The 288,358-nt window shown below is 43.5% G+C and overlaps 1 protein-coding gene and 1 long non-coding RNA gene across 3 annotated transcripts; both read left to right on the top strand.

The window, feature by feature from the left end:
- Positions 1 to 21,340: 21,340 nt before the first annotated feature.
- Positions 21,341 to 195,272, top strand: LOC126234816 (uncharacterized). 2 transcript variants are annotated; one of them, XR_007544781.1, is made up of 3 exons: positions 21,341 to 21,416; positions 78,431 to 78,551; positions 195,114 to 195,272. It is a non-coding gene; the product is annotated as an uncharacterized LOC126234816 (long non-coding RNA). The 2 variants fall into 2 exon arrangements; XR_007544780.1 differs by having other exon boundaries at positions 78,431 to 78,518.
- Positions 195,273 to 195,369: 97 nt separating this feature from the next.
- Positions 195,370 to 233,068, top strand: LOC126234815 (uncharacterized). The gene is made up of 2 exons (XM_049943562.1): positions 195,370 to 196,200; positions 232,742 to 233,068. Exons 1-2 carry the CDS (start codon positions 195,459 to 195,461, stop codon positions 232,993 to 232,995), a joined length of 996 nt encoding a protein of 331 aa, XP_049799519.1. The 5' UTR covers positions 195,370 to 195,458; the 3' UTR covers positions 232,996 to 233,068.
- Positions 233,069 to 288,358: the final 55,290 nt, after the last annotated feature.

The following is a 288,358-nucleotide window of genomic DNA, read 5'->3' on the forward strand; positions in this document are numbered from 1 at the left end:
GTGTGTGTGTGTGTGTGTGTGTAAGAGGTTCATTCAAATGAAACCTGGTCAGAGCGTCTACCTTTGCCTTACACATAAGGTGGCACCTCGTAATTGCGGGTATGGTGGCACCATCTACTGGTAGAGAGACTGACGCGTGCGCACCGTTTGATGTTGCATAGCGCCAGCGTGGTTTCACTGCGAAGAGAAGGTGGTCACATAAGTTATCGTCCACTACCGAACATGCAGGCGAGTAGGCAGGAACAACGAGGAGTGATTCGAGTTTTGGTGGCGGGGGGGAGTTGGAGGCCGTGAAATTTAAAGACGAATGAAGGCTGTGTACTGTGAGTACAGTCCGAGTAGTTCAAATGTTGAGAAATGGCGCAAACGATTCCCTGAGGGTCGCAAGTCGCTGGAAGACGATGCTCGTCCTGGACAGGCTCATAGTGTCATTACACTGGAAACGGTTGCGGAATTGAATGCTTCAGTCTTGGACAACCACAGAACCACCGTGGACGAGATCGATCTGTTACTGGGTATTAGCGTGGGCACCACTAATACAACAGTGCATCAACACTTGAACTTTCGAAAAATCTGTGCGCAGTGGGTTCCCCACCAACTGACCACCGAACAACGCAACACTCTAATGGCGCTGTCTTTGAGTCATCTGCAACGCTATCATGAGGAGGAATACGGCTTTCTGCCGCGTATTGTCAGAGATGACGAAACATGGTGTCAACATTTTGAACCGAAAAGCAAGCGTCAGAGCAAGCAGTGGAGACATGCAACTTCACCACCTCCAAAGAAATCAAAGGCCGTGCAGACCTGTTCTGGTAAGATCTTGATGTCCTTTTTTGACCACAAGTGCCCACTGCTTGTCGAGTTCCTGGAACGGGTATCCACCATCAATGCCTAGCGATATGAAGCCACTTCACAGAACCTTAGACGAGCCATCAAGTCGAAACGCCGAGGCATGTTGTTTTGGTGATGCTTTATGGATTATGACAAGCTGAGGTTATGCCTGCATCTCAACTGGAAAATTATTTACGTCAGTGACTCATTTGTGGTGCTTCTCGCAGTTTATCTGCCCGACGCGGTGTTTTTATAGTATAAGACGCCACAACACACACACGTTGTAAAGTACAACTCTAATTAATGCGTTCGGTTTAAGCAACCGGGTATTTATGTCTTAGGGTGTATGGCGTAAGCATACCTCGTTTTCTGTCTCAGGGCCTTAAACTTGTGGTCCAATGTGCAGCTAAATTGCAGGTGATATGACTGTATTTGTTGTTAAAATTGATTTTTGCTAATTATTTTTACCTTTGTGACGATGCAAGGCTAAGGAGATCCTCGCGATTTCGTTTAGCGAGGACCGAAAAACGTTACTGAACTCAGTTTACTCAAATATGGTTCACTATTGGAAATATTGATTACTTTAAAGAAAGAACCGCTAATCAAGAGAAATCTCCTACATTTGTGTTTATTTGTCAAAATTCGAGAATATTAACGTCTTTATTACTCTCGGCCGTTATCATTTAGAACAATGGCCCTGACCTCTGCACCAAAGTTCCTCTATAAAATTTGCATAAAGAAATTAATTTCACCACTTCATGAATGTAGGAGGTGGTGCATTTAAAAATTGACAACACTTTTAAGTAATATTTGATTATATTTACGCTACATACTACATGAAATTTACACATACCTCGTCACAAAATGGCATCTTACACTCAAAAAAAGGTAAGAGAAGGAATCTTTTTGCCAAAAAACAGATATTGCAATTACATTCGCAAAACGTATTAATTGATTACAGAGTCTTTGTTATTTTTCTGAGAAGAGATGATATTTATGTCTTTGAAAGTTCACACAATAACATATTTCATTACGATGTTAGTTTTGGTATATTTGCGAAGTTATTTAATATCATTTTTATCACGTTAAGTGACGTACCGCCACATTTTCCAATGGCGTTATCCTCCCGCATGATAATGGCCGCCCACCCACGGCCAATGCGGTGAAGACGAATGGCAGCAGTGTGGGTGGTGAACGCTGTAACATCCACCCTACAGTCCCGACCTTTCACTGTGTCACTTTCATGTGTTTGGGCCTCTAAAACAAGCTATTCCCGATTGGCAACGGACGACGAAGTATGGGACTGGGTCCAAGCCTGGATCCAACAACAGCCTACTAGCTTCCTCAAGGATGGAATCGACCGGGTTGGGTCGCTGTGGGATAAATATGCCAACAGGTTTGGCGACTATTTTTGAGTATGTGTACTGTGTACAATTACATTTTTGAGTTAATAAAAAAGTTACCGTTGCTTTACGCTATTGACCGGGTTTCATTTGAATGCCCCTTGTATGTGTGAGTGCGGTTTTGTTTCCTTCCTGAATCAGGCTTAGTCGAAAACTCATATGAGCAATCTTTTTGTCGCTCCTGCCTGCTGCTCGGGGTGTGAGCGGTAGTCTAACCGCTTCACATTATAGCTATTTGTGGTGTCACCGCCAGACACCACACTTGCTAGGTGGTAGCTTTAAATCGGCCGCGGTCCATTAGTACATGTCGGACCCGCGTGTCGCCACTGTCAGTGATCGCAGACCTAGCGCCACCACACGGCAGGTCTCGAGAGACTTACTAGCACTCGCCCCAGCTGTACGGACGACTTAGCTAGCGATGCACACTGACGAAGCCTCGCTCATTTGCAGAGCTGATAGAATAGCCTTCAGCTAAGTCCATGGCTACGACCTAGATAGGCGCCATTAGACTTACATAGCTTGTATCTAAAGAGTCTCACTTGTATCGTCAAGAGCGATGTACAACAAGGATGGATTAAAGTTAAGTATTCTAGAAGCTACGTACTTTTCTTTATAGCATTAATTACATATCCTGTTTCAGACCTCACGCCATCCTTCGTGAGCTTATAGCGTGTATTTCGGCCTTCTCTAGCAATATAACAAGTGGCGACGAGGCTTAAAAGAGGATTTCGCGTTCGTATTGCTCTAATTTATTTGTGTCATGGCTTCGCCACATTCTCCAGATGTACTGTCCGAATTTTATCGCTTGCAGAATCAGCAGACGCAGGCGTTATTGGATGCCCTTGGACAGCTCGTCCAGGGTTAACGTGCAATGCAAACCGATGCGGCGGCTGCCGCTTCACCGCTACCGCAGCCACAACATGCTGTTGCACCCCCGTTCCGGCCATTTGACCCGGCAATGGAAAGCTGGACGGAGTGGTCACGCCAATTTGGATTCCATCTCGCCGCCTACAGAATTCAAGATAACGAGCGGCAGCCTTTTTTATTGGCCTGTGTAGGTGTGTCCACCTACCGTGTGATAGTGAAATTGTTTCCCCGACGCGACATAGCAACTCTATCCTACGCAGAAATTTTGTCGGCGTTAGATGCATATTTCATGGAATCAGTCAATGTAGTTGCAAAACGGTATACGTTCTTTCGTACAAAACGTACGGCCGGTCAGACTAATAGGGAGTGGGTTGCAACTTTGCAAGGCCTTACTAGGGATTGTGCGTTTGAGTGTGAATGTGACCTCCCTTATTCAGATACTATGGGGCGTGATGCAATTGCACAGAACGTTTCTGATGTTCGTATACGGGAACAGATTTTGAAACTAGTTAAACCCTCCCTTCAACAAGTGATAGACCTATTGGATAGGCAAGACACACTTGACTTTGCTCAGGCATCATTTGAAACTTCGCCAGCCGTGTGTCACATTAACCGGCCCGCTGGGCGCGCTGCACGGAACGATAAACAGCCCTCACGCCCGTCCGCGCAGCTGCCGCCGCGCTCTCAACCGGGTGTGCCGCGTAAGCCTGCAAATGCAGTGAAAACATGCCCGCGGTGTGCCACTAGACATTCACGTGACAGTTGCCCGTCACGCCAAGCTATTTGTTTTTACTGTAATAAGAAAGGACATGTTCAAAGTGTTTGCCAGAAAAAGCTCAGATCAGACACTCACAACTATTCCAGGCCTTTTGCTTCGCGCCGGAATCGAACCAAGGTCGCTCAGGCTCGTGATCCTTAGCCCATGGACATTCATGTAGTTAATTCCACTCCGCCCAGTACCACTTTCTCTAACAGTGACTGTGTTCGTCCCGCAAAAAGTGTGCGTCGACGTCGACGGAAATCTCGTCCGGTCGCAAGTGCTTCTGTACCAGTATCAGTTCAAATTGCGCGAGAAAGTCGCTCTTGTCGTCAGCAGGACAATAAACTTTTTGTAGACTTGGACCTTGAAGGCAAAGTGATCCCATTCCAGCTCGATACCGGAGCTGCAGTTTCATTGATCAATCACGACACGTACAAACAACTGGGCAAACCTCCGTTGCGTGCCGCAAAGGTTCAGTTAATTAGCTATTCCGGTCAGAATATTCCTGTGTTAGGACAGTGCAGCCTTCTTGCAACATACAAGGGACAAACAAAACTTGTGTCATTTTACGTTCTTCGTTCTTCTTCTGCAGTGAACTTGTTTGGTTTAGATTTATTTCAGTTGTTTAACTTGTCAATAGTCAATCAGGTCCTCTCAGTGAACCAGACTGTGTCTTCCGCCAGTGTTTCTCGCCTATGTGAAGAATTTGCAGACATTTTTGCACCGGGCCTTGGTTGCGCTAAGAACTATGAAGCACATTTGGAACTGAAAGTAAACGCGCAACCGAAATTTTCAGAGCGCGCAATGTTCCCCACGCATTGCGTGATGAGGTCGCGAGAACATTACACGATTTAGAATCACAAGGTGTAATTGCACGTGTGCAGGCTTCTCTCTGGGCCTCACCATTAGTAATTTTGCCAAAACCTTCCGGAACACTGAGACTTTGTGTGGACTTCAAGGCGACAGTGAATCCACAACTAGTGATTGCAACTTTTCCTTTACCCCGCCCGGAAGATCTTTTTGATAAACTGTGCCCGGGTAAATACTTTTCGAAGTTGGACCTCGCAGATGCGTACTTGCAAATACCGGTGGACGAAGAATCCCAGTGCGTCTTGGTGGTTAACACGCATCTTGGTTTGTACCGATTCAAAAGACTGCCATTCGGGTGTGCATCCGCCCCTGCATTGTTTCAGCAATATCTACAAACTGTTTGTGCGTCGGTCCCTACTGCTGCGAACTATCAGGACGATATAGTGATCTCCGGAAGGACAGCAGACGAACATTTAGCAAATCTCCGTACTTTATTTCAGGTATTGCGACAAAATGGTCTTCGCTTGCGGAAGGACAAATGTGTGTTTTTTGCTCGTGACTTACCATATCTGGGACATGTAATCAATGCCCAAGGCATACATCCCAGTCCAGAGCACCTCCGTGCCATACAAGACTTGCCTTCGCCGCAGAATTTGAAGCAGCTACAGAGTGTATTCGGAAAAATTAACTATTATCATAACTTTCTCCCGCATGCCTCTTCTATTTCAGCTCCGCTTCATCGCTTACGCCGTAAAGGTGTTCCGTTCGTCTGGACGACGGAATGCGAACGCGCCTTTCGCCAGTTGAAATCGGCGTTGCTTTCCAATACTTGCCTTACGCCATTCGATCCCCAGAAACCCCTTTTGTTGATGGTCGATGCATCGGATTTCGGGATCGGTGCTGTGCTTGCGCACAAAGATGGATCGCATGATCGCCCTATTGCCTTTGCGTCCAAATTGCTCTCGTCTGCGCAAAGAAATTATTCACAGATCGAGAAAGAAGCTTTGGCTCTCGTGTTTGGTGTTACGAAGTTCCATGATTTCTTGTATGGTCGTCACTTTACCGTCATCACAGACCACAAACCTTTGACATCGCTTTTTCATCCGAACAAGCCTGTACCTCCACGTACAGCGCAGAAATTCATTCGCTGGTCAATTTTCCTCTCGCAGTACCGCTACGATATCTTGTATCGGTCCACTGCTATGCACGGAAACGCTGATGCGTTGTCCCGTTTGCCTGTTGCTGAGGATAGAGCATTCGATTCTTCCGAACTTGCTTGCATGTTCATTGATGCGGAAACCGATGACGTGGTCGAATCGTTTCCGATTGATTTTCGTCGTGTAGCTACAGCCACAGCTGCTGACCCTGTCCTTGCTACCGTTTTGCGTTTTGTTGCTACGCCATGGCCCTTGTCAAAGTCACGGATCGAGGATCCGTTGGTTCGCAGATTTTTTGCTCACAAGGAGAGACTTTTTGTTCGACGTGGTGTTTTGCTGTTGCGTTCTGATAATGATCAGTCCAGGGTCGTGGTCCCGCTTTCGTTACAGTCCTCTGTCTTACGGCCTCTCCACCAAGGACATTGGGGTATAGTGCGCACGAAACAACTTGCTCGTCAGCACTGTACTTGGTTCGGAATCGATGCTGCGATTACGAATATGTGCTCTTCTTGTATGGCGTGTGCCGAACAACAATCCGCACCACCGCGGAAATTCTTTGCATGGCCGAAAGCCACTTCCCCTTGGCAACGCTTGCACATCGATTTTGCTGGTCCATTCTGGAATGCTCGATGGTTGGTTGTGGTGGATTCTTTCATTAATTTTCCTTTTGTAGTCCGGATGTCTTCCATGACGTCATCTGCCACCATCCAAGCGTTATCCGCTATTTCTAGCATTGAAGGTCTTCCGCAGATTATTGTTTCCGACAATGGCCCACAATTCATGTCCGCAGAATTTCAGTCATTCTGCACGGCCAATGGTATTCAACATCTGACATCCGCGCCGTTTTCGCCTCAGTCAAACGGTGCCGCTGAACGATTGGTCCGGACTTTCAAGTCACAGATGTTGAAGTTGAAAGAGTCGCATTCTCGGGAGGACGCGTGGTTGCTCTTTTTGCCTTCGTATCGCTCTCAGCCCCGAGGTGGTCGCTCGCCGGCTGAGTTGCTCCACGGTCGTCCTCATCGAACCTTGCTGTCTTTGCTGCATCCGCCGCATCAGGTTCCTGTGCAGCGGCAGACTCCTGCTTTTGCTCCAGGCGACGTTGTATTCTATCGCAACTATCGAGGTTCACGGCGTTGGCTAGCAGGACGCATTCTTCGCTGCCTCTGCCGCGCGATGTATTTGGTTTTGGGCGCCTCTGGTGAGGTGCGTCGGCATCTCAATCAGCTGCGCCTCTGTCGTCGCACGGGTTCTGCCGCTCCCCGTCTGCTTTCAGCGACGGTGCCGTCCGGTCAGCGCCCTGGGGACCCATCTACTGGCTCGCCTCATCCCCAGGTGTTCCCGACGCTGCCTTCCATTTTGCCCCATGGCGACGCGCCGCCGCCGCCGCCGCCGCCGCCGCCGCCGCCTGTTCTCCCGCCGGCGCCGCCCGCAGTGGACGCGTCGCTGCAACCGCCGGGCACCTCCCTGGGTCACGCGCCGCCGATCGCTTCCCGTGACCAGCTGTCCTCCGCCATGGAACTCTTGCCCGCTCCGGACCACATTGCGTCTTCGCGCGTCGGGTACCCCGACGCGATGCAGGTCGACCCTTCGGCCCCTCCTGTCTCTTTACGGGCGCATACACCGCATGTTGGCGTGCACCCTGGACTAGGTTTTCAGGCGTTTCCTAGCTCCCCTCGGACCGAATGGCAGGGTGCGGGTGGCACAGCCTCGCCTGTTGTTCGGCTCCCCACCTCATCGCATACGTCAACATGGAGTCCTCCCCACGGCGGGCGGAAGCCTTATACCACGACTGTTCGCCGATTTGCGGGGGAGGAATGTGGTGTCACCGCCAGACACGACACTGGCTAGGTGGTAGCTTTAAATCAGCCACGGTCCATTAGTACATGTCGGACCCGCGTGTCGCCACTGTCAGTGATCGCAGACCGAGCGCCACCACACGGCAGGTCTCGAGAGACTTACTAGCACTCGCCCCAGTTGTACGGACGACTTAGCTAGCGATGCACACTGACGAAGCCTCGCTCATTTGCAGAGCAGATAGTTAGAATAGCCTTCAGCTAAGTCCATGGCTACGACCTAGCAAGGCGCCATTAGCCTTACATAGCTTGTATCTAAAGAGTGTCACTTGTATCGTCAAGAGCGATGTACAACAAGAATGGATTAAAGTTAAGTATTCCAGAAGCTACGTACTTTTCTTTATAGCATTCATTACGTATCCTGTTTCAGACCTCACGCCATCCTTCGTGAGCTTATAGCGTGCATTTCGGTCTCCTCAAACCACACTGTGTCGGCACTTCTGTCGACACATCACTATTCCCTCGTGAAATTTGTTGTAAGTGGGCCGTTGCACTTCAGAAAGAACAATAATGTACATAATTACAATACCAGGAGAAAAAACTTACATTCATTACGCCACATTAAGGTTGTCTGTAGCACAAACAGGGATTCACAACGCTGCAACCAAAAGTTTTGATCACTTACCGAGTGATATAAAAAATGTGTAAAAGGCAGCAAAGTAAAATTTGAAACTAAACTGAAAATGTTTCCCTTTGACAACCACTCCTAATCCACAGAAGTTATCTATTATTGTGATGTTGACTTACATGCATGTTAAAGCAAAATATTCACTTTACTGGGATCTAGGCATTTGAGATAACTTCTGCAGAACTTATCTATTATGATGACTAGGAATTACATACTAACATTTTTAATAAAAAAATAAAAAAACTCATAAATGATCTGCATCGAGGCATATATACAAAAAGTTGATGTTAATATAAAATGACTCGTTCAACATTATAAACATTTATTCTGGGCCATGTAACTAACAAACTAACTATTGGTATATCAGGAAATATGCTAATAGACTCCTGCACTTTGAAAACCTCAAAATGATATTCAAAAGTAAGATTAACCAGAGGATCGAAGTTGACGTACATTCCAATTCTGATATGTTTATTTAGTCCTGAAAAACTGACAGAGTGACTGGTCAGAAGTATTCCCGGAAAAGAAGCAAACAGACTACCACTGGAAAGATAGTCCTATATCGTACACAGGTTAGGCCCTAGTTACTAAAAAATGACTTACACACATGTTAAAGCAAAATATCCATTGTACGGGGGTCTAAACGTTTGAGACCATTCCCTTAATCACATTTATAGTAGTAAACACAACGCTGGAACATGTTTAAAAAATTATATCATTTCTTACCTTGTGAACTGCTAATATTGGACACCCACTGAAATACGAATCACAGTTAAGACCTCAAAGTGCGAAGATGAGTAAACTACAGTGAAACTGATGCACTGACAATCTAATAAAACAAGAACTCTATTCTGCATAGAGGTGCACATTAAAATGCTATGTATGCGAGCTGAAAGCGGAAAATGTAACGATGGAGAATCACTACCAGTAAGCATATAGGCATTGGTTTCGGAGCTCCAGCTTCATTTGCTATCGATACAAATACAATAAAAGTGGAACTGAATGGATTACGAAAGCATGCTTTTCACATTACTTCTTCCCTTCTTGGTTATTCGGAGTATATCAACAAAAAACAAGTTACATCAGAAGAAACGTTCGAAATTGCCTGCCCGGCACTATGTTATCCATGTAAGCACAATAATTTTTAATATTTAAAACAGTTGTTGATTGAGTACGATAGAGGCTATGAACAAGATGCAGACGTTAGTCTTGTAATGTTGGCAGGGTGGTGAGGAAGTTCAGAGGACAGCGTAACATAATGTGCATGGAGTGCAGACCCGATATCCTGTTGGGTATCGAAACGCTGCCTACCATCGGTCGTAAGGACATTAATCAAATTCCTCCGGCGGTGGCGTCGATTCGCTATTACATAATACGTAGATGGACGCTTTTTCACTAACCCATCGTGTGTGCGCGTCCTGACCATAGCTCCTTTAAGGTAACGCTGAGAGAGGGATGTGAGCTGTGCCTTGACACGATTCACCATCGTCTGGGACCCTGGCAAGTACGGCATCATAGTACATTCCCGGAGAATGGTGAAACAGAATTCCTCAGTCCGTCGCCGCCACGCCGCAACCTCCCTTCCGTAACCAATCAAGACCTTATGGAGGGCAGGCTTTGTATACCCACCAAGAGACGTCAGACTGGTAGGCAAAACGGCGTCGACGACAAGCTGCCCATGTGGTCTCGATGATCTGCCGGCAGTCGGGTGAAGTAAGTTTGCATAGTACACAGCCGCCCCACACCCATTGGCAGCAGAGACTGATGGAACATACACAGGGTGAGTCACCTAACGTTACCGCTGGATATATTTCGTAAACCACATCAAATACTGACGAATCGATTCCACAGACAGAACGTGAGGAGAGGGGCTAGTGTAATTGGTTAATACAAACCATAAAAAATGCACGGAAGTATGTTTTTTAACACAAACCTACGTTTTTTTAAATGGAACCACGTTAGTTTTGTTAGCACATCTGAACATATAAACAAATACGTAATCAGTGCCGTTTGTTGCATTGTAAAATGTTAATTACATCCGGAGATATTGTAACCTAAAGTTGACGCTTGAGTACCACTCCTCCGCTGTTCGATCGTGTGTATCGGAGAGCACCGAATTACGTAGGGATCCAAGGGGAACGGTGATGGACCTTAGGTACAGAAGAGACTGGAACAGCACATTACGTCCACATGCTAACAACTTTGTATTGGTCTTTTTCACTGACGCACATGTACATTACCATGAGGGGTGAGGAACACGTACACACGTGGTTTCCGTTTTCAATTACGGAGTGGAATAGAGTGTGTCCCGACATGTCAGACCAATAGATGTTCAATGTGGTGGCCATCATTTGCTGCACACAATTGCAATCTCTGGCGTAATGAATGTCGTACACGCCGCAGTACATCTGGTGTAATGTCGCCGCAGGCTGCCACAATACGTTGTTTCATATCCTCTGGGGTTGTAGGCACATCACGGTACACATTCTCCTTTAACGTACCCCACAAAAAGAAGTCCAGACGTGTAAGATCAGGAGAATGGGCTGGCCAATTTATGCGTCCTCCACGTCCTATGAAACGCCCGTCGAACATCCTGTAAAGGGTCAGCCTAGTGTTAATTGCTGAATGTGCAGGTGCACCATCATGCTGATACCACATACGTCGACGCGTTTCCAGTGGGACATTTTCGAGCAACGTTGGCAGATCATTCTGTAGAAACGCGATGTATGTTGCAGCTGATTGGGCCCCTGCAATGAAGTGAGGACCAATGAGGTGGTCGCCAATGATTCCGCACCATACATTTACAGTCCACGGTCGCTGTCGCTCTACCTGTCTGAGCCAGCGAGGATTGTCCACGGACCAGTAATGCATGTTCCGTAGATTCACTGCCCCGTGGTTTGTGAAACCCGCTTCATCGGTAAACACGTAGAACTGCAACGCATTCTCTGTTAATGCCCATTGACAGAATTGCACTCGATGATTAAAGTCATCACCATGTAATTGCTGATGTAGCGACACATGAAACGGGTGAAAGCGGTGACGCAGTATGCGCATGACACTACTTTGACTCAGTCCACCGGCTCTCGCAACGTCCCGTGTACTCATGTGTGGGTTCATGGCAACAGCAGCTAACACACCAACTGCACCCGCTTCTCCTGTGACGGGCCTGTTACGGACCCGTTTGCGTGCTACGACCATACCTGTTGCATACAGTTGGCGGTAGATGTTTTGCAATGTGCGGCACGTTGGATGCTCTCTGTCCGGGTACCGTTCTGCATACACCCTGCAGGCTTCAGCTGCATTTCGTCGACACTCGCCATAGATGAGTATCATCTCCGCCTTTTCAGAGTTCGAATACACCATGGTCACAGTTCCTACAACACTACACTATCACAGACGTTTGGTAACACGGTGTACCTCGCATTCGGGAGGACGACGGTTCAATCCCGCGTCCGGCCATCCTGATTTAGGTTTCCCTGATTTCCCTAAATCGCTCCAGGCAAATGCCGGGATGGTTCCTTTCAAAGGGCACGGCCGACTTACTTCCCCGTCCTTCCCTAATCCGACGAGACCGATGACCTCGCTGTCTGGTCTCCTTCGCCAAAAACAACCCCAACACGGTGTACTACAGTTGGTCTGCGTGCGGAGGCGAATGCAGAATAACAATAGCAGAAAGCGCTACGTGCGGGCACTGCGACAGCTAAACCAAACCACAACAGTGCACTAGAGCCACACTCGTAAACACGGTCGTCATCGTAAACATGTCCTTGCAGATGCTGCTCGCCGACGGTGGCCTGTGTTTGTTACAACATGCAACTGAACGTCGGAGGTTTCAAGCATCAACTTTGGGTTACAATATCTCCGGATGTAATTAACATTTTACAATGCAACAAACGGCACTGATTACGTATTTGTTTATATGTTCAGATGTGCTAACAAAACTAACGAGGTTCCATTTAAAAAAACGTAGGTTTGTGTTAAAAAATATACTTCCGTGAATTTTTGTATGGTTTGTATTACACTACAATTACACTAGCCCCTCACCTCACGTTCGGTCTGTGGAATCGGTTCGTCAGTATTTGATGTGGTTTACGAAATATATCCAGCGGTAACGTTAGGTGACTCACACTGTATATGCGTCATGGTCAGAAAACGCAAAGGGCCAGACTTCAGTAGCCACCGCGCGGCGGCTACGGTCGCAGGTTCGAATCCTGCCTCGGGCATGGATGTGTGTGATGTCCTTAGGTTAGTTAGGTTTAAGTAGTTCTAAGTTCTAGGGGACTGATGACCTCAGAAGTTACGTCTCATAGTGCTCAGAGTCATTTGAACCATTTTCAGTAGCCTGTACCCCACTGACAATATCGCTGGAGATGTAAACATGATAGAGTCGGCTGGAAGAAAGGCTAGTGAAATGTGTAAACCCCAGACGATCGCCATGAACGTGCTCCCAAGAACCCACAATGCGGAGGTGCTGGAGAATTGTCGTCCGCGCCGCGCACGGAGAGCGACGTGGTGGTTGGTCTTTGGGTGCCTGGCTACAGTTGAAGTCACCTCCTATGGTCAGTGCACCCTGCCGACCAGGAAGAGAAATGTGACTGTCTCTGAGAAGAAGGTTGAATGTTCACGGCGGCGACCCAAACCAGATGACCCACAGGCATTGAGGATGCTGACGCCGCTGAACGTGAGTCACACTCCTGGCATCAGGGAGGTAGGCAACTGCATCAGAGAGAATACCGTCACGTGCAAATATCATCACATCACTGCCAGTAGAGGAAGCGTGAAAGACATGTGCTGTAGAACCATGGGGAGCACAGAAAGTCGTAAAGTGCACCCCCTGAAGGACAAGAAAGCGGCATACTGCATGTCATGGAGGAAGGCAGTTTGAGGCGTGCGCGGATGATTTGTACACTGACTGTGGCTATGCGATAAGTCTGGTAAGCTAACGTCGCCAGGCGGACGTGCGATTCAAACACGGGGAAGCACATGGAACTCCCTATTAGGCCCCCATGGAAGGGCACAACACTGGCAGGGAGGGAGCTGATACCACCAAGGGGGCTCCATCGCTCTATACAACTCCAGAATGTTCATTGTCAGCATCGACGTCTTCCGCCCAGAGGACTGACGTCTCACCGGGCCGGTTCAGTGAAATACTATCAGAGGTGCGCCCACAGGTAGCGTCAGACACAGAAAGGGAGGCAACCGCATCAGACGCAGGCGGGGGAAGGTCGGTGTCCGGAGGTGGAAGCTGACTGGAGATGGAGACGGGGAAAGACGTCGCGTCGTCAGGTGTCAGGGCCTCAGGGCACCATCAGTAGCAGGGTCATCATCCTGTGCAGACATCCGATGGAGGCAGTCATCAGAAGGGGTACTCTCTTCCATTTCCGTGGCGACCGTTACTGCTCCGTGTCGGATGGCCGGCGGCTGTCGTCCGACATGTGGCCGGATGGCAGTTACTTCCTTGATCAACAACCATGGTGTCGGGACAGACAGCTTGTACCTGCTGCCGGTCGTCGTTCATTTGTATTGCCTCAGGCAGAAGTGTAGGAAAGAGACAGGCGAAACGTCCATCGTGTCGTCGAGAGTAGTCGACGCCGGTACCGATTGATTCCGAGGAGTCGCAGCAGGCAGCACAACCCCGGAGCCGTAGAGGTAACACAGAGGGCGCTGCAAGGAAGTGCGACGTCTCCGATCGGCTTCTTAACCAGTCTACGTCGGAGACATTCAGAACGGACATGGCCTCCATGGCCACAACCTGAACAGTTGCTCGGCTGGCTATCGTACATGACGTCAGTCCTGCAGCCAGCAATAACCAAGTAGTAAGTCACGTGTTCCCGTAGTCCGATTTTTATTTGACAGACAGTATTGAGGACACGGTACGTTTCAAACGCCTTCCACGTTACAGCCACGTAACTGACGAAGTTGCCGTAAGATTTAAAGGCGGCTATCACAACGTCCGACGGTACTTCAAACTGGAGTTAAGAAAACCCACAAAGTTCGGAGGCCAAAACTAGCATGATCAACCACGAGAATCCCTATGTGTACGTCGAAGTATCGAAACTTGAGAGCATTTGCGTGGCACCGTACGACGTCGGCGTACAGCTCGTCGTTCGCCAGCTTTATGTACACAGCAGTAATGAGGATCGAAAAACGAATTCTGAGAACATCTTGTGGAGGGAGACGCATTTTGTGGTGCCACAGCCAGACACCACACTTGCTAGGTGGTAGCCTTTAAATCGGCCGCGGTCCGTTAATATACGTCGGACCCGCGTGTAGCCACTATCAGTGATTACAGACCGAGCGACGCCATACGGCAGGTCTAGTCTAGAGAGACTCCCTAGCACTCGCCCCAGTTGGACAGTCGACTTTGCTAGCGATGGTTCACTGACTACATACGCTCTCATTTGCAGAGACGACAGTTTAGCATAGCCTTCAGCTACGTCATTTGCTACGACCTAGCAAGGCGCCATATTCACTTACTATAATTACTATCTTCAAGAATGTATTCTGAACAGATAATATTGTGAATCATGTACCGTCAAGAGCGACGTTCATCATTAATGGATTAAAGTTAAGTATCAAACTAATTACGTCCGCTTTCTGAATTCTCATTCATTGTCATGTTCCAGACCTCAAGACAGTATAGTTCTTCCCTCCTCACGCCAGCTAAAACGCGTGCATTTCGGCCTCCACTCGTAACACGGTGTTGGCTCTTCTGCTAACACAAAACATTTCAACCCGTATAAAAGGCCGTGCACCTGATACGCCTTCGGTCGTTCGTGATCCAAAGGAAAAACTAATTTAATTGTGGTAAGGAAACACCATGATGGTCGACGAAGTCGGACTCTTGAGACAAGCCGCTACTAGGAAGTAAGTAAAACGGGCGAGAAGCAAACAAGGCGTGCGCTACTCACCACAGCCAAGGGCCAACTGACCATGAAGCCAATCGGACACAGCGGTCATTGCAAATGCATGCCTCCTGTCGGATCCAAATTCTCAACATATCCACACACTACTATTGTAGTTCAGTTTGCCCATTGTCCTCACTGCTTGCGGCATTTCGCCGATTCCCGTAAGAGTTCGTGCCCGGTGTGCATCTGTACTGAAGAGATCTTTGGCTGTGTCGCCATAATTTATTATTTACCCCACACAAGTTGAACCTTTAAGGAGCAGCTTACTACACTTGAAGCAGTTTAGTAGGATGTTTGCAGTCACTGTTCTACTTCAAATTTCAGATGTGTTACTTCCGAGTAACCCCGTCTCCCCTCTTGGTTGCACTTTGCAAAAGTTTTGGCAGCAACGAAACTTCGTTATAACGGTCTTATTGCAATATTAATGTGTCATTTACAGCGTCTGTGGTGTACTTCAGTAGAAACCAGCTTCATAATCTTGTATAAACTCTCATGTTCAGTTTCGAAAGAAGTGGATGGATTTCACATGTTAATACATATCTAACCGACAGGGATCTGAAACGTGTGTGACGGCTTCTCAATGGCTGACAGGGTCAAATACGACAGGAAGTCCTGCTGTTAATGTACGTACATCTCAATCTCAGTTTCCGAGTAAACACTACGAAGGAAACTGCATTTGGTATCGGGTGCCTCGAAAAAATGTCATTGCTTGCAATAGTACAGACAACTCCACGTATTTTTGAATGAAATTGTAACGAATTTCGTTTTAGAAAATGGTTAACCATGATCTAAACCTGACTAAATTATTAAATAAGCAATCGTATTGTTCCGAAGTGTTCAGTGGATGCTAAGTTGCGTCATTCTAATAAAACACTTTACACACTATGTACTCCTTACCTTAGACATCAGGCATTTGGTTTAGACACATATGTAAACCAGGTTCCTTGTGTTCAATACTGGAACGAGAAGTAGTACAACTTCACTTGGTGATTTTCCAATCTGAAAACATACTGTTTGTTAAATACTTCGGTCTCTAGTCTTGAAGTTATAATATTGAGAATTGTCTTTCCACCCTTAGTTAAATTGATTTACAGAATCTGTCATGTAGTTTTATTACTTTAGTGGAATCATTTCACGTGTACAACCAACGTTACTGATCTCATGCAAAGGGAAATGTGAGCAGTAGTTAATTTGACTGTTTCATTAAATGAAACAACAAGTTTACTGTTACCAGTCACTGTTTTATTTATTTCCACGACGCGTTTCGAAGGTTTAAACCTCCATCATCGGGTGGATTTACATTAGTAAGTATTAAATTTGTGGGTGTGTTGTGTTACGATTTTTGGAGGAACTTGTGGCACTGCCTAGTGGAGAAACGAGACGCTATTTCAGAATATGGTTTAGGATTACTTTTGACGAAAAATTAAACTGATATCTAATGGTAAACATTAAATAAGTAAACTACAGTACCTTCAGTGATCACAGGTTCCTTTTGCTGTCGTAACACATCACATGTATACTGCCACATTTGTAAACAAATATGGCGTCTGGAATCAGCTGGGTGCAAGGTTCGTATAGCAGAGGTGAAGACATAGTCGCAAAGTGCAAAGAATATACATCATAACAATATTATTACAAAATAATTGCTTTAAGCATTTGGCGGTGTTTGTTTTGAGGTGTCAAATATATGTGTGTGTACTTCAGGTGGTATATAAATCCAATTCTGACAAGTTAAAACAGCAAACATTCGTACTCGTTTATACAATCAGGTGAAATGTTTAAATGGCTTAAACTTCATACTTATTGATAACAATTAGGTGAAATGTTACAGACTATAATTACAATGATCATATTGGCTACAACAGTAAAATCATACATACATTACACTCTTTGATTGGGGTTAATAAACAGATGTGAAGTGAGGGGCTGGAGGCAGAAGGAGAGGTAGAGAGAGAGAAAAAGTGTGTGTGTCTCAGCTGGGTGCAAGGTTCGTATAGCAGAGGTGAAGACATAATCACAAAGTGCAAAGAATATACATCATACCAATATTATTACAGAATAATTGCTTTAAGCATTTGGCGGTGTTTGTTTTGAGGTGTCAAATATGTGTGTGTGTACTTCAGGTGGTATATAAATCAAATTCTGACAAGTTAAAACAGCAAACATTCGTACTCGTTTATACAATCTGGTGAAATGTTTCAGACTATAATTACAATGATCATATTGGCTACAACAGTAAAATCATACATACATTACACTCTTTGATTGGGGTTAATAAACAGATGTGAAGTGAGGGGCTGGAGGCAGAAGGAGAGGTAGAGAGAGAGAAAAAGTGTGTGTGTGTGTGTGTGTGAGTGAAAGGGAGAGGGAGAAGAAGAGGGAGAGAGAGAGAGAGAGAGAGAGAGAGAAAACAGAGTGATTATATGAGAGGAAACATTTTATGGCAAGGAGTCTTAATATTGCATGTTGCATATATTAGCTGCCTAAAGGTTGGGGTAATACATTGGTTAATGCTGTAAAATATGCAGATAGATATACATTTGTGCCAGTAGTTGATGTACATACAGTTTTAAGCTGACAAGGGGTACAAGCTGTTGGTGTGATGAATTATCTGTGAATGAGGTCAATCTCTTGTACTCTTGGCAGCTGTCAATATTTATGGTAAATATTAGGTGTGTGTGTGTGTGTGTGTGTGTGTGTGTGTGTGTGTGTGTGTGTGTGCATTTTTATGAGTGTAGGCAGTTGTTGAAAACGGAGATGATACTATTGTAAATATTGTCATTTTTGTCATTTAAGATAGATTCTGGTTGTTTCATTTGATGTTTGTATATTTGGAGTGTTTCAAGGATGTCTAGTTTTCTGTCTTTTGGTTGGATGTGTAAGATGTAATACTTGTGTTGTTAACATGGTGTTTTGTTTCATGCAGGTGGGTAGCTATTGCTGATGTGTGATATTTTTTGTTTTTTAGTGCTGCCATGTGTTCCTTGAACCTAATCTCAAATGATCTGCCTGTCTGGCCTATGTAGAAGCAGTCACAGTCCAAACATTCAATTTTGTACACACCTGTGTGATGAAGTGGGTTTCGTGTGCCGATGTTGTGGGGTAACTTCTGTCCAATCTTGTTGTCTGTTGTAAAGGATATGCTTATGCCTTTCCGTTTGAAGACATTGGCAATCTGGTATGAAATGTTACCCAGAAAGGGGATTGTATGGAAGATGTTATTTTCATTTTGTTTTTTGTGTTGTGATTCCTTTGCCATTATTGAGTGTATTAGGGTGTCTACTATGGAGCTGTTATAACCATTTTCAATAGCTGTTTGTTTTATTATTTCAATTTCTTGATCACATTTATCTTCTGAGAGTGGTAGTTGGATAGCTCTATTAATCATGTACCGGAATGCTGCCATTTTGTGTGCTGCGGGGTGGCAAGAGGAGTTGTGGATTGTGGTATGTGTTGTGGTAGGCTTCCGATAAATTTCAAACTGATGTCTGTTATTCTTTATTCTAATGGTAAGGTCTAGGAAATTTATACTGTCGTCTTTTTGGTGTTCAACTGTGAATTTTATGTTTTCATGGGAGTTGTTGAAAAACTGATTCAACTCACTGATGTCATCTTTAGTGCCTTTGATTAAAATGATGGTATCATCTACATATCTGTAGTAGTAGATGATATTTTTGAGGAGGTGGTGATTGGAATTCAGGATTTTGTCTTCTAGGTTACTTATAAATATTTCTGCTAGCAATCCGGAAAGATTTGAACCCATTGCCAGACCATCTGTTTGTTGGTAGATTTTATTGTTAAATTTAAAATAGTTGTGTGAAAGTGTGAATTCAAGCAGGTCCATTAGTTCATTAATGTGAGTTTAAGGGATATTTTTGTGTTTATGTAGGTTGGCATTAATTATCTGTAGTGTGGGATCTATTGGCACAGAGGAATATAGGTTTTGTATGTCAAATGAGGCAAGTGTGGCTCCATCAGGTACTTGTATGTTTTTGACATATTGTGTAAATTCTGTTGTGTTTTTAAGTGTTCTCTCATTATTGAATGTGTATGCTTGTTTGAGAATTCTGAAGAGTATTTTATTGAGCTTGAATGTTGGGCTGTTCCTACAGTTCACTATGGGCCTGATGGGGGTTCCGTTTTTGTGGATCTTTGGTTGTGATCTAAGGCAAGGTGCTTGTGGGCTCATTGTTACAATGTTTCTTGCTTCTTGGATGGTGAGTAGGAAGTTGATGTTGTTTGAAATGTGTTTAATCTCCTTTTGTATTCAGCCTGTTGGATCTTTATGTATTTCAGTTACGTTGCTGGTTTGGAAGAAGTCTAAAGTTTTTTCTATGTATGTTGTTCTGTCCATTACAACAGCTATTGAAAATGGTTATAACAGCTCCATAGTAGACACCCTAAAACACTCAATAATGGCAAAGGAATCACAACACAAGAAACAAAAAGAAAATAACATCTTTCATACAATCCCCTTTCTGGGTAACATTTCATACCAGATTGCCAATGTCTTCAAACGGAAAGGCATAAGCATATCCTTTACAACAGACAACAAGATTGGACAGAAGTTACCCCACAACATCGGCACACGAAACCCACTTCATCACACAGGTGTGTACAAAATTGAATGTTTGGACTGTGACTGCTTCTACATAGGCCAGACAGGCAGATCATTTGAGATTAGGTTCAAGGAACACATGGCAGCACTAAAAAACAAAAAAATATCACACATCAGCAATAGCTACCCACCTGCATGAAACAAAACACCATGTTAACAACACAAGTATTACATCTTACACATCCAACCAAAAGACAGAAAACTAGACATCCTTGAAACACTCCAAATATACAAACATCAAATGAAACAACCAGAATCTATCTTAAATGACAAAAATGACAATATTTACAATAGTATCATCTCCGTTTTCAACAACTGCCTACACTCATAAAAATGCACACACACACACACACACACACACACACACACACACACACACCTAATATTTACCATAAATATTGACAGCTGCCAAGAGTACAAGAGATTGACCTCATTCACAGATAATTCATCACACCAACAGCTTGTACCCCTTGTCAGCTTAAAACTGTATGTACATCAACTACTGGCACAAATGTATATCTATCTGCATATTTTATAGCATTAACCAATGTATTACCCCAACCTTTAGGCAGCTAATATATGCAACATGCAATATTAAGACTCCTTGCCATAAAATGTTTCCTCTCATATAATCACTCTGTTTTCTCTCTCTCTCTCTCTCTCTCTCTCCCTCTTCTTCTCCCTCTCCCTTTCACTCACACACACACACACACACACACTTTTTCTCTCTCTCTACCTCTCCTTCTGCCTCCAGCCCCTCACTTCACATCTGTTTATTAACCCCAATCAAAGAGTGTAATGTATGTATGATTTTACTGTTGTAGCCAATATGATCATTGTAATTATAGTCTGAAACATTTCACCAGATTGTATAAACGAGTACGAATGTTTGCTGTTTTAACTTGTCAGAATTTGATTTATATACCACCTGAAGTACACACACACATATTTGACACCTCAAAACAAACACCGCCAAATGCTTAAAGCAATTATTCTGTAATAATATTGGTATGATGTATATTCTTTGCACCTTGTGATTATGTCTTCACCTCTGCTATACGAACCTTGCACCCAGCTGAGACACACACACTTTTTCTCTCTCTCTACCTCTCCTTCTGCCTCCAGCCCCTCACTTCACATCTGTTTATTAACCCCAATCAAAGAGTGTAATGTATGTATGATTTTACTGTTGTAGCCAATATGATCATTGTAATTATAGTCTGTAACATTTCACCTAATTGTTATCAATAAGTATGAAGTTTAAGCCATTTAAACATTTCACCTGATTGTATAAACGAGTACGAATGTTTGCTGTTTTAACTTGTCAGAATTGGATTTATATACCACCTGAAGTACACACACATATATTTGACACCTCAAAACAAACACCGCCAAATGCTTAAAGCAATTATTTTGTAATAATATTGTTATGATGTATATTCTTTGCACTTTGCGACTATGTCTTCACCTCTGCTATACGAACCTTGCACCCAGCTGATTCCAGACGCCATATTTGTTTACAAATGTGGCAGTATACATGTGATGTGTTACGACAGCAAAAGGAACCTGTGATCACTGAAGGTACTGTAGTTTACTTATTTAATGTTTACCATTAGATATCAGTTTAATTTTTCGTCAAAAGTAATCCTAAACCATATTCTGAAATAGCGTCTCGTTTCTCCACTAGGCAGTGCCACAAGTTCCTCCAAAAATCGTAACACAACACACCCACAAATGTAATACTTACTAATGTAAATCCACCCGATGATGGAGGTTTAAACCTTCGAAACGCGTCGTGGAAATAAATAAAACGGTGACTGGTAACAGTAAACTTGTTGTTTCATTTAATGTCAGTAACAGTCACGGTAAAGCCTAACCTAAAAATGTTCGCATTTAAAGTTGACTGTTTCACTTTAATTTTGGAAGACTTTAAAGGTGTACTGACCATGAACTTAGCGACTCAACAATTCAGGTAAATAAGTAATACTTTTATTTTTCTTAAGCAATAACTTTTTCTATTACCGTTCAGTGCTACAGTAACAACAACTTGCTATAAGAAATTAACTAACCACTTTTACTATATGATGAGGACATTGTAGTAATACTTTTGTTACGTAACGTTAACGTTTCACATCGGCATCTCCATCTGCATACATACTCCGCAATCCACCATACGGTGCGTGGCGGAGGGTACCTCGTACCACAACTAGCATCTTCTCTCCCTGTTCAACTCCCCAACAGAACGAGGGAAAAACGACTGCCTATATTCTTCCGTACGAGCCCTAATCTCTCTTATCTTATCTTTGTGGTCTTTCTGCACAAACGTCTGAACAGCTTAGAATTACTTTCGAATAAACAATATAATTTCAGAAAACTGTAGAGGAGAAAGGAAATGTCAATTTTCCAAGTGATACTAACCCAACGTTATTACTGATCATGTCAGTGTGTTGTCCATAATCAAAAACCACTTTCACTAATTTCGCTGACCCTCCTGTTCCAGTTCTAACACAGTAAAAAACTTCTTGGCTTTGAATGAAGCACAAATATGTAAGCAATAAGCAGTGAGCCGTAAACACATTACAGTACATTCACGTCACATATCAGTTGTGCAGTTATTGCTCACCGTATAGCATTTCTTGACCACAATGCATTCTGGAGTTTAGGTTTGAACAACTTCAGCTTGTATTTTGTCTCGAAGTAAGTTTCTATGGAAGGTGATGTCGTACCTGAGATGGCTTATTAATGTAAATGTAACAAATCGACGTGTCCCTCTAACATTGTGCAGTATCCTTTATTGCTCTAAAACAGCCTCTTGTTACGCACACAAGCTGTCACTTGCACTGCTCTGTTGTCTGGCTACGATTGGTTGCAAGTCTGTTTTTTGCCTTCCGTTCCAAACAGAGAAAAAAGCACCCATCTAAGAAATGCAGTACGTTCGCTATTCTTGTTAAAGACTATGTTCACAGAATTAGTATACCATTCCTTCAGAAAAATATCAGTTATCTTCAGATATATTTTGCGAAGTATTAACATCATAAATAATTTTATCTCCAACAGTGTTTCGATAAAGCAGATTATTATGCACGCATTAGTATCAACAGCTAATCTGATATCACAGACAAGGTACACAAAACCTAACCAGTATTAAAATATGGAGGCAAAGACGTGAGCTAAATAGTAAAATAGACTGTTTTTAGGTTTGTGTTAGCATGTAGATTGCTAATTCTGTCTGTTTCAGATTGTTTCTGTTAGAGCGTACTCAATTGTTGATATACTATCAACAAATATTATTTTTCTTGTAACGTTCCAACAGACCTTTCCTTAGGCCCCCCTTGTATCCAGCCATCGCTCAGCTTCTCGTGTCACACGGAAAAGTTCATTTATTGCTTAGGGTGCATTATTTTGAAATAATCATTTTATTTCATTATTTAGCGGTCAGCTATTTCGCCTCTTTGGGCATTATCAAACTACCTGGTGGTACAAACAAATTTGTAAAAGATATGGCAACTTCAAGGAGCAACACGAAATGAAATATGAAATATACATACATAAATATTTACACGCCTTTTTCATTCACACAACAGAAAACGATAGTGATGCGTATGGGAGGGCGTGCTGAAAAGTAATGCCTCCTAATTTTTATGGGAATACTGTTAACGCTTTCTTAAATAAAACAATCTTTCTTAACATTCTACATCTTTACTTTTCATGTATACATATTTATTTCACAACGTAGTCATCCTGGCTACGACCACCTTTCTACCAACGAGAGACCATTTTGTTGATACCGCCACTGCAGACTCATGACTTCGTTGTCGAAGTCACACCCTCACCTCCGCCTGCACAGCTTCATCACTATGGAAGTGAAGTCCTGTTGTAGTTCGTCAATCCGCGTGTGATGAGTCTCGCCGGTTGCCGTACGCATTCGTCCACCCCGGGCTTTTGTTTTCATTTATTGTTATTTCGGCGGATACAGTTCGCCGCTCTTCAGGTACATGATGTTAAAAATTTTACGAGCGATTACAAAACTGGATACGGAGGTACAAGAAGAAATGTTTTCCACAACAAAGAGGTAGATGGCCAGTTGCATAAGTTAATATTTCACCCAATATTTAATACACATTGACAGTAGCATAAATTAAATGATAAAAAGCCCTTTTGTTGACTGATTAAAATAGACACATAGCAGAGTGAACTGATGAAAGGATGCAGTCTGCCAGAGAAGGGATGGAACGGGACCGTAGCTATCGGGGTAGTGCGTAGGAGGGGTGCGTGTGGTCAGATGCTTGGAGGAGGGATTTAGAACAGTGAAGAGGGTTGCTGTTCCAGACCAAGCTTAGATTGTGGGTGGAGAGGAGTGGAGAGGAAGACAAGGGGAAGAGGAGTGGGTTCTCCAAGATCTAGTAGTTCGGGTATATATCAGGGCAGATTCCATGGGTGGGTAAGTGGAGGCGATTAAAGTTTCATTGGGAGAGGATGTGGAGTCAACTCTTTAACTCAAAGTAGCATTTGTACCCTATGTTCTCAGTTACTTGTTGTATGCATTCTACTCTCTGTATTTCTCTAGAGGTTTTAACTTTCTTCGACGATTCTGCAGAGAGCCTCCTCACTCTCTATCGTATCTGTCCACTCACTTTTCAACATCCTTCTGCAGCACTACATCTCAAACATTTGGATTTTCTTCTTTTCCGACTTCCACACAGTCCATGACTCACTACCGTACAATGCTGTGCTACAGCTGTATGTTTTCATAAATTTATTCCTCGAATTAAGGACAATGTTTGATGCGGTAGACTTATTTTCGACAGGAATGTCATCTTTGTCTTGGCTAGTCTGCCTTCAACGTACTCCTTACTCCGTCTGTCATACGTTATTTTGCGGCCAAGTTAGCATAATTACTTACTTTGACCTACTTTATGATATCCAATTTTAATGCTAAGTTCATCACTAATCCTACTTCTGCTGCTCCTCACAACTTCCGCCATTCTGCGGTCTACTCCACTCGATATACTCTACTCATTAGTCTCTTCATTCCATCCAGCAGGTCCTGCATTGGTCCCCGCTTTCATTGAGGGTAGCAATGTCATCAGCTAATCTTATCGAGGGCCGGAGTGGCCGACCGGTTCTAGGTGCTACAGTCTGGAACCGCGCGACCGCTACAGTCGCAGGTTCGAATCCTGCCTCAGGCATGGATGTGTGTGATGTCCTTAGGTTAGTTAAGTTCAAGTAGTTCTAAGTTCTAGGGGACTGATGAGCTCAGACGTTAAGTCCCATAGTGCTCAGAGCCATTTGAACCAAGCTAATCTTATCATTGATACCTTCTCTTCTTAAGTTTAAACGCCATTCTTGTATATTTCTTTTATTTCCGTCACTGCCTCTTCGATGCGTAGACTGAACGGTAGTGTCGAGAGACTGGATTCCTGTCTTACACTCTTTGTAATCCGAGATCTTCGCTCTTGGCCCTCCAGTGTTATTGTTCTCTCTTGGTTATTGTTTGAACTGTATATTACTCGTCTTTTCCTACATCTTATTCCAAATTTTCTCAGAATCTCGTACATCTTGGACCATTTTACATTCACCAACGCCTTATCTAAGTCGATAAATCCTATGAACGTGTCTTGGTTTTTCTTAAGTCTTACTAGGAAGCGCAACTTCAGAACTGCCTCTCTTGTACCTTTACGTTTCTTAAAGCAAAACTGTTCGACATCTAATAAATAATCCCTTTTTTCATTCCTGTGGATATTGTTCATGTCAGTAGCTTGGGTGCATGAGCTGTTAAGCTGCTGTGCGACTATTCTCACAGGTACCTGCCGTTTCCGTCTTAGGGAGTGTATGGACGATTTAGTTTTTCGGAAGTCTTATGGGATATCGCCAGTCTCATACACTCTACACACTAACGTAAACAGTTACTTTGTTGTCAAGTCCCCCAAAGATTTTAGAAATTCTGATGGTATATTATTTATCCCTTGCGCGTTATTTGAACTTGAGTCTTCCTAAGCTCTTTTAAATACTGATTCCAATACTTGATATAACTATAAGTCATGAGACAAAGCCTCTCCCTTATACAGGCCTTCAGTGTACTATTTCTACCTATGCTCTCTCTTCTCTGAATTTAACACAGAAATATCTGTTCCATTCTTAATGTTGCCACCCTTACTTTTTATTTAACCGAAGATTGTTTTGAATTTCCTTTTCACTAAATCAGTCCTTTCAGCGATCATTTCTTATTCGATTTCTTGACATTTTTTCCTACAGCCGTGTCGCCTTCGCTTCCATAGACTGCCTACTTTTTTCATTGCTAATTGACTTATGTTGCTCTATTCCTGTCCTTTCCTGAATATTTTTGGTTACGTCCCTGCCGCCTTGCTTAGCGCGTACCCGATTGTTTACGTCGTGTTAGCCGTCGCTAGTGCTTCCGCTTACGAACTACAATGCCTCATTCGTACCGTCAATCTGCTATCAAGATCAGCTTCAATAATGGATTTGCATGACCGAAGGCATTTAAAATAGACCGATTTGTACGCCGAGAAATTAAAATTGAACCACAAGATATGATTGGCATCCACTGCTCTACACAAACAGTGTGGTCTATGTCAAACTGATCAACGACACGGTGTCGACTCTGTCGGAAACCAGACCTACAACGGCGCGTGATATATCAGATACTAACGACCAGACGACACAGCAGTCCTATTGAGAGGAAGCATCCATATATCAATTGGCAAGTAGTATGGCGATCGATACACAATGTTTCCTTAGACACAGAGACACGCCCAACGTGGTACCTAACAGTTAATGGTAAAAATGTCATCCGATCCAGACTCCATGCGGTTCATATGACAGATTCACCATTGTGCCCTCGTTGCCAAACCCTGGACGACGATGAACACCGTCTCATATGCGGCCCCTCGGCAGATGTGCGGTGTTTGGCGACTCGAATGATTGCTTTCTTTCTCCGAATGGGGCAAAACAACTTTTAACCATGGATTATATTCTTCTCAGACGGGACTTACTACCCACGCACCGAAACGAATGCCGTAACGTGGCTTCGAGGCCAGACGGTGCTCTATTTGTTTAGAGATGGCCCAAAGAATGTAATGGACTTTTGGGCCTTTTTACAGGAACGATATCTAAAGAACGTGAACAATCCTAAATACCAACAGTATTTCTCTAACTTTCTGTGGACTACGTTTCAAGAGCCCCCGCATAGCTGGAACGTCCCGGGTAGGAGAAGTTAAATTATCGATGCGAAGAAAGCATGAACGGAAGATAAGAATCGGTGCATACAATGTACTTACGAGAGGACATACCCGGATGACAGAACAGCGGGGGGGATTGGAAATACAATTCTCCATTGTGATATGTGTCTTTTTTATGTAATGGGAGAATAATGTTCAGTTTACTAGTTTCAAGCAATACAGAAATATTATTTATGGTATGACAAGGCAATGGTTGTTACCGAAATTTAACTTTACTTAAATGTTATATGTGAAACAGGATTTTCTTTAATTTGTGGAAGGTATTCATTGGAACCTGAAGCATAGTTGGAGAAGTATTTCTTTTTAATGTAATTTTATTGTGTTTTTTTATATTTATGACGTATGTTTACCTTCCAAAGCTTACTACTTATCACAATGTTAATTTTACGTTTGTCTGGTTTATAGTTATCCTTTCAGATTATATATATATATATATATATATATATATATATATATATATATAAAGAAATTGTCAATCTCATTTTGCAATACCAACAAAAAAAAAGGCGCTGGAGCACTTGCCCACGAAAGGCAAAGGCCCCAAGTTCGAGTCTCAGTCCGGCATGCAATTTTAAGGAAGTTTCTTAATACTGACAGAAACGAGCAACAAACACTTGGAAAAAGAACTGCTACAGCACTTCTGAGACAATAATGTGCTGTTGCTGTGTGTCGTCGCTTAATGTAGGCGTGTGTGTGCAGTGTGCAAGACCTGCAGGGCAGTTTCTCGCTGTCGTCGTCGGAGATCTGATGTATTGCAGAATGGCACCAGCGCTAGTCTGGAAATACACTTGCGACTTGACATAGCAATGAAGTACAACGCTGCATTTGCTTTAAGAGATTAAACATTTGTCTGCAATTGCTACGAAATAATATGAATAAAATACATATGTTGTGCTGTGCGGCGATCTACATAGTTGCAATGAAGGACGTAGTTTGTAGTCTGTGATCGCACTGTAGAAAATTTTATTGTTCCAAGATGACAGGTTGCAACAGTTTAGTGCTGCAGTCATCTGATGATATGGAATCTGTTATAAAAATGCTGTGTTACGTTACACGAAACAAAGCACGCAAGGCACTCCACGTGTATACATGGCCTTTTTCTAACAAGTTCAGTAAGATCAGTTGACGGCAGCATAACCCTGTTTAAACTGTTTATCTTGGCACTATAAATTTTATGATTTATTGATCTAGAAGCAATTGATAATATCCAATGGCTCTCACGTGAATGCAGGTTAAAGTATTCTTTATATTTAACAAATTCCATCATTTATGACTTTATAAACTCCGTAAATACAGAAATATTTACGCTCTACTGCACTGCGTTGCTACTGAATCAAGAGGTCCCGGGTTCGATTCCCGGCCGGGTTGGGGATTTTCTCTGCCCGGGGTCTGGGTGTTTGTGTTGTCCTCATCATCTCATCATTATCATCATCAATTGTGTCAGTGGCTAAACTGTAGTGTGTATAAAAATTGGACTGTGCAAAAACTGGGACTTGGTAAGGGCGTTGATGATAACGCAGTTGAGCGCCCCACACACCAAACATCATCATCAATATCCTAGTACACTGAAGCACCAAAGAAACTGGTATAGGGAGGCGCATTCATACAGAGATATGAAGGGCTTATTTCAATAGTGGTACAGGTCCATTAACTCCACTTTACTGCCTATAATGCTTCTGAAATTCATGATCCAAACAAACAGAAAGAAAGGTTCATCTCTAGCAAGAAGCCATGTGCTTGAATATTTTTGGTATCTCAACTGCAGATGTTTCAGCGCTCATTTAAAATTAGGACTCTGTATCTCAAAACGAACAAAAATGGACTCTTACCACTATTGAAATAAGCCCTTCACATGTAAACAGGCAGAATATAGACCTGTGGTCGCAAAGCCTTTGTAAGACAACAAGTGTTCGGCGCAGTTGTTAGATCGGTTACCTCTGTACAATGGCATGTTATCAAGGTTTAAGTGAGTTTGAACGTGATGTTGTAGTCGGCACACGAACGATGGAACACAGCATCTCCGAGGCAGTGTGTACCGTGAACATCACGAATCCGGTAAACCATCAAATCTCCGACATCGCTGCGGGCGGAAAAAGGTCCTGCAAGAATGGCACCAAAGACGGCTGAAGAGAATCGTTCAACGTGACAGAAATGCAATCTTTCCCCAAATTACTGGAGATTTTAATGCTAGGCCATTAACAAGTGTCAGCGTGCGAACCACTAAACGAAACATCATCGATATGGGCTTTTGGATCTGAAGGCTCACTAGTATACTCTTGATGACTGCACGACACAAAGTTTTACGCCTCGCCTCGACCCGTCGGCACCGACACTAGACTACTGATGACTGGAAAAATGTAGTCCGGTCGGACGAGTCCCGTTTCAAATTGTATCGAACGGATAGACATGCACGAGTATGGAGACAACCTCGTAAATCCATTGACGCTGCATGTCAGCAGGGGACTGTTCAAGCTGATGGAGGCTCTGTAATGGTGTGGGGCGTGTGCTGTTGAAGCGATATGGGACCTCTGAAACGTCTAGATACGACTCTGACAGGTGACACGTACGTAAGCTTCCTGTCTGATCACTTGCATCCATACATGTTCATTGTGCATTCCGACTGATTTCGGCAATACCAGCGGGACAATGTGATACCCCAGGGGCTCAGAATTGCTACATAATGGCTCCAGGAACACTCTTCTGAGCTTAAACACATCTCTGACCACCAAGATCCCCAGACATGAACATTATTGAGCATACCTGGGATCCCTGTGCAACGTACTCTGACGGATGTATGGACAGCCCTGCAGGATTCATGGTGTCAGCTCCCTCCAGCACCATTTCCGACATTAGTCGAGTCCATGCCAAACATGTTGCGTCACTTCTACGTGCTCATGGGGGCCCTACACGATATTAGGCAAGTGTACCGGTTTCTTTGGGTCTTCAGTGCAGTTACCAGTATATTAATTGTATGTCCAAGAAAAGATGTTCTTTCTAAATAAATTAGTTTAGCACTCTTTGGCGGCAGATAGTCTCTTGTTTCTAGTTTGACCGAGATATATTTCTATGTTGTTATATTTTTATAGCTTAGTTCCACATTTGTTATTTACGTGACTGTCTGTCTTTGTTGGTACATCGTATGTATGGTCAAAAACGTTTCTGTCTCGCAGCCGATCGTCGTTTAATTCATTGCACGATATTTTGACTCAGCACCTGCCAGTCGTCTTCAAATGAGCCATCGAGGACTGACGAAGATTTTCCGTCAGAATTCAAGTTCATAGACGGACCACACTTCCCGCCGGTAGCACCGTCGCCCCGCGCTCGCTGCCGCCGCTGCTGCCGCCCGGTGGCCATCGCCGCCTGGTGCTCGCTGCTGCCTCTTTTTTGTTCTCTTCCCCCACTTCGGCGACACCTGTCGCCAGTAGACAGCACAGTCCACCATGGACACCCCACTACCGCCATTGTATACAACTCGCCTCCTGTAACAAATAAAAAATATAATAATAATATATAATAATAATAAAATATAATAATAATAATAATTGTAATAATAATAATTGTTGTTTGTTTGGATAAGTAATTGAGGATTAAAATTTTACGCCGTGAATTTATCGAGCTTCGCACGTCCGAAGATGTACGGAACGTAGCCAGGGCTCATTATGTATTTTTTGTAGACAAAGTCTCATATCTGACCTCAGCTTCAATCATGAAAATGGAGTGACTAAAACTACTAAAACAAAGAAAAGCATACGATTAAATAAACATATATTCATTTCTACACATACATTACGATATAAATTACACTTACGTAAAATTCTAGATAAATAATGGCAGATCATTCACAAATGAGAGCGACTTATTAATTCTGCGCCTCTTTTCTGCTAATAAATATCAATATAGCTAACTGTGGAGCCGCACAAAATATTAAGTCCTTCTAGGACAACGAATGACATGAGAGTGTTAATGCCTACCGGCTGTGACAAGAGAGCGGTGTTAATTGCATTCTCTTGTCTTAAAAAATCGATACATATAATCTAAGTTAACTAAATTAAATATTGTCTGTGCTCGAGTGCAAATGGTTCCTTAAACTGCCCCCAAAATTGCGAGAGCAAAGGTGTACCACCTGCAGCTGAGCAATTTGTTGACGTATCTTCTTTATTTGTCATGTCATGAATCATAAGTTATTACGTATCTTGTTTCACAGATTCAACATACTTAAAATATGATAAAATGTCATACATCCACAAAAATACCTAAATAATATTTACATACAAGATCAATGAAAGTGAAAAGAAAAAATAAAAATATTTGCTTCCGAGCAGTATTGAACCCGGGATCTCCAGTACCAGACGCCAATGTAGTGGCTCAGTGCTATCACTGCTGACCCACAAGCACTTCTCAATATTGTCAAACAGTTCTGTACAGACTATAACAAATTTCACAGTTCGTATTCACTTGTGCTGTTACTTTGTAAAAATTTTGTTGGGCATATAGTCCGTTGTTCTCTTTCACTTCAAAATGTTATTACACATGTTCATTCAATACATAAAATTAATTAATGTTTTTGTGCATATTCAGAGATATGTGAACGTATTCTGTGTAGAATGTCACTTGTTAGAAATGGTTTATACTGTGCTAGTGTGCTAAAGTCTTTGCACTTTAAAATAAATATCACGTGTCACACGTTTTGTTTACGTTGAGACGAAAGTTCTTGAAGAAAAGAGTTGGAGATCAACAATCCCGCAATGAAGCGTGCTTTGGAAGACGTAGCTAAAATGTGGTTTCGTCTTGGTAGGAATACATGGTGTCAGTGGTTCCGTACTGACCAGTCCATGTTACATCTACTCAATAACCTCCAATTTCGTCTTCCGAAAGGTGTATGTCGTCTCCTGGATATTGTGTCGTCGTTTCGTCGAAAAGTGTACCGTGGTTTTGCAACTCACGTCACCTATAGTGTCCCATCATGAGTGCAGTGAACCGTTTTTTTTTTTAAATTTGCACACAACTTTTTCATACATTGTTCGTTGCAAAACAAAATGTTCGTTCACAACAGAGAGCACAAAACATAACAAATATCACTTCACATTGAATACAGTTTTCTGTTACATATTTACATAGATAAAAAAAAATTTCTGTGAAACATGTACTTATACATTTACATTACATTGTTTGGTAATACATATACATATTTTACATTTAAATTGCATTAAACTAGATATTTACAAATACATATGGGTCAGACATAAAAATTATCTTATAGGTTCAGTGTATTGTGATACATTCAGAAAATCCATTTTCTTTTATAGGTCTCTTCCCCTTTTTAATAAAGTTTTCCTTTTAAGTATATTTTCCTTTACATCAGTACTACACAATAAGTGTTCTTCCTCATTAAATGTTTCCTGCAACATAAACTTTCATAATAGGTTAGAAAACATCCTTGAGATGATCTGTCCTGAAAAGTCATGATTACAATAAGACACGACACGTCACATCCACAATCAATTCCAAATTAGCACATGCACAAAGTATCATTTACAAATAAAATAAATTATATAGCCTTGCTCAATTAATCTCATTTGTCATTTCCTGTAGAGTGTTTTTTTTTTTTTTTTTTTTTTTTTTTTTTTTTTTTTTTTTTTTGTGCATCTTGTGTTCATGTGGATTGTGGTGTGAGTGTGAATAGCAAATCAAGTGTCTATCATGCCAATTAATATATCAGGTTCAGGGCAGTAATTGTCTCCAGTCATTTAGTCTGTCAGCTTGTCTGCAAGGTATTAATAAATATAATGAGTAGCTGTGCTTTGCACGAAAATTGTTAGTTCTTCCTGTGTCTTATCTTCTTGCTGCTGTTGCTGCTGTTACTGCTGGTGCTGTAAAATGTAGATACTTAAGATTATAGCTTATATCTTCTTCCAGCTTGAGGTACCAGATGTGACTTACCTTGTTTTTGTATCAGCATACTCTGCTAAGGGCTAAAAGTTTTCAAATCTTTGTGAGGGTACAAACCTAAAATTCTCTTATTCTTGGGGTTTTGTAGAAGATATGCTCCCGGGTGTGGTATATCAATGATTGTGTAAGGACCTTCATATAATGGACGCCACTTAACATTACGTTTTAGAGGTGATGACGATTTGTAGTGGGTCTTAAGTAAAACTTGCATGCCTATTGTAAAGTTTTGCCTTCTTTTCAGATTGGCACCATAGTTCTTATTTCTAATGTCAGCTTGTTCAGTAATTGCAATGAGTACTTCCCTTACCTTTTCCTCGTGTGAAGGTTTGGTGTCAGAAAATTTTGGTAGTGGGTTGCTCCATTCATTAGTTTCCTTTGTGTCAAACATGATTTCTCTAGGAGTGTAGGGTGTGTTGTATATATTTAAATTGTTGTGTATTTCCTCAAAAAGTGCTAGGTAATGTATCCAGTTTGTGTGCTGTGTTGAGGTATAAGTTCTCATGAATCTATTTAATTCTCTAAAAATTCTCTCACAAGGGTTGGCTGATGCATGAAACTTTGAAATAAAGATGCTCTTAATGTTATTGTCCTTTAGAAATTTTCTCCAGGTGAATCCTGCATAATACTTGGCATTATCTCATAGAATGGCTTTAGGTTTTCCACAGTATGGCATGTAATCATTTGTGAATCTTCTCAAACCGCAGGTCTCAGAGCTAGAGGTACATTGTATGACTTGTGGTAATAGATTTGGTGAGGCTTGACTTCAATCGTATACATATATGTGTTGATCCTACCTGGCTTACTAGTGAAAACATCCTTATTCTTAAGTAAAATATGTTTAAGCTGGGATCTCTCCTCTTCATTAATAGCATCACATCCTGATAACTTAGAATTAATTTGTGTAAGTACATCATTCACTACCTCACCGTGTGATACAGGTTGTTGTGTGGAATCTATGTCAGTCTCACGTATAATCTGTATCTTGTAGCCAGAACAGTGCTTGTTATGGTCTACTAGTCGAGTGTCCAAGTTCAAAACTATGTCTCTGCCTTCATACTTAAAATAACAAATGCCTTTGGAGAAGTCTATAGTACAGTCCTTCTCGCAAAGAAAATCAATACCCAATATACAATTGGCAGCAAGGTTTTGGACAACTAGGAAAGGCCATTGTACGATTCCATTTCCCATACTAACAGTCACAAATACCTGCTTATTAACTCTACTTGACTTATTACCTAATGCAGTTAATATTAAACAGTTTTGAACTGGGAACTCTGGTATCTTAGAAGTTTTCTTCATCATAGTATAAAAATTGTGAGAAATCACACTGACAGCAGCTCCTGTATCAATAATTATGTTAGTAGGTATACCTCCTACAATGCCTGAGGTGGAAGACAGTACAAATCTTTCCTTGACATTGTGTGTTGTCATTTATCAGATCATCAGCTAAGTTTCTACTTTCATTATATCTTAAGAATAGTGTAGGCAACTCTTGTTGTGTAAATGTTAATTTTTCTTGTTTCACAGTTTCACTAGCAAGTGTGTATTCAAACATAGTTTCTAAATTGAAGTTGCCCCCAAATGTTCCTCAGTCACGACCTGGGGCTCAGTAATGACTGGTTCTAGTTTACCTGGTTTGTCTGGTCATTGGCAAGTGTAGTTGTAGTTTCATTAGCTACCTCAATAATATTTACATTAGGATATTGTCTTTGCCAATCGCCTGTCTGTTTTCGGTTGGCTGAAGTCATTTGTTGGTTTGTGTTGCTTGTTTGCGCAAAATTCCCTTGTGGCATCTGAATATGATTTTGTGGTGGCGGTTGCTGTGTTTGCCACTGTCTCACATAATACTGGTTGTTGTTCCGATTAAAGTGTGGTGTAGGTGTTCCATTTCTTGTGTAATCTGTGTTGTTGTTTCTTTGCCAGTGTTTCTGTTTGGCTTTGTGTCCGTTGTTGTTTCCATTATTCCTTCTTGAATTAAAATTGTCGTTTCTTCGTTTTTTGTACGGGTTATCTCCCTGTGTATAGTTACAGTTGTTGTTTGTATGCAGCTGTGAGTTTTGGTGATTGTTTTGCATGTTTACTGTGTGTTGTGAATTTTGCTGCGTGTTTGCTAATGTAGCAATATAGACATGTTGATTCCTACTTCGTGAGTTGTGTGTTGGTTCTTGTTCTTCATACAGTAAATCAACAGCATCTAACTTTTCCAAAAAATATTCAGGTTCCTCGTCCGGTAAGTATAGTAATTTCTCTTTAATATTAAAAGGAAGTCTTGCTTTCAGTGATCGGATCACATCTTTTGGTTTCACTGGTTCATTAAGGAAGTGTGTCATGTTTAGGTACTTCTCGAAATATCTGCGCAGGTTGCCGTTTTTAGGATTGAAGTGTTCGGGTTCAGTGACTTGTTTGCGGATACGTTCCTGCACAGTGGGTGACCAAAACTTATTCAAGAAGGCGCGTTCAAACTGCTCGTATGTTACACATCTGTCGCTTTCATGGTAAGCCCAGACAGCAGCGTCCCCTTGAATGTAATCCACAACGTACGCAATGCGTTTGTGGTCGCTCCACGAACGTGGGAATGCGTTCCTAAAAGCTTTTAAGAAGATGACAGGGTGTACAGTGTTTTTGCCTGGTATAAAAGGTTGGAATTTACGGTGCTTGAATAGACTTTCTTCTTCTTTGTTACGTGTTCGTCTGTTTCTTTCCGTGTAATCATTGAATTCTTCCCTGTGTGTACATGGTTCTTCATCAGAATAATTATATTGTATTTCAGGTGATGGGTATCTGTTGCTATGCGTGTCAGTGTATTGTGTATTTGAGTGTTGAAATTCGTGTGTGTACATGTGTTCATTTCCGAATCGAGATTTTCTTCTGTGTGTGTAAAAATGTGTAGTGGGTGTACTATGCTGTTGTGCTTGGCATTGAGTTGTCTTTGTTTGCATATCGTCATCGATTACTTGTCTATTGTTGTTCATGTATTCCACTACAGAATCGTGCACAATATGTGGCAATTTGTTTTGTATACATTCTTCAAAAATTTCGTCTTTGTGTGCCGTCCATTCTTTAAATTGTGAATTAATGCGAGACAAATGGGGTTCAGCCTCTATCTGTATTGTTGTGTGAATCTGTTTGTGAATGTCAGCTACGTTTGTTTCTATTGTATTCACCTTCAAATTAATTTCGTCACATGCGTGCGTGTTTGATTCTAATTTGCAATTAATAATTTCACAGGTTTTTGTCAAGTCATGGATGTGATTGGCATTGTCGCTTTGTCGTAACTCTAAATTTTCGAATTTTTCCGTAAGATCGTCGACCTGTTTGGAAAGACGTGCATTAATTTCATCTACCTTTTGAGTCAGTGTGGCGAAGTCTGATTTTATGTCATTTCTGAAGGCTGCATTGTCTGTCATTAATTGTGAGAATTTTTCGTCATTATCTTGCTTAATATTGGATATGCCTTCCAAAATTGAATTCAGTATAGCGGCAAAATTTTGATTGCAAAATGAGCTTGCCCCCGCCGCGTCATTAGACGTGACGTGGTGTCTCAGATTTGGTTCTGAATTCCTCCTCTCGGCGTTTATGTGTGTCTGTAGCGGATTATTTTGATGCGTTTGCGTGTCTGCATTAATTTCTGTGTCTGAATGTGTATGTGTATCCATGTTTGCATTACTTGATTGTTGTTCCATTGTGGACTGGTGTCGAGTTTTTACCATATCGTGAATAAATTGTGTGCAAGAAAAAAATTGTTTAAGTGCGTAGTGTGAAAATGTACTGCCTATGTGTGTGTTTAAATGACTGAGAATGATTGAGAGATGACTTTAAAGATCGAAAGTAGCATACGTGTTAATGGTGACTAGCCATGTTGCTTGAATCTTGTACAATGTCGGCCATATTGTGCAATGTTACTTGCGTATTGTTCGATCAGAAAGTAATCGTCTGAATGAGATTTCGCGGAATTTGGAAAAAATTACTGAATGGAAACTGAATATTGAATTTAATGCTGAGAAAAATAATTTTGAATGAAAAATGTGCTTGGAATCAATTGTGGATGCGCGAGTGCTGCGTCTTACCGTACATGTCGTCTTGATGCGAAGATTGCATTTCCAGTCCAAATGGTCTCCAGATTTTATTCGTTTTCTTCAATATTCTCACCACATAGGTTGTTGCCGGTCAGGATGTACATGAAAAAGAACAATTAGTTGTAGTACAGATACAATAATGAGTCCTGTCACGGTCGCCAGTGTAACAAATAAAAAATATAATAATAATAAAATATAATAATAATAAAATATAATAATAATAATAATTGTAATAATAATAATTGTTGTTTGTTTGGATAAGTAATTGAGGATTAAAATTTTACGCCGTGAATTTATCGAGCTTCGCACGTCCGAAGATGTACGGAACGTAGCCAGGGCTCATTATGTATTTTTTGTAGACAAAGTCTCATATCTGACCTCAGCTTCAATCATGAAAATGGAGTGACTAAAACTACTAAAACAAAGAAAAGCATACGATTAAATAAACATATATTCATTTCAACACATACATTACGATATAAATTACACTTACGTAAAATTCTAGATAAATAATGGCAGATCATTCACAAATGAGAGCGACTTATTAATTCTGCGCCTCTTTTCTGCTAATAAATATCAATATAGCTAACTGTGGAGCCGCACAAAATCTTAAGTCCTTCTAGGACAACGAATGACATGAGAGTGTTAATGCCTACCGGCTGTGACAAGAGAGCGGTGTTAATTGCATTCTCTTGTCTTAAAAAATCGATACATATAATCTAAGTTAACTAAATTAAATATTGTCTGTGCTCGAGTGCAAATGGTTCCTTAAACTCCCCCTGCACCCACCATTACCTCCTCTGGGCTTCCCCCATCTACGCCACCTCCACTCCTCACAGACTCCCCCCCCCCCCTTCTATCTCCTCCCCATCCCTGTATCCCCACCTGCATGCTACTCTTGTGCCTTCTCATGCTCTTGCTGCTGTCCCCCTGTTACCACTCATGAGGAAGACTTTCCCCCACTCCCCACTCGCCCTGCTAGGACTGCCCCTGCTTCCCCCACCAGAGTCACCAGCCATCGCGCCACAGTAGCCACCACAGAGCGCCTTCCCTCTGTTCAAAGAGCCTCTGCCTCACACAAGGGGCTTGCCTCCTGCCACCATCCAGTCCCAACAGTCCCACAACCCTCCTCCATGACACCCCTGTGAAAAAACTCATAAACTGTCAGTCTTGCCTCCACCCTCCTCCGAAAAGCCACTGCCTGCCCCTCTTCCTTCTGATGCCCCCATGGACACCACCCCTCTTCCCACATTCCCAGCCCCCACTCTGTATATCTTTGTCCTTCCCAACCCTGATCATATATTCCTAGATGCCCATAACTTCACCCACGAAATCCCTAAATGTATCCCTAGTGGCCCCATTGCTCAACTTATACCATGCAGAGGCTCTGTAATTATCAAATCCCCCTCTCCCTCTTTCTATACTGATCACCTCCAGAAACTTCCCACATCACCTTTGCCTCGCATGTATCCCTCACAACTTTCCTTACCACCTCCTCTACTGATCAGCCCCAACTACCTCGTCGTCCCCCATCCCTCATCACCGTGATCACAAAAGTCAGGCCCATGGTCATGGAGGCAGTGGTGTTTACGAAATCGAAGGCCCATGGTCATGGAGGCAGTGGTGTTTACGAAATTGAAGGCCTAATCTACTCTGGAAATCTACAACTCTGGCCCTACCTTCCTATTGCGTGTGTTCACAGAGGCCACCTCCCTCACAGATGACCTCCTCACTCAGGGAGCCCTCATTTTCAACCATCACTACCCCATTGATCTCTCCCGTTCCCTTTCTCAGTCTTACCACTGCCCACACTGTCTCCTCTAAAACGACCACTCCAGCCAAAACTACAACAGCCCCCCCTCCCCTGCTCCCACTGTAAAGCCCTAACTCCCTCAAACAGTGTCCTAACCTCGCCTCTCTTTTCTCCTGCAACACCTACAATGAACCCCACCTCACCTACTCCTCCAAATGCAAAGCCAAACACCCTCCCACCAACCCCAAGCTCACTGTTCCTGTTCGCCCTATCACCCAACCCATCCACCCTAATAATTCCCACCACCCACACCCCACAACCCCCGTCCTACAGCCAAAGACATCATCTGGTTCCTGACCATCATTCTCCAGAATATCCACCAACGCTCCCACACCCTCCAGCAGATCTCCCCTGGTGCCTGCTCCGTTTTCTCCCTCCCTGCCAACGAATACCTCTTAATGTATACCCTGTCCCATCACCAGGTCAACTCCATCATTCATGAAGCTTTTCTCCAACTTCACCATTTGCACCTCCCCCTACCTCCTTCACGGCGTCGACAACCCCCTTCCCCTTGCATGAGGCAAGGTTGCTACTGCTTGCCTCAAGCATATCCTTGTCCAGCCACAACTCCTGCTCAATGACCCAAACGAACACCTCTTCAGCATCTTTTTTCCCTCCCTCACTATCACCTGTGCCACTATCTATGTCCTTCCCACAGTTCATCTCCCCTGTAACTTCATTTCGCATGTTGATTGATCCTTCTCCACCTATGTGATTGTTGCCAACCTCAACATCCACAGCCATGACTGCCACCTTTTGACGGTGGCATCTGTTCCTTGCTACCCTCCACAGTGACCTTGTTCCCCTCCTACAGCACACCTAAAATGTTGCCCTCACTTCCCCCAACCTCCTTGGTCATATAGCTGTGGATATCCTTGACCCCACTGATAGTGACCACCTTCCAGTCCTTCTCACCATCTCCTCTGGTCATCGTCCGCCTCCAGCCCTCCGAAGTCCATCCATCACTATCGTCATGCCGACTGGGGTGCCTATCAGGAATCCATCGCCTCACAGTTAGAAAGCCGCCTCCTTACCTTTCACTATCCTACCGACATCACCCATGCCGCTTTCTTCCTCCAGAAGACCATCACTGACGCCATAGAGGCGCATGTTCCTCCCAAACTCATCCACCCTCACTGTCCTACTGTTCCTCCACAGGCCATCATTCTTCTCCATGAATCCTGCAGGCTCTACTGCTCCTTCCTCTGCACCCATGACTACGATACACTCCTCTGCCCCCAACAATTACAGTAACACATCCATAACCTCCTCACAGCAAAGAATTGCTGGAACTGGTGCCAGACATATACACACCTCTACTTGAATCAGTTACGACCCTCAGATGTAAATGTTCCCATTACTGCACAAGACATCGAACTCATCCTCCACTCCAAATGCAACACTGCCCCTGGTCATGACAGTGTCACCTACTTCAAGGCATCCCCCCTTCTTTTCTGGCTGCGGTTACTACTCTGCATAACGTCCTAGACTTCCTGCTGTTCCCCAAGCCCCCCCCCCCCTTTCACACGTCTTCCTATCGTCCATTTGCCTCACCTCTGTGTTCAGTAAGGTCTTCGAGTCCAACCTCTCCCACCATATTCATCACAATCTTAACCAGCACCACCTCCTTCCTCTTGCCCAACGTGGCTTCTGGCCCCCCTTCTCAGCTGACGACCAGCTCCTTAACCTTACCAATGTTCTTTCCCTCCAACTTAACTCCTGTCACTCTGCTATCTTTGTTTCCTTCAACCTCCTAAACACCTACGACTGCATCTGGCATCTTGGGCTCCTATTTAAACTCCAAACCTATGATCTTCCCATCAATTTCGTCCATCTCGTTGCTTCCTTCTTCTCCTGTCGTCCCTGCTACGTCACTATCCACAGTACCAACTTCCATAGTTTATATCCCACCACCAGTGTGCCCCAAGGCTCCATCCTTTCCCCTCTCTATCTCCAGATATGCCCAAAGTCCCGATGCCTGTTCTCCTCCTCCAATTTGCTGATGACACTGCCTGCCTGGCCCTTTATCCTACCCTTCATAAGTTTCAACACACCCTTCAAACCTCCCTTGACCATTTCAACACCTGGTGCAAACAGTGGTTTCTTCGCATCAACCCTTCCCAGACCCTAGCAGTAATCATATGTCATACCACCCACTACTTCTGGTTCCACGATTTTTACCTCACCATTTATTCTCATCCTATCCACCTCACTCCTACCCTGAAATAGCTTGGCCTCATCCTCAACCACAACTCACATGGACTCTCCATCTCTTTATGATCCAACACAAAGTCCACAATAGACTCTGCCTTCTGAAACTCCTGTCTGCCGGACATGGGGATTGCATCCTCTCACCATCCTTCACACCTACAAATCCATGATCAGCCCCATCCACCTGGATTTCTGTCCCTCTTAGATTCTATAAAGCCCTCCGAATCCTAGAATGCCAAGCACTTTGCCTCACCTTCTGTATCTGCATCCTGTCCCCCATGCAGATCCTCTATGATCTCATCCCCTTCGCACACATTCTCCTTTTCTTCGAATACATCCGCACCCTGTACATCATCCACAGACTCAATGGCCCCACCCCCTGGTGTCTTCTATCTTCTCTACCCCTACTCAATTGTTGTGCCTTTACCATGGCGTCCTGCTCTCTCTCCATCTCCACACCCTCCACTGCCTTTCCCAATGCAACTTCCATCACCTACCACTCCCAGATGATGAGCTTCGCCCTGATATCCATCCCTCCTACCAACTCTAACCCTCTCTCACTCTTAAGGGCTTCCTCTTCCCTTCTCTTCCCTTTACCTGAACGGTTTTCCTACCTCATCCACCCCCTTCCCTTTCCAGTGCACCCCTTCTGTGTCTCTGCGCTCCCTCCTGATTTGCCTTCCTTCTCCATCTCGCCCTCCCCCATCTCCTGGCCCTTGGTGCGCCCCCCAACCTCGCTTTTCTTTTCATCCAAGCCCCCTAGCCGCCCCCCCCCCCCTGCTGCACCTTCCTCTCCCCTCTTTCCCCCTCATCACCTCCTGGCAGTTACGTCGTGTGTGTTCCGTCTCCTACGGTGGTTTTAAAGTGCCTTTATTCTGGAATGTTTTAATACTGTGGCCAACTTTTAACTTGTGCATGTGAATTCAATGTGTTTTATGTGCTCCAGAAATCCCCAAGTGTGTTTTTTAACTGCCCCACAATGACGTCTCCATGTCAGTATAAGTTTTAATCCACATTGTATCCACTTATTCTGTTCTTATCGCCTTTTGTATGTATAGATTTCTCGTTTTATTAACTGTATTGTCACTCAGTTGCCACTGCCAGACCTCCCCTGCCCAAAGAGAGAAAAAAAAAAAAGAAACAAGTATTTATCCAACTAAGACTGGAAGATTATACCCCTCCACTATTCTCCACACCTACAGTATAAAATCCTGATCCGACCCAGCATCTGTTATACCAGTGTTGCATGGCTATCCACCACACCAAAGTTCTATCCAGATGCACTCCATCTTGTTTTCCACACCCATTTACGTTCCCTCACCTCACAAAGACCCTCTACCATCTTATCATATGCCCACCTTTCCTCACTAGCATTGAACACCCCCACACCTCCTATATTATTCGTAAAGTAGATTCCGACAACCCCTTTGTCTCGCCTCGGATCACCAACCCTGGTACGCTGCAGCGGTTTCATAAAGACAGCCCTCCAGTCCTGCACTTACACTCTCCATATCCTATCTTAACGCAACTTCAACCAACTCCCTTTCCTAGAGAGTGATATCGACCCTGGTATTTATCGCTAAATTTAACCCTTCCCGACGTATCCCACTCAACATCAAGGCATCTCCTTCTTTTTCCCTCTATACACATCTGTATTCCTTTCTTCTTGTACCGCTATGATTCCCTCACCCTCTGTCCTTCCCATTGTTTGTATTCCCACTGTCTGCTTCACGTACTACCTAGAACCCCATAGTCTCCCCACCTAACAGACTCCTATCTCCTTACCCACCCCCTCTTCCCAAAACACTATGGAAGACATTCTCCTCTCCCAGAATACTTTTCACCCAGTGCTCATCCTTCAGATGTTAAGTGAAAGTGCAGTACTCCACCTCATCGCTACTGTGTTTTTAAATTGTGTATGTTATAGTGGAGGTGGAAGTTTCAGGGAAAATACACCATCACTGGTGATACAGGACTTTGAATGGCCCATTTAGTGAAAGTGGATTACTGATTCTAGTTCTGTCAAACAATACACTTTGACTAGGGATGTATACCTTCATTGCCAAGAGGTAAGGAATGCGAACTAAGGCTGTAATAACAAAACAGTCGTACTTCGAAAGTTGCAATTGTCACCTGTAGTTTCAAAACATAGTCGTATTACATAAAATTCATTTATTGTAGGAAAAACGTGGCACTTTGAGTTGGGAAAGCGTCTCGGAGTCTGACACTTTTGCTGGCAGTTGAATTTGAAGAATCCCTGGCCGCTTCCCATCGAGTGAGACGTCGCAACTGTCTTCAGGGCAACAGTTTTCTCTGCTGGAACTTCCCCCTCTGAGACCTCTGACATTATTCTTAGGGGGCAAGAAGTGAACTGGGACCTAAAACAAAATGTAGTTTTAGACGCAGTGGCATGTCGTATCGTCCCTTCCGTAATTATAAAAAGAAAAAAGAAAAAAAAAATTATTACCATGCGTATAGTTGGCTCAGCACACCATCTCATCTACATCTGTATCTACGTGAATACTCTGCTATTCACAATAAAGTGCCTGGCAGAGGGTTCAATGAACCACCTTCAAACTGTCTGTCTACCGTTCCACTCCGTTTGGTCATCTGATGACTTTACAAGACAGTAAATGACAGCATCATCTGCAAACAATCTAAGACGGCTACCAGGATTGTCTGCTATGGCGTTATTATAGATCAGGAACAATAGAGGGCCTATAACACTTCCTTGGGGAACGTCGGATATTATTTATGTTTTACTCGATGACTTTCCGTCTATTACTACGAACTGTGACCTTTCCGACAGGAAATCACGAATCCAGTCGCACAACTGTGGCGATATTCCATAGGGACGCAGTTTGGTTAGAAGACGCTTGTGAGGAACGGCGTCGAAAGCCTTTTGGAAATCTAAAAATATGTAATCAGTTTGACATCCCTTGTCGATAGCACTCATTGTTTCATGAGTATAAAGAACTAGTTGTGTCTCGCAAGAACGACATTTTCTGAAACCGTTCTGACTAAGTGTCAATAAATCGTTATCTTCGAGATTTCTCATAATGTTCGAATACAGTATATGTTCCAAATTCCTACTGCAAATCGACGTTAGTGATATGGGCCTGTAACTCAACGGATTACTCCTACTTTCCTTGTTGGGTATTGGTGTAACTTGAGCAATTTACCGGTCTTTAGGTGGGGATCTTTCTGTGAGCGAGCTGTTGTATATAATTGCTAAATATGGAGCTATTGTATCGGAATACTCTGAGAGGAACCTGACTGATACACATTCTGGCCCGGAAGCCTTACTTTTTTTAAGTGATTTCAGATGCTTTGAGACACCGAGGATATCTATTTCTACGTTTCTCATCTTGGCAGTTGCTCTTGACTGGAATTCAGAAATATTTACTTCGTCTTCTTTGGTGAAGGACTTTCGGAAAACCGTGTTTAATAACTCTGCTTTAGTGGCACTGTCATCAGTGACCTCACCGTTGTTATCGCGCAGTAAAGGTATTGATTGCGTCTTGCCACTGGTGTGCTTTATGTAACACCAGAATCTCTTTGGGTTTTCTGCCAGATTTAAAAATAGAGTTTCGTTGTGGAAATTATTGAAAGCATTTCTCATAGAAGTACGCACTATATTTCATACTTCCGTAAAACTTTGCCAGTCTGGGGGATTTTACGTTCTTTTAAATTTGGCATGCTTCTTTCGCTGCTTCTGCATCAGCGATCTGACCCGTTTTGTGTATCATGGGGGATTATTAATTTATGTGGCATATATCTCTTAATTGGTGTCGATACTATCTCTTTGAAATCATTTCCCAATTTTATTCGCTTACGTCATCAGATCGGAAGGAGTGCAGACTGTCTCTTAAAAAGGCGTTAAGAGCATTTTTATCAGCTTTTTTTAAATAGATGATTGTAGGAGTTACTGTATTTAGCCTAGTAGCTACTGCCTTGTGGTCACTAATCCTTGTATTCCTGACGATACTCAAAAAATGGGTTCAAATGGCTCTGAGCACTATGGGACTCAACTGCTGAGGTCATTAGTCCCCTAGAACTTAGAACTAGTTAAACCTAACTAACCTAAGGACATCACAAACATCCATGCCCGAGGCAGGATTCGAACCTGCGACCGTAGCGGTCTTGCGGCTCCAGACTGCAGCGCCTTTAACCGCACGGCCACTTCGGCCGGCGATACTCAATATTTGTCCAGGATTATTTGTTGCTAAGAGGTCAAGTATGTTTTCTCAACCATTTACTTTTCGAGTGGGCTCATGAAATAATTGTTCAACATAATTTTCTTAGAAAGCATGCAGTACAGTTTCGGATGGCGTTTTATGGCTGCCGCCCGCTTTAAGCGTATAATTTTTCCAGCATATAGAGGATGGTTTAAAGTTACAACCGACTATAATTGTATAAGTGGGGTACCTATTTGAAATGAGACTCAAGTTTTCTTTGAACTGTTCAGCAACTATATCTTCTGAGTCGGGAGGGGGGGTCGGTAAAACGACCCAATTAACAGTTAAGTCCGATTGTCAAGTATAACCTTTACCGACACTATTTCGCAGGAACTATCTAATTCAATTTCACTACAAGGCAAGCTACATCTGACAGCAATAAATACTCTACCACCAATAGTATTTAATCTATCCTCTCTCAACTCTGTTAGATCGTTTGAAAAAGTTTCTGCTGAGCTTATTTCCAGCTTTAGCCAGCTTTCTGTATCTGTAACTATTTGAGCTTCAGTGCTTTCTATTAGGGCTTGGAGCTCTGGTTCTTTCCCAACACAGCTACAACAATTTACAACTACAATACCGATCGTTACTACAACTAACTTACTGTGTTTTACCTGTCCGCTTTTAGATTGACGCCCTTTCTGAGTTTCCCTGAGGCCCACTAACCTAAAAAACCGCCGAGTCCCTTCCACACAGCCCCCGCTACCCGTGTAGCCGCTTCCTGTGTGTAGTGGACTCCTGACCTATTAAGCGGAACCCGGAAACCCATCTCCCGATGGCGCAAGTCAAGGAATCTGCAGCCTACGCGGTCACAGAACCGCCTGAGCCCCTGATTCAGACCCTCCACTCGGCTCTGCACCAAAGGACCACAGTCGGTTCTATCGATGATGCTGCAGATGGTGAGCTCCACCTTAATCTCGCAAGCAAGACTGACAGTGAAACTTCCTGGCAGATTGAAATGTGTGCCGGACCGAGACTCGAACTCGGGGCCTTTGCCTTTCGCGGGCAAGTGCTCTACCATCTGAGCTACCCAAGCACGACTCACGACCCGTCCTCACATCTTCAGTTCTGCCAGTACCTCGTCTCCTACTTTCCAAACTTCACAGAAGCTCTTCTGCGAACCTTGCAGAACTACTGTCAACCATAACTGCACTGCTGTGTAACATCACAGTAACCAGCTGACGACAATTCCATTCACGCTCATGCGTGGTAGCATTATTGGACGCACCGTCAATAGCCCGGGAGCAGCGATGGTACCCCTTCACTAGTGGATAATATGCTGCTGTGCACTTTTCGTAGCTGAGTACAGTAATGGTTCACCTTCACTGGTGGATGTGTTTTTTTCAGTTTATTGCCAGCTGTCACTAATCATTTTAGTGTTGGTATACAACCACTAGGGAAGGTTTATCTCCCTCAATCTTCCCCTTCCACTATAGCACATACGTTCTTCGTCCTTATAGCTGTCCTTCATTAATGTTTTTAACTTAAAATGTAAAAAGACCAAACATTTTTATTTTTCTGTTACCTTCGTTTTCTCTTTATGAATACTCTTGGCTGGAGATCGGAATATTGTACCGCTACCAGCCCACCTCACATGGGCTATGGGGGGATGAAATAACAATAAACAAAAAAAAAATCGTCAGTCTTCGATGGCTCACCTGAAGATGACTGGCAGGTGTCCATTACGATTACCAGCTGCTAGCCTGAAATTCGTTTGAATGTTCAGTTCGCAGGATAAATTTTAAAATTCACACAATATATGTATTTCGCTAGAATTTGGCGTCTATATTTTTTGTTCATCGAACTTGTTGTCACACGGTTATCATACTACTGTCATTTCTGGCCGTCCATCAGTTCTTCAAGACCGACGATTATTCATGATTGACTTCCTCTTGTAGCCTGCAATGGTTCTGTAGGAGTACGACACAATTATTCGGTCTGAAAAAGCATTATTACATTATTTCTTTCGCCTCGATAGCTATGGGGTCAGCCTTCCAGACCGCTACGTGGTGCACACGGATTCAATTCCCTGTACTGTCCGGGACTTTTACTCGGTGGGGAGAGCGGAACGGAGAGCATTCAGCACCATTATGCCAAATAAAGAGCTCCGTGAATGAAAAATAGCGTCTTCACGATCTGGGAAAGTGAAGCGGCTATGATAGTGGTGGCCTGGCTCCATGCCCCACCTTATCGTATCCCATTGACACCATTGGCAGAGTATGACATGGCTGCCGATTGGCAGTCGACAGGGTTAGTTCGTGCAGGTGTTAACAACAGGGCGAGCGTAAAGTCTTTCTGTGATTACATTTATTTTTAAGGAACTATGCTAGATGAAATTATGCAGTTCATTGCAAACTATAGGTTAACTCAAAGAACGTTTTGTATGTACACATACACATGTGCTCCGTTTACTCCGTGCAGTACGTCTAGGCGATGTTCAGTACCTGTCCACGACTTCGCCAACGTCTGTTCCGTTGCCGCCTCTAGAGCATCCCGTATTCGTGCCATAACAGGAACTGCTGACCTGAATACTACTCTTAACGTAAGCCCACAAAGAAAAAGAAAGGGGGTTATGTGAAGTGTTGGCAGAAGAGCAAACACCGTGTTGTTAGAGGAGGCCGAAATGCACGCGTTTAATTACACGCAGACTGGCGTGAGGTCTGGAACAGTTAAATGTAATTAATATAGCCAATAAGGTACGCTGTTGCTGGAATACTTAACTTTAATCCATAATTGGTGTACATCGCTCTTGACGGTACATTAATATGCTCAATATAAACTGGTAATGGCGCCTTCCTAGGTCGTAGCAAATGACGTAGCTGAAGGCTATGCTAACTATCGTCTCGGCAAATGAGAGCGTATTTGTCAGTTAACCGTCGCTAGCAAAGTCGGCTGTACAACTGGGGCGAGTGCTAGGAAGTCTCTCTAGACCTGCCGTGTGGTGGCGCTCGGTCTGCAATCACTGACAGTGGCGACACGCGAGTCCGACATATACTAATTGACCGCGGCCGATTTAAAGGCTACCACCTAGCAAGTGTGGTGTCTGGCGGTGACACCACATTCCCCCCCGCAAATCGGCGAACGGTTGTGTTATAAGGCTTCTGCCCGCCGTGGGGAGGACCCCATGTTGACGTATGCGACGAGGTGGGGAGCGTAACAACAGGCGAGGCTGTGCCTCCCGCACCCGGCCATTCGGTCCGAGGGGAGCTAGGAAACGCCTGAAAACCTAGTCCAGGGTGCACGCCAACATGCGGTGTATGCCCCCGTAGAGAGACAGGAGGGGCCGGGTCGACCTCCATCGCGTCGGGGTACACGACGGGTGAAGGCTACATCTGGTCCGGAGCGGGCAAGAGTTCCATGTCGGAGGACAGCTAGTCACGGGAAGCGATCGGCGGCGCGGGACCCAGGGAGGCGCCCGGCGGCTGCAGCGACGCGGCCACTGCGGGCGGCGCCGGCGGGAGGACCGGCGGCGGCGGCGGCGCGGCGCTATGGGGCAGAATGCAAGGCATCGTCGGTAACACCTGGGGATGAGGCGAGCCAGTAGATGGGTCCCCAGGGCGCTGACCGGACGGCACCGTCGCTGAAAGCAGACGGGGAGCGGCAGAACCCGTGCGAGGACAGAGGCGCAGCTGATTGAGATGCCGACGCACCTCGCCAGAGGCCCCCGAAACCAGATACATAGCGCGGCCGAGGCAGTGAAGAATGCGCGCTGCGAGCCAACGCCGTGAACCTCGATAGTTGCGATAGTATACAACGTCGCCTGGAGCAAAAGCAGGTGGCTGCCGCTGCACAGGAACCTGATGCGGCGGATGCAGCAAAGACATCAAGGTTCGATGAGGACGACCATGGAGCAACTCAGCCGGCGAACTACCATCTCGGGGCTGAGAGCGATACGAGGACAAGAAGAGCAATAACGCGTCCTCCCGAGAATGCGACTCTTTCAAATTCAACATCTATGACTTGAATGTCCGAACCAATCGTTCAGCGGCACCGTTTGACTGAGGCGAAAATGGCGCGGACGTCAGATGTTGAATACCATTGGCCTTGCAGAATGACTGAAATTCTGCGGACATGAATTGTGGGCCATTGTCGGAAACAATAGTCTGTGGAAGACCTTCAATGCAAAAGATAGCGGATAACGCTTGGATGGTGGCAGATGACGTCGTGGAAGACATCCGGACACTTTTTTTTTCCACTGGCTGCTTATATTTTATGACCCACCGTCTAATTTCTTATGGTGGGTCGTATATTGCCACTTAGCCGCTGTGACTGGGTCCGGGGTCCGCAGTGACTGAAAGTAACACCACACCGGCTCCCGTCCCCACTCACACCATTGCCCGTGTCCCGCCACGTGGAGGCGGGCTCTGTTTACATCCATTTGATATCTGTTTTTTGTGCAGCATTAGAAAAACTTATAACTAATACAAAATCAAGTAAGATATTAATAAACAAAACGAAATTAAATATTTAGAAAGAAGGAAGGAAGAGAACTGAATAGAGAAGTTATAGGTATAATATTGCCCGTCACCTGGTTGTGGGCGGCGGCCCGGGTCTTGGAATGACCCTCAAGACGCTGGCCGTTGCTCACCATGCCTTTAACATCTACCATCCTAAAAACTACCTTAACTAGAAGAGATTAGGGTACGTTAAAGCTAGAAACTAAGACTAAGACCTCCATGTCTAGCCTGCTAAACTATTTACGATGTACAATAGAGAGGTAACTGATTTTGTGCTTGGCTCAAAGTTGCTAATGAAAGGGTACTCGTGGTAAAAGTAATAAGGTAATGACGTTAACGGTTTGTGTTGAGCCTACAAGGCTCCTAGTAGAGTACATCAGGCGCAAGCACCTCCCGGCCCCGCCGACAACACGACCTGAACGGTGGTTTTCCCCGATCTACCATAGGTATCCGTCGGGTTGGGCTCAAAGGAGAGGAACCACAATTGAGATCCTTCCATCCAGGACGTGCGCCGCCTCTTACCAGGGGGGCGTAGGTCCCTTGAAGAGGTGCCCAACTTTAAGCTTCAGATGAGAAGTTCTTAGTATAGTGGAGGTTGAGGTATAGGCTGTGTAGGTTGGTTGTACAAACAGTTCACACTGAGCCAATGAGACTTACAATGATACGTGGTGTGGCAGTTAGCACCTTCCGGCCCCGCCAGCAACACAGCCTGAGCGGTGGTTTTCCCCGATCTACCATAGGTATCCGTCGGGTTGGGCTCAAAAGAGAGGGACCACAATTAAGATCCTTCCATACAGACTGTGCGCTGCCTCTTAACGGAAGGCGTAGGTCCCTTGAAGAGGTACCTAGCTTTAAGCTCTTATTGGACATGTAGATGCTGTTAACTATTTATATATATGGTGCAATCTGTTTTTAGGATTGTGTGTGACTTGTGCACCTCTTGTCGGTTGTTCCACTCTGTTCTTTGAATTTGACTTGGTTGACACTATGGATCATCCGCGCTGGACGCTTCAATATCTGTGTTGGTGCCCTGGTCTGTATCTATTTCTTCTTCATCACTCGTGGTGCTAATCATATCTGTGTCCCCCTGGGCATCGTGACGTCTGTTTGGACCGACTTGCCTTCGGTAGGGTCTGTTGCGCAAGTATTCTATTTGTTGGATCTTCGAGATTTCGTCCGTTAGTTTGTTGAGTTCAGTCCACCTTTCCGGGTCGCGTATTATGGCATGTGGTTCGTTCTGTGTGTTCAGGCGATTTATGTGTACTGTGTGTCCTATGTTCGTGCGTTGTCCGCAGAAGAAGACAGTATGTTCAGGGGAACCTTCTTCCCCGCATGTGCATCTATTAGTCTGCTGCAGACTCACGCGGTACAGGTGCGTGGGATAAGGGCCATGTCCTGTGATGAAATGTACCATACCGCGGCTGGGATCAATATGTTTTAGTTTCAGTCTTTCCCGGATGTCAGGGAAGAAGTTGTATACACGGCGGCCCTTATCGCTGTTGGCCCACTCGCTCTGCCAGGTATCTACTCGCCATGCTCTGAGTTGGCGTGTTGTCTCAACCGGTACACCAGTGATCTGCCGAACCTGGTCTATTCTCCCCATCCTAAGCCAGTACATTGCTGCGCGGTACCTGATGGTGATATCTATGGGGAAAATTCCCATGACGACACATAGTGCGTCATTTGATGTTGTGTTGAATGCCCCTGTTAGTCGAAGTAGAACACTTCTTTGGCCTCGACGTACAATGGTTCTGTTGGTTGAGAGATTTAACCTGTGGGCCCACGTACTGGCAGCAAAGCATAGTACTGACTCGAAGAGAGCGCAATGGTATGTTCGTGTCACTGACAGGGGTAGTCTGAATTGTTCCGAATTTAGCCTAGCCAGTTCGTGTAGTATCTTTTCTGCTTTATTTGTGCATATTCGCATGTGTTCGTGGAAGTTCAATCGTTCATCAATGTATACTCCTAGATAGCGTGTGACTGCTAGTCTTTTTATGTTTGTGTCCCCGATTTTGACTATTGGGTTCCTGCGCAGGATACCCTTTAGCAATGTATAAGTTGTTTTGTTTCCTGCTATCTTTAATTTATTATCTGTGCACCATTGGGTTATTGTCCTAAGTGTTCCATTGGCTCTTTCTTCTAGCTGGGCACGGTTATTTGCTGAAACTACGACGAGTAGATCATCAGCATAAGCGACAGCTCCATCTGTCAAGATGTGCTCCTCTAGTAACTGTAGGAGCGGTTCCATAACTATGTCCCAGAAGATGGGGCCGCAGATCGACCCTTGTGGACAGCCTTTTGTAATTCGTTTAATCACTTTCTGGTTGTCCATTTGCCAAACGACCGTTCTGTCTCTGCAGTAGTCCATGAAACTATTATACAGAGACTCCGGTACCTGCAGGTGTCTGAGCCTCTTGAACAAGGCCGGCCACCAGAGGTTGTCGAAGGCACCTGAGATGTCTATCATAATTGCAAGTGTGTATTTGGAGGATGTGTCGTGTACTATTTGGAGTGCTCTGTTAACTGCGTCGTCTATAGATTTCCCTTCCCTGAAGCCGTATTGGTGTGGTGTCAGTCCCCGTAGTGTTCGGTGTGCTTGTAGTCTTTTGCAGAGTAGTTTTTCTTGTACTTTACCAAGTGTATTGATAAGGCAAATTGGTCTGTATGACTTGGGGTCTGATGGATCTTTGTCTGGAGCCTTTTTGATGATAACCGCCTTCGAGGTCTTCCACACTGCAGGCACACGGCCCAGCCTTAATGAATCGTTTAACAACGTTGTGAGAAACGGGGTGATCTGCGGTGCAATTTGTTTCAGTACCTCAGAGTGGATACCATCCGGTCCAGGCGCCTTTTTGTTTTTGAGTTCTGAGATCGCTGTCGCCACTTCTTCCTGCGCAAATGGACAGGTGACGGTTGGTGTGGTGTATACTGTGTCTACTTCGCGTCTCAGTGCTGCATGTTGTGGTGTGTCTGTGTCTGCGATGTCGTCGGGCAGGAGTTTGCTCAGCAGGAACTCCGCTGTGCGTCTCCAGCCCTTAGTCATCTCACCATCCTCCTGTCGCAGCGTTCCCAGAACCAGTGGGCTCTTAATTTTCTCTGTCACGATTTTGTATGGTTCCCCCCAAATGTTTAATTGTGTTTGTGCTGCTACATGGCTGTTCCAATGGTCTTTCCTGGTCTTATTCAGCTCAAGTTTATATTTATCCTTGGCAAGCCGGTAGTCGTGTAGTCGTAATTGTCTTTCTCTATCTGAAATTGCTCGTTGGTAAAGTTTACGTTTACGTTTTGAGTCTTGTTTGAGTCGTGTTAATTGTGTAGTCCAGGGAATATTTTGGTGTTTTGTCATTCTTTGTGTGGGTATGCAGGTGTTCTGTGTGTGTGTGTGATGATATCTGTCAGCATGTGTGCTCTGTAATCAACACTGCCGGTGATGTCTTGCGGTATGTGCTCATGTATTTTTTGTCTGACCCTGTCCCAGTCTGTTTTGTCAAATAATAGTCTTTTTGGTAGTGTTTCTGTGTTGACGTTTGGTGTGCCACTTAAGGTTAGTGTGATGATGTTGTGGTCGCTAGCAGTGATCTGGTCAAGTACGGTCCAGTCTCGTACGTGGTTGATGGCGGCATTATTAACGAGGGTGATGTCTATGTTTGATGAATGACCGTTGTGTCCGATGTGAGTCGGGTGATGTCCTTCCTTGTTGAGTACGTGTAGTCTGTTTTCTTGGATGATGTCATTTACTATTCTACCTCTGTCGTCAGTTCTGTCTGAATGCCACAGGGTTGATCTGGCATTTATGTCTGCACAGATGAGAAGTTTTTTGTTGCCAGCGTATTGCGCAACATCTCTGATGAGGTCTGCTTATGGTTTGATGCAATGACAGAATTGGGCGTACAGCGACGCGATGATCCAAGTATCCCCCTTGTGTGTGACTTCAACTGTAACTAGGTGCTCGGAACAGAGTTCTGTAATTTTGACTGGATGTATTTCTTTGTTTAGGATTATGGCAGATGCCATGCAGCCTGTCCCCTCTGCAACTGTCACCGCACTCGGAGGAAAGTTGGGGATATGCCCTTGTCTAGTGTAGGGCTCCTGTATGCACAGAATGTCACCTTTTAGTTCACGTAGGACCCGTGGGAGCTCCGAATTTACAAGTATACTCCGCATAGCATTAAGCTGTGCTATTAGCAGTTTGGGTGTTTAACTGTGGCGTAGCACTTGCTGCCAGTTTGACTGTGATCGAAGTATGTTCTCCCATGAGCCCTTACGTGATCCTTGTAAAGCTTGTCCATATCGAATGGTTCCTCCCTGCGGGCGCACACCTGCATGAGCAGGTCTAGTAGGCTGTCTGGATCTGTTGAAATATTCTCCGTTTTGAGAATCAGTCTATCGGTTTGCTCCGATGTACGGAAACAAACAGATTGGCCGTACGGGTGTAGGGTGCGGATGAGCATCCGCTGTGCCGTCTCTAAGATGTCTCTTTTTTCTAGCCTACTTAATTTTACATTTATATCTAGCTTGTCGTAACTAAAACTGTCGGTGTCGATGGCGTGTGTTGGCGTCTCTGCAGCCGTGACGTGTCGTGATGGTGTAGTGGCGTTGTTGTGCACCTCTGCGGGGGGCGCTGGATTGACTTCCTCGTTGGTTGTTGTGGGGGTTTCCTTGGGCGTCGGCATTGAGGTTGTTGGTTGGGAAGCTGCGAAGGTGTTGGTATCATCAGGGGTATGCACTTTCGTATCACTAGGTTTTGAGGCAGCCTGCGATTGCCGCGATTGGTCGTCACACGCTTTCACTTTCGGGACTCTCTTAAGCTGTTTGGGTTTTCTATGCGGTTTTATTTTCCTAAAGGCTGCGATGATTCGTTTGTTTTTTGTGTGTGTTTCGTTTGTGCAGTCTTGATGTGTATCAGATGTGTTGGTTGTTTGTGCCTCCATTCTGCATTGATTTGACGTGATTTGGTTCCCACTTGACTGCTCGTCTACGCTACCTGTGACAGACATAACAGCTTTTGGTATGTTATGCGCACTGTCGCCTCTGTTGCCAGACCCTCCGCAGACTTTTGTTGCGGTTGTTGCTGCGGCTTTTTGTGTGGCATTCGTGGTGTCTGCCGGCGCTGTGGCCTGTTCAAGGTCGGTATTACGGTTTCGAATATCATTGTTATGAACACTACAATCTCTGGCGTAAGGGCAATAATAGACGTCGTCTTCTTCCTCTGTCAGTGAGTCAGAGAGAGTTATTTTGCGTTTGATTTGATTACAAATGGTTCAAAGGGCTCTGAGTACTATGGGACTCAACTGCTGAGGTCATTAGTCCCCTAGAACTTAGAACTAGTTAAACCTAACTAACCTAAGGACATCACAAACATCCATGCCCGAGGCAGGATTCGAACCTGCGACCGTAGTGGTCTTGCGGTTCCAGACTGCAGCGCCTTTAACCGCACGGCCACTTCGGCCGGCTATTTGATTACAGTCTGAGATGTCTGATTTGTCCATGTTTTCCGTTTGGACTCCAGTTGTGCTTGCTGGCGTTACGGTTGTGTTTAGCACCGTTGGGTTCAAGGTCTCACCTTGTATGAATTTGATTGGTTTGATGCGTCCTTCGCATTTTGTAGTGTCGTATGTGCGTCGTGCTGGAGTGGAGTGGGTGATCTTGAGTGGTTAGCAACGCTGTTTTGTGCAGTTGCTTTGGTTGGTCATGTGTGGTATGGTTTTCTGGCCTGTCGGTATCAGGATTTGGGGTTATCATGTCTATTCTCAGTAGTTCGTCTTCGAGTTCGTCTATCCTGTTCATAAGGGTCGTCTGGAATGTCATCCAGTACATTATTTGTCTTTTGATTAGTTTGGCGGCTTGTGGTGACATTTGTCCTGTGAGTGTTAGGTCGTCTATGTATTCAGTGATTGCATGATGGCTGTCTTCCAGGTTTGTACTGTGTATCAAGCCTGGAATGTGACCATTGTTGGGGTAGTCGTCAGGTAATAGTTTTTGCCTCTTACGCCAGAGTATTGCACGTAGATTGTTTCTGTGCCTGGTGGATGGTGACTTGTATGATCTTATTTTTTCAGGGGTTGATTTATGGAGCATGTTGTTTGACTCAGGGGGGGTGTTCAGTTGCCATAGTCAGTACTGTCAATTAGTCTATCAAGCAGCTGTTTGTAGGTCTGGCAGACGCCACCCCTGCTCTTATTGCAAATTCGGTTTCTGTTCCTGCACGGGATGCAATCGATGGGCTCTGATGCTCGACAGTCCGCGCGTTTGTGGCCCTTTTTGCCACACCTTGAACAGGTCGTACCTATGTCTGCGCAGGCTTTGGTTGTATGGCCAAGGTTACAACAGTTGTAACACTGGCTCACTGACGTATAGTCTTTGACAGATAGGGATTGGAAGTCTATCTACACCCTTCCTTTTTTGGTGAGGTACCAATAAATTCTTGGTGTGACTTCCAACACTTGGTGGTTGTATCCCTTTCCTTTGGGCCCTGTGCGGAATCTGATTTTCACGTCTTTGTCGAATTCGTCTTTTGTGAAATCGTCACTGAGATTTTGGTCGTATAAACACTCAATAAATTCTCTATCCGAGATAGTGTCTGTCACTCGATAGACTATCACCAAAGGTTGCCGCTTTCTGGGCCCCTCACACGCGACATTCTCAATATCTTTCGTCTTTTCTATTATTTTCCTACAGTCCTCCTGTGTTGCTGCTTCGACAATCACAGCTGTTTTCGTGTTTCTTATTGACTTAATGTGTAGGTTGTCTTGTCTTGGGTTGATGTTTTTTGTCAACCTTTGTTTTATTGTTTTCGTGTCTTGGTTGTTGGTAGACTTTATGAAGAGAGTGGTTGCCTGCTTGGCTTTTGCCACCTCAATGCGTTTATGTTCTTTGGGTGCGGTGGAGAGTGCCGCAGCGTATGTTAGTGTCTTGGCCTGTTGTTGTGCCTGTTCAGTAACCTTTCCTGTCAGATCCCTAATTTGGTCCCTGAGCTCTTGGTTTATTTCAGCGAGTTTTGTATTGTCTTCCTCGAGTTTGTTGACCTGTTCTGTGAGAGACTCAATTCTAAGGTCCTTAACTGGGTCAGCTGAGTGCTGAAATTCGCGCAGTAGATCTTTGTTCTGCTCTTGCAGCAGCTCGACCTTTGCTTCTGCTGACGTGAGTTGGAAAGCCAAAGGGAATATTTTATTCCTTATCGTATTCAGTACGCTACTCGATACGTGTTTGGCCTTTAATTCCGCCCCAATGTCATTTAATAGCTCGTCAATTGCAGCGATCTTCTGGCTCGGTGACATGACGGCATATTCGTGGGCACCAGACGTCATGCCTATAGGCGATACTTTGCAACTGGTGCTGCTCTGCGCTCTACCAAGCGTCCCTTTCGTGGACTTCGGTGTGGTGTTAGCACCACTTAGTTGGCGTGCTCGATCCAGGATTGCGAATCTGTGTTATAGTTCTTAAAGAGTGACCTTTATTTGGTGTGTATTGCGTGTGCGGCACCACATTGTGACACGTAAGTCCCTAAAGCGATACGTCACAGAACGAGGCCGAATGTGGGCTGGGTGGCTTCGCCGGCGATGTCCGATCGACACCGAGCGCCGCGGTCAGCTCCGCACGTCAGCCGGCCACGTGGTTCGCGGGACCAGGTGGGGACTGTGAGCTCGCGTAAGCTGCTGACTCCCGCGGTTGGGCGCGGAAACACGAGTCGTGCTTAGCAACACCGGTTTGCTGTGGCCAGCGCAGTTTGGCCTACTTGCGAAACTCACGCGTAGTGCGTGTCAGCTGGCGCACTGCGACCTACTCTCGGGACTTTGCGTTCCGTCGCTCGGCGTATCGCTTTACGTTACTCGTAATCAATTTTCTTCACTATCGACAGTTTATGACTTTTACCTATAATATGTCTATAATTCAGAATTATGATCGTTTCCCTTCACTGTATGGGTATTGTTCACACTGGTTTTCTTCATATTATGCTAGTCTTTTCTGCGAAATTTGCTACCATATGTTAGTCTTCGTTTTTAGTCTAAGTCCGTTATTATCAGTTTTTTATTCGGGAGACTTTTGGAAGCTACCCTTCACTGTTCTAACATGTTATCGTGAGTTTGGTGGATATTTAACGTCTAATTACGGAGAAAAACCCTACCATACGTTACTTTGATGATTCGTCACACGGTAACTTTCCTTTCATATTGTTTTTAACACTTTCACAGCACTGCTGTTAGTAATGTTAGTAATGTCAAGCGTTCCTAATCGTATTAGTAGTGTTTTTGGATATTAGTTGTAGTGAAATACCTTTGATGAGGTCCGACATTCTGTAAACGTGCCCGCGAAGTCACTAATGCACTATTTCTCTAGTCTAAACACGAGAAAATTTTGTAGGACTGCCTCACTTCACTATTATCCATCACTGATCACTGATTTTTCGTTCACTGGCGTGATTGTTCCCGAAAGAACCGACAAAAAGACCGTAGTTGTGGGAGCGCGCGCGAGACACGTCCGTACGCGCTGCGGGGCAACAGATATTGCTGAAACAATGCAGGGGCGGATGCACACCCGAATGGCAGTCTTTTGAATCGGTACAAACCAAGATGCGTGTTAACCACCAAGACGCGCTGGGATTCGTCGTCCACTGGTATTTGCAAGTACACATCTGCTAGGTCCAACTTTGAAAAATATTTGCCCGGGCACAGTTTGTCAAAAAGATCTTCCGGGCAGTGTAAAGGAAAAGTTGCAATCACTAGTTGTGGATTCACTGTTGCCTTGAAGTCCACACAAAGTCTCAATTTTCCGGAAGGTTTTGGCAAAATTACTAAGGGTGATGCCCAGAGAGAAGCCTGCACACGTTCAATCACACCTTGTGATTCCAAATCGTGTAACGTTCGTGCGACCTCATCACGCAATGCGTGGGGAACATTGCGTGCTCTGAAAAATTTCGGTTCTGCGTTTACTTTCAGTTCCAAATGTGCTTCATAGTTCTTAGCGCAACCTAGGCCCGGTGCAAAAATGGCTGCAAAGTCTTCACATAGACGAGAAACACTGTCTGAAGGCACAGTCTGGTTCATTGATAGGACCTGATTGACTATAGACAAGTTAAACAACTGAAATAAATCTAAACCAAACAAGTTCACTGCAGAAGAAGAACGAAGTACGTAAAATGACACAAGTTTTGTTTGTCCCTTGTATGTTGCAAGAAGGCTGCACTGTCCTAACACAGAAATATTCTGACCGGAATAGCTATGTAACTTAACAGTTGCGGCACGCAACGGAGGTGTGCCCAGTTATTTGTACGTGTCTTTATTGATCAGTGAAACAGCAGCTCCGGTATCGAGCTGGAATGGTATCACGTGGCCATGAATGTCCAAGTCTACAAAAAGTTTATTGTCCTGCTGACGACAAGAGCGACTGTCGCGTGCAACGTGAACTGACACTGGTACACAATCACTTGCGACTTGACGGGATTTCCGTCGATGTCGACGCACACTATTTGTGGGAGGAACACAGTCACTGTGAGAGAAAGTAGCACTGGGCGGAGTGGAAGTAACTACATGAATTTCCATGGGCGAAGGTTCACGAGCCTGAGTATTCTTGGTTCGTTTCCGATTCCAGCGCGAAGAAAAGGGCCTGGAATGGTTGGTAGTGTCCGATTTAAGCTTTTTCTGGCAAACACTTTGAACATGTCCTTTTTTGAACATGTCCTTTTTTGCTACAGAAAAAGCAAATAGCTTGGCGTGACTGGCAATTCTCACACGAATGTCTAGTAGCACACCGCGGGCATGACTTTAGCACTGCATTTGCTTGTTTGCACGGCAAACGTAGCGGAGAGCTTGGCGGCAGCTGCGTGGACGAGCGCGAGGGCTGTTTACTGTTCCGTGCAGCTCGCCCGGCGGGCCGGTTAATGTGACACACAGCTGGCGAAGTTTCAAATGAGTCCTGAGCAAAGTCAAGTGTGTCTTGCCGATCCAATATGTCCATCACTTGTTGAAGGTCACCGCCAGACACCACACTTGCTAGGTGGTAGCCTTTAAATCGGCCGCGGTCCGGTAGTATACGTCGGACCCGCGTGTCGCCACTATCAGTGATAGCAGACCGAGCGCCACCACACGGCAGGTCTAGAGACACGTCCTGGCACTCGCCCCAGTTGTACAGCCGACTTAGCCAGAGATGGATCACTGACAATTACGCTCTCATTTGCCGAGACGATAGTTAGCGTAGCCTTCAGCTACATAAATTGCTACGACCTAGAAAAGCGCCGTATTCAATTGGAATTTATTATGTGAAGCATGTATCATCAAGAGCGATGTTCTACAATTATGGATTAAAGTTAAGTATTACAAGAATTTCGTACTTTATTGCAATTCTCAAGACATTGTCCTGTTCCAGACCTCACGCCGGTCTGCGTGTATTTAGACGCGTGCATTTCGGCCTCCTGTAGTGACACGGTGTTGGCTCTTGAGTCAACACTACAAATTGGCGACGAGGATCAAAAGAGTCTAAAAAGGGTCTTCTTCTCTTTATCCTTGCTTAAATTACTTGTGTCATGGCTTCGCCACAATCTCCAGATGTACTGTCCGAATTTTATCGCTTGCAGAATCAGCAGACGCAGGCCTTATTGGGTGCCCTTGGACAGCTCGTCCAGGGTCAACGTGCAATGCAAAACGATGCGGCAGCCGCCGCTTCACCGCTCACGCAGCTACAACATGCAGTTGCACCACCTTTTCGTCAGTTCGATGCGGCACTGGAAAGCTGGACGGAGTGGTCACGCCAATTTGGATTCCATCTCGCCGCCTACAGAATTCAAGGTAATGAGCGGCAGTCTCACTTATTATCATGTGTCGGCGTCCAGACGTACCGTGTGATAGTGAAATTGTTTCCCCGACGCGACGTAGCAGCTCTGTCCTACGACAAACTTTTTGTCTGCATTAGATGCATATTTCCAAGAATCAGTCAATGTAGTTGCAAAAAGGTATACTTTCTTTTGTACCAAATGTACGGCCGGTCAGACTAATAGGGAGTGGGTTGCAACTTTGCAAGGCCTTACTAGGGATTGTGATTTTGAGTGTGAATGTGGACTCCCTTATTCAGATACTATGGTGCGTGATGCAATTGCACAGAACGTTTCTGATGTTCGTATAAGAGAACAGATTTTGAAACTAGTCAATCCCTCCCTTCAACAAGTGATGGACATATTGGATAGGCAGGACACACTTGACTTTGCTCAGGAATCATTTGAAACGTCGCCAGCCGTGTGTCACATTAACCGGCCCGCCGGGCGAGCTGCACGGAACAGTAAACAGCCCTCGCGCTCGTCCGCACAGCTGCCGCCACGCTCTCCGCTACGTTTGCCGCGCCAGCAGGCAAATGCAGTGCTAAAGTCATGGCCGCGGTGTGCTACTAGACATTCGCGTGAGAATTGCTCGTCACGCCAGAATATTTGCTTTTTCTGTAATAAAAAAGGACATGTTCAGAGTGTTTGCCAGAAAAAAGCTCAGATCGGACACTAACGACCATTCCAGGCCCTTTGCTTCGCGCCGGAATCGAACCAAGAATACTCAGGCTCGTGAACCTTCGCCCATGGACATTCATGTAGTTAATTCCACTCCGCCCAGTGACACTCTCTCTAACAGTGACTGTGTTCGTCCCACAAATAGTGTGCGTCGACGTTGCCGGAAATCACGTCAATTAGCAAGTGATTCTGTACCAGTGTCTGTTCACATTGCATGAGACAGTCGCTCTTGTCGTCAGCAGGACAATAAACTTTTTGTAGACTTGGATATTCAAGGCACCGTGATACCATTCCAGCTCGATACCGGAGCTGCTGTTTCATTGATCAATAAAGACACGTACAAACAACTGGGCACACCTCCGTTGCGTGCCGCAACTGTTAAGTTACATAGCTATTCCGGTCAGAATATTCCTGTGTTAGGACAGTGCAGCCTTCTTGCAACATACAAGGGACAAACAAAACTTGTGTCATTTTACGTACTTCGTTCTTCTGCTGCAGTGAACTTGTTTGGTTTAGATTTATTTCAGTTGTTTAACTTGTCTATAGTCAATCAGGTCCTATCAATGAACCAGACTGTGCCTTCAGACAGTGTTTCTCGTCTATGTGAAGAATTTGCAGCCATTTTTGCACCGGGCCTAGGTTGCGCTAAGAACTATGAAGCACATTTGGAACTGAAAGTCGGCGCGCAACCGAAATTTTTCAGAGCACGCAATGTTCCCCACGCATTGCGTGATGAGGTCGCACGAACGTTACACGATTTGGAATCACAAGGTGTGATTGAACGTGTGCAGGCTTCTCTCTGGGCATCACCCTTAGTAATTTTGCCAAAACCTTCCGGAAAATTGAGACTTTGTGTGGACTTCAAGGCAACAGTGAATCCACAACTAGTGATTGCAACTTTTCCTTTACCCCGCCCGGAAGATCTTTTTGACAAACTGTGCCCGGGTAAATATTTTTCAAAGTTGGACCTAGCAGATGCGGACTTGCAAATACCAGTGGACAATGAATCCCAGCGCGTCTTGGTGGTTAACACGCATCTTGATTTGTACCGATTCAAAAGACTGCCATTCGGGTGTGCATCCGCCCCTGCATTGTTTCAGCAATATCTACAAATTATTTGTGCCTCGGTCCCTACTGCAGCAAACTGTCTGGACGATATTGTGATCTCCGGAAAGACGGCAGAAGAACATTTAGCTAATGTCCGAACATTATTTCAGGTCTTGCGACAAAATGGTCTTCGCTTGCGGAAGGACAAATGTGTGTTTTTTGCTCGTGACTTACCATATTTGGGACATGTAAGCAATGCCCAAGGCATACATCCCAGTCCCGAGCACCTCCGTGACATACAGGACTTGCCTTCGCCGTAGAATTTGAAGCAGCTACAGAGTGTGTTGGGAAAAATTAACTATTACAACCGATATGTTCCCCATGCCTCTTCCATTTCAGCTCCGCTTCATCGCTTATGCCGTAAAGGTGTTCCGTTTGTCTGGACGACGAAATGCGAACGCGCCTTTCGCCAGTTGAAATCGGCGTTGCTTTCACATACTTGCCTTACGCCATTCGATCCCCAGAAACCCCTTTTGTTGATGGTAGATGCATCGGATTTCGAGATCGGTGCTGTGCTTGCGCACAAAGATGGATCGCATGATCGCCCTATTGCCTTTGCCTCAAAATTGCTCTCGTCTGCGCAAAGAAATTATTCCCAGATAGAGAAACAAGCTTTGGCTCTCGTCTTTGGTGTTACAAAGTTTCATGATTTTTTGTATGGTCGTCACTTTACCATCATCACAGACCACTAACCTTTGACATCGCTTTTTCATCCGAACAAGCCTGTACATCCACGTACAGTGCAGAAATTTATTCGCTGGTCTATTTTCCTCTCGCAGTACCGCTACGATATCTTGTATCGGTCCACTGCTAAGCACGGAAACGCCGATGCATTGTCCCGTTTGCCTGTTGCTTAGGATAGAGCATTCGATTCTTCCGAACTTGCTTGCATGTTCATTGATTCGGAAACCGATGACGTGGTCGAATCGTTTCCGATTGATTTTCGTCGTGTAGCTACAGCCACAGCTGCTGACCCTGTCCTTGCTACCGTTTTGCGTTTTGTTGCTACGCAATGGCCCTTGTCAAAGTCACAGATCGAGGATCCGTTGGTTCGCCGATTTTTTGCACACAAGGAGAGACTTTTTGTACGACGTGGTGTTTTGCTGTTGCGTTGTGATACTGATCAGTCCCGGGTCGTGGTCCCACGTTCGTTACAGTCCTCTGTCTTACGGCTTCTCCACCAAGGACATTGGGGTATAGTGCGAACGAAACAACTTGCTCGTCAGCACTGTACTTGGTTCGGAATCAATGCTGCGATTACGAATATGTGCTCTTCTTGCATGGCGTGTGCCGAACAATAATCCGCCCCACCGCGGAAATTCTTTGCATGGCCAAAAGCCACTTCCCCTTGGCAACGCTTACACATCGATTTTGCTGGTCCATTCTGGAATGCTCGATGGTTGGTTCTGGTCGATTCATTCAGTAATTTTCCTTTTGTTGTCCGGATGTCTTCCACGACGTCATCTGCCACCATCCAAGCGTTATCTGCTATCTTTTGTATTGAACGTCTTCCACACACTATTGTTTCCGACAATGGCCCACAATTCATGTCCGCAGAATTTCAGTCATTCTGCAAGGCCAATGGTATTCAACATCTGACATCCGCGCCGTTTTCGCCTCAGTCAAACGGTGCCGCAAACGTTTGGTCCGGACTTTCAAGTCGCAGATGTTGAAGTTGAAAGAGTCGCATTCTCGGGAGGACGCGTTATTGCTCTTCTTGTCTTCGTATCGCTCTCAGCCCCGAGATGGTCGCTCGCCAGCTGTATTGCTCCACAGTCGTCCTCATCGATCCTTGATGTCTTTGCTGCATCCGCCGCATCGGGTTCCTGTGCAGCGGCAGCAACCTGTTTTTGCTCCAGGCGACGTTGTATACTATCGCAACTATCGAGGTTCACGGCGTTGGCTCGCAGGGCGCATTCTTCGCTGCCTCGGCCGCGCTATGTATCTGGTTTTGGGGGCCTCTGGTGCGGTGCGTCGGCATCTCAATCAGCTGCGCCTCTGTCGTCGCACGGGTTCTGCCGCTCCCCGTCTGCTTTCAGCGACGGTGCCGTCCGCTCAGTGCCCTGGCGACCCTTCTACTGGCTCGCCTCATCCCCAGGTGTTACCGACGCTGCCTTCCATTTTGCCCCATGGCGCCGCGCCGCCTCCGCCGCCTGTTCTCCCGCCGGCGCCGCCCGCAGTGGCCGCGTCGCTGCAGCCGCCGGGCGCCTACCTGGGTCCCGCGCCGCCGATCGCTTCCCGTGACCAGCTGTCCTCCGACATGGAACTCTTGCCCGCTCCGGTCCAGATGTCGTCTTCGCCCGTCGGGTACCCCGACGCGATGGAGGTCGACCCATCGGCCCCTCCTGTCTCTTTAAGGGCGCATCCACTGCATGTTGGCGTGCACCCTGGACTAGGTTTTCAGGCGTTTCCTAGCTCCCCTCGGACCGAATGGCCGGGTGCGTGTGGCACAGCCTCGCCTGTTGTGAGGCTCCCCACCTCGTCGCATACGTCAACATGGGGTCCTCCCCACGGCGGGCGGAAGCCTTATAACACAACCGTTCGCCGATTTGCGGGGGAGGAATGTGGTGTCACCGCCAGACACCACACTTGCTAGGTGGTAGCCTTTAAATCGGCCGCGGTCCGGTAGTATACTTCGGACCCGCGTGTCACCACTGTCAGTGATAGCAGACCGAGTGCCACCACACGGCAGGTCTAGAGACACGTCCTGGCACTCGCCCCAGTTGTACAGCCGACTTAGCCAGAGATGGATCACTGACAATTACGCTCTCATTTGCCGAGACGATAGTTAGCATAGCCTTCAGCTACGTAAATTGCTACGACCTAGAAAAGCGCCGTATTCAATTGGAATTTATTATGTGAAGCATGTATCATCAAGAGCGATGTTCTACAATTATGGATTAAAGTTAAGTATTACAAGAATTTCGTACTTTATTGCAATTCTCAAGACATTGTCCTGTTCCAGACCTCACGCCGGTCTGCGTGTATTTAGACGCGTGCATTTCGGCCTCCTGTAGCGACACGGTGTTGGCTCTTGAGTCAACACTACAGAAGGTATACCTTTTCGTAACTACATTGACTGATTCTTTGAAACAGGCATCTAATGCAGACAAAATTTCTTCGTAGGACAGAGTTGCTACGTCGCGTCGGGGAAATAATTTCACTCTCACTCGGTACGTGGATACGCCGACGCATGCTAATAAGAAAGGCTGCCGCTCGTTACCTTGAATTCTGTGGGCGGCGAGATGGAATCCAAATTGGCGTGACCACTCCGTCCAGCTTTCCAGTGCCGCATCAAAAGGACGAAAAGGTGGTGCAACTGCGTTTTGTGGCTGAGGGAGCGGTGGAGCGGCGGCTGCCGCATCGTTTTGCATTGCACGTTGACCCTGGGCGAGCTGTCCAAGGGCATCCAATAAGGCCTGCGTCTGCTGATTCTGCAAGCGATAAAATTCTGACAGTACATCTGGAGATTGTGGCGAAGCCATGACACAAGTAATTTAAGCAAGTATAAAGAAGAAGACCCTTTTTAGACTCCATCCCATCCTCGTCGCCATGTGAAGTGTTGGCAGAAAAGCCAACACCGTGTTGCTAGAGGATGCCGAAATGCACGCGTTTAATTACACGCAGACTGGCGTGAGGTCTGGAACAGTTAAATGTAATTAATATAGCCAATAAGGTACGCTGTTGCTGGAATACTTAACTTTAATCCATAATTGGTGTACATCGCTCTTGAGGGTACATTAATATGCTCAATATAAACTGGTAATGGCGCCTTGCTAGGTCGTCGCAAATTACGTAGCTGAAGGCTATGCTAACTATCGTCTCGGCAAATGAGAGCGTATTTGTCAGTGTAGCATCGCTAGCAAAGTTGGCTGTACAACTGGGGCGAGTGGCAGGACGTCTCTCTAGACCTGCCGTGTGGTGGCGCTCGGTCTGCAATCACTGACAGTGGCGACACGCGGGTCCGACGTATACTACCGGACCGCGGCTGATTTAAAGGCTACCACCTAGCAAGTGTGGCGTCTGGCGGTGACACCACATTATGTCTGGTCAACATGATGGCCATGGTATTCGTCCCTCACTACTGCTCCATCTCTATAGGAAGGTTTTATCCGAGAACTTGTGCACAATGAACCACCAATGCTGCTGTGCGCCATCTTGTTGAAACAGTACTCATGATTGAATTTCATGCAGCTGAAGTGCAACGTGAAGTTACAATATGTTCAGGTAAACTAGTGCCACAGTACGTTCGGTGGAAAAGAACGGTGCAGTAATTGTGGGGGGGAAGCCACACCACACATTCACTTTCGGTTTGTCCCTTATCTGCTGTACGATGATGTGTGAACTGTCCGATCCTCATTATTCCTGTGCATCTTCATATTTTCGCGTCGCTATATTTGTTCCATAATATTTCCAGCGTGCGGCCGCATAAATTTCAGTTATTCTTCTGGTATTTCGGCTTTATAATGTCCAGCCGTCTTCACAGTTAGCCGGGTAACTCACGCTCCATTTTTGTTGATTGATTTTTTTTTTTGTTTATTTTTTGTGTTAGGCCAAGGTACAGTGTCACCGGTGGATCTCGGTCTTATTATTTTGGTGTAAGGGTAAAATTGTTGCATGCGGCCACAGATACATGTGGCTGCATGCGCAATGGCGGGGTCCCCTGGTTTAAAAGCGCGGAACAAGTGCTGGAGCGTGATTACACTATCACCAGCCAATATCAGTACCTATGAACTTGTGCTACCTATTGCCTGTTGTCTTGAACTTCAAGTCCCAGCGCCACAATTTCAACGTGACGTGAAGGTCGCTACATCGGGAAAGCAACTTTATTGACGTTGTCAGACTTTGTGTCGATTCGTTCCAGCACATTTCCAGGAAACTCGGCACCTCTGGGCCTATCATCTGCCTGCAAAGCTTGCAACAGTTGCACTTCGTATATAGGGAAGTACAGCCTTTCGCGTAAAATATTCGCGACAGTGCTCTGAAGTATGCCCGTTTCGCTGGAAAAACGACATGTTGATTTCCGCGGACTGCTCTGAATTGCTGTTGGAACGAAATCAACGTTGTCGTCACTCACATCAGGTCTTCCGCTTCCTGTAGTGTCAGCAACACTTCCAGCCTGTTTGGTTTCTCTGGCCATTTAGGAACTGTCGACGAACTATAATAGGTGACGACGTTTCATAAAACCATAAAACGTTGCACTTCTTCCTGCATAGACGCCATTGTGACAATGACACTCCTAAATTACGCTGCCTGTAACAACATAGAGAGATAAGAAACCAAATGCTGTCAGAGCACTTGTATAACAGTACCCATAAAAACTTTTATTTAAGCTATCATTTGCAATAAACCGCATCGATGTATGTAGCATAGTTCATCACAAATAGATTTTTGAAGTCACGCAAAGCTTTTTGCTCATCCAGTACGTTCATACAGGAATACAGTTTACTAGGATGCTTAGTGTTATTTACATGTAGTTGCATTTAAAATTTCATCAGATAATTAAATAACATTAAATAACAAGAAATATCAAATGTCTGATTTTTGTCTTCTGTAGTAGCTGAAATGGTCATAGTTACAAATGTCAGATCATAAAATAAACGAAGCTAATATCATGCCAGACAGCTTCACAAAAAAGAAATGAATTACTATGGTTCCTGTTAGGTTGAAAAACTCTGTCATTAATTTACTGTTGCAATACTAAAGACAATGCCATACAGAGTAGAGGCTGGCCGAACTGAATCTACTACACTGATCTTTTAATGCATTACAGGTAAGCCTAGAAATTTGTAGTTGTACAAATTTCCACAGGCTACAAAATACAGAGTATTAACACACATGAAAAAGTGTCTCGTATGCTATTAACAGCAATGAAACTCAGAAGTTAAGGATCGGTATTATTCAGGTACAAACCGTAAAGCCGCTGGCTATTAGGGAAACCTTACATACAGTATGCAAGGGTAACTGGAAGAAATACAGGTTGATAAGGTCAACAGGCGCAAGAGGGAGGAAAGGACTCGTCTCCACTTGCTTCTTTAAGCGATTCATTTTTGGAACACAGCATGCGACTAGCCGAGAGAAAGAAGCGGGGACACTTTCTGCAGGAAGCGCCAATTATCTTACAGAACAATACTCCCCCGCATTTGGCGCAAATGTGACTGATTCGTTCGATCGATGTGCTGAAAAGTGCTGTACCACACACCACATTCGCCGGACCTAAGCTGTTGTGACTTGAACTCGATTGCTAAGATGAAGGATGAACTTCATGTCATTCGCTTCAGAGCTGTTACAGAGATCCGACGGGCAAAGGACCACTCCACTGGAATTATCAATGCTACTGGCACTGCTGAGGGTATCCTACCCTACGACTTTCACATCACAGGGAACGCCTTATACGCCATGCTGGTGGCTACTCTGAAGGACAGTAAAGCAGTGGAACACATTGCATTTTGTGTAATCTGTAAATACAAAAACAATTTTGCATCACCCTGGTTCCCAGAACTCCGGAAGATGGACGCAGACTGTGGATACTGCATCACAGAAACAGTCTCTTTGACTGTTCAGAGATGTCACTAAACCTGCCCAAAGACGTAAACAACCATACATCAGCAGCGCCTGTTAGACGGAAGGGGTCCGACAGCCGATCATTTCCAGTCATTACACCTGGAAGGAAGTACACGGCTCGTGTTGTCTGTAGTTCAACCATGCCTAAACGGTCAACACGGCGATTCGATCACGTCCACATTGTTACTTTGTGCCAGGAGGGGCTCTCAACAAGGGAAGTATCCAGGCGTCTCGGAGTGAACCAAAGCGATGTTGTTCGGACATGGAGGAGATACAGAGGGACAGGAACCGTCGATGACATGCCTCGCTCATGCCGCCAAAGGGCTACTACTGCAGTGGATGACCGCTACCTGCGGATTATGGCTCGGAGGAACACTGACAGCAACACCACCATGTTGAATAATGCTTTTCGTGCAGCCACAGGACATGTTAGGACTCAAACTGTGCGCAATAGGCTGCATGATGCGCAACGTCATTCCCGACGTCCATGACGAATTCCATCTTTGCAACCACGGCATGCGGTATAGATGGGCCCAACAACATGCCGAATGGACTGCTCAGGATTGGCGTCAAGTTCTCTTCATCGATGAGTGTCGCATATGCCTTCAACCAGGTAATCGTCGGAGTCGTGTTTGGAGACACCTCGGTCAGGCTGATCGCCTTAGACTCACTGTCCAGCGAATGCAGCAAGGTGGAGGTCCCTGCCGTTTTGGGGTGGCGTTATGTGGGGTCGACGTACGCCGCTGGTGGTCACCGAAGGCGCCGTAACGGCTGTACGATATGTGAATGCCATCCTCCGACCGATAGTGGAACCATATCGGCAGCATATTGGAGAGGCATTCGTCTTCATGGACGACATTTCGCGCCCCCATCGTGCACATCTTGTGAGAGACTTCCTTCAGGAGAACGACATCGCTCGACTTGAGTGGCCATCATGTTCTCCAGACATGAACCCTATCGTGGATGCCTGGGGTAGATTGGAAAAGGCTGTTTATGGACGACTTGACCCACCAACCACTCTGAGGGATCTACGCCGCATCGCCGTTGAGAAGTGGAACAATCTGGACCAACAGTGCCTTGATGAACTTAAGGAGAGTATGCGACGGCGAATAAAGGCATGCTTCAATGCAAGAGGACGGGCTACTGAGTATTAGTGGTACCAGTGTGTGCAGCAATCTGGAGCACCACCTCTGAAGCTCTCGCTGCATGGCCTTACAACATGCAATGTGTGGTTTTCATGAGCAATAAAAAGGAGCGGAAATGATGTTTATGTTGATCTCTATTCCAATTTTCTGTACAGGTTCCGGAACCGAGGTGATGCAAAATCTTTTTTTGATGTGTGTATATAGTTGGCCCTATGTAGTTCCAACCTTCGTATGTATTAACTTCACTGGGGAAAGTTATGATGTTAACGAAAGGAAGTGCTCTAGCTTCTTGTAAAATATAACAAGGTACTGGATTGTGCAAAGAGGCAGAGTACTTTGTTCCAGAGGCGGACAGCAACAATAGAGAAAGAGATTGCGAAAATTTTTGTTTTATGGGTGGCACAACTAGTATACTATCTAGGGAGCCCTTGTGTAACGGTTATGATCACATGATGGGGACATCATCTTTGGTGGGAAGTCAGGGTGTGTGTGCAAGCTGAGAAGCCGATGGACTGGATAACTCATGCTTAATTTGTCTCGTTGCAACCGTCCTAATTCTGTGTGACGAAGCACTAACCTGGGCACATAGACAGATTTTATAGATGCAACACAAATAGACATTCGTAGTTAAGACTAACCATTTAGCTTCCATTTCTTGTGCCTTGTTCGATCACATCGCAAGAATGGTGATTCGGCAGAAGGAGTGATTGTACAGATTCGTAATTTTGTCTGTGAAATATTGTCCCAGGCACAAACTAAAACTAACACCAATTTCTCGTTTATTGCTAAGAGCTTTGGAAAGTTTTCCTCGGATGCTGAGCCTTGGGCGGCCCACTATCGATTTCGTCTGCCTTATTTACTGACGCTACTATTGGCAGCGAGAATCTATTGTAGCTCGTCGCTGATTATCTTAGGCAGAGCGAGTCCTAAAGTAGGTCTCGGGCACCGTTGGTGGGGCAGTAAGAGCCACGCAACGAGTGACGTCAGACTAGAGGGCACCACGGGTCGGGTCCCGGACATCGTGGGTTAGTCGGCCTTAGTTCTGTTTATGTCAAGACCTGGTTAACTCGTGAAGTCGGAGCTACGACATTGAGCTGAGTACGGCGATTTTCTGTCCGCGCCCGATGATTTCTGCAGCTTTGATACTCCATGCTGTTGGCGGCTGGGTGCGGGGAGCCGCACTGGATCTTTCCAGGCCTATGAGGTGTCTGCCACATAGTGCGTTCATACCCAACTTAGTCTTCTGAGCATCGCTCCCAGTTTTACAGTGGCTCGTAGCTGCAGGGGCTTGTTGCTGTTATGCACCGCTTGATTGCCTTTGAGGCGGCTAGCCCATTGGTTCACGTCGCTTCCTAATAAATTTTAAGTTAAATATTATCTATTTTACTTAATGTTCTGATCTATGGAACCTTATATAAAGTTTTACTTAAATTTGCACATCTCCTTTGGCATACGCTTGTATTGCCCATGTTATGAACTTCGGGTAGCTATGTTTTTTCTAAACTCGCTTAACCACAAGGTACTGTCTCGATTATTATGTTTCGTGAATATTTTCAAATCATTTAACCGCAATTACTGGTTTAAGCTTAAACTTGGCTTGTACTTGCCTCACGTGTGGACAACCTTAATCTATTTTGCTGTTTTGGTACTTGATAAAACTGTAGGTAGGTTTTATGCTGATTTTAGCAGTGTGTTTGCCCTTTTGTATGTTAACAGCCTGTTTGATTAAAAAAATACTGTTTTATATTTATTCTGGTATTGTGTTTTCTGGCTTGTTGAGGTAAAAATCATTTCTTACAGTCAATTATTGCTGTTAGCCACTAATTAGCGTTACCTTATCACTCATAATTATTTGTGATTGTTTCATTTATTTATTTATTCTATTATGTGGTGGTTAAATAAAAGTAAACATTCAAACGACAAATGATGCTGTTAGTCTGGGTTTGCCCTTCCATGCTTTTCTTGTCCACCCAATTGTGTGATTAGGGATTTCAATTCTAAACGCTGGAAGTGGAAAATCCCCCCTGAATCTTCGCAATTGCTCAATTTCCAGATAGTTGTAAAGAAACGCTGTATGTGAAACAGTCGTCCAATGAGACAACATTATATGGGGCGCCTTAGTACTCTCGTTAGTTTGTGTATGTTTTAACGCCATATTTACAGCCTTTAAAACGACACAGTTTTCAAATGAGGGTACCATCTCAAGGGATAAATTATTCAAAGCATCAACTACTGTTTTGCTTCCACTGTGCGTCAGCGATGCGTGAACGCATGTGTTGCCAGGGGTTATCCGTCATTTCCGTCACGCTACGTGCCGTTTCAAGTCGCACGCGTCAGCTAGGACAGCTTGGGGAATTATGTCGTGTGTGTTATCTCAGCCAATGATCAGCTCTTCGAGCGATGGGCGCTCGTCATAGAATATTATGATGCGCTCCAACGACACGCAACGCACATGGCCGTCGCTGGCTCCGCATTTTAACTGGATGACGGTGGGGTGTGTGAGTGTGTGTGTGTGTGTGTGTGTGTGCTTGTGTGTGTGTGTATGTGTGGTAGTTACCGTGCACATTCTACATACCCTTTATGAAGTGGCTGATATGCACCTTTAGTATGGATAGCGTTAGAAATAAAAACAAATACCGGGTGATCGAAAAGTCAGAACAAATTTGAAAACTTAATAAACCACGGAATAATGTAGATACAGAGGTAAAAATTGACACACATGCTTGGAATGACATGGGGTTTTATTAGAACAAAAAAAGACAAAGTTCACAAAATGTCCAACAGATGGCGCTGGACAGCAAAACGTTACTGACTGCGCATGACAATCGCGTATAAAAGGAACTGTAATGAGAGAGAGAATCAGATGCGCCAGCAGTCGCAGCATGTTGACGTTACCGGAAAAGGCGCTTTTTGTGAAGCTATATAATCAGAATGGGGAATGTGCTAGTTCAGCGTTACGATCCTATCGCCATAGGAAGGGGATTCGAACGGGTAAAGATCCGTTGACAAATGCAGCTGTGGCGAGAATGATTTCGAAGTTCGAAGCCACGGGTTGTTTAGACGATAGACCCCGTAGTGGCCGACCAAGCACAAGGAGTAATGCTGCTGAGACGGTTCAGGAAGAAATGGAGACTGTAGCTGATTCGTCTATGCACAGGGAAGTCAGCGCTCGTGCAGTCGCACGTCACACCGGCATTCCATACACTACTGTTTGGTTAGCACTTAGGCGTACCCTCCGATGCTATCCGTACGAAATCCATCGGCATCATGAACTGTTACCTGGCGATTTAGTGAAGCGGAGGGCATTTGCGGTGCGGGCGTTTCAAAAGATGGCGGAGGATGCCGATTGGTCGAGTAATATGTTGTGGACGGATGAAGCTCATTTCACGCTCCAAGGGTCTGTCAACGCCCACAACTGAAGAATTTGTGCTACTGAAAGTCCTAGAACTGTCGTGGAAACTCCATTGTACGACGAGAAAGTCACAGTGTGGGTAGGATTTACCACATCTACCGTTATCGGGCCTTTTTTCTTCGAGGAAATGCGTGATTCTGATTTTGTAACTGCTACCGTGACGGGTGAGAGGTACGCCGATATGTTACAGAATCGCATCATCCCCAGCCTGGCTGATAAACACCTGCTGGAAGGTACGATGTTTATGCATATTGCTAGACGCGTGAAAGATCTCTTGCGCGCGTCGTTTGGTGATGATCGTGCGCTCAGCCGCCACTTTGTCATGCTTGGCCTCACAGGTGCCCAGACCTCAGTCTGTGCGATTATTGGCTTTGGGGTTACCTGAAGTCGCAAGTGTATCGTGATCGACCGACATCTCTAGGGATGCTGAAAGACAACATCCGACGCCAATGCCTCACCGTAACTCCGGACATGCTTTACAGTGCTGTTCATAACATTATTCCTCGACTGCAACTATTGTTGAGGAATGATGGTGAACATATTGATCATACCCTGTAAAGAACACCATCTTTGCTTTGTCTTACTTTGTTATGCGAATTGTTGATATTCTGATCAGATGAAGAGCTATCTGTCGGACATTTTTTGAACTTTTGTATTTTTTTGGTTCTAATAAAACCCCATGTCATTCCAAGCATGTGAGTCAATTTGTACCTGTCAATCTACATTATTCCGTGATTTATTCAGTTTCCAAATTTATACTGACTTTTTGATCACCCGGTATATGCAACACTACACTCAATCTCACAGTTTTTAAATTCTTTGCTACGGACAAAATGGCTGTCCTCAGTTTGCAGATAAATGTACACTCCTGGAAATTGAAATAAGAACACCGTGAATTCATTGTCCCAGGAAGGGGAAACTTTATTGACACATTCCTGGGGTCAGATACATCACATGATCACACTGACAGAACCACAGGCACATAGACACAGGTAACAGAGCATGCACAATGTCGGCACTAGTACAGTGTATATCCACCTTTCGCAGCAATGCAGGCTGCTATTCTCCCATGGAGACGATCGTAGAGATGCTGGATGTAGTCCTGTGGAACGGCTTGCCATGCCATTTCCACCTGGCGCCTCAGTTGGACCAGCGTTCGTGCTGGACGTGCAGACCGCGTGAGACGACGCTTCATCCAGTCCCAAACATGCTCAATGGGGAACAGATCCGGAGATCTTGCTGGCCAGGGTAGTTGACTTACACCTTCTAGAGCACGTTGGGTGGCACGGGATACATGCGGACGTGCATTGTCCTGTTGGAACAGCAAGTTCCCTTGCCGGTCTAGGAATGGTAGAACGATGGGTTCGTTGACGGTTTGGATGTACCGTGCACTATTCAGTGTCCCCTCGACGATCACCAGTGGTGTACGGCCAGTGTAGGAGATCGCTCCCCACACCATGATGCCGGGTGTTGGCCCTGTGTGCCTCGGTCGTATGCAGTCCTGATTGTGGCGCTCACCTGCACGGCGCCAAACACGCATACGACCATCATTGGCACCAAGGCAGAAGCGACTCTCATCGCTGAAGACGACACGTCTCCATTCGTCCCTCCATTCACGCCTGTCGCGACACCACTGGAGGCGGGCTGCACGATGTTGGGGCGTGAGCGGAAGACGGCCTAACGGTGTGCGGGACCGTAGCCCAGCTTCATGGAGACGGTTGCGAATGGTCCTCGCCGATACCCCAGGAGCAACAGTGTCCCTAATTTGCTGGGAAGTGGCGGCGCGGTCCCCTACGGCACTGCGTAGGATCCTACGGTCTTGGCGTGCATCCGTGCGTCGCTGCGGTCCGGTCCCAGGTCGACAGGCACGTGCACCTTCCGCCGACCACTGGCGACAACATCGATGTACTGTGGAGACCTCACGCCCCACGTGTTGAGCAATTCGGCGGTACGTCCACCCGGCCTCCCGCATACCCACTATACGCCCTCGCTCAAAGTCCGTCAACTGCACATACGGTTCACGTCCACGCTGTCGCGGCATGCTACCAGTGTTAAAGACTGCGATGGAGCTCCGTATGCCACGGCAAACTGGCTGACACTGACGGCGGCGGTGCACAAATGCTGCGCAGCTAGCGCCATTCGACGGCCAACACCGCGGTTCCTGGTGTGTCCGCTGTGCCGTGCGTGTGATCATTGCTTGTACAGCCCTCTCGCAGTGTCCGGAGCAAGTATGGTGGGTCTGACACACCGGTGTCAATGTGTTCTTTTTTCCATTTCCAGGAGTGTATTTTAAATAACAGCCTACCAGTTCTTAAAGAACTTATTCGTAGTTTTGCTTAATCATTTTGGACAAATGAGAAATATTCATGAAATACTGTTGGTAGCAGTGAAATATTTAGAACAAAATTATTTTTCGAGAGGGAAATGAACAGCACCTGTAAACGTAACTGAAGGCATCAGACAAAAATTTCGGTTTAATTAAATAACAGCTCCAGTATTTATTATCACAACTGTTTTCGGCAAAAACGGCTGTGTCACAATGGCAGTTTTACGCAACTGGAGCTGATATTTAAGCAAATTTATGAGAGCGGGTGGTAATACCCTGTGTCCATTACGATGAGCATGCTGAACAAAATAAATATGTTTCATCACTCCATAACTCACCAGTCATACAAGAACTGTTTGAAAGCAGTTTAAGGTAAGTACACTTTCGCCGGCCGGGGTGGCCGAGCGGTTCTAGGCGCTACAGTCTGGAACCGCGCGACCGCTACGGTCGCAGGCTCGAATCCTGCCTCGGGCATGAGTGTGTGTGGTGTCCTTAGGTTAGTTAGCTTTAAGTAGTTCTAAGTTCTAGGGGACTGATGACCTCAGAAGTTAAGTCCCATAGTGCTCAGAGCCATTTGAGCCATTAAGTACACTTTCTTAAGCGTCGAATGAGATAAAAACTCTTCCGGAACAGTTCGAGGAGTTCCGTGGTACACACACCTCATCTGACCAAAAGTGTCCGGATTGCAGTACAGACTACTAGATATCACAAGGGGCGAGCCCGCCACTATGAAACAAAACAGGAAGTACTGTGCTGCCAGCAGCGAAGCAGTAACAGCAGAGTGTATGGATTAGGACAACTCAGTGACTTCGAACGTGGATTAGTCGTTGGATGCCGCCTAAGTGACAGATCCATCTAGGAAACTTCAACCCTTCTGAAGCTGGTGATGTCATTGTGAAGTGGAAACAGGAAGGAACAACCACAGCCATACCAAGACGAACTAGACCTCATGCACCGACAACGAATAATTCATTAGCATATAATCTCACTTCTCTTAAGTAATTAAATAAATGAATCAAAAATTAATTTCTAAAACAGTGTTGCTGTTTAACCGGCCGCAATACTCGAGAGGAAAGTTGTTAGGAACACAGCATGGTTGACAACAATATTTAGTTACTTCAGTCTGATCTACCGTCCGTTAACTCAATTATTCCTCATAGAGCGGTAAAGAGATTATACCGGGTGGTCAAAATTAAAGTGTCGCTACCCACAGGAGGTTCAGTGTGGACTATAATTATTGTATGGCAGGGAAACTTGACACATATTCTAACGCGTTAATGCGGGACAGGTTTAAGGTGGAAAAAAAAAATAGTTCCAGTTGTGCCACTAGTTGAAAATCTGGTGCTGTGATGGCAAGAATGATGTGTAAGTAGGCTGTTTAGGTTCTTATATTGGTAACGCCATCGCCACCTAGCGCTCTGTATGAAAATCACTGCCTATGCTGTGTGCAGTCTGTGGCTGGGTGGCATTGTTGGAATTTGCTATTGTAGTGTTGGGCAGTTGTCTGTCAACAGCGCGTAGCGTTGCGCAGTTGTAGGTGAGCCTCCAGCAGTGGTGGATGTGGGGAAGTGAGATGGCGGAGTTTTGAGAGTGGATGATCTGGACAGAGACAGTAAATTTGTAATATTGGATATCATGGACTGATATAGGTATTACGACTTTTGAACACTATTAAGATAAATACATTTTTTGTTCTCTACCAAAATCTTTCATTTGCTAACTATGCCTATCAGTAGTCAGTGCCTTCAGTAGTTTGAATCTTTTATTTAGCTGGCAGTATTGGCGCTCGGTGTATTGCAGTACTTTGAGTAACGACGATTTTTGTGAGGTAAGTGATTTGTGAAAGGTATAGGTTATTGTTAGTCAGGGTCATTCTTTTATAGGGATTATTAAAAGTCAGATTGCGTTGCGCTAAAAATATTGTGTGTCAGTTTAGTGTTGATCAGAATAGGTAAAGAGCGAAATGTCTGAGTACGTTCAGTTCTGATCAGCTGTTTGAAAATCAAATAATGTAAGAGGTTTATCAGCACAGTAATTCATAAATTTTTCTAAGGGGACGTTTCAGATGTACATAAATGTATCCACATGTAATGAAATAGGAGCTAGATGTGGATAGAAAAGGGTCAGATAGGTGAAAAAGGCTTAATGTTGATTTTATTATTAACAAACGCTTACACAGTTTGTTCAGTAAGAACACTGGAGACGTCGACTAGATGCTGCACCCATAAAACGACGTAGGACTTCCTTGGAGTAGCTCCGATTGATTCCGAGCAACGTGTTCCTGTATAATCGCCTTGATGTCTGATAGATACCGAAGTGTCGTTAGTAAACGCGTTCTTTTAGGTATCCGCAGAGCGAAAAGTCACGTGGATTCAGATCAGGTGATCTAGCAGACCATGTCACCGGTAAAACTCTGGAGACGATAAATTTGTGGAAGGCTGCGTTAAACAGATCTTTCATTGGAGGAGCCACTTGAGGTTTTGCCCCATCTTGCCTGAAACCAGAGGTTTCCTCTCAGTTAAGCTGCTTCAAAGCAGAAATCACATGCTGTTCCAGGAGGTCTCGATAATGTGAAGACGCGACAGTACGCCTGACAGCCTCTCTGGGTGCATTCTCTTCAAAGAAGAACGGACCGAGAACAAAGGTAATGTGAATCCGCACCACACGGCCACACAAGGTGAGTGCAATGGTTCTTCGTGCATAAGACTCAGTTTTGTAGTGCCTGAAATTCGGTAGTTCTGTGTATTTACTGCACCTTGTAGTGTAATATGTTCCATGTCCCTCCACAGAATATTTTCCGGCTACAGGCCCTCAGCTTTGGTCGATGCCAGAAACCGAAGAGTAAGAAAGAGTTGCTGTGGATCCTGAGGTGTCGTTTGCTGCACCGTCTGTATATTGTACGGGCAACAGTGTGAAATAGATCCCAAAACTTTCCGTGCTGTTAACCGTGGTATGGACGACACCTGTGACACTGCACGAGCTCTAGGACTACCTCGGGCACGTACTGCATGGTCAGTTATAATAACAGCACCTCATCAATAACGTCCACCGAGACAGGACGTCCTCGTCTTTCAGGAGCCACGCAAAGCTCAGCTGTGTTTCCGAATTTCATTATCATTATCTTTAAACGATGTAATGACATCGAGCATCTCCTCAAACCTGCCAGTGGGCGATATTGTATCAATGTAGCACTGTAATTCTTGCCGTTCACATGAACCAGTTAAACCAACAGCGCACGGTCTCTCTTCTCGATAGATTTACACTGTGTGATCAAAGGTATCGGGACACCCCTAAAAACATACCTTTTTCATATTAGGTGCATTGTGCTGCCACCTACTGTCAGGTACTCCATATCAGTAACCTCAGTAGCCATTAGACATCGTGAGAGAGCAGAATGGGGCGTTCCTCGGAGCTCACGGACTTCGAACGTGGCCAGGTGATTGGGTGTCACTTGTGTCATACGTCTGTACGCGAGATTTCCACGCTTCTAAATATCCCTAGGACCACTGTTTCCGATGTGATAGAGAAATGGAAACGTGAAGGGACACATACAGCACAAAAGCGTACAGGCCGACATCATCTGTTGATTGACAGAGACCGCCGACATTTGAAGAGGGTCATAATGTGTAATAGGCAGACATCTATCCAGACCATCACACAGGAATTCCAAACTGAATCAGAATCCACTGCAAGTACTATGACAGTTAGCCGTGAGGTGGGAAAACTTGGATTTCATGGTCGTACGGCTGCTCATAAGCCACACATCACGCCGGTAAAAGACAAACGACGCCTTTCTTGGTAGCGTAAACATTGGACGATTGAACAGTGCAAAAACGTTGTATGGAGTGACGAATCACGGTACACAATGTGGCGATCTGATGGCAGGGTGTGGGTATGGCGAATACCCGGTGAACGTCATCTACCAGCATGCGTAGTGCCAACAGTAAAATTCGGAGGCGGTGGTATTATGGTGTGGTCGTGTTTTTAATGGAGGGGGCTTACACCCCTTGTTGTTTTGCGTGGCATTATCACAGCACAGGTCTACATTGATTTTTTAAACCTTCTTGCTTCCCACTGCTGAACAGCAATTGGGGAATGGTGATTGCATCTTTCAACACGATCAAGCACCTGTTCATAATGCACGGCCTGTGGCGGAGTGGTCACACGACAATAACATCCCTGTAATGGACTGACCTCCACAGAGTCCTGACCTGAATCCTATAGAACATCTCTGGGATGTTTTGGAAAGCCGACTTCGTGCCAGGCCTCACCGACCCACATCGATACCTCTCCTCAGTGCAGCACTCCGTGAAGATTGAGCTGCCATTCCCCAAGAAACGCTCCAGCACATGATGTGCATCTTCATGTTTTGACGGCGTAAAGACTGTACCATAAACTTTCAGACGTGAAAGAAGCAATTGAATTTCTGTTGGTGACGAATTTAATTAACAGAGATAGCGGCTTCAGCTTGGACAAATCGTGGAATCCGGCAATTTCTTCCATTAAATCATGAATACGTCTTGACGGTGCAGCTCTCCATGACATATCGATATCACCGTGTGGAACGACTGCGCAGCCATAGATTTAACTTCTATACATGAGTTGCAGCTCTTTGCTTCCTATCAACGTCTCTGCCGCCTTGTGTATCTTTGGCCGTATACGCAGTGGTTCGATCCTCGGGTGAAAAAGATCGGAGAAAGTGCTGGAGCGTTAGACACCTCGGCTCAGTCTGAAGATGCTTGGACAGTATTCAGTCGAAATATTAGAAGAAGAAGCAGAATTTATGCGGCTGCACGCTCGAAATTTTATGGAACTTCTAGCATCTCATTGAACATACGCCTGTGAGAGTGGAAGCTGTCATCAAGGCTAAGGGTGGGCCAACACCATATTGAATTCCAGCATTACCGATGGACGGCACCACGAAGTAAATTTCAGCCAGGTTTTGATAACATAGTGTACCATTCACTTACGTTATGGTTTGTCAAATGAGAGCGTGGGCATCATACCGTCATAGAAGCAGAGAACAGAGCCAGATCTGCACCTGGTGGACAAACACGTAATTAATTTTTTTCTAACGTAAGTTGGTTTAATAATAACGCATTAGCATATCTGCAAAGTTACGATAATTACAGCGCACACTGTACCTTCGTGAGTAGCTGCACTGTAATTGTAATCGCTAGGTATAATCAGTTCCTGAAAAAAAACATGTAAAAAAATTCTTCACTCACCTGAAAATGTACTTATAAGGGGACTGTCAGACCGGTTAATCGCAGGTTTTTGTGAGTCTTACAGAGGAACCTGTCGTGAGTAATTTGATAGTGGCTTTCCATGCAACGACCCATAGTTTCGGAGATAATGGATGATGACCTTTTATGGGCACCTCGTAGAACCGTAATATTTGTGAGTTTACAGTCAAGCGAGGATAGTGCAGCAGCTAACGCTCAAGGATACCATGCTGGTGGTCAAGTTTCTGACCCCATCCCTGTACTTTTTCTTTTCATTTTAATGGTAAAAAATATCATGGAAAATTATTCAAAAATGGTGACTTTCACCGTAGTAATTTCATTAATAAATCAATCCTTACAACACACTTCCTTTGAATGTTTGCTCCGTCTGTCGTTCGTAGTTACAACTCCAAATATTTGGGCAAGGTTCGCTTCCTGCATTTTCTAGAATATGAATTCCCTACCATTGTCCCTCCTCCCCTGCGGACCGTCAAGGTGTTGCCAGTCCCTATAAACCGCCAGCTGGTATTTGTAGCCAGCATCAACTGTTCGGAAAGCGTCGTCAGTGCAATGTGTGTCAAAAGAATGTAGTGCAATAGAAGAAGAAAGCGTTTCTACAGAAGGACATCCGAAGGACAATCCATCACAAGTAGAGGAGTGTGATCAGTAATCGAAGGGCGAACTCGCTAAGGCTATCAGATACCCTGGCAAATTGCTTCACGATTTGCATGACTTACGCTACTTACTGATATATTGTACGATAAAACTGAAAAAAAGTGCATGGGCAGGACCTGAACCTGTACCGCCAGCGTGGTAGCCAAGAATCTTAGCCGCTGTGCTACCATCGCCTAGATGAAATATGAATAACGTTACAGGTGTGGACGGAACACACAAAAATTCAACATCGATTTCCTCGGAAGCTAGGGGCCGTCGCATGATAATCCGCTAGCCAACTACTTAAGACAGGTCCCTCTACAACATATCTGAGGCTTACCAAATTTGATGATTCGCAGGTCTGGGGGTCGTCTTGTTAGATCCTCAAGGGTAAAAAAATTCAAAAACTGACTCTCTGTTCCAACTGTTCTGTACAGACTTCTGTAGACTTCAATACCAGCAAAAACAAAGTACATCATCCCACGAAAAGTAATATTTCTAATTTCAATAGATCTGTCCATTATTCGCAGACGTGATTTAACGCCACACAAATGATCATCAGCAACTTTCAGTGAAAATTAAGCTTATATTCGCATCGACGTTTATTTTACAGAAACTCAAAATCAACTTACTTAAGTGTTAAAGTTCGTTCCTCAGAACAAGAAATTATCCAGATTAATTTTTAGGGTTCCTTATAGAACAGCTTTGTTATCCATCTGTACGTCTGGTAAGAATCCTTTTTGTCAGGAACGAGTAGAGGTATCTAGTTGAAACATACGTCAGATACTAACGTCTACGATCCCTTGGCAATGTGTGTTGCTTGTGTGTTACAAGATGTGTGATCGACGCAGCGTACTGTAAGCAGCAAAATTGTCCGGTATTCGTGTCGGGAACAATACGAGACGGTGTTCGTGTACGGCGAAGCTGATGCAGCCGGTCGAGAGGCAGCACGGCTAAACCAAAACAAGAACCCTCAAAGGCACCAAACACATCACACAGCATTTCAAGCCCTTTTTGGGCGTTCGTGTGATCATGGGTCGTTTCAGACAGACGAACGAGCAGGGAGGTAGTTTACTGTGTGTACTCCTATACAGGATACTGATATGAACACCCCACGCAAGTGGCCCACCAAGATGGTGCCGGGTAGCCGTGCGGTCTCGGGCGCCTTGCCACGGTTCGCGCGGCTGCCCCCGTAGGAGGTTCTAGTCCTCCGTCGGTCATAGTTGTGTGTGTTGTCTTTAGTGTCAGTTAGTTTACGTTACATTAAGTAGTGTGTAAGCCTAGGAACCGATGACCTCAGCAGTTTGGTCCCATATGAACTTACCACCCGCCAAGATGGTGAATGCCAAAGTACGATTATCACTTGCAATCTCATGGAGGAGACTTTGAATATCTGGTGTGATGCTGTGATGTGTATGCGCTTTGTACAGAGTTCCGGAACGTGTTGTTGCACGCGCACAGTCCATTTCCGGATGGATGCTCATAGGAATTCTTTCCTCCATTTCCAATGTGGAAATAGACCCTGTAATTTGTCGGTTTTATTAATTTTCACTCTGTAGATTAACTATCTACATAATTAAGCTTATACAGAGTCCTCAGAGAGCGATTCCTACTTGCACTTGTACGATTTTTTTAATGATAAATTTTCTGTTGTGTAATATTAAGCTTATCCGGTGGATCAACTGTTTCTTTTGCTGTCAAGTGTCCACACAGGTGCTGTCGTTTAAGTAAACGACTCAACACTCGAGAAGAAAACAAGCGAATAACTTTTCCGATGTTTTGACACTGATTGGAGATTACGGAAACAATACGCGTGCGCTTCTCTGAGAAGCGATGGCCTTTGCTGTGTTGCAGCTGGTGGCCGTGCTCTCAACAGCACGGGTCGGCTTCAAAAGCGTCACGTGTTTTCCCAGTGATCAGCCGTAACTTGGAAATAAAAATACAACATCTCGTGTTCACCTGTGTACTCTCCCATTTCTATAATATTGCCTTCAAGATCATCTCCCTTATATAGGGAGCTTTCCTTTCTTTGCTTAGGATTGGTTGTGAATCTAAGCTCTTGATATTTATACTGCTTCTTCTCGTTCTCAAATGGTCCCTTTAATTTTCCTGTAGGTGGTATCTGCCTTTCCCCTTGCGATATATACTTCTAAATCCTTCATTTGTCCTGTAGGAATTACTGGTTACCAATTTTGCGCATTCTGTTACTCTCATTCTTTAAATGTTTAAATCCCCTTTCGCCTGCTTCATTTCCTGCATTTTTATGTTTTCTCGTTTCATCATTTAAATGCGGTATCTCCTGTGTTATCCAAGAGTTTCTATTAGGCCTTGTATTTTTACCTATTTGATCCTCCGCTGCCTTCGCTATTTAATCTCACAAAGCTAACCATTCATCTTCTACCGTATTCCTTCATCATATTGTAGTTAGTTGTTGCCTAAAGCTCCTTCTGAAATTCCCAACAGAGTAAAATTAACCCTGCAGCTACGGAAGAATATACGTCCATTTAGTATAACTGCTTGGGCTGTTCCATTTCCTCCGAGTTTATTCTCGAGGCTAATGATATGTTTGTAGACAGGCATGCGGTGGCGGCGTTGATGAAAAAATACATGTATGGATGAAAGGACTTGGTGTACTTGCTGAAAATGTAACTGTAACGGGAGATATCACTTTGTACTATAATTATTAATAAAGAGTGATCCCTGACCTTTGTAACCGGGGAGCGTACATCGCGAACCGGGGGCTGAAGGATGCAACAGTTAGAAAATATTCAAAGCATAGTGCCGCACTGCCCGCTGAGCGCCTAGCGGGTGGGTGATGCAACCCGCACGACTTGGCTCGGCGCCAGGCCGGCGCAACGAAGGAACGCGCTGGTAGTACGGCTACAGCGCGCGTACGGGATAAGCCTCACCCGCCAGTGCCTGCAGCGTCTCAGTCCCTGATCAGTATCTCAACAGTATCCTGGTCCCAACTCCTTAATTTCCTACAGTTTTGCAATTTCATAACCAATAAATTGTGGTCAGAGTTCACACCTGCTCCTGGAAATGTCTTACACTTCAAAATTTGGTTTGAAATCTCTGGCTTACCATTACATAATCGGTCTGACACCTTCCGGTGTCTCCAGATCTCTTCCACGTATACAGTATTCTTTTATGATTTTTAAACCAAGTGTTAGCGATGATTAAATTATGCAGCTTTCTATTTCATCCCCCCCAATCTATATTCGCCTATTAATTTTCCTTTTCTTCCTTTTACTACTACCGATTTCCTAACTCCCATCACAATTAAATTTTCTTCTCTCTGAATTACATGAATGATTTCTTTTATCTCATCACACATTTCTTCAATTTATTCCTCATATGAGGAGGTATTTGAAGTACAAACTTGTATTACTGTGATTGGTGTGGGCTTCGTTTCTATACTGGACGATAATGCGTTCACTATGCTGTTCATAGTAGCTTACCGACATTCCTATTTTCTTATTCATTATTAAACCTACTCCTGCATTGACCCTATTTGATTCTGTTGATTCTGTATTTAGGACACTGTTATTTGCCTGATCAGAAGTCGTGTTCCCCTGCCAGTGAACTTCACTAATTCCCACTATATGTTACTTCAACCTGTCATTTTCGTTTTTTAAATTTTCTAACTAACCTATCCAATTAATGGACTAACATTTCACACTCCGATCTATGGAACGCGACTTTTGTTTCTCGTGATGACGAAATCCTCCTCAGTAGTACCTGTCATAGTTCTTAATGAAGGACTATTTTACCTGCAGAATATTTTACCAATGAGGATGCCATCATCATTTAACCATACAGTAGTGCTGCGTGCCCTCGGGAAAAATTACGGCTGCAGTTTCTCCTTGCTACCAACTGCTCGCAGTACCAGCACAGCAAGGCCGTATCACGGCCATATCTAGCAATAACGCAGACTGTTGCCCCTGCAATTACTGAAATGGCTGCTGCCCCTCTTCAGGAGCCCCACGTTTGTCTGGTCTCACCACACATACTCCCCCATTGTGGTTGCACCTAGGGTACAGCTATCTGTGTTACTGGCGCAAGCACGCTACCCCACCAATCACAAGGTCCGTGGGTCGTGGGGGAGGCATTCGAGGTGTATAAATACAAGTTAAACTTGCACGCATTTTAATTACATAACCTGGAACCCATGGAATGTCGCCTTGTCGAATATCATTCCTACAATGCATTGTATTTGCATTTTCGGCCGTGGAATAACCTGGTTCAGTGATTACTAGAGGTAGAACACACGTAATTATTTATTAGAACCTACTCTTGTTTCCCGATATCCGTATAACTGAGGCGTGTTACAATTGACATACACCTTTTGTCTTGACACAAGGCAGAGATAGAATCACAGCGACGAGGAAAGAGATTATTCTACATTAATAATAACAACAAAACCATAATTTCCCACTAATATACATGTTACTAACAGATATCGATAAATCACCACCCAGTCGGGTGAGAACGTTTAAAGGCTGACCACGTCATCGTAAATAACGCAGTTTACGGTCAGTTACAACTTAAACAAGATCGCCTGCTAGCAAGTCAGAGCGCGGACGCGGTCAGTAAGTTTTATCCAGTGGTTCTATTCGAAAATCTGCGATATACTGACGTTCAAGTTATATTATCCCAATTTGAGAGGAATCATCTTGAAATAAAGTAATTATACATCCATAACAGAGCAATTGTCAAGTCACCCTAGCCATAATTATCAGTCATTATTTATTTTACAAGTTTGGGACAAACGAAAGAATAAGTCACCAAGTTTGTTTGACAGTAAAGAGCATTACAGTGGTCGCTGTTGTCAAAATTGCGCAGTGTGTGTTCTGTGGTATCACGAGACAATATGGAAGAGCAGCAGCGTTAAACCACCTGAAATAACGTGGACCATTCACATTCGATGAGCTTCTCCTCATTTAAGTTCCATAATGATAACACTAACTGTGATATGTAGCACAACATCCAAACCATATGTGCGTTTTGGTATTCCGTGGGAGAAAGTCATAGTAATTCTCGCAATAATTATCCCATCAACTCCACATTACACACAAACACTACATACATTAAGATCTATAGTACGTCGTGGCCATGCAATTCCTGGTGTTTAGAAATATGGTACGGGTGCAATCGATGTTGATGTAGCACTCTCAACGCCGACGTTTTTGAGATTCCCGATTCTCGCACAATTTGTCTGCTACTGATGTGCGGATTACGCGCGACAGCAGCTAAAACACCTGCTTGGGCATCATCATGTGTTGCAGGTCCTGATTGACGTTTCATCTGTGGCTGAACAATTCCTGTTTCCTTAAATAATATAACTATCAGGCAAATGGTCCGGACACTTGGATGATGTCGTCCAGGATACCAACTTGTAAAATAAATAATGACTGATAATTATGGCTAGGGTCACTTGACAATTGCTCTGTTATGGATGTATAATTACTTTATTTCAAGATGATACATAGCACACGCCCGTTTGGCATTTTGATCACAACAGCCATACATCAACTCGATATCGACCTTTTCTGCAATTGGTAAACGGTCCCTTTTAACACGGGTAATGTATCATGAAGCAAATACGTTTGTGACTATTACAGCGCCATGTATCACAAAGCGAAAAAGTGGTCCAACTAAAACATTCATATTTCTTTACGTACTACACGAATATGTAATAAAAAATGGGGGTTCCTAGTTTAAAAAACGCAGTTGATATTTTCGATCTACTTAGAAAAATCTCTCTTCCTCTTCAATTAAATATCGTGTAAGTGCGCTGTTTATGTTTTTATGTTGGTAACGCCACGTAGTGCTTCATATGAAAGTCACTGAGTGTGCTGTGTGCAGTCTGTGGCTGGTTGGACTCATTGTTGAAATATTCACTAGTGTAGTGTTGGGCAGTTGGATGTGAACAGCGCGTAGCGTTGGGCAGTTGGAGGTGAGTCGCCAGCAGTGGTGGATGTGGAGAGAGACATGACAGAGTTTTGAGAGATTCCTATAAGCGGACGATTTGGACGTGTGTCCGCCAGAAAAAGGAAATTTGTAAAGATGGATGTCATATATATATATATATATATATATATATATATATATATATATATATATATATATGAGATGACTTTTGAACACTATTAAGGTAAATACATTGTTTGTTCTCTATCAAAATCTTTCATTTGGTAACTATACCTATCCGTAATTAGTGCCTTCAGTAATTAAAATCTTTTATTTAGCTGGCAGTATTGGCGCTCGCTGTATTGCAGTAGTTCGAGTAACGAAGATTTTTGTGAGGAAGGGATTCATGAAAAGTATAGGTTATTGTCAGTCAGGGCCATTCTTTTGTAGGGTTTTTGAAAGTCAGATTGCGTTGGGCTAAAAATATAGTGTGTCAGTTTAGTGATAATCAGAATAAGTAAAGAGAAAACTGTTTGAGTACGTTGAGTTTTGCTCAACTATTTGAAAATCAAATAACGTAGAATTTTACTAGCAAAGTGTTTCATAATTTTTCTAAAGGGACGTTTCAATCGGAGATCAATTCGTGTTCAGGCTAATATTTCCACTTCTGCTCGACTGCAAAAAACGTCACTCCGTCCAGATTACCGAAATGATTCAAGACGAAACCTGACAACCTAAGCACATTTCAGAACTGACTGCGCGTTTACATCGGAGCGGAAATCGACTATGGAAGAAGAAATCCCGCAGCTAGAACCATATTTCCAACATCGGTATAGGAGTGTTTACTGAAAAAACCCGAAGCGGTATCGGGAAATCGGTTTACAAAATCAAGTTTTGAGAGTCTCGAGCGTTGCGATGATAATCTACACAGTGTGGGAACGCTTCGGTAGGACATCAGAGCCACTGACACGTATCTCACAGCTTCATAATCGTCAATGCTTTTCTCTACGCCACAAGTAAACTATTACAAAGTAATAAAACATAAACCTAGTTTATCTCTTGATCATTATCTACAGGAACAACGTGCAATGATAAACGAAAAACATTGCTCAAGTGCGAGTAGGACCCGTGCACTGAGGAATCCGTACGAACATAATTATGTATGTATAGGTTCATCAGTACTGGGAATCGAGAATGTGGACGGTTTTTGTTTGTTATCGATACCGTCAACGTTGGTCAGGGAATTCCGAGGCTGTATCAAAATCTCTACAGTAGCTCCTCACACTAGCCCAGACGTACAGAAAGAAGCGAACAGGGATTTCAGTTTATAAGAGGGAGGGAGAGAGAGAGAGAGAGAGAGAGAGAGAGAGAGAGAGAGCGAGAGCGAGAGAAGATTTGATATACCATTTTTATTTACTTACTAAAGCATGACTGCAGCTTACATTTTATGTTTGCTTCCACTAATCTCCATCTATTATGCTTTTGCTGAACTATTAATACAATGTATGTACAAATGGCAAAATACATTTTGTGAGTAATGTAATTACAACTTAACATTTCAGATTTTTTATTTTACTTGTACTGTGAAATCTTGCTTCTTGCCGAATCTCATGGTTTTAGGTCAACGGGAAGTACACTACAGGTTTTGATGAGTGAAACTGGGAGTTTAAAAACGTGTTATATCTTTTGCTTGCATTGATTACGAAGCTTAACATTTTTACACCGCCAAGGGACTGCAGACTTTGGTGTGTGATATAAATTTGAAATTAATGCGCCATACTATTCCAGAGAAAAATGGGTCTTAAAAGAGGGTCAGACACATAGCCGCATAAAAAATGACCAGTAAAACATGTTTTCGTATGATGTAATTAAAAATTAATGGTTTTCGATTTTTTCCTTTGTACTGCGAAGTCTTGTTTATTGCCAAATTTCATGAGTCTAGCACAACGGAAAGCACCCTAGACGTTTAAATGAATGAGTTATCGAGTATCAAGATATGTGACACAAATGGCCATATGTTTTGATTGCATTGACTTGGAAGCTTACAATTTTTACACCACCAAGGGACCATAGACAGTATGTGACATTCTTCTGAACGTGGTTCACAAACTTTTCCTCAGAAAAATGTTCTTAACCTACGAATAGACAAACAAATCGACAGATAAATAATGACAAAAAATATTTTTTCGTCTTATGTAATTACAAATTAATAATTTTCGAATATTATCCTTTATTTGCATATTCTGAAACCAAGCTTCTTGCCAAATTTCATGTTTCTTGGTCAATGGGAAGCATCCTATACGTTCTAATAAGTGACTCTTCGAGTATCTAAATATGTGACATTAATGGCCGTACCTACTGAAGTGACTTACAAGTTTAAAATTTTTACACATCCAAGGGGCCATGGACCCTAAAACGTGACACAAATCTGGATTTGGTACACCTACCCGTTCTTAGCAGTCGGGCAGGCAAACGCCGAATAGACGAACAAAAAAGCGATCCTATAATGATCCGTTAATACAGACTGACGCACGGAATGCTACAAATTGAGTACAGGAGTTTTTGACATTTTTTTTTCTTTTAAACTGTTCTATAAGAGATATATAGCCGGTCCACATGGAGGATGTAAACAACATGCGTACAGAATGCCAATAAGAACGCATCACTTCAAAAAGTCGATTCAGAGGAGGGTAACTTGTACTAGGGTATTTCTGTTTGTGCTTCCTCTTGGCTTGTGTTCTCCGAGACGACGAACTGGAGCAGAATGGTGGTGTAGGTGGCTATGGAGGCCGCCATGGCGGTAAGCAGTCTGGTGTCCACGTGGAACAGCGAGCACGCGCTGAAGCAGACCGATCTGAACCGCGCCTCGCGAGAAAGTTCTCGTAGCTGGCGAGACACCGCCTCGCTGCCTCGGGCTGCACAGTACAACCACGCAAGTAATGTAGAGCAGTTCAGGATACAGTAATGTTAGGCACGCAACAATGTGTTCTTCTGAAACTATGTTAAGGAACTTACAGTTTCATACGAACTATGAAGATTTTATCAAAAGATGTAAGGTTTTATCAACAATCTGCTTAACCCTGCGAGCAGTGCAGGTTAGGACACATTTTTCTACACAAGTGACGAATCATTTAACGCTTCCCGCTCCTGTTTTTTTTTTTAGTGTATAATAAATAGTGTATAAGCAGTGCACCCATAACAAAAATATATTTCTTAATCTTATTCCAAGGCTAAGTATTGAAACCAGAAATAATCAATTTCTTTTTAAGAAAACAACTGAGATTTTGAAAAGTTCTCAGTGAAAGCAGAAATAAATACCCCACTATACTGTTCTAGTTTCAATACATAAGTGCCACCTACAAAACTGAATGGAAAGAATGAAAATATATAATTTATGTTGCTTGTTTAATAATGCAATTTTTCCCTCCATAATCTACAATTATTTCACTTTCCTTCGAAAAGTGGTACCAAAAAAAAAATTAAAAAAAAGATACTTTCAAATAAAAAACTTTTATAACTGTGTAGGTTGTTTGTTACATTTGAAGAATTTCAAGAGTAAGGAGTTAGTTAAAAACACCCATCCAAATAGCTGTAAATTGATAAAACAATCAAAATTTTTGTGTATGCAACTGAAAAAGAAAATATAAATTTGTGTGATACGAAAAAGGCCTATGTTATTAAAAAGTCATATAAGAACGACACATAAAACACCTTCATTAATGAGTATGAGTGTACAGAAAGTTACAATTTGTGATGTACTGCACTGATGCTGAATTTCTTACTAACGTATTTCTTGTGTGAAATTTGACATTAATTGGGCAGAAACTTAATCGAAAAATTTACGTTCCAAATACATTTATACTAAGCACCACTGTTCTGAACAACTGGGCCAAGTTGAGAATTTTGTCACTCACCAGCCAACAGTGTCATCAAGATGAGTTATTGGGGAGGGGATACTGTTAGTACACTGCCCTCCTGGTCGTTGTATGTTTCACGAGCTGTTGCCACGGCTAGTAGTTCCTCAATTGACACCACGAGGCTAAAGGATAAATGTCCTGGTCCAGCCCTTTCACCCAGGAAAAGCCTTCGGCAGTACCGAGAATCGAGCCTGTGACCTCAACATGGCAGTCAACCACGCAGCGAAGATGGACACATTTCTGCTAACTAGGACAATATTTAAAGCTGCTGTGGGGGCTAGTAACCACATACTCGAGCCTGATGAAGTTGCCACCCTACTTTCGAGAAATATACATTATTTTCAGAGTTCTTCATAGCTATTCCGCAGTTACACAATTCTCTGTACAGAATTTAAATGGTTGTGCAGAATTTCGCGAAAAAAACTAGTAATCGGGAAAATATTACTGTCGTAAAAAATTATTTGAAAATTTTTGAAAATAAAACTGAGCTCACAATACCGAATACATGCCCAAACGTTCTATAGAAAACTTTAATGACATTTTTTGTGCAGGTAATAGTTAACGAGATAATTGCAAGATGAGGGATCTATTTTCACTACAGAAAATGTACGAAATCGCACTGGTGTTCTGATGACAGTTGCGATCACAGTTGTGAACAGCACCCCAAGAGTTTCATCAAAAGATCTAATGTAAATTCTTGTGAAAGTAATTGTTTATGATTGCAATAATGTGGGACCCATTTCACTAACGTATTACTTTTCCTTCGGAGACAGCTTCTCTGCCCTAGATGTGATTGGTGAATGTAGGTACAAGTCAGTACATAACGTACCAACTGTAGCTATGTACCCGATGCTGGCAATCCCAGAAATCTAACCGTAGTTGCTATTTATTCGTGTACTTACTGTGTTGTATTACAATATCTTTAATTTAACTTGGTATTCATCGCTACAATTAACTACAACAGTTGAAGACTGCTATCTCTATAATGAGTTTCCACGAACTCCTGTTACTTCAATGTTCGATACATACTTGGATTTTCCAACATTTAGGGAGACACACGCTGTTTTTTTCGCAGAGGAGTTCAGATGCATCATACAATTCGACTACCTTTTGTACCTTCGATCGTTCATTGTCAGGGTTGGAAGAAAGGGATAGTATCTTTTCCACTTAAATCAATTAATTTACATCAGCTCAAAGGCACACTCCTGTTGGAGCACCAATCATTAGTATTCGGAAATCATCACTTCGATGAAAAAGTGCCATTTGGTGAAGACAATTCTAGGCCAGATTTCTGGATGCGGAGAGAGAGAGAGAGGGAGGGAGAGAGAGAGAGAGAGAGAGAGAGAGAGAGAGATGTAGCACTGAAAGCTTGGAACTTGGAATTGTCTGTTGTCTCCGCTCACTAGAAGGAGTCCCAGCCGATGCTTAACAGCCTAAAATATAGGATACTTGCAGGTTTAATTAACATTTTTGAATGATTTAATTAATGTATTTAAAAAAACATCTGTTACTGCTCAGAAACCTTGTATATCATTAATGTGAATCTTTTATCCGTACAGTGTTTCGCCTTCAATAAATGTCATGATTGAAAAGCCTTTTATTCATCTGTATGTCGTCTCAAAGAGACTTAAGATTCATATAATTATGCACAAATTTTTCTTAACAATGAAAATATTTTTCAACTAATCAGCTCTATTTCTGTGTCGCTAAGAATCTGCACTGTAATTTGTTTACTAGCAAAAAATGGATTTAAAACTTATGAAAACGACTTTCAAATGACCGTTGCAATAATTACATTTTTCAGTATATTTGATAAAACTGCTGTTATCCACAGCACATTCGCTCTGTTCTTTCAGGTTTGGAAATTGACTCAAATCCTCATTTTATAATCGAGAGATGAAGAGTTTTAATATAATTTTAAATGGACTAATAGTTTTGATTTCTACTTTTAAATTTAGGTTTTGAGATGGCAACTATTTTCAACCAAAAATGCCTAATCCAATTGCTTGTTGCTATGTCATAGGATTCACTTTTCAGCTAGTATATTTTCCTGTTCTAAAAAATCAGAAACAGCATTTTTCAAGTTCCGAAATGTATTCACAAGCTTTCCTTTACAAATACGTCATCTCACTGTGTAGGAAAAGTTCACCTTACTCCAAATCCAACAATTCGCAGTACCTTCAGAATTCTCGTGTAGTTAATGCCGTAGCTCTAGGTTTAATCACACATTTCAGGAACGGTGGCATAACTTACCGTATATTTAAGGTTTTGAGGTTTTCCACACAGTGACTCCGGTGTATAATAGTGTAATATTTTAGTACAGGGTAATAAAAAAAATTTGAACAAAGTTGCAGTGCCATTGATTCTACCCGTCATTGACGGCTCTCCTTTAGTACATATATTGACGACTTTACTATTATACACTTTTAAATTTTTGTAGCCATACTTTTAGCTTCTCGAATATTTCTGATCCTACTGTTTAAGTATGCTGTATGCCCAGACATTAAAATTAACATCAATTCCACTTACAAAAATGATAAACTGTGTAGCATCGCGTATGTCCGTTGATCCATTCAAAGCTCGAGAGAAGAAAATATAAGAATGGACAAAGTCTTCCAGTTGCTGAGATACATCGCGAGAGAGTTCCTCGTTTCGTCTCGTTACTGGCTGCCTCGATATAGCAGATTTTTCGCTTTCATTTCAGTGCCGTTACTAACAACATGGCGTACAGATATTTGGAGACCAACTTCATCATCACGATCGGAAAGAAGTTTATCTTATTTTTAAAAATACTAAAGAAGTTTCATATGACGCTTATGTCATCGCCAACTCTTCGTATTTTACTTAAACAAATACAATGTGACTTTTTCTGGCTTCTTTCTTTTTCCAAGTCACATGTTGTTACCGAACGTCAGGCTCAAATACAAGCTCTATTTCCTCTTTGTTAGTCTGACTTTTTGCTTTGTAGTGTCTATCAAGGTCATGGCGTCTGTTGTGCGAATGAGTACTTCAACAGACAATGCAAATTCCTGTTCCTGATGGATGTGTTGTATATAAAAATGAGGAACCCGGAACTATGAACTGACATCCTCGAAAAATTCTGCCATAATCAATTTCTGACATTCATTACGCAGTGAACATTTCCTGGAGCTATGAACATTTGTACGTAGTTATATAGGCCTATGTCTCTTTGAGACAACATAACGACGAATAAAAGGCTTTTCAGTCATAGCATTTATTGAAGGCAAAACAACATACGGCTAAAAGAGCCAAATTAATGGCATGCAAGGTTCTTGAGCTGTCTAGGATGTTGTTTAAATACATTAATTAAATCATTTAAAAACTCGGCTATTAAACATTGGCTGTGACTCCTAGCAAGCAGAACAACAGACTACTCCAAGTTCCAAGCTCTCAGTATATATCTCGAAAGCTGGATGCCAACTTCACACGACTGTGGGAATAGGTACCTCATTATTGCAATATCTCATAAATTATTATCTGAACAAAACTTGTTGTTAGGGTTTTCTGTAAAACTCTTGGCGAGCTATTGACAATTGTGATTATTATTTTTTTCGCCGATTTCTCAATTAATTTTCCTTACAAAAGTAAAATTTCGCCAAGTATTATTGTTTCTTTCGCTAAGTTCTGCACAGCTATTTAAATTTTGTGCAGAGAACTCTAGAACTATGGTATACCTATGAAAAACTGCGAAAATGTATATTTTTCGAAAGTAGGGTGCCAGTTTCACATGAGTCGCATTCATCTCAATAACGGCTCTATCTTTTATGGAACATACGTGCTACTATTCTAGTATACTTTAATCAGTGTTAGATTGGCTACTAATTATGACACAGTCTTTATAAAAGTTTCGCACCTGTGCACCTCTCGCGCCACTTGTAAGCTAGGCTCCCCAAGTGGTCACTTGTGTAGCTCGGGGTATTTAACCAGCTGTATCTACGAGTCCAGGTAGGTTGTAAGCTCAGTATTTCTGTGAAGCATTTCCAGCGGAAGAGAAATTACCAGCCAAATGTTCAAATGTGTGTGAATTCCTAAGGGACCAAACTGCTGGAGTCATCAGTCACTAGACTTACACACTACTTAAATTAACTTAGGCTAAGAACAACACAGACACCTATGCCTGAGGGAGGACTCGAACCTCCGTCGGAAGGGGCCGCGCAACCCGTGACACGGCGCCACAGACTGCGCGACAGCTCCACGCGCCAATTACCAGCCACATGCTGCATATCTACTGGTGGGGATTCTGACAGCAGGAAGATGGTCGTACACAAAAAGAAGCCAGCTTCAACATAAAATCACTACAGGGCATACCAAACATGACAGACCCATCCGTGGAACGGTTACGATCAAATTTTCACTTTCACTGGTAGTGGTGTGACACTGGCACACTTCACGTCGGCAGGTATTTCTGCACAGAGAGAGAGGGGCGGAGTAATGAGGAAGTATGAAGGGAATGAGGCGACCTTCTGCATGGCGACAGAAAGGGAGCAACGATCCGCCACATTGCCAAATATTACAAAATCATGCTACGGTAACAATGAATAGTTCTGCGTCGCCACTGAATTATGTACGCCTAAGAGTCAGGGAGAGAGCATTTATTGCCATCCAACGGTATTGGCCGCAAGGGTCACTGGCTAATTGGGGTTAGTAGATATAGATGTACAAAACAATTCCTAACTGGGCCACCTACGAACCACTGACCCAGAAAATATTTCGTGCACATTAAGACAGGCAGCTCAACTTATGCCCTCTGTCTCCTGGGTGGATGATGTAAACTGTGTTGTCTGCCTTAAGGCGCATGAATTATTTTTTCTGGGTCAATATTAATTTTCCAACCCTATATATATACTACCATATATCTGTTCGTCAGAGTTCACCAACAGTGACACTAAATTTGAGTCATCTTCGTGGGGAATATAGTCCTGGCAGTGAGGTGTCAAGGTAAGGCTCCAGTTTGCTCCTCGGTTCCCGAGGGTCACTAGAAAAAGCTGATAATTCTGGTGAAACGAGATCCTGAGCATTAGTAAGCACGATTCTTGTAGTCACTTTTGAAATGTGGTGCTACACAAGAATGCTCAAGATTAGATGTGTAGATCAGATAACAAACCGAATGAGGGGAAAAAGGAAATCTGTGGCACAACTCGACTGGACATGGGGATGCAGCAATACTTCCTGAATCAACAGTGAACCAGCAGAAAACTGCTCCTATTGATGCACAAAAACCCGGATACATTCATGTTTATTTAAAACACAATGACTGAAAAGTGGAGTACCAGATGCCTCATTCTAGCTGCCTCATCAACTTTAAACATTTTCCTCAATAATTTTAGAATGCAAACATAATCCCGCTTTTTTACATGCAGCTCACCTCAAACTTGCACAAGCTCCTCTAACTGTAACTCACTCACACCCACAAGTCCATAGCTGTAAGTCGCTCATACCCATCCACTCCCAGTTACCCACTGTCACTCACTCATTCAGCCCAATTCATTGTCATTATTTCTTCCTGTCTTTCTGTCATTCTGTCCTGGATGACAGACACAGTCCCCTCATTCTTCCTACTATTAAATTCTCTTCACCGTCACTGTATCCCTCTTCGTCGCTCCTATTGCTAATGTCTCATTCCTTCCTTCCTACAGCTGCTGTCTCTTCTCGGTATCACTATGTCCGTCTTCCTCGTTGTCATCGTCATACACTACCCTGTCTCTCATTGTCACTGGCTCTCATCTACTTCCACTTTTCTCTCTCTCTATTCCTCCTCACCACCCCCACACCCCCTCCTCCGACCCCCTAGGCACTGTCTCCTTCACTCTTCTAGCACTGTTCTGTCACTGTCAGCCACATTCCACTGCCACTCTGTCCCTCTCATTCACTCACACTGCCATTGTCTCCTTTGGTCTTTCTATAACACAACTACTGTCTGTTATGTTCCAGTACTTATTACTTTTCGTCTCTTTGCCAATGACACTGTCTCCTTGTCACTCAGCATAAGAAAGTGGTTATATGTTCGCATGCCAAAATTTTTGGGATAATTTGAAGGTACTGTGGAATGTAGAATGAGGCAGCTGGTACCGCAGTTTTCAGTCAGATTCTTTTTTAAAAAATGGCTCTGAGCACTATGGGACTTAATTTCTAAGGTCATCAGTCCCCCAGAACTTAGAAATACTTAAACCTAACTAACCTACGGACATCACACACATCCATACCCGAAGCAGGATTCGAACCTGCGACCGTAGCGATAGCGCGATTCCAGACTGTAGCGCCTAGAACCGCTCGGCCACCCCGGCTGGCCAGAGTCTTTTACAAACAGGGATATGTTCACATTTCAGAGGAGCTTTTCCCTCTGGTTCCCTTCTTTTTCCTGCTGCAGCAGGGCATATGATTCGCACGAAAAAATGTATTGCTCAGTAAAATATAAGTGGTTTACTTATATGGAATAGAAATAACTCAAAACTAATTTTACACTTTAGACCGGTTTTCACGTGCAAAAAATTATTGCATGTGGTTCATTACTGCAACCTTGGGTTCCCAGATGATAACGAAGGCGTTTTACAGCATATTTGTTTGCGCAACGTCACTCTATAAACTACGTTTTCGCCTCACACAGGATAATACGTGCGTATTTTTCGTCTACAAGTAGGGTAACTTCGAATCTCTCTATCTCGGAAACTGATAAAGATATAAGGAAAATTTTCTTCAATGTTGTTCGGAGATCGGAGTCTTAGAAACGTATCGTAACTATAGCCATTTTCTGTGCCTAGCCGTCTTGGATGGGTTGGGTTTACCAAAAAACGAGTTTTAGGGGGTGTTTCTCAATAACGGACGACGATTTTTGAAAACGGGAATATGCTTCTTGTAGATAAACACCTAATGAATATGCCGTTAAAATTGAAGCAAGTTGCTGTTGTTATTTGTTATTCTGATTTCGGCTCATACCGGATTTTACGTGTGGAGGTAGTGTAAGTTTGAACATCTGTGTCTTGGAAATTGATAATATCCTCGACTGCTCCGCTGGTGACGGCGAAAATATAATAAGAAAACCCTTTGTTGTGGGGTTTTACGAGTAACTACACCGAACTAACGGTGCGTCAATAAGTCCCATAAAGCCCACCGTAGACAACATCAAATGCAAACAGTACCAACCGATAAGCTTCATTGCCTAAGCAGAAAGAAGCGTGTAATATTCGTACCTTGACCCCGTACTGCAGAATAGTGACAATAAGACGATCATTCCGCTGGGTGTTGAAATGGTCCATAGCCAAAGGGCAATCCAAAATACTTGATCGTACCTTTTTATCACGCATAGAAGCCGATGTACAAGCCCTGGAAACTCCCATTTTTATGTGCTGCGTTTTGGAACATATTGCGTAAGAGTGCTGTACCATGCATATCGATTGTGAATTTCGTAGTGGAAGGAAATGTGGGGTGTAAAAATTATTAAGGGAGGCCAAGGCATTGATATAGTAAGCAGGCTGATACAGGGATATTCGGAAAATAAGTGCCGACTGATCGCGAAATGGAAACCACTGGGATAATCAGAAATAATTTATATGGAACAGTTAGGTACAGCTTCCAGCCACTGCTCTACATGGTCACCACTCCGACTTAGACATTTGTCGTAGCACTGTATCAACTTTCCAATACCCTCGACACAGAAGGCAGCCGCCTGTGCTTCCCGCCAATTCTCTACGCTCATCTATAGCTCGTTGTCTGTGCGGGTATGTTGTCTTCATAGCCAGTAGTTAATGTGAGCAGATATGAAACACCGAGGTAGCCAATTACAGGTTGTAGTGCGCGTGATCAAGCACTTCCCATCGAAAACGCTGCAGGAGCATTTTCATTGCCCTGCAGATTGCGACCGAGGATTGTCACGAACTAGGAACCGTGTGACAGTTTTGTAATGTGGGCAGCATAACATCAGGCGAAATCTCTCACCAGGACCTCATACTTGGCGGGATAATTTTCTACTCAATTGTATGTGCTCACCATGCGCTCAGAACTGAAAAGAGCGAAGTGATGGAACCGACAGGCATACCAGAGACACTGTCGAACACATATGTGCAGAGCATGATAGATTTTCACAGTGGTTTCCATTTCTTGGCCGATCGGAACTTACTTTCCTAATGTCCCTCGTACAAAGGCTAGACTAGCGTGGAGAGCTGCATCAAACGGGTCTTTGGACTGAACATCACAACAGAAACTGCTGCGAAAAAAATAATAATATTAATAAAAGACATGTTATATTGCAATGAACCATTTTCATGTAAATTATAGTGGTGGGAAGTTACAGGACAACGTTAAAGAGACATTTTTACACACTTCAAATACCATTTATTTTTCGATTAATGACATAAAATGTGACGTCAGAAGAGCACAAGATGAAATCGCTCCCCTGGACCACTTAAGGCCATGATGAAGAACTCGTTATATCGTAATTCAAGAGAGCACCGTGAAAGAGTATGGAGTATGACAGTGTCAAATGAAAGAGTACCCAATATCCTGCACGAAAATTTAAAATAAACGAGGTGCGTACGCCTTGGGCGTCGCCATTGCTGACTTGACCAAAGACGCATTCGAAAGACTGTTCCAACGCAATGTTTAACGGCGTTCCACAGGACGTTTCTGCGTCGATTCGTTTCTTTGTGAAAAAACTGGACCCATAACTACGGATAGTGATCAAACAGCAGTGAATAGAGAAAAATCACGGAGAATTTTTGTTTTTGTTTTTGTTTTTGGAGTCTTAAGGTATAATTCCTACCATAGAGAGTATTCTGCTTCATTGCCCGCCAGTTTGTAACTGAGCAATTCTGGCACATAGAAATACGTGACTTGGGCCTTGAATTTCTTCTTCATTCACCTTTTTCCTGGGATTTAAGCTTAATCCCATTTGCTAGATCGGAGATTGGCGTCACTGGGAAGAAGTAAGCGTTCCTACCAATGAGTGTTTGGCAAAATCTATTTTCTGACGAATAGTAAAAAAAAAAATGGTTCAAATGGTTCTGAACACTATGGGACTTAACAGCTATGGTCATCAGTCCCCTAGAACTTAGAACTACTTAAACCTAACTAACCTAAGGATATCACACAACACCCAGTCATCACGAGGCAGAGAAAATCCCTGACCCCGCCGGGAATCGAACCCGGGAACCCGGGCGCGGGAAGCGAGAACGCTACCGCACGACCACGAGCTGCGGACGACGAATAGTAAAAAACTGGAATTTTGTTGAACCATATTCGGAGCCGATGAGAAAGTACCATGTGTAAATATAAAGTAGAGTTTTTAAGTAAGAAAATGTTTGCTTACTTTTTTAACCAATAAAAGTAACTTGAAAGGTTTCGTGACATTTTGTAAGTTAGGTAAAGTGGAAAATTATAACAACTGCTTTCTTTTGTTTCTTTTCTATGCTTTGTCACATGTGTGATGCCAGCTGTAATAAATGCTTTGAATTCTACTCCATGAATCGCACGTCAAGCATTTATTTCTCTCACTGAAAGTAGATGTTAGACCACTGTGATTCTACAATGAAACGTTTCCAGTGTTGGACATGACTCTGTGGACTTAGTAGTGATAAAGTAGCTGTTAAGTCCTATCTATTGAACTATATAGTTATAGAAGTTGATCTTGACTTGAGATGAATTGCAACAAATTCAACTTTATTGTTTTAAAATTTTTGTGTCGTTTATTTTGCCGTCTAACTATAGTTTTTTTTTTCAAGCTGCAAATAGGTCAGCAATAGTGTGAAATTTATTTATCTCTTTTTTTGTTCTCAAAACAATTCAGTCGATACCTAAACAAAAATCGAGAGAAGTGAGACAGTGTGTAAGACATAGGACTGTTATTCGAAAGGACAGTATTTCAAACCCCCATTCAATCATCAAGATTTAGATTTTCCATGGTTTTCCTACACTGCTTAACATAGGTCCATAGGTGTGTTATTTACAAAGGACATGGCTGATTTCTGTCCTCATATTTCCACAATAATTTGTGGCTTATGCTCCTTCTTTATTAACAGATTGGAGTGTATTATTCTTTCGCTCCTTATAAATACAAGTTTACGTGCTATTTGACACCGACAGGGAACCATTTCAACTGAGCAATGGATATTTTATTTATTTATTTATTCATATATTTCGCCTGGAAAGACTGGTAAGGTCATAGTCTACCAAACGTCCTAAGTGTAACTTGGATAGCATATGAACAACATGTATAATGACAATTAAACTGAATAGTGTAAATACCATCAAGGCACTCAATACCTGTGCCATACCTGTCAACAGGTCATTACAGACATTGTGAACTCAACACAAGTAGAGCTGAATAATCGGGACAGGGAAACAATAAAACTCATAACCATTTTTCTTGCAAGCGAAGCAGAAATTGGAAGCAGCATGTGAAAGATGGTAAATAATCAGCTCTGACTAAAGTCAGCAACATAAAGCTTCTCAGCGTACAGCACACTATTAGTCAAACTCAGAGAGCTGTCGTCCAATGCTGAAACGACAGTCTGTGCAATAGAGCATTGCATGGGCAGCTTTTGGAGAAGACTGAAGGTAAAATAGGTAGAGGAAAGACCTGGTGTTGGCAGAGGAACGAAACTCTGAAGAAGGAACCGGAAGGACTGGTTTTTGCTGAAATGTAACAAACCATCAGAAAGTCAGTGTCGACAAATGACAAGGAACTGGTGGCAAAGTAAGCCATAAAAAGTTGTCAAAACCACACATGCGAAACTACTGTATGACTTCTGACTCCAGATAGGTCGAACGCTGGAGCACGTTACGCCAGATAACACAACTGTAGAGAAATGTATGGATCAATAACATTGCGGTCCCAGGTGATAGCATCGAAGATAAACAATTTGCGGATCTTGCCAGATACAAGGTCTTGAAAATCGAATTACATGTACTCTGGCGTAGACCAGTGAATTATGTGCCAGTGGCTCTCGGCACACTGTTAACAGAGCCAAAGGATCTTAGTGGGCTCTCGAAAACCATTGGCACTGATAACATATCCATCTAGCAGCTACAAAAAGCCACTTTACTTGGCTCTGGACGAACCATCAGCTGATTCATCAAGGAGTTCCTGGACGCTTGGAAAGTGACTAGTAATACATTTCGAATTCCAGCATAGTGAACTAATTTGCTATGTATTCTGTTATACGAATAATAATGGTAACATATTAGTAGTCAACATGTAGAATACAAGACATGTCAGTCTCATAAACCTGGGCGAATTTTCTCAGTATGTTGCCGTCAAATGTGAGTTGTCACATCTTCATGAAACGTGAAGCCGGCCGCTGGTGGCCGAGCGGTTCTGGCGCTACAGTCTGGAACCGCGTGACCGCTACGGTCGCAGGTTCGAATCCTGCCTCGGGCATGGATGTGTGTGTTGTCCTTAGGTTAGTTAGGTTTAAGTAGTTCTAAGTTCTATGGGACTTATGACCTCAGCAGTTGAATCCCATAGTGCTCAGAGCCATTTGAACCATTTTGACCATGAAACGTCTGACAAAAGTACAAAAGGAATCAATGTGGAGAAGAAATTGACTGGTCAGAGAAAGAGTGACAAATAATGGAGAAAGATTAACAGGTGAAATGCGAGGAAATAGATAGAGATGAGAAAAGCGCAAATAGTACACGTGGGTGAAATGGGGAAGCAAATGGAGAAACAGGCAAGACGCTTGACGTATCCGATCTGGTATTGCACTTTTGAATTTGGCCACTGGTGTCCTCTGATCTAGAACAGAGTACTGTTATGGTCCTGAAAGCAAAAGTAAACAGAAATTTAAATCCATATTGACTGTTCATTGGCCATGATTGTTTGAAAAATATGAAAAGGTCTTTCACAGACCGCTACCATTCAAAAATTTTTGGTAATTAAATTATTTAATAATGACACATGATCCGAGTTAGAAACCTCATCTTCAGGCTACTATTGCAATCCAGAAACCATTCGCTGAAAGTATACGTAGATATTGAAGTTGCTCTTTACAGTCTCAGTCCGCCACCATAGCAGAGCGGTCGTCCTATATTGCTGCCTTGTAGAAGACACGGGCTCGATTCCTGCTACTGCCAAGGATATTTCCTACGTGGGAGGACTCGTATGGGGTGCATCAGTCTCTTGATGCCAAATGAGGAGCTACGTGACCGAGTAGTAGCGGCTCCACCCTCTGGAGTGTCTGCAAAATGGCTGGGAAAGCGATGTGCTGACCACATGCCCCTCCACACCGCTTCTGCGTGACGCCGCAAGGCAGAGGATGACACGGCGGTCGGTAGACGTCCTTTGGGCCTTCAAAACCCGGTGAGGACCTGGTTCACTTTTTTCCATGTGTTGTGTGTGCTTTCGTTACTCGTTTCTTTTTATCGCCCATTGTAGCCTTGAGATTCCTACCTCCAAACATGACTCATTATTAAATAATTTAATTTAATCGGCACGAGTTCATTAAAAGCAACGGTATCTGGCAAAACGTTTCCAGAATTGCAAAATTTTACATGGAGATTGACTATCATTGATGTGTTAATGCATTTTAGTTCGTGATTATAGCGTATCACTGATCAGAAAGTAAGTCTTCTCACCAGTATCGTTACGGAGTAGCATCTCCTCTGCGAGCCTAGCGGTCTTGGAAGCTTCGGCAGAAGTAGAGTGACAGGTGACGGCCGCGCACGCTACTTTCAGCATTACGAACACAACGAGGCAGATGCTGATGGTGAGGTACAAAAGGGTCGCTTCTTGGTCGTTCAGCAAACGCCGAAGAACGTGAAACTGAATATAAGTTGTCGATACTAAAGTCTGCAACACTGCTGCTGTAATCGAAACACTGTACATAGCATTCAAAGAAGCGCTCAGCCTAGTCAGCCACCTGTGAGCAGTTCTAAGGGATTGTAGCTCACTGACCAGCACCATAGTACGATGCGGTCCACGAGATCGTGCTGGGAAAGGATTGTGAGCGTGTGTTACGATATGTTCCTCTACGGTGTAGTTGGCCGAAAAGGAACTTACGAGTGCTGCGTTGAGCGACACAAATTTCTGTTTCAGAGCCAGGGTAAGCGCGAAGAACTGCAGGGTGATTAGGGACAGCAAGAAATCTACGGCAGCCGTCGTCGCCTTTGGGTAATCCTGCATGTTAAGGAAGCAAGCGAGGCAGACGACGAGCTGCGAAAGTATCGCGGCCAGAGCCAAGTTGACGGCGACCGCAACCGTGCGTCTGCCTCTAAAGACGTCGGCGTCAGGCGCTGCGTCGGAGCGTCCGATGTGCGACACGAGGGCGGCGAACGTGGTGCCCCTGGCGGCGAGCAGTGAAACCAGGGAGGCGCAGCCGGTGGCGGCCATCGTGGAGTAGTTGAGCGCGGAGGGCACGAGCAGACTGCGGTTGCCGCCCGCGCCTGAAATGTCGGCCACCTTGCGCGCCACCGCGCGCCCTGTCAGCAGCAGGAGCACCGCGGTCACGGCTAGCGTGTGGCCGCACCTGCAGGCGGCGACCAGGGGCCTTCCGCAGGCTCTGCCCGGCACGGCGCCCACCAGCGCGGACACCGCCAGCAGCGGCCGCAGGGTCACCCACAGCCAACGGCCGTCGTCTTCCGGTGTGGCGGCGGGCCGGCCGCCTGGTGCCGAAGATGCATTTCGGGGCCATTTCTCGTTCGTTGTCACTCCCACCCTCGAAGACTTCTGGAACATCCTGACGTTCCAATTTAATATAATAACAAAGTAGTTCACAAGATGGGCAACATACTCAAAAAAAACAAGTAATGAAAATAACGAACACAACAGACAATGCACGGAAAATAACGACAACGGTGATGGCGCCAGCACACCGTGCAGCATAGAGGTCACGAGAGTATCAATAGACGCCAACGACAAGACTCGCTGGAAACGTGCCACCAACGCCTTCTCAGCCGCCAATATTTAGGATCGCCGCCGCGGACTGGCGGGCCAGTTAGTTCAGTTTCGCCGAGTTTAGCCAGTTAACTCGAGCCTGTCACGCCAGTTACTTAGAGTCTGTACGCCGTCGAGTTCCAGCGTGTCACCGAAATGGAGCCACAGACTTAGCCTCCAGCGCAGAGACACGCAGCTCATAACAGCCTTATAGTGAAGATTGCGGACTTCTACTTCAACAGTAGTGAGACTACAGGGACTATACAGAAGAGAGCTTGTACCACAGCACAAGGAAACTTAAACTTAAGTAGCTCTTTGTTTATGAATAAAGAACACAATTACTAATTGTGTGCAGTTTGAGTTATAGAACGACAATACTGGCCACCAACCAACATTCTCTCCTTTCTTCCTATGCTACAGCTCTGCAGAGACAATGAGACGACATAAAAGCGGCTACAGACAATACAACAACTACCAATACTAAAACAGACAATCATAACACACCTGCTATACAGGGTGTTACAAAAAGGTACCGCCAAACTTTCAGGAAACATTCCTCACACACAAATAAAGAAAAGATGTTATGGGGACATGTGTCCGGAAACGCTTCATTTCCATGTTAGAGCTCATTTTAGTTTCGTCAGTATGTACTGTACTTCCTCGATTCACCGCCAGTTGGCCCAATTGAAGGAAGGTAATGTTGACTTCTGTGCTTGTGTGGACATGCGACTCATTGCTCTACAGTACTAGCATCAAGCACATCAGTACGTAGCATCAACAGGTTAGTGTTCATCACGAACATGGTTTTGCAGTCAGTGCAATGTTTACAAATGCGGAGTTGCCAGATGCTCATTTGATGTATGGATTAGCACGGGGCAATAGCCGTGGCGCGGTACGTTTGTATCGAGACAGATTTCCAGAACGAAGGTGTCCCGACAGGAAGTCGTTCGAAGCAATTAATCGGCGTCTTAGGGAGCACGGAACATTCCAGCCTATGACTCGCGACTGGGGAAGATCTAGAACGACGAGGACACCTGCAATGGACGAGGCAATTCTTCGTGCAGTTGACGATAACCCTAATGTCAGCTTCAGAGAAGTTGCTGCTGTACAAGGTAACGTTGACCACGTCACTGTATGGAGAGTGCTACGGGAGAACCAGTTGTTTCCGTACCATGTACAGCGTGTGCAGGCACTATCATCAGCTGATTGGCCTCCACGTGTACATTTCTGCGAATAGTTATCCAACAATGTGTCAATCCTCATTTCAGTGCAAATGTTCTCTTTACGGATGAGGCTTCATTCCAGCGTGATAAAATTGTAAATTTTCACAATCAACATGTGTGGGCTGACGAGAATCCGCGCGCAATTGTGCAATCACGTCATCAACACAGATTTTCTGTGAACGTTTGGGCAGGCATTGTTGGTGATGTCTTGATTGGGCCCCATGATCTTCCAACTGGGAAAGGAGATGAAGGGTGTAGAGGCGGAGAGTAGGGGGACACAACGGTGAAGACACGGCAGAGGGCAGGGGTTGGAGAGCAGAGGAGCAACCAGGGGATGAAAGGGATCAAGGAGGCGGGAGGTGTAGAGGACGTGGATATGTTCAAGGAATAGGAGCAGATGGAGGAAAGGAATCAGGTCGTAGAGGATCTGTGTGGGGGACAGGAGGCGTATTCGGATGGCGAGTGGGAGTGCATGGCGCTCGAGGATCTGGGAGACTTATTGAATTTGGGTGGGGGGGGCTGATATCCAGGAAGGACTGGCATAACAGAGGATGGGACGGATTAAGGACTTGTAGGTGTGGAAGATGGTAGAGGGGTTCAACCCCCATATCCGGCCAGAGAGGAGTTTGAGGAGTCAGAGGTGGTTGTGGGCTTTGAAGTGGACAAAGAAGAGATGATGGATCCAGGTGGGGTGACGGTCAATGATGAGGCCAAGGTAGGTGAGGGTGGAGGAGAGGGACACAGGACGGTCGCAGATGGTAAGGGAGAAATCCAGGAGCCGGAAGGAGCGAGTGGTACGACTTACGATGATTGCCTGGGTCTTGGAAGAATTGATTTTTGGGAGGCATTGGTTAATGTGATTCTTGAGAAGGCGTTGGGACAATTTAAGGGTAGGAGCAAGGGCAAGGGCAAGGAAGGCGGTGTCATCGGCATACTGCAGGAGGTGTACTGGAAAGGGGGGGGGGTTGTATGTCATTGTCAGTCCTGTTAAATACATTCGCGTCGTTGTTCACAGTGCGAGCACACGTATTCAGACATCGTAAAACAACGTAATCTGTAAATGCACAAGTTCGTTAACCCATCACTAGTCACAAATGCATTAGACCACAGCTGCAGACTCCTGTTTGCAGGCTACTAATAACTGTTTTGACGCGTGAATGGATTACAGATATTATTTTACTATGTGTGGAGCGCCGTTGCAGGCCAACGACTGTATTAGGAAGCAAAGAGTATGCCCTCGTTACACAATTATAAAGTCTGCTATAAAATCTTACATGACTTATCCTTAAACCATCATAGATAAACGTGAGGATTATACATCAAATTAGATACACAAGGGTTATTCATCAATATACATAAAATCTTACGGACTTTTTTTAAAACATCATGAATAAACCTGAGGATTATACTTCGAATTACATACATAAGTGTTGAACATCGTTATAGAAAATTGCAGGTATTCTTTTTTGCCCACTCTTACTGTTAAATTTGTGCAAGATATATATTATTACGTCGTAAGTTTATTGTATTAATACTATGTAACCAGACTGACAGAGGCAGTGAGATGTCACGCAGTACCTCATGCGCTACCAAATCAGTAGCACGCTCCCATGAAGCCACCATCATTCAAATCTAACACAGCTGTCGTAACATTTTGTCAGCTTTACATGCATTTTCAGTACATAAATTGCTCATCAACATAGCCAACGAAAATAAAATATAGTATGTCTTCTCTGTGTCAATTATATAAAACGCACTACCGGCTTCGAAGAGTAAAATAATAGATGGTAAAAGAGTGTCCAGTATCGTTTTGACGGGAGTTCGTCATTTTATAAACTTCATACTACACTGCATTTGTATTCGTCGTTGTATAAAAATCATAATACACTGAATTAATACGCTAACCTGAGCCTAAGTCTGAGCTGCTATTAGCGTGTGCATCGTAAATCGAGTAAAAATTATCTAAGAATCATTCGTTTCTCAATTCGGTTTGGTCATTTCGCAGATTATCAGGATCATTTTTGAGATGCTTGTATTTCCATGCCTCCAAGGACTCTCACAACTCTTCCTTTAGGTACAGAGTGTAATATTGTCAGGGCTGTATCGATGTTGTATGTCTGTATGTATGTATGTATGTTAACCGGGTACCTAGAAACGAGGGAGAGGCTCCGTCACGGCGCAGCCGCAGTGGTCCACAACCTCACGACGACTACCGGAGTCCACTTCACCCCCCCCCCCCTGCCCCACCGCCCCACACCGAACCCAAGGTTATTGGGCGGTTCGGCCCCCGGTGGAGCCCCCCAGGGAACGTCTCACACCAGACGAGTGTAACCCTATGTTTGCGTGGTAGAGTAATGATGGTGTACGCGTACGTGGAGAACTTGTTTTCGTAGCAATCGCCGACATAGTGTAACTGAGGCGGAATAAGGGGAACCAGCCCGCATTCGCCGAGGCAGATGGAAAACTGCCTAAAAACTATCCACAGATTGGCCGGTTCACCGGACCTCGACACAAATCGGCCGGACGGATTCGTGCCGGGGACCAGGCGCTCCTTCCCGCCCGGAAAGCCGTGCGTTAGACCGCACGGCCAACCGGGCAGGATGTATCGATGTTACTAACATTATGTTTGTTTTCACTTAAGTGTTTGCTAAACTGACATGTTCTTGCAATCTATCTGTAACTGTTCTCCCTGTTTGTCCTATGTAATATTTCTTTCAAGTATCACATTCTATTTTATAAACCCCTGATTTTGTAGATTGGTTATTATTATTGTAATTGTGTATTAATCTGTTACCTAGGGTGTTATGTAACATCGAAACAGCTGTGTCAGATTACATCACGTTGACATGGCTTAAAGCCGTAATATCACTTGATAATGGCCTAAGGCCTAAATTGCTAAAGTGTGGAATAACAACTCATAATAGTCACTGGCGTAAAGATGATGTCCTTCAAACAAATCATTAAAGCAATTATAAGGGGCATTCCAAAGGCTATGCCTCATGTAAAGACGTAAGAAGCACTTAAAGATATGTGTTTCGCTGCATCAGTTGTCATGTATCACAGGACACGTTAATTATCCCTGAAACTGAATATCAGGGGAAACTTTTGACGTGACATGCCTCGGCGCACTCTTCGTCGGTGTTGAGAAGCTACGAGCACGCATAAGCCGACCGCAGTGCTTGAGGCGCCAGTGGCTCTACCATGTAGCCAGGCACTGCACTGCTGCGACTGTGGTGCTTAGTACCCATCTAGCTGAAGAGTCTGCATCGCGTGCAGAAACACATGGCGACGCCAGAGGGGTCTCCCGCCACTCGATCCGAAAACCGCGTTGCCCCTCAAACGAATACGTCAAGCAGCAACTTCGCGGCCCATCCTACAGCGGTAAGTACAGCAAGATCGTTCAACTCTCACGAAAAGTCATTCAGCGAGAATTCCGCAGCGGATTCTAGCTTCAGACATCGTAAGGGGCCACGCCCCACCGCCAACAGTGACAGAACACACTCACCCTCAGCAACGATTTTTACCCAGAGATACAGCCACAGGCCTTTCAACAGACTATTATGGACCTTTCCAACACCTTAGAGTTAATACTGCCTCATCGTCTCAGCAGTCACTGCAGCGATAAAAGCACCACGTCAGCCGCCTGTGAACCGATGTAGGTCGAACATGGCTAGATATAGAGGTATTGAAGACTTCTCTATTGCAACATAGAATTCGAATCGTATTTACTCCCACCTGTTGTAATTTCGGCAGTACCTATAGGATGAGAATATTCACATTTGTCTTGGGTCTAAAACCCATATTAAGCTATATTTGTGAGCCAATGTCACAAACTACGTGTGTTATCGGAATGATGGCCTCACCGCTAGGACAGGCACAGCTATTGTGTGTCCGGAACTCTCTGCAGCAGTACCAAGCGCCACCTCCACCTCTCACCAACACAGAAGCCATGTCAGTCACTTCGGAGACCTAACAGGAACCTATAATAGTCTTCGTGGACACCTCACACATGAAGATGCTAAACACCTTCCTAAACCTAGAGGAAAACGCTTTATCGCCGGTGACCTACACGCGGAACATCCGATCCGGACGTCCAGGATGACCACACGCAGTGGCCGCGTCCTTCTGCGAGCTTTAGAAAGAGCCAATGCTCCAGTGTGCAGAACACTTGAACCCACTATCTACCCACACGAAAGAGGTGCTCCAGATGTCCAGGACATTGGCCTCCTCAAAGGGTTCCCAGGTCTCATCTCAGCAGAGCTCACCTTTGACCTCAAAAAACATTCAAATGGCTCTGAGGACTATGGGACTTAACATCTCTTGTCATCAGTCCCCTAGAACTTACAACTACTTAAACCTAACTAACCTAAGGACATCACACACATCCATGCCCGAGGCAGGATTCGAACCTGCGACCATAGCGGTCACGCCGTTCGAGACTGAAGCGTCTAGAACCTCTCGGCCACACCGGCCGGCCCCTTACCCTCCCCTCAGATCACTGCCAGTGGTGTTTCCAGCGACATTCTAACCCACACCAACACACGAAGATTCACCACTGCCAGGACCAACTGGGACCGATAACGACAGCGCGTTCGCAATCATCTTCAACATCCAGTTGGCATTACCAAAACATCAGTGAAGCAGCAACTCACTTCGCCGACGCACTCAGGGACACAGCTCACAACGTCATTCCGCCACCGCAATAACACGAGCAATATGAGGGAGGGCGAAGGCAGCAAATGCTCCCTCCAGAAGGTTTACAAATCATCTGACAGAAACACCAACTATCCAAGGAATGGCGTGTCAACAGACAGCGCCAGATTAAAGCAGCCTTAACGGAACACCGCAACAGATGCTGGAACGATAAACTTGCGTCGCTTCAGAGGGAAGCCTCGACGTGGGAAACCGCCCACATTCTTAACAAGAGAAGACAGCAGCTGCTGCGAGCTGGAGCAGATGTACACACCTACAGACAAGGCGAATACCCTGGCTGACGCATCTGAAACTAACTTCCAGCCTCTGCGGTATCCAATCAACCCAGCTCATGTACACATAGTTGAAGAATCGTCGAGAAGCCCCAGAAAAACAGGAAGAAGTACAGTGAGACCCAGAGCAAAGATCGGGATTAATTTAAGGGAAAGACGTGGAAGTGTGGCCCAACTTGATGCGTCATCATCATTCCCAAACAACTATTTTTATTTAATAACAGTTCTATCATATACCAACTAATAGTCACCAAGAGTCTTGCCACATTCATACAAATGGTTAAGGTTTTAGATAAGGACGTTTGCATTGTACATAAAATTACAAATGGTACTCGAAGAGCATGTCAACTGTGCAACACAATGGTGGGCCGATTACAAACAGTTAATTGATTAAACAAACCTGCGGTGTCTCTCTGCACGTGCGACTACCATCACAACTGCGGTCTAATCTCACAACAGGACTTGATTATAAGTTCAAAAAAGGTTAAATAAAAGAGATTAAAATGCACACAACTCCACTATGTAGACAAGATACGGCCTAGCTGGCCAAACATCCACGTGTAAAAACCGAAGCAAACAGTAATACTTTGACAGGAGTCTACTGAGGCACATCTATATATGACACCCGGATATGATTTTATAAACGATATTTGTCTTTGGTAGGCTTTATAATGCGGATCGCTGACTGTGCACGCCCGCAAATCAAAGCTAAGTTTCCCACGTCAGAAATTTCATTACATTTCATTGATACTAACGACAAAAAATGGTTCAAATGGCTCTGAGCACTATGGGACTTAACTACTGAGGTCATCAGTCCTCTAGACGTAGAACTACTTAAACCTAACTAACCTAAGGACATCACACACATCCATGCCCGAGGCAGGATTCGAACCTGCGACCGTAGCGTTCCCGAGGTTCCATACTGTAGCTCCTAGAACCGCTCGGCCACTCCGGCCGGCTACTAACGACAATACCGTCTGGAGTGACACACATGACCACTCTATTGAGCCACCCACGCAGTCTGAAGTTATCAAGCCCCATATTAAGTTTGATGTCACTAACAGTAAAGAAGTTTTCTGTTAACCAAAAAATGCTACAAACAACGCCGCCTCTTGTCATGAATACCTTCCGTTCACACCACAGCCTTCCACTTCATTGTGTGCAAACACTTCTGCTTCAGTCAACCTTTGTGCTGACAAATGCTATTCCTCACCCATCGATTTGCAGACCAGATTCGTGTAGCAAAATCAATCCTCAACAAATAACTTTTATTTCCCTCAAATTAATGATGCGGACAATCAAACGTCAGACTCCACATTCAGTCTCAACAAAGAACAGAGTTTGTTCCCTTCTTTGAGGCATACCAGAAATATTACATTGCAACTGCGTCACAAAGCTAAATTTTTTGAAAAACAAGACTATTTCCCTTACACTGAATCTTTGAATGGTGCAACTAATACTGTGAAACAGCAAACTACGTATACCACGCACAACCCACTGACATACTTACCAGCCCATTCTGAGAAGCAAAATTTTTCTAACAACACTTCTGTTCAACCTGCTACTGCTACGGATTCCTGTGAAACCACGCTATATATCACCATTCCATTTATCTCTTTCACAGCAGCTACGTATAATAATGACAACCTACAGTCAGAAGGCAAAATTAACAGGTACGAAAAGACCATGTCCATCACTACAGATAATAAAACACAGCAGCTTCGTGGAAGTCACATATAGAATTTCAGCACGGATGCCGATGTTATTTTGAGCAAACAGAGTTTTATTATCGACAATAAGCTAGCCCAATCTGATGTCACAGCCAGTAAGAATGTTTACAACAGTCCGAATTTATTTCAACCGTTAGAGAACTACAATTGGCAACAGCTTTCATAAGAAAATTATCTTATGGCGCAGTTGACCCTACACTGTCAAGCAACATATCTGATATATCAGATAAAATTTGTGAAACCGCTCAGAGTAATACCTTCAGCACCAGTACAGGAAGTATATCCAGAAGACCAGTATATATGCAGATGGTTCAAATGGTTCAAATGGTTCAAATTGTTCAAATGTCTCTGAGCACTATGGGACTTAACATCTGTGGTCATCAGTCCCCTAGAACTTAGAACTACTTAAACCTAACTAACCTAAGGACATCACACACATCCATGCCCGAGGGAGGATTAGAACCTGCGACCGTAGCGGTCACGCGGTTCCAGACTGAAGTGCCTAGAACCGCACGGCCACACCGGCCGGCTATATGCAGATGTCATTTTGTGTGAACAGGATTTTATTATCTACGATCAGTCAGTTTTATCTAACGGGACAGCCCATCAGGATAATGCCAAAAACAGTTCCAAATTATTTTTCCAACAGGCTACGCAAGGGGAAGAAAATATTTATTTAATACACACATACACACAGATTTCGATATACCGATCCCACACAGTCGCCCTAGACAAACTGAAAACACCTCTGATAACGCTAAGATTTCTCAAATATTACAAATTAGTCAAGGTCATGGGCAATGGGTAGTACAGCCTACTGGAAGCATTGAGACCACGAACAGAAGGAGTATGCTATCTCCGTCAAGTGAATGGCATGTCGTCCTTGAAACCAGCAGTGGCGCGGTAAACTATACTGTTGGGCCTCACAGTGCCACGCCATATCTCACTTCAAAGCGATGTAGAGCTACGCCGACCAAAACAAAACTCTGCTCACTATGTTTCAGGCCCACTGCCGTCAGAGCTACTTCCTTTTACTCGCGATGCCCATCTGATTTAGTAGCAGTGCACAGGTTATACGAAATTAATCGCAAAGTCATCAGTAGCAAATCAGTTAACATTAAAATAGACAGAGTTCAGTATCACCAGCAACAAACTGTCAAGTACATATATTTGAAAACATCGATTTCCAAAACTACTCACATCTACATTCATCTCAAAAGTATTATGCCAAACCAAACACAGAGCTGGATCAATTATATAGCGCTAAGTAAATACAACATAGCAAATTCGGCAATCATATAAATTACTTTTTTATACGAATTTGTTTTCTCAGATTGCGACTTTACACACGATTTTGACATTGATACATTGGATATTCTAATTTTTTTTACGTCTTTTGTTGCTATGAAACACCTGAATGATATGTACTGAACTTCCATTTCCATAAATTTCGTAGAATAAGTGCCGTATTTTGTTTCTGAAATCTTACTGTTGAAATAAGCTTACCTATAATTTTGTTCATAATAGCCGTATTCTTGGCGCAAAAACTTACCTTACTGGTATTTCAGTAATTTCTCTTGCCTGCCAGGAAACAGTGTGAGAAGTGTCAATGGTGTTTAATATTCCATATAAGTTGCTTATGTCGTGCATTCTATGTACTACATTACATGCACTTTCGTGTGCTTCCATTTAAGAGCATATAATGTCTCATTTGGATACAATGAGACTTTGGTACATTGTTATTGGAAAATATACAAAATGTATGAGTGTATGCAATGGACATGAGTTACAGGGTACATTGATTTCTTAAATCTACATAGGTGAAAGCAAGTAAACTAGTGACATCATCTAGGACAAGAGATATACAGCAAATTAGAGCACAAGACTGGGCATAAATGAAAAATGACAACATTATAAAGTACAAAGAGTGACTAACCTAACAAACAATGTAATAATAAATCATTCAATAGCATAGCTTAAATGTCAGGAGTAATAGTATCTGGCATAGTGTGTGCAATAATGACACAATGGAGTAGCACAGCATAAAAAAAGAGGGATCGTTTCGTACTATCATTAAACACAAAATATCATCAGAAACAAATGAACATAAGAAGCGAATATATAGAGGCTGTATACAAAAAGAACACAAATTCTTATTATATAAAAAAAATATTTTGAGTTACAGTTACCATTTTCCTGTTAGTGTACTAGGTAAATTAGGCAGATTGCCGATAAATATTTAGAATTAAGAATATTTTTTCTTTGCGTTTTGTGTCATGTATAAGAGTATTATTAGAATATTTCATAAGTGTTCATGCCCTGAGGTGCACCAATTATTTGGAATAATGATAGAATGTTGATGTTTAATGAGTGTTACTGCCCTGAGCTGCATTTCAATAATGAGGATTATATTGATGATTTTTCTATAATGATATTGTATGATGTTAACATATATTTTGTGTATGTTGTGTCCTTTCTAGGAAAATCCGTCTTACCTTGTGCCACATGCTTGGAGGTGTTTGTGGGACACTGTCACTGGAGCTTTGCGCCTAATTTATTTTTCACCATCCCTTATAAAACTGCATATGATGTTGCCTTCTTATGTTAGCATGCATGACTGCCTTTTTTTCCAGGTTAATAATCGTATTTCCAGTTTCTACTATTTCTGCAATCCATTTGCATCTTCGCATATTTGTCTCATGACTTACTGTAATATGTTAAATTTACCTAGCCGCTAAGCTCTATTGCACTTGCATATACTATAATCACCTTTTTCTTTGCTTTGGCCATAGAAGTTCTTGACTCAAGACGAACGACGATTGACTGTTAATCATTTCTTCGCAGATAAGTGCAGTGTCCTTATCAATCATTCCCATATCCTTCCCTGTAGATATGCGCAGTGTTAGAGATATAGGTCATTTAATAGATAGTTTTATGAAGAACTGAGGATGCTACAAAATCTATAAATATTGTATCTTTACTCAAACTATACCATACTTTGATTCTATGATTCTATTTGTCTAATATACACGCCATATGAAGCCCTACTTTTATATAATACTGCTATTTATGAACTTTGTTAAGGTAAAAGCCATACCAAGTAATGTATTCTCATTATGATTTTTGCATAAGTCTCTGAGTGCCATATAAAGAAGTTATAGGTAAATGACATTTTATGATACTTTCTCAGCTTTGATGTTTATGCTATGTAAAAGCGGGCCACCTTGAACCAAAAATATGTTTTCTCTGACATTTGCTGTTAAGGTCAGCATTTATTTCATATAAAACCAGGCCACTGTGAGCCTCAAAGAAAATTTGTCACTTTTTAGTTATTAAGGTCAGCAATTACTTCATGTAAAACTAGGCCACTTTGAGCCAAAAATATGACATCTGTAACATTTTTTTTTAGCTTTTGAGATCAGCATTTATGTATGTAGGAATGGTCACTTGGAGCCTCTGATTGATATTTTCTATTGTTTTAGATATTAAGATTTGCACATATTTCATGTACTAGGCCACCTGGAGCCCCAAATATTTTATAGCTACTAAGATGAACATTTATGCATGTAGGAAAGCCACTTGGAGCCTCTGATTGATATTTTCTATACAACTTCTGTAAATATTAAGATTTGCATGTACTCCAAATACAAGACTACCTGGAGCCATTCATTTTTTGAGTTTACTGTTAGGTTTTCTTAAGTAGTTACATCACAATATTGCATATACATGGTCACTGAGAGCCACAGTATAATCGCATGAACGAGTGATGTTCTATGTGATGTTAGGTTACTCTATGTCTAATTTGCTGCCTGATGCCACACTTATTGATGTTGTCTTATTCAGAGTTCACTTTCAGATTTGCGTATTCACTCTAGTGTAAAGCATTGTTGCTTCATCCAGTCTGTAATTTCATTAGGATATTGAAATTTTTCTGATCAGATAGATTACTCGATGCTGACATAGGTAGAAATGATCATGTTCCACTACCTTACCATTGCTACTTTTCTGTACCTTCCATTATCCAGTCTCCTACCTCTGCTCACAGTATTGGAGCTATTTACTACTGGTATTCACACTTCAACATAAGTGACCTCATATGTTGTTTGGATCTCAGAAGGATCTCTACTATGAAGAGCTGTGATGATGCTGGTCACCCCATTACTGATATTACGGCAGTCGCCAACTACAGTTGTTGGCAATCTATAGCGAGTACCTCTTGTATCTCTGCACATGACTGACGAAAATAATAAGGAGTTCAGATGTATTGATACACTGAATGCAATACACATTGGTCACTACTAAGTTGTTGAATCTGCACAAGGCAGAAAGAAAAGAACTTTATGATGCAATCACTTCAACATGCCCATAAGCTTCAGCCATTACTCTTCCTTTCCCTTGCCCAATCCTATACCATTATCTAGACGATTAGGATTGTATACTGATTCTGCTTTACATGATTTATTTGTGAACAGCGTTGTTTATGAGACATTTTACTCATGATATAACCACATTATGATTTATGCTAGTTCACCTGAGCACTATCAATTGCTTCGAGTTTAATGATATTATACAGTTAGATAAATTTATCAGACATTTGTTGTACAAGGTACTTCCAAATATGTGTCAAATTGGTTAAACCCCTCTGGAGGGTTGTGACAGAAGTTTACTGGAGCAAATTTGTATATGGCACTCGAATATAATTTTATAGACGCTGTATGTCTTTAAAAGGCTTTATGATACAGATCGCTGTTTGTTCACGACCGGAGAGCCAGAAATACTGCTTCATAGAAGCGTTAGAGGAAGAGGGCGCTGGGCGCTCAGTTGCAGGTAGCGGTCAGTGAGCGAAAGACGATGGAATAGGCAGTTTTTGTGGTGTGCTGTGTGAGGCCGCCAAGTGTTAGATTAATGTAGGTATGTCAATTGTTGAACATGGAAGCAGAAGTCTTCATGCAAGCAAGGTAAAGATGTTAAATAATTATGAGTTTTGTTTTGCCAGTGCGTTAGTATAGATGAGTTGCTTAATATTTGGTAAATGTTGAGTAACCGCAGAATGTAAATAAACGGTTTTGATAAAAAGACTAGTTAGGTACTTAATTTTTGTAATGCTTGTAAGATTTGTAACAGAGCTATACGTAATTTGATGATTTGCATTCATACTGGTTTGGTGAAGTTAGATAATACTTGCTGTTTAAATCTCATTGTTTGTGAATCAATTGTGAGTAATGCTGTTTTTGAAACGCCGGACTTAACTTACAATATAATTTTCCTAAAAAAACTCAGTGTTAGTGATTCACCATAATCAGTACCGCCACCCTGTCCAGGTCACATATTTTTTAAAGAAGTTAGATTTTTCTAGTGTTCTCGTTTATCAGTCAAAAGAATTTAATGTGTATCTCAAAGTATCACAGCCAGCATTGCACACCACTGTGCCAGTAGGTAGCATTCATATATTTTTTATTACATACCAGAATATGTCGCGTTCCACTGTTGCTGCTCTAGAGGAATGACAATTTAATTTATTGGTTACGTCCACAGGGACCGAGGTCATCAGTTCTGAACAGAGCCAGATAATTCAGTGCCTAAGGGGCTGAATGTAATTTTGCAGTGACTGTATTTCTTGATTGGTATTGGGAGTTGCATTGCCCAATCAATTCGTGTAAAGTTTTGCTAACAATAACACAGAGTTAGCACACCACTTGCAGCTACATCACGCAACAGGACATTTCGAATTCAGTACTCATTCCACAGATCAGACATTCAATCAACGTAATCTTAAACATCCCATTATTAAAGAACGTCACAACTTCATTGATTGGTCACAAGGCTGTTACACATAAACCAAGTTAAGTACTTAAATGATCTTCCGGTGCACCTAAAACACTATTAAAACGATAATGACAATTAAACCCATATTCATTTAAAATAAATCAAGAAACCCAGTGCTCAGTTTGCCCAAAAGCTTTCAGCACACGCCCGCATGGACGTTACAATAATAGAAGCACTGAGAAAATTACTAAAGCCAACGTCTAATCCGGCGACACCCCCACCACGTCACAATATCAAAAGAACGGCAATAAATCACTCAACTTTAGGCTGGAACGAGAAATCTGCATAAGAGAGTGTGACTTGTCAACACCTAGACCTCGTGCGATGACGGGAAAGCCGTAGAAGCAGAGGGAAAACGAGTTCCTGCCCCGGACCATTAGATCAGTAGATCGTCAACCGCTGCCTATACAAGGCTGTCAACATATACCAAGCCACGAACAGCAAACAGGTTCGATAGAAATTAACACACACAGCAATACTTAAACAGCCAATTAAACATTATTTTCTAGGTAACCAATTATTACAACTTCCGTACAGGAGCGGCCCTGTCATAAACATTGCAAGTTAATCTTCCTAGCAAAACCAAGAAACAATGTCTAAAGCCATTTAAAAGGATATTTACGTAATAATTCAAATAAAATTAAATAATCAAGGTATACCTTTAATGGTGCCTCGTGGAGAGTAATAGACACTATAGTTTTGGATACCCACCAAACGTCACATGTCCGGTTAAAATGTACACCTGTAACCCGAAGGGCTCCTCAACACAGAGTAAGAGTGTGCATACACATACACGTATACACACAGTGACCCATACGTGCATAGCTTTAGTTTGAGCGCACACTACTTTAGTTACAGGCCGAAACCAATAACTTGCCTCACCAAGGGCCATAAAGTCTACAACAAACAGAAATTACAATCAGGTGCATCAAATGCTCAATGATAACAATAAAGTATCAGATCAACATTGCAAAATGCTAGCTTTGCGTTTACAGATCCTCCACATTGATACACAATGTCTCCAGCCCCAAAAGGGGTCTCTGAAAGGCAGAAAGGATCCGGATTCCTAATCAGCTGACACCAGGGTAGAATTAACAACAGTACTGAATACATACGTAATTTCAAATAAAAGGCAAGAAGCCCAATAGCTTCAGGACTTCAGGTAGTCCGAGGGTAATATTGCCTCCTGCTCGTAGCTGCTAAGAGTTGTTCAATACATGTCGGCGTATTTAACACATGATAATTGACTGATGCACTTTGTAAACAGTTTGCACGCGACGAGAGCCGCTCCTTGCTCGCTGAACTCGCCGGCATCAACGGTCAACGCTGCCCAACGGTCAACTGTTTCAACTCGCTGCAGTCGCCAGGACGCCGAGTACTCGGACACACCCTTCCAGCTCCGTGTCCGACACACCACTCACTACCACACATTACCAGAGGGAAGCTATAACCAAGCAATGACGATAGACGAGGGGTAGAATCGAAGGAACGCGCGTACAAGTGGCGCCAGTAATATCGCGCACACGCCTTCACAGAAGCCGCCATGGCTCACGCAGCAATGCGTGATTGCGCTACCCGCCAAGAAAGCTCCTGGGCGTGATGATATTGACTCAAAGTTGCTAAAATAACTGCCCCAGAAACCACTACCAATTTCGTCTACACATTATTCAACTTACTGCCAAAAAATAATCTACCCGCGGCGTTGAAGCAAGCGGTGATTCTTGCGGTTTCCAAATTCGGCAAAAACATGACAGATCCAAAGAGCTACCAGCCAATAAACTTACCTTCAACAGTGAGCAAAGCCTTTGAGCGCGTTCTCCTCTATCGAATAAACCGACTTCTTAACGAAAACTACGTTATACTTGTAGGGCAATTTGGTTTCAGGTCTGGACATTCTACATCGCAGCAGCCACTCCAGGTAGTAGAAAAAGCCATACGAGCCTTCTGGAACAAGGAATGTTGGCGAGTGATATTTGTGCTGGTGTAAGTTGTTGCCAGCACACTGGTCAGCAAAGATGTAATGCAAAGATAGGTAGTAGGCGCTGGATCAAGCACGCTTATCACAAGAGAGGCCAGAGACACACCGACAAGCAAGACACTGCCAACGCCCTCTCGCCACTGACCGGAGGACTCAGCCACCGACTCACTGTTCAGTTGGCGTCTGTCTGTTCATTCGCAGAGCGGGCTCAGTTCACATCACAGGCTATGACACCAAATAGCGAGCATATTAGTGACTACAATCGGACTTGTACTTTTCCAGCAGTGTCACTAAAGTTTGCATTAGCAAGACAAAAATGTTCAAATGTGTGTGAATTCCTAAGAGCCCAAACTGCATAGGTCATCGGTCCCTAGACTCACACACTACTTAAACTAACTTATGCTAAGAACAACACACACACCCATGCCCGAGGGAGGACTGGAACCTCTGGCGGGAGGGGCCGCGCAGCCCGTGACAAGATGCCTCAAACCGCGCGGCCACTCCGCGCGGCTGCAGTAGCAAGACTACCAATATTGTTTGCAAGAGGACTATTGCTGATGATCTGGCACCCCAACATATGGACTCTGTTCAAGTTAAGCATCCAGTACAAGTACATAAAGAAGCATGTTAATCCACGTGTAATGCTCGGATTTCACAGTGTCATATGACTCGATAGCCGGTGGACTTACACGCTGATTACGACTAAGGCAGGACCCTCGTCGTCAGAACTCACGGTGAATCAGCACGCCAAGAAGTACGTGCAGGAGTACCACAGGGGTCGGTAATAGGCCCTGTCTTGTATTATGCCTGTACTGCCGACATCCCAACGTCGCCACTTGCCACCATATACGCCTGCGCTGATGACAGAGCATTCATCTGTGGAGTCGGTGGTCAGTAGCTGTCCAATGAAGACTACAGACTACCTGCTCTGAGATCGAACTTTGGATGACAGACCGGTGCACTGGTTTCAATGCTGCAAAACGTCAAGCTCTACTACTGACCAGGAGGCAACCGCCGGATACCCCCACACTACACTCTTCAACTTGCCGATTCCGTGGGCCCAAACTCTGAACTATCTTTGTGTAACTTTGGACCGCCAATTCCTATGGAAGCACCATGTCGATGAAGTCTACAAGAAGAGACCAACACCCTGGGCGCTCTTTATTCACCTATAAATGAGAGTTCAGCTCTCTCGACTGCACTTGGCCTTCAGATTAATAATCCAGTCGATAACGGGCTAGGCCTGATCCGTCTGGGGAATAGCAGTAAAGACTCATCTCACCAGACTCCAAGCCTCAAAAACAAAGCTCTACGCAAATACATCATGTCCTGAGGAACTTTCCAGTGGTGTACTTACAAGCCCCAGTTGATGAGAAACTCGTGCTTGGCAGATTTAACGAGCACACGATGAAGTTTTACAAGACGAGAACTTTCCAAAGTCTTTGATGCGTCGCCTCGGAAGGCACAACGACGTTGCCGACCGCTAGAAGCGGCCTGTGGCCCTGCTTGACAGACAGTAAGGCTACAACAAGCTGACCTACCATTCAAATGTAATTCTTGGCGCCCCGCAGACACATTGAAACACGAGAAGAAATAACTAAGCCGTAACACAGAACAGCCGGCAATACCCAACCAGCAAACACTATACGATCAGTACAGGACAATGTCCGCTCGAGATGAGGGTTTCTAAAAAAAAGAAGGAAAAAAAAAGAGCTGCCATTTGAGCTCAGGCGATTCATATGAAAGGTTTCCGACGGGAATTAGCAGACTTTGAACACGGGATGGTAGTTGGAGCTAGAAGCATGGGACATTCCATTTCGGAAATCGTTAGGGAAGTCAATATTCTGCGATCCACAGTGTGAAGAGTGTGCCGAGAATACAGAATTTCAGGCGTTACCTCTCACCGTGTCAACGCAGCAGCCAACCGACTTCACGTAATGACCGGGAGTAACGGAGTTCACGAGTTTGCGTAGAGTTGTCATTGCTAACAGACAAGCACCACTGCAAGAAATTACCACAGAGTTCAATGTGGGATATACGGAGAACGTATCCGTTAGGACAGTGAGGCGAAATTTGACGATAATGGGCTACGTCAGCACACGACCAACGCGAGAGCCTTTGCTAACAGCACATCTCCTCTCCTGGGCTCGTCAGCGCATCCGTTGCACCCGAGACAACTGGAAAACCGTGGCGTGGTCAGATGAGTCCCGATTTCAGTTGGTAAGAGCTGATGGTAGGGTTCGAATCTGGCACAGACACCACGAAGCTATGGAAGTTTTCAGCCAGGCACTGTTGAAACTGGTGCTGGCTCCACAATAGTGTGGGCTGTGTTTGCATGGAATAGATTTGCTATGTCCACTGGTCCAACTGAACCAGTTATTGACTGTAAATCCTTATGTTCTGCTACTTGTAGACCATTTGCAGCCATTAATGGACTTCATTTTCCCAATCAACAACTGGATCTTAGGAGTGACTACGTGCGACTTCACCAGGCTGCAACTTGGTTGAAGAATGTTTTGGACGTTTCTAGCGAATAATTTGGCCACGTAGATAGGCCGAAATGACTCCCTTCTATCGATTGTGGGACATATTCGAGAGGTCAGTTTGTGCAGAATATCAGTTTGCGTGAAATATCGTGCACTGGCATCAATTTTGTAATTGAAATGTCCGGACATAGGACAGACAACGGATAAGAGACGTGGTAGGGCGAACCCAGGCTGAGCACTTCATTTTTTCTTAAGAAATTACAAATTTATTTCAAATATTCCAACAATCAGATTGATAATTAAAGCCACAATCTTCTCTCGCACCTGATATAATGAACAGCAAGTTTCTCTTACATGAGCAGTCCTTAAGACCAGAGAAATATCAATTCAAAGAACGAGCTTCACTTACACAAGCAAATTTGAGACGGAGAAACAATAATTTAAACAACTACGGTTTATCACAATAACTAGGCTGAAGACACCCTTACCCGTGTAGGGGCTAAACTTAAAACTCAGTAGACAACGAGTTAAAGTAACACATAATTTTAAATGGCTGTAAAGCCCTTCACTAGAGCCCACACAATTATAAGAGCGGAATTAAAAAAAAAAATTTAAAAAAAAGTTTCTAATCTGGGTTACAAGAAGCGTGCAACCGAGTTATGCCAAGGTATCAAGAGCAGTGATTTATAGACGGAATTTAAGCGTTAAAACAGTTAAGTACGGTGAAATGTCGTAATCTCAAGTACAGAAAATAGATTCTTAGGTTCGTTGCATTAGATCACAAGAGATGTGTGTGTGTGTGAAACCTTATGGAACTTCACTGCTAAGGTCATCAGTCCCTAAACTTATACACTACTTAACCTAAATTATCCTAAGGACAACCACACACACCCATGCCCGAGGGAGGAGTCGAACCCCCGCCGGGACCAGCCGCACAGTCCATGACTGCAGCGACGCAGACCGCTCGGCTAATCCCGCGCGGCCACAAGAGATGGCATGCTCGAGAATTCAGTTATTTAAAACCACCCATCAAATAGGATATCCGGAAAACCTAAACTGTTTAGCAACTGCAGCTGGAATTAAAACTCCAGCTGGAGTTAACGGCTACCAGAGACGCCATCCAGGTACGTGCACAGGAAGAAATACAGTAGTAGTGTGGTGTGCGTACTGTAAGACCTTCGGTACACACACCATCAGATTATTTGACTTGTCGCTCTAACAAAGTAGGCGAGTGTCAGCAATATGTCTCGTGGTCTTATCGTGGCGTGTTTATCTTCTGCCATTAGGTCAGACTATAGAAATGCCACTTGCACGCTTAGAGTAGCAGATTGACGGTGACTAACTTTAAACAGCACTTGATTAATTTTTACACACATTTATTAAAATAATAAAAAGCGTAGACATTACGTAACTTGATTCTGGATGCTGTTTACAATTGACAATCTGAAGTTTCTTTGGTCTTGGTACGTTAATCTTATTCTCACATATCTCTGATACTTGACAGAGTGTCTATTCATTTATCTTCATGGCTATGTACAGGAATATGATAATCTTATTAAGCGCAGACTGAAACTTGACTATAGACTGGTACAGACTAATGCAGACTGGTACAGAGTGGTGTAGACAAATGCAGACAAATGCAAACTGACTAATCGGAGGTCTGGACACTCGTTATAATACCCCATGCGTTCAGGTATCACTGCACGAATGTGATCCGCGAGGAGAAAAGGTTCTACGTTAGCAGTAATCTCGTTGGCTGCGTTACGTATTAATACGCGGATTGGCGGAAGCAGAATTTGGTCCGTCTCTAAGGCAGCGCCATCTCGTAATGCGGAGACGGGCGAGCGCTGCGCCTGCGCTGTTGTGCTTAGCGGGCCGCGCTCTAGTGGGAAAGTTGTATACGCGCTGACTACCCGAAACTATGTACACAACAAGTAGGTACACGTGGGATAGTGCCATGTCTCATGTCAATCGTAATGTCACAGCTGAGAAGCCAGGGCTGTCAATAAACAGCATACACATTGCTACACTAACGTCAAGTGCTCTGACAATAAGGTCTTCACGTCTTTCAAGATTCCTTAAAGTGACGTAACTTTCGCGACAGGATTACTTAACTCTAAATTAAGTGGATAAGGCTAAAACCTTTTAATTCCAAGCAGTAATTTTAATTATTGTACTAAAACGATTAATATAAAACGACAAGATATTTGTAATAATCAATAGCAGATTTACCAACAGACATCGAATGCTGTTTTGATCTACAGAATAATATACAAATGAAAAAAGTTTTCCATCACCACGGTTCCCAGAACTCCTGAAGACAGACGTTGATTGTGGATATTGTATCACCTATACAGTCCCTTTGACTGTTCAGAGATGTCACTAAACCCGCCCAAAGGTGTAAACAACCATGCATGAGCGCCTATTAGACAGTGGGGGTCCGATAGCCGATCAGTTCCAGTCATTCCACGATGAAGGAGGTGCACTGCTCGTGTTGCCTGTAGTTCAACCATGCCTAAACGGTCAATACCGCGGTTCGATCGCGACCGTGTTGTTACTTTGTGCCAGGAAGGACTCTCAACAAGCGAAGTGTCCAGGCGTCTCAGAGTGAACCAAAGCGATGTTGTTCGGACATGAAGGAGATAGAGAGAGAGACAGGAACTGTCTATTACATGCCTCACTCAGGGCGGCCAAGGCCTACTACTGCAGTGGATGACCACTACCTAAGTATTATGGCTCGGAGGAATCCTGACTGCAACGCCACCATGCTGAATAATGCTTTTCGTGCCGCCACAGGACTTCGTGTTAAGACTCAAACTGTGCGCAACAGGCTGCATGATGAGCAACTTCACTCCCGACGTCCATGGCGAGATCCATCTTTGCAACCACGACACCATGCAGCGCGGTATAGATGGGCCCAACAACATGCCGAATAGACCGCTCAGGATTGGTAGCACCTTCTGTTTACCGATGTCGCATATGCCTGCAACCACACAATCGCCGGAGACGTGTTTGGAGGCAACCCGGTCAGGCTGAACGCTTTAGACACACTGTCCAGCGAGTGCAGCAAAATGGAGGTTCGCTGCTACTTTGGGGTGGCAATATGTGGGGCCGACGTACGCCGCTGGTGGTCATGGAAGACGCCATAACGGCACTACGATACGTGAATGCCATCCTCAGACCGATAGTGCAACCACATCGGTAGCATACTGGGGAGGCATTCGTCTTCATGGACGACAATTCGCGCCCCCGTCGTTCACATCTTGTATGTGACTTCCTTCAGGATAACGACATCGCTCGACTAGAGTGGCCAGCATGTTCTCCAGACATGAACCTTATCGAATTTCTAGGATAGATTGAAAAGGGCTGTTTATTAACGACTTGACTCACTAACCACTCTGAGGGATCTACGACGAATCGCCGTTGAGGAGTGGGACAATCTGGACCAACAGTGCCTTGAAGAACATGTGCATAGTATTTCACGACGAAAACAGGCACCCTTAAAAGAAAGAGGACATGCTACTGAGTATTAGAAGTACCGGTGTGTACAGCAATCAGGACCACCACTTCCGGAGATCTCGCTGTATGGTGGTACAACGTGCAATGTGTGATTTTCATGAGCAAAAAAAAGGGCGGAAATGATGTTTATGTTAATCTATATTCCAATTTTGTGTACAGGTTCCGGAACTGTCGGAACGGAGGTGATGCAAAACTTTTTTTGATGTGTGTAGATACAAGCCTACAACATTTACAGAGAAGATTGAGGTTGCAGACCACCAAAATTTAAACCTATCAAAACAAATTTAAAAGCACAGTAGTATCAAGCATCAACAATGCTCAAAACATACAACAGATAAGAAGTGACTTAAAGCTAGGGAACAACAAATGGAAACATTAGTGCACATTAAGCAGTGTCAGCAGAATCGGAGCAAAGCGGTTCAAAGACAGATTTACCACTTCAGTCAGTGACCTGTCTAAGTAAACAGTCACGTAACCCTAGACCAACTCGGAGGTTCTAACAAGCCAGCGGCCCAAACAACACTTCTTATGCACACATAAATAGAAATCGCTAAGCAAATCAGGAAATTTACACACGCGGCTTCAAATAGGTTACAGTAATTGTAACAAAACCTCATCTTTCAAACTCCACAGGAGAGGTTCGACGACTGAATAAACACAATACGCATCATGACTTCTCTAGTACTTCATTTGTCATCATTCAAAGCAGTATTGCGGCCGCTAACATCCAAATTGCACACGGAGAGAATATTCCAAAAGGCAAATTGCTGGTGCACCCTGTAAGGGGTCCGCAGGCCCTTACTACTAAGTTTGCGCTCACACAGGTCGACAGGGCAACTATCGATTAGTGTGCCGGGTCGCGGGAGCGAGAGTCAGTTCTAGTGAGTAGTGTGTGTTGGAGGTTCCCGCGAGGCGGGCAGAGAGCTGTGCAGAAGCCAGCAGTTGAAATAATGCAAATTACCGACAAAGGGAGTGGCCATCGCTGCGGTTTAACCCCTTTGTGTTAGTATTATACGGTAAAGTGAAGAAGTTTAATTAGCAGAGTGATTCAGTGATATTTATGTGCCGTTATTGAGATTCCGCGTCTACCGCGCCGGCATTATTAGGATTACAGTGTTGGATTACAGTGATTGGATTTTGCGTGTGACGATTACGAATAACGAAGAAACCTGTCCTGAGATTAGCCGTTATTAACAGTGTATGACGAAGGCAGTGGCTGTCTCCTTATTTTTGTGTTTTTGATTCGAATATAGGTCTTGATTAGTGAAGCTGTGTTGTTGTTCTGTTGCCACCAGACATTTCATTATTACAGCATTTACGAAGGACAATATGGAATGTAACATCTCCTGAGCAGTCCAATCCGATTGCCAGCCCCATTAGGTACACGGTCACATTAATTAATTACTTAATTTGGGCTGCTATTCAGATCCCGAACGAACGGGATATAACAATAAACATAAGGGAGTGTTACACCCTTGGCTTACCGTGAAAGGACTAGTGCAATTTTCGGACGAATCGTAAAGAACAATAGGTGATTTTACCTTGCTTAAAGCGAGAAAATATTTTGTTTCAGTTTGGATCGAGATAGAGTAGGAACTTTAAAATCGCGACAAGGAACAGTGCATTTTTGAACAATACGAAGTAATAATATCTTACGATTGTGACTAAACTTTTTCCTTGCCATATTAGATAAGAACAATAGTGTCAATAAACTGTGTTATAATGTGCAAATGCGTAAATCCGCGCGAAAAACTGTGAAAAGTGAACACTAAAGAAAGACACGTGTGAACATTACAATAGAAAAACGAGCCAAGAATTCGTCACGAAAGTTTCTAAAGAAGTGTTTAGTGGTAATATTTTGACTGAAATTGCCTTTTGAACGGTGAGAATCGGACAGTTTCGTGTGGACCCATAAACTGTTATGCAGACGACAATTTATTGTGGCGACGCAATTGTTGAGTGACGTCACGCAGACCTGTGTAGCAGCCGCGCCAAAGAGTTCGTTCTGCGAGGTGATTTCACACGACAGCCCACCACGGCGAGCGACGCGACTTCGGGACACCGAGCGCCGACTGGCATCTAGCAGCCAAACTACAAACTACGCCCGCCTGCAGCGCCACGGAACGGCCGACGGAGAACTACGACGACTCAGCAGCGCAACTTCACGCAGCTCCAGCGGCAGTATAGCGCCATGCCCACTTCAAACTTCAAAACATCGCGACTCGCGGTAACGTCAGCTGGTGAGTGAAGACGACTGGTTGACCTAACATTAAATTGCAGTGTGCAGTCTTCGCGATAAATAAACAGTTTTTGATATTTACATTAGGAAAAGTGCCCAATTGCGGTAATTTCCGAAAAGTTTGCGAAAAATACTTTGTTATATAGCATACTTATTTGTGCACACTGCACTGACTAAATGGTAGTTATACAGATATGCTCATTGTTTTTGGGGATTTTACATTTATAGATTTTATGTGTGGTGTGATTTATCTTGTTTAGAACATTTTGCATAAGCTGTGTATGCGAGAATTGATATTTGAAGTTATTAGGGTTTGAGAGTTGTGATGTTCAGTACTCATGCATGTTGTATCATTTTGGGGATTAACTGAAAAGACTGCAGGTACTGTTGATTAGTTTCATGGTAATTAGGAGTGTTTTGGGTTATTAGAGGTTATTTCTGTATTACTTGCCTGTGCATTAAAAATAAACCAAACATGTCTACTGAAGATAAGCAGGTCTATGAGGCAATAGTTGAAAGGAAAGGGATAGGACAGGAGGACAGAGATGATTCAGGAATCAGTGATTGTGGATTGTCATTAGGAAGCCCAACAGCACATTCAACTAGTTATCCCGAGACACCGGGACAAATGACGAGAAATAAGCCAGTTTCAGAGGATGCTGATAGGTGGTCGATGTTGATAGACTTGATAAAGAAGACTAACGAATCGTTAGAGAAGAGTTCACAAGAAACGAGAGAATCAGTAGAAAAAAGTATACAAGGAAATAACGCATCATTAGAGAAAAGGCTCAGAGAATCATTAAAGGGAGATTTACAAGAAAATAACGCATCGTTAAAGGAAGATTTACAAGAAACTATAGCACAAGAGATCAAAACATCGCAGATGAAGATGGAATGTAATTTAAAGAAGGAAATGCAGGAGTTACAAGAACGACTGAAGATGGACATCGACGAAAGAGAGAGGAAGCTACAGAAGAGCATAGACCAAGTCCAGGGAGACGTGGAGAAGGTGGAAGGAAAGTTAACAAGAAAGATAGAAGATGATATTGAAGAAACAAAAGCCGAATTGGGAGAAAGAATCAACGAAGTGGAAACAAATTGCAATCATCGAATCGCTGAGGTGATGCAGATGCAGAAACAATGCAACGATGCTGTTAAGGGGATAGGAGATAGGCAAAACCAACTGGCTGTCAATCTGAGAAATGCTATAGCCATGCAACGAGAGGAGGATAACAAGAGAGTGCAGCAATTGGAGAGCAAGACAGAATAAATCGATAAACGAATTAGCAATGCCACCTTAACCGTTGGGGAAGGTAAGGTCGTTACCTTGATGAGCAGTGATAATCGGTACGTCCAAAGTAATACAGGGCAGAAATTTAGACCGAAAGGAGGGTTGCACCCAATGATATTTATGAAATGGCTAAAAGGAGTTTTCCCAGCACATCTTAAGGACTCAGACAAGATTCAATTTGCAATAGATAGAATGGAAGGTGAGGCCTTCACTTGGGAAGTCAGGAAGAAGGAAGGGACTACTAGTTATGACCAGTTTGAAGAGGAATTCTTGAAGAAATACTGGTCCAAAAGCCATCAATGTGCAGCAACTGAGGACCTACTACACCGCAAGTCACTTAGTACATGGAGAGGAACGTTGAGAGAGTTTGCCGAACATTTGTGGGAATTGAACGAGACCTTGGAACAACCCCTGAGTGATGACGTAATGATATCAGCGATAAAAAGAAGAATGAGCCAGAGAATGCAAGAAACTGTATCCGGGAGCCTAATTGAAGATAGGGAGGCCTTGATGAAAATACTGGAACAGTTGGAATCTGTTCGATCACAGGGACACAATCAACCTAATGATCAAAACCGAGGGGGAGGTAATGACCCAAGGAATCATTTTGGTAATTCGTCTAATTATAGAGGAAGAGGTGGCAATCATAGATACAGGAACCATGGTGGTGAACGTCAATGGAGAAATGATTGGAGAAGGAGGGACAAACCAGAGACTATAGAAGAACTGATTCAAAAATTCCGAGGAGCAAAGGTGCTTAGTAGTATCGACTTGACTGCTGGTTACTGGCAGATACCATTGGCCACAGAGTCTCGCCAGTATACAGCATTTACTTATGGAGGAAGGTGCTATCAATTTAGAGTGTTGCCATTCGGGCTTAATGTATCAGTGTCTGAATTTATAAGGGCGATGGATAAGATACTAGGCGAGGAGTTACTTAAGAAGGTCACCGTCTATGTGGATGACCTCTTGATAGCAAGCGAATCATGGGAAGAACATTTGAATAGACTGGATGCAATCTTGGCAGCTTTTGAAACTGCAGGGGTAACTGTAAACCTGGACAAGTCGGAATTTGGCAAATCAAAGATAAAATTTCTGGGCCATGTAATATCCGAGGAGGGTATCTATCCTGATCCTAGTAAAATGGAGGCTATTAGAAATTTTCCGACCCCCCATAGTAAGAAACAGTTGCGAGCATTCTTCGGGGTTTGTGAGTTTTATAGAAAATTTGTCAAAGGATCTGTACTTAATGCCCCAAGTATGAAGGAATTGACTAAGGCGAGGATTCCATGGCATTGGAGTGCAGAGTGCCAAACCGAGTTTGAGAATATCAAGGAAGCACTATATAATGCAGATATATTGTACCACCCGGATTTTTCCAAGGATTTTTATTTAGGAGCAGACAGCTCTGACTATGGACTAGGAATACATTTGTACCAAATAGAGAGGAGCGGAAATGGTGAGAGTGTGAGAACAATAGCGTTCGGTAGCAGAAGTTTAAATGCTTGGGAGAGGAAATATTCGATTACTGAAAGGGAAGCATTGGCAATTGTGTGGGGGTTTAAGCGTTTCCGGTATTATTTGGCCGGGAGGCATGTGAAAGTCGTGACTGACCATAAGGCCCTTACATTTCTGACTACAAGCAAATTGAGGCATAGCAGACTAACGCGATGGGCCCTAGCATTACAAGACTATGACTTCGAGATAATTTATGAACCAGGAGCAACACATATAAACCTGATGCTTTGTCAAGATTACCAGCTGACTCAAGAGGAATGTTGGTGGACAGGCCGGAAGGAGAAGGAGTTAGAATTAACCTGATGAAGGGAGTACAGTATGAAGAATTCATAAGGAAGTTCCTAAAGAATGTGCGCAGGGAACAGAACGAGGACGAGAAATTGAAGACAATTAAAAACAAATACAGGTGTGCAGGAGAGGAGAGAATTCGCACATTTTATTATATTCACAATGGGATACTTTATAAAAGAAACAGGGAGGGTGAGGAGAACTGGAAACTCTGTGTGCCTGAGCATGTGGTAGAAAAATTAATTTGGTATACGCACTATAGTAATGCGCATTATGGACCGAAGAAGTGCCTGGAAAAGTTGAAATTAGATTGTGCATTCAACAACATGGGAAGGCGTATACGTAAAATACTGAGTACATGTGACACCTGTCAGAAATCTAAAACGACTACAGTACAGCACAAAGGATATATGCATCCAATTGTACCAACAGCAATTAAGGACATAGTTGCAGTGGATCTCTTTGGGCCACTTCCTGCCTCACGAGGGAATTACACGCAAATCTTAGTAGTGGAAGAACTGGTTTCCAAGTACATAAAATTTTACCCATTGAAGAAAGCTACTAGTAGAGCCATCATTAACCATTTTGAGAAAGACTATTTTCAAAAGGTGTGTATTCCTAAGCGAATTTTGAGTGATAACGGGTCACAGTTCAGATCAAAGGAGTGGACAGGGATGCTGAATGAGCATGGAATAGAGCAAATTGCCATTTCTAGGTATAGGCCAGCTTCTAACCCAACGGAACGAACAATGAAGGAATTGAACCGTTTATGCCGAACCTACTGTCATAGGAAGCATGGTTCATGGAAAGAATATCTGGAAGAATTTGAGCGGGTTAAGAATCACCTCCCACATGATTCTACAGGGTTTGCACCATGCGAAGTATTGCTCAATCAATAACCCGATAGTATTTTTCGTGAGTTGGTAGTCTACCCACCAGGAAGTTCATTGACCTGGGAAAGGAAACTGGAACTGGTGGAATTAAGTATGAAGGAGAAGGCTAGGAAAAGACAGGAAAGACACGACAAGCTAGTGAAACCGATAACTTACCGAGTGGGAAACCTGGTATTAGTAAAGGCTCATGCTAGATCAAAGAAAATAAACTCCGAAATACATAAGTTTAACCATGTTTATAAGGGACCGTACAGAATTATAAAAATTGGTCATCCTAACACTGTGGAGTTGGAATATGCACGGACAAAGAGAGTGCATGGTAAGGAGCATGTGGAAAACATAAAAAGGTACTACTCACACGAGAGCAGAAATAACCCAGATGAGGAAGAGGAACTCGATTTGGGCCAATGTCTGAACTGAGAGTGTTCAAGCTCCTTGATGTAGTGGGGTTGGACATGGTCAGAACATTTAGCTGTAAAATGGACATTTGAAAGAGGGAAAGGTTTATTTACATTGTGTTTGGTGATGTATTGCAATTAGAATTGCATATTTCATGTCGAAGATTATCTGAGAATAGGTATAAAACCTGTAATAGCTAATTTGTAGTACAGTAATTCATATGTCCTGTGTTTAAGTAATAATTTTTGAGTGTATATGTTATGTGTTTCATTCAATATTGGACTAGAGAGGACTATTGCTGGTTGATATAAAAATTGTAATTTGGACAATGCCATGTTTATGAGATGTATAACCTTTTTGTAAAAATTATTGTGGAGGCAGCCCACTACCGGAGTCGAGGGCTTATTTTGATGAACTGTAGTTCCATTTATTATTTGTATTGTATGTTTTGTTCAAATGTAGCAATGTTTAATTCCCTTGCCGATTCTTTTTCGCCTGCGGCTCTAAAGAAGTTTTCGAGGGCGGGGATGTAAGGGGTCCGCAGGCCCTTACTACTAAGTTTGCACTCACACAGGTCGACAGGGCAACTATCCATTAGTGTGCCGGGTCGCGGGAGCGAGAGTCAGTTCTAGTGAGTAGTGTGTGTTGGAGGTTCCCGCGAGGCGGGCAGAGAGCTGTGCAGAAGCCAGCAGTTGAAATAATGCAAATTACCGACAAAGGGAGTGGCCATCGCTGCGGTTTAACCCCTTTGTGTTAGTATTATACGGTAAAGTGAAGAAGTTTAATTAGCAGAGTGATTCAGTGATATTTATGTGCCGTTATTGAGATTCCGCGTCTACCGCGCCGGCATTATTAGGATTACAGTGTTGGATTACAGTGATTGGATTTTGCGTGTGACGATTACGAATAACGAAGAAACCTGTGCTGAGATTAGCCGTTATTAACAGTGTATGACGAAGGCAGTGGCTGTCTCCTTATTTTTGTGTTTTTGATACGAATATAGGTCTTGATTAGTGAAGCTGTGTTGTTGTTCTGTTGCCACCAGACATTTCATTATTACAGCATTTACGAAGGACAATATGGAATGTAACATCTCCTGAGCAGTCCAATCCGATTGCCAGCCCCATTAGGTACATGGTCACATTAATTAATTACTTAATTTGGGCTGCTATTCAGATCCCGAACGAACGGGATATAACAATAAACATAAGGGAGTGTTACAACCCTCTCTCCGAACGGTTCTAGGCGCTACAGTCTGAAACTATGCGACCACTACGGTCACAGGTTCGAATCCTGCCTCGGGCATGGATGTGTGTGATGTCCTTAGGTTAGTTAGGTTTAAGTAGTTCTAAGTCCTAGGGGACTGATGACCTTAGAACTTAAGTCCCATAGTGCTCAGAGCTATTTGAACCATTTGAACTCTATCTCCAAAAGCCATCAATAAGCCACAATGGATGCTACCGTGCATACGGCTCCGAATACACCAGGAGGCCCAAATGGCCACCATTTCAACAGACTGGCCCCTCATTCTGTACCCGATGCCGCCTCACACCAACCCCAATCCAGCAACCGCGACATGGGTCCCGCCTTTTCCTCTTTCACAAACAGCGAAAAACCGAGCGCATCAGTGAGACACTCGCGCCTCCCACTGGGACGCCACTCCGTCAGAAAGTCTAAAGATAGCACAACGCCGCCACGGCTCAGTCATGATGGTTCAAATACGGTTCAAATGGCTCTGAGCACTATGGGACTTAACATCTGAGGTCATCAGTCCCCTAGAACTTGGAACTACTTAAACCTAACTAACCTAAGGACATCACACACATCCATGCCCGAGGCAGGATTCGAACCTGCGACCGTGGCGGTCGCGCGGTACCAGACTGAAGCGTCTAGAACCGCTCGGCTGTAGAGGCAGCGTGGCTCAGTATTTCTGCAGGCGACTTCCAACGACTTATTGAATGCATGGGATGTCCAATTTGCACTACTCCGGGTAAAATGCGTTCCAGCACGATATTTGGTGGTATCCCATGACCTTTGTCACGTCAGTGCAGACAGACAAGCCGAAATTTCATTGTCAGGCACACAGAACGTGGAAGGCCACTGAAAGGTAACACAGTAATTCTAAATTCGGGGAAAATCTAAAAATGTTTAAATGCAGCAACATCCCCCCCCCCTTTTGCTCCACCCACAGAAACTAATAATTTGAGGAAAATTACCAAATACAAAAGCTGAACCAAAATAAATAATAAGCACATACACTGCTGTCTGTAACAGAACTCTATTCTTTGACCTCGGGGAACTGTCAGACATCCGAAACACACAAGCACACACGCAAACACACGCACACACACACACACAGTGTCAGTCACACCTCTCGATAACTAAGACGAAAACAGGATTCAAAACTCCTGTTTGCCCAGAACACATTCATCTGTTCACCATCTTCTTATCGTAATTTGCAAATAGTGACATTGTGCAGTTTCACGGTTTAGATAATGGGGACAGCCGAAAAAATAATTGGAAATGTACTGTATACCCTCGAAGATTCCTGGACGATCGTGAGGTTTCAACGTATTATCCGCTGTGACATATTACCGAGTTTTTTTCCTCAGCTTCAAAATGTACCAAACATGCACAACATGTCTGCGTATTTTTAAGCGATATCTGAAACGAAATTGAGGGCTGTATCGCAAGGTCTTACTGACGGGGTAGTGTGATGGCCTTCAGCACCCCCCCCCCCCTCACACACACCCTCCCTACGCTATGGCACCGGCACAGCGGGGATGCAAAAAACTGACCGCAAAAAAAAAAAGATCGTTTAAGAACTAAACAGAAGAGGTCTCCTGAACCAATATTCTGTGTTTTCCGCAAAGGATGGAACTGTGGTGACACGCAGAGTTCTTGTGGCCTTCGAAATGATATGCAGGGAGCCAAATATCGAGTCATCTGCTTTGTCTGTAAAATATGGTTTTGTGTAAAAGAAGCAAAGATCCACCCCTCTTGTAATTAGTGTCTCGTTACTTTTCGCGTAAAAATTAAAAACAACTGTGTTGAGATTCCAATGTACAGTCTTCTTCATTCGATTCTGAGAAAACTATTCGATGAATGAAAGGTTTTTTTCTCATCTTATCACAGCCTAATAATCAATTAGCTCTCTTCTCGTTATTGCTCACAGTTTTCATGCTACTCCGAAAATAAGTAGAACAGAGTGCGTCTTTCAAAAAGGTTACAGTGAAAAAAGGTAGTCGCTGGCCAGTTGGTCCATTTCAGATCATACATTCCTGTGTACAAATTGTAGCTAACATATGGAAACTGTTTCTAACAAAGAGAGGGAAGCCATATATCTTTCCAGTCCCGAGTAAATAAGTGATATGTGTTAGTGTTTGGCTGCAACGGCCTATGACGAGCCACCCTCGTGCCTATGTCTGCTCGCAATACAGAGTTGTGCTTTGTGTTTGTCTTTTGTATGTAGTTTATACCGGGTGTTACAAAAAGGTGCGGCCAAACTTTCAGGAAACATTCCTCACACACAAAGAAAGAAAATATGTTATGTGGACATGTGTCCGGAAACGCTTACTTTCCATGTTAGAGCTCATTTTATTACTTCTCTTCAAATCACATTAATAATGGAATGGAAACACACAGCAACAGAACGTACCAGAGTGACGTCAAACACTTTGTTACAGGAAATGTTCAAAATGTCCGAGGATACATGCATCCGTTGCATGGAGTTCCTGATGCGCTGATGCATCCCTGGAGAATGGCGTATTGTATCACAGCCGTCCACAATATGTGCACGAAGAGTCTCTACATTTGGTACCGGGGTTGCGTAGACAAGAGCTTTCAAATGCCCCATAGATGAAAGTCAAGAGGGTTGAGGTCAGGAGAGCGTGGAGGCCATGGAATTGGTCCGCCTCTACCAGTCCATCGGTCACCGAATCTGTTGATGAGAAGCGTACGAACACTTCGACTGAAATGTGGAGGAGCTCCATCGTGCATGAACCACATGTTGTATCGTACTTGTAAAGGCACATGTTCTAGCAGCACAGGTAGAATATCCCGTATGAAATCATGATAACGTGCTCCATTGAGCGTAGGTGGAAGAACATGGGGCCCAATCAAGACATCGCCAACAATGCCTGCCCAAACGTTCACAGAAAATCTGTGTTGATGACGTGATTGCACAATTGCGTGAGGATTCTCGTCAGCCCACACATGTTGATAGTGAAAATTTACAATTTGATCACGTTGGAATGAAACCTCATCCGTAAAGAGAACATTTACACTGAAATGAGGATTGACACATTGTTGGATGAACCATTTGCAGAAGTGTACCCGTGGAGGCCAACCAGCTGCTGATAGTGCCTGCACACGCTGTACATGGTACGGAAACAACTGGTTCTCCCGTAGCTCTCTCCATACAGTGACGTGGTCACTGTACAGCAGCAATTTCTCTGACGCTGACATTAGGGTTGTTGTCAACTGCACGAAGAATTGCCTCATCCATTGCAGGTGTCCCCGTCATTCTAGGTCTTTCCCAGTCGCGAGTTATAGGCTGCAATGTTCCGTGCTCCCTAAGACGCCCATCAATTGCTTCGAACGTCTTCCTGTCGGGACACCTTCGTTCTGGAAATCTCTCTCGATACAAACGTACCGCGCCACGGCTATTGCCCCGTGCTAATCCATATATCAAATGGGTGTTTAATGTTCTGTTTTTAATCATGCATCACTCTTTACAATAACGTAGTTGTCCAAGGCGACCCTGTGGCTTAATTGGTGTCATGCAAACGAATCGATACAATTATTACCGAATACGAGCGTGGGAATAGTATCCTTTGTCACGCCTCGTGAGAAATTACAATGCAATTTTTCCACAGGTGTTTCATTCGAATTCGTCTTTCATTACAGCTGTTCTGCATGTATACAATAAAATAATGAACGAATTTCATATTTTTCTTTGTACCAATAATTATTCGACATGTATCCCGATACCCAACCAACGATTACTTACGTCGGGAATGCTTCAGAAATGACGTCACTGCGAATTTTCATAAATATTTGATCTGCCTTCTGCACTGTTTCACTTTTTGAACCAGTTATTGAATTCCACAATAACTGCAACTGAATCAATCGTTTTGCCAGGTTGCCTCAGAAGAAGTGAGTTGAAATTAGGGGTAACGAACGTGCATCGACATATCCACACCATACAGTGACTTTCGTAGTAGTCTCCCCAATCAAGCAAAAATTGAGTGGACATAACCTCACCATGAAAGGGACATGATACTGGTCGATTCAGGCACTACGTCACCCTTGGTTTCTGATCTTCGGGAACATGAGAAGAGAGACTCTTACTCTTAACAGACTGAGAACAGGTTATATGAATACCAATAAAACGAGAAGTTTGTCATAAGTAATTCCTTCTCCAAGCTGTGACTCCTGCCTTACTGACGAGGGAATTGTACGTATACTCACAGAATACGATAAATGGTCGTCCAAGAACAATTGCACAGTACCATATTTTAAAAATTGAGGACTTCTTTCCTCTTAGAGTAGTTCTTAGTTTCTTGAGTATGTCTGTTGTCAAATGCACTTGCCGTTTCATTCGTCTTCGCAAAAGGGAACTTTATAATTTTATGTCATCTTAATGTTTTATTTTGCATGTATGTAATTGGATTTTATGTTAAAATTTCGTGGGTTTTATTGTGATGGCGCAGCTAGACTAATGTATTTAATTGGTTCCCTAACTCTTTTGTTTTGTACTTTGTAATGCAATCGGACCCATGTCACGTTTGTATCATTATGTCCAATAATTGTATCTGACGAAATTGCTTCTGGCTGAAGTTGTAACATTTGCACAATTACAGAAAAGTAGGAGTTTCTCAAACCGTATCACAGTTGACGAATCTTTGAATAAAAATTCGTAACACGTTTGGAGAAAGTAAATCGTTAATTCTGTAGACATTCCGACAGATCTTTAACCCTAAAAGTATTATAATAAAGAAGATGTGAATTAAAAAGCTTATCTCTACTTGAATGTTTCGCGAAATCAATAAACAATTCACATGTCACGCCTTGCCGATTCTTTCTCATTTCTGTCCTTGTATTCATCCGTCCGTATGTCCCAAATATAAGCCATCTACTCTGCCTCCATTGTTAAAATCTCTGTGTCGGCTTGTTCTGCGTCCAGAGGACACACTTTGGAAGACAATTTGTAGTCACACACATGTAACGGAGAACGCAACACAGCCTGTTTCTATTGCAGTAGTATTGTAGTATTATTTACTAGGCACTGTTGTAACTACTGCTGGTTGTATGGACTTCGCTAACAAAAAATAATGAAATGAAATAAAATTAAAAGCGCAGCTCGCTGTCATGTGGTCACCCTGCTCCCAGCACTGACTGCCTACAGTCAACTTGCCCATCTTCGCACACGTGACACCTGCCGCATCCGCCGCTGACCTGCCCAATTGATTCTCGCGGCCCGTAGCACGACTTTCCCCTGGGTATGGGCGATGCGGCTGGTAAGAGGCGAAATTACTTAGCCGCAGGCGTTCTGTCCCATGTGGGCTGCCGCATCCATCCCGTTCACCACGGCGGTGGGCCCATTTACCGCGCAGCTGACATTCCGCAAACATTGCGCTCTTGTGGCTCCAGCCAGTCCTTTCCTCATTCCGCGACTGTAAACGCTCGCTGTTGTCACAGTGTCGTTTTACACTGTCATATCGTCCGACCAGATCCACAAAGAAAAGACTATTGCCGAACAGGTGTGTGTCGCTAATGCGGTTTTCATGCGGTAAAGTGGGCTTCGTTGGCACAGCCGCCGCTACACAGCCCGCTGTAAGTTCAGCAGTGGAGTTCTCACCCACTGCTATTCACTGCTTGACAATTGCTAAGGAACAGCCGGCCGAAGTGGCCGCGCGGTTCTGGCGCTGCAGTCTGGAACCGCGAGACCGCTACGGTCGCAGGTTCGAATCCTGCCTCGGGCATGGATGTGTGTGATGTCCTTAGGTTAGTTAGGTTTAACTAGTTCTAAGTTCTAGGGGACTAATGACCTCAGCAGTTGAGTCCCATAGTGCTCAGAGCCATTTGAACCATTTTTTTGCTAGGGAACATCTGAGACTTGCTAAGGAACAAATGTCAGTTGCTACAGAACATCCAACCAGTGGTAGTAAGAGGAAATGTAGAGGGCTGGGCGTGTTGACTGCAGCGAAGCCTGTACACGAACGCTCTGTACGCATTCGACAGTTCACGTTGCACAGTGGATGACGAAGGTTATTGCGGAACAAATTAGTGTGATTTTCCGTACTAATATTTCAACAAGTCTGCAAGACATCACTTGAGTGCTTACGATCGTGGTCGAGCAGACGGCTCGAAGGCGTTCAAAGTGTCACTCTCGTGGCTACATTAATGGGTGTATCCAAATGTTTCATCTCGCGATTAAAAAAGGGCGCTGAACGTGGCCCTGTGAAAGACTGGTCGTGAAAATGAACAGACATCTCACTTTTAGGCAAACAGCTGCTGACCTTGAAACCGCTAGCCGTACACTTGTCTCTGCCAAAACCATTTCGCGGCGATTAAATCAGGCTCGTCTGTGTGCTCGGCACCCTGTTAAATGCACCGCACTTGAAACACGCCATCGTCCCGAGGGTGTAGGGAGCACGTTGGTTGGGGTCAACTTTGGCAAGTGATTCAGGCCACCAGTCAGTGTGGAGTGAGGGGCAACACGTTACATACCACAGAATGTTCATGAACGCCATCTGTGTGACCTAGGTGTTACGGCGTGGGCTGGCATTACGCACAATGGCCGAACACAGCTGCATATCTTTGCGCGAGGTACAATTACAGCACAGGGGTGTTGCGGAAAGATTATTCTGGATACGTTCGTCTGTTTATAGGGGTGCGGCAGGTTCCAACTCTCTGTTTATGGACGACAATGCTCGCCATCACCGTAGCGCCGACGTGTTGGAAAAACTGAAGATACTGAACGTGTGGAATGGTCTGAGTACTACCTTCACCTAAATCCTATAGCTCTTGCCTGCGGTGTTCTTGGAAGACGTGTTTCTCAACGAACTCCCCCCTAACCGAAACGTGCAAAAAACCAAAACCGGTTTGAGAGAGGAGTGGGACAATACCCCCAAGGATTCCTCAACAGTCTGGCACCCAACACGAACAACAGGTGCAAAATGTGTAATAGTAGCGCAGGAGGTCATATTCCTTCATGAGAGTCTCATATTCACCGTCATGTTGGGAGTCTGACTTGTGTTACACATGAACGCTATATAGTCTGCTATTCTGCCCATGTGATGAAATTTATATCATTATAAATACACCAGTCCACCTCTGTTTTATATGTACTGCGTTTCATTTCATCCGTCCAGTATGCGCCGCGGATTTCGAATCCGCGCCAGACGGCATGGACCCCGATTGCCACTAGAGGTCTCTGCAGCCATCGCGCCATACGCCGTGGCTGCGCGCGCTCTTGGCCCCCGTGTAATGTGAGGGTGCCACGGTGGAGCACGTGGTTCCAGCGGCCAATAGCGACCAACTCTTATCATGTATTTAAGCGGCTGCCACTCGCTCAGCAGGCAGTCTGATATTCGCTTTAGTCTATCGACATCTCGCCTGCAGAAAACGTGTTTACATTACTTTGTTTCCGTGTACTAATGGACGTTGTGGATTCCTGAGGATTCGCTTGTGGTCCCGTTGCAATTTGCGTGTTGTTGTTAGTTAGATCTTCCTCGGCCGTCTGTCGTTGTTCGTGTCCGTCCTTCCCCATTCGTTTTGTTTGTTCGCAGACCGCTACCGTTTGGTCCCGCCGCGCTTTCGTTGTCGGCAACCCCGCGTCCGCTCCGTACGCGGTTGCAACAATCCGTCATCGCCCGAGACTATTCCTGTGCAACAATGTCACTGTTCCTTAGAAATTGTCAGGTAGTGAAAGATATCAAAAGCCTACGAACGGTTAGTGAAGCAAATATACTACTTGACCAAAGGCTGCCCACTGCGGACGAAAGAACCACTGTGGTGGAAGCAAGGAATATGTTATTTATTTGCCGTTTCAGCAGCTCACAAGTTCTCTTTGGTATGAATTGCTGTGTAAATAAAAACTATTTACAAAAATAAGCTTTCCGTGGCTCATTAATAATATTAGTGGAAATGTTGTTGTGCCTATAGACAGCTATACTCCTTCGCCTGACAATAAGTAGAATCCTAGTATAAACAAACGGATGCTGTCGCATGAGTCATTGGTTGCACTGACCAGTCTTCAGCAGTCGTAAGACCGTTGGAAGTATGCCTTACGTAATATATAACGCTCGTTATTCTGGCGTCAACGAAACTCTAGCACACGCTAAAGCAGTGACAGTTCTTAGTTTCTTTGTTAATCGCTGTGCTTAACGTTTAATCCATGTAGTTCTTGCACCTAATCTCGCCGAACAGTTTCTATGTGGCTGCCAGTCGTGCTCATATGGATGTGCCACTTTTAAGCGCGAATCAGAGAGAATAAAAAATTGCAGAAGGGTACTTTTAAGTGGTGGGTGGAGGGGAATGCGCAGCACTAGCAGTTCCACCAGAGGCGCAGGATCGCCTCTGTATGGCTCTTCTGTATCGGCGGAAAAAAAATGATCGCCAGACCATTTTTTCTAAGTCAGATCCCGTTACAGTGTGTCATCGTCCCAGTTGAACATTTACATCTGTTTTATCAGCATCTCAAATAACTGTCCAATTTCCCTCTGCAGTGTAACACAAATGCGTTTTTTAGCCCTTTTGCATCGGAAATGACTCACATTTAGCATTTAACGCCCTCCACGAAACACAGACCTTGCCGCAATTGGGTGGTTTGTGTACCTTAGAGATAGGTGTATGTCCAGCGACACTGGAGGTCAGACTAACATCTGGTTCCCGAAACGTGGCAGCCTTTTAAAGTAGTTGCAGGGGCTACAGTCTGGATGATAGACTGACCTGGTCTTCATATGTTGGTACTGCATCCGGCTGAAACCAAAGGCAAACTACACACGTTGTGTAATCCGAAGATACGCAGCTCTATTGCTCGGTGCGGAGAGCTCCATCAAACCAGTTTTTGGACTGAAGACTATAGCAACAGATATTCACAGTGCGTCGTACAACTCCTTACCTCTAACGGATGACGACATAAAACAGCGTAAATTCCTCGACAGAAACACTCCAACACATCAGGCACTGGAAATTAGTTTCAAGTTAGCGTCTAGCAGTGGGCTATGCCTTGACAGCTCACGCCGCCAAACTGCTGTAAATTGGCGATTACTGAGCATTATTCGTCAGGGCGGCTAATTCCCGTAGCGGCTGCGCCCTCTCTGTCACTGTAGACAGGATTTCCACAGTACGCACGTAATTTTGTTGCCAATGCAAACATCCAGTAATTTACCACAAGTACTTTTCCAAAGGTTCTTTCACTTGGAAGTCTCACCGTCTACACTGTAAATACGAACTTCAGTGCCAAAGTTTCTTAGGTTCTTTTAGAAAGCTTTATAAGTATTTTGGTATAATTAGGGAGCACACGAAATGCGGGCTGGCAATAACAAGTAAATAATTCTGTGGCCGATTCATAGTGGGATGTCGATGTACCACTATGAGCTGCACCTCTTTGCAAGTTCATCAAAGAAAGCACCGTATTCCATGATTTGCTCATGCCGAAAACTCTCTCTATATATCAGTCAAACTCTTCGTCAAGCGAATTTAATTGCTCCTTTTACCCCGAGTCCCAAAAAGAAAAGCGTTTTCCGGTGGCGCTCTAATGCTTTACCACAGCTCATTTATTGCGCTGTAAGAATCGGGTGTACCTATGGTGTTTCGTGCATCCTTCACGGGCTGTATGAGTCGTCTGCCGCATATACGAAAGGCTACACATACTGGAGATCTTGTAAACCCCACCGTTGCTGGGCACCAAGTTATTTCTGGCGGAACCCAGAGTTGCTGCTGTCTTCGGTGGATGGCGACAAATCATTTTAACTTTGCGCTTGGTGGTGTTCCGAACTGTTTTTGACTGTCGAATACCCAAACATGGCAGGAAGGCCATGGACTGATATCTCTCTATGTCTTTTTACGTGTTTCTTATGACCACCTGAAGTTTTATTTGTAGCATCGTAGATCTGTCGTGGAGACTACCCATTATCTTTAGAATCCCCGTTCAAGTTGTAAAGGTAGAGGTGAGCTTTCGATATACCTTGTGGTTGTCGGAAGGATTCGCATCAGAGGGACTGGCTGACAGCCAGGTCGCTCCCGATGGATTCATACGCATTTAATGAAAAAGGTGTCGCTTAATGGTTAACTAATAGGATATGGGTGGCCCTAGCAAACGTGAGGCACGGGTGCTGCACCCCACAGAAGATTACAAACAGCGTGTTCATCAAAATAGAAATGAAACAGCGATCCACGTGAGTACCTGTTTATTATATTTCCCTGCTGACACACATGAATAAAACATTGTTACAAGGCCTGTTCGATCACAAGTAAAGCACAGAATTAGAAAATTAACAGTTGGTGACAGTACTACTCTAAAACTTGAATACCCTGGCAAAGACTGGGTGGTTAGGTTAATGGAACATGACCTTAATCTACCCCTGAACGATGTGAAGATAAACCAGCAGTGGCCATGCAGTGATTGCATGAATCTGCCAGAAAAATGAAAAACTACACGTCCAACTAACATTGCTGACTAAGTTGTCGGTGAGGCATTACTTACTCGGGAGAAGTATTAGACTCGTCTACTGTACCTAAACTTAACAACGAGCCCACAAAAGCCACGATAATTCTCGTACCCGGCTCGCCCGGGCCGTTAACAGTGTTGCAGTAACTGTGGTACTACGAGCCAAATGTTGATGATCCGATTCATCGTTTTAGGGAGGCATACTGAGAATATGTGTTCATGGCTAACGGTATTAGATGTGCTTGCCAGTATTTCTCTATAAACTTCACTCTAGACCAGTTCGGTATCATGAACGGGTCCGTATAATCAAGCTTTTTGGTACATGCAGGCCACCTACGCAAAAGAACATTAAATGACGTAACAATACAATTCGTAAGCGGTTCTGCATCACATTTAGTTGCTCCAACACCATATTCAACACTCATATGTGTGGAGCATAGCGGGTACCATGTTGACCCAGAGACTGATAGACATCAGCTTTCCATCGGATCTCCAGATGCAGTCTCCTCCACCGTCCTTCACGCTGGAAAGCTTACTCCACCGCATTCCAGGGCGAAGTGCAAACTTCTCTCTCGAACCGAAGTGCCGTCTCCACAGACGAGATTTCATTTTTCTCACTGCAAGTCCACCCAATTCTCGTGCGCCATTGAAAAATCTTCTGCAGAATGCTGGCCGGCGACACATTTGATAACGAGGCAACTGTTTCCCCTCGTAGCAAAAATTTTACACTGAGCAGTCGTTACACATCCATGAATGCAGTTCATCTGAGCTGCTCTCCCACTCTTCACCTAGCTTTGCTGAAACGCACTAGGCAATTCTGCAAGCCGTTTTCATCAAAATAAGAGTGTGATTTTGTGATTCAGAGACTGACAAAAGGACAAATCGGAATGAGAACGTATATTGATGATACAGAATTACAGTGACCGGCAGAACGGTTCTGTATATCGTTTTCATTTCTATCCTTTTTTAACATGGTGACATATTTACTGGTTTATGAATGTCTGCACTGTGTATGCGGATGTACAATGCGTTTGATTTGAGACTGGTGAGCAGTGAATGCTACGGCCAAATGGGACCAGCCAGGAGCGAAGTCCGGCCACCCAGGTGGAAGATTCTTAGTACTGTGGTCGGCCCGTCCACCTCAGGGGTGATGGCCAGCTTTTCTCCACGTAGACGACTACGAAACATGGTGTCCAGCTGGATGGCAGTGCGGCGTCGAGTGCGGGAGCCAGGGGCACAATTCCGTGTTTTGCGGACCACTTTTGAGGATAACCATCTACTGCTTGTAGAAAACGTGGGCCCTAGCCTCATAGCAGCTCTTACTTTATTTCTCAAGCCTTCAGTTGCGAGGCTAATGGCACAGGAGGGAAAACGCTTGATTGGCGTTAGGGCGTGTGGCGTCAAGAGCACAGTACTGAAGTCAATGTTTCCTCGCAGTGGGGGAGATTTTGATGTTGTGATTAGTGAATGAAGAAGATGCTCTATTTTGGTGGGATTATCTAGTTCACTGGTTCCCAACCTGGGGGTAATTAGCCCCTGAGGGGTAAAATGAGATTTTCTGATGGATGAAAACTAAATGATTCGATTTTGTTTCAGTCACAAAACTAAATTATTTTCAAAAGATCATTGCTATTATCACAATTTTGTAAGACTCTAATTCTGATTATGTAAGTTATCAATAACTACTTTGTCTCAGTTAGTAGCATTAATGCAGAAGAGGTTTAGGTTCCTCAAGTAGTCCACCCACTACACACAGGTGTTGTGCATTGTCCCGTACATTGTTGATGATAAAAGTGAGACACATACGAGACAAACGCTAAATATGCCAAGAAAATATCTTCTCCAAATTGTAGGCAGTACATGCAGTAGTCCAGAAACTGCTTCGTTAGACGCTTCGAAACAAATAAATGAATTAACTGACAGCACGGCACAGCAGTAACTACATAAAGGCTACTATAGTGCGCCACACAGTTTTATTATTGTTATTAGAGTGGTTAAACACAAAGCATTAACAGCCTGAAGTCGTCCAATTTCTGTCACTTCAGAAGTATGGAGTGCACCAAGGAAGTAATTTACAAACAGTAAATATAGTGGACAGATTTGAACTGGTTTGATTTTAAATGGGGTTGCAGTGTGCAGGTCAAGCAAGTGCCGGAATGGGGAGGAGGGGGGAAAGCATGTTTTGTAACAAGTGGGTACCCTCACTGTGGATAGTTTGCTTTCTTTTCTGGGAACAGGTTGTGTGTAGTACTTGTGATGCTTCTGGAATTCCTTCGTCATTCATTTTAACACACACACACGCACACACTACCTAGTTTTACATGAACTTTAATTTGTAAGTTTACAAGTGGCCGCCGTGGATTTTAAACTTAAACAAGCGACCTACTTCCAGTGTTCTGTCATGGAAAAATGCTAGAGGACAAGTGAAATTGCCAACCATGCAGGCTGCACGAACTATGGGACGTTTGCGAGGTGTACATAGATCCCACACCCATTACATTGTATGACATCAGGAAAAAGTTGAACCTATTAGTAGCCCCATATCAGCACGGCTAGTATTTGAGTGATGCAGAACCTGTGCTGACCTGTCCTGGTGGCTCTGTGGTCTGCCTTACAGCTCTCATGGAACGCTACAGTTTGCAGATGTTCAGCGAATTGTAATGTAACATAACAATGTATTGGGTAATTTATTGCAGTAACAATTCCGCTGTAACATAGGTACTTCTGCTGTAACATGGGGGCAATTTGTTACAATTTTACTACAGCATGTTGATGTATGGGCTGACATTCATTTAGTTTCCTTGGCGCATTAGCGTAAGTTAGTTTTATAAATGTTCTCCATATATTAGCTTCTTAAAACTATTACATAATGTGAGTCAAATGTAGTTTAAATGGCTACCGATAGACCTATAAATTCTCCAATCCTCACTATATTCCCATTTCATATAAAACATGAAAAATATAGCTTTGTCTGAGACATTTCAGAGTAGTATTCACAAACTCAGAGTCTCCATTACCTTAAAAAGCTATTTTTAGCCCATGTTTCAGTGTCCACAACATATAAGACTTGAAAAATTTCCCCAAGTTCACACCCATGTCCATTTCATAACTCGTCTCCCAATACTCGCTCTCACAACCATCCACAGCATTGACCTGCAAAAGACTTCCTGCACAAGACCCCTCATTGAATAAATCTCACGTGCTTCATCGAAATTATTTAGAAATCCTGTAGAAACATCAAATATAAATATTCGTCCCCAGCAGACCAATGCAGCTCCTTCTATTCAGTCTGAGCAACAATGAACAGAAATATTTGATAAATCATGTGGAAGTGTCTGAACCGCTACGGCCGCAGGTTCGAATCCTGCCTCGGGCATGGATGTGTATGATGTCCTTAGGTTAGCTAGGTTTAAGCAGTTCTTAGTTTTAGGGGAATGATGACCTCAGATGTTAAGTCCCGTAGTGCTGAGAGCCATTTGAACCATCAAACAGTGTCTGATATCACACATACAAAGTAAAATATATAGTAATATAAGAGCCCTTACACGTAAATGTTCTCTAATATGGTTGCTGTCACGTATCTTTTGGAGAATTTAAAACTGTGTGATAGCTACATTTGTTTTTTTTTTTATGTACGCATTCAACGGCGCAGGGACGAGTTTGACACAAAATTTGCTCATGTTGGAACAAAATTTATTGCTCTCAGCGTAATATTCGCTGATTTCGTCCCTAAATTGAATAATTTACACGGGAAATTCAAAACGTTCACTACAAAATTCGCTGATCTCAAGTCAACATTGGAAACTCAAGTTGTCTTCCCCCTTGACATTAGAGACTACCAAATGAAGAAGTGAATGGGGGAGGTGAAGTATGCTATTCCACACCAGCATTCATCAGAAGTGATCTAGACATCCTATGGAAACATCTGAGCTGGCTTACTTCCCTTATAAGTATAAACGTTAATAAACAGTGACAAATGCCAAGGTTGCAGCTCACCGTTCGCAGTGGTGAAAACTACAAACGTTTTTTTTTACATATATACACTCAGTTGGGATGAAGTCTGTTCTTGTGACTTGGAGAAACAGAAAAGTGGCATCACCAAAGAAATACGTAAACATAGTGTAGTTGAGATGAAGTACCACTGAGCATGTGAAATTATCGTTATTCCCAGCTACTAACGTAAATGCTTAGTTCCTCAACTCTTCCTCACATCTCACCCCTCCTAGCTCACTCCTTGACTGGCGTCAGTGCGTCGTTAGACTTTTCGTAAAACGTTCCATCTTACAAATTTCTGGAAACCTTGAAGAATCCGCTGTAGCAATCCTGTGCTCCTATGTGGAGCGTGGTATAAGTCATAATTACAGTAGTTCAACACAATGCAGGATTCTTCAGTTGCCTTCTTATACTAGCTTAGACCGAGTTGTAAGCTACATTAGACTGACGGAACAACATTGGAAGCTGCGTATAAGACATTTGTGAGAGTTATTCATGAAGCTGCATTTGAAGGTCTCGGAGTAGTTGAGATCACGTCTGTCAAATTTAAAAGTAATTGGTACGATGATGATATTGGCACAAAGGTGAAGGAGCAAGAGGAGGCCTATAACAGACAGTTGAATAGGACTAGGAATGATCACAGAAGTAGGTATGTAAGACTGTGGCGAGAGGCAAGGAAAGCAGTAATTATAGCAAAAAGGCTATGTGGGACTATAGATGCGAATAACTGTGAAACTAGTTCAAAGTCCAAAGAAGTACAGGATACAGTTACGGAGTTCAAAAATGGCAAAACACCAGGATTTGGAGCTGCATGTGTGGAATTGTTCAAGACCAGGCCAAAAGCTTTATATGAATATCTCGCAAAGCTCTTTAACCACTTTCTTACTGCAGAGGGAATCCCTATCGAGTTTATAGGAAGATTAATCACAAACATATTTAAAATGGGAAGCAAGGATGACTGTGCAGATTATAGAGGCATCACAGCTCTCAGCTCTATATCGAGTCTATATGGTATGATACTTAAAACTAGAATTGAAAGAGAAATTGGGGAACTAAAAGAACAGAGCTGCCTTCGAGCAGGAAGGTCTTGCGTCGATAAAATCTGCAGCATTAGGCAGGTGACGGAGAAGAAATTGATACATAACTTGGAGACACATATGGTATTTATAGACTTGCTGAAGGCCTACGACAGTGTACCACTTTCTAGGATGTGGGAAGCAGTGAAAAACCAGAACATTCGTAAATCTTAGTACAAGCCGTTACAAAGCTGTGTTCAGAAAATACTTGTCGTGTTAAAACTGGGAAGTTACTGTCTCAGAAGCTTAATGTTGGCAAAGACAGAGACAAGATTGCTGTTTAGCGCCTACTCTCTTTAAAACATTTTTTAAAGAAGCAATGAAAAATTGTAAAAGGAAGAGCAAAAACGTGGAAATCGGGACTAAGTGATGAAACCCTGTTCTTCCCAAATTTCGCCGACGTTCACTGAACCTTCACCGAAGAAGAAGAGGATGGGTCTTATATGTCAAGGCACATAAAGAAGAATATGACCAGTAAGGCATGAAAATTAACTTTACAAAGGTTGAATACATGGTTATCAGAGGTACAGGAAGGGATCTTGTGGATGATGGATCTATGGTAAAATGTAGGCTTTCTTATAAATGTTTAGGGGCAATAATTTTGGATAAAAGTGGAAGCAACGAGGAAGCCACGCTCAGAATAGGAAAAGGAACCATGGCAATTAAGCAGTCACAGTTCATTATTTGGAATAAAACGACGTCAAAAATTTGAAAAGGAGGATATACAAAACTATAGAAGAGAGCATTGTACTGTATAGTGCTTAATTGTGGGAAGTCTCCAGGATCATGAGAGGAAATTAAAGGTAATGGAAATGGTGTTTTGGAGACGAAGTTGTGAAGTAGTAACAAAAGACAAAATAAGAAATGAAGTGAGAAAGACACAGCTGAAAATAAACGGCTAACATGATACGGATATCTTAGAAGAATGGCAGAGGAAAGACGGCCCTCTAAAATATGGCACTTGAGATTTTACCACGACACAGAGAAAGAAAAAAGCCCTGGCTACACTGGAACGATGGAGTGAGGCGTCAGAAGCAGGACAGGGCCATGAAAGAAGAGGACTGGCAGAATAGAAGGAGATGAAAAGTTGAATGTGAGAGACGTTGCATGTTGTAGAAAACTCGCAGAAAGAAGAGAAGAGAAAATTTGGCTTTTTCCAAATAAAATGATGTAACTTCATTGACTGAGAATTCTTAAATTGACATTTAGAAAGACTGGTGCATTTGTAACATGAAGCGAACTTGACATTGCTGACTAAATATTGTAGTCGCAACATCCTGAACCTCTATACAGTAGAGGGTAGTTGAAGTAAAGTAAGTTTTCCCTGTCAAGTAGCTCGATCTACGGTGTCATGAAAAAAAGTCTGGTCTCTCTACAGGACTTATATGGCCGTCTCCAGCAGACTAATACAGTACTATTCAGCTGATACACTTTAAAATGTGGGCCTAAGGACTGCAGGATTGTGTTCAGTGATCCTCCCAATCAAGTTCTGAGTCCTGACATGTGTTCATTGCCGCCACCAAACAGTCTCTTAGCTCGCATTCTGTCCAACTACGAAACAATCTGTTCGAAGTTACTATGAATTTTACCATGAATTCTGTGAGAATGATGGAAAATCGCATGTGCCGACTGGAATCTGACGAAAATTTCGTAAACATTTGCTGTTACGTGTCTTCCGAAACCTGTCACAGGCTTGTGTAATGCAGAGTCACCACTGTATTGCGTATAAAACTCTTAAGCATATCTACACTTGTACTATCCATACCGTGCGGAAAACAGTATTAGTTAAGGAAGAATTCATGGGTAATACACACGAAAGCGCCAAAGAAACTGGTATAGGCATGCGTATTCAAAAACAGAGATATGTAAACATGCAGAACACGACGCTGCGGTCGTCAACGCCTTTATCAGACAACAAGTGTCTTGTTCAGTTGTAAGATCGGTTACTGCTGCTACAATGGCAGGATTTAAGTGAGTTTGAACGTGGTGCTATAGTTGGCGCACGAGCGACGGGACCCAGCATCTCCAACGTAGCGATGAAGTGGAGATTGTCCCGTGCGACCGTTTCACGAGTGTACCATGAATATCAGGAATCCGGTAAAACATCAAATCTGCGGCCGAAAAAAAGATCCTGCAAGAAAGGGACCAACGACGACTGAAGAGAATCGTTCAACGGGACAGAAGTGCAATCCTGCCGCAAACTGCGGTAGATTTCAGTGCTGGGCCATGTAACACGTCCTTTTATTCTTGTAGTTTATCCGCTCGTTCGCGGACCTGACTAGCAGCCCAAATTTAGATAATTAATTAATGTGACCGTGTACCTAATGGGCTAGCAATCGGATTGGACTGCTCAGGAGGTGTTACATTCCGTACTGTCCTCACAAATATGGTAATAAGTATGGTTCGGTGGTAATGAAGACAGCAATCACAGGTTCATAAACAAAACCTATATTCTTAGTAAAGCACAAAATTTAGGAGACAGCCACTGCCTTCGTCAATACACTGTTAATGACGGCTAATCTCATCACAGGTCTCTTTAGTTATTGTTAATCGTCACACGCAATATCCAATCACTGTCATCCAAGTAATGCCGGCGCGGTAGACGCGGGAGTATAATAGCGGCACTCAAATATCACTAATATCACTTTATAATAAAACTTTCTCACTTCCCGCATAATACTGATGCAAAGGGGTTAAACCACGGCGTTGGCCACTCCCTTTGCCGGTAATTTGTATTAATTTCTGCTGGCTTTTGCACAGCTATGCCCGCCTCGCGGGAACCTAACACACCCTCACGGCATCCTCCACGCAACTACACTCCTGGAAATGGAAAAAAGAACACATTGACACCGGTGTGTCAGACCCACCATACTTGCTCCGGACACTGCGAGAGGGCTGTACAAGCAATGATCACACGCACGGCACAGCGGACACACCAGGAACCGCGGTGTTGGCCGTCGAATGGCGCTAGCTGCGCAGCATTTGTGCACCGCCGCTGTCAGTGTCAGCCAGTTTGCCGTGGCATACGGAGCTCCATCGCAGTCTTTAACACTGGTAGCATGCCGCGACAGCGTGGACGTGAACCGTATGTGCAGTTGACGGACTTTGAGCGAGAGCGTATAGTGGGCATGCGGGAGGCCGGGTGGACGTACCGCCGAATTGCTCAACACGTGGGGCGTGAGGTCTCCACAGTACATCGATGTTGTCGCCAGTGGTCGGCGGAAGGTGCACGTGCCCGTCGACCTGGGACCGGACCGCAGCGACGCACGGATGCACGCCAAGACCGTAGGATCCTACGCAGTGCCGTAGGGGACCGCACCGCCACTTCCCAGCAAATTAGGGACACTGTTGCTCCTGGGGTATCGGCGAGGACCATTCGCAACCGTCTCCATGAAGCTGGGCTACGGTCCCGCACACCGTTAGGCCGTCTTCCGCTCACGCCCCAACATCGTGCAGCCCGCCTCCAGTGGTGTCGCGACAGGCGTGAATGGAGGGACGAATGGAGACGTGTCGTCTTCAGCGATGAGAGTCGCTTCTGCCTTGGTGCCAATGATGGTCGTATGCGTGTTTGGCGCCGTGCAGGTGAGCGCCACAATCAGGACTGCATACGACCGAGGCACACAGGGCCAACACCCGGCATCATGGTGTGGGGAGCGATCTCCTACACTGGCCGTACACCACTGGTGATCGTCGAGGGGACACTGAATAGTGCACGGTACATCCAAACCGTCATCGAACCCATCGTTCTACCATTCCTAGACCGGCAAGGGAACTTGCTGTTCCAACAGGACAATGCACGTCCGCATGCATCCCGTGCCACCCAACGTGCTCTAGAAGGTGTAAGTCAACTACCCTGGCCAGCAAGATCTCCGGATCTGTCCCCCATTGAGCATGTTTGGGACTGGATGAAGCGTCGTCTCACGCGGTCTGCACGTCCAGCACGAACGCTGGTCCAACTGAGGCGCCAGGTGGAAATGGCATGGCAAGCCGTTCCACAGGACTACATCCAGCATCTCTACGATCGTCTCCATGGGAGAATAGCAGCCTGCATTGCTGCGAAAGGTGGATATACACTGTACTAGTGCCGACATTGTGCATGCTCTGTTGCCTGTGTCTATGTGCCTATTGTTCTGTCAGTGTGATCATGTGATGTATCTGATCCCAGGAATGTGTCAATAAAGTTTCCCCTTCCTGGGACAATGAATTCACGGTGTTCTTATTTCAATTTCCAGGAGTGTAACTTCGCACTGCACTCTGCCCAGTTATTCCCGCCTCGCGGGAATCTACCCAAGCCGTCCACTCGGCACTCCGGGGAATCGCCTCTAGCTCGCGCGTCCTGCACACACTACTCGATATTTGCCCTGTTGACCTGTGTGAGCGCAAATTCTAATAGTAAGGGCCTGCGGACCCCTTACATCCCCGCCCTCAAAAACTTCTTTTGAACCACAGGTGAAAAAGAATCGGCTAGGGATTTAAAAACATAGTTACATTGAAGCAAAGCATGCAATACAAATCATTAATGAATTTACAATTTGTCAAAATAATCCTGGACTCCGGTAGTGGGCTGCCTCCATAACAATTTCTACCAAAAAAGGTTAGTACATCACATAAATGGCATTATTCAAAATTACAAATTTTCAGTTCAACCAGCAAGTCGTCTATAGTCCAATATCAAAAATGAAAACATACACAACATATACACTCAAAAATTCCTTACCTAAATACAGAACATATGGATTATTATTACAACATAGTTATTACAAGTTTTATATTCATTCTGAGATAGTCTTTGACATGAAATATGCAACTCTAATTGTAATATGTCACAAAGCCCAAATGTAAACAACCCTTTCCTATTTCAATTGTCCATTTTACAACTAATTGTCCTAACCATGTCTTAACATGTTTATTTTGGGTCATTATAGCCCTCACTCTAGACCGGACCTCATCTGGAGAGTCATTCGGTTTTGCGGTTCCTCCGCCTCTTCCTCGGAAATCAGACGAATGATTGATGTGGATTCTTGGGTCATTACTCCTTTTTCTGTTTCGATCCTTAGCTTGCTTGTATTTCTGTGATTTAATAGACTCCAACTGCTCCAGTATCTTCATTAAGGCCTCTCTGCCTTTAATTGGGCTCCTGGATACGGTTCCTTGTCTTTTCTGATTCATTCTTCTTTTTATTGCAGATATCATTACGTTGTCATTCAGGGGTTGTTCCAAAGTCTCGTTCCCTTTCCACAAATGTTTGGCAATTTCTTCAGACGCTCCTTTCCAATCACTAAGTGGTTTGCATCGTAGTGGGTCCTCAAGTGCTGCATATTGACGACTCTTGGGCCAGCATTTCTTCAACAATTCTCTTCCGAACTGACCATTATCCGTAGTCTCTCTCTTCCTCTTGATGCCACAAGTGAAGGCCTCACCTTTGATTGCACCCCTCTGGTAATCTTCTCGCTGCATGGCTACAGCATCTCTCAGATTTATTGTCAATTGTTTTTGCTTTTCTCCTATCCCCTCAATCACATCGTTACATTGGTTCTGCTTCTGTGTCATTTCGGTGATCCTTTCTTCCATATCGATTCCGGTTTCTTCAACATCTTCTTCTATCTTCTCAACCACGTCGCTGCATTGTTTCTGCATCGGCGTCACTTCAATGTTCTTTTCTCCCAATTCGGTTCCATTTTCTTCCACATCTTCTTCTATCTTCTCAACCACGTTGTTGCATTGTTTCTGCATCTGCGTCACTTCGGTGATCTTTTCTTCCATTTCGCTTCTATTTCCTTCAACATCTTCTTCTGTCTTTTTTGTTAGCTCTTCTTCCGTCTTCTCCACGTCTCCCTGGACTTGGTCTATGCTCTTCTGCAGCTTATTCTCTCTCTCTCGTTAATATCCATTTTCCATTGTTCTTGTAGCTCCTGTATTTCCTTCTTCAGATTATATTCTATTTTCATTTGTGACTTTTGGATTTCTTGGGCTATAGTTTCCTTAAATGACTCCAGTCTCTCTTGGGAACTCTTCTCTATCAAGTCTATTGATTTGTGCAACCTTTCTTTCGATGCTTTAGTTTCTTGTAAACTCTTCTCTAATGATTCTCTTGTTTCTTGTGAATTCTTCTCTAATGATTCTTGTAAACGCTTCTCTATTGATTCTTTAAATATTCTTCCTTCTTCTCTATTTTCTTGTAACTCTTCCTTAAATGACTCCAGGCTTTCTTTGGTTTCTTGTGAATTCTTTTCTAACGATCCTTTGGTTTCTTGTGCCCTCTCTCTAGTTTCTTTTAGCAAGGCTGCCAACATCGATCACATATCTGCATCTTCTGAAATTGGCCTAGCTCTCATCGCTTGTTCCGGTGTCTCAGGATAACTAGTTGAATGTGCGGATGGGCTTCCTAATGACAATCCACAATCACTAATTCCTGAATCATCTCTGTCTCCCTGTCCTACCCCTCTCCTTTCAATTACTGCCTCACAGACCCGCTTATCTTCAGAAGACATTTTTGGTTTATATTTAATGCCCAGGCAAGTAGTACAAAATAACCTCCAATAATTCAACACACTCCTAATTATCATGAACCTACTCAACAGTACCTGCAATTTCTTTAGTTAATTCCCAAAATGATATAACATGCATGAGTATTAATCATAACAGCTCTCAAAAACCTAATACTTCAAGAACAATTTTCACATACACAATTTATGCAAAATATACTTTAAACAAGATAATCATAACATTCACAACATTTATAAATGCAAATTCATCAATACCATTATCACTTATACAATGCAGTGTGCACCAATAAGCATGCTAGACTTCAAAATATGTTTCGCAACTTTTCTGAAATTACTACAATTTAGCATTTTCCCTAACGTGAATATCAGTTAAAATTGTTTATTTATCACGAAGACTGCACACTGCAATTTACTGTTATTTTAACTCGTCGTCTTCACTCACCAACCGACGTTACCGCGAGTCGCTATGTTTTGACGTTTCGGATGGGCGTGGTCATGCCGCCGCTGGAGTTCGCGCGAAGTTGAAGACCAGCTGTCAGACGACGTAGTTCTCCGTCGGCCGCCCGTGGCGTTGCAGGCGGGCGTAGTTCGTCGTTCAGCCGCTAGATGCCGGGATTGCGCTCGCTGTCTCGAAGTTGCGTCGCTGTGTGGTAGGAGGTCGTGTGGAATCACCTCGCGGGTCGAAGCTCTTTGGCGCGACTGCTACGTGGCTTTGCGTGACGTCACTCCCCAACTGCGTCGCCACAATACGTTATCGTCAGCATACCAGTTTATGGGTCCACACGAATTCGTCCGATTTTCACCGCTCAAAAGGCAATTTCGGTCAACATATTACCACAAAATACCTTTCTAACAACTTTCGTGACGAAATCTTAGCTCGTTTTGCTATTTTACTGTTCACACGTGTCTTTCTTTAGCGTCCACTTTTCACAGTTTTTCGCGCGGATTTTCGCATTTGCATTTTACAACACAGCTTAATATAGCCCGCAAAACAGTTTAGTCACAATCTTGCGATATTATTACTTCGTATTGTTCAAAATTTACACGGTTCCTTATCGCGATTTTAACGTTCATGCACTGTCCCTATTCCACATTGAAAATTTTGTTTTCTCGTCTGAAAATTGCACTTGTTCTTTTCACGATAAGCCAACTGTGTTAACACTGCGTTCGAAAATTGCATTAGTCCGAGTCCTCTCACGGTCGCCAAGGGTGTAACACGTCCTTTTATTCTTGTAGTTTATCCGCTCGTTCGCGGACCTGACTAGCAGCCCAAATTTAGATAATTAATTAATGTGACCGTGTACCTAATGGGCTAGCAATCGGATTGGACTGCTCAGGAGGTGTTACATTCCGTACTGTCCTCACAAATATGGTAATAAGTATGGTTCGGTGGTAATGAAGACAGCAAACACAGGTTCATAAACAAAACCTATATTCTTAGTAAAGCACAAAATTAAGGAGACAGCCACTGCCTTCGTCAATACACTGTTAATGACGGCTAATCTCATCACAGGTCTCTTTAGTTATTGTTAATCGTCACACGCAATATCCAATCACTGTAATCCAAGTAATGCCGGCGCGGTAGACGCGGGAGTATAATAGCGGCACTCAAATATCACTAATATCACTTTATAATAAAACTTTCTCACTTCCCGCATAATACTGATGCAAAGGGGTTAAACCACGGCGTTGGCCACTCCCTTTGCCGGTAATTTGTATTAATTTCTGCTGGCTTTTGCACAGCTATGCCCGCCTCGCGGGAACCTAACACACCCTCACGGCATCCTCCACGCAACTAACTTCGCACTGCACTCTGCCCAGTTATTCCCGCCTCGCGGGAATCTACCCAAGCCGTCCACTCGGCACTCCGGGGAATCCCCTCTAGCTCGCGCGTCCTGCACACACTACTCGATATTTGCCCTGTTGACCTGTGTGAGCGCAAATTTTAATAGTAAGGGCCTGCGGACCCCTTACAGCCATCAAGAAGTGTCAGCGTGCGAAGCACTCATCGAAACATCATCGATACGGGTTTTCGGAGCCAAAGTCCCACTCGTGTATCCTTGATGACTGCATGACACAAAGCTTGAATCCTCACCTGGGCCCGTCAACACCGACATTGGACTTTTCATGACTGGAAACATGTTGCCTGGTCAGACGAGTCTCGTTTAAAATTGTATAGAGCGACTGGACGTGTACGGGTATGGAGACAACCTCATGAATCCATGGACCCTGCTGGTCAGCAGGGGCCTGTTCACGCTGGTGGAGGCTCTGTAATGGTGTGGGGCGTGTGCAGTTGGAGTGATATGGGCCTGTTATACATCTAGATACGACTCTGACAGGAGACACGTAAGTAAGCATCCTGTCTTATCACCTGCATCCGTTCATGTCCATCGTGCATTCCGATGGACGTGCGACACGGCACGCATCCAGAATTGCTATAGAGTGCCTCCAGGACCAAGCTTCTGAGTTTAAACACTTCCTATGGGCACCACACTCCCCAGACATGAACATTTTTGAGCACATCTGGAATGCCTTGCAACGTGCTGTTCAGAAGAGATCTGCACCCCGTCGTATTCTTCGGATTCACTGACAGTCCTGCAGGATTCATGTGACAGTTCCGTCCAGCACTACTTCAGACACTAGTGGCGTTCATGAAAGTTCGTGTTGTGGCACTCCTGCATGCCTGCGGGGGCCCTACATGATATTAGGCAGGTGTACCAGTTTCTTTGGCTCTTCAGTGTATATTTTCACTGAATCTGAATCTGGCTGTGGATGTACCAGTAAAATTTTTTAACCCGGCTGAAAATTGAGCTACAATATTTCACCAAGCCATAGTGCTGCTGAATGTCTTGGCAGCATTATCATGCATGTAATTAAAAAGTAAAAAAGTAAATTTTTCAAATGCTCTCGCTATTCTTCAGAAATCCTAAAAGAATCTTTTATGTCTGACAATTCCTGTGTGTTTTTGGTATGGGAGTCTGAAAACTAATTCAGACTGTTATAGAATTAAATGTAGGATGCACTTAACAGTTATCTGGTGTAGAATAGCACCAGCAAGTAACTATACATTATTTACATAGCACCAGATGTATATTGGTTCCAAATTGAAAGCAAACGGCAGAAAACAGTGCATGGTGCGCCAGCGTTAGAATGTTATTACCAGCACATCTCATTTCTGTAGCACAATAAGCTCTTGTTCCATTCTAAGACTGCACCATGATTAAGACCTTAGAAATACGTTGGTATAACCACCTGCCACTTGCACGCCTCCGTTGGAGAGTCCTGCATGTCCTGACACACTAGATAATGATACCGTGATGACACCAACTGGTGAATGTTTGGTCAGGCAACCATTCTAGGGGATGCTGGCTAGCACTGATGTGACGCCACAGACGTCATGTGGTGTATGGCAGGGGCTCTGAGCGGTTCCTGAATGAAGGACAATCAGCCAGTTGCAGTGGGCTGCGAAGCACTGCTGGCCCGCGTTGTGATCTGTTGGCATGGTCTGGTAGGTGGCCCATCGTGCTGAGCCAACCTGTTCAGCAGCCGTGGCTGCACCGCAGCGAGACGGAAGTGAATGTATTATGTCTGCCCTGCCAGCAGCTGTTGACGTGACCGACCCTATGCGGCACAATGCTATAGTGGCAGTGGTTCTGCCAGTCGAAGAAGCTGACGCGTGGACACATGCAGGGGCGGTGGAAACAAAATGGAAGAGGCTCTCCTAGTATAGCTTTGTTTAAATGCCATTGTCCCATCCTGTTCTAGTACTACTACTACTACTACTACTACTATTACACACACACACACACACACACACACACACACACACACACACACACTGCATAAATGTTTAAACAACACAGTTTTATACTTAGGGTTTCGGCTTACAAAATTAGCACAAATGACCTGGAAACCATGAAGAGCAGGTCATTATCCCCAGGTCCTCAATCTGCGATTCTATACTTAGCACAAGTGACTTTGCTGTCGTACAGCTGGGATAGTATCCACAGGTTTGTCATCTTGTGTTATGACGTCAAAAGGAATATCCAGTATAATAAGTGGGCTAGGTCCACCATATTGAGTTTTGAACTCAGAGCACCTGGCTGGGTCTGCCAGTACGGAATTTTTAGTTTCCCACCATTTTATGTATGGGGAAAAAATGGTTCAAATGCCTCAGAGCACTATGGGGGTTAACTTCTGAGGTCATCAGTCCCCTAGAACTTAGAGCTACTTAAACCTAACTAAGTTCAGTACATCACACACATCCGTGCCCGAAACAGGATTCGAACCAGCGACCGTAGCGGTCGCGCGGTTCCAGACTAGCGCCTACAAACGCTCGGCCACCCCGGCCGGCATGTATAGGGAAATTGGCATGTGATGTCAGAGAGGAGAGAACAGGCGGACCCTGACAATACTGCATGACACATCGATGACATCTTTGGAAACCTGGTAACAATGCAGACTAAGCGAGCATGCCTCTAGCCCTGCTACTGATATCATCTTCCTCTCGTCAGTATACACACAATTAAAATGTGACCTATCTATCTATACAGCTACGTCCATACTCTGCCACTGTGAAGGGCACTTCTCACTGTACCATCTGTAAGGGCTTTTTCCCATTCCATTCACGTAAGGAGTGCATAAAGAATGATTCCTAGAGCACGTCTATGCCCAGTGCAGTTAGTCTAATCTTGTCCACATGATCTCTACGATAGAGTTATGTAGAGAGTTGTAGTATATCCGTAAATTCATTTTTTAAAGCTAAGTATTGAAACTTCGCAAGAAAACTTTCTCAGGATAGTTTTTGTCTGTACTCAAGTATCAGCATTTTTGCGATCAAAGAAACAAACCTACGACCATTCCTGCTGGTCTTGTTTGAATAGGTTCTACCTGTATGTCTCTTATTATTCATATTTGGTACAGATCCCAGAAGCGTTATGAAACAAAACAATTTAAAAAGTTTGACCACTAAGTTGAGTAAGAATAGGCACACCAATAGACGCACGCCACGTGGCTGTTCCGAGACTATGCGCATGTAGCCCTGCAGAAGTTCCGGACACTCAGCGGTATGAAAAAAGGCATTGGTCCGATGTCTGCTAAGGTATGAGGAAAACGCCTACAAAATTCGAAAAGACACGGTCTTTTGAAGCGCAGTGTGGCAAGGGAGGAAAGCAGTTGATCCGACGTCTGTCCAAGATGTGGCCACAGCATTGCAAGAGAGGTGCAGTACACAGGGATTTGCCCGAACGCTCGACATGCCTGCGAGTCTGGTGGATATAATCCTACGAAACATCCCGCATTGCTATCCGTACAATATCACCCACGTTCAGGAGTTGCTTCCTTCTGACCTGCCAGCAGGACAAATGTTCGCTCTGGAACTTCTTGCTCCCATGGAGTTGGACAATGATTGGCCATGGAACATTCTGTTGACGGACGAAGCTCATTTCCATCTCCAACGCCATATCGGTAAGCAGAATTGTACAATTTGGGCAACGGAAAATCCGCACGCACATCAACCGGTTCCACATCATTCTACAAAGGTGAATATGTGGAACGGGTTGACGATATCGTTTACCGTGGGCCGAATTTTTTCGAGATGAGTCCTGCGGGTCCTGTTACGTGTACCGTCACAGGTAAATGCTATGAGAGTCTCTTGCGCACCAACCTCATTCCAACCTTTCAACAATGTGGATTTGTGGGTAGGATCTTCTTACACAAGATGGCGCTCCTCCGCACATTGTATAGCCTGTGAAGTGGCCGCTGCAGAGGCATTTCGGAAATGCTATTCTTATCAGCCATCGTTTCCACAGCCTGGCCGTCCAGATCACCTGATATTGATCCACGTTGACTTTTCTGATAGTTGTTGTGTCCAGTGCTCCAATTGCAAATGTAGTTAAATGGAAGGCATTCACTGCGCAACGCATTCTGGACGTTACCCTCGACACACTCCAATCTGTTATGGAACATGATGTTTCTCTACTTCAACTTGTGACAGAAAACGGTGGGCAGCTAACTTAACACGTCTTGTGCCAGTCTCACGATAATAAGAAACCGATATCATTTTGCTTTTTATGCGGTTTCTGGCCTCAGGACAGTTAAAAATCGATGTTATTTTGTAAAGGTTTTTTACATTACCGCCACCAGTCACAAACTTCGTTAACTATTGTATTATTTATTTATTTTGCTACATGTTACGAGGGAATACCTCATCTTCAGGTTAAATGTCATTAGAAAAACCATTTCACGGTAAGATTATAGTGATGTTACACAGTCTTTTCATAAATGCTGTGGTTATCTATGTTCTTCTGGCGAGGCGGTCTCGTTGTGATGAGCTGAGGTGTTTCCATTTCCGTGGCTCTCTTGGCTTTCTTGATCACTGTTCACAAATTTTCACTAAAGTAATAGTAACTTGGAAACGCGATCACAAAAACAAATCTATAGTGCAGTGGACGAGACGGCGGTCAAATTACAGCTGGTTTCGATTTGACTATCTATCTGTCGAGATATGTGGTGTCAGATGTTTACATGTCTTCTGCACGTCTTGTTATCGTATTACAGATGTAGGTTGACAAAATACATTACAAACTGAGCACCTGTTATAATATTATTGTACAAATCATGATATGAATTATTTATTTTACATATTTCTAAGCTATTGATGGGGCTAGAGTCTAACGATGGTCATGTTATGTATCTTTTATTCTAGTAGTACTGTAGTGAAATTGGAAAAGAAATGTGAATTTTTTAAGTCTGTCATTTCATTCAGGATCTAGTTATTCCCGATGTGGCCATTGATGAATACTTCCATTTCTTCAAAGATGTCCATTTTCCAACTCTTTTTCTAAATTATGTAGTACTTTGAGATAGTTGTCTATTGTGATACTGTGTCCTGTTTCAGTTATATACGTCTATCTTGAGACAGTCACGGTCGAAAAATGACTTCAAATTCGATGTTATTTTGCTTTTTATGAGGTTTTTGGACTGTTAAAAACGCTTTTTCTCATCCGATGTGGTACGACCTTGCCGTGCTGGATGGGCTTACGTAACTAACCGTGGCACTGCAGTCGACTGCCGGACTTGTACAGTCACGCACCTTGAGCAGTATGGATGGTGTAATGCGCAACTCAAACCATAGACGTCGTATTGCGATTCATTTGTCATTTGTACTCGAGACCATTTACTTTAAAACGCTTGCAGCGCCCTCTATTGGTAATACTGTCGTTAATTTTTTTAAATCCAAGACGTTTCTCCCTGCGACAATAATACGATGCTCAACAGTGACGTCATTCTGAGCAGTGAATCTCTTTCTACAGCGTTTAGAACCTAGGACTTTAATTATGGACGCCTTGTGTTTGTATGAGTTTACCGATTCCAATTCTGACTCACTTATATTGTCGCTTCACAGTGAGGCGACGGAAATTATGGGGCAGCGATATGCAGTTATACAGGTGGCGGTAGTATCGCGTACACAAGGTATAAAAGGGCGGCGCATTGGCGGAGCTGACATTTGTAGTCAGGTGATCAGTACGTTTCCGACGTGATTGTGGTCGCACGACGGCGGTTAACAGACTCTGAACGCGGAATCGTAGCTGGAGCTAAGTGCATGGCACATTCCATTTCGAAAATCGTTAGAGAATTCAGTACTACGAGATCCAAAGTTTCAAGAGCGTGCCGAGAGTATCAGATTTTAGGCATTACGTCTTACTACAGACACTACAGTAGCAGACGGACTTCACTTAACGGTCGAGAGTAGCTGCGTTTGCATAGAGTTGTAGGTGGTAACAGTCAAACAACACTACGTGGAATAACTGCAGAAATAAATGTGGGGCGTCCGACGAACGTACACTTCAGGACAGTGCGACGAAATTTGGCGTTAATGGGCTGTGGCAGCAGATGACCGTCGCTAGTGGGTTTGCTAACAGCACGACATCGCCTGCAGTGCTTCTCCTGGGCTCGTGAACATATCGTTTGGACCACAGACGACTGTAAAACCGTGGGCTGGTCACATGAATCCCGATTTCATGTGATAAGAGCTAGTACGGTGCAGATCCACGAAGCCACAGAGCCGAGCTGTCAAAAAGGCACTCTGCAAGCTGGTGGTGGCTGCATAATGGTGTTGGCTGTGTGTACATGGAATGGGCTGGATCCTCTGGTCCCACTTATCCGAACATTGATTGTAAATGTTTATGCTCAGCTACCTGGAGACCATTGCCAGCCATTCATGGACTTCACGTTCCCAAGCAACGACGGAATTTTTATGGATGGGAATGCGCGATGTCACTGGGCGATTTGGCGACCCAGATGGACGTAATCTAGAGGTCAGTTCGTGCACAAAATCACACACCGGCAATACTTTCGCAATTTTGGACACCTATAAAGGCAAAATGGTTCACTATTTGCACAGGGGCCTTGCAACGATTTGTTGCGTCCGTGGCATGTGTAGTTGCTGAACTACGCCCGGCAGAAGGAGGTCCGCCACGATATTAGGAGCTATCACATGATTTTTATTACTCCATTGTGTGACACTACCTTCTTTGCTGTGCTCAGCCAGGCATTTCTGAACATTTTAAGCAAGTTTCAATTCTTTCCACCACTTCGTAACCATATCAAATGGTTCAAATGGCTCTGAGCACTATGGAACTTAACCTCCCAGGTCATCAGTCCCCTAGAACTTAGAACTACTTAAAGCTAAATAACCTAAGGACATCACACACATCCATACCCGAGGCAGGATTCGAAACTGCGACTGTAGCGGTCGCGCGGTTCCAGACTGAAGCGCCTAGAACCGCTAAGCCACCAGCGGCCGGCAACCATATCTGGTTAGATCCGACTTAATATTTGTGCAGGCTTTCTCAGAGAGTACTTCATTATAGCTACCCGCTTCAGCTGCGAGAAGTCTGAGGTTACTAGAGGTGTTGGCTGCGGTTACCAACACCCTTCCCTGTAGCGTACCTGAGGTTACCTCTACATCTGTCTCCATGCAAGATAGCATGCTGCGATCGCCCTAACATGAAATCCTCAAAACGATCACAAATTTCGCTTGGTGCGGTATGCGATCGTTCTTTCATATTAAGCACAGCACTTAAAAGTTGCCTGTGGAGGCGGCAAGATGACACGTAATAGTGGTCTGTGAAATACTAATGAGTTTTAAAGAACAAATTAGTCGACAGGTTAGTACCGGTTTTCACTAATATCTAACTTTGTATTGAATGGTCTCATCCCACCACATTGTCGTTAAAGAAAGGATTATTATATTGTCCCTGAATCAGGGAAGACATTTGGAGAATTTCGGAGGAATAACGTCAGTTTTTCGGAATTAAATAAGACATTCGAAATAGTCTCCAAACCAATATTAATCGACAGTTCTGTGACCTTATGGGAACAGCCGGAATATAACCGCCTCATTGTGTGTGCACATAAACAGTGTCACTTCACTTGATGGAGATCATGGCGCCAAACGAATGGAAAAACGTTTATACAGGTACAATTTTGTTACCTTTATCGTACTCTTTAGTACTTCAGCAAACTAATTAGTCTGATGTTGTTTCTGGCAAAGCATACGTGCAGTAGACTGGAACGGACCTAATTTTAATTTCTGACTTACGTATACCTGCTGTAAATTGTTAACCATTGCCTTCCCGCAATGTATGTAACTTTTGGTTTCTTAAAATTTCATTCTGATGAAGACATCCTTAGAGGCGTCGAAACTTATGTCTGTGTACCAGACAGTAATTTGAAACCGGTTGGCCGTGTAATTCCTATGTTGAAACTTATTTACGGTTGCCGAGAGGCAGCCATGTTTAAAATTGTAGTTGTATACCGTTAGTTCATTAGATTTCGGCCCTCGTGTGACCTGACATTTCCTCGAATGTTGCTCGATGATGACGATACAAACACGAAACCGCAGAGACAGGCTGATATAGGGAACTAGAGCTCATTGTGCAGCGGAAAGTACAGGATAAGAGCTGAGGAATTTCCGTGAAGTCCGCTCGTTAGAAATTTACAACGACGCGCGGTCGACACGCTGATAATTAACGATGTATCAGCGAGATGCATCAGCTTCCGCACACAACAGCACACCACACAATGCCACGCAAAGCGCGCATGTCTGGTGGCACTAGCGGAGTGAGCGCGCCGCTCAGGCGTCACGGGAGAGTGCAAGAGGTAGATAGACGAGCGGCAAACTCGTAGCAGCTGCTGCTACTGTGGCCGCCTGGCGAACCCTCCGAGGTGTGGCGTGGAAGAAGGAACAGACTCTTAACAAAAGGTTGGTGCTATGACTTTCACTTTATCTAAAAAAGGATCCATGTTTCTCGTAATTTATCAGGTGTGATCAGATACAACAAGAGTTTCGGTGCTAAACACCACAGTTGCACTGACTTCCGTTGCCATTCGCTACTCCGCAATGACAGACAGACTCTCTCCCGTTCTGAGTGCACGCTATTTAGTTGACTTTACTCAATACCGCTTGCCAAATATCGATCTGTTTTTCTTGTTTTCCATGATACATTTCGTCTCACAGCTGCACTTAGCAACGGCTACTACGTTTTCGAACGTACATCTACATCTACTTTCTGACATATAATCGCACTCTTGTCAGTAAATTCTCAAATGCACAACTCCCGCGCATATACTTATCTTGGCTGTTATTGTCTCATCCAGGGTTGCACGTTCACCGCTCAGCAAGATACCAGACGTGACAGTAAGGTTTCAATAACAAATAAAATAACCTTCCAAAACGCTTGTTTATTATTAGCATCCATCACAAATAAAAACATACGTCACACGCGTTTCATTATGCTTAGAAATAATTTCGTGAATGTGAGTAACCTGGTTTCAGCTGTGTTAGGTATAGATGTACTACGTATCGGGGACACGCGGGAACTTGTAGCGAACTGGCACAGACGTGGATTTCCTGTCTGTCGCGTCTGCAGCTCGTGGTCTGGCGGCTAGCTTTGCTGCCTCTGGATCACGGGCTCCTGGGCTCAATTCCCGGCCCTGTTAGGGATTTTCTCTGCCCGGTGACTGGGTGTTTGTGTTGTCCTCGTCACTTCATCATCATAATCATCATCATCTATGACAGCGACTAGACTAGATTGTGGCCGGCCGAAGTGGCCGTGCGGTTAAAGGCGCCACAGTCTGGAACCGCAAGACCGCTACGGTCGCAGGTTCGAATCCTGCCTCGGGCATGGATGTTTGTGATGTCCTTAGGTTAGTTAGGATTAACTAGTTCTACGTTCTAGGAGACTAATGACCTCAGAAGTTGAGTCCCATAGTGCTCAGAGCCATTTGAACCATTTGAACTACACTCCTGGAAATTGAAATAAGAACACCGTGAATTCATTGTCCCAGGAAGGGGAAACTTTATTGACACATTCCTGGGGTCAGATACATCACATGATCACACTGACAGAACCACAGGCACATAGACACAGGCAACAGAGCATGCACAATGTCGGCACTAGTACAGTGTATATCCACCTTTCGCAGCAATGCAGGCTGCTATTCTCCCATGGAGACGATCGTAGAGATGCTGGATGCAGTCCTGTGGAACGGCTTGCCATGCCATTTCCACCTGGCGCCTCAGTTGGACCAGCGTTCGTGCTGGACGTGCAGACCGCGTGAGACGACGCTTCATCCAGTCGCAAACATGCTCAATGGGGGACAGATCCGGAGATCTTGCTGGCCAGGGTAGTTGACTTACACCTTCTAGAGCACGTTGGGTGGCACGGGATACATGCGGACGTGCATTGTCCTGTTGGAACAGCAAGTTCCCTTGCCGGTCTAGGAATGGTAGAACGATGGGTTCGATGACGGTTTGGATGTACGGTGCACTATTCAGTGTCCCCTCGACGATCACCAGTGGTGTACGGCCAGTGTAGGAGATCGCTCCCCACACCATGATGCCGGGTGTTGGCCCTGTGTGCCTCGGTCGTATGCAGTCCTGATTGTGGCGCTCACCTGCACGGCGCCAAACACGCATACGACCATCATTGGCACCAAGGCAGAAGCGACTCTCATCGCTGAAGACGACACGTCTCCATTCGTCCCTGCATTCACGCCTGTCGCGACACCACTGGAGGCGGGCTGCACGATGTTGGGGCGTGAGCGGAAGACGGCCTAACGGTGTGCGGGACCGTTGCCCAGCTTCATGGAGACGGTTGCGAATGGTCCTCGCCGACACCCCAGGAGCAACAGTGTCCCTAATTTGCTGGGAAGTGGCGGTGCGGTCCCCTACGGCACTGCGTAGGATCCTACGGTCTTGGCGTGCATCCGTGCGTCGCTGCAGTCCGGTCCCAGGTCGACGGGCACGTGCACCTTCCGCCGACCACTGGCGACAACATCGATGTACTGTGGAGACCTCACGCCCCACGTGTTGAGCAATTCGGCGGTACGTCCACCCGGCCTCCCGCATGCCCACTATACGCCCTCGCTCAAAGTCCGTCAACTGCACATACGGTTCACGTCCACGCTGTCGCGGCATGCTACCAGTGTTAAAGACTGCGATGGAGCTCCGTATGCCACGGCAAACTGGCTGACACTGACGGCGGCGGTGCACAAATGCTGCGCAGCTAGCGCCATTCGACGGCCAACACCGCGGTTCCTGGTGTGTCCGCTGTGCCGTGCGTGTGATCATTGCTTGTACAGCCCTCTCGCAGTGTCCGGAGCAAGTATGGTGGGTCTGACACACCGGTGTCAATGTGTTCTTTTTTCCATTTCCAGGAGTGTAGATTGTGAAAAGTGGACTGTGTAAAAATTGGGACTTTGTACGGGAGTTGAGGACCGTGCAGTTGTGCGCCCCACAGACCAGACGTAACCATAATCATCCTGCTTTTCGCGGACGGTTGTCTTAACCGTTAGACTATCCTTGCCCGTCTCTCGGTCCAACCCAAACCACTGTATTTCACACTGTCTACAATCCTTTAACGTAATCACCTACTCGTATTCAGCAGAATGCATTTCGAGGTAATTACAGACGGCTGTCTATCGTCAACAACGTATGTTCATCCAGTCATGTAAGTAAACATTTCAGTACGGCCTCCATCAGTGTTGTCACCATCGTATTACTCTCAAAATAAAATACTGTGCCCGCTGGCGTCAGGCGCAGTTGTAGCTGCCAAACTAACTACCACTGCTCGAAAGCGACCGCCCACCTCAGCTGATGAAGGTTTTTTTATGGTGCCTCGTGATTTCATTGTTGTGGCGTCAGCTTAGGCATACGTCGGAGTTCCAAAATGTCTCTTGAGTGAAATTGTCTTTTATACGATTTGGAATTTCCCTGAAGGTCAATTATCAGCAAGATGCAGTGCATCAAAATAGAATTCGAGAACGCTCACAGACTACCAGTTCTGTTCGCACTAAAATTATTTTGAACAATATATATATATATATATATATATATATATATATATATATATATATATATATATATATCGAATTCAGCTAAGAAAGGGATACAACGGCTAAAAACTAAAAAAAAAATTACTGTAAAAATGTGGAAAGAAGTGACCAAAATGTGGTTAATATGTATATCTGTTGATTGCAACTCATTAATAAAGTACAATTGTCATTTCGGATTTTGTATGATGGAAGTTACTGATGCATTTCTATCGTCCTATTAATCAATTGAAATTAGTTGCATCCTCTTTTAGATTGAACAAGTTGTCTTTATTTTGAGGTGGTACTTAAAACTGAGAACCCCCTGTTACTTCAGTATGCTTTTCAAGTCGGGGAGAGCTCTGCAATGAGGCTATCCCTGTGTCGCTGCGAAAAACAGGTGGTTCTGACTTTCAATAAATTTTTGTAATGACGGGTATAATTCAAAAGGGAAGGAAACGCAATGCACAAACTTCAGTAGCACGATGTCAACAGGTAAAGTAAATTTAAGTAAAAAGATTGATACGAGAAGACATGGATAATCTCAAGTAGTTCTTTGATGGAAGCGAATGTGTATGGTGTGTTGCACCAAAACCAACATTTCATTACGTAAAAATTAAGGTTATGACGAAAAAAGCGCTTCCCATCGCAAGTAATAGATTATTGAACTTAGACTGAACAGAAAAGGCGGAGAGTTCGACAGAACTATATCCCAACACAAAATTAGCTTGAAATCGTTCTTCTTGTTGCTTGGGAAGAAGGCGAGACCACTGATAAATGTCACTTGTTACAACAAAAACAGTCACTTTCAACACGACGCTGGGAAGGAAGAAAACAGTGTTATGCATAAGTAATTTGTTAGGCATCCACCTTTCGTTTAAAGAAACCTCGACATCAGGCGAACACAGTTTCGCTCCACTGAGCTTAGGATCCATGTGAGCCTGGATTTTCACTTTTCAGATCGCTGAAACGGATCTGAAACTAAGAAGCCTACCTTATTTAATATTACAACGACGAAACTGGCTGATAATTACGTGAACTTCATAAACCATTAACTTAACACACAGACACAGACAAACACACTCACACATGTAACCTGCCTCTACATTCCACATAGAATCGTTTAAATGTTAAACACTTGTAAGCATAATAACTTTTTAAAAAAACTGAAAAGCAGTATTGACACAAATTATGTACTTAACTGCTTCAGTTGTATTCTTCTCCTCGCCCTGGGAAACATGCAACGTGCCTTCAGAGCCAAGGAATCCGGTTCTCAGCTCTCTTGTTGTAGAATAAAAGTTTCGTTTACGTTCAAGTTCCAATTATTCTATCTTCGCTTCGTTTGACTTCATGTACAGAACTTTGATTACAAACTCTTTCGTTTGAAGAATTTCATAATTGAAGTTCAAACTTTTTTTTACTATTATCTCTCCACGAAATCCACCAAAAACCGTTCGCCAATATATCTCACTATGCACATCGCTTAAAAAAACGTTAGGGTTAACACAACACACAGTAATGCAGAAGAGCAACATTTTGCAGTATTGAATTTTGCAAGTTTTTGCCATTTTTATGCCATCGTGTTTTTCATTGATATTTTCAGTCGCATACCATTTTGAAACAGAGGATGTAAACGAGAACTATTTACACGATACCACAGCGGGGTAGGAGAAGTCGAGACGAACAATTTAATTTGAGGCAATAGATCGAATTGGAAATTGAATTAGGTTTTTCATAGCTTGTTCAAAAATATTTTCTTTTCATTGGTTTCACAGGAAAAGTGAACTTATTAATGTTAAGTAAGTCCAGTGGAGTTAGAAGGCGAGAGAATGATGTAAATCCCGGATACCCTGTGGCTTAGGTGGCGTTTGTGGACCAAACACGTTTGCTGACTTAATATACCGCAAGTGCCATATAAACAGTTATCTTTTCCACGATGTATACATATGTAGGGTGTACCAAAACTTGACGGCCGCTGTGGCCGAGCGGTTCTAGGCGCTTCATTCTGGAACCGCGCGACCACTACGGTCGCAGGTTCGAATCTTGCCTCGGGTATGAATGTGTGCGATGTCCTTAGGTTAGTTAGGTTTAAGTAGTTCTAAGTTCTAGGGGACTGATGACCTCAGATGTTAAGTCCCATAGTCCTCAGAGCCATTTGAACCATTTTGTACCAAAATTCGAGCACGTCGACGCCACAGCCCCAACTCCTAGCATTCTAACGGCACAAAAATGTCTGTAACAAAATTTCGTCCCGTGCATATTTTCGACAGAAAATGGGGGTCAAAGAAACGCTATGACAAGGATCTCGATTCAATAATGTGTAGCTGTGCTGCCCAGTTGGTGCACTGAGTAGAGTATAGCGTGATAAGACTCGAGTTCGACAGTTATATTCCAGAGCTACGTATATTTTTTTCTTTTATTTTGAGATGTCCAATTGCAATACACTGTAGTGTGGTGTCACCGCCAGACACCACACTTGCTAGGTGGTAGCCTTTAAATCGGCCGCGTTCCGTTAGTATACGTTGGACCCGCGTGTCGCCACTATCAGTGATTGCAGACCGCGCGCCGCCACACGGCAGGTCTAGAGAGACTTCCTAGCACTCAGCCCAGCTGTACAATCGACTTTGTTAGCGATGGTTCACTGACAAAATACGCTCTCATTTGCCGAGACGATAATTAGCATAGACTTCAGCTATGTCATTTGCTACGACCTAGCAAGGCGCCATTACCAGTTACTATTGATATTATGAATAATGTACCGTCAAGAGCGACGTTCACCATTTATGGATTAAAGTTAAGTATTCCACCAGCTACGTCCGTTTTTATGAATTCTAATTTCCGTGACCTGTTCCAGACCTCACGCCAGCCTGCGTGAGCTAAAACGCGTGCCTTTCGGCTTCCTCTTGTAACCCGGTGTTGGCTCTCCTGCCAACCCACAACATGTAGTATACATTATACCTTGTACGGTACATATCTTATAACAACGGTTTTTCAACACTGAGCATAAAAATTATAGGTAAGACATCTCTGAAATATTTGTGAAAAGTAATAATGAGTTAACAATAAGAACCTACCAAAGGACAGAAATAGGTACTGAAATTACCTGTGTGGAGATGTTAAACATACATGATACATTCAGTAAGTGCTGCTATTAGTATCATTTTCAATATACACTCTACGACAAAAAAAAGTCTCACCACGAAGGAATTATCCGAATGGGGCGGATATCGGCAAACGTGATGTACATGCACAGACAAACGACTACAATTTCAGAAAAATTAGATGATTTATTAAAGAGAAAGAACTTCACAACTTCAGGAAGTTAATAACACATTAGTCCACCTCTGGCACCTGTTCAAGCAGTTATTTGGCTTGGTATTGATTGATGGAGTTGTTGGGTCGTGGTATCGTGTCAAATTCTGTCCAAATGGCGAGTTAAGTCGTCAAATTCCCTTGCTGGTTGGAGGGCACTGTCCATAATGCTCCAACCATTCTCCATTGCGGAGAGAGAGACAGCGACTTTCCTCGCCAAGAAAGTGTTTGGCAAGCACGAAAACAAGCAGTAAAAATTCTTGCTGTATACGGGCGGGCGTTATCTTGCTGAAATGTAAGCCCAGGAAGGCTTGCCATGAAGCGAAACGAGAACGGGGTGTATAATATCGTCGAAGTACCGCTGTGCTGTAAGGATGCTGCGGATGAAAACCAAAAGAGTCCTGCAGTGAAATGAAATGACACCCCAGACCATCTCTCATGGTTGTCGGAGCTTATAGCGAGCGACAGTCAGGTTGGTTCCCACCGCTGTGCAGGGAGTCTCCAGGTAAGTCTTCGGCCTGGAATCTCTTTGACTGGAGTGGAACTGTCTTCAGTGTTGAGTCCCGCTTCTAATAGAGCCCTGAAGACCAGCGAAGACGTGTGTGGATAGGCCCGAACAGTGGTGGCCATCACAGCAAAACTTTATTGAAGCAAGATACCGGTCGTGCGTGCGATTGCAGTGTCGCTTAACTGCCTTCCTTTTACCTTCACTTTCTACCAAAAATATGCACGTGACGAGAATTTTCGTAGACGTTTTTATACTCTTGGAATGCAAGGAATCGGCTTATGACGTCAGAGTGCGCCAATTTTGGGTCAACCTGTATACCACTTCCGATAACATAGATGCATGAGTGCATGTAGTTTATGATTTTTAAATAAACATAAGATAAGTAAGTTATCCAAATCATCCAAGTGGTGTGCACAAGTCGGAAGCACATATTATGTTTTCTTCACAAACACACCCAGTTTATGCGTCTACTTTCGAAAACTACACTGACGGAAAAAATCGCTACACCAAGAAGGAATTGCGCGAGATAAACGAAAGTTGGCAGGCGTCTTTCTACATCTGAAAGATGATGTCTCTACAAATTTCGCGCCAGCGACAGGAGAGTGGCGCCAGTAGCGCTACTATGAGGATGCAAATCAGGTTTTCTTTAAATACACGCTAAAACGGTCGTGAGCATTAGTTACCTTTCAGATTGGACGTGGTGAGTTGATGCTAATAAAGAACGACTTTAAGGCGACAAAGATGTCATTATCAACACCTCTGTTAGCAGCAGACACAGTGGCTGCGCCAAAGACTGAGACGACATGGATGACTCCTATGAGCTGGAACAGACTTCCGGAATCGCCACCTACGAAGATTGAACATTCGGACACGGACCACGACCGTTCTCAGATCCGAACTGCTTCCTAATGGCTTCTGTCTGTTGCTGCCAGCGCTCCAATATTTATATATCCGGCAGGAGGACGTTTTTTACCCTCGGTGGTAGCTTTTTGTTATTACTCCCGCAGTATATTGCAGCGTAACTTAGCGTGCTGGCCTCACTTCCCCTTACTCAGCACTCTCCAGGCTTCGCTCGGCGCTCGGTCTGTGTGCGTCCTTGCGTCAGCCTGTTGGTAGACTGGTGCTGTCAGCAAGGCTATCTGTGCCTGCCTACTTCGTAACGCCTCGATCGCCGGCGTGCCTCTGTTTTGACATTCTCCCCTGCGTGAAGCAACGCTTACTACATGTGGCCGTAACAGCTCATTGACTTTGAATGAGGTCGTGTAGTAGGGCTACTAGGAGATGGATGTTGCTTCTGTGATACTGCAGAAAAAACTTGGCAGGGAGGTAGCCACTGTACATGATTCCTGACAGACGTGGTCACGACAATGTGTGTTCGCAAGAAGACAGCGCACCGGACGGTCACGTGGCACTATCGAGAGGGAGGTCAATCGTGTACGGCGTATGGCTGTGGCGCAACGTACTGCATCTGCAGCAGCAATTCGAGCAGCACAGTGACACAACGAACTGCTACCTAGCGACACAACGAACTGTTACAAACCGCTTACTTCAAGGACAGCTCCGAGCCAGATGCCCTGTATCGTGCATTCCACTCACCCCACACCACCGCCAATTGTGTCTTCAGTGATGTCAAGCGAGAGAGCAGGGTGGAGGTCTGTTTTGTTTTCTGATGAAAGCCGGTTCTTCCTCTGTGCCAGTGATGGCAGTGTGTTGGTTAGATAGACGAAAGTTGAGGGCCTCAAACCACTGTCTGCTTGCTAGACACACCGCACCTACACCTAGAGGTAAGGTCCGACAGGAGGAGCACAGGAGCACTCTCGTGATTATACCACTCATCCTCACTGCAAATCTGTACGTCAGTCTGGCGATTCGACCTGTTGTGCTGTCATTCATGAACAGCGTTTCAGAAGGTGTTTTCCAACAGGATAACGCTCTCCCAAATACCGCTATTGCAACCCAACATGCTGTACAGAGTCTCAACACGTTGCCTTGGTCTGCTCGATCATGATCTATCACCAATAGAGCGCGTATGGGACACCAGCGGACGACAACTCCAGCATCAACAACAAACAGCATTAACTGTCTCTGTATTGACTGATCAAGGACAACAGACATGAAACTCCATCTCACAAACTGACATCCGGCAGATGTAAAACACAATGTATGCACGTTTGAAAGCATGCATGCAACAGTCCAGCGTTTACACCGGTTACTAATGTAGCAACATTTCATATTTTCAATGGCTATCTCTAACTTACGTTAACCTGTGATCTTGCAATGTTAATCACTTAAGTATTTTACCTACACAAATGTATTCCCGGAATTTCATTACTCTACATCAATTACTTTCTGGTGTTGCGATTTTTTTCCGTCAGTGTATATTGTGTCAAAATTGCATTAGATTAACAGAACCACACTCACTTAGTAATATACAGGGTGGTCCATTGATAGCAACCGGAACAAATATCTCACGAAATAAGCATCAAACGAAAAAACTAGAAAGAACGAAACTCGTCTAGCTTGAAGGAGGATGGCGCTGCCATAGGTCAAACGGATATCAACTGCGTTTTTTTTTTTTTTAAATAGGAACCTCCACTTGTTATTACATATTCGTGTAGTACGTAAAGAAATATGAATGTTTTAGTTGGACCACTTTTTTTGCTTTGTGATAGATGGACTGTAATACTCACAAACGTATGAGTACGTGGTATCGCGTAACATTCCGTCAGTGAGGAGGGTATTTGCTTCGTGATACATTACCCGTGATAAAATAGTCCGTTTACCAACTGCGGAAAAGGTCGATATCGTGTTGATGTATGGTTATTGTGTTCATAATGCCCAACGGGCGTGTGCTATATATGTTGCTCGGTATCCTGGATGACATCATCCAAGTGTCCGGACCGTTCGCCGGATAGTTACGTTATTTAAGGAAACAGGAAGCGTTCAGCCACATGTGAAACGTCAACGACGACCTGCAACAAGTGATGATGCCCAAGAGGCTGTTTCAGCTGCTGTCGCGGCTAATCCGCACATCAGTAGCAGACAAACTGCGTGACAATCAGGAATCTCAAAAACTTCGGTGTTGAGAATGCTACATCAACATCGATTGCACCCGTGCCATATTTCTATGCACCAGGAATTGCATGAGGACGACTTTGAACGTCGTGTACAGTTCTGCCACTGGGCACAAGAGAAATTACGGGACGATGAAAGATTTTTTGCACGCGTTCTATTTAGCGACGAAGCGTCATTCACCAACAGCGGTAACGTAAACCGGCATAATATGCACCATTGGGCAACGGAAAATCCACGATGGCTGCGACAAGTGGAACATCAGCGATCTTGGCGGGTTAATGTATGGTGCGGCATTATGGGAGGAAGGATAATTGGCCCCCATTTTATCGGTGGCAATCTAAACGGTGCAATGTATGCTGATTTCCTACGTAATGTTCTATGTGGTGTCACAGCCAGACACCACACGTCCTAGGTGGTAGCTTAAATCGGCCGCGGTCCTGTAGTACATGTCGGACCCGCGTGTCGCCACTGTGTGATCGCAAACCTAGCGCCACCACAAGGCAGGTCTCGAGAGACTGACTCGAACTCAGCCCAGTTGTACGGACGACAGTGCTAGCGACTAGACGTACGAAGCCTTTCTCTCTCATTAGCCGAGAGACAGAATAGCCTTCAGCTAAGTTAATGGCTACGAACTAGCAAGGCGCCATTAGTCTTACAGTGATTGTAATTAGAGTCTCACTTGTGTTCACCATAGAGATGTACAAGAAGACATTAAAGATAAGTATATGAGAATCTCCGTTCTTTTCTTCATAGCATCAATTACGTATCCTGTTCCAGCACTTCACGCCCGTCTGCGTTAGTCTAGCGTGCATTAAGCCACCTCTATCTACAAGGTGTTGGCCCAGCTGCCGACACATCATTCTACCGATGTTACTACAAGATGTTTAAAAAAATGGTTCAAATGGCTCTGAGCACTATGGGACTTAACATCTGTGGTCATCAGTCCCCTAGAACTTAGAACTACTTAAACCTAACTAACCTAAGGACATCACACACATCCATGCCCGATGTTTCACTGCATGACAGAATGGCGATGTACTTCCAACATAATGGATATCCGGCACATAGCTCGCGTGCGGTTGAAGCGGTACTGAATAGCATATTTCATGACAGGTGGATTGGTCGTTGAAGCACCATACCTTGGCCCGCGCGTTCACCGGGTCTGACATCCCCGTATTTCTTTCTGTGGGGAAAGTTGAAGGATATTTTGTGGTGTCGCCGCCAGACACCACACTTGCTAGGTGGTAGCTTTAAATCGGCCGCGGTCCATTAGTACATGTCGGACCCGCGTGTCGCCACTGTCAGGATCGCAGACCGAGCGCCACCACACGGCAGGTCTCGAGAGACGTACTAGCACTCGCCCAGTTGTACGACGACGTTGCTAGCGACTACTCTGACGAAGCCTTTCTCTCATTTGCCGAGAGACAGTTAGAATAGCCTTCAGCTAAGTCCATGGCTACGACCTAGCAAGGCGCCATTAGCCTTAGATAGCTTGTATCTAAAGTGTCTCACTTGTATCGCCACAATCTCCAGATGTCTCATCAAGAACGATGTATACAAAGGATGGATTAAAGTTAAGTATTCGAGGAGCTACGTACTTTTCTTTATAGCATTCATTACGTATCCTGTTTCAGACCTCACTCCATCCTTCGTGAGTTAGCGCCTGCATCTTGGCCGCCTCTTTCAATTAGTGTGCGTAGTGTTGGCAAGTCTGCCGATACTACATATTTGGTATCGTGATCTACCGACAACGCCTGACAACATGTGTCAGCGCACTGTCAATGCATGTGCGAACATTACAGAAGGCGAACTACTCGCTGTTGAGAGGAATGTCGTTACACGTATTGCCAAATGCGTTGAGGTTGACGGACATCATTTTGATCATTTATTGCATTAGTGTTGTATTTACAGGTAGTCACGCTGTAACAGCATGCGTTCTCAGAAATGATAAGTTCAAAAAGGTACAAGTATCACAATGGAACAACCGAAATAAAATGTTGAAACGTAACTACGTTCTGTATTTCGTGTAAAATTGTGAGCCATATGTTTGTGAGTATTACAGCGCCATCTATCACAAAGCGAAAAAAGTGGTCCAATTAAAACAATCATATTTCTTTACGTACTACACGAATATGTAATAAAAAATGGGGGTTCCTATTTTTTAAAAAAACGCAATCGATATCCGTTTGACCTATGTCAGCGCCATCTAGCGGGCCAACCATAGCGCCATCTGGTTTCCCCCTTGAAGCTAGATAAGTTTCGTTCTTTGTAGTTTTTTCGTTTGCCGCTTATTTCGTGAGATAGTTGGCCCGGTCACGATCAGTGGACCAATACTTCGAGCCTCGACATCCCTTAGTGAATTGTTCGATACTCCTAATTATATTAGCGGAAAAACGCTTCTATCGGAACACAAAAATATTAATAAGTTATTTTTCATTAAAAGACTCTGGCTGTAAAGCGGGATGCCAGCTGCGTCATTCCACCTTCCTCAACGCCTTTAAAAATTTTGACGTGCGAGCATATTCGCATCCTTTTTAACACGCATCTCACCTCTCACTCCCACAATCTCCGCAAATTGTAGCTCGCTCACACCCATCAGTCCATTGCTGTAAGTCGCTGATACCTATCCACTCCCGCTTGCCCTCTTTCGTTCACTCATTCAGCGCAACTCATTGTCACTATTTCTTTGTGTATCTCTAACCCCCACTGCCCCTGTGTCACAGGCATAGTCTACTCCCTTCTGCTCTACTGCTACTGTCTCCTCTCACTGTCAGTGTCTGCCTCTTGTTCTCTCTTATTGCTACGATCTCATTTACTCCTTCCCACTGCTGCTGTCCCTTCCCACTGTCACTATCTTTCTCTTCCTCGCTATAATTGTACAGTGCCTGTGTCTCACTGTCACTGACTCTCACCCACTTCAACTGTCTCCTTCTCTTTCTTCCTGTCGCACTGTAATTGTCTCCTTCACTCTTTTCCTAGCACTGTTCTCTCACTGTTAACTATGTTCCACTGCCACTGGGTCCTTCTCTTTCTCTTACACTGCCATTGTCTCGTTCGCTCTTTCTATACCACTACCATGGTCTACGACCTTCCGGTATTTATTACTTTTTCATTTCTTTCCCACTGTCACTGTTTCCATCTGTATCAACACTAAAAATCGCGAATGTGTTCGCATGCTAAAAATCTTGGGAAAAATTTTGAAGGTGCTTAGGAAGATAGACCGAGGTAGCTGGTATCTAACTTTCAGTCAGAACCTTTTAATAGACAGGAGCATTTACCTTTTTTGTGCTCCGATAGAGCGTTTTGCCGCTGGTTCTCTTCTTCCCTCTGCTATAGAAAGACACGTGACCCATGCGAAAAGAACTTATGGGTCAGTAAAATTTTTATATTTTACTTAAGTGAAGCTGAAATAATGCAAAACTATCCTTTTGTGCTGTCGTTGCCAACGTCGAGTCTTGTACTTTGGGAAGCAAAGAGAGGACGTTGTTTGGTAGCCAGTATCTTCTTTCTACAACAAAACTGCACAAAACAAGTTGTTGTGGTACAAGCTCTTCCGTAATAGTCCATGTTAGCCTCACTGCTGGTGAAGTACAAGTCCCACTATAAACAATACACCCTCATAGCCGGGAATGTAAACTGACAGGCACCAACTAGAATAGTGACTGAGCTACTAAGTGAGCTAACTGCGACTGCGACTGTGGGAGGCCTGGCTGCCTGTGACTGATTGGGCCTTCGGGACCATGGCGGCTATCTAAATACTGGCGATCAAGAGGATGCTGGAAACGCATCGCTTGTGAGTCTGTCTTTGGCCTCTCTCCTGAGAGGTGCACTTGCTCCAGTGCCTAATATCGATCTTCTCATAACCTCTCTGCCGATCGGTGTGCTGGCGACAGCCTGCACCAGCATGTATACAATTGTGCACCTCAGATGGGATTTTATGTGCATGTGTTTCATTACTACAACATGGGGTTCCTAGAACCCTTCTGTTGATAACGGAAACACTTTACAGCATATTTCTCTGAGCTGTGTCACTTTAAAAACCAAACTACATTTTCGCCTCACAACGGATTTTATGTGCGTATTTTACGTGTTCAAGAGAGGCTACTTTGAACTTCTGTCTCTGACAAATGGTTAGATTCCAAGAAAATTTTCGTGTTTGCTCGCGGTCGGGATCTTAGGAATAAGTCGCAAAATTGCAGCCATTTGTGTGCAAAGCCAGCTTGGAATCCGTAGCTACATTTTGGTACCCAAAAACCATGTTTTTTGGGCTTTCTCAGGAACCACCCATGTACTAAATGGTGCCTCCATAAACCCGTTAAGGCGCACAGCACACCACATCCAATTCATAAAGAACCAACTGATTTGCTCCATTTGCCTAAGCTGGAGAAAATTTGTAATATTGAAAATTTTATCCTGTTCATCTACTTTTGTCATAATTATGAATTAGGTTCTTCTGTTTTTTGTTGGTCAATACTCTTTCATTGTTTCTGATGTGCCCTTCTCTCCTCATCCGAAATCACACTTGCCATTCTCTGTTTGTTAATTTTTATTGGTATTGTGGTATGTTTGCCCTGAAGTATCTTGAGCCCATCCGTCTTGCTTTTCAAGTCCTCCACCATAGACTGTAATTTTACCATATCTTCCTTGATCTCTGCAATCCATCTAATGCCGCCCTTACTATTCCACAACTTCTCAATTATTCTCCTGCTAATTCGTTGTCCTCATCAGATGTCCTAGGAAAGAGATAGGTTCTTTTTATTGTACTTGTCGCTAGTTTTAATCTTTGTGAACTGTTTTATTTGAAGCTAAACTCGAAACACTGTCTTTTTCGTATTTTGTATTTATACATGTTCTGAGTATCCTTGTTCCTATTTTGAGTGGTATAGCTATTGCTATAATGTTGGTTGTTTCAAATATAGTTTCTCTAGCATATTTTATATGCGGCTGTGTGACTATTTTGTAGTGTTTGTTAAGTGGCTATTATGAGGCATGTTTTGTTATATGTGTTCTTCCTAACATCATGAGTTTTAATCAATTTGTATGCAGTATTCTACTGTGACCTGATGGTTTCTCATTCGGGTTGTCTGTTATTAATTCTCCCTAGTATTTAAACTTTTCAATAATTTTTTTGTCGTATTCTCCAGTTCTGATTTTGTTTGCCAGTGGCGGTTCCGTTAGCATTATTTCTGTTTTTTTTTTTTTTTTTTTTCAAACGATATTTTAAGGGCAATGCTGTGGGCTATTTCCTGCAATGATTGTCCTTGTTGTTTGGTTTCTTGAATGGTGCTGGCGAGGAGAATGAGTTCACCAGTAAATCCTAAACAGTTCTGCTTCATTTCATGTTTTTCTGTTCCAAGCTCAATGTTCTTTGGATTGTCCTTGTACCATTCCCTCACCATATATTCATGGGCATAATTAAAAAGAAGTGGTGAGAGGCCACCTCCCCAGCTTAAAGCAGTTTTTAGCGAGAATGATTCAGAAAGTTCCGATCTGAACTCAATTTTCGAATTTGTAATGGTTAAGGTAAGCTCTGTCAGTTTCATTAAATCTGGGTGGATTTTTGACACTGTGCCGTAGGATAGTACAGTTGGACGGTCTCTCTGTTGGTTTTACAAACGAAGCATAGCCAAAGGGATAGCCAAAACATTTATCTCTACCTTTCTATCACCAACAGAAACCGTGGAATGTGTCGCGGAAAATATCGATTTTATGCGCGGCGTTTTGGAAGTTACGACGTAGCGCACGCTGTCGCATGCCTACCGACTACAACGCACAAATAATTTTTTAAATAAAGAAAAATACACTACTGGCCATTAAAATTGCTACACCACGAAGATGACGTGCTACAGACGCCAAATTTAACCAACAGGAAGAAGACCCTGCGATATGCAAATGATTAGCTTTTCAGAGCATTCACACAGGGTTGGAGCCGGTGGCGACACCTACAACGTGTTGACATGAGGAAAGTTTCCAACCAATTTCTCATACACAAACAGCAGTTGACCGGCGTTGCCTGCTGAAACGTTGTTGTGATGCCTCGTCTAAAGGAGAAATGCGTACCATCACGTTTCCGACTTTTCCGACGTTTCCGACCGCTATTTCGGTTTATCGTATTGCAACATTGCTGCTCGCGTTGGTCGAGATCCAATGACTGTTAACAGAATATGGAATCGGTGGGTTCAGGAGGGTAATACGGAACGCCGTGCTGCATCGCAACGGCCTCGTATCACTAGCAGTCGAGATGACAGACATCTTATCCGCATGGCTGTAACGGATCGTGCAGCCACGTCTCGATCCCTGAGACAGCAGATGGGGACGTTTGCAAGACAACAACCATCTGCACCAACAGTTCGACGACGTTTGCAGCAGCATGGACTATCAGCTCGGAGACCACGGCTGCGGTCACCCTTGACGCTGCATCACAGACAGGAGCGCCTGCGATGGTGTACTCAAGGACGAATCTGGGTGCACGAAAGGCAAAACGTCACTTTTTCTGACGAATACAGGTTCTGTGTACAGCATCATGATGGTTGCATCCGTGTTTGGCGACACAGCAGCGAACGCACATTTGAAGCGTGTATTCGTCATCGGCATACTGGCGTATCACCCGGCGTGATGGTATGGGGTGCCATTGGTTACACGTCTCGGTCACCTCTTGTTCGCATTCACGGCACTTTGAACAGTGGACGTTACATTTCAGATGTGTTACGACCCGTGGCTCTACCCTTCATTCGATCCCTGCGAGACTCTACAATTCAGCAGGATAAAGCACGACCGCATGTTGCAGGTCCTGTACGGGTCTTTCTGGATACAGAAAATGGTGACTGCTGCTCTGGCCAGCACATTCTGCAGATCTCCCACCAACTGAAAACGTCTGGTCAATGGTGGCCGAGCAACTGGCTGGTCACAATACGCCAGTCACTACTCTCGATGAACTGTGGTATCGTATTGAAGCTGCATGGGCAGCTGTACCTGTACACGCCATCCAAGCTCTGTTTGACTGAATGCCCAGGCGTATCAAGGCCGTTATTACGGCCTGAGGTGGTTGTTCTGGGTACTGATTTCTCAGGATCTATGCACCAAAATTGCGTGAAAATATAATCACATATCAGTTCTAGTATAGTATATTTGTCCAATGAATACCCGTTTATCATCTGCATTTCTTCTTGGTGTATCAATTTTAATGGCCAGTAGTGTATTTCGTGCTTAGCGTCACAATAAGTCAGCAGCACAAAATTGTGTTTTGCATGTTCCCAGGCCATGAAATGTCAGTGCAATAGAATTTTATAAAATCGATAAATGTGTAGGGCGCCTTTGACTGCTCCTACGAACTTGCGTAATCCAGGAGTCAAGACATCACAAACTTGCGTATATTGCAGTTCAAAAATGGCTCTGTGCACTATGGGACTCAACTGCTGAGGTCATTAGTTCCCTAGAACTTAGAACTAGTTAAACCTAACTAAGCTAAGGACATGACAAACATCCATGCCCGAGGCAGGATTCGAACCTGCGACCGTAGCGGTCTTGCGGTTCCAGACTGCAGCGCCTTTAACCGCACGGCCACTTCGGCCGGCCGTATATTGCAGTGGTCTGCGTCAGCCGTTCTTTCTGCTTCAAAACTGACGATGTGCGATTCATAATTTTTTACTGGATTGCTAGTATTGAACTGAACTTTTTAAGTGAAACTTCCGTATCCAGCACTGAAACTGTTGAGTGTAAGCCGACAACGTTCAAGAGTAATACACCTTGGACGAGTAGGTGCCCAGCAAAGTTGTAATGGATGACAAAGACACACCGAATTTCGACAGCCGTGTTGCACAGCTGCTCCGAGAGCAAAGAGAAAAAAATGTTCAAATGTGTGTGAAATCTTATGGGAACAACTGTTAAGGTCATCAGTCCCTAACCTTACACAATACTTAACCTAAATTATCCTAAGGACAAACACACACATCCATGCCCGAGGGAGGACTCGAACCTCCACCTGGACCAGCCGGAGCAAAGAGATCTTCGCTACAAATTTAAACACAGCCAGAGCCTGACATACAAACAGAAACTGAACGAAGTCAAATTAACATGAAGAGAACCATGCGTGAAGAGTTCAACGAATTAGAGAGTAAAATTCTGTCAATTGGTCTGACAGAAAATCCTAAGAAGTTTTGGTCTTATGTTAATTCAGTTAACGGATCGAAGCTACCTGCCCAGACACTCCGTATCCACAATGACATCGAAATGGAAGATTACACACAGAATGCTAAAATATTAAACTTCTTTTACCAAAGCCTTTTCACGTGGTTGGTCCTCTAAATTGTCGCATCAACATCAGAATGAGAGATATCTAAATGAGTAACAACGGTGAAGTTAAGCAAATGGCTATACTTGAACTAATTAATCCTCTTAGTCCTAGTGTCACAGCACGTATAACAGCCCTTCGGCAACACTTCAAAGCCTAAAACAGATACCCATACTTACAATTTTTCTACTGTTTGTAAGGTTTCAATCACTGGATGTCCCTGGAAACGAGCAATAGACTTGCTAACAGGTACCTGAATAACTCAGGTATGTTATCCTCCGAATTTTGCTCACTTCATACTTTTAAGCATTTTCCTCCTTGTTTCCTGTAATATCGTCAAAGGTGTCTCACTGAGTAGTCCAGAAAGCTCTTACAGTCTACGTCTCTGACTAGTCCATCGGCGGCTGTGTCGAATCTTTTCATAGGGATAGGCGTTTTAGGGAATCGGGGACGAAGCATGTAACAGTATCCCCACAAACATCACAAAACTTCGTACCTATTCTTCTCCACGTGCTATCCTTCGTGACGAGAATCCTAGTTCATCTATGTATAACTCACGTTCAGCAAGTTAGTTTCCTCACCTCCCGCCACCCATATTATCCTTGTAGCCTATGACGCCTTATCATTATGTTGTGAGACAAGCAGACAACTTCGGGATGAAGAGCTTAACATGAACTATTTACAAGAACAAATCAGTCATAAATTCACTACAGACGTATTTGTGGTCACAGTGTCCGAAGAACTATCGCTTGGACTCTATACGTAACTAGCTGTGAGAGACCCGCCCAGCGAATCGTAATTCATGAGCTCTGCAGTACTATTAATATATTTAGTTAACCACAGAGACTCTACCAGCTACAGCCTGTGCCACCTAATTCAATTCCATGATGCCTTCTAACACTTTTTTCCCGTAGTAATTCCCTGATACACTATACGTTCCCGCATTGTGCCTTAAACTGGTTCTGATAGTTCTGCTTGATGATAAGACAAAGAAGAACTCGAACCATAAGATGCTGTTGTAACACTAATCTACTTTTATCCCGTCAGCTGTTCATCACGGCTTTCAACTATTTCACTAGAGAATAGAACCACCGATCAATGCTGAAGCAGTGCGGCACAGAAACAGAAAGGAAGAGAAATGTTCTGTACAAGACTGAGGCACGCCATGGATATCATATCACAAATCTACTAGCGAACGCTCCTAAAGTACTCCTAAATTTATAACTTACTTGACAACACTGCTTTTTATAAATTACGCTTACATTATTCTACCATTACAGCACTATTCTAATCTTCTCTGGGGTACCCACAGCCTTCACAGTCTCAACTAAACTTTCTCCTTACACTGTCTGGCGTAGCGCCCGCTTTGCTAGCGTCCCCAACATACCATGTCATGTGACTTGGTGCATGGTGCCACACGATGTAGTAGGTTACACAATGTGCAAACACGATGTAGTAGGTTACACAATGTGCAAACAACCGATTTCATTGGTTTATTCTTTGGCCCCTGCCAAGTACCACAACAGAAACTGTACCTAACATAATGAAATAAATAGGACAGAGAGGAAAGGACAGACACAGATCCAGGAACAATACACCAAACCACTCAACAAGCTGTTATGAACTGGATATACAGCTACTTACTGGATTGTTGACAGTCATAGCACTTTTGAAAATCTTGCTTCTGGCTCCAAAACTATAGTGGCCTGGTGTGCAAGGAAGGGTTGGTTGAAGAACCATTCTCAGGGTTTGACAGGATGTCATACAACACTCCCACCGCTGTTGTGGGTTCAGTGGGTTGGAATGGTCCATAGGAGTCCATCAGAGGCTGCAGCAACACAGAAGGGGTCCTTGAAAACTCATTGTTTCAACACGCTTAGCAGCCACAGGTGTGCACCCTCGTCTTGTGGTACAGAATGGCGTCGATCCACACCATCCATGTTCCATGGCGTGGTCAAGTGCCACTCTTGTGGACCTCGCGCAGCAATCTTTGTCATCAAGACATCAATGGCTGCCAACCACAGAGCAACCTCGCGTGCTAAAGCTTCCCGGCAGGTAGCCGAGCTACATCAGGAGCTGCATACCACTCCCTGGTCTACCATCTGTTTGGCGGCAGGTGGTTCTGGCGGGCGCACCAGTGTCTTGATGGCATGGAGGGACTTAGTTCGACGCTCGGCCCATTCGGAGGTAGCTGAACCATCTGGCAGTCGGTTGTGTCAGCGACCCGAATGTTGAAGCCGACACTGTGATGAACGGCGACTTGCTGACCCGCCTATTCAATAGATGATCTGCTTGGCTGGATGGCCAGGATTTATACCTGTCAAAGCGGGTTTTTTGTGATATTGTTGCGACAAATGTCATGTACGCTGCTTGTCGAAGCTCCCACGGTTTCGGTAACTAGGTGGCCATTGGCTCTCAGGTTGACAGCGGCACCCAGGTAGTAATTTGACGTAATGCGAATACTGCAAATTGCCCTCATTAAGCAGTCAAGCCGACAAGACTAGGGTTGTTCCTTTGCAGGTGCAAGGTGGCAAGTGCGCCGACAACTCAATGTGGTGTTTGACCTGCAGCGTGTGAGACGTGTAGTTTTGGACAGAGGTGGTTCCGTTATATCAGCAGTTCAAATCGCGTATGAAACCGACTGACACTGACAATGTGTGACAGTCATCTCTTGTCCATGTAACTAAGGAACTTTTCACCACTACTTTTCTTCCGCCGTGTTGCATGACTGCGAGTTGCACAACACTCCTTGTAAATAAATTGTACATTTTATGGTGATACAGCAACAAATTAGGAAACTTCGATCACAATATGATCATACACATTTGCAAATAGAACAGCTGTTTTCTGCCGTCACCACGTCGCCCAATCTTACTGTGCTGATTCCATACATTAGACAGCTACATACCTACAGCCTCATTGCCATCATTTCGTCAGCTCCAGAGGCCACATGCCTGCCTGATTCCCTATACACACAATCTGCGGCGATCCACAGTTCCCGACTTTCTCAGGACCAAATTTTTACTATTTTTTTTACATGTTAGGCGATGCTTTTTCAACGGTTTATACCCTGGCAAAAAATTTACACCCTTTTAGAGGTTACGAGCTCACTTTATCGTTACAACAGTGCTTACGTAGGACATAAAATGATTAGATTACAGATCAATAGCACAAGCGGTTCTGAGGTACTATGTATCGACTGATGCTGAAACTCCCATATTAGTACGTGGTGTAGCCTGCAAGGGCAGCAAAGCAGGGGCTGACAGACAGCGAATACTGTCCTGAGATATACCACCGCTGCTCGATCTTTTCGCGTAGTTCTGTAAGAGTTGTTGGTTGACGAGTGGCTTTCCGGTGCATCATATCCCACACTCGACTGGAGACAAGTTCGGAGGTTACACTGGCAAGAGAAGCTGCTCCACGTCTGAAGAGCATGTTGTGTTTCACAGGCAACGTGTGGGCGTGCATTATCCTGCTGGAACAACACTTCATCATCCTGTTGCAAGAACGGCAAAACAGCGGGTCTTACAACATTCTGCACATACCGAGAGCTGGTTACAGTCCCCCCCAGAAACAACAAAGGTGAACGAGTAAGGCCAGTACGTCTTGGACAAATGCACTCGATGAGACAGTGCTCTTCATGTGTACGTCATACTCGAAAACGACCATCGCTTGCGTGCAAGCATAATCGGCTTTCATCACAGAAGACCACAGCGCGCCATTACATCTTCCAATTAATCCTCTGATAGCACAAGTCGAGCCGTGTACCTCCATACTATGGCGTGCGTGGAAGACGGACTGGAAGTGTACATGCCAATAGTGCCACTGCTGATAACTGGTTCGCAACAGTTCGTGTTGACACGCCTGGGCTCACAAGCACGCTCACCTGTGCCGTGGTAGCTATGCGATATGCCACGGGTGCCCCTATTGTACGACGATCTTGGTGGGCGTTTGTGATGCGTGGACGTCCACTACCTCGTCTGAGGGTGTGAGAATGTCCACGTGAACGCTGATACCAGCATCGCTGCACAACTGACGCAGCACGTCCAAGCTGTGCGGCAATTTTCCGAAATGACGATTCCGCCACTCCGAAAGCCACAATTTGACCCCTTTCAAACTCGCTCTGTTGGTTGTAGAAAGCACGAGAGCATCTCTGTGGCATGGTTTATGCTTGCTTCACATGTCTGCACCACACCGAACACTTTGGCTGTGAGCGTTCCCTATCGAAGGGTAGACGCAGATGGCACTCTTGTAGCTACCCCCCTGGCAGCATACACCTTCATCGGAACAAAATCGACGTCGTCTTTCTAGGTGTACCAGTTTTTCCCGGCAGTATACATTAGGTATTTCTTCTGAAGTATTGTTGCGAACTGGGTGATTCACTTTTTGAATCTCTGTGCATTTGAGACAGTTTCGTGGATGGTAAAGAAAAACGATTTTCGACGAGTATGACATTATTTTTTAAGTGCATTCCAACGTTGTTTTCAAAGTTGTTTTATATCTGAACTGGTTTGAAGGACCAAATGAGCCGTAATTTCATCATCAAAGACATTTGAAAAGAGGCGTATGATTTTTTACGTGTTAGGGGTCTGGTGAGGAGCACGAGGGCTGTGTACAAATTCCAAAAGACGACGGGATGTCAGCAATGTTCCAGACTCGCAACATACGAAGGACGGGAGATCTCGAAGTCTGTCCATTTTCAGGTGACTGGGCTGAGATTTCATGGCCCCTTCAGTTAGCCGACGATTGGAAAGGAAAACCTGAAAGACGCCAATCGTGGTTGACAAGCGTTTTGGGTGTCGCTATGAGCTGCATCGGATGGGATGGGATGCAGTGACTTCGCTTTCCATGAACTCAGATGCTCACATTAATCTGTCGCACAATCAAATAAAGATATGAATGGGATGGCCCTAGTAAATAAGTCCTGACTATTGATTCTTCAAAAAACACTGAATATTCAACAACTGGAAAGAGGTTCGTGTAACTACTTGCATGAAATATCAGTCCAAATTGGCCTCATTTTGTTACAAGAATCCCTGTGATCCCATACATGGACGTGACCAAAAAAATAGGGCATTATCGTGATCGATGAAAGTCAGAGAAAGGAAAACTGCAAATTGTAAATGTAGAACAATGATAAACTAATGACAGGTTGATTCTTGGCGAAGTCCACGACGGTTAGGTGAAAGGGAAATCTTTGTCTTCTCACAAGTCATTCACGAGAAGACATCACCGCGAATGAGTGTGTCCAGTTATCGCTCTGACCGTGCCAGAAAGGCGTACGGAAATCACATGCATATAATATAAATTAACTGTCATTGATTGGTGTTAGATAGGCTCACCAGCTCTACGTCGTACATGGAAACGGCCATCACTTGCGCGCAGACAAAACCTGCTTTCGTCGTTGAAGACCATGGTGCGCCATTCCACCTTCCAAGTGATCCTCTGATGGCACTAGTCGAGCTGTGGCATGAGTGGAAGGCGGCCTAGAGGTCAGGTAATAACCGGTTTGTAACGGTTTGTGCTGACACACCTGTGCTCACAAGCTCTCTTACCTGTGCTGTAGTAGCTGCGCGAACTGCCACTGCTGTCCTTACAATACGACGGTTCTGGTGGACGGCTGCGCTGCGTAGACGTCCAGAACCTCGTCTGCGGGTGTGAGAGTGTTCACGTGACCACCGACACCAGCATCGCTGCACAACTGACGCAGCTCGCCCCACTTGTGCGACATTTCTCCGAAAGGACCGTCCCGCCACTAGTAAGGTCACAGTTTGATTCCTTTCAAACTTGGCTGTAGGAAGCATGAGTGCGTCTACGAGGCATGGCTGCCTGCTTGGTTAGCATGTTTGTATCACATTGAGCCTTCTGGCTGTGAGCACTCCCTATTAAAGGGTAGACACAGGTGCTACGTTATCTGCTGGCGGACGACGTTGAAACCATTATCAGTACATGTACAATACCCAGGTGGCAAATGCTGTCATCGGATCAAAATCGACATCGCCTTTTCAGGTGTACTAATTTTTCCCTGGATAATTTAGTATATTGGGGAGCCTTGTTATGGTAGTCACACGGGTTGGTTGTCTCATAGTTGATAACGCTGCCACCAAACGTCGCACTGCGGTGGAACTACTTAATTAAGAGTGGCAACTCTTTCTGCATCTGTTGCGTGAAATTTCAGTTGTTTTCATCGAGTAAGTGAGCAGCTTTCCATATTTTTCTGTTAGCAGTTCTTAGCATTATTATCGTTCTATTTAACCACAGACCTGATGACTGGATTCTACAGCCATGTTGAAACGTCCCCTTAGAAAAAATTTATAAATGGCAGTGCTGGAAGACCTCTACGTTATTTGACTTTCAAACAGCTGATCAAAACTGAACGTAATCAGACATTTCTCTCTTATTCTGATCAACACTAAACTGACACACAATATTTTTAGCGCAACGCAATTTGCCTTTCAATAATCCCTGCAAAAGAATGGCCCTGACTAACAATAACCTATACCTTTTATGAATCACTTACCTCATAAAAATCTTCGTTACTCGAACTACTGCAATACAGCGAGCGCCAATACTGCCAACTAAATAAAAGATTCTAACTACTGCAGGCACTAACTTCTGATAGGCATAGTTAGAAAATGAAAGATTTTGATGGAGAACAAACAATGTATTTACCAAAATAGTGTTCAAAAGTCATAATATATTTCTGACGGACACACGTCCAGATCATCCGCTCTCAAAACTCTGCCATCTCTCTCCCCCACATCCACCAATGCTGGCGGCTCACCTCTAACTGCGAAACGTTGCGCGCTGGTCACATCTAGCTGCCCAGCACTACAGTAGCAAATATGCCAACAATGCAAACCAGCCACAGACTGCACAGCACAGTCAGTGATTTTCATACAGACCGCTACGTGGCATTACCAACATAAAAACCTAAACAGCCTACTTACAATGTAGCGTATAATTCAATATATTATGTGCGGTCTTCGGGTTTGTCTGTCACACAACAACCAGAGATGGCTGTCACGCGGGGTGAAATCCCCGTGAAAGTATTTAGGTTTCAAATTCTGATACCAACCCATCTTTCTGGTGTTTTCTGTATCAAGATGCCTAGAAGTTTTGGAAGGATAAAAGTCGCAGACACTTTGCTGAAAACGGCTCGAATGGTTAAATAAATCTGCGTCCAGTGTTCCAAATGATTACAATAAACATTACCCGACAACCTTCGTTATGGCTCGTTGCTGTTCATGAAGAGACACAAAGATTTGTCAATTAGGACTCCTGAAGCTATCAGCTTAGCCCGGGCTGCTTCTGGCTTCAATAAAACTAACGTTGGCGCCTTTTTCGATAACCTGGCTACTGTTATGAAACGATACAATTTTCAATCGAAAGATATTTGAAAAATCGACGAGACTGGCATTACAACAGCCAAATCTAATGTTTCAGGCAAGTGGGATGGATAACATCTGGAGAATGAAGTAGCCTACTTACTTTAGCTGATTTGGCAGAATATGTCAAAGCTGGGTCTATTGCATATTTCGGTCTCAGTCCAAAAGAAGGGCGAAAATTGTGTTATGAATTAGCTATTTACAGTGGGCTAGAAGAACTTTCGAAATAGACAAACTCGACAAGCTAGGGCCGACTGGTTTTCTGAGTTCATGAAGAGACACAAAGATCTGTCAATTAGGACTCCTAACGTTATCAGCCAGAACTACGGTTCCATCATTCTTAATTTTTCGCCGGGTGTATTTCAAAGAACATTTTATTTGTGATGGACCGTGGGCTACCGTGAAGCGAATAACGCTTCTGGAGGGATGATGGAAGAACATTTCTGCGAATTTTTTAAACACTTTGTTTGTAATGCTAAGTGCTATAAACATTGTCCGTGTCTTCCTTTGCTTCATAATCATAGTTCTCATCAGTCGATTAATGAGCTTATCTATACCAAAGACAACAGCATTGTTTTATTGCCATTTCTTCCTCACTGTTCCCACCAGAACGGAGAGTATACGAAACATTGAACAAATACGTGAATACAGCAAATGATTCGTGTATGTTAAATCACCCAGGTTCCACGATGACAATATATGACTTTCCAGGAATAGCGACTCCTGCATGACCTGTTGCCTTTACACCATCCAGTCAGGATTCAAGGCTTGTTTGCCTTTTCAATACAGACATTTTTGGCAACCACGAATTTGTTCCCAGTTTCGTATCAAATCGATCATATCCTGAGGGGCCTCCTACTGCTCTAAGTGCTGACACGGTAGAAGAAGGAGAAAATCAAATTAAAACACTGGAGGCCTCCACGAACCAAATTAATTACACAGGAAAACTGTGAGTTGCAGCGTTCACGCAGTGGCTTGGAGAACGCTCAGTCTAGGCCTACTAATGTTTCTCCGAAAGACATCATACCTTTCCCTAAGGCTGGAGAAAGAAAACAACGAAGGAAGACAATAACCGAAAGAGATGTTCCGCTGTCCTCACGGACAATCATGTGTAAGAGGAACGCGAAAGCGGAAAAAAAGCAAAGTTCCACAGATGTCAGGAAGCGTCTTTTCCAAGCTGAAAAAATAAAACTAAAAAGCAGAAACAAGAAAAGAAAGCTCAAAGCAGTAACAGTGAAGGAGATGACTTTTTTTTGTATTGTATGTCTTAATTCATTTGCCAATAGCAGATCCAAGGAAAATGTGGGTACGATGTACAGATGACAAGAATGCACACATGAGAAATTTACGTGCGGAGGTGCCCATTTTATTTGTCAGAATTGCCAGACTGACTTTTCAGATTGTACAGTTTCAATTATTTTTATTTTAGGGCTGTTATTAATCGACAGGTTTCAATGTAGGCTATTGTTGTGGGCCTCTGATATTAGCTTTTGAGTAATTTTTCCTTGCGTATACTGAATTGTTGAACTTTTTGTGTACAATCGTCAGAATTATTTTCTTTCTGTTTATGTTATTAGTGTTAAATACAATAGCTGTATTGCAACCTGTGGCCTGAAGTAATTTGTATGAATACAGGAAGGATTTTGTTTCTTTAAACCCCTGCAATTTTCACGTAACATTAACACGTGACAAGCATCTCTGATCCCTGTGACAACCATCCAAGTCCTGGGGACAGTAGTCATAAACACTGCATGATCGAAAAGGCAATGGTAATTTCATCACAATTATTATGAAGCCATAAATTATTTTTATAAACATTCTAAATAAATATATACTACAAGTTCGTTAAATAAAAGTGCGAATATTTAAGGTGGCGACCGCGTAAAAAATTGAAACAAAAAAATTTGACTGCTACACCCAGTCTCCCCTTCTTCCATCGAAACAGACCACTTTTTCTTTGAACATGCAGAAGTTCAAATCTCTGCCTTATTCACTATGACTGTTAAAATTTTTTACTCTTACGTTTTCCACGACTTCGTCCTCAACACCGGAATAAATTTTGCAGAGCTGTGTGCGTGGCATGGAGCTGGACAGCAGGCCAGAGAGCGGAGGGAGCGCGATGCCCAGAAGAGCCCCGCCTGCCGCGACCACTGACCTGGAGTGCGTGCTGCGGCCGCTCGTGGCGCTGTCGTCGCTGCTGGGGGTGCCGCCCTGCCGCCCCCGGCGCCGCCCCCTCGCGGCCGCTTCGCGCGCCTACAGCCTGCTGGTGGCGGCCGGCGTCGCCCTCCTGGGGTACGAGGCCGCCGTGAGGAGCACGCGCGGCTACCACGTGGACTGCTACAGCTACTACGTGCCGCACATCTTCACGCGCGCCGTCGTCACGGCCGGCGCCTGCGCTTCCGTGCTGGCCATGTCGCTGGCTCCCGGGGACTGGCTGGCCAACTTCGCGGCGGAGCTCCGTCGGGTCGACGACCTCCTGGACCTCGACCGGTCGGCAGCCAACCGCGCCACCGCGCTGTACGCTTCCGCCTCGTTCGCGCTCCTGCTGCTTCCTTACCTGGGAAGTATAGTGTGGGACGTGTTATCTGACAGCGACTTCAACGCCATGACAGTAGCCGTCATCATAGTGATCATCGTGGCGTATGAACAGTTTTTCATTCTCGGTCTGGTCATTAGGTACCGACTGCGTATGCTCACCAAAGCTGTCGAGCTCTCGTTCCGCAGTGAACTGGAGACCTTCAGCGTGCTGGACAGAACGAAGGTCAGTGGCCGACGACACTTCTCAGTTTCAAGGCCGAATTCTCTGAAGCAACAAACTACGTCGTCTCCGTCTTGTGAACACCTGTTAATGATAAAAATAGCTCACATGAAACTGAGGAAACTGGCGAGCTCTTTGAATGACAAGTACGCTGTGCCCATAACGGCAATGACAGTGCAGGCATTCGTAATGAGTGTGCAGGTCATTTTCAGCATTCTGGTGATCCTCCTGGATGAGGATAAACACAATGACAAGGAAATCTTCGCAGGTGTATCATACTTGGTAATGAACATAATTAGCATGTACAGTCTCACCTGCTGCTGTGAGTCTATTGCTTCACAAGCGAGAGGAACGGTGGAGCTGACTGAACATTTGATTCTGGCGAACGAAACAGGTGAGTCCACAATATTTATTCCAAACTAGCCAATTACCTGGCGTTGCTCGCTATTTCCTTCAATTAATCGTACATCATCTCCTTCCCACACTCTCCTTCTCATCACATCGCTATGGGTGATCAGACATCAGGGCTGTCACCAATAACCACAGTAATACCAAAAACTACGGACTCGAGACTAATGTCGGCATTTTTCGAACGTTTTGTGTCATTCCAGTCCCCACTCCCAAGCCACTCCTGCTGGCGCTAGATGTACCTTTCTCCTACAGTATATTTTCGTAGATACTGAGTTATACATGTATAACGATTGGCTGAAATTGCTCTGGGCACTTTTCACTCATACTTGCATGTCGCCACTTTACCACCACCACTCCCAAAAATAGAGGTCTTTGAGGTCTCTTATACCAAAGGATATTGTCTCCAGGTACTGAGCTCTACGTCTACCAAGTGTGGCTAAAATTGCTCTTGACGTTAATGAGATATACTGGAACATCTACATAGAGATTAGTTTCATATTCCGGTCATAGAGCAACCATTCACCCAAGTTTCTTGGTATTTCTACCTTATAACAGCAGATATACATTCGCTGTAGCTTACAACCATACGACTAAGGAAGTATTCGATTTGTTGTGAGGAAATATTTATCTTTAACCTCACTTTAACCCTTTTCATGTTTTTTGAATCACTCTGATCTTAAGTATTTTATGTTACACTGAAATCAGAATTTTTGAAGCTCTGACTTAGTTTAATGGAAGTATTGATAATTTCCTCGCGTGAATAGCACAACTTCTTGGAGAACAGAACATAAGGAAAGGAAACGGGTAAGAACGTCACATACTGAAGCTACAGTCACGATGGTCTGAACTTGTTTCCAAAGATGGGGCACAAAATCGTGAATAGCACACCACAACAGTAGTTACCGATAGCCGCCAGTATCAGAAAACCTCTTGATTCGCAACTGGTGTACTACGCTGGCGCCCGTGTGTTACAGAATGTACTCGGCTGACGCATTTGGGAGAGGATCATGGAGACTTATCGTAAGTTTCTTTACGAGATCATGCAGTGAATGCCTCAACTGAGCCAGGCTGCAGAGTTACTGATTGGACTCGACCACAGCCCTGTCGCCATTACACTCTCATTTTTCCCAGGTTCTGAATCGTTTCCCTACAACACTGCTACTGAAAGACGAAACGGTTCCTCCAACTACACGCCAAGGGCCACAAAAAAGCTCGAATTGTTCCACTGTTAAAATGCACATTACAAATTGCTCAGAAGACCCTTACTCTACTACCTGTAGATATAGTCAGAAGACTGCAGGTATGCCGAGTAATTTTTTTTTTATTTTAACTGGTGTTATTAAGAATGTTGCTTGCTAATTTACATGCACGAATATTAAACCTCAGATGACAAGCACGAATTAAGCGAAGAAGGAAAGGTTGGAACCCAAGAGAGATATAAAGGAAACAAACTTGAAAATAATATCATAGAAATAGAAGGGGAAGTAAATGAAGATGAGGTGGGAGACATGATACTGCGAGAACAATCACACAGAACATTTAAAGGCCTAATCGAAACGAAACCCATAGAATAGACAAAATTCCCTCAGAATTATTAAGAACCTATGGAGAGCCAGACATGACAACACTATTCCACTTTGTATGTAAGATGTATGATACAGAAGAAACACGCTAAAGCTTCAAGAAGAATGTAATACTTCCTATTCTAAAGAAGACAGGTGCTTCCTATTCTAAAGAAGATAGGGACTGACAGATATGATACTACCAAACCATCAGATTAATAAGACGTGGTTACAAAATACTAAGAGAAATTATTTACATAAAAATGGAAAAACTGGTAGAAGCCGATTCTGGGAAGATCACTTTCCGTTCTGGTGAAATGTAGGAAGCCAAGAGGCCATACTATATGACCTATCTGGGAAGATAGACTGAAGAAAGGCCAACCTAGGTTCATACCGTTTAGGGATTTACCGGACGGTTTTGACAGTGTTGACTGGACTACACTCTTTGAAATTCTGAAGGTATCAGGGGTAGAATGAAGGGATTGAAAAGTTATCTACTTGTACAGTAACCAGGTTGCTGGTATGAAAGTCAAAAGGCATAAAAGGGAAACAACTTGAGAAAGGAGTGAGACAAGGTAGCAGCTTCTCCTCGGTATTATTCAGTCTGATGTGAGGCAGCTGAGAAAGAAAACCAAAGACAAACTTGAAAAGAGCATTAAAATTTAGTAAAAATATATAAAAACTTACACTTGGCCGATGACATTGTAATTCTGTCAGGGACGGCAAAGGAGACGGAAAAAGAGACCAGTTCAACGGAATGGATACTCACTTAAAAGGAGTGTTTAAGATGAGTGTCAACAATGGTAAAACAATGGGAATCAAACGTAGCAGAATTATATCAGCTGATGCTAATAGAATTAGATTAGCAGATGAGAGACTAAAAGTAGTCTATGAGTTACCCTATTAGGGCAGAAAAATAACTGACAATACTCAAAGTAGAGAGGATATAAAATTAAGACTGGCAATATCAAGAAAGGCATTCCTGAAAAGAGAAAATTGTAAACATTTAATATATATCTAGGTATTAGGATGTATTTTCTAATAGTATTTGTCTGGAGTGTGACCTTGTATGGAAGTGAAACATGAACGATAAGCACAAAAGATGCCCCAGGTTTGACTTCTCGTCAGATGCAGCGTGAAAATTCATTCTGGAAACAATCCCCCGGCTGTGGCTAAGCCATGTCGTCGCGGTATTCTTTGTTTCGGCCTGTTAGTCCCGCAAGTTTCGCTGTAGAGCCTCCCCCAAGTTTTGAATGTAGGGGATGAGGTACTGGAGGAATTTAAGCTGTTCAGATTGCACGGATAGCTCAGTTGGTAGAGCAATTGCCTACGAAAGGCGGAAGTCCTAGCTTCGAGTGCAGTTGTGGCAGAGAATTTTGATTCAGCAAGAACTTTCAGATAAACGCATGCTCCGCTACAGAATGAAAATGCATTCTGGAAGCACTAAAGCACTCAGGTGGCAGTTTCTGTTAGTCACAGACAATAGCAGCTCTAATCATTTACTTACTTGCCATTGATGTATGTACACGAAGTTACATTGACATCCAACGATGTATTCTGCGTATACTCTTACCTCACTTATTTGTTACATAGTGTAATTCTTAATTTCTTTGCGTGTTTTTTGTATTTGCATTGTTTAATTCATAAATTTCGAGAGTGTCATAGTATTTGAGAGCTGTAGCATCGCGTTTTAGTACCTGAATAGTGTAAATTCGCGTAGTCGTCTGCCTTCTGTTTTTGTTTTGAACGGCCAGTGTCGGTTGGTCACAGCCGGTGTGCTCCCTTCCGCCGTTGGATAAGCAGCTGCAGCAACAAGTCGTATACTCTTAGCTCACTTATTTGTTACATAGTTTAATTCTTAATTTCTTTGCGCGTTTGTTGTATTTGGATTGTTTAATTCATAAATTTCTGGCGTATTATAGTATTTGAGAGTTGTAGCATCGCGTTTTAGTACCTGAATAGTGTAAAATCGCGTAGTCTCCTTCCGCCGCTGAGCAGTGTGTCAGCAGTGCGCAAGTAGCAGCATTACTGCATTTACTAGGCAGTCTTGTATTTTAATAACGGTTTAAATTTTGTGTCGAATTGTTTGTGCTCTCTGTAGCTTAGTTCATACTTTCTTTGCACAACAGTTTTTAGCATGGATAGGGACTGCAACTGCTCTGTTCGGATGCACGCTGAGTTGGCATCCCTTCGCTCCCAGCTTCAGGCAGTGTTGGCTTCGGTCACACAGCTTGAGGCTGTTGCCAATGGGCATCACTGTGGGGGTCAAGGTGGGGGTTTGTCGGGGACGGCCAGCTCGTCCCACGCATCCCCCGATCGGACTAAGACTGTGGCAGCCCGGGATGCTGCCCACATTGAGTCTCATCCCTCACCTGTGGTAGAGTGGAAGATCGTCTCGAGGTGTGGCAGGGGGTGAAAGACATTCCAGAGGGCTGAACGGAAGGCCTCTCCAGTTTGTCTGATGAACCGGTTTCAGGCTCTATCTCAGGCTGATACTGATCTTCGGCCTGACATGGCTGCTTGTCCTGTTCCAGAGGTTGCCCCTCAGTCTGCAAGATCCGGGCGGTCGTAGAGGGTGGGCTTACTGGTAGTTGGGAGCTCCAACGTCAGACGCGTAATGGGGCCCCTTAGGGATATGGCATCAAGAGAGGGGAAGAAAACCAATGTGCACTCCGTGTGCATACCGGAGGGAGTCATACCAGATGTGGAAAGGGTCCTTCCGAATGCCATGAAGGGTACAGGGTGCACCCATCTGCAGGTGGTCGCTCATGTCGGCACCAATGATGTGTGTCGCTATGGATCGGAGGAAATCCTCTCTGGCTTCCGGCGGCTATCTGATTTGGTGAAGACTGCCAGTCTCGCTAGTGGGATGAAAGCAGAGCTCACCATCTGCAGCATCGTCGACAGGACTGACTGCGGACCTTTTGTACAGAGCCGAGTGGAGGGTCTGAATCAGAGGCTGAGACGGTTCTGCGACCGTGTAGGTTGCTGATTCCTCGACTTGCGCCATAGGGTGGTAGGGTTTTGGGTTCCGCTGGATGGGTCAGGAGTCCACTACACGCAGCAAGCAGCTACACGGGTAGCAGGGGTTGTGTGGCGCGGACTGGGCGGTTTTTTACGTTAGATGGCCTCGGGCAAGTACAGAAAGGGCAACAGCCTCAAAGGGTGCGGGGCAAAGTCAGGACATGCGGGGACCAAGCAGCAATCGGTATTGTAATTGTCAACTGTCGAAGCTGTATTGGTAAAGTACCGGAACTTCAAACGCTGATAGAAAGCACCGAAGCTGAAATCGTTATAGGTACAGAAAGCTGGCTGAAGCCAGAGATAAATTCTGCCGAAATATTTAAAAAGGCACAGAAGGTGTTTAGAAAGGATAGATTGCATGCAACCGGTGGTGGCGTGTTTGTCGCTGTTAGTAGTGGCTTATCCTGTAGTGAAGTAGAAGTGGATAGTTCCTGTGAATTATTATGGGTGGAGGTTACACTCAACAACTGAGCTAGGTTAATAGTTGGCTCCTTTTACCGACCTCCCGACTCAGCAGCATTAGTGGCAGAACAACTGAGAGAAAATTTGGAATACATTTCACATAAATTTTCTCAGCATGTTATACTCGTAGGTGGAGATTTCAATTTACCAGATATAGACTGGGACACTCAGATGTTTAGGACGGGTGGTAGGGACAGAGCATCGAGTGACATTATACTGAGTGCACTATCCGAAAATTACTTCGAGCAATTAAACAGAGAACCGACTCGTGGAGAGATAACATCTTGGACCTACTGATAACAAACAGACCCGAACTTTTCGACTCTGTAAGTGCAGAACAGGGAAGCAGTAATCATAAGGCCGTTGTAGCATCCCTGAATATGGAAGTTAATAGGAATATAAAAAAAGGGAGGAAGGTTTATCTGTTTAACAAGAGTAATAGAAGGCAGATTTCAGACTACCTAACAGATCAAAACTAAAATTTCTGTTCCGACACTGACAATGTTGAGTGTTTATGGAAAAAGTTCAAGGCAATCATAAAATGCGTTTTAGACAGGTACGTGCCGAGTAAAACTGTGAGGGACGGGAAAAACCCACCGTGGTTCAACAACAAAGTTAGGAAACTACAGCGAAAGCAAAGAGAGCTTCACTCCAAGTGTAAACGCAGCCAAAACCTCTCAGACAAACAGAACCTAAACATGTCAAAGTTAACATAAGGAGGGCTATGCGTGAAGCGTTCAGTGAATTCGAAAGTAAAATTCTATGTACCGACTTGACAGAAAATCCTAGGAAGTTCTGGTCTTACGTTAAATCTGTAAATGGCTCGAAACAGCATATCCAGACACTCCGGGATGATGATGGCATTGAAACAGAGGATGACACGCGTAAAGCTGAAATACTAAACACCTTTTTTCAAAGCTGTTTCACAGAGGAAGACCACACAGCATTTCCTTCTCTAAATCCTCGCACAAACGAAAAAATGGCTGACATCGAAATAAGTGTCCAAGGAATAGAAAAGCAACTGGAATCACTCAACAGAGGAAAGTCCACTGGACCTAACGGGATACCAATTCGATTCTACACAGAGTACGCGAAAGAACTTGCCCCCCTTCTAACAGCCGTGTACCGCAAGTCTCTAGAGGAACGGAGGGTTCCAAATGATTGGAAAAGAGCACAGTTAGTCCCAGTCTTCAAGAAGGATCGTCGAGCAGATGCGCAAAACTATAGACCTATATCTCTGACGTCGATCTGTTGTAGAATTTTAGAACATGTTTTTTGCTCGAGTATCATGTCGTTTTTGGAAACCCAGAATCTACTCTGTAGGAATCAACATGGATTCCGGAAACAGCGATTGTGAGAGACCCAACTCGCTTTATTTGCTCACGAGACCCAGAAAATATTAGATACAGGCTCCCAGGTAGATGCCATTTTCCTTGACTTCCGGAAGGCGTTCGATACAGTGCCGCACTGTCGCCTGATAAATAAAGTAAGAGCCTTCGGAATATCAGACCAGCTGTGTGACTGGATTGAAGAGTTTTTAGCAAACAGAACACAGCATGTTGTTATCAATGGAGAGACGTCTACAGACGTTAAAGTAACCTCTGGCGTGCCACAGGGGAGTGTTATGGGACCATTGCTTTTCACAATATATGTAAATGACCTAGTAGATAGTGTCGGAAGTTCCATGCGGCTTTTCGCGGATGATGCTGTAGTATACAGAGAAGTTGCAGCATTAGAAAACTGTAGCGAAATGCAGGAAGATTTGCAGCGGATAGGCACTTTGTGCAGGGAGTGGCAACTGACCCTTAACATAGACAAATGTAATGTATTGCGAGTACATAGAAAGAAGGATCCTTTATTGTATGATTATATGATAGCGGAACAAACACTGGTAGCAGTTACTTGTGTAAAATATCTGGGAGTATGCGTGCGGAACGATTTGAAGTGGAATGATCATATAAAATTAATTGTTGGTAAGGGGGGTACCAGGTTGAGATTCATTGGGAGAGTCCTTAGAAAATGTAGTCCATCAACAAAGGAGGTGGCTTACAAAACACTCGTTCGACCTATACTTGAGTATTGCTCATCAGTATGGGATCCGTATCAGATCGGGTTGACGGAGGAGATAGAGAAGATCCAAAGAAGAGCGGCGCGTTTCCTCACAGGGTTATTTGGTAACCGTGATAACGTTACGGAGATGTTTAGCAAACTCAAGTGGCAGACTCTGCAATAGAAGCGCTCTGCATCGCGGTGTAGCTTGCTGTCTAGGTTTCGAGAGGGTGCATTTCTGGATGAGGTATCGAATATATTGCTTCCGCCTTCTTATACCTCCCGAGGAGATCACGAATGTAAAATTAGAGAGATTCGAGCGCGCACGGAGGCTTTCAGACAGTCGTTCTTCCCGCGAACCATACGCGACTGGAACAGAAAAGGAAGGTAATGACAGCGGCAAGTAAAGTGCCCTCCGCCACACACCGTTGGGTGGCTTGCGGAGTATAAATGTAGATGTAGATGTTATCTTTATTGTCAGGCATTGTATATTTTATATTGTGTTCAATTTTAGAAAGCGGTCTCAGCTGCTCTTCAAATTGTTCTTATGCAATCAGTCGACACAGACCACTGAACATCATATACACTCCTGGAAATGGAAAAAAGAACACATTGACACCGGTGTGTCAGACCCACCATACTTGCTCCGGACACTGCGAGAGGGCTGTACAAGCAATGATCACACGCACGGCACAGCGGACACACCAGGAACCGCGGTGTTGGCCGTCGAATGGCGCTAGCTGCGCAGCATTTGTGCACCGCCGCCGTCAGTGTCAGCCAGTTTGCCGTGGCATACGGAGCTCCATCGCAGTCTTTAACACTGGTAGCGTGCCGCGACAGCGTGGACGTGAACCGTATGTGCAGTTGACGGACTTTGAGCGAGGGCGTATAGTGGGCATGCGGGAGGCCGGGTGGACGTACCGCCGAATTGCTCAACACGTGGGGCGTGAGGTCTCCACAGTACATCGATGTGGTCGCCAGTGGTCGGCGGAAGGTGCACGTGCCCGTCGACCTGGGACCGGACCGCAGCGACGCACGGATGCACGCCAAGAGCGTAGGATCCTACGCAGTGCCGTAGGGGACCGCACCGCCACTTCCCAGCAAATTAGGGACACTGTTGCTCCTGGGGTATCGGCGAGGACCATTCGCAACCGTCTCCATGAAGCTGGGCTACGGTCCCGCACACCGTTAGGCCGTCTTCCGCTCACGCCCCAACATCGTGCAGCCCGCCTCCAGTGGTGTCGCGACAGGCGTGAATGGAGGGACGAATGGAGACGTGTCGTCTTCAGCGATGAGAGTCGCTTCTGCCTTGGTGCCAATGATGGTCGTATGCGTGTTTGGCGCCGTGCAGGTGAGCGCCACAATCAGGACTGCATACGACTGAGGCACACAGGGCCAACACCCGGCATCATGGTGTGGGGAGCGATCTCCTACACTGGCCGTACACCACTGGTGATCGTCGAGGGGACACTGAATAGTGCACGGTACATCCAAACCGTCATCGAACCCATCGTTCTACCATTCCTAGACCGGCAAGGGAACTTGCTGTTCCAACAGGACAATGCACGTCCGCATGTATCCCGTGCCACCCAACGTGCTCTAGAAGGTGTAAGTCAACTACCCTGGCCAGCAAGATCTCCGGATCTGTCCCCCATTGAGCATGTTTGGGACTGGATGAAGCGTCGTCTCACGCGGTCTGCACGTCCAGCACGAACGCTGGTCCAACTGAGGCGCCAGGTGGAAATGGCATGGCAAGCCGTTCCACAGGACTACATCCAGCATCTCTACGATCGTCTCCATGGGAGAATAGCAGCCTGCATTGCTGCGAAAGGTGGATATACACTGTACTAGTGCCGACATTGTGCATGCTCTGTTGCCTGTGTCTATGTGTCTGTGGTTCTGTCAGTGTGATCATGTGATGTATCTGACCCCAGGAATGTGTCAATAAAGTTTCCCCTTCCTGGGACAATGAATTCACGGTGTTCTTATTTCAATTTCCAGGAGTGTATTTACGCGATGGAACTGTCTGCACAATGCAAGAAACAGTCTCCTAGTGGAATAATTTGAAATCTTCATAGGACCTGCACTTTCTTCCCCCCTATGGCCAGTTTATGCCCTGAAACATGTTCGAGATTGTGGAGTATCCAACCAGACGCTGTAGGTAGATTGTCGTGTGCCCAGAATTTTCACAGACAATAACCGTAGGGTTGGCTGAAACAAGTATAAACTTCCTAAATTGACTGTAAAAACCAGTACCTTCTCAGATTATTTCCCTGTTTGCGCAGTTCTCATGACAAGGGACACACCGCCCTTCGTTAAATGTGTGTGTGTGTGTGTGTGTGTACACACGCACGCACGCACTTGCGCTGTGGCTGCCGAAGTGTGCGGACGCTTTGTGCTGACGCTGCCGAGGCTATCCTCTCGCTCGTGATCTTGTAGCAACCGGTTGCGCGGGTTCACGCATTTGGCTACTCGCCTTGCGTGTTCTCGTTCACCAGCGTTTCTCTCTTCCACATTCGACAACAGGCTGCAAGGGCCTTTAGGGACTCGTGTGGCAAAATCCACGTGGCGTGACTTCCCTATCTATGAAAGCAAAAAACAGTGGTGGCTTTCTAAAGAAGCAAAGTTGTCGTGTTGGGGGTTACGACATGGAGGAGGAGCCGAAACAAGACGATCACTTCGGCGAGAGGCAGAGAGCGGTCCAAGGGAGGTTTCCCGGACGACGGCAGCGTCTGGCCCCCCACCACCGACGAAGACGACGAGTGAGAGTTATGCTCTCTGCCGCCGGATGGACGCGGAAATTTCCGCGAACGGACGGCGCCGCGCCCGCACACTCTCAGGACGGAGACGACGCAACGAGGCACCGATCCACCTGACAAAGGAGGAAATTGCCGCTGCCATCGCCAGGCTGACCCCCGAGGAGAGTTGCAACTACGTGCAGCGTTTGGCCGTGGGCACCGAAGCGGACAGGGAGGAGGCACTGACGAGACTCCGTTCCCTGGTACTCGTGGGTTGCGACAGGCAATTGCATGTCGCAGTCGCCACGACAGCTGCCGCGTCAGCAGTCGCACCATCCGTGCCGGCTACAAAAGCCACCACGCCCTCACCAACGTCCAGGCTGGCAACGCCCGACGAGCCTGCTCAGGTCGAGCAAACCTCGCGGAAGCGCCCAGCCGCGGCCGTAGAGGACACTCCCTCCTCCCAGGCAAGTTCCGGTCGCGCCAGGCGGAAGAAGAGGAGGGTACGTCGCAGGACGACCGCATCGCCGAGGAAGCCTGACGAAGAAGGCTTCATCGAGCTCTCCCGGCGCCACACAGCGAGATTCAGGTCGTTGCAACTGGTGACGCCGGAACAGGTCGAGGCTGCAAACCGGTTTGCAGATCTGCCAGAAGTAGCCGAGTCCGACGAGGACGGGACCACGCCGACTACGGCGACGAAACAGCCCCGCCGCCAGCCGCGGATTACCATCCAGTGCAGTGAGGGCTATAGCGAGCTGAGAGAGAAGCTCTACTCCGTCGCAAAACCGCGGAAGATCATCGCGGGGACCGACACTTACAAGGTCAGAGCCGAGTGCATAGAGGACCATGCGAAACTCGTGCAACTCTGTGAGACCGAGAAGCGGAACTGCTTCACGCAGAGCACGGAACAGCTGAAGCAGCTGAAGGTCGTTTTTCGTCACCTGCCACTGAAGATGGAACCGGCGTTCCTACAGCGGCAGCCACGTCGACAATGTTGACAACCGGAAAATTTTTCAGGTTGAGAACATAGCCGACTTCGACATAAAAGTCGAACCACTCCGCGCAAAAGGCAGACGAACCCAGTGCTTCAACTGCCAGCGCACGGACCACGTGGCAAAGTTTTTAAGGATGCCTGTACGCTGCTGCAAGTGCGCCGAGGAGCACTCGTCGCGGGACTGCCCCAAGAAGAAGGAGTACCGGCCGACGTGCTGCAGCTGTAACGGGGACCACGTCGCCTGTTACCGGGGATGCGCCGCATTCGAGGGCGGGAAGCGCGCCAGCCGCGTAAACCCGAGCCGCAGCTCCGCGCACGTTGCTAAGGGGAAGCCGGCCGCCCCCTCCGAGAGGCCATGGCCGCTCGCAGGGGAGGCCGCACCGGCTCCGCAGCCGTCGCAGCTGCCTTCGCCAGCGGTGCACCCTGCAGTCCGGGAGGCCGGCTTCCCGGCGCGCGCGGCTGCAGGGAGGGTTGCCGCCCTCGCAGGGCGTTCCCAGCACGGCGCTCCGCTGCCGACCACGGGAAACGTCGCGATAGGGTCAAACCTTCCCGAAACGACGATGGAAGACACCACCGAGCTGGCCGCGCTTCTGTGGTCGCTCAACCAGCTGATGACTCAGCTACCGTTGCTCGTGCGAGCGGTGACGGCGGCCCTCCAGGCCACCGCCGGGAGAACCCAGCCTTAAAATGGATAACGACCATATTTATGGGTTAACCATTTGCACGTTCAACGCTCGGGGTCTCCACCCCCAGTAGGGCGAATTTCGCCAGTTCCTACGGGATGAGGCGGTCGACATCTGCCTTGTGCAGGAGACCTTTCTCAAACCCGGGGTCGACGTGCGAGCAGCAAATTTTTGCTGCCACAGACATGACAGTGCCACCCACGAGGGCGGCACTGCCATCTACGTGCAGAAGTCCCTGCTCCACCACCGGGTTCAACTGCCGGTGTTCAATGTGCTGGAGGCCACAGGAGTGGCCGTCAACACCACCGCCGGAAATATTCTTTTCGTGTCGGTGTACCGGCAGCCTGGCAGACCGCTAGACGAAGCCGACTTCGACGCCCTGCTGTCGCTGGAGGGGCGAGCGTCATTGCTGGGGATTTCAATGCGAAACACACCGAATGGAACTCGCGAACTGTCAGCCGCAGCCGGTGCCGCCTCTCTCGCGTTGTTTACCGCAACGGCGCGATCACCGTGGGTCCTTTTGACCCCACGATCTTCCCTGCACGGGCACAACCGGACGTGCTCGATATTGACTTCTTAAGGGCATCGGGCAATTCGCGACCGCCAAGACCCGTAACGTCCTGTCCTCCGACCACGTACCGGTCATTTTCGGCCTCGACGTGGTCGGAGCTTCTCTTCCAGGCAGCCGTCCGCGCTATCGCAGGCTCTGAAAGACGAAAGCCCTCGAACTGCTCGAGGACGCGCCAAATCCCGCTGTGGTAGGGGCAGACGCCGCCTTAGAATTCTTCACCGGAAGAATACTCCGAGCAGCGGAGGAAGCCACGCCAAGATATTGCCAAGGACCACGAGACTTCTCGCGACGGCTACCGAGCCCTATCCTGGACGCGATCACCGAGAAGAACCGACTGTTTCGTGAATGGCAGCTCAGTCCCCAACCAGACACGAAGCGCCGCTTAAACTGCACGAGACGGGAAATTAAGGCAGCAGTCGAGCAACACCGGAACCAGGAATGGGAAGACCTTGTGTCTACCCTCAATCCTGAGGATGGCAGTGCACGGAGGGTGGTAAAGTCTTTCCTACGCCGTTGACAGCAAATACCGCCTTTACAGGTCGGGAACGACTTCGTCAGCGATCCCGACGCGAAAGCCAGCGTCCTGGCTGACGCATTTGCAGCGAACTTCACACCGGTGGCCAACGTCATCGACGACGACAACATACTGTGGGTCCACGAGTAACTACCAACCTTCCGCGGCGCAAGGGAGGAAGGCGACGTTATTGAGCCGATAACGGAGGAGGAAGTTGCTGTGCAGCTTCACCCGCTGAACCCCAAGAAGGCTGGAGGCAGCGATGGTGTCACAAACCTCCTGCTGAAGAAACTTCCTCCGGGATTACACCGGCGACTTGCCGATGTTTTCAACGAGATCCTCCGATCAGGTGTCTACCCCTCTGCGTGGAAACATGCGGAGGTCGTGGCCATTCTGAAATCTGGCAGGGACCCACGCAAGGCATGGGATCTACCGATCCATCAGTCTGATCCTGTCCCTCTCGAAGGTTTTAGAGAGGCTGTACGCGACAAAGTGATGCGACACATCACACAGGAGGGCATCATCCTGGACGAGCAGTTCGGGTTTGGAGAAGAACATGACACTTCCCACCAGCTCCTGCTGGTGGTAGAACCGGCAATGAGGGCACTGGAAACAGGGGAATACTTTGGGGCAGTGTTCCTCGACGTCTCCCGAGCGTTGGACTCGGTGTGGCACGACGGTCTCGGGTTCAAACTTTAAGGGATACTGACGTCGCACATGAATCTTCTGCGGTCGTCCCTGTCTGAACGAACCTTCCATGTGGGGGCTGACGACGGTACCTCGACAGACGGCAGATACGTGCAGGAGTGCCGCAGGGGTCGGTCCTCTGCCCCTCGCTGTACTCCCTGTACACTGCCGACGCCCCGAAAGTGCCACGAGTTGAACTTGCGCTGTACGCGGATGATACGGCCCTGTTCACTCGCAGCGCGATCGCCCAAGCGCTGAGAAACCGCCTCCAACGTGGGTGCGACACCTTATGCTCATAGGCAACAAAGTGGCGGCTGAAATTCAACGCCACTAAGAGCCAGGCAGTTTTCACCCGAAAACATCTGCCGCCAGGGCTTACGCCAGTCGAAATCCTGGGAGAACCTATGCTATGGAGTGGGACGGTGAAATACCTAGGGGTCACCCTAGACCGCATACTCACGTGGAAGCATCACATCCTTGATGTGAAAGGGAGAGCAATAGGACGCCCTCGCGACCTGTATCCGCTGCTAAGCCCGCAGTCGTCATTGCCACCGCAACACGGCATCACGCTTTACCTAAAATTGGTTCGCCCACTGTTAGAGTATGCGGCCGTGGTCTGGGGGAAAGCCGCAGACGCTCACATTGTGACTCTGCAGAGGATACAGAACCGCGCCCTGAAGACTGCTATGCATCTTCCGAGGCGCTTCTCGACGCGCCAACTCCACGAGGACACCGGGATCCTGCCTCTCCGAGACAGGTTTCGCGCCATCGCCAGGAAGTTCTACGAGAAAGCGAGACACTCCCGCTACCGGCTCATCCGTGGACTGGGCCAACAGCCTCACCACAGGCCAACCACGCGTTGGCCTGACCTGCTGAGGGATTAAATTTTACTAATCCCCCATCACAGTGTGTCTTTCTTTTTTTCAGGCTACATCAGCAAGGACAGATCAACAAGAGTGGTAACATATTTTTCTCTCTCCTACAGGAACCGCAGGAATGACAAATTTTTGTCCATACAGCACCACCTCGAGCCAAGGATAGTCTCGTCTTTTTCAGCGTCAGCGTCAGTGTCTCTCTCTCTATCTCTCTCTCTCTCTCTCTCTCTCTCTCTCTCTCTCTCTCTCTCTCTCTCTCTCTCTGTGTGTATGTGTGTGTGTGAGTGTATATATGAGTGCGTGTGAGTGTTAGACATACAGAGCCGAGGTACTCATCGAACATACCATGGTTGCGCACAAATATAGCAACGTCCCACTACCTGTTTCGAAGAACATCTAGGTGGACACGATGATACTGGTTCTCTATACAGAGCGTCTGTATTTCCACATAAATTTGAAGCGAAAATTTAAGACAGCAGAACCCATCGAGTGCTATTAACTGGGTCCCTATAAAGTTTGTGGAGTACTCGTGTTCACGGTAAGGATGCCTTTGATTCCCATGATAGAAGAAAAAAAACCTAAGCCCCCTTTCGCTAAACAATGCAAGTACACACCATCCATTCTAGTTTGGTTATTATCTTATTACACTTCCTCCAATTGATAATGTTCCTTATGAGAGCAAGACTGCTCTGTCCTTTGTATATCTTTGTATTTACCTGTAGTCAACAGAGGCCGAGTTTATGAAATCCTCACAAAATGTCGTTAGTTTTCTGGGGTCTTTGATAATTAAGTGAATATTATATTCGTTTGCTTTCATTTTACTACGCTACAATTTTTTGCTTTCATTCAGTGAGAACGATTTTAGGTACAGCTATTTGAAGGATGTATTATGATGTCTAACTCAGTTTCTATCTCCGACGGTTTTTCCAACACCACTGTGACAAGATTCTTAACCTTTTTTAGAGCTCCTGGTGAAAAATTTTGGAAAAGAAATATATGTATTCGAATCTTGTTTCCAGAAACGAACTGGGCTAGTAAATGTGTCTACTCTATCATAAAACCTCGCGTAACGTTACTTCAGAACCAGCTTTCAGTCTGGTAGCCAGGTTTAAGTTTGGAGAGCCTGGACGATTTGCCGTAATAACTGTGACATAGGTTTTTCCTGATAATTCTTTTGTGAAACAGTTCTCCAGTTCTTAAATCTTTCCAGCTTCTTTGCAGTCAGCGTGCACGGAGACACATGCCTACAAACAAAAAAGCTGCTGACAGTGTTTGATATAAAAAAAACAAACAGTCTGTTAATGGAGAAGGTAGAAGACTAATGCGTTCTCACGTCTAGAGCACTACCATTTTCAAAGGTTTCATTTTGAACATTCCTCTTATTTTCTACTCTTGTACTCAATTTACTGAACGTTGACTAACCTAGTGATGTTCCCAATCTACGAGGGACGTTCACTCTGTTGCGGGACATCGAGGAATATTCTCGCTTCAGCCCTGTAGTTTCATGAAGCTCCGATAGGTGGCAGCTCTATACGTAACCTTCATAAAGGCGTCTGTTGTTGTTGTTGTTGTGGTCTTCAGTCCTGAGACTGGTTTGATGCAGCTCTCCATGCTACTCTATCCTCTACAAGCCTCTTCATCTCCGAGTACCTACCGCAACCTACATCCTTCTGAATGTGCTTAGTGTATTCATCTCTTGCTCTCCCTCTACGATTTTTACACTCCACGGTGCCCTCCAATGCTAAATTTGTGATCCCTTGATGCCTCAGAACATATCCTACCAACCGATCCCTTCTTCTAGTCAAGTTGTGCCACAAGCTCCTCTTCTCCCCAATTCTATTCAATACCTCCTCATTAGTTATGTAATCTACCCATCTAATCTTCAGCATTCTTCTGTAGCACCACATTTCGAAAGCTTCTATTCTCTTCTTGTCTAAACTATTTATCGTCCACGTTTCACTTCCATACATGGCTACACTCCATACAAATATTTTCAGAAACGACTTCCTGACATTTAAATCTATACTCGATGTTAACAAATTTCTCTTCTTCAGAAACGCTTTCCTTCCCATTGCCAGTCTACATTTTATATCCTCTCTACTTCGACCATCATCAGTTATTTTGCTCCCCAAATAGCAAAACTCCTTTACTACTTTAAGTGTCTCATTTCCTAATCTAATTCCCTCAGCATCACCCGAATTAATTCGACTAAATTCCATTATCCTCGTTTTGCTTTTGTTGATATTCATCTTATACCCCCTTTTCAAGACACTGTCCATTCCGTTCAACTGCTCTTCCAAGTCCTTTGCTGTCTCTGACAGAATTACAATGTCATCGGCGAACCTCAAAGTTTTTATTTCTTCTCCATGGATTTTAATACCTACTCCAAACTTTTCCTTTGTTTCCTTTATTGCTTCTTCAATATACAGATTGAATAACATCGGGGATAGGCTACAACCCTGTCTCACTCCCTTCCCAACCACTGCTTCCCTTTCATACCCCTCGACTCTTATAAATGCCATCTGCTTTCTGTACAAATTGTAAATAGCCTTTCGCTCCCTGTATTTTACCCCTGCCACCTTCAGAATTTGAAAGAGAGTATTCCAGTCAACATGTGTCGAAAGCTTTCTCTAAGTCTACAAATGCTAGAAACGTAGGTTTGCCCTTCCTTAATCTAGCTTCTAAGATGAGTCGTAGGGTCAGTATTGCCTCACGTGTTCCAAGATTTCTACGGAATCCAAACTGATCTTCCCCGAGGTCGGCTTCTACTAGTTTTTCCATTCTTCTGTAAAGAATTCGCGTTAGTATTTTGGACCTGTGACTTATTAAACTCATAGTTCGGTAATTTTCACATCTGTCAACATCTGCTTTCTTTGGGATTGGAATTATTATATTCTTGAAGTCTGAGGGTATTTCGCCTTTTTGATACATCTTGCTCACCAGATGGTAGAGTTTTGTCAGGACTGGCTCTCCCAAGGACATCAGCAGCTCCAATGGAATGTTGTCTACTCCGGGGGCCTTGCTTCGACTCAGGTCTTTCAGTGCTCTGTCGAACTCTTCATACAGTATCGTATCTCCCATTTCATCTTCATCTACATCCTCTTCCATTTCCATTATATTGTCCTCAAGTACATCGCCTTGTATAGACCTTCTATATACTCCTTCCACCGTTCTGCTTTCCCTTCTTTGCTTAGAACTGGGTTTCCATCTGAGCTATTGATGTTCATGCAAGTGGTTCTCTTATCTCCAAAGGTCTCTTTAATTTTCCTGTAGGCAGTATCTATCTTACCCCTAGTGAGATAAGCCTCTACATCCTTACATTTGTCCTCTAGCCATCCCTGCTTAGTCATTTTGTACTTCCTGTCGATCTAATTTTTGAGACGTTTGTATTCCTTTTTGCCTGCTTCATTTACTGCATTTTTATATTTTCTCTTCATCAATTAAATTCAATATATCTTCTGTTACCCAAGGATTTCTACTAGCCCTCGTCTTTTTACCTACTTGATCCTCTGCTGCCATCACTACTTCATCCCTCAAAGCTACCCATTCTTCTTCTACTGTATTTCATCCACCATTCCTGTCAATTGTTCCCTTATGCTCTCCCTGAAACTCTCTACAGCCTCTGGTTCCGTCAGTTTATCCAAGTCCCATCTCCTTAAATTTCCACCTTTTTGCAGTTTCTTCAGTTTTAATCTACAGGTCATAACCAATAGATTGTGGTCAGAGTCCACATCTGCCCCTGGAAATGTCTTACAATTTAAAACCTGGTTCCTAAATCTCTGTCTTACCATTAGATAATCTATCTGAAACCTGCCAGTATCTCCAGGTTTCTTCCATGTATACAGCTTTCTCTTATGATTCTTGAACCAAGTGTTACCTATGATTAAGTTGTGCTCTGTGCAAAATTCTACCAGGCGGCTTCCTCTTTCATTTTTTAGCCCCAATCCATATTCACCTACTACGTTTCCTTCTCTCCCTTTTCCTACTACCGAATTCCAGTCACCCATGACTATTAAATTTTCGTCACCCTTCACTATCTGAATAATTTCTTTTATTTCATCATACATTTCTTCAATTTCTTCGTCATCTGCAGAGCTAGTTGGCATATAAACTTGTCCTACTGTAGTAGGCGTGGGCTTTGTGTCTATCTTGGCCACAATAATGCGTTCACTATACTGTTTGTAGGAGCTTACCCGCATTCCTATTTTCCTATTCATTATTAAACGTACTCCTGCAATACCCCTATTTGATTTTGTGTTTATAACCCTGTATTCACCTGACCAGAATCTTATTCCTCCTGCCACCGAACTTCACTAATTCCCACTATATCTAACTTTAACCTATCCATTTCCCTTTTTAAATTTTCTAACCTACCTGCCCGATTAAGGGATCTGACATTCCACGCTCCGATCCGTAGAACGCCAGTTTTCTTTCTCCTGATAACGACGTCCTCTTGAGTAGTCCCCGCCCAGAGATCCGAATGGGGGACTATTTTACCTCCGGAATATTTTACCCAAGAAGACGCCATCATCATTTAACCATACAGTAAAGCTGCATGCCCTCGGGAAAAATTACGGCCGTAGTTTCCCCTTGCTTTCAGCCGTTCGCAGTACCAGCACAGCAAGGCCGTTTTGGTTAGTGTTACAAGGCCAGATCAGTCAATCATCCAGACTGTTGCCCTTGAAACTGCTGATAAGGCTGCTGCCCCTCTTCAGGAACCACACGTTTCTCTGGCCTCTCAACAGATACCTCTCCGTTGCGGTTGGCTCTGAGCCCTGTGGGACTCAACATCTTAGGTCATAAGTCCCCTAGAACTTAGAACAACTTAAACCTAACTAACCTAAGGACATCACACACACCCATGCCCGAGGCAGGATTCGAACCTGCGACCGTAGCAGTCCCGCGGTTCCGGACTGCAGCGCCAGAACCGCACGGCCACCGCGGCCGGCCGTTTCGGTTGCACCTACGGTACGGCTATCTGTATTGCTGAGGCACGCAAGCCTCCCCACCAACGGCAAGGTCCATGGTTCATGGCGGGGGGGGGGGGGGGGGGGGGCGTCTGTAACGGACTGTTTTCAAAGCAGAGAGGTCACTGAATTTCTTTCGGTGGAAAACCAAAGCATCGTAGACTTTTATAGGCACTTGGAGAATATCTAAGCAAATATAGTAGTGAACAAAATATTGGTGAGTCGCTGGACGAGGCGTCTACCGTCATCGCAATGAAGTCGCGCAATGCTGTCCGATCTGCCGCTTGCTGGCCGGTCGCATACAGGTGTGACTCCTGTAGTGTTGTAGCGTGTGGACACTCTTATTCGAGGTTATCGACGGATAGAAATCAAACAGCTCGCTGCTCAACTGGATTCTCTGTAGGTAGTACTGGCAAACTCGTTCGTCAGTTGAGGTACTTAAAGGTGTGCTCACTGCGCTCCTCGCCGACTAACAAAGGACCATACAGACCAATGAAGGACCATCTGTACGGAACTGCTTGCGTCTCACTAGGCTGAGCGTCTTTTTTATTTTTATTTTTTTTTCATCGTCACAGGCGATGGAATACGAGTTCGTCACCACGAACCGGAAATTAAACTGCTGTCTATACAGTCCGCCCCACCACATCTCCTTATGGAGAAGAAGTCAAAAGCCGTACTCTCGGCCAGTAAACTCATTGCGACGGTCTTCTGGGACTCTGAAGGGGTCCTCCCTAGTGGCGCAACGTTCAACTCTGGAATGTATTGTGTACTGTATTACTCTCAGGAAACTGAAGTAGAGACTTTAGTGTGTTCGTCGCCACAAAAATGCTAACGAACTCGTTTTCCATGACAACGTAATGTCTTACACAAATCTGTGCTCCCATGACGACCTCACAAAAATTCACAGGACTGTTCTTACTCATCCACCCCACGGCCCGGATGTCGCGCCTTCCGACTTCCATCTCTTTGGTTCCGTGAAGGACGCACTCCGAGGGAAGCAGCACGTGGATGATGGGGAGGTTATTTATGCAGCTTGTCTTTGCCTCCGACGTCAATTAGTGGTGTAGTGCCATGCGGGCAAACGCCCTCCCAGTAAGGTGGCGAAGACAGTGGCATTGAACGGAGATTACGTTGAAAAATACGAGTTTCATACCGAAAAGAGTGAGGAATAATATTGTGTGTGGGAAACCTGAATACAATCAACATCCTCCCAGGGAAAAAAAGTGTTACATTACTTCCTGAGAGCCCTTCGTGCACTATTGAATCCCCTATATCAATGTGATCAGTGTGTTGTGGGGCCAGGATCTACCGCTAGTAAACAAAAGGTCCTGAGCCCCCATATCAATCCCAGCCAGTTCTTCAATTTTGAAAAATTCAACAACAGTATCAGCTGAAAAATTTCGGTTTGTAAACGGTATGTAAAAATCTCAGTTTCTATCTAACGTTGTCCGGAGGTGTCCCGTATGTTCATTGTGCAGCACTTCCAAATGCATATCAGTTGTTCCAACAGCGTGTTTTAATGTTAGAAAATATTCACCAAACGCCGTTTTATTACTGTGAATGAAGCATGCTCTTCGAAAGGGATTTCAAGTAGCTGCTTGCGTGACCTACGTAGGATTTTGGACAGTTTTCACACTTTATATACACCTGCTGCCAAGCATTTCGAGACATTTTTATTTTCTCGGTGCCTAACTACGAAGCGAATTATTTCAGTTGTCTTAACCCAATATACAGATTAGTATTGCGAAAGTGTATAGTAACTATTTCTGAAAGCCATCGCTTATAAATCGTGAGCATGTACACGATTTTCTTATTTTTCAGCTCACCTGTTAGCGTACTACCATTTATTTTACGTTGTTATGTCTTTTAAAATTCTGTTGTAACTTTGTTAACGGTGAATCCGGACAGCCGCTTCTTACTGCTACTTCTTTCGTAACAGCGATTTCTTCGTTCGTCTCTTGCGCGCTTTGTGGCAATTTTAATAATCTTAAAGACAGCGTTAACGGCAGAAAATATTTCATCTTGATTCTATCAGTGTGCCGGAACTTTGAAATAATAATAATGTCCATACAGGTGGGTAGAAAGATATCAACGAAGCTACGATCGAAATCCGACAAAGGCGCATGCTCCACCCGGACCTGCGTGAGTCACAGCGCTCCCGTGCACCTAAGTACCTATAAAAATGCTACGCAACACAAACTCTCATTGTTTTAATGGAGATAACTTATTTACTAGATATCAAGCTTGTACCAAGTAACTGGGTTATGGTGTCAATCCCTATATGTACAATACCTAATATTAAGTAAGGTATAATTTCTAAGTACTAAAACTGAATTAAAGGTCCAAAGTAAGCATTGCATTTATTATTTCAATTCACGTGAGGACAACAAGGTACAATAATTGGTCATCACGAGATACATATGAAGAATAACAAATTTCTACCACAAAGGAACACTGATACAGTTATTTGATATTCAACAAGGGTGGAAGACTACACTTATAGTAGATGAACGAATAGATGGAAGCATGCTCGATTTGATGACAATCACAGAATTTACCGGTTGGACTAGCTGTTTGGCTGGTCAATCGTTTGTAATCACAGTGTTGTATCAATCTTCTACCATCACACTTAACCTAGGGTATGTTTAGTGAGCTGCACAAACATTACATACATGGAATGAAGATTACAGACTAAATACAACACATGTTTCAATCGCGCCTTAACTTCACCCAGATCTTAAATCCCCACGCCACAGACATATCTTACCAAATGTGGTAGCCTACAGCTGCAGGATGATTGTTGCCACCACTAGAAGAGCAGCAACCATCACTCACGAGGTGGCGAGATGTTCGTCTCCGCCATACTTCTACATCTGCTGCTCATCAGTGTGATATTTTGTACGTCTGATGCAGCAGTGAAAAGTGACTAATGAAGATGCGGCTCAGGGCAAATTCACTGAAAAACACCGGCCGCCTACTCCTCGTGACTCTGCTCACTTCTACGCTCCAGATTTTGGTGCCAGAGTTATGAGCACCTACATCCGCCAGTTGGGCATGTCCAACACAACAGACAGCACTAGTATAAAGAAACAGCTAGTATAAAAGAAGAAGCAGTGAGCAGTGGTTATCTGGTTTTAACAGTAACAAATGTAATAAAGAAAATTAAATGACAACAATAACATAAAATGAATGGCATTACACTAACTGGTGAAAAGAATGACAAGAAGATTTTGTACATGACCATAATTATAAAGGATATTTTCCAGAAATAATTTTTAGACAATTTTACAGTTCCAATATGCATATAGGGTTTAAGACTAATGACATTATTCGCTTCATACTGAGGCACCATGTGAATAAAAGAACCTCGAAATTCACAGGAGCAGGTGTATATAAACTAAAACTAGGTCCAACAGGCAGGACGTTTGAAATACTCTTCAAAGAGCATAATTCAATTCAGAATAATGAAACAGCATTTGGTGAACATTTTCTAACATCGAAGCAAGCTCTTGGAATAATTGATACACATTTGGAAGTGCGGTTCATTGTACCTAACACCCACCTCCTGGCAATGCTGGGAGAAATTGATATTTTTACACACCTTTACAATAACCTGGCAGCACATGAAATCAGCAGAACGATTTTATTAGCAGTGCATTCTTAGAAGCTTTGAAAGCCTCTTCCAGTCGCCCACATCAATGAAGCACACATATGAGTAACAGCCCCACTCACTAATAAGAGACAGTGGCAGTGCATCAGCTCACACGCCATCCTACCAGCAGGCCAGCATGAAGACTGACTTCTGTAAATACTGTACAACTGCGCAATGTTCAGCACTACAAAGCAGAAGTCAGTTCAATTAACCACAATGCTCACGTACTGTTCCCTGTACCATTTGTTGCTGCACATAGTTTTACTTTATAATTTTATTATTTCTCTATCTTTTGGGTTTATTCTTTTAGTGTTCTACATTTTTAATTTTTAATGACATCATTCCACATTATAGTTTTAATATTGTATGTCTTTTCATTTTATACTTCCATTGCTCTACACTTTTAATATTTTTATAATTGTAGAATAATACTATTATGGTTTTATGCTTTTGAAGTTTCACCTTTTTAATATTTTAAGACTTTAATTCAGCTTTAATTACTGTATAATCCATTTTTGTAATTCACTTATTCATGCCTTTTACAGATTTACTAATCTAATGTCCTACATTTTCTATAACGAAAAAATATTTTAATGTTATGTTACTTTTTACAGTTATAGTGTACAGCCCTGTCTTTTTCAACGCATAACATTCCTACCATTATCCTTCCCTGCTATTTTCCTCATTTCGCACTCACCCTTCCTCCCCTCCTGCCTCCTTCTGTACTCGGCCCCCACTCTCTCCTACTTCCACCACAATTTAAAACACTGACTACAGTCTGTGGCGATATGATACAGAGGATATCACAAAATGTAGCTGGATCATCCGAAACGGAACTTATCGAATCTCAACTGGATTAGAACCGACAGTGTTCGTCTACTCACACCCTCAATATCCTATCTGTCCCCCCTAAATTTTCCGCGCCCGAAAATCCTAAGTTAAATAGAACCAAAAATACTGTACTTTTCTTCAGTTTGGCTGGACATTACATTCACACATGCAAGTAATAACATAAAAAATACATTACAAATGATCACCATTACCTCAAATCAAACAGTTCATCACTGATAAAATATTCTCCTAAACAAACTGAACAACTCTTAACATGTTTCTACCTAATACTGCAATGCCGAGTAATGTATGCGCAAGATCTATCGACAGAGCATAGTTCACACGAGGCTGAACGTAGAAAAAAACATGCAAATGCAGGTAAACAGTTACAGACTATATATATAAAGAAACAGTGACACTTAAAATGCAAATGAAAAGTAACTGAAATTGTTTAGCTCTTATTTCGTTAATATTACTAACTATTGTTTGCAAAAATGACTATGTTGGAAATTAATAGGTTTTGTGAAGTTATTATGCTTATAGATATAAATAATTAATTGAATGAAAGAAACCATGTTTTAACTACTATTCTGAATGTTACTGAAAATAAAGCTGAATAGTAATACAACTAAATAATTTTCAATTACTTAAAATTGTTGTTTCTATATAAAGAGTTGTTACATCGCCGGTTATAACGATGTAGCTCGCGCTGTCTCTTTGCCAAAGTTCTTTGGAAACAGTTTCCACTTAGCTGACGCTCCTAGCGAATCGTCTACATACGCATTGTTCGTTGAGGGTCCCTGGGCGTGTAGTCCAATAATTGCTGTCGTCTTCCATCGTGAGCACTAGCGGTGAATGTAACAAGTACGCTTTTTTTGCATTAACGCTTAACGTGCTCTGACGTCATAATGTTTGTTATACACTTTAGCAATAGTCCTCAGATTTATGGTTTACGATCACGGCGCAGCACTTTTCACAGTATATAAGTCCGCACTGCAATAGTAAATCAAGGCGATTGTACTATGAATCATTAGCTTGCGGTTTAAACCGAACAATAAGTGCCATGGAAAATTATCTGTATAATCACTTCAATCACGTGGCGATCAGCACACTGTACATTAACGGTTAAGCTTCTTTGTATCAAAATACGTCATGAAAATACGTTACATATTATCTATTTAGTCCGTTGTATCCACTAAACAGTTTGTGTTGTCTACAACTGAAAACAGTATCTTTACAGCGTGCGCATAGCTCGCCGATCAGCATATCAAAATTTTATGCTTAATGAGTCAAAACACAGTTCTGGGAAATGAGCAACGCGACGTGTCAAGTAGGTAGTTCTTTACTCACGGTACACGCCGAGATCATAAATCAAAACTGATATTTTTCTCCGGACATGAACACAACGTACAGCAATTACATAAGCAGCACGACAGTCGCTTCCACTCTCCTTCTTCTCGCTCTTGACTCATTGTTGATGCCTTCTCTTTCGACCTATCGACATGATTCTACATCAATCATACACCTCGCTTCACATTTTCGAAGATTCTGTTTACATAGGTTTACAGTTTTATACAAAATCAAAGTTTTATATCACACTGTCCACAGATAATAAATTTAAATAACGTGTTAACAAATAAGAGAGTAAACAATATCAGAAAAACTGAAAATGTCAATCACATTCATGACAACTATATTATGTGAACAGAAACATTCTGAAATAACGTTTTCGATGTATGATGAAAATTAAACGGGAAAGAAGTAAAAGAAAATATAGTAAATGGAAAAAAATTGTATATTAGCCTGCAGTGTTATCTACGCAAGCTGCAAAACACAGTACTTTGATGTGCGATTGTTACACGGATACGACCGGTTGCCGACACAACTCCACAGGTAAATTTTACATTTATGTACAATTTTTTTATACTCATTGTAAAACTACCGACAGTGCGTATTTAACTTTACTTTGTCTTAGATCTGTAGATGATGCAGAGAGATCGAAACACGTCGTGTCTTAATAAATGGGCAATAGAATAAATAATAATTATTTTAAATAATAAACCCTTGAATTTTTTATTCTTGAGGGGAAGTGGCAATCAAACTACTATTCAGGTTGGTGAGTAGAATCTATGAGCCTGGATGCATACCATCAGACTTTCATTCACACTCTCCCGAAGACAGAAGGGAAGATAGGTGCAAGAACTATCGCACAGTCAGTTTAACATCTGATGCATCCAGGTTGCTGACAAGAACAACATTCAGAAGAATGTAAAATATAATTGATGACTGATTAGATGGTCATCCGTTTCGCTTCAGGGAAGGTAATGGTACCAGAGAGGCAATTCTGACGTTGAGCTTTGTGGTGGAAGCAAGACTTACGAAAAATCAGGTCTCCTTCACAGGATTTGTCGACCTAGAATAAGCATAAGGTAAGGTGGCGCAATATCTTCGAAATTCTCCGGAAAGTATGTTTAAGCCGTAAGGAAAGACTGGTGGTACACAACATGTACAAGAACGAAGAGGCAAAAGTAAGAATGGAAGAATAAGAACGAAGATCTCGGATTAGTAGTCCTTCGCTCCTGCTGTTCAATGTGTAGGAATGTGATTAAAATTTAGGATGCAAGACTATCAATAATATGATTGACTGACGGCATTGATACCCTCGGTGAAACTAAAGAAGGAATACAAGAGCCGTTGAGTAGAAAGAACAGCCTGATGAACACATACTAAGTATTGAGAGTAAACTGAAGAAAGGCGAAAGTAATGAGCAGTAGTAGAAACAAGAATATCAAGAAACCTAGCATCAGAATTGTTAATGACGAAGTGGACTAAGTTCAGGAATTTTGCTAACTTATAAGCAAAACAACGCATGACAGACGGAGGAAGAAGGACAGAAAAACATACTAGTACAGGTAAAGAGGACATTACTGGCCAAAAGAAATCCACTAGTATTAAACATAGGTCTTAAACTGAGGAAGAAATTTCTGAGAAGCTACATTTGGATCACTCCACTGCATGGTAACGAAACATGGACTATGGTAAAACCAGAAGACGAAGCTTAGAAGAATTTTGAAAACTAGGTGGACTGATAAGATAAGAAATTAACTTCTCTACAGAATCGACGAGGATAAGAACAAATGTGGATAACTTTTACAAGAAAAGCGGAAGAATGATAAAAGATGTGTTAAGACATTAAGTGACAGTTTCGATGGTGCTTCAGAGAGCTTTATATGGTAAAAAGTGTAAGGCAGAACAAAGATTTGAATACATCCAGTAAATAATTGAGGATGTTTGCAGAAAGGCTGCTCCGAAATGAATAGAAAAACGAATATTGTAGTTGTTATACTAGAAATGTTTAGTGAATTTCCGTTTTGTAAATTTCATTTGACAGAATGACGGCATATGTGAGAAACAGGAAAAGCTTACATCGTTCATTAAGTAAAAATGATACATATGTCGAGTAACATACTGAAATTGTCGATATATCAACAGTATCATGTCATTGTAGCAATTATCGATATTATTTCGTCAAATATTGATACTTTGACGTTGAACAGCAGTCAAGTGCAAATTCGAAGGCAGTACAACACATACAAATGAAAGCACGTTTATTACTGAGACCAGCGTGCAGCCAGAACAAAACTGAAGTCGTGGACGGCGAGTGCAGCTATTTATGCAAGCACTAAATATTCCAGAATCCTGATATGCACTCAGTCATCGTACATTCCAGAATGTACAATCACTACAAAAGTAAGATATTTCAAAAATATTTCAGAAACGGTTAATACTAAATAACGAACAGTTGCTGGCGGTGGGCTTGAACTGGTGACTTGCAGCACACCAACCAGTAATAAACTTCACTACGCCACCCAGCATGCGCCGTACCTATTAACTCGTGGAGATGTTCCCCATCCTGGCGAAAAGACGAATCCTTCATTCGGAAAGTTCTCTGTATGGATGAGCTGGCAGATCTGCACATTCTGGTCATGTTGATGCATCCTCTTCCGTATGATCAGCATCGAGGGTAGCTAATGCTGTCAAGGCTTCAGCCATGTATTCCTCCTATGGCATAACTGGGAAAGGAAACATTATGGGATCATAGCTCTCCACATTGTAGTAATCCTTTTCTTCAGAAGAGACTACTGGAGCTGTGCATCCAGCAGAAGAAAATTTGAGCAACTTCATTTGCGAGTTATCCACCTCGGTGTCATACACTCTGAGCAGGGACTATGCCCATGGGCACATCCAGCCACAGCAACAATTATCTAGCTGAATGACCATTGTTCAAAGTCTCTGTGCCTCTATAATGATGTACACATACTCCTTGGTATATATGGGGAGTTCTTAGCGCTGGCATTGATGGTGCAATCCCTGCATGGTCAGGGGGCTACCACCAACCAGGTACCTGGTGCCCTCCCCCCACACAATGGGTTTTGGATGTAATGCTTCTGCCACAAACGAAGAGCACAAGAATGAAAAGGCAAAAATGATGGAATGTACCTAACTTTGGGTGAATTTCTGTGCAAGATTTGTACTTCCATAAAATTTGGAAGGGGAGTGATAAGTCTAACCCAATAATGGGGACCATGTACTGATGGATGAAAAGTTTTATAAAGTTCCAAAAGAGATAAAACCATTGTCAAAGTCATAAACCAGATTCAAGCATAGTCAGCACCAGGGAGACTATCCAATAGAAAGGCAGAGAGTGAAAAAGAATAGGAGAAAGATAGGCTTGTTGCATGGAAAGGGAAGCAGAGCTGCAAGGGCTGGAGCCCCATGTTGGCCAATCACATACTCACAAACCAGATGTGAGTCTCCTCTGGGGGTTGGGGGGGGGGGGCAATTTCTGGAGCTTTGGTAGACAGTACAGCTTTAGTGATATCATAGTGAGTAGGGCAGTCAGTACACACTATTTTCCATTGACTCCCATGTGTCGACTTTAGGAACCTCTCCAACCAATCATTTCTAATATGGTAGCATGTCAATGCTGCAGGAGAGACTGGTACCAGATGGCCCAGAGGTAAATGCTCCATATGCTTCTGGCATTGGAATTCCTTACAGTGGCACATATAGTGTCTAACAGATAGATACAGACCTGGCGAGTAACACCTACATCTGATTCTGTCTAGTCTTCACATATGCCAGGTGACCAGATGTTGGATCATTGCGGAGAAACTCCAGGATAACTGGCCGTAGATGAGCTGGGATTACAAGCAACCGTTTCTGCATCACTGGATCACAGTTCCTCATATGTTCAAGGCTTCTATGTTTTTCAGCAGTGCTGGATTCTCCCTGTGTTCAACAGCAACATCGGCAACATCATTTAAAGCAGCAATATAGGCATCTCATCCACCTTACTGTGTTCTGACAAAGGATTCCTTGGCAGGTACTCGATGCCCGTGTGTTTGTGTATGCTTTAGTATACCACTATTGGTTTCGTACTCCTGAAGCCTCAATGCCCACCTCGCAAGTCGATCTGACGGACAGGTTGGGTGTTGACCGATATGACAGACTGGTTGAACGTTGACGATGACTTCAATGGGATTTCCTAACATTTTGGTGATTGTCGTCCATGGAAGATTTTCACTTCCATACATGACCGCCTCACTTAGTTTTTCTGAATACTGCGGCTAAGCAAGTGGCTGGTATCACTCCTGACGACTAGTGATGGTTACAGTATTTTGGAGAGCGTCTTCGTTCAGGACTTCATCCCACATATCGACTGTAATCATCTTCAGTCACTGGCGTGAATCGACTGTTGTGGCAGTTGACATCTTGGGCATAATAGTCGTCAAACACTCGTCCCCTCTCTCTCTCTGCAGTAGCGCTCATTTTCAGGGCACCCATAATGTAAACATACCAGTATGTTTTTCACCATCTCCAAATGTCTGTTTCTCTGTGGGGCATTGTACTTTGAGGAGGAGTTGATTGCTTCTGAATTGGTTGGATGCTGAGGGGTCGTTTGACGGTTGCGTTATAAGTTCGAGTTGGCTGAGTCCAATTGGTACGAAAAACGTTACAACTGTTCTTCTACATTCTCTACTACCTCCTGATGTATGGGTCAACATTCATGGCTGCTTGCTCTTGTGTACTTAGTCCGACTTTTATGGCTGCTATAAATTACTGTATCTCTTCCTTACAAGAGAAGTCAGCTCATGGTGATCTTCCACAACTACCATATGCACCACATCCGGCAGTCGGTCATACGACGTTTCTGTAGCATTTCCTCGACTTGCTGGCAACACTTATTAATTCCTTTGTCAGTTAGACATCATTTACCACAAGCACTTGGTACATGTGTTCCGAGACTCCTTTCATCAAATGTGAGATTTCGTCAGCTTCCGGAATTAGCATGTTGTATAGGTCCCTGATGTTGGTCTCTATACTTCAACTGTACCTCCGCTAAGCGGACTTGCTGCTGATATTTGTCGAACGGTTTCTTGAGTTCGGAGTGGAATTTGTTCGAGCTGTTGATCGTCTCTTCTTTGTTCTCGAACCAATGCTGACCTGTGCCATCAAAGCAATAGCGCGCATTTGCTGTATTTGGCTACTCCGTCAAACCGTGTCAGCCATTTCATCGTCTCCTGACCAGCATCTAATGAAAATACTTATGAACGATTGCTGTGCAGCAGACTTAATGCCGATACGGAATCCTTTCGTTTACTAAATATACTGATCTAAGGAATGGTGTAATGCTTGTATCCAATTCCTGTCCGTTCAGGATGTTGCCTGATTGGAGCCACAATGATTTAGATCCTCTGTAGTACCCAATGTCTCCACCAACCAATGTTATGTCAAGACAGCAATCAAGTCCAAAACAGAGGTCATGTTTATCAACGATACCAACATTCAGCTAGAAAAGAACTGATCTCCTGCCTAGAGAGTGTATCTGTCTGTACAAACATAGAATATTCAAGACTGCTGATATTTATACAATCATCGAGTATTCCAGAATATACAAACATTATAAATATAAGACATTTCAAGAACATTAGAAAAACGATAAATATTAAGTAATAGATAAATGCTGGTGATCGGTTTGAACTGGCGACCCGCAGCACGTCAGCCAGCAATGCTAACCACAACGCCACAAAGCGTGTGTAATAACTCACAGCAACATCTCCGAAATATCGCTGTCATCGCTAGACATAACAGATGCTCAGAATCGTGAGGTCTTCAGTAACTAATCAAGGAGTTGCTTTCAGCTATTATTTTCGAGACGCCAGATGTAGTTTCTACCCATTGAGCTTACATCCTACACTTGTAGTTAAACGCTGTGATGCTTAGCAAGCTTTACACAACAGTTGCACAGAGGCTCTGTACTGTGAGTAGGGCATACCGTTGCCAGATATATGTGACAAGGCACCGTGTCGTTCAGTGCTACTCGCCATTCAGCTTATGCCATGTACCTAAAGTAACGGATTGCATGTGTGTTGCAGATTTTGCACAGTGGGTGGCAGCTAGACGATGTCCCACGAACTCAGCAGGTTGCCAATAGACATGCACCACAGCCAAATGTCTGTCAGCATTTGCTTGTTATTCAGCTTATGTTACAGGCCTGAAGTAAAGGACTTTACTTGAGCTTCGCGTTTAGCACAGTGGGCAGCTGCAAGACAGTGACCAGTAAGCTTAGCATGGTTTCCAGAAAGATGCACTGCAGTAGAAGATATATGGTAGATATTACTTGTAAGTTGAGGCTCAGGTGTCCGCAGCTCGTGGTCGTGCGGTAGCTTTCTCGCTTCCCGCGCCCGGGTTCGATTCCCGGCGGGGTCAGGGATTTTCTCTGCCTCGTGATGACTGGGTGTTGTGTGATGTTAGGTTTAAGTAGTTCTAAGCTCTAGCGGACTGATGACCATAGATGTTAAGTCCCATAGTGTTCAGAGCCATTATTTTGAGGCTCAAGCTCATCTTTGCTACCAGATTTTCCAGTGCTGGCGATGCTATTCGTAGAAGGGCTTACTGAAATGATGCTGGAATTGAAAAAAGTTCCTCTTCGACACGGAGGTAGAATTGCTGTAGAATCTATCGAAATTTGTGTAGCTATTGTTAAATATGAATCGAACTATGAGCTTTAACAAAGAGAACTTATATTTAAAAATGCGAAAATCCCAGTATCTTTCTTTGAATTGTTAAGGTGACTGTTTTCTTTTTTTTTTTTTTTTTTTTTTTTTTTTTTTTTTTTTTTTGAGGTTCAGCCTAACTGTAAAAGTAACCAACTGATTGATTCTTTACTGTATAATCATGTAGAACTGCAAACACTATATTTGAAAAATGGAAGGAACGAAATTTTCCCGCAAGAAATGTGAAATGTGGAACCTAGATCCACCAAATAATTATTTTAAAGCTTACTATTCCTTTCTGTATTTTAAACGAGTTACACAACCGAAAGGTGATGTTGATATAAATATGTATAATTTCATATAGAATTATCTAGTTTATGTCATACATATGACTAACTGATAGAATGTAGTTGCCTCTCAGAAAACAACAACGAAACGTTGTTTAACTTTTAATGACAAAATTCCTGCTGTCACCTCTGGTTATGTAATTATGTATAGTAAAAAGAATCTCACAGATGACGCGCTGTGCAGGATATTAACTGAGACTCTTATTTAATTCACTTATTACAAGTTTTTATTGACATATTCTAGAGGTGAGGGTGGTGCTGTAGTATATGTGGCTTGCCTGTGTGTGAAGTCTGAGCCGACTGGTAGGTTCAGGAATTGCGTGTAGCTGATTTACTGCCAGTGTGCTGCCTTTCTGTTTGCTCTGCCTCCTTCCCTATCTCACTTCCACAGTAGCTGACGCTCTGTCACAAAGTTACATTCACAATGTCGGCGCACAAGAAACTGCTCCAAATTCTGATTACTAGATGTTATTAGTGTTGCGAAGTTTGATAGGAGGTTTCTAAGCATATTTTGCCTACTTCTTAACCGATTTCAATAGTTTAAACTTTGAGTTATTGCTATTTAAGTGGATTATATAGGTTCTTGGCAGTTAAATTCATTTTAACAACTGGAATCTCGTACATACCACGAAACTAAGTATATATCACATATTTAAAAATATATATATATACATCGTGACACTATACTTCTTATGGATTTAAAGCTTTAATTTACCCAGTTTATGTCATTTGATAACAATTTGATCCACCAACGAAAGCTGCATGACTTATGAATGAAATTAAAGCAGATACCATTGCCTTACACTGACAGACTAGAGTGTGAGGAGAGTGTGATTGAAAGCAAGAAATCTTACCTGGGGGCATTTCTTGGTTCGCATCCTGCTCAAGTACTGAGCATTTCTTAAGAAATCCTGGGTACGGTGAAGCTCGTGGTTTCTCCATACGAGACAGGAGTTTTCCAGAGAAAAAAATTGTTTTGAGTAGTAAATGTCCAATTAAATTGTAATTTCTTTAATAAATATGTTTCTATACGAATGGAATTCCCACTGAAGAAGCTCAGTAACATAAGCAATTGTAATTTGTTTAAAAAATTTGTGAGCAACAAGTAAATGTTTTGTGTGAGATTACTGGATATGAATGTTTTAATACTAGATATGGAGAAAAATCTGTGTGGAGCTTAATAATGAGGTTAAGATTCTTTTGTCAAGTAGATATTTGAAACTGATTAGTGGTTGGGATTTTCAGTTGAGATACAATGGGTTAAAGAAAATGAAAAATATTAATAACAAATTTCATGACTTGGAATTTTTAGTTTAATTGTGCTCTTACTCGCCTATAAACTCTAAAAAATTTAAAGGGCTGTACAACAGGCCCTACAAGTCCTCAATGCACCCATTTACTATTGATATATAAAACAAAAATAATAAATAATTTGCATTGCAGTATTTTAAGGATTTAATATAATTTTTGATAATTTTAAAATCTTCAAAGGATACGTTCACATTCTTTGCAAAACCATGATGGTGTGATTGGAAAGTCTTAAGAATGGGTTTGAATTGTACACTGGTGGTAATTACATGCTACTGTGATGCATCTTCTTCAAAATAGTCCCCATCTGATTGAACACATCGGCTCCAGCGGTGTTTCCACTTTTGGAAACATTCCTGGAAATTACTTTCCTGAAGTGTGTTAAGGACGCTCTCCGTATTTGCCAGGATGTCTTCAGTCGAGTCACATCGCTTCCCTTTCAGTGAAAATTTCAGTTTAGGAAACAGACAGAAGTTCGCAGGGGCCAAATCTGGGGAATATGGCGGTTGTGGAAGCACAGGAATTTTTAATTTGGTCAAGAATTCAACGATGGGGAAGGAACGATGAGCTGGGGCATTGTCATGGTGTAGCACATAACTCCAGTCTTTCCACAATGCAGGCCTTTCCTTCGCTCCTTTTCGCGAAAACGCTCAAGGACGCATTTGTAGTATTCCTGGTTAATCGTCTGTCCTCCAGGAGTAAATTCATGGTGCACGATACCGGTAGAAACGAAAAAAAAATCACCAACATTGTCTTCACCTTCAACCGACTTTGTCGTGCTTTTTTCGGTCGTGGTGAAACTGGAGTCTTCCATTTCGAAGACTGCACTTTCGGTTCAGAATCATATCCATATACCCACGATTCGTCGCCTGTAATTACCCTATTTCGCAAATTTGGATCATTTTTGGTACGATTAATCAGTTCTTGGCACACTTCAATTCGGTATTGTCTCTGGTCACTTGACAACACTTTTGGAATGAATTTTGCGGACGCTCGATGCATGTTCAAACCTTTTGTTAAAATTGACTGAACTGCAGAGAAACTTAAATTACGTTCATCAGCAATCTCCCCAATTGTAAGTCAACGATCAGAGCGTGTGCGAACTTTCACAACATTTTCATCCGTTTTTGAGGTGGGAGGATGGCCGGACCGTGGTTCAACTTCAAATGATTTGCGGCCACTTTTAAATCTGTTGAACTAGATAAAAACATTTGACTGGTTTATCATACAATTATCTCCAAAAGCTGTTTTTAATAGTTAGTAAGTCTCAGAAGCAGATTTCCCGGTTTTAAAACAAAATTTCACACAAGCTCATTGATCCGTTGTTACGACCATTTTCAAGCAGAGAGAATCCGGTAACAAGCCCTAACAGACCCGCGTCTGCGAGCTGCCACAAAGAACTGAATAAAGGAAAAACAATTTCCTGTCAGATGGCGTTCAAGAACAAGGCAATGACTCACTCCCCACCCTCCATGCACCTGTCCGCCGCCAAACCAGTAAGCAGTAGCGGATCCATTCTTAGAACTTTCCAATCACACCTCGTATATATATATATATATATATATATATATATATATATATATATATATATATATATATATGTGTGTGTGTGTGTGTGTGTGTGTGTGTGTGTGTGTGAAGGAAAATTAGGTTGGTAAATATAATTTGTTGGTTCAGGACAGGCTCAGTCTTATTATTATAAGGAAAAATAAAAATTTCTTACAAATTTTCTGAATGAATGGCATCAGAAGTCTGTACTTTTTTCTTATAATAATGAGCCTGAGACTGAGCCTGTAAATTACGCCTACTGACCCATGAACTGTGCATGGTTTCCAGAAAACCAGAAAAGTTTAATGCGCTCTAGTGTTGTTCAATGACTGTTCACACATTATACATTATTTTTGTCGCGCGTTTGCGCAGTAGACAGTAGCAAGACAGTGATTCAACAGCTGAGAATTGTTTCCAGACAGGTGTACTATAGTGTGTGTCGTTGAACGACCGGTTGCCCATAATTTGTGTTGCACATTTTGAACAGCGGACAGGACCAAGACAGTGATCTGTCAGCTGAGAATGGTTTCCAGACAGGTGTACTACAGTAGCGTGTCGTTCAATGCCCGTTCATGCTTTATTTATGTTGTATATTTGGATGGTGGACAGCAGCAAGGTAGTGTTCTATGAGCTGAGCGAGGTTTCCCGACATGTGCATTGCAGTGCCATGTCATCCAGTGACCCTTTGCATATTATTGGTGTTGGACTTTTTTCACAGCAGACAGAGCAAGATGGTGACGTGAGAGCTGAGTATGGCTTCTACACAGGTGCACTTAAGTACCGTGTTGTCCAGTGACGGTTCGAAAATTATTAGTATTGCACGATTTACGCTGCGGGCAACTGAAACACAGTGACCCATTAGTGGAGTATGGCTTTCAGACGTGTGCACTACCATGTCATGTCATTCTAGTCCTGTTCCTCCTTTATTTATGCAGTTTCTTTCCACAGTGGATAACAATGAGATACACTAACATGTCATGTGTCATTCTATGTTTGTTCATTCTTTATTTACGTAGTATATTTGCACAGCGGATGACCGTGAGATAGTGTTCTGAGAGCTGACTGGGTTCCAGGCAGGTGCACTTCGGCGCCGTGTTACTGAATGCTGCTAGTCGTTTTATTTGTGTTGCATATTTTGCCCAGTAAACACCAGCGATGCAGCGACCAGTACGCTCAGCATGGTTCAGACAGGCGGACGATAGTGCCGTGTTGTTCAATGACTATTCGCGTTTTATTTGCGTTGTATATTCGCATGGTGGACAGAAGCGAGTCAGTGTCTCATTACCTAAGAAGAGAAACCAGATAGGTGTGTCGTTCAGTGCCTGCTAGCCCTTTATTTGTGTTGCATCTTTTGTACAGAAGTCAGCAGTGAAGCAATGAACTGTGAGCTGGATGGAGTTTCCAGAGAAGTGTGCCACTGTCCAGTGTCGATGAAGACCTTCTCATTGTTTATGTTATGCTGTATATGTTTAGTAACGTACAGGGTTTGTTTGGCGTGTTCCACACAGTGAACGGCTGTGAGGCTGTGTCGCCTGTGCTGAACCGCCTTTCTGGGCAGTTGTACCAGAGCCTCATGCCGGCTCTTCGTTCACTTCTGCTGCATATCTTATATCTGATGTAACGATTGCGTTTGTGTTTCGTATTGTACACAGTGGGAGGCAGTGAGGCGGTTACCCACGAGCTGGCGAGGCTTTCCAGACAGGTGCGCCACAGTCCCATCTCGTTCAGCGCCTGGTCGCTGTTCAGCATTCACGCCACGCTGCTGACGGCCTTCACCTCCTACGTGGCCACCTACACCATCATCCTGCTGCAGTTTGCTGTGGCCAACACGGGCTGCCCCACGGCCGGTCCCGTCACGTCTGCCATTAATGAGACTACCTCGCCTATGCCGTCAAATGTTCTGTAATACTCTATGTCTTATAGTCCTTTGTAACATCTGCTGTACTGTGCCAATTAAGAGATTAATCAAAATAAAAGCTGCATCCTAAATTTTGAAGGGGAGCTTCATCAAAATAAAAGCTACATCGTTAATTTTGAGGGAGAAGAACAGGTAGGGAGGAAGGTAAGAACTCGATGGAGAATAATTTTTGTGACATTACCTATTCACAAAAACCGTTCACAATATGTATACTCTTAACCACACGTTTATATGTTGTAATTTAGTCAAATTACACGTAAATAACAGCCTTTTATCACAATCTACAATGACGTCATAACTGTCAGTAATTTCTTCACTCTTCTCACGAAGCACGTTGTTGTTGCTATCACCCATCGGATTGGACACACAGATCTTCTTTAACACCTGGATGATGTTTGGTTTATATTATGAAGAGTGAATCCACTCACATGTAATGTTGAACGATGTCCCTGTGAACTTGCCAGCTGTAGTGAGTTCACGATCCCCATCTCATAATCAACGTCAACAGTGCTTTTTGAGTTAGCTTTTCATTGTTTGCTTTTTGTCATTGAATGATGTACCTGGTGTTTTCTGGTCGCGTCTCCAGTTACAGCCATGAGATTTACCTTCTGTATAGCAGTTTTATTCTTTATCTCAGATGTGAGATGACCTGTAAAGGAATCCAACAGTGTCCTAGTAGCTGCCAAGCAGATAGATGATAGCAGATAGCTGCCAAGCAGAATATCAAGCCTGCAATTCCAAACAACAGCTATCCAGTCCATCATTATTTCTGTTGGCATGCAGCCTTTATCTTCGCAACAAATCACTAATAGCCTAAAGAAATTTTCCTTGGACCAAGTTTTACGTTACAGGGAAAGATATGGTGGCAATTTTGTTCCCTCTTCAGTAATTGATAACATCATAGCAATTCTTTCATTTTCGTCTCCAGTTGTTCATAACGAAATATTATTTTCCCCTTTACCGACCACTGTCATATTGCTTAGTATGTTCCAAAAATGGGTATCTCATTGGCATTGCCAATTTGGTGCAGGGCAGGGACAGCCAAGTATTCAGCATGTGAGTAGTGCCCTTGTTCACGTGCATAGTACTCTCGCTTGGCTGCACACTTACCCCACCACCACACCACGCTGTCTGAGCAAGAGGAAGAGGAAGAGGGGAAAACTACGCATGTGCCACATTTAGATGGCAATGAAGTCGCACTGCATAAGTCTTGGTTTCATATTTCTCAACAACATAGATCACAAACAAAACAAATTTTCAGGCTTACGTAATTATTTTTATCGCGCTGGTCGCATAACATAATATTTCTCTGGTACAAACTATCGATATACAGACATATACAGGCAATTTCACAGAATTCTGCACTCCATTTCCAATGTAATCGTGACTTATACAGTTTCATTATCGGCAGAGAGCGTTTTCTGATTTATGGAACAATGACTCACATCTGTCGATCGCTGTAGTTTTTTTGCTCCTTCATCCTCGATTAAATATTTAAATTCTGTCATAGACAGCAAAGGACTTGCAAGAGCAGTTGAACGGAATGGTCAGTGTCTTGAAAGGAGGGTATAAGATGAACATCAACAAAATCAAAACGAGGATAATGGAATGTAGTCGAATTAAGTCGGGTGATGCTGAGGGAATTAGATTAGGAAATGAGAGACTTAAAGTAGTAAAGGAGTTTTGCTATTTGGGGAGCAAAATAACCGATGATGCAGACTGGCAATGGCAAGGAAAGCGTTTCTGAAGAAGAGAAATTTGTTAACATCTGGTATTGACTTAAGTGTCAGGAAGTCGTTTCTGAAAGTATTTGTATGTAGTGTAGCCATGTATGGAAGTGAAGCATGGACGATAAATAGTATAGACAAGAAGAGAATAGAAGCTTTCGAAATGTGGTGCTACAGAAGAATGCTGAAGATTATGGTTCAAATGGCTCTCAGCACTATGGGACTTAACATCTATGGTCATCAGTCCCCTAGAACTTAGAACTACTTAAACCGAACTAACCTAAGGACATCACACAACACCCAGTCATCACGAGGCAGAGAAAATCCCTGACTCCGCCGGGAATCGAACTCGGGAACCCGGGCGCGGGAAGCGAGAACGCTACCGCACGACCACGAGCTGCGGACTGCTGAAGATTAGATGGGTAGATCACATAACTAATGAAGAGGTATTGAATAGAATTGGGGAGAAGAGGAGTTTGTGGCACAATTCAACTAGAAGAAGGGATCGGTTGGCAGGACATGTTCTGAGGCATCAAAGGATCACCAATTTAGTTGGTTGGTTTGTGGGATTAAAGGGACCAGACTGCAAAGGTCATCAGTCCCAACCAATTTAGTGCTGGAGCGCAGCGTGGAGGGTAAAAATCGTAGAGGGAGACCAAGAGATGAATACACTAAGCAGATTCAGAAGCATGTAGGCTGCAGTAGCCACTGGGAGATGAAGAAGCTTGCACAGAATAGAGTAGCCTGGAGAGCTGCATCAAACCAGTCTCAGGACTAACGACCACAACAACAGTGTTGTAATGTCGTCCCCTAGCGAATTACGTGACTGTGCAATAGATATTGAGAATTCTCATCCTTCTCTTTCTTCTATTGTGACGATAGATCGCTAGGCTGCCTTTTCTGTGCATACCTGTGAACTTCCTCCATACCATGAGCAAATAGTGAAAAATAACTAGTCATAGAACCACGATTCTGCCAAACTGAAGACTTGTGTCAATAAAAATGCCACACGACAATCCTACATGAAATGTCACATTGTACCGAGTACTTCCGACAAAGGCCGATCAGAGATGAGAAAGGCCCAGTCTCAGCCGACATGCATGGAGCATCTCCAGCTCACGTGCAGTTTTGCACGCTGTGGCTGACTGTGTAGAGTGAGAGTGCTGCTGTCTGCTCTACATCACGTGCCTCTGGAAGTTCATGATTTTCTCACTAAAATCTTCTGGCAGTCCCTGTGCTGATGAAGTACTTCTATTCCGAAACCTTAGGCACCAACCGAGACTGCCACAGTATTCTGTCTGTCGTATGTTTAAGGTATTCACAGTTTTCAAGGCCTTGATCTACATTATCTGGAGAGATAGGTATCCCATATTTCTTAGTACCTCATACGAAGGAAAGAAGCACTTCCCAGCTTTTTGCCCAACTATAGGATTTACTTAATGGAACGGCAGTTTGTGGCTTATTCTCCAATGAGATCCAATGCTACACACGAGATTCGTCCAAACCACACTTTGGCCATCAATGCTGGATGTCTTGATTTATTTTTATTTTTATTTACAGGTCAAGTTCCGTAGGACCGAATTGAGGCGCAAATCTCCAAGGTCATGGAACGTGTCAGTACCTTAAATTACAACATAAAAGTAATAACAGATAAAAATAAAATATTTATGGACCCGAAAAAAGTCAAGCCATAAGTTTAGGTAAACACAATCAACAGTACAACAAGAATCAGCTTAATTTTTCGAGGAACTCCTCGACAGACTAGGAGTGCCCCATAAGGAAACTCTTCAGTTTCGTTTGAAAATGCGTGGATTACTGCTAGATTTTTGAATTCTAGTGGTAGCTTATTGAAAATGGATACAGCAGTATACTGCACACCTTTCCGCACCAGAGTTAACTCCGATCCAAATGCAGATTTGATTTCTGCCGAGTATTAACTTAAAGTTGCTTGTTCTGGGGAATAAGGTAATATTATTAACAAGAAATGACAGTAGGGTATATATATATATATATATATATATATATATATATATATATTCACTCCTGGAAATTGAAATAAGTACACCGTGAATTCATTGTCCCAGGAAGGGGAAACTTTATTGACACATTCCTGGGGTCAGATACATCACATGATCACACTGACAGAACCACAGGCACATAGACACAGGCAACAGAGCATGCACAATGTCGGCACTAGTACAGTGTATATCCACCTTTCGCAGCAATGCAGGCTGCTATTCTCCCATGGAGACGATCATAGAGATGCTGGATGTAGTCCTGTGGAACGGCTTGCCATGCCATTTCCACCTGGCGCCTCAGTTGGACCAGCGTTCGTGCTGGACGTGCAGACCGCGTGAGACGACGCTTCATCCAGTCCCAAACATGCTCAATGGGGGACAGATCCGGAGATCTTGCTGGCCAGGGTAGTTGACTTACACCTTCTAGAGGACGTTGGGTGGCACGGGATACATGCGGACGTGTATTGTCCTGTTGGAACAGCAAGTTCCCTTGCCGGTCTAGGAATGGTAGAACGATGGGTTCGATGACGGTTTGGATGTACCGTGCACTATTCAGTGTCCCCTCGACGATCACCAGTGGTGTACGGCCAGTGTAGGAGATCGCTCCCCACACCATGATGCCGGGTGTTGGCCCTGTGTGCCTCGGTCGTATGCAGTCCTGATTGTGGCGCTCACCTGCACGGCGCCAAACACGCATACGACCATCATTGGCACAAAGGCGGAAGCGACTCTCATCGCTGAAGACGACACGTCTCCATTCGTCCCTCCAGTCACGCCTGTCGCGACACCACTGGAGGCGGGCTGCACGATGTTGGGGCGTGAGCGGAAGACGGCCTAACGGTGTGCGGGACCGTAGCCCAGCTTCATGGAGACGGTTGCGAATGGTCCTCGCCGATACCCCAGGAGCAACAGTGTCCCTAATTTGCTGGGAAGTGGCGGTGCGGTCCCCTACGGCACTGCGTAGGATCCTACGGTCTTGGCGTGCATCCGTGCGTCGCTGCGGTCCGGTCCCAGGTCGACGGGCACGTGCACCTTCCGCCGACCACTGGCGACAACATCGATGTACTGTGGAGACCTCACGCCCCACGTGTTGAGCAATTCGGCGGTACGTCCACGCGGCCTCCCGCATGCCCACTATACGCCCTCGCTCAAAGTCCGTCAACTGCACATACGGTTCACGTCCACGCTGTCGCGGCATGCTACCAGTGTTAAAGACTGCGATGGAGCTCCGTATGCCACGGCAAACTGGCTGACACTGACGGCGGCGGTGCACAAATGCTGCGCAGCTAGCGCCATTCGACGGCAAACGTGCGGTTCCTGGTGTGTCCGCTGTGCCGTGCGTGTGATCATTGCTTGTACAGCCCTCTCGCAGTATCCGGAGCAAGTATGGTGGGTCTGACACACCGGTGTCAATGTGTTCTTTTTTCCATTTCCAGGAGTGTATATATTGAGAGGCCAGCGTCAAAATACCCAGACTCGTGAACAGGGGTCGTCAAAAGGTCGTGAACTTACACAATTTATTACCCGAACTGCCCGTTTCTGAGCCAAAAATATCGTTTTAGAATTGGAAGAGTTACCCCAAAATATAATACCATACTACATAAGCAAATCAAAATAAGCAGAGTAGACTAATTTTCATATCGAACAATCACTCACTTCAGTTACTTTTTGAATAGTAAAAATGGCAGCATTAGGTCTTTGAACAAGATCCTGAACGTGGGCTTTCCACGACAGTTTTCTATCTATCTGAACACCTAGAAATTAGAACTGTTCAGTTTCACTAATCATATGCCCATTCTGTGAAATAAAACCTCAACTTTTGTTGAACTGTGTGTTACAAACTGTAGAAACTCAGTCTTACTGTAATTTAGCGTTAGTTTATTTTCTACAAGCCATGAACTTATGTCTTGAACTCCAATATTTGAAACCGAGCCAATGTTGCACACAACATCCTTTACTACCAAGCTAGTGTTACCAGCATACAGAAATATTTTAGAGCTCGTAATATTAGAGGGCATATCATTTCTATAAGTAAGAAACAGGAGTACCCCCAACGCTGTTCCCTGGGGCATCCCCAACTTAACTGTACTCCACTCAGACCCCACATCACAGCCATTCTCAACACTGTGAAAAATGGCCTTTTACTGTCTGTTGCTAAAGTAAGAGGTGAACCAATTGTATTTGGTGATCAACACAATTAAACACCTTAGGTAAATCAAAAACTATGCCTAGCGTTCGAAACCTTTTCTTTAACCCATCCAGTACCTCACAGAGAAAAGAGAATATAGCATTTCCAATTGTTAAACGACTTCTAAAGCCAAACTGTACATTTCATATCAAATTGTGTGATATAAAATAATCACTTATCCTTGCATACACAGCCTTCTCAGTAAGTTTAGCAGACACTAATGGCATAGAACTACGTCTAAAACTGTCTGAGTTATCCCTTTCTCCCTTTTTATAAAGCGGCTTTACTACTGAGTACTTTAATCGTTCAGGAAACTGACCATTCCTAAAAGAAAAATTACAAATACGGCTAAATACAGGGCTAACATGTGCAGCACAGTACTTCAATATTCTGCTAGGCACTCCATCATATCCATGAGAGACCTTAGCCTTTAATTATTGACTCAATCTCCCCTTTGTCTGTATCACAGAGCAGTATTTCAGACATCAATGTTGGAAAGGCATATGCCAAGGGAGTTGTATGATTCCCTTTTGAAACTAAATTTTTATTTAATACACCAGCAATGACCAGAAAATGATTGTTAAATACTGTACATATATCTGATTTATCAGTAACAGAAATATTTTTACTACAAACTGTCTCTATATCGTCGAGCTTGTGCTGCTGACAGGCACTTCCTTCACAACTGACCATATGGTTTTAATTTTATTCTGTGAAATAGCTATTCTGTTTGCATAACACATACTCTTTGCATTCCTAATAACATTTTAAGCACCTTACAGAACTGTTTGTAATAGGCTATACATTTTAATCACACAGCAAATAGCCACAAATTTGGAATTTGCATCATAATTATGCAGAAGTGCAAAGTTTGTCGACGATTTTGAAGGTTATCTATACATGAAGGATCAGGTCGGGCATCAGTGTTCGTGAAGCAGGTGAAAAATGCGGTATCTATTAACATGTAAAGTGGGAAGACGGTATTTGCATGTACATGGGAATTTTTTTTTTTTTTTTTTTGATGTTTGAATGAACTGAGTTTCCAGATCTGCACATTTGTGATAGTTGAATAAATATTAAATAAATAACTTGGCCATACTCATCTGTTACACAACGAATACCAGTACGACGTAAAAATGGAAGTCTGTGATGGAATACGTAAGTATCTGTTCTGCTAAAAATATCACGTTTATTCAAGTGTTGAACAAACTAATAGGCTAAACAACTAATAAATGGCTGATGGTTGCTGTTCTTCACAACAGTGTCGGGTGAGTTACAAAATTATATTTACAACTGCGTCTTGGAGACACTTGCACGATTTATCATTACTTATGGGAGCATCAGAAGAATCTTTGAGTGGCGACATTCACGCACATATACGCATATCACAGAGATTTAGGACAAGTATAAGAATAAAGAAAAAACTTCACTAGTATGCATTTGGTTAGCAAAGTTCCCTTGGCTTGACTGCACAAAGCAATTGAACAAGAATTCATTGATAAAAGTACGCTGTTAATAATTACTCCATAGATGAAATTCTGAAACTAGTTTGGAAGTTTTATCCTGAGAAACAGAAACTGTGACATAATTCGTGAACGCGCGGTCGCCAAAAACGAAACGTGTGCACAAAATGAGACAAAAAATTCAGAGTAACTAAGCAAACTGGACAGGATCTGCGAACTTAAGGCTCTCAGATCCGTAATTAACACGTGCTGAGACAACAAGGGCATGTGGAAACTATATTACAAACTAAAATAGAAATTAACGACGTTTCTGAAATCCGTTCAGTTATACTACACCTGTGAAATCACCAACGAACTAAATAAAACAGACTCAACTGAGAAGATATATCACGCGACACATGTTTGAACATGGTCGAGCAGAACAATGGCTTGCATGTGTGGCTAAGAGCAACTGATTATAATGTTCCGAGAAAAGCAACAAAAATTCCGTATATCGCTCAATGGTGGGAGAAGGACGTTTATTTTGGATGGAGCTGAACTCTACGATGGTAAGATAATGGATAACTACGAAAAGACGCACATACTTTGTCGGTGACCCCGTCTCGCGTCTCCCGGAACACTGCCGTGCGAACTCTGTTTGGAAGCACGCGTCCCGTTAACCGGAAGTGTCCAGTGAGCTCCCCGTTGTGGTGCCAACCTATACAAGAGCTTCGGCCAAGGCGAAAAGAATCCTCTTTGCTACCTCGTACGTGCTTTATAGCGTTGGCTGTTCTGCCACAGTAGCAGACTACTTTTACTCCCACAGATCTACATACTGACTTTTTTTTTTTTTTTTGTACTCTCTGATTCGTGCTTGTCATTAATCAAGTGAGAGGAGGAAAGAATATATATACTCCTAGATTGTCACAGAAGAGACGAAGATTGTACTGAGGTGTCATGAATCGTCTCGAGGGTCTCGAGGAAACACAAGAAGGGCTTCAGTCACAACGGCTGCAGGCCGAACACAGGAGAAACTTAGATACAGGAAACATCGGTATAACAGTTGTAAATTGTCGTAGCTGTGTTGGGAAGTTACCAGAGCTCCAAGCGTAACAGAAAGCACTGATGCTCAAATCGTTGTAGGCACTGAAAGCTGGCTAAAGCCGGAAATAAGCTCAGCCGAAGTTTTTGCGAATAAACTAACGGTGTTCCGAAAGGATAGGCTAAACACGGTTGGCAGTGGCGCGTTTGTTGCTGCTAGATGGAGTTTATCTTGTCGCGTAATTGAAGTAGATCGTTCCTGTGAGTTAGTATGGGTGGAGGTCATTGTTGGCAGGCGGAATAATATAATTCGATCCTTCTACCGATCTCCCAGATGATACAGTTGCTAAAAGGTTCAAAGAAAACTAGAGTTTGATTCCAAACACGTAACCGACTCATACGATGATAGTTGGTGGTGACTTTAATTTACCGTCTAGATGTTGGCGAAAATACATGTTTATTTCCGGAGGTACGCATCAAACATCATCCGAAATTGTGCTAAACGCTTTCTCTGAAAATTATTTCGAGCAGTTAGTCCAACATACTTGACCTCTTAGCAACAAATAACCCTGAGTTAACAACCAGCATCAAAACGGATACAGGGATTAGTTAACACAGGATTGTCGTAGCGAGATTGAATATTATAAAACCCAAATCCTCCAAAACTAAACGAAACATATACATATTCAAAAAAGCAATTAAAAATCCACTCGATGCCTTCCTGAGAGAAAATCTCCACTCCTTCAATAACTTAAGTGTAGACCAGATGTGGCTTGAATTCAAAGAAATAGTATCGGCAGCAATTGAGAGATTTATACTAAATAAATTAACAAACGACGGAGTTGATCCTCCTTGGTACACAAAACGGGTCAGAACACTGCTGAAAAAACAATGAAACAAACATGCAAAATTTAAACAGACGATCTTTTGCAGAAGCTCGAAATTTAGCACGGACTTAAATGCGAGATGCTTATAATAGTTTCCACAACGAAACTTTGTCTCGAAACGTGGCAGAAAATCCAAAGAGACTCTGATCGTATGTGAAGTATGTTAGCGGTAAGAAACAATCAATGCTTTCTCTGCGTGATAGTAATGGAGATGCTATCTAAGACAGTGCTGCCAAAGCAGAGTTACTAAACACAGTCCTCCGAAATGCCTCCACAAAAGAAGACGAAGTAAATATACGAGAATTTGAATCAAAAACAGTTGCCAACATGAGTAAGGTAGAAATAAATATCCTCGGAGTAGTGAGGCAACTTAAATCGCTTTATAAAAGCAAGTCTTCTGGTCCAGACTGTATACCAATTAGGTTCCTTTCGGAGTATGCTGATGCATTGGCTCCATACTTAACAATTATATACAACTGGTCGCTCGACAAAAGATCTGTACTCAAAGACTGGAAATTTGCACAGGTCACACAAATATTCAAGAAAGGTAGTAGGAGTAATCCACTTAATTACGGGCATAACATTAAACTCGATATGCGGCAGGACTTTGGAACATATATTTTGTTCGAATATTATGAATTACCTCGAAGAAAACGGTCTATTGACACAAAGACAACATAGATTTAGAAAACGTCGTTCTTGTGAAACACAACTAGCTCTTTATTCTCATGAAGTTCTGAGCGCTATTAACAAGGGATTTCAGATCGATTCCGTTTTTCTGGATTTCCGTAAGACTTTTGACACTGTACCACACACGCGGCTTGCAGTGAAATTGCGTGCTTATGGACTATCATCTCAGTTCTGTGACTGGATTTGTGATTTCCTGTCAGAGAGGTCAGAGTTAGTAGTTATTGACGGAAAGTGATCGAGTAAAACGGAAGTGATTTCTGGCTTTCTCCATAGTATTGTTATAGGCCCTTTGTTGTTCCTTATCCATATAAACGATTGGGGAGACAATCTGAGCAGCCGTCTTAGGTTGTTTGCGGATGACGCTGTCGTTTATCGACTAATAAAGTCATCAGAAGATCAAAACAAACTGCAAAAGGATTTAGAAAAATATCTGAATGGTGCGAAAAGTGACAGTTGGCCCTAAATAACGAAAAGTGTGAGGTCATGCACATGAGTGCTAAAAGAAATTCGTTAAACTTCGGTTACACGATTAATCAATCAAATCTAAGGGCCGTAAATTCAACTAAATACCTAGGAATTACAATTACGAACAACTTAAATTCGATGGAACACACAGAAAATGTTGTATGGAAGGCTATCCAAAGACTGCGTTTTATTGGCAGGACACTTAGGTAAATGTAACAGATCTACTATGGAGACTGCCGTCACTACGCTTGTTCGTCCTCCTTTAGAATAGGTAGAATAGGCCTAGCGTTACGTGGTGTGGGATCCTTACCAGACAGAATTGACGGAGTACATTGAAAAAGTTCAAAGAAGGGCAGCACGTTTTGTATTATCGTGAAATATGGGAGAGAGTGTCACTGAAATGATACAGGATTTGGGCTGGACATCATTAAAAGAAATGTGTTTTTCGTTGCGACAGAATCTTCTCACGAAATTTGAATCACCAACTTTCTCCTCCGAATGCGAAAATATTTTGTTGACACCGACCTACATAGGGATAACCCATCACCACGATAAAATAAGGGAAATCAGAGATATACGTGTTCGTTCTTTCTTCTTGTGATTGGAATAATACAGAATTATGAAGGTGGTTCGGTGAACACACTGCCAGGCACTTAAATGTGATTTGCAGAGTATGCATGTATGTGCAGTAGATGTAGATACTGAGAACCGTATCTACAAAATGTGAAACATGGAACACTGAAGTCACTTGCATAGTAGGTAACTGAATTTCTTAGAAATAGAGAGACAGATTAGCAACACAGATCTGTCAGAGCTGGAGTAATGTTCGTCAGTGAATGTGAAGCTCAGACTTCTGCCAGCAGTAAGTAGCACTACTTCCGATCTGGTAAGACCCAGTGGATGAACCAAAAAAAGTTGCCCCAAAATACCGAGTTATTCTCATGCCAACAATTACAAAAATGCATTGTACAGAAAACCACCAGAAATACTCTCTAGCTCGTTACGAGACGTTACTAAAAGTTAAATAGCAGCCAGACAATTGTTTGTTAAGACACTGATGCGATGCAATATTAAATCGAAACATGTCCGCATTTTAAACGCAACAGTAATTTCAGTTAGTGGCGTTTATGAAATATTGGCTGTGGTTCTAACGAAAATGCCTCAACAATTTCGTCTTGATAAATTTAGTAATTGCCCTGTATATCCAACATTCTCATTTTTCGCATCACCGCTTACATAGTCGTTAATCGGTTGGTAGAAAGTATTTAACATTTCCTGCATACATCGTCTTTGCTTCCATTTTATACGTTAGTTTTTACGTACACCCAGCCAATGGCACTGCACGTTGATAACACCGGTTCCCGAGCGATCAGCGAAATTTAACAACGTTGCCCACGGCCGCTGTGCCACAAGGCATTTATTTATATATATACATCCAGAAAAAAAATTCGTTAGTGGTGTTGCATCACTGTGCTGCACGTTAAACATAATTATATTCCCAGAAATGAAGCCGGCCGTGATGGCCAAGCGGTTAAAGGCGCTACAGTCTGGAACCGCGCGACCGCTACGGTCGCAGGTTCGAATCCTGCCTCGGGCATGGATGTGTGTGATGTCCTTAGGTTAGTTAGGTTTAAGTAGTTCTAAGTTCTAGGGGACTGATGACCTTAGAAGTTAAGTCCCATAGTGCTCAGAGCCATTTGAACCAGAAATGAATACCACTATGTAATATTCGATATTATGCATAAGGATGTGGAGATGGATATTAACATCAGCGAGGATGTCCACACATTTGCCTCATACATCGAACCGGACAGAGAGAAATACGTGACGCCACTGGAAGAAAGTACTACTTGTGTATCAGTTCAAAATGTTCAAATGTATGTGAAATCTTATGGGACTTAACTGCTAAGGTCATCAGTCTCTAAGCTTACACACAACTTAACCTAAATTATCCTAAGGACAAACACACACACCCATGCCCAAGGGAGTACTCGAACCTCCGCCGAGATCAGCCGCTCAGTCCATGACTGCAGCGTCCCAGACCGCTCGGTTAATGCCGCGCGGCGTGTATCAGTTACTTCGTTGTTATTGCAGGGTGGATGGCATAATGAGGTACGATAATGTCTTCTCTAACTCGTTTGGTTCTTGGGATTGCAGCTGATGTCTTTGGGAACTTACTAGAAAAAAAATCCTTCGCCACACATATGGCAAATTTCAGAGGTAACATATGATTTTACCGGTGCTTCTGTGTCGACTGTATCAGATGCGTGAAGAGAATAAGAGAACACAGGTAAACAGTGTATTCCTAACAAGGCAGGGAAACGGCACTCGTATTTTCGCAAAAATCCGACAATTTTGTAAAAAATAAGAAAAATGAAAAAAATGCTGTGCGTTCGAAGATGCAACGTGGGACTTAGATGACTTTATGGAGGTTGTTCTTAATCTCTCCTCATCAGTTTAGCAGATGATATATCCAATTGCGAAAGCGATTCCTCTGATGGAAGAATTCGAGAGACAGCCAGACGGACAAGCATTGCCTTCTATGGTTTCACTATTTCGTTATATGTTGAAATTTCGACATTACGCTTATAATGACACGAACGCCACGCAGATAAAATGTCCTATGTTGCGACAGGTTTTGCTGCTGCTCGTCATGTCTCGGAACGTTCGCTGTCTGCCTGATTCCTTGTGAAGCGTATCACGGTGTTTTACCGTTTACTGTTTTATTCCAAAGCTACAGCTGCAGCCACATCCTCGCTTTGGGCGAATATTAGCGATGTGGAGAGCAGCTCACCACAAAGCAAATGCGTCACTAACACGATGAGGTACCCCTTAAAGGCGTGTGGCTGCGTTCGACAGAGCGTCATTTACATTCCTCGGGAAACAGCCTCCAGTGACGTAAGAAATGAGGAGTCATACATAGCACAATGTTTACTTCCGTGTCAAACTTACAATGAACAGCTTAGGCCATGCACGAAGTACATCGCACTTGATGTTACCAAACTTGATCCAAGATTTCGATCAACGAACTATAGCAACCTTCACGGAAATAGGTCAGCTCACCGTGCTACAGCACTGTCAGCTGGTGATAGTTTCATTCGTTAGTAAATATCCCGAAATATCTGGGACATACCTATTTTTTTGTCTGGAATATGATGGAGAACGTTCCAAAAGACAGTACTTGCCAGCTGTTACGAAATAAATACATATTAACGTTAGAAGACATTTTGGAGAAAAATATCTTTTACTTTAGTCTGTGGATAAAACAGAACCACTGACGTACTTGGACTGAAAATAATATATCAACATTCCCAAAGTTTATAGATGCATATGATACATATTGTATAGTGACAACGTAAAAACATTAAGAGATAAAGCATAAAATACCGTAACAGGTGTGAAGCTGTTCCGTCTGTATAATGAAAAGTGTCATCACTGATAAACTTGCGTTCTGTTCGATCTTGTAAAAACTTCCAACGATAAAGTTGTTCACAAAAGTATGAAATTAATTTCGGTAAAATCTGTGACATCATAATTGTATTGTATCACATATGAACGCATTTTAAATTTTACGAGAGACTATGTGCTCGACAGCTCGACAGTGCGCGAGTACTGCCAGGATTTTATTTCCGACGACTCGCCTTAATAGGACCGAGATTATTCCCTATCTTCCGGATTTTTGGTTTCTATTTGCAGTCCTTTCTGACGCTTCGTCACTGCTCCTACCGCCAAAATCGCAGACATACGCTATACAAAAGGAACTGTAGGTACTCTCAGAGCTGGCCGTTGTCGCCGAGCGGTTCAAGGAGCATCAGTCTGGAACCGCGCTACCGCTACGGTCGCAGGTTCGAATCCTGCCTCGGACATGGATGTGTGTGATGTCCTTAGTTAGGTTTAAGTAGTTCTAAGTTCTAGGGGACTGATGACCTCAGATGTTAAGTCCCATAGTGCTCAGAGCCATTTGAATCATGTACTCTCAGACCAACATTTCCATTGAAGTCGAGCGAAATAAATTTCCGCGCATAGTTTTGTGAAATCCAAGTTTTGTATACATATACTACAAGACTATTGTCCTCAGCACGCAGTAAGTGCATTCTACACAAAACTTCTTTACTGTTGCCGCAACGTCTCTGCACTCCATCAAAAAATTTTCTTCCATAATTGCACTTTCTTGAATTCAAAATCAATGAGCAGAGAAGACAAAGAACGGAGGTCTCTGAGCCAGAACAATTCATTTTTTCTCGAAGATCACTTTGTGTTTTTCTAGCCGTCGGGTACTCTCCTCTGTTGTAGCGTAGAAGTACAGTTCTCCGCACTAATGTTTTGTCAAAACTTTGAAATTCCGTTAAGGTCCATCATCGTCTGTATCCCTTCCTTGGAGAATCAAAACACTGCTCACATCTAGAGACTGTGCTGATGTTGCTGCACTGTTGATAAGGAGTACAGTCGATTCAGGGACACCACAACAATTTGCTGTCATTTTATGAACTTTCGCGAAATGTATATTATTCATGGTCTCTTCATTATTGACCAGTTCAGTAACAAACAAATAAATAAGTAAATAAAATAAAAAATAATCTATAGTACGTTCGATACGACAATGTAAAATGGTTTTGTAATGTCTTCTTGCCCTCTGCACACACCAACCAGAGTAGCAATTCACATGGGTCCTTGCTCCGGCGTTTCGCTCACTGCCAAATACACGTCAATGCACCGTTCCTCGGAAGAATGAAACTACACGTGAACACAGAACATTCAGCCGGCGCTGGCCTACTGCGTTGTAGCAGTGTAGATGGGGCAACAAAGCTGGAAGGTGGTCGAATCACGATGCTCAGGGCCGATGGACCGCAGGACTTTATCCCATATCTTCACGCGGTAGGAATGTTAATTTTTGGATTTAGCAGTGTTAATGGTAGAGGCGGGCCACATGCTGTTTCTGTCGCCACTCCTTTCCTTACTCGTGGACGGAATTTCTGTACCCCAACTGTGTGTGTCTAGTTTTATCCCACGTAGAATTGTGCGACCGTTTTGTGAATGTTTGAAACTCGTGTAACTGAGATGGTACGTGTGTACTAACCTCTATTAACCTAGGAAACAGGCAACTTTGGGTATACTGTACAGTTTGTCTTGATCGTAATATTTTCCGGAAAGGTGTCGTTACTGCAATGGCGAAATTTTGTGTAGCATTTGGTTGCAGCGAAAAATATGTCAAAGAAAGTGATATTTCGTTCCACAACTAAAGTTGTTTTAAAAACATAAAACAATTGTAAATGCACGTTTTTAGAGAGTGAGTTAATTTACAGGCTGAGGCTAAGGAGCGGCATCGTTACCAAGCAGATGCGAGTGGCGTTGTATTTAAGAGCGTTTATTTGTGTTTATATATTACAAACTGCATGATAAGTGTCAATACATGTCCATCTCATGAAAACGCGTTGGTCTTCAGACCTAAAACCCAGTGAATGACGATGACCTTGAGACGACAGAATGTTAATATCTAACTCACTGCAACACGTTTCTCAATAACCAACGTTTACTAATGTGATCTACGTTTTATATTGGTATTGTTTCGGTATAAGCTAAGTACAACGGCTCAAACTGTTTGTTATCAAACGATAACAATCGCATTACTGTTGGGAACTTCGGACAAATTACGTTAACTCCGCTGGTACGTGTGTAACACTGATACAACAAATCTAGGTTTGTGCCTCAATACATGCAACTATGTCCAGTACAAATTATATGGCAGCAGATGGGGAGCATATGGTTCCACACGGAGAGGTTCTGCCCTAGGTCTCTTTCCGTCGCGAGGTACTGCTCCTCTGTGTGGGTGAACAGCAGTCGTGTAAGGAAACAAGATGCAGAAATACACAGGACGATTCATATCATTAGTGGAGCACCAAAATTACACCATATAACACTACCGGATTATACAAAATTAGCAGTACACTTATAATTTTACTCCTTTGAAAGGATTTCAGTCTGACCATGATTGTGTATAATGGTTTCTCTGAATATTTCCTTTGAAAGAAAGTAATAGCAAAATAAACGAGAATCGAACAAATGTTCTATTATTGATAAAGTAAGCAGTAGTTAAGCAAAAGGAAACGCCAACCTATTTGGGTAAAGTTGTACCAAGCAGTAGCACATTCATGAAGAAAATTAACTTTTGGTATTTACTTCACTTGATACAGAAATACTACTTTTGTGTATAGGACACGAGACAGCAGTACTTTTAGCATACCATGTAACAATAATTTGGCATGAACTACACATAAGGAGTATTAATACGTTATGGCAATAATTGGCTCTCAGTAGATTGGCTGTATACTAAAGCAGAAAACTGACGTTCATTACAAGTAAATGATTTACTGATTGGTGGGGCCCTACTAACTTGGACATGAGGTTCTCTTTTTCAGTTTAATCATTGGAAAATAATGTCACTGGAATGGTTTCCTAATAATAATGCTCTCTGTCCTGAGTACTGTTTGTATCCTCAACAAGCACTCACTTGTTTATACTATATAGCTCAAATGGAACATGTGATATCTGGATCTAGTATAGCTTGAACAGTTGCAGCTATTTGCTTCTTACTGTAAAAAATGTTAGAAGGCTGGAAGATGCACCTCATTAATGCTGTAGTTGTAGTGTGAAATTAAAATCTGGCTCAACAGTTAGCAAGAGGACCCCGTATCTAATCGATTAATGGGTCAGTAGAGTCAGATCTAGATGGAACATTTGAGTTACAACACATAATATGAGAAACACTCATATGAAAATGTAAATACTGTTATTTCTAAACCTGCACAATAATTAATCCTTATGTTGAACTTCCCTGTCTACTACTCAATAACTATTATGAATTATCATAGATTTTGCAGATAACCGTAATACTGTACAGAGACTTTAAGAAGAACAACCTTAAAGTTGAAAACTTTTCTTGACAGTTATACCCTACCAGTATAAACTTTAATTTTCCTTTTGTCTTGCACTTCAGAACTTAGTCTCACTGAACAATTATGAAATTTACTGCTTCACAAAAGTTATTATATTTTATTAAGGAAGGTAACTAGTTTTGATTTCAATAAAGTAGGATGCTTGAATTACTGTAGCACTTGCAACAGGATCCTGTCTGGGTAAACAACTAAGAATGAAATACAGGTGCCTAGCACAAGGTTTAAGGAACAAACATTTATTACTGATTAATAACACACGTAACTGTTTGATGCAGTTGTACAGTACCCAAGTGATTATTTGAGCTGAAGGTGATGATCTCTTGTGGCTGTTCAGAGACGGCGGCAAAAATATCCATGGCTCCTGCTTGAAAAGTCCCTTCTTGGCACCGTATTTTCCTATTTCAGGGCTAACCAACGAATGGAATGGATAATTCCCCTATTTCTTCCACGTCTCATGCTGTACAAAAATAATATTGCTGCTGTTGTTGCCTCGTTTAGTTCTCAAGATGTGAACACTTTGGCGACTAGCCACTGACTATCCCTTGCCACGAAGGAGCCTTGCAGTTGACGGAAAAATCGAACTTTTCTGTTCCTGCCAAGCCACTTTCATTACAGAGGTATTTCCCTCACAATTTCCATGATTAGAAACCTATTTTCCCTATATATAAATAAGTATTACAACTGAAGTTCTAACGTTTTCACTCTTTTAAAGAACACGTTTTTCTTTAAATTACATCAATAGATTAATTACATTGACATAAATTACCATCAATAATGAATAAAATATTCACAAAGATGTTAATCAAAGATCTTGGTGTCACACAAGTTATGTTAAGTAGAAACAAACAATGAAGTTAGATAAGACAAACACAGCTAACATCAACAATAGTGTTAGAACCACAGCAACGGTTATCAGTGCTGGGCCACACCACCCTACCTACGCTCTAGAGGTGAAGATTGTCGTTCCGACAACTGAAGAGAAAATTGCCAGGACATAGGGACATCCCTCACAGTGATAGGACTGAGATCCAGGAAATCCCCACTAGTCTTAGCAGGGTAACTATCAGATAGTGCCCTCAACATCAGTGCCCAACTGTAAGCAGACTGGAGCACCAACATTTTGATGATTCATTGACCCACTTCCGGTTCAGTAGAAAGACCTACGGAGTTAAAGCTTCCCGCCAACAATGGAAAGTTCTTAACAGGGTTCCAACACCTCGTGTTGTTTACTAGGACCTTCGGTACAAATGAGTCAAAACTGCAGTGTGACTCTGTACAAAAGAGGCAAAACTGCAGTGTGACTGCGTAGCTCTGCAGCCGGACAATAGACCATACTGCGACTGCAACATCAGAGCATGCGCAGGACCAAAATCAGATCTATATGAATTGAAGGTAGAAGAATAGACCAGATAGCTTATATAATGGTAAGACAGAGATTTAGGAACCAGGTTTTAAATTGTAAGACATTTCCAGGGGCAGATGTGGACTCTGACCACAATCTATTGGTTATGAACTGTAGATTAAAACTGAAGAAACTGCAAAAAGGTGGGAATTTAAGGAGATGGGACCTGGATAAACTGAAAGAACCAGAGGTTGTACAGAGTTTCGGGGAGGGCATAAGGGAACAATTGACGAAAAATGGGGGAAAGAAATAGTAGAAGAAGAATGGGTAGCTCTGAGGGATGAAGTAGTGAAGGCAGCAGAGGATCAAGTAGGTAAAAGGACGAGGGCTAGTAGAAATCCTTGGGTAACAGAAGAAATACTGAATTTAATTGATGAAAGGAGAAAATATAAAAATGCAGTAAATGAAGCAGGCAAAAAAGAATACAAACGTCTCAAAAATGAGATCGACAGAAAGTGCAAAATGGCTAAGCAGGGATGGCTAGAGGACAAATGTAACGATGTAGAGGCTTATCTCACTAGGGGTAAGATAGATACTGCCTACAGGAAAATTAAAGAGACCTTTGGAGAAAAGAGAACCACTTGTATGAATATCAAGAGCTCAGATGGAAACCCAGTTCTAAGCAAAAAGGGGAAAGCAGAAAGGTGGAAGGAGTTTATAGAGGGTCTATACAAGTGCGATGTACTTGAGGACAATATTATGGAAATGGAAGAGGATGTAGATGAAGATGAAATGGGAGATACGATACTGTGTGAAGAGTTTGACAGAGCACTGAAAGACCTGAGTCGAAACAAGGCCCCGGGAGTAGACAACATTCCATTAGAACTACTGATGGCCTTGGGAGAGCCAGTCCTGACCAAACTCTACCATCTGGTGAGCTAGATGTACGAGACAGGCGAAATACCCTCAGACTTCAAGAAGAATATAATAAGTCCAATCCCAAAGAAAGCAGGTGTTGACAAATGTGAAAATTACCGAACTATCAGTTTAACAAGTCACAGCTGCAAAATACTAACACGAATTCTTTACAGACGAATGGAAAAACTGCTAGAAGCTGACCTAGGGGAAGATCAGTTTGGATTCCGTATAAATGTGGGAACACGTGAGGCAATACTGACCCTACGACTTGTCTTAGAAGAAAGACTGAGAAAAGGCAAACCTACGTTTCTTGCATTTGTTGACTTAGAGAAAGCTTTTGACAATGTTGACTGGAATACTCTCTTTCAAATTCTGAAGGTGGCAGGGGTAAAATACAGGGAGCGAAAAGCTATATACAATTTGTACAGAAACAAGATGGCAGTTATAAGAGTCGAGGGGCATGAAAGGGAAGCAGTGGTTGGGAAGGGAGTCAGACAGAGTTGTAGCCTCTCCCCGATGTTATTCAATCTGTATATTGAGCAAGCAGTAAAGAAAACAAAAGAAAAATTCGGAGTAGGTATTAAAATCCATGGAGAAGAAATAAAAACTTTGAGGTTCGCCGATGACATTGTAATTCTGTCAGAGAGAGCAAAGGACTTGGAAGAGCAGTTGAACGGAACGGATAGTGTCTTGATAGGAGGATATAAGATGAACATCAACAAAAGCAAAACGAGGATAATGGAATGTATTCGAATTAAGTCGGGTGACGCTGAGGGAATAGATTAGGAAACGAGACACTTAAAGTAGTAAAGGAGTTTTGCTATTTGGGGAGCAAAATAATTGATGATGGTCGAAGTAGAGAGGATATAAAATGTAGACTGGCAATGGCAAGGAAAGCGTTTCTGAAGAAGAGAAATTTTTTAACATCAAGTTTAGATTTAAGTGTCAGGAAGTCGTTTCTGAAAGTATTTGTATGGATTGTAGCCATGTATGGAAGTTAAACATGGACGATAAATATTTTGGCCAAGAAGGAATAGAAGCTTTCGAAATGTTGTGCTACAGAAGAATGCTGAAGATTAGATGGGTAGATCACATAACTAACGAGGAAGTGTTGAATAGGATTGGGGAGAAGAGGAGTTTGTGGCACAACTTGACTAGAAGAAGGGATCGGTTGGTAGGACATGTTCTGAGGCATCAAGGGATCACCAGTTTAGTATTGGAGGGCAGCGTGGAGGGCAAAAATCGTAGAGGGAGACCAAGAGATGAATACACTAAGCAGATTCAGAAGGATGTAGGTTGCAGTAGGTTCTGGGAGATGAAGAAGCTTGCACAGGATAGAGCAGCTTGGAGAGCTGCATCAAACCAGTCTCTGGACTGAAGACCACAACAACAACAACAATGAATTTAAGCATGCAGCAGTCTCCGGGCTTAGACATTATTATTTAAGGATTATGCTTGGTGTCCCTCTTGTTCAATCCACTGTCAAATTCTCTTCAGTGTAAATTTACTGTTCGATTTATTGTTTTTCCATTATTTATTTTCTGTTCATTTCAATGTTCTTTTACGGCAGATTTTAAATTTTCATTTAACTGCTGACCATATTGTTCATATTTAAGGATTATACTTGGTGTTCCTCATGCTCAGTCCACTGTCAGCTTGTCTACAATGTAAATTTACTGTTCGTTTCACTGTTATTTTTTTTTCATTCTTTATTTATTCTTCGTTTCAATGTTCTTTTAGTGCTGACTTTATTTTTCATTTAACTGCTCACCTTCTTGTTCACTTTCTTTATTGGGTCTTTTACAGTCCTTTTCAATGTACATTGTGATGTTCATTATATTACAGATTTTACATCTGTAATATAGCTAATACGCATAAAACTTAATGTGCTCACTTCCTTCACTGGTTGTACCATATGTGTCCAAGTGTTTATGCCAAAAAAATACGTCTTTCAACTGTTAAAATCAGAGATTGATTTCAGCTATAATTGAGAAAAATTATAACTGTTGGTTCCACTTCGCTTAGTGCTTAACGAGAGAAACTCAGCTTTTTACTGTCAGTCACATGAGTCAGAAGCTGCTCTCAAGCTATAACACTGAGGAGGAGGACTGGAGCAAGCACGTTTGCATCTGGTAATCAGGATGATATTATTGAGTGGTTAGCTGTGAAGCTGCAGTCTGAAGAAGTCCAAGGAAAACTATGAAATGTCTATAAGGTCATTTGTTGAATATGACAAATGTTTGTAAAGATATAAAGGATTTGTGCATGAACAGTTAAGCAGTTCATCAGAACTACATCTTGCCAGACATGCTTTAGTTTTTGTAGAGCAACAGAGTACTGGAAGTAGGATGAGGCATATTTTTAAACGGGACCTTTGAGACTATACATTTTTTCGAAGGTTAAATATCCGTTTCACTAGTAAATAAAAAGTCTGTGCCAGTTACAGTTCCTTTAGGTAAAAAAGTGCCGATTTTCAGAAATAATACCCATGCAGGTGACCGTGCGTGTGAACACAACTGCTTCTGGAGTGGGAAGCCATGCTGGCCCAGGAAAGAATCCGCCTGGAAGATTAACAACGAGAGGTTCGTGTGCTAGCCAGACGCGATGTGGTTTTCAAGTGGTTTACCACATCAAACTAGGTTAATACTGGACTGCTTCCCATGTTCTGTCTCAGATTTTGTACTGTGTGTGTGGGGGGGGGGGGGGGGGGGGAGGTGGGGGGAGTTAATAGGAGACTTATGACCTCAGCTGCTCGGTCTCCTTAACTTACTCTGCATCAGTATTAGAAATAATGTAGTGCTTCTGTAAGTTGTTACCTTTTACTTCACGTTCATCTCTTTTTTCTGTGCTAAGCAAACCGTCTACAACACATCTCTTACTTAAATTTATTTTAGAACTGTTCATATTTTGTTTGTAGTAATTGCCTTCAGAAAATTGATTGGTTTCATCTTTTTCTTATCCTTGTGGTTGACACACAAATACAGTTTCTCTGTAATTACTATGGCAGTAATCTCACAGCACGGTATAGTACACTGAGGCTCAGCTAGGCTAGAATAATTTTCTTCTGTTACCTGGCTCGTGGGCAGGACAAACAAATCCACAACTACAGGACGAGATTTTCAAGATGTGGAAGGGCTGCCATCGTGCAGTATTAAACTGATCCCCCCCTCCCCCCCCCCCCCCCAAACAAACACCACTAATGTTATCCTGCAATATCTGTTTCATCGTCAGCAAAAGAACTTGATCACAAACTTTCAGAACTAGTCTTATCTCGGCGAGAGAGAGAAAAATCACATCCTCAGAACACTGCATGAAAATACACTGCACTGTAAATCACCAGCTATCCTCGCCAACATTAGATGAAATGATGCATTACGGGCTATTTACTGTCAAACTGTGCGACAAGAAAGAAACGTGTATTGAATATAAACCAAGTGTTTTTTCTATATACTTTGAGATAACCATGTAAATGCAAAAACGCGGCGTCTATAACGCATCAGGAAAATTGCTGCTTCCCCCGTTTTTATGACGAATACACGGAGGTTACAAAAGTCAGCCGGCCAGTGTGGCCGAGCGGTTCCAGGCGCTTCAGTCTGGAACCATGCGACCGCTACGTTCGCAGGTTCGAATCCTGCCTCAGGCATGGATGTGTGTTATGTCCTTAGGTTAGTTAGGTATAAGTAGTTCTAAGTTCTAGGGTACTGATGAACTTAGCTGTAAGTCCCATAGTGCTCAGAGCCACTTGAACCATTTGAAAAAAAGTCGTGGGACACCTCCTAATATCGTGTCGGATCTCCTCTTTCCCGGTGTAGTGCATCAGCTCGACGTAGCACGGACTCGACAAGTCGTTGGAAGTCCCCTGCAGAAATACTGAGCCAAGATGCTTTTACAGCCGTCTATATTTGCGAAAGCGTTGCCGGTGTAGAATTTTGAGCAAGAACTGACCTCTTGGTTATGTCCCATAAATGTTCGATGGGATTCACGTCGGGCGATCTGCATGGCCAAATAATACTTCTCGATTTGTTGAGAATGTTCTTCAAAAAATGGTTCAAATGGCTCTGAGCACTATGGGACTCAACTGCTGAGGTCATTAGTCCCCTAGAACTTAGAACTAGTTAAACCTAACTAACCGAAGGACATCACAAACATCCATGCCCGAGGCAGGATTCGAACCTGCGACCGTAGCGGTCTTGCGGTTCCAGACTGCAGCGCCTTTAACCGCACGGCCACTTCGGCCGGCAGAATGTTCTTCGAACCAATCGCGAACTGTTGTGGCTTGGTGACATGGCACATAGTTGTTTGGGAACATGAAGTCAACGAATGGATGAAAATGGTCTATAGGTAACCAAACAATCATTTCCAGTCAATGATGGGTTCAGCTGGACCATAGGACTCAGTCCATTCCATGTTAACACAGCCCACACCATTGTGAAGCCACCACCAGCTTGCACAGTGCCTTATGTACAAGTTGGATCCATGGCTTCGTGGATCTGCACCACACTCTAACCCCTACCATCAGCTCTTACCAAATGAAATCGGGACTCATGTGACCAGGCCACGGTTTTCTATTCGTCAAGGGTCCAAGCGACATTGTCACGAGCCCAGGAGAGGCACTGCAGGCGATGCCGTGCTGTTAGCAAACGCGCTCACGTCGGTTGTTTGCTGCCGTGCCACATTTCGTAGCATTGTCCTAACAGACACGTGCGTCGTACATTGATGTCTGCGGTTGTTTCGTACAGTGTTGCTTGCTTGTTAGCAATGACAACTCTTTGCAAACGTCATTGTTATGTGGAGGCCACGGCCCACTGCCTTGTCCGTGGTGAGAGGTAATGCCTGGAGTTTGGTATTCTCGGCACACTCTTGATATTATGGACCTCGGAACAGTGAACGAGAGTCCCGAACTGAGATGTCCCATGCATTAATTCCCGTCGAGCGGCCATAACGACGTCGGAAACGTTTTCACTCCAGTCACCTGATTACAAATACTAGCTCCACCATTGCACTGCCCTTTTATATCTTGTGTGCCCGATAATACCGCTACCTTTATAAGTGCATATCGCTATCCTATTACGTTTGTCATCTCAGTGTATTACCCTAGCATGTGTATATCAATAACAGTAAAATGATAGCCGGCCGTGATGGCCGAGCGGTTCTAGGCGCTTCAGTCCGGAACCGCGCTACTGCTACGGTCGCAGATTCGAATCCTGCCTCCGGCATGGATGTGTGTGATGTCCTTAGGTTAGTTAGGTTTAAGTAGTTCTAAGTTCTAGGGCACTGACGACCTCAGATGTTAAGTCCCATAGTACTCAGAGCCATTTGAACCAAGTAAAATGATAAATGTAATTAATTTTATATACGAAGTTCTTCTGTACGTCTTGCAAGTCCTTTATGAAATTTTATTTGCAATTCCAGATTTTCCTTTGGCTTTCCTTTAGATGTCTTTTCTGAAAATATTAATACATACAATATCCTGAGCATGATCTCTGTTTCTTTGCTGTGTAAGTAACGTGAAAAATCCATTCTGATGCCAATTGCCACTCTCAGCACACTCGTACATTTTGAAAATCTTCTATCGACTTGACGAGCAACTGTGATGTAACGAAATACTAAAGAGACCTGTGAGAAATTACACACGTGTTGTTTCATCCAGAATAACTGAGACAAAAATAAATTTACTTATCATCTTTATTTTAATCACGAGTATTTTTGCAACAGAAGCACTCAAGTCATTATGTAATGTATTTTACAGTCCCGTAACACAAAAGAATGTTCTAAATTATGCTTCAGCTTTTCGTTATATTCACTGAGCATATGTACAGGTTCAACAAAATTGCGTTTATTCCGCTTCTGCGTATTAGGACATCCTGACGGTCGTTGTTTCTGCTGTAAATAAGCGTATTGAAATGTCGTACACAGCTAGATTTATAGCTAGTTACGGTGCATGATACAGTTGCCGGTCATCTACTCTTGGAAACTTCGGTGAGCGAAGTTGTTCTGCAGAGTACCACATCCGCACTTGTTCTGTCCTGCTACCCCAGGTGGCAATTTCAGGGGGCGCCAAGTTCATATCCGTGAAGGAAAAAAACCTTGTTTCACAAAGCGCTTAGCAACCAACGGACATTGTTCTCGATAGATTCATATGATTTTGAAATACATCCCTGTTGGTGTTTGAACAGTTTTGAACACATTCTAAGTTGACTTCTGAACGAATCATATGTTGATTGTTGAATGTGTGCGTAGCGTACGTGATGTCTCTGCCAGGGGAATCCCTGTCGCATCTAGCTTTCCCGCACGCAGTAGGGGACGGGGCTAAACGAGATGAACCGAAAAACCCCGAACAGGTGAATACCAATCACTGTTTGTTCATGTGTTTGATTAGTGTGCGAATAACCGTTGTTATAATTGGTAGCGAAATCCATAGATTCAGACTAACAGAGTTAAACTACTAGCAGAAATAACAAGTAACAAAGATTACGTATTATCGTCTCGGTCTAGCCGCGAAAATGAAATATTGACAGAAAATTTTTTTCCAAAGTGCTAGACTACTAAGGGCCAGTTGTACAGTTCCCAGTTAGCAACTGCTTAAGTTCTATTCTCTGAATACGTAATAACGCCTAACCGGAGAATAAACGCTGAATGACTAAACCGGTGATTCTGGAAAGCTTAGTGAAGTTAACCGGAGAATAAGATTTGACAATGGCAGGAATAGTTATAGAATTAGTGTTGACAATATCGTTTGTTAGAACGAGGAAGGAGAAGAAACTGAGACATCACACAAATTATATGGAAGAATATGACGCTTCCAAATTTATATACAATATTCATACTAATACTTTTCGATTGATGCTTGAGGAACTAGAGCATGTGAATGAAATGTGAAACTATTTCCTAACATAAAACTTCTTGTTTATAGTAGGCCTAGTATGCATTTGATATTGGTACATCGTGAATTACATACTGTCCTGTTAATAATGTAAATGAGGTAGATAAAAATTAGCATTTGTGCCAAAAGTCTAGCTTATTTGGTATGTGTTACAATTACTGCATTATTACAAAGGCCTATTTCATTTTATCTAGCAGACAGTGGCAAAATATACGTAATCAAATCGAGAAACCACACCACTCCTGGGTACTATTCGTATTAACAGCGTTTTCAGTATTAGAGAACGACGTTTTAATTTTTGATGTAGGAAAATGTTTGACGAACTTTGATGAGATTCTTTGGCAGAAAGGAAATTACGCCGTGTAAAGCGCTAGCAAGATTAGAGAGAAAAAAATGCAAGGACCTAAGGATTGAAGAAACGTGTACTGTCATGCTTGTCTGTTGTCTTTACTGGTTTGATGTTTCCTATATTTAATTTTACGTCATACAAAAGAAAAAGTTGTTAGCTAATAGACAATAAAGAGTGCAGACTTTTTGAAGAATTCTTATTCTCTCCGTCACAAATAATCCCACCCAGTATTAATTGTGAGCTTTTTTTAAGAGGGGCAGGATGTCAAACCGACAAACTGGGAGCAGGAGAAGCACCACGAGACAATTTAATTTCTGCTGTCCTGAATATGTGTTTCATGACTTCTATTACAAAATAAACACGTTTGAATTCCACAGAGGGAAATACAGTGACGTGCGATAGAAGAATACTGTAATACCAAATAACATGCCCTACATTTCCTCGAATGTATGTGTTTTATATATACACTCCTGGAAATGGAAAAAAGAACACATTGACACCGGTGTGTCAGACCCACCATACTTGCTCCGGACACTGCGAGAGGGCTGTACAAGCAATGATCACACGCACGGCACAGCGGACACACCAGGAACCGCGGTGTTGGCCGTCGAATGGCGCTAGCTGCGCAGCATTTGTGCACCGCCGCCGTCAGTGTCAGCCAGTTTGCCGTGGCATACGGAGCTCCATCGCAGTCTTTAACACTGGTAGCATGCCGCGACAGCGTGGACGTGAAGCGTATGTGCAGTTGACGGACTTTGAGCGAGGGCCTATAGTGGGCATGCGGGAGGCCGGGTGGACGTACCGCCGAATTGCTCAACACGTGGGGCGGGAGGTCTCCACAGTACATCGCTGTTGTCGCCAGTGGTCGGCGGAAGGTGCACGTGCCCGTCGACCTGGGACCGGACCGCAGCGACGCACGGATGCACGCCAAGACCGTAGGGTCCTACGCAGTGCCGTAGGGGACCGCACCGCCACTTCCCAGCAAATTAGGGACACTGTTGCTCCTGGGGTATCGGCGAGGACCATTCGCAACCGTCTCCATGAAGCTGGGCTACGGTCCCGCACACCGTTAGGCCGTCTTCCGCTCACGCCCCAACATCGTGCAGCCCGCCTCCAGTGGTGTCGCGACAGGCGTGAATGGAGGGACGAATGGAGACGTGTCGTCTTCAGCGATGAGAGTCGCTTCTGCCTTGGTGCCAATGATGGTCGTATGCGTGTTTGGCGCCGTGCAGGTGAGCGCCACAATCAGGACTGCATACGACCGAGGCACACAGGGCCAACACCCGGCATCATGGTGTGGGGAGCGATCTCCTACACTGGCCGTACACCACTGGTGATCGTCGAGGGGACACTGAATAGTGCACGGTACATCCAAACCGTCATCGAACCCATCGTTCTACCATTCCTAGACCGGCAAGGGAACGTGCTGTTCCAACAGGACAATGCACGTCCGCATGTATCCCGTGCCACCCAACGTGCTCTAGAAGGTGTAAGTCAACTACCCTGGCCAGCAAGATCTCCGGATCTGTCCCCCATTGAGTATGTTTGGGACTGGATGAAGCGTCGTCTCACGCGGTCTGCACGTCCGGCACGAACGCTGGTCCAACTGAGGCGCCAGGTGGAAATGGCATGGCAAGCCGTTCCACAGGACTACATCCAGCATCTCTACGATCGTCTCCATGGGAGAATAGCAGCCTGCATTGCTGCGAAAGGTGGATATACACTGTACTAGTGCCGACATTGTGCATGCTCTGTTGCCTGTGTCTATGTGCCTGTGGTTCTGTCAGTGTGATCATGTGATGTATCTGACCCCAGAAATGTGTCAATAAAGTTTCCCCTTCCTGGGACAATAAATTCACGGTGTTATTATTTCAATTTCCAGGAGTGTATATCAAACTCTTCAAAAAGATATTCACTACAAAATGAACGTATCTTTTAAAAATCGATTTGTTTTAATTTTTGACGTCCTATCTCAAATGCTCGAGGGGGAGGGTCCACCAACTGCCAACAGCGGCATACCTATGCGATAGTAGTTATAAACTACTAAGGCTATTTATAGGATTGAGAAAAGATGAGACTAAATATGGCATGTATAATTAATCATTTATCTTAACCACGAGTACTTTTCCGTGGTATCAGAATATAAAATTGCAACTTCTAGTCCTTCTAATCGCACACCAAGGTCTGCAATCGCCCAAAAGCGGGACGTGTTGACCGGCGTTGACAAGTAGCCGTGCTTCCCGGCCCTCCAACCTCCGCTTCAGGGAACATCCTTCCCTGCCTGGTTCAAATGGCTCAAATGGCTCTGAGCACTATGGGACTTAACATCTGAGGTCATCAGTCCCCTACAACTTAGAACTACTTAAACCTAACTAACCTAAGGACATCACACACATCCATGCCCGAGGCAGGATTCGAACCTGCGACCGGTGCGGTCGCGCGGCTCCAGACTGAAGCGCCTAGAACCGCTCGGCCACACTGGCCGGCCTTCCCTGCCTGGAACGTATCGTAGAATGAGTGTGAAATATAAATTTAGCTGAGAATCGTGAAAAACCAGCAGCGATAATCCAAAAATATGTACTAGTATATAAAAACAAGTCATTGTTTAACACTGTTACGAAGAATTTCGAAAAGTATTTGACCGATTTACTTCATATTTTTACCCAATAGTCTAATGAAGTTTCGATTTACTCAGGGAATATATTTCTTTGATATATGTGATACAAAAATTTATAAAATGCTGAAAACGAATAGCACACCCTTTTAGAAGTTTCCAGTTCACCCCAAGATTTGATGTTGCAGCAATTCATATGGCGTAAATGAAATGATTACATTTACAAATCAATAGCACAAGCTGTACTGTCACCGGGTATCGAGCGATGCTGAAACACCGATATTAATACGTGGTGTAGCACCCAGGGGTGCCAGTGCAGCCACTGACTCTGCCATCCAATCAGTGAAACAGATGGTGAATACCGGCCTGGTTGGTTCAAATGGCTCTGAGCACTATGGGACTCAACAGCTGTGGTCATAAGTCCCCTAGAACTTAGAACTACTTAAACCTAACTAACCTAAGGACATCACACACATCCATGCCCGAGGCAGGATTCGAACCTGCGACCGTAGCAGTCGCGCGGTTCCTGACTGAATTACCGGCCCTGGAATAAGTCATTTCACACCTGCTGACTTGTTCCAGTAGTTGTCCGTTGAGAAGCCGCATCGTCCCATTAATGTAAGAGCTTTGTGGTTCAAGACGCAAAACCATAGTTGTACAACAGAGAGTACAGGATGGAATAAAAACAATATTGCGAAAAGGACAGATTGCTCCTCACCACATAGAGGAGGCATCGAGTTGCAGACGGCCGCAATCAATAGACTACTTAACATTCAACGTTTCGGAGAAAAGGCCTACTTTGGAAATAGAAAGCACACACACAGTCCCACAAGTACAACTCACACGCACAACACACATGGCCACAGCGGCCGGAGGCAGTGACCATGAGCTTGTCGCAATGTGTGAGTGCATTCTACTTCCGAAGAAGGCTTTTTGACCGAAAACTTTAATGTTTTCTTGATTGCGTCTGTCTGCAACTCAGCGCCTCTTCTATGTGGTGAGGACCAATCAAGCTTTTTCGTAAAACCGTAATTATGTTGGTTTTTATTAGTTTTCGATTATTCACTCACGTAGTAATGAAAAAGCCAAAACCGAAACATTTCGTGAAAAGCTAGTTTCTCTCTTAAATCATGTTTTGTAGAATGGTATAATTTTCTAGGTATCTTCAGTGGTACATTTTGATACTAGCTACACATGCCATCTCTTTTCATCTGCACTTCCCTCATATTCCGACTGGAAGAGGGTTGATACGTCGACGGTAACTCGTCAACGAGATCACCATAGCAATATAACAGCTAAACAAACAAAGAAGTTTGGGCGACTTGCAACTACGCAAATATCGGTGTCATCATCCGTGGGGCAAGCACCTGGACGAAGGAGCCATCTCGGCCTTTAATATAAAGGATTGCATCTCGCTCCTACACTGTACACTGTATCTGTCGTGAAGTTCATTAGTGGAGTGGAACAGGCGGTGCGGCATCTCTCACAAGACGACGACGACGACGACGTAAGGCTTACCACCAGTCGCAGTTTAGCCTCAGCAAAGCCACCAGAATGTAAGACAGAGAGTGAGGGGCTATGTGCATTGCGGAAAGATGAACATCTTTTGGTGCTTCCAGTTGACAAGAGAAATGTTACGGTTGTTCTTATCACCACTGATTATCACAGAAAAGTGACATTGTTGTTGGAAGATAGCACGTACAGTGCCTAAACTGGGACCCAACTCTGTCACACAGCACAAAAACGGTGAAGCTCCTGAATAATTCAAGTCTACCAGGGGATATCATAAGAAATCTTAGAGCACGAGCTCCTGTACCTCCTAAGCTGTACGGATTACCTAAAGTCTATAAGGAAGATATTCCATTGAGGCCAACTGCTACTGCTATTGTTTCTCCTACCTACAGCCTGGCCAAATATTTAACAAAGTTGATGACCCCAATACTTGGCCGCTGTGAACCTCAAATCAAAAACTCTCAGATTTTAATTGAGAAAATTAAACAGATTAGAGCTGGCTCATACGATATTTTATACAGCCTGAATGTGGTCTCACTGTTTACAGAAGTTCCTGTTGAGGACACATTGAAACTGATGGCAGGGCATTTTACTCTTGAAACGATGAGGTTGTAATCACATGTTATTATGACCACCTACTTCTTGCGCGGTAGTAAGTTTTATGGAATGATGGAAGGGATGGCTATGAGTTCTCTGTTGTACCCTGCAATGGTCAATTTTTTTGTATGGAACATTTTGAGGAACGTGCATTAAATTTGGCTCCCCTTCGTCCAGCTTCATTTTGTCGTTACACTGACGACATGTTTATGGTCTTGCTACATGGTTCAGAAGCTCTTCAGCACTTCACGAGCATGTGAACAGTATGCACCCAAACATCCAGTTCACTTTCGAGACAGAGAGAGAAGGAAGACGGCCATTTTTTGATGTTTTGGTACAGTGGAAGTCAAATGGAGGTCTCGGCCACTCAGTGTACCACAAACCGACAAACACTGATTTATATTTTAACGCCCAGAGTTTTCACAATCCAGTCCACAAGAAAGCAGCTTGAAATACACTGTCATACAGAGCAAAAACGGTTTCAGGCCAGTACCACTTGCTTTCCGAAATTGATCATTTGAAGTATGTCTTCCAAAAGAATGGCTATTGGTCATGTGGTATGAACAAAGCGTTCTGCAAGAAAAGGAAATGTGAAAATGTTGAACATTCATGTGATAGGTTACCGATTGCATTCCTTCCCTTTTGTGGTGCTACATCCTGCAAATTAAACGCAGTCCTGGGAAGACGAGGTATCAGATCTATTTTCCATCCTCCTAAGAAGATAAAAGAGATGCTACTCACTGTTAAGGACACTCTCGGCCTCAGCATCCGTAGGATTTACGACATCCCTTGTGAGTGCGATAGCATTCACATTGGTCAGTCTATCCGCATAGTTTCCGACAGCTGGGTAGAACATCAACGAGATATTAAAATTCGAGAACTGAAGAAATCTGCAGCTGCTGAACACAGGCTGGTAAACAAACATTAAATACTGTTCGACGCCGACCAGTGTGACCGAGCGGTTCTAGGCGCTTCAGTCTGGAACCGCGTGACCGCTACGGTCGCAGGTTCGAATCCTGCCTCGGGCATGCATGTGTGTGATGTCCTTAGGTTAGTTAGGTTTAGGTAGTTCTAAGTCTAGGGTACTGATGACCTCAGATGTTAAGTCCCATAGTGCGTAGAGTCATTTGAACCATCTGAACTGTTTGACGAAACAAAATTTTTGTCCCAAGCTCCTACAAACTGGGATTCTTTGATTAAAGAGGCTGTAGAAATAAGAATGTGTGAGAAAATCTTCGACTGTGACAGCGTATATAATTTTAGTGGTGCATAGAAGCGAGCTCTCAATGGAGAGAAGAGCTCGAGATATTTGTCTTAATGTTTATGCTATGGCCGGAGCAGTGGCGCCACCAGCGCAGACGTTGACACCATCTGTGACAGCAAGCCGTAATTACCGACCAACCACAAGACGTCTTTGGGCCATATAAGGCCCCCGCTCTGGCGAGGAAAGTGGGCCGTGCCGCCTACAAGCCGCCGACGACGAAGCCCTGGCCGGCTTCCAAGCCGCCTTTGCGGCCGAGAGGGCCGCAATGAAGGACGAACTCGCGGCTGCCCATCACCGGCTACCGCAGCTGCGCGAGGAGCTGCGAGTGTTGAAGGAGAAGACGCCTGTCCTCGCCCCTGCCACCTCTGTAAGGCGGCCGGTGGGGGTGGACGCCACCATGCAGGAGGACCTAGACTCGCCCCCCCCCCTCCCGCAAACGAGGCCCTGTCACCTACAATGGATGATGAGCGGAACCTTCAACCTGTGCTGCAGAAGATTGCTGCGTCCCTCCGAGATGGGTCTTAACCCCATTTGGATAACCGATATCCATTCACCCCTTCCCTCTGGACTAAACCCCTTCCTCTTCATGAGCCATACGACCCCATTAGGCGCGACCGGATCCTGGGCTCACCAGTGCCTAGGAAGGACCTGAATCTCATCAATCGCCAACCTGTCTGACTGGGAACACATTTTTGTGGTCCAGCCAAGTGCGTGTCGGCAGGAGAGAGCAGTCCCTGTCCAAGGCAATCTCCACCACGTGACCAACATCCAGATCTGTTAAGTCCCCAGGCAGTAGAGATATTGTTCGAATTTCTTAGGAATTCCCCATAGAAATTCTCCAGATGCTTCGCGTCCACCAGGTCTCAACCAACCCGTCAGGCCCATATGTTCCATCCACCTTAGGACCTGCAGGTACAGCGACTCAGTCTCCATTATCCTGCTCCACTACTAGCTTAGGTTACTCGTTATGCTGAGCCAGCGAGCCAGCCAGCCAGTTTTCAGTCAGCTGCCCCTGAGGAAGATAATACAAATGGTTCAAAAGGCTCTGAGCACAATGGGACTTAACATCTGAGGTCATCAGTCCCCTAGAACTTAGAACTACTTAAACCTAACCAACCTAAGGACACACACACATCCATGCCCGAGGCAGGATTCGAACCTGTGACTGTAGCAGTCGCGCGGTTCCAGACTGAAGCGCCTAGAACCGTTCGGCCACAGTCGTCGCCCGAAGATAATATAGGTAATCGTCGAAATATCGAGGTTTTACCCTAAACTGACGTGGTATGAAATCCGAGAATGTTTGATGCAAAACAGCTACAAAGTGGGTAGTTAGTAGTAAGGAAATAGTTAGTAGTAAGTTAGGAAAAAGTTAGTAGTAAGGAAATAATAAAACATCATGTTTGACACTGAAGTTGTACCCTGTGCAAAAGTAACATTTAATAAGTGATAAACTACACTATATGATGGAAAGTATCCAGACACCTGGCTGAAAATGACTTACAAGTTCGTGGCGCCTCCATTGGTAATGCTAGAATTAAATATGGCGTTGGCCCACACTTAGCCTTGATGACAGCTTCCACTCTCGCATGCATACGTTCAATCAGGTGCTGGAAGGTTTTTTGGGAATCGCAGCCCATTCTTCACGGAGTGCTGCTCTGAAGAGAGGTATCGATGTCGGTCGGTGAGGCCTGGCATGAAGTCGGCATTCCAAAACATCCCAAAGGTTATCTATTAGATTCAGGTCAGGACTCTGTGCAGGCCAGTCCATTACAGGGACGTTATTGCCGTGTAACCACTCCGCCACAGCCCGTGCATTATGGACAGGTGCTCAATCGTGTTGAAAGATGCAATCGCCATCCCAAATTGCTCTTCAACAGTGGGAAGTAAGAAGGTGCTTAAAATATCAATATAGGCCTGTGCTGTGATAGTGCCACGCAAAACAACATGAAAAACACGACCACACCATAACACCACCGCCTGCGAATTTGCCTGTTGGTACTACACACGCTGGCAGATGAGTTCACTGGGAATTAGCCATACCCACACCCTGCCATCGGATCGCAACATTGTGTGCCGTGATTCGTTACTCCACACAACGTTTTTCCACTGTTCAATCGTCCAATGTTTATGCTCCTTACACCAAGCGAGGTGTCGTTTGGCATTTGACTGCGTGATGTGTGGCTTATGAGCAGCCGCCCGACCATGAAATCTAAGTTTTCTCACCTCCCACCTAACTGTCATAGTACTTTCAGTGGATCCCGATGAAGTTTGGAATTCCTGTGTGATTCTCTGGACAGATGTGTGCCTCTTACACATTACGAACCTCTTCAACTGTCGGCGGTCTCTGTCAGTCAACAGACGTCGACCTGTATGCTTTTGTGATGTACGTATCCCTTTACGTCTCCACGTCACTATCACATCGAAAACAGTGGACCTAGGGATGTTTAGGAGCGTGGAAATCTCGCGTACAGACGTATGACACAAGCGACACCCAATGACCTGACCACGTTCGAAGTCCGTGAGTTCCGCGGAGTGCCCCATTCTACTCTCTCACGATATGTGATGATTACTGAGGTAGCTGATATGGATTACCTGGCAGTAGCTGGCAGCAAAATGCACCTAATATGGAAAACCTATGTTTTTGAGGGTATCCGGATACTTTGGATCACATAGTGTATCTTCCTTTCATTATACTATGAAAAAAAAAGTTTAGAAAAGATTTGAAATTACATTTAAAGTTTACGGGAAGTCATTAAGTGCTCTCATTCGCAAATACAAGATAAATACAAAATTTTCTCGCTGCCTCAAAATACAGACACGGTTTCTGACTTTGGTACTTGAGTTATTGCAGTAAACTTTAACGTAAGATGATACCTCTTAATGAGTAGATTATGACAGTACGTTGAATCTTTTAAATTCAATTAATAATTGTGTGAAATACTGGCACCACTCACCGTTTTAGCCGCTTAGTATGCCTAATATAGACGCTTCATAATACGCAAATAGTGCATATCAAACATACGTTGGCAGAATTATAGGCATTGCATTCTTGTAAGGAGGAATCGCTGATAACAATAATGTATAGTATGAATGTATAATCATTACTCAGTCTCCCTCCGTAAGTTTTAGCACTTAGGAGATACACCCGAGGTGGAACACAGTACAGTGGACAGAGTTGAGTGATGACAGAGGTTCGTTAGAGCAGTTGCCAGAGAGCAGTTTTCCAGCGCGAGAATCAAGGCGCTACTGCGCATGCGCGGCTACGAAGACGCAGAACTTTTGCGCTGCTCGTACACTTCCCGGCGGCCTATTTCTGGTTGGTCTCACGTGAAACGTACCTGTACCTGCTCTTCAGTTGTTACCGTTGAGCGTCGACCATGTGCAGCAGCAATGTTTTTTCTGGGGACGAGGTGATGCAAGGTGAGAGTATTTGTTAATTAATTGTAAAAAAGTGTTCTGTGTATGTTAATTATGGGTGAGAATATGGAAACTCTATTATATATTTGTTATTTTCAGACTACGATGTAATGGACGAGTTCTTGGTTTTCCATTCACCTTGTACCGAAGAGCCGTTTCGTTCATGTCCCACACCGGAACCGTTGTGGGACAGGGAAGCTACATTGAAGTAATTGAATTCTATAGAATTCATAATGAACAGCTCGGTAAGAGCCGAGATCTGAAGCGGAAGCAGCAGTTATGGGACACGATGTCAACTTATATCAAGAAAGCTTTCGGAAAGACGTTCTCCCAAGCGCAGTGTGAAAACAAATGGCGATGTTTGCTACGTTCTTATAAGGGCGTAGTGGACAACAACAAGAAGTCAGGGAGAGGTCGGAAAGATTTCGTGTATATGAAAGAAATGGATGAGATCTTTCAGAACAAGAGCAACATTTACCCGGAGGTTTTGCTTGATGGTGCAAGTAAGTTACATTCGATACTTCGTACAGTCATCACGTGGACTTCTTGAAGAGACTTCTAGTTTATAACGGTTTTTGATGTACATTACACAGTGCTTTATTTTCCTTAGACGTTGTGGCGCAGGCAGCGACGAACCAAGCGACGAACCAAGCGACGACCAGGCTGTTCCCAGGCCATCAGGATACTCGACGAAGGTTAGTTTTTTCTCACTTTGACTCTGGAAAGTTCAAATTCTTTGAGCGAAATATGCGTACTGCTTGCTGAGACTGCATTTTATGACGTTCATACAAAGCTACTAAAGTATGTTGAAGTGCTTTGCATGTAGTATTTTCCAAGCAAATGATTTCTGATAGTTTCATTTGTACTGTCCTAGATGTTAATTACTAAATGCTAAGAGTCCACGTGGATGTGAGCATTGCAGTTTCATAGCTATTTGTTGAATATGACTTTCCTATTTTCTGTATCCTTCAATTTATGGTTTATGTGCGTAAGTAATTTTTCAATTCATCCTCAAAGGTAACTGGAGGCATCACAATTTTGTTTTACCAATATCTGTAAATATTAAAAAAGTGTTTTGAATCATATTTGCAAGATCTCGGTCCAGAGTTATGCAGTTTGTCAGTTCTCTCAGTGGAAACTGAGAGAGCATGCGGGACGTTTGTGTGAACTTTTCGTTTTTCAGTGCACTCACTGATGGTTTCATTCAAATTTCTTTATATGTAGTAATCTTCCAAGCAAACATGGACCCAGTTTGATTTGTACATTATTAATGCCAATAATTTAATTGGTTAGAGGCACTGTAGTTCCTTCATTTTTTTCATTCCTTAATATGCATTTTACCCTCTCTAAGTATTGCAGACATATCTAATCTTCCCTTATTGCTTCTAGAGGTATTTACATTAAAATGGTTTATTAGTGATATGAAAATTGTTTTCAGTAACAAAATTGTGCCTAAAAGCATTGCTATTTGACTGTGTTCATTCTCTTTATCCAAGCAAATCTTATTTTACTCTGTATTTTTTAGTGCCTTCTTTCATGTACCGGTACTAAATTATTTTCATCGCTGGGTAAGGGCTAACATTACTATGATGGAATGCTTCTCTATGCCACACTTCTGCATGAGCATGTAAACAATTTTTATGCATGAGCATGTAAACAATTTTTGTGCATGTTAATATTTAAGGACTGTGCAAGTACATCCACTCCCCTCACAAGAAGCTTAAAGTCAAGAGTCGCACAGCAAGAGATGTCCAAAAAGAGAGGAGCAATTATTTAAAGGAGAGGCTTGATATGGAGTGGGGAAGACAGAAAAAGAGACCAGAGGGAAAAAGAAAGGCTGGAGTTGAAACGTGCAAGCCTGGAAGTTAAACGTTCTTTGATGAAGGCAACATTGGAGCAGAATATGCTCCTCAGGAAGTATTTTGAGGCTCGGATGAGTTATCGTCCAAAATTTCATTTTTAAATCTTTTCTTTATATTATGCCCTTTCTATTTTTATAATTTACACATGGCAAATTTTGCTAATTATATCTTGAACTCTCTGCTAGATACCTAAATTTTAAATAGGGGTTTGTTAGTGATATTTGTGCCTCCGTGTGAGCTGTACTTGGCCTAATATTGTCCTGATCCCTACAGGAGTTATACATAGAGGACTAGTACAGTCATTTAAAGCTGGTTCTTAAATCTTTGTAAGTAGGCTTTCTTGAGACACTTTGTGACTGTTAGTCTGCCAGTTCATTTAAAGCATCTGTGACACTTTCATGAATCCAACATGTGACCATTTGTTCAGACAGTCTCTGTATATTCAATATGCCTCTTTCTGTTCGGTATGAGTCTCACACTGGAGCAGGTGGCAAAAGTGATTTATAAGCAATCTTCTTTGTAGACTGATTGCATTTCCCCTGTATTCTACAAATTAAACAAATCTGTTGTTTTAAATGTGTGTCCCCAAATAGATACTTTGGTCAATTCGGGACTGCGTGGCAAGTCGTTCTTTCATTGCTCTATTTTTTCCTCCAGTATTTCAGTATTTTCTCCCCAACATGTCTTCCCTTCAGAACAGCTCACTCTGATCAATGCTTCTGCCTTTGGAATCCTAAATTTGAAACCTTACTTTTGGGGGGAGGGAGGTGCTACTTTTATTTATAATTAACTGCTAAGATATTGCTTGTTCATTTGTTCCCACATATCTGGAGATACATTTCTTAAGCTGTTGTCATTTGTCCTGTTTAACTCCCAAAAAAAAAAAACTACTACTAGGCATTAATTTATAAGTGTCATTCATAGTGAAGCACAGTTGTTTTAACTCTTGTAAAATTACCTTTGCATTCATTCTGTCCTATTTTGTGTATAAATTTGATATTTTTCTAATTAACATCCACATCAATGATATGATCGGGAGGGAAAAAATTATAAAAATCAGATGTACTGCGACCTCAGTAAAGTATGTGTTATGTTTTTATCAGTCAGGGAACTGATGAGTATAAATATCATAACATCAGTGTACCATGCTCTTTCACTAAATCCTAACATATGGCCTCATATTCTGTGGCCACAGTTCTGAGTCCAATAAAATATTTAATCTCCAAAATAAAGCTGGCAGGATAGTGTTATTTAAAAGGCAGGGAGACTCATGTAAACAAGTATTCCAAAAACTAGATATTCTTCCACCTCCATGCCGATATAGATTGCAGATGCCAAGCTTTACAAAGCTAAATATTGGCAGCCCGAAGCAGAATCGGGCCTGCCACCAGCACGACACTGGAGGGAAATACTTGCTGACACAGTTTACCCTTTCCTTTCAGCATATAGCTGATAGTGTAAAATGTATGGGGATTAAACTTTATTATCATCTACCACTAAACATAAAAACAACTCGGCACATTTTAAAATAAGGCTTAAGTCAATATTATTAAAATACTGTTTTTGTAACATGAACATTTTGAATGCAATTTTTCTGTGTAATGTATTTGCACACTTATCTCTCTCTACTATAATTTACCTTCAAAATGTAAGTTTCAATAAGGCCTAACCAACTGTTAACAATTGATCTACTTGTATGTACTTATATTTATCCAGCAAATCATAACTATTGTATAAATTGTGTAATGCTTATCTGTACTGAATTTGATTTTAAATTTATCCACAAATTCTAATTTTAATTAGGCTTTGTTGACCTTAATTTCAAACAACTTTTGAATATACTAATACTGTATCCTATAATCTATAATTATCATACAATTGTGTAAGTGTAGGTGTATTTATGTGGTGTTTTGTATTTTTTAAATGTTTCACTACTATGACTTGTCCCATATCATGTAGTACTCTCTGTACACAAAATGATTTGTTGATCAATAAAGAATGAATGAATGAATGAAATTCTTAGACACTGAACATTAAACCTTCAAATTTGTAGTAACTAAAGCTGTTAATAAGAGTATAATTTTATCCGATAGGGTTTTACTTACATTTGTTGTAATATGTTGATGATGGGGCATTTGGTGCTGCCTTTACATTTGCAACTGTGCTGTAATCATATTCCTCTTTGCAATGCCACTTCTGTCATCCCTGTTGTAAAAGCTGACTACTGGTTGGTTCTTCAGGGCCATCATCTTCACCTGTGAGGATCAGATACTTAAATACACTAAAAAGAATTAAGTTATTTGTATATTAAGCTTATGTCAGTAGCGTTTACAAAATTATTGTAAATATAGTAAAACAATGAAATGATACAGTTATTGCTGTACGTACCTTTATCTTCTAATGCTCGAATGAAGAGACATCTCTCTAGCACTCCTCGATTTCAAATGATATAACTGTCTGAAACGCTGCTTCAACAGGCCAAAGCAATGTTCTACAATACACTTTTTAAAGAGTGCCATATTGAAGTCACATTGCACTCTGGACAAATGCCCTGTATTTCTAAATGATGTTAATAAATTTCTGGTACAGGGATAGGCACTGTTACCCAAAAGATGAAAATTCCACACTTTTCGTTGAGTGTTTGGTAGAGTGTGGACATCCTGAACACTCTTCCATCATGCACAGAGCTGATAGCTGACGAATAAGTCCCTTTGATCAGAAACTACTTGCAGTTGAATGGAAAAGTAATTCTTCCTATTCATATATGACTGGGGTTCTTTCTGAGGTCTATCATTTCTAATGTGTGAACTGTCGATTGCCCCAATCACACCAGGCAATCCATTTCCCCGGAAATGAGCCTGGATCTCTGCTCTTCCTTTTCTGCAGACGGATCACTTATGAAGTTTGTAACTCTGTATAACACATCACAGAGAACAAATACAGATGTTAATCCTATCTGCGACATCCCTGAAACCTGCAGCTTCGTGGCCAGCGAACCACAAAAATATCAAGATATGCTGCAGTGGGAGCAGTTTCCCATTTCCCCCTGAATGATAATTATAGAATCTTGAATTCCTAAACCTTTCGCTAGGATCATCTGCCACGTGACGCCGCAACTGAAAATGTTCTACAAATTCCCTGTCACTATTGTGTTGCACCACATTCTCTACATAATTTTAGATCCTCTGTCTTTTTTGCGGTTGGAACATTTCCAGCTCCTCAACGTTCCGCAGAAAATCTGACTCAGATTCACTGGACATCTGGAACAAACAGTATCAATAAATTTCATTTTTCAACCACGTGCAAGTCCTTCGCATTCATAGTAAAGGTGACTTCTTATGAGAATAAATAAAATGCTTACCTTAGAAATCACGACGATGAAGTGTAAACAGCAAGAGAGCAGACCTATTGCCACAACAGCTTCCAAGAGAATGAACAGTGAACATGCATGCATGTGGAGTCTGCCCCCACTCCAACTCTCACAGCTCTGCGCATGCGCGATCTGGCAGCTTGGCTGCACCAGAAACATTTTTCCAGGTAGCATCTGGCAGCTTGCTGCTACTGCTCATACAGCAAACAGCCCCACTTCCAGTAGCCAGAAAAAGCTCATACACGACTTCAGCTCTGCGCATGCGCACGAGCCTGTTGGCAACTGCTCATACGAACTTATGGATACCGCAAGCAGAAAGCACGGTGCAGTGGGCTGGTGTGCCTGTGGTATGGCTGACAACACCAATCAGTCTGAGGCCTTTTGAAACAGCTGGCGACACCTGGGCTGGTTAGATTAAGTAGGCCTAAATTATTTGAATGTCTTTACCTCCACAGAATTCACAGAATAATATTTAATTACTCTCTACGACAAAAAAGATGCACTAAGAAGGAATTATAAATAGTGCGGCAATTGGTAGATGTGATGTACATGTAAAGGCCAACAAATTGTTACAATTTCAGAAAAATTGGATGAATGAGCTTCGCCAAATTATGCAAGTCAGTAACTTATTGGTCTGTGCATGACCCTTATAAAATCAGTTATTCAGCTTGACACTGGTTGATAAGTTGTTGGATGACCTCTTGAGGGATATTGTGCCAGATTCGGTCCGATTGGCACGTTAGATCATCAAAATTCCAAGCTTGCTGCAGTGACCTGCCCATAACACTCCATTCAGTGACTTTGCTGGCCTAGGTAGGGTTTGGCACACATGGAGACAAGCAGGAGAAACTTTCACTGTGTGTGGGTGGACATTATCTTGCTGAAATTGACTGGAGTAGAGCTGTCGTCAGTAATGTGTCGCACTTTGAACTAAGCCGCAAAGACGTGTCTGGAGACACCCCATACAGCGGTGGTATACCAACCTGACTGTCGCCCACCATACGGCCTGACATCCAGGTGTGATGATCTCGGCTGCCAATCCTGCCATAGCAGGATCCATCCAATACACTCTTGCAGCACAGCAGTACATCGACGATAGTCTGTACCATTTTGTTGCCCTTCATGTAAACTCATCCTGGGCTTACAGTTCAGCAAGATGATGAGTGCCTGTACATTGACAGTTTGTACTGCTTGTCTTCATCATTGTCAAAACATACCTTGACCAGCAAGGTCGCTGGATCTCTGCCCAATTGAGGAAGTTTGGAGCATTATAGGCAGTACCCTCCAACTATCTTGGAATTTTGATGAACTATCGTTCCAGTTGGGCATAAACTGTCACGATATCTCTCAGGAGGGCATCCAACAAATCTATTAATCAATGCCAAACCGAATAACTGCTTGCATAAGGGCCAGAGGTGGACCAACGTGTTACTGACTTGTTGAAATTGTGAAGCTCTTTCTGTTGTAGAAATGATCCAGTTTTTCTGAAATTCTGAACATTCGTTTGTCTGTATATGTACATGACAAGTACTTATTTCCATCCGATTAAGATAATTCCTTCACGTTTTTCTTTTTTTCTTTTGTCCTTAGAGTGTGTATTAATGTAGTGGAAGACTACAGTAAGTTGATCAGTTCTACTGATGTCCAGGATTATAACAAATACAGTACACTCAGTACACTGAGGTGACGAAAGTCCTCATAATAGTGTGTCGGACCACCTTTTGCATGGCGCAGAGCAGTAACTTGATGTGGAATGGACTCAACGAGGCATTTGAAGTCCCCTGTTGAAGTACTGAGCCATGCTGCCTCTTTAAGTGTCCATAATTGCGATAGTGTTGCCAGTGTAGGATGTCAGGCATGAACTGATCATTCAATTACATCCCATAAACATTCAATGGGATTCATGTCAGGCGACTTTGGTGACCAAAGTCATTCTTCATGCCCTCCATATGTGAATGGCATTGGAAGATATCCTAATAACTGGTGCAATGGGTCATATTCTTAGCTACACACATCACAGTGGTTTGCAGAGAATATATGTGGGTGTAAATGTAGTTGTCGATGTGCATAGGTGTAATACTCTGCCTTACCTAAGAGTACTACTGCAGATTACTCATCACAATAAAACTCCTAATTTCTCAAGAGGTTTTTGTTTTTGGACATACACTTACAGTTTCCTTCTAGATTTGGCCAATACTCTTCTATGAATATGAGAGACTCCTTTTTAACACTTCGTGTATGTATCAGTCAAAAAATTTTTTATATACAGTGTCACTAGGTATAACACTAGATGTTTTATAGAGGCTTATGGCAGACTGAATTAAGTTCCTGGCTTTCCTCTGTATTTGCATTCAGAAGAAGCATGGTTCAAATCATCACCTAGTTAACAAGGTCTTCCATAGATTTCCTGTACTGCCTTAGGTATGATGAAATGCCTTCACTGAAAATGATATGGCTGGTTTCCTTATGGATTCTTATCCAATCTGAGCTTTTGCTCCACATCTATTCATTGATCTATGATATTTGTACCTATATGGATGAATACCCACTTGCCATCCTTGCTAGATTCATCTGTTGAATCTTCTTTCATACATAAATCCTAGTAGCAACTCTGCACTTTTGTGACAGAATTGTGCATACATGCTGATAAATATAGGAATGGAGTGATTTAATGTACATGTGATACTGTTTGTGTATGAAACAAAATTCAGCCATTTGTGTAAGCTCTGTGTATGATTCAGACCACAATGACAGCCTATGAGAAAGGTTGGCATACTAGTGCCACAAGAATGTACGTATTTGAAAACAGTCAATTAGTTGTTCATCAGCAAATGGCTTAGTATACCTCTCTGTACCCTGTACCATCACCCTTCACAAAAAAGTGCAATAGGGCACAACACATGAATTAAAATATGGCACTACATGATAGTGGGTCAATGAGAACTGTGTCATGTTAGAAGGAATTTTCAAATGCAGAGAAGAATGCGGTAGCTAAATATAGAAATTCCGAAGGTAACATGTTTCCGGAGGAATTAATTTTGCAGATGAATAATGTGAGCACAATAAAGACCTAGTGTAAACCATAAATTTGTAATGCCAAAGCCCAGTGACTGGTGGTTGCTCAGCAGATAAATATATGTGTGCCAAGTGTGGTACAAAGAAGAGCAAGAGAGCGGAACACTTTGTAACAAAAAAGGTCTGTTGCGGTGGGAGCTTGGAAGGGTCAGGATGCCTCACTAACTGCTGCTCCTTTGAGGTAGATGTCTTGCCAATGTCTGTCACTCCTGTGTTGTCTGCAGTAGTCTGCTGATGACATTGCAGGTCTTCCATCCCCACACTAATGGTCCAATTCACTGTACCTGACTGAAAATGCAGTGTAAATTGATTGCCCTAATTGTCAATTATGTACTTCCCCTACCACACAAGGACTACCATTGCCTGCCTCTGCACAGCAAGCCATTGGCCAGTCCTGGCAGCAGTATTTTTTCTGACTTCTAATACGCCTTTTCTCACTGTAGACCACAACTTGTAATCACAAACCATATGTAGTACTACTGTTCCTCAAGTAAACTGCATAGCGAATACGTGCCCTCTGAGCAGTCAGTCAAGACATGGTTTTCGTGGTCTTTCATGCATTTTAAAAGTTTTGTGCCTTTTATCAAATCACAAATAACCATCAGTATGTTGATGCAACAGACATATCTTTGCTTCTGGCTAGTTGTCCATTACGGAATTTAGCACAAACCTTTCTTATTTTTGCAGGGATTGCCTATAATGAAAACTGTTTTTAAATGCTGAATTCCAATAATTTGATGCCAGATTTTCTTTTTACTATAGCAGGACACCAACAATGTAGCATTATTCAAGTAAGTCTGGTGTATCTTAGAGGGTCATGTTACAGTAAAGTGATACATGGCAAATGTTGCTAATTCATTTGTTTCCATTTGGTTAAATAGTAACTATATCTCCCCCCCACACACACACATACATGCAAAATGTTTATTTCCCCCTCGTCCTGAGAAATCATTCTCAACTTACACATAACTAATTTATGGCTGCACACAAATAATTAATAAATACTATCGTTACATAAAGCAATGAAATCTGTATAACAACTAGTAATAATTTTTAATGAAATTTCATATAAAAATGAAAGACCTTCTTCATCCATAAAAATCTAACACAGTTGTCATCACAGATGGATAATTGGAGAGGTTCACACTCTTCTTGCACCCATGAAATGTCAGGGAATTAGTGAGCTTTTAAACTCAACAAAATGATTGATGCTACTTTTTTTCAAGCTACCACTTTTCAAGAGGATTGGGGAGAAGTTTGTGGCACAACTTGACTAGAAGAAGGCATCGGTTGGTAGGACATGTTCTGAGGCATCAAGGGATCACCAATTTAGTATTGGAGGGCAGTGTGGAGGGTAAAAATCATAGAGGGAGACCAAGAGATGAATACACCAAGCAGATTCAGAAGGATGTAGGTTGCAGTAGGTACTGGGAGATGAAGAAGCTTGCACAGGATAGAGTAGCATTGAGAGCTGCAACAACCACTTTTCAAATAGAAATTCATATACAGGACACTACAATATCGAATCATCCCTGCACTGCAAACAGCTGCTGAACAGCTTCAACACCAGTACTGTGGTCTGTGCTGTCCCTAAAAAATACCTGTTACTATCCTAAGTCACCTCTGGAAAACAATTTCTAATATGCTTATGTAATCTGGTCTTGGCTGAGCTTTGTATCATTACCCAACTGTGCTGAGACCTGCGGCTTAGCTTTTCAGAGCATTAGTTTATTTGCACTTATTGAAGTCTTCCAGGAGTGACAAACAAGTCGGCTTGCATTTTAATAAGAGACACTGAAACCTCAATGGAACCTAAACAAAGACTGGTGTCTCATTTGCTGTTCACATAGGATTAACCGCAATTAGTATGGTTCAGGTAGACACAGACATTCTACTCTAGAGAGAATTTGAGTTCTGTATTTAATTATTAAGCCCTCTAATTTTGTTATCAGTTTAAATGAAGAGTTTCATTAGGATGAAGGAGTACTACACACTGTACTGATTGGAAGAGCGAACATAGTTATGTTTAAAATGAGCTTTTAACCCTATGATGCATATACAGGGCCTCCAAGGACCTTGTATGTCTTCATTTAAAAAAAAAAAAAAATCTGTAATTTTTTGTTTGATTTCAAACTTCTTTCCAGTATTTCACTAACACTGTGACATTCCTCCTATCAAGTCTGAATGAGATACTTTTTAAGTTTTTTGTATAATTCAATACGTTTACCCATACACCATGAATGCATAAGCAGGGCTTCAGAAGCCCTCACACATTTATATATGTTCTTTAGCCTATTTTGTCTTCAACATTTGTTTCAGAGCAGTTATTAATTCAACAATAACTGTAGTGGTATTTCCAGCAACAGGAGTGCCAACAGCAGCAGTAGCTGTAGTAGTAATAGTATAACTAAAAAATAATACATACTACTTTCACATATTGGCGATGCCAGTGTATTATTGACCTTTTTGCTATCAAATGTTTTATTATTGCATAGTATTGTTATCTTGTGCTTATCTTGTCAGCCTCATTGTTACTGTGGTTGTTTGTTGCTGTAAGGCCCATATTGTTACGAGTATGACTCGTTTAGTGCTGCACAAGCTGCTGTTCAAGAGACACACCTTATGCTATGGCTTCGACACGCAAAGCAAGAGAGTCAGTACGTGCAAATGCAGCTAATTTTGAAAGTGTTGTGGCTCAGTGATTTGAAGAAGATGATTCTTGCAAGGAAGGAAATATTTTTGTAGATGCAAGTACTGAAAAATCAGCCAATGAACCTGCAGATGTGAATATTGATGCAGATGACAGTCCTTTCGATAATATTATTTCATTAGAGTCTGAAAATGAAGAACCACCACAAAAAGGTATAGAAGACCCCACATACATTAGTCGGAATGGAACTATTTGGAAATTAGATCCTCCTGCAACTTTTCGCACACCTGTCCATAATATTGTAAAGAAGGCACCTGGTCCAGCCCGTGGTTTGAAAACTTTTAAACCTAATGATGCCTGGGACTATTTCATCTCCAAGGAAATACTAGAGGAAATCATCAACTGCACAAATATTGAAGGCAGAAGAGTGGCTGCTTTACATGGTAAAACGTGGAAAAACGTTTCGCTTGCTGAAAAGGAGGGTTTTCTTGGTCTGTGCTATCTAGTGTTGAGAAGAGTTGGGATGTCCCTATTAGAGAATTATTCTTGGATGAAAAGGCAAATCCTACATATAAGGCCACTATGTCAGTAAATAGATTTGAGGATATAAGGAGAATGATTAGATTGGACGACAGGCGTACCCATGAAGCTCGATCTGCAGATGACAAACTTGCAGCTCTTCGCTATGTATGGGAACTATTTCTTGACAAGTGTAGAAATAGAATGATTCCCGATGATTCTCTCACAGTTGACAAACAGGTAGTCCCATTCCATGGCAGGAACAGCTTCACCCAGTATATGCCCTCTAAACCAGCCAAGTATGGCATAAAAATATTTTGGTTATGTGATGCTACATCTGCATATGCTTTAGACGGGATTGTTTACATGGGAAGGAAGCCCCATGAACCTATTCAGAAAAATCTTGCTAAAAGCATTGAAGGATCATCAAAAAATATTACTGTTGACAACTTCTTTACTAGCGTGCAGCTGGCAGAAGAAATGCTTCAAAAGCAAATTACAGTGGTGGGAACAATAATTAAAATAAATAAATAAACCAGAAATTCCTAATGAGGTGAAACCATCTGCCTCAAGAGTGATTCATTCCACTTTGTTTGCATTTAGAGGTGACATTACAATGGTGAGTTATGTTCCCAAAAAGAAAAAGTCTGTAGTTCTCATTAGCACAATGCATCGCAACAGAAACATTGATGTAGCTCATGAAAAAAAAGAAACCAGATATAACAAAGTTCTATAACTCTACGAAAGGTGGAGTAGATCAAATGGACCAGAAAATTCATTATTTCACTTGCAAGAGACAAACAAGAAGATCGCCATTTGCATTATGGATGAATATGATGGAGGTTGCAGCAATGAACAGTGAAATTTTATTTTCCGCCCAACATCTGACTTACCATAGAGGAACAAGTGATAAAAGGCATTTGTCCCCAGAGATTTAGCAGAGGAAATGGTAAGACCACTAATGGAACAGGCCCACCAGATCCTGTTACTGTATCTTAGGAATCTTTCAATATGACAATAAATTTGACAGAAATAAATTTAACTCCAAAGAATGAGTATATGAAAAGAGGAAAATTTTAAAGTAGGGCAGGGCCTTGGAGGCCCTGCATATGCATTCATGTGTGTTTTCGGCACCATGCATCCTAGGGTGTTATCAGTTTAAATGAAGAATTTCATTAGGATGAAGGAGTACTACACACTGTACTGATTGGAAGAGCAAACATAGTTATGTTTAAAATGAGCTTTTAAGGAATCTCATTCTCTTGTTCATAATGGTCTAATAAAGATCAGGAATGGCCTATGTATAATTGCCTTAAGCTCACCATTGAGTCCAACATTATCATCTCTGAACCTGCTGTGTCCCTGTGCTCACAGACTTGACACACAAGTCTCCATCGGTACTGATTTAACTGAAAACTCATGACTTGAGTCTGTTGTTGAACCCGATGTGCCTGTGGGCTCAGTGACTCAACATACTGATCTCCATCACTGCTTACTTAATTGAAAGCTCATCACTTGAGTCTGTTGTCAGATACAAGCTGACATATTCCATTAAAAAGGAGAGAGAGTACACACATTCACAAGCATTACAGATACTAATATGATTCAAGCAAGAATAAAGCTATAAACTCACCAAGTTTGCATTTTGCACTCTACAAATATTCTATTAGTGCCTCTCTGATGACACAACACATGTCCAAGTGGAATGATTTCTTTACATACCCCATTCTGTTGATGGTAAACACAGCAACAACGATGCATTGTCTGAGCTGCTCCAGTATTCTTGTTGCCAGTGGAGGTGCACCACAAACATTGTCCTATATGTGCCCTCACCCCTCCCCCCTCACCCACCCAAAGGAAAATGTCACTAGGCTACTGGCAGGCAAGGGAAGAGAGCTAACTCATTTTAACTTCTATACCCAAAACAGCAATGTGGTGGAAGTTTGTCGTTTAGGTGATGATGCACTTTGATAATCCAATGAAGGGATACTGTGTCTTTCAGGGAGAATTCTCTGTTTACATGGCACTTATTTTCTACAGTTCCTTCTGAATGCATGCTGCACTGTAGGAACAGATAATAATCTCTCTCACTGTAACCTACGAAAACTCTTTTCTGGCTTTGTAACCATTCTGTCAAGCCACTGCACTCATAACACCATCTGATGTGCACAAAGCAAAACATGAAATGAGGATGAAGTGCATTCTCTAAATTAGAGTTCACCAAACGTTTTCCTTAGTGGGCTGGATAGCTGAAAAAATGTTGAGCATTGGCAGCAACATCATTCCATACAATACTTGCAAGCAGGAACAAACGAACTATGGAAAAAAAGATTGAAAACTAAGTTCAACATTTCATGTTAATCATGGGTGAATGTCACATAATGTCTAAAAACAAGGGCAACCAACATATTTATTTATAAAAAAAGTTATCAAAGACAGTGACATTACCAAAACGGTAGGTACATCAGACCTAGTGTGAAATATCTGAATATCACAAACTAAGCAGAAAAAAAGGTTAATGAGGTTTGTGAAACTGGTGTTTGATTTCAAGAATCATCAATATTTGGTTTGGTATTGCTGCATCCAATCCAAAGAATTGCTTTCAAATGTGCATCAGTCACTCTCATTCAATAGTGCCATACCAGTGGCAAATTTCCTCAGTTTTGTAAACTCAACATCAGGTAAGCAGCAATAAAATTTTACAAGTTTTACTTCTCTGTGCTTCTCTGTCAACAAATCATTTGCTTGCAAATCAATGAGCCTCATGTCACTCTCACTTCTCTAAGATTTGCCAATCTGCTTAAAAAAATTCTTCTACCAGTCACAAACAATTTTTTCTGGAAAATCAAGGTTGACATAATTGGGGATTGCAGCCCAAAACCTTGAAACAGTGAAAATGATTTTCTCCTTCCAGTGATGACTCAAACAATGACAGCTTTCTCCAAAATCCTTTGATTATTGTCTAGAGATGACATACAAGATTATCCATTCTCTAAGGTTTCTAGTTCATTTCATTCCTGTGGGATGTGATGTGGACCAAGATGACAACTCTGAATGCCTAGTAGGATCTGCCAGCTGTGGATCAGCTCTATCTTTTCAAGAGAGAAAAGCATATACTTCTTTCGGAGTTCGTAAAAGCAACACAGGAGTTTACCACAGCTGTACCCCCTCACTGCTTTGTGATATGACAAGTCACATGTAACAAAGCATGTGGATTCCATCCAGCTGCTGTGGATTTTTTCTCCCCAATTTTTTTTAATTTTTATTTATTTATTTGTTTGAAAACACCACTCATATGATCACTTATATGGGATGTGAACAGTACCCAAAATCTTAAACATTAACTCACAGCTTAGCCAACTCAACTTTATTATCCATTACATTCTTTTCGTTAATTTAAACTCATAAGTGTAATTAGTTTACCTAAAAACAGTGCTAATTATGATTATCAGTGACTTCATTTTTCTATGTTATTGTACATATATAAACAAATGCCTGATAGCTAACTTTCTGATAATATTGATGAAAAAACCCATATAAAGAGTGGTAGAATTTATACAGCTAATGCTGAAAATATGTGCAACTTCTGCACTCATTTTATTTCAGAGTAACTAGCATTCATAGTTAAAACACTGTTACTTAAATACAATACTACATTTTGGCAAAATAGACAATGTAATTCAATAACAATTATTATTTTATCTGAAAGTTTACAGTCAGAAAAATATCCCTCCTCTGTTCAGTTAAACAGATATGTACATATTTAACTGCAATTTGTAAAAAACCAATGAGCAACAATAGATAAGTGTAGTTCTGATTATTGTAATCTCATAAAAGAGAGGCTTTTGGAAGCTATTTTATTCGCTCTATGGATGGTTACAAAATGTGCAATGTCTATGTCCGCCACAAATGAGTTAGCACAAATTACAACTCGTAAACTGTGCTGAGTTTTATTTAAATTTCACTATCCAGGGGTCATTCTGTAAATCAGTGACTGTTTTCAATGATTGGCTGCAAACTTGCAATTAATCTCAGGAACTCTGTTAATCTTCAATAAGGCATTCTGTGAACTGTGTTATTTCCAAACTATACTTTTGTGCACATAGTTTTTCATATTGAAGTGACTGTTATACTTCAAGGATAGCATAACTATGGAATATATTCATGATTTATTTGTTGCACGTATACTTTTTCTGGCCACTGTGGCCAAACGGTTCTAGATGCTTCAGTAATGAACTGCACTGCTGCTACGGTCACAGGTTTGAATCCTGCCTCGGGCATGGATGTGTGTGATGTCCTTAGGTTAGTTAGGTTTAAGTAGTTCTAAGTCTAGGGGACTGATGGCCTCAGATGTTAAGTCCCATAGTGCTTAGAGCCATTTGAACCATTTTGTATACTTTTGTGTCACTTCACTGAACTCAAGTAACCACATTATACGACTCAAGAGGGTGTAGTACATGGCTAACCTTTTATTTGTGCAAAAATTGAAGTAAATGAGACTTGACCTGTCCATAAACAGTAGGATGATCGAGATCAAAGTACAATTAAAGTATCTGTACTGTAAACTTTGTGTGGACCCCATTATTTAAAATAGCCTTCTTCAGAGAACCACTTTTCAGGCAGACTCAATGGAGGTGCAGCTATTGACACCAAATTAGCACATGTACATAAGGTTGTGCTTCATTTGGTGCCGGAGCTTTGGAGCACTGTACAGTAAAAATATCACAGCGGTGAACTTCAAAACTATTTATAGCAGAAGTGAAGAAATAACTGCTGGATAGTGAAAAATATGGTCAGGAGACATATAAATTAACTGAAAGTGCATGTGAACAGTGAATGGAACAGGGCACAGAACAGTGGAATCCTGGTTGACTGAATTTATGAGCAGAAATGGATGCTATTTTGTTTACTGAGAAAATGTTTTATCAATGAGAAATGAAGCACTGAGTGACATCAGTGTCAATTCTATTTTGGACACCCACTGATTAATGTGCAACATCCATTAAAAAGACAGGACATGTCACATACATCACAGTAAGTAACACTGCAGGTCTTATGAGTCCCAGCAGCTGTCCCTGGCATGGAGCGAGTAACTATTTCAGAAGAATTTAATAATTCTTGATTATCTGTTTAACTGCGTGCAAGTTGTCAATGGCACATGACAAAATTAAGACCTTTAGTGGATACCTTTTCAATTAAATATTGATTTACTGTGGGCCTTGCACGCAGCTGAGCATTCACGAAGTGTTGTGGGCAAGCTGACTAATGTGATGTCATAAGTTCATTAAAGGGCCCATATATATTGTTGACACTAACAATGTGCAACTGATGCCACAGCCCTCCGCATGGCAGCTGAATGATGCAAGGTGGAGTAGATGCAAGCAATGGGAAGCTCAACCAACCGGGACAATTTTAGCTGCAGCAGTTAGCAGACAAGGTAATGGCAGCCACGATTGGTATGGAGGTTTATTAAGGCAAAGTGACATTGTAATTATTTGTAAAAATGAGTAACAATGAGATTAAAAGCAGTATGTTAAGTGGTGATGAAGAGAGAGTAAAGACTGAGGACAGGCATGAGGAAAGTAATGTACTCAGGGAAGAAATGGAAGAATTTCACTTGGTACATATGTGTAAAGTAGTAATTAAAAATGAAATTATAGATGGCAGTGGATTTAGTACAGGATTAGACTTGCCTGTATATGACAAACTTGAAGGCAGCCAAATTGTGAATGAAATGACAAGGGCTTCACTCACTGCTCCTTGTAGTGTAGATGTAGAAAAGAACTGTTCCAAAGTGGTGGAACAAGTTAATCTTGAACAAGAATAGAATGACGAGAGAAGAAGAGTGCAGCAAGTGCCATAAATGAGAATTTGCTGTCCAAAATGTTGAAGTTCATGAGAGAATTAAAATCACATAAGATGAACATGTGTAATAAGATTGACAGTTGTGCTCGTAATTTCCAGGAATTATTGCCTGTTGAATACACATGCCCCTAAGAATATACATTGAATGTGCAGCTCTGTATCAACCACATGATTATGATGGCATGAGTTATGATTACTGTTTACAGCATTCACTAGAGCAATGACAAAAGACAAATATTTGCTAAGTTACAATTAATTACAAATGAAAATATTAACTTTACTTACTTTATTTGTCATCTATGTCAACTTCCTGCACGATTCCTCTTCTTTTGTAAGTTGCAAACAGCAATTCTTTTATCCCATAACATGGGTGCACTCTCACTACGCCACTCACAGACATCAGGAGAGTGTCAGGAGGGTCAATTTTTCCACACAACCGCAAGTTGTTGAAATAAAGTAATTGGAAGAAGTGAGCTCGTTCCTATCTCCTAGACATCCCTCTCTTTTTATTGATGATTTCACAGCTTTCCACAAGCATTCAGTGTTCTGTGTGTGAACAGATGGATTGCCCAGTGACTCAAATTCAACAGGATGATTCAAAAATTCACATTGAACACCTTTTTTCTGTAGACTTAAAGCCCTCTGTTAGCACTGTCAATATAAAGTGCTTGATCAGAGACACCAAAGTTTTCTTCTGCATTGAATAAATTTGAACTCTAAAGCACTTGCATGATTCTCTTTCAGTGCCACCAAATAATGAAATATGTTCAACTTCATTTTCAAATGGTTGTTCTCTCTCATATTTCTTAGCAACTATATGCAATCTGTCTATTTTAACAACTTTGTTTTGTCTACCATCTGGAATACTCTCATTCATGACTACAACATAACAGCAGAACCCATAGTAGTCACACGTGGCACTCGGGGACAATTGTGTTTCAGAAGCTGTTGCTTGTAGCATTTAGTCTCTTACTCCAAAAGAAACTAAAATGATGCTCCTCTCGATGATAGCTTGGAACTGCCAAACCATGTGTTCTTCCCTCCTGTGACACTGGGTTGCAGTACAACTGCAAAGGAAAATCAGAACCTACATGTTTCTTGTGAAATGGAGTTGAGCCCATGACATTCTACACAGTTCCTGGCATCCCAATTTGGAAGCAATCTGAAGACACAACAAAATTTCTACACTACAAGACTAAGGAGTTAGATTTTGCCTTGTGAGACTGTTGGTGCTTGCAACTGCAACACTTTCACTCATTGCTATTCACAACCAAAAAGGATAAACTATGTTCCCCTGGCAATGCACAAAACATTTACCAAAATTCAAGCCACCAGAATAATGTGGACAACATTAGAGGCCTGCACATTTGACAGGCAATAATTCGTGGAAATTAGTATTTTAAGTAGTGACATTAAAAAGGAAATTGGTAGTGTAAAAGATGATACAAAAGAAACTAAAATGAGACTGGTGTAATTAATACTATTCTCAGAAAATTAAAAAAGAAAATAGAGACTGTAGAAACTGACTATGAAAAGAAAATAATGAAAGCAGTACAGGAAACAGATGTAAGGTTTTGCAAAGTTAGAAATTGTTGAGACTGCAATTTAAGGATTATATCTGTGAGTTATATTAAATAATTTCAAAGATCTAAAAGCATGTTTGTTATCATTCATTCCTCAGTAATTACAGTTTTTTTCAATTT

The sequence above is a fragment of the Schistocerca nitens genome, chromosome 2 (assembly GCF_023898315.1).
Source record: "Schistocerca nitens isolate TAMUIC-IGC-003100 chromosome 2, iqSchNite1.1, whole genome shotgun sequence".
Taxonomy (NCBI): domain Eukaryota; kingdom Metazoa; phylum Arthropoda; class Insecta; order Orthoptera; family Acrididae; genus Schistocerca; species Schistocerca nitens.

Bases quoted from the DNA above. Each gene is read 5' to 3' on its own strand.
- LOC126234815 (XM_049943562.1), top strand. From the start codon at position 195,459: ATGTCGCTGGCTCCCGGGGACTGGCTGGCCAACTTCGCGGCGGAGCTC. The intron at 196,201-232,741 runs GTGAGTCCACAA...TATTGTACACAG, and splicing joins GATTCTGGCGAACGAAACAG to TGGGAGGCAGTGAGGCGGTT.